At 57.1% G+C, this 245546-nt stretch overlaps 12 protein-coding genes and 4 long non-coding RNA genes across 33 annotated transcripts; 11 read left to right on the top strand and 5 right to left on the bottom strand.

The window, feature by feature from the left end:
• The first annotated feature begins 3223 nt into the window (after positions 1-3223).
• LOC137863861 (uncharacterized) lies at positions 3224-14324 on the top strand. The gene is made up of 3 exons (XR_011101191.1): positions 3224-3330; positions 4662-5462; positions 5918-14324. It is a non-coding gene; the product is annotated as an uncharacterized lncRNA (long non-coding RNA).
• A 1220-nt stretch (positions 14325-15544) lies between these two features.
• Positions 15545-73165, top strand: MID2 (midline 2). 2 transcript variants are annotated; one of them, XM_068697405.1, is made up of 10 exons: positions 15545-15683; positions 27382-28103; positions 55838-55933; positions 58370-58477; positions 63301-63449; positions 63870-63997; positions 64521-64664; positions 66786-66947; positions 71450-71657; positions 72179-73165. In XM_068697405.1, the coding sequence occupies exons 2-10, from the start codon at positions 27438-27440 to the stop codon at positions 72579-72581; spliced, it is 2064 nt and encodes a 687-aa protein (XP_068553506.1). In that variant the 5' UTR covers positions 15545-15683; positions 27382-27437; the 3' UTR covers positions 72582-73165. The 2 variants fall into 2 exon arrangements, with proteins under 2 accessions (XP_068553506.1, XP_068553507.1); XM_068697406.1 differs by lacking the exon at positions 15545-15683 and adding an exon at positions 23970-24090.
• A 3802-nt stretch (positions 73166-76967) lies between these two features.
• LOC137863863 (uncharacterized) lies at positions 76968-83409 on the top strand. Of its 2 annotated transcripts, none has more exons than XR_011101193.1 (2): positions 76968-82012; positions 82714-83409. It is a non-coding gene; the product is annotated as an uncharacterized lncRNA (long non-coding RNA). The 2 variants fall into 2 exon arrangements; XR_011101194.1 differs by having other exon boundaries at positions 83036-83409.
• Positions 83410-97281: 13872 nt separating this feature from the next.
• LOC137863864 (uncharacterized) lies at positions 97282-98996 on the bottom strand. Its single transcript, XR_011101195.1, has 2 exons — positions 98506-98996; positions 97282-98395 (listed from the first exon to the last, which is right to left on the bottom strand). It is a non-coding gene; the product is annotated as an uncharacterized lncRNA (long non-coding RNA).
• An 11097-nt stretch (positions 98997-110093) lies between these two features.
• Positions 110094-136677, top strand: NHSL2 (NHS like 2). 11 transcript variants are annotated; one of them, XM_068697398.1, is made up of 8 exons: positions 110094-110421; positions 130573-130725; positions 131438-131571; positions 131765-131969; positions 132557-132688; positions 133325-135445; positions 135555-135687; positions 135885-136677. In XM_068697398.1, exons 1-8 carry the CDS (start codon positions 110115-110117, stop codon positions 136195-136197), a joined length of 3498 nt encoding a protein of 1165 aa, XP_068553499.1. In that variant the 5' UTR covers positions 110094-110114; the 3' UTR covers positions 136198-136677. The 11 variants fall into 11 exon arrangements, with proteins under 11 accessions (XP_068553499.1, XP_068553494.1, XP_068553493.1 ...); XM_068697393.1 differs by lacking the exon at positions 110094-110421 and adding an exon at positions 115403-116560 and having other exon boundaries at positions 132608-132688; XM_068697392.1 differs by lacking the exon at positions 110094-110421 and adding an exon at positions 115404-116560.
• LOC137863862 (uncharacterized) lies at positions 112065-114710 on the bottom strand. Its single transcript, XR_011101192.1, has 2 exons — positions 114580-114710; positions 112065-113696 (listed from the first exon to the last, which is right to left on the bottom strand). It is a non-coding gene; the product is annotated as an uncharacterized lncRNA (long non-coding RNA).
• A 1341-nt stretch (positions 136678-138018) lies between the features above and the next one.
• On the top strand, positions 138019-138719 carry PIN4 (peptidylprolyl cis/trans isomerase, NIMA-interacting 4). The gene is made up of 4 exons (XM_068697408.1): positions 138019-138073; positions 138189-138247; positions 138328-138447; positions 138543-138719. Exons 1-4 carry the CDS (start codon positions 138034-138036, stop codon positions 138699-138701), a joined length of 378 nt encoding a protein of 125 aa, XP_068553509.1. The 5' UTR covers positions 138019-138033; the 3' UTR covers positions 138702-138719.
• Positions 138720-141958: 3239 nt separating this feature from the next.
• Positions 141959-144979, bottom strand: ERCC6L (ERCC excision repair 6 like, spindle assembly checkpoint helicase). Its single transcript, XM_068697387.1, has one exon. It carries the CDS (start codon positions 144977-144979, stop codon positions 141959-141961), a length of 3021 nt encoding a protein of 1006 aa, XP_068553488.1.
• On the top strand, positions 144920-165316 carry OCRL (OCRL inositol polyphosphate-5-phosphatase). Of its 3 annotated transcripts, none has more exons than XM_068697461.1 (23): positions 144920-146436; positions 146723-146802; positions 147178-147216; positions 147881-147988; positions 148065-148160; positions 148621-148741; positions 148841-149002; positions 149609-149710; positions 150159-150273; positions 151489-151605; positions 151747-151934; positions 153441-153552; positions 154645-154754; positions 155562-155697; positions 156575-156685; positions 156966-157131; positions 157619-157854; positions 160625-160648; positions 162252-162371; positions 162544-162628; positions 163049-163176; positions 163877-163988; positions 164085-165316. In XM_068697461.1, the coding sequence occupies exons 1-23, from the start codon at positions 145088-145090 to the stop codon at positions 164207-164209; spliced, it is 3942 nt and encodes a 1313-aa protein (XP_068553562.1). In that variant the 5' UTR covers positions 144920-145087; the 3' UTR covers positions 164210-165316. The 3 variants fall into 3 exon arrangements, with proteins under 3 accessions (XP_068553562.1, XP_068553561.1, XP_068553563.1); XM_068697460.1 differs by having other exon boundaries at positions 144921-146436; positions 147878-147988; XM_068697462.1 differs by lacking the exon at positions 160625-160648 and having other exon boundaries at positions 144921-146436; positions 147878-147988.
• Positions 165317-167876: 2560 nt separating this feature from the next.
• Positions 167877-169346, bottom strand: APLN (apelin). The gene is made up of 3 exons (XM_068697471.1): positions 169211-169346; positions 168540-168702; positions 167877-168443 (listed from the first exon to the last, which is right to left on the bottom strand). The coding sequence occupies exons 1-2, from the start codon at positions 169284-169286 to the stop codon at positions 168545-168547; spliced, it is 234 nt and encodes a 77-aa protein (XP_068553572.1). The 5' UTR covers positions 169287-169346; the 3' UTR covers positions 167877-168443; positions 168540-168544.
• A 3551-nt stretch (positions 169347-172897) lies between these two features.
• Positions 172898-177468, top strand: XPNPEP2 (X-prolyl aminopeptidase 2). The gene is made up of 21 exons (XM_068697465.1): positions 172898-173032; positions 173192-173265; positions 173369-173479; positions 173566-173629; positions 173774-173878; positions 173956-174042; positions 174164-174310; positions 174384-174485; positions 174591-174672; positions 174865-175060; positions 175169-175258; positions 175339-175448; positions 175540-175617; positions 175697-175768; positions 175849-175909; positions 176038-176107; positions 176196-176300; positions 176376-176435; positions 176589-176665; positions 176883-176981; positions 177141-177468. Exons 1-21 carry the CDS (start codon positions 172987-172989, stop codon positions 177354-177356), a joined length of 2052 nt encoding a protein of 683 aa, XP_068553566.1. The 5' UTR covers positions 172898-172986; the 3' UTR covers positions 177357-177468.
• A 144-nt stretch (positions 177469-177612) lies between these two features.
• On the top strand, positions 177613-182050 carry SASH3 (SAM and SH3 domain containing 3). 3 transcript variants are annotated; one of them, XM_068697468.1, is made up of 8 exons: positions 177613-177971; positions 179258-179353; positions 179503-179652; positions 179724-179868; positions 179946-180097; positions 180192-180398; positions 180502-180652; positions 180750-182050. In XM_068697468.1, exons 1-8 carry the CDS (start codon positions 177918-177920, stop codon positions 180935-180937), a joined length of 1143 nt encoding a protein of 380 aa, XP_068553569.1. In that variant the 5' UTR covers positions 177613-177917; the 3' UTR covers positions 180938-182050. The 3 variants fall into 3 exon arrangements, with proteins under 3 accessions (XP_068553569.1, XP_068553571.1, XP_068553570.1); XM_068697470.1 differs by having other exon boundaries at positions 180753-182050; XM_068697469.1 differs by having other exon boundaries at positions 179727-179868.
• Positions 182051-183143: 1093 nt separating this feature from the next.
• Positions 183144-193386, bottom strand: ZDHHC9 (zinc finger DHHC-type palmitoyltransferase 9). 2 transcript variants are annotated; one of them, XM_068697467.1, is made up of 10 exons: positions 193249-193386; positions 192740-193023; positions 187507-187667; positions 186797-186955; positions 185763-185900; positions 185564-185612; positions 185181-185283; positions 184934-185037; positions 184242-184407; positions 183144-183824 (listed from the first exon to the last, which is right to left on the bottom strand). In XM_068697467.1, the coding sequence occupies exons 2-10, from the start codon at positions 192916-192918 to the stop codon at positions 183720-183722; spliced, it is 1164 nt and encodes a 387-aa protein (XP_068553568.1). In that variant the 5' UTR covers positions 192919-193023; positions 193249-193386; the 3' UTR covers positions 183144-183719. The 2 variants fall into 2 exon arrangements, with proteins under 2 accessions (XP_068553568.1, XP_068553567.1); XM_068697466.1 differs by having other exon boundaries at positions 187507-187688.
• Positions 193387-193493: 107 nt separating this feature from the next.
• On the top strand, positions 193494-198037 carry UTP14A (UTP14A small subunit processome component). Its single transcript, XM_068697463.1, has 14 exons — positions 193494-193633; positions 193833-193903; positions 194045-194109; positions 194331-194473; positions 194639-194794; positions 195299-195418; positions 195504-195598; positions 195785-195908; positions 195997-196074; positions 196178-196529; positions 196676-197058; positions 197128-197315; positions 197388-197487; positions 197622-198037. Exons 1-14 carry the CDS (start codon positions 193580-193582, stop codon positions 197880-197882), a joined length of 2190 nt encoding a protein of 729 aa, XP_068553564.1. The 5' UTR covers positions 193494-193579; the 3' UTR covers positions 197883-198037.
• A 5721-nt stretch (positions 198038-203758) lies between these two features.
• On the top strand, positions 203759-228151 carry BCORL1 (BCL6 corepressor like 1). The gene is made up of 14 exons (XM_068697417.1): positions 203759-203890; positions 211205-211343; positions 212686-212776; positions 213038-215581; positions 215922-216087; positions 216327-216407; positions 216611-217033; positions 220026-220255; positions 220369-220575; positions 220667-220833; positions 221022-221167; positions 221899-221976; positions 225521-225674; positions 226498-228151. Exons 2-14 carry the CDS (start codon positions 211258-211260, stop codon positions 226772-226774), a joined length of 4650 nt encoding a protein of 1549 aa, XP_068553518.1. The 5' UTR covers positions 203759-203890; positions 211205-211257; the 3' UTR covers positions 226775-228151.
• A 9072-nt stretch (positions 228152-237223) lies between these two features.
• Positions 237224-242905, top strand: LOC137863875 (tumor necrosis factor ligand superfamily member 10-like). The gene is made up of 5 exons (XM_068697432.1): positions 237224-237519; positions 239408-239554; positions 239857-239890; positions 240409-240516; positions 240886-242905. Exons 1-5 carry the CDS (start codon positions 237280-237282, stop codon positions 241326-241328), a joined length of 972 nt encoding a protein of 323 aa, XP_068553533.1. The 5' UTR covers positions 237224-237279; the 3' UTR covers positions 241329-242905.
• The last annotated feature ends 2641 nt before the right edge of the window (positions 242906-245546 follow it).

Genomic DNA, 245546 nt, shown 5'->3' on the forward strand with positions numbered 1-245546 from the left:
TCACGGATGGGCAGCGCCAGGTCCCAGCACCTCTCCTATTTTGCTGTGCAGAGATCTCACTACGAAAGGCGCTGAAACCAAGGCTGAGCCCATCCCAGCAGCAACAGCAGCTCCCGAGCATCGGTGGCAAGGTGGCCAGAAGCAGCCATCTGCACCAGCAGGGCTCAGGCCCACGCCACCTGCCCCAGACATCTTCCCGGATGGTCCCTTCTGAAGACCAGCCGCTATTTATAGCCTGTGACACAGAAACGGGAACATTTGGGAACGCTTCTCCATGAAAGCGCAACCCAACATTTTCTTTTAATTTCTCCGTGCGAAACGCAAGCCAGCTCACCGCTCTATTTTTAGCCTCCCCATAACAAGCCGCATGAGCAGGCGAGAGGAACAGCATGTTGATGAGGAAGGTTATTGCACTCCAAACCTCCCCTCGTTTCTGCAAACAAGCTGTGCTGGGAGAGGCTTAGCAGCAGCCAGCAGAGGGGCTAGGAAAGCTGTCGGTCTCCTCCTCGTGACAAACAACAAGTTCAGGGCTGCCAGGGAGGATGGGGACGGACTGGGACCTGTTGGTTCTGCAGCAGGGTGGCCTCGGGAAGAGAGCCCCCCATGGCGGGCTGCTCGTGGGCACCTTTGGCCTCTCTTTTGCCTTGCTCCTGCCTTCAGCTCGAAGGTTGGAGCCCAAGAACGCTGCACGAAACTCCCAACGTGAGAGTGAAGAGGAGCCTGCTTTGGGAAGCAAGCTCTCCATAGCCAGCGTTGGCAATCATCCTGGAAAGAGATGACAAAACCCCGAGCGTGTCTGGATGGCAGGGAAGGGCAGCGTCCCCTGCGACACGCTACGAAAGGAGGAATACGCTTGACCTAGATACATGAAATAACATGGTCCCTGGCAAAGGGCTGCAGCAAGAGGGAGAATTTCACATTCATTAGAAACCCAGCTCCCTCGCCGCCCCCAGACACAGACAGCCCAGAAATAAAGATGCGCGGGGACAAAACGGCTCCAGCACACTCCAGGTCCAGGTTGAGAAGCTCCAAAGCGACACAACCACCAAAGCCACAGGTGCCACCTTCCCTGTGCCACCAGGAGCCACCTCCCCTGACCCATCCTCCTGCCTCCTTGGTGCAGAGGCTCCCAGCTTGCTGTCTCTCATCCCCAGACTTAGCAGACCATCATGGGGCCATCTCACACGGGGTGGCACCAGAAGGGCTGTTGCAAGGCTGAAAAGGCTGTGCCAATCCCCACTGCCACCATGAGTGATGTTTCAGGGGGTCCATCCTGGGTTTTCCCCCCGCTGCCCAAACAAGCTTGCTCGGGGGTTTTCCTCAGGCCCTGGAGCTGGCAACGTGGACCCGGAGCACGGAGGTCTCTGATCCTCCTGCCACGTGCAGAACATGCCAAGGCTGGTGGAGCCCGTCTGGCAGGCGCTTGTAGGCAGGAGCAGCTCCCGCTTTGGTGCTCCAGGTTCTTATTAAAGCTTGGGCACTGCCTCGCATCCCCACCCAGGAGTGTGGGAAACGTAATTGCTCCCTGGGCAGCAAAGAGCGAGCACGCAGGGCGTGAAACACGGGCCAGGGAAAGGGGGGAAGCCAGGCCAAGAGTAATTTGGGAAGTGCAAAGAATTCGTGAAAGTCTCCCCATCCCCACCCACAGCCCAAGGGCGTGTTACAACAGTGCTCTCCCAGGTTTCCTTCCACCACCAGGGATGACTGATCCCAACCACGCAGGCTCAGGGCGCTGGAGCTTTGGGGAGCTCTGCTCCGTGTCCTGGGGTCTGCAGAGCCTTCTCCTGGGAGATCCATCCTCTCGGCCACCACGAGGTGCTTCCCAACAGTGAGGTTTTCAGCAACCTGGAGGTGACAGAACCTTGTGTGGCAGCAGTTTGCCATGGTCATCAGCATCTCCAGGAGAAACCTGGGTGCGCACCAGCACAGCGGGGACCTACGTCAGTCCTGTCACCCCTGTGGGAGGAAAGGGCTCAGGAAGGAGACTTTTGCGAGGGTCCAGTGTCCCCCAGAGCTGTGCCCCATTGGAAAGCAGGGGAATGTCCCAGCCCAGCCCCTCCTGGACCTCTGGGGGGGCACCGTTTTGGTAAAGCCGTGCAGAGGCGCAGCTGAAGGCTGCTGACCGCAGACCCACAGCGTGTAACTGCAGCAGGCTGAGCTGGGATGCCCATCCCTCGAGGGCACCATCACATTAATCCAGAGTGAAAAGGTTGAGGGCTCGGTGGGCTTGGCATTTCCTGCTTTGATGGCTCCGTTTTTCGCTCTGTCCTCTCCTGGCCCTGTGGGAACCTTTTGAGGAGCTCAGTGCTGGCTGCGGGACCTGCTCCACGTCCCATCCCCTGCTGCACCGGCCAGGCAGTGCTGCTGAAAGGAAAGGCTTTGCTCGAGCAGAAATGCCACTTCCCCTGTCCCACACAGGGCAGAAACCCCCACACCTGGTGCTCACCTCTGGCATTAAGGGGCTTTATCACTGCCTGGTGCATGGATGGCAGGTAAAAGGGGGTTAGACACCTCTGAGCAGCGACGTTGGAAGCCTCTTCTAAGTCCTCGCCCCCAATGATTACCATCTGCATGTGTCCAGATTGCCAGCACTTGGTGGATGAGGGAGCTGACAAGCTCGGATCCATCACCCAAGCCATGCTGACACTGCTCTCAGGGGCTGCCCTGCCATGGGGGGAGCACGAGGTTAGCCTGGGAGCAACCCTGGACAGGAGTCACCATTCCTCCTCTGCAGCAACCTTCCCTCAAGCATTTTTCTCTCTTGAAGCAGGGTGGAAAGCTTCACGAGCTTTCCCCATCACTGATTGCCCAGGAAGAACTCAGCCTGAACCACCTACATTTGTCTGTCTGAAGCATTCCACGGTGATTTAGAGCCATTTAGAACTTGTCATCATTTTTTTTTTCTTCTGAAACGAGTTGAAGTCAACCTTTTCCTGCAGACGGGCTTGGCCTTTTTTTTTTTTTTTCAAACTGGCGATTTTCCAGCAAGGAGATTTGAACCCAAAAGACCCAGGGGCCATGCAGAAAGCCTGCAGGAGCTGCGTAGCCACGGGTGATCCCTGATGGGGAACGGGGAGATTTGGGGCAGGACACAAACAGAGTAGGGCCAGAGGCGAGCACAGCCAGATGCTGCATGGGCTGCTCCAAGCCCAGGAGCCTGTAGCATGCGTGAGAAGCGAGGGGAAGCCTCAGCTGAGGCCACAGCAGGGATAATAAAATGAAATGTTTTGTGCAACTAGGAGCATCAACTGAATGAAGGAGACCACGGCGTCCTGGAGGCTTCAGCACCCAGCACTGAAAGGAGCTGGCAAAGGGAGCGAGGAGATCCAGGTGCGTGCGGTGGAGGTGGAGGAACAGGGGCAAGCAGGGCACGGGGCACCTCCTGGGCTCCATCCTGCTGGGACGCAGAGCAGAAGACCTCAGGAAGCTCTGTCCTCTCCTGGGGGATTGATTTACCAGGAAGAGCTGGAGGTCAGGGCCGAGGAAGAGAGTGGGGCTGATAAACCTGACAGATTGAAAACCTTTGGGTTTTCAACCGTTGGGTTTTCAATCATCTCCCTGGAATCGAAATCGGTGAGCAGCAGCCGTGCAGACACGTGCCAGCCCTGCTCCTTGCCCCGTGCAGAGCCTGCAGCTCCGCTGGGGAGCGAGACCACCGCCGAGCCTCTGCTGCTGGCACAGGCTCCCAGAACGAGGAGCAGATGCTGGTGTTTCCCCTTCGTTCTCGCTCAGCTCCCTTTCTGCTCCTCCTCCTTCCCGTCTCGGCGGGGATGGTCCCTAGGTAGCAGCCCACTGGGGGGACATGGGGCCAGACTCCAGGCACGTGTCAGAGGGGGGTTGGACCCCCCAGATGCCTCCCCTCTGCACCGTGCCCCCAAATAAGGTTGCTTCTAACCCAAAAAGGCCGAGCAGCTCCCAAATCCCCAGCAGGACTCATGCCAGCACCAGCAGCACTCAGCCAAATGGTGCCTGGTTAGGGACATAGGGCACAGGACGGGGACTGTCAGCAGCCAGAGACAAGGCGAGGTGATGAATCCGGTTTGCCTTGGGGCTTGGTTGCTGGCTGCTGGCTGCAGTGGCAGGCGGGTTAATGATGCTGCTTCCAGGAGGCTCCATTGCAGCACCCTGGGACTGTGCTGGGAGCAGGGAGGGGGTTTGTGCCAGGCTGGGGATCCCTATCCTGCCTGGGAAACACCTGGCAAGTATGCCAGCAGCTCAGGAGAAGTGAAACAACCCTCCTTGTGTTGTATTTTCCTCCTGAACCACGCCAGTCCTGGGGATCCCGAGGGAATTCAGCCCCACGCAGCCAGTCCTGCTGCCAGCGTGCCTTTTGCAGACAGCATCGCCCAGTGCTGCAGGTCCCCAAAGCCCTGCTTGCCCCCAGATGACGAGCATTAAGCAAAAATACTGTGCAATACAGAATGCTCTGGAAACATTTTGGGGCTTTCGTATCTGAAAGGGAAGTAAACGAGGGCTGGAGTTAATGTTTGTAAGGTGCCTTTTGGGAATCCAAGCGAGGAGTGCGGGCGAGCACGTGTTGTAAAGGAGAAATACATCCAGCCGTTAACGAGGGGCTGGGGAAGTGCTGCTGCCTCGCACTTCCTTCCCTGTGGATGAGGAGTTTTACAAGGTACCTAAACATTATTGTGCTTGTTTTACAGCTGGGGAACTGAAGTGTTTGCAGGCGGTGTGATTTGCTGGAAGTCACCCGGCAGCACCCAAATCTGCTGTAGATCATTGTGGGGGTTCTCCACGCGCTCATCTGCTCCTGCTCCCTTGGGTGCCCTGTGGTTTTAAGGGAAAAGGTGACACTGGGTGTCACCAATGCCAGCAGACCTGTCTCCTTTCTGTCTCTGGAAGCAGAGCCCAGCCCCAAGCCTGTGCTACAGTTCCCAGCCGCTGTGCACATCTCTTGTCTCCTCCTGAGACCTCCCAGTCCCTGAAGAAATACGGCTCCAGCAGCACGCAGGCGTTTCCAAGAGCTTTCCTGGAGCCCTGGATGGAGAGAAGATGCAGTGCAGCTTTATGCAGTGATGCCCAGCGCCAATAAAACCAATAAGTGCTTCTATTTATCCTTCCTGGTGCTGCAGACCTAAATGGGTTTGCACGAGGACAAGGAATAAAACCAAAGGGTGGTCAGGAGCAGCAGCTCCCTGCCCACTGCTCACACAGACGTGTCCCTCGTCCTCGCTGCCAAATTTTGCAGACCTCGCAGCAGAAATTAAATCTTCCTGCCCTCGAGTTGCTCCTCAAAATCTCAGCCCAAGCAAAGGTTTATTCCCAACGTTGCATCTTATTTTTATTTTTTTTCCCTTCTATCTAGCCTGAAAAGGGCTTGGCATTTATCTGCGTGCAGGCACCTGATCGGACTGGACTGGCGCAGACCATCTGGGGACGGGCTCTGTGCAGACAAGAAGCTCCTCCAATTAATCCAAAATCTGACGATTTGCAGATCCAGAACAGTAAGGATAATTTTGTTAAGTTTGAGTGCCTGGTTCAGGGGGGGCGGTGCGGTATGGAGGATTTCACTCCAGGCACTCATGTCTACATGGCTAATGAATTCACCCACTGTGCGCACCCCCGGGACACCAGCTTCCCCTGCTCTGGATCTGTTTTTCCATCTCCGAAATGACTCTTCCCCTAATTAGGAAACCATAAATACAATTTGAAAAAATCAAAATGAGACTCGGCTCCATGTATAAAGCGGGGAGGAACTGGTTGAGGTAAGACTTAAAACTGAGGAGTGGGAAAGAGATCTGTGCAGGGATTCCAGCCTGGGAACACCTCGGCTCTTTCCCAAAGAGGGAAAAATCGATGGGGCAAAAGCCTAAATGACACTGGTCGCTCAGAGCTGCTAATGGAGGGTTCCCTGAGGAGGCGAGCAAGCTGGCAGCCCTCCTGCTTCATTTCTTGACAGGTTTGTCTCCTTGATGGCATTGCCCGCTCAGACACCCCAGCACTGGGACACCGAGGGGCTGGCAGCCACTCTGGAAGGGGACAGCGGGGCACGGACAGGACTTGACCCCTGCAGATGCTTCCTGGCTCTTCTGTCCTTCCTTCTCACCAGCTCTTCGCTGAGACGGGTAAACTATTTTATCTCGTTCATGGTCAAAACTCAGCTGTGGTGGTGTTTCCGATGTGCAGTGCTCAAGGTTGGTGGGGTCTTGGTCAGGGTGAAGGCATCTGCCCCACTCCAGCTCGTGCCTTTCCCTTCCTGTGGATCTCCTGCACAGCCAGCACGGGGGGTGCACGATGGGCAGTGACGCCTCTCCAAACTGCAGTTGGGCTTATTTCATGGGTTTTGCTTAAAAGGCAACTAAAAACTGTGAAACTTGAAGAAAATCAGCCTGGAGCCTCCTGCGCCTTAGGGCACTGGTCCGGGGACAGACCTCGTGTCAGAGCATCCCAGAGGAGCAGCTCACGGCGCTACGGGCGCGCAGCTGAGCTCCAGAGGCACTCGCTGCACACACGAACAAATTAATTAGTGCTCACGGTCTGTCATTAATAGCCTGCCCGATCACGTTGCCCTCTGGCGTCTGGCCGTCTGGCTCGAGGTTCAAACCGCTCCCAGCGCGCTCGGCTCCGGACGGTGTGTTTGAGCGCTGGAAGTAAGGAGCAAAACCCTGTGTTGGCTAATTTGGGGCACTCCCCACCACGTCCAGGCAGCTGGAGGTGCGTGCGTGTGTGCGTCCACTGTGGCTGGTTAGGATGTGCCTAAAATCAGAAATTTGGATGAAAAGCTGAAAGCAGGATGCTCCGGCACTGTGAAGCGCGGGCAGAAGAGCGGTTCCCCCTCCAAGGTTGCGCCCGCTTGCAAATGGGGATTTTCAGTGAAAAACTGGAAGCTGCACCCTGCATCAGGGAGTGCTTCTAGCAGGCGCCAGCACGCCGGGCTGCCAGCCCCGCTGCAGTGTGCCAGGAAGCCACGGGCTGCACATAATTGGCATGGAAAGTGCTGATGATTATTAATGACTCCAGCTCGTGTTTCACCCTGAAGGAGCCCGAAGCCTTTTATGGATGGAGTGCTCAAGTGCTTTTCGGTGTTGGCCTCACTTTGCTCTCCTTTAAGTTGGGAACGAAGCTCCCACAGATGGTGGTGGGGCAGAGCTGGGCCGGCCTCACTGCTCTGGGTGCAGGCTCCTCTCCTGCGCAGAGGTGCACGGGGCTGTGGTTTTATTTGGGATGCAGCAGGACCTGGCCATGGGGCCAGCAGATGACAACCAGGACCTGTGTCCCTCGGGTAGCTCGGGCACCATGGGGAAGGACACCCCCTTCCCAAGTATTTCTGGGCACACAGGTGGTTACAATGAGCTCTCAGCAGTGGTTCTTCACTCTGTTTTCAAAAAGTGCCCTAAAGTGGAGGTTCTCGCTGCCAGCAGCTGGGCTTGCAGTGTTCTTGCAGCATTGCTCACGTGCTGGGTTTCCTTGGGGGCATCCCACGGGTGCCCTCCAGCATGCTGCGAATTTTGGCCAGAGCATTTTAACTGCCCCAGGTGGCCAAATGGGCCAAGTCTCCTTGCTGAGCACCTACAGGAGTAAAAGAAAACAGAGAGGCAGAGCGATGGCTGCGGTGCCTCCTAGGCAGGCGGCTGCAGAGCATCCTGTGCCAGAGGGAAGGAGGATGTTGCTGCTGCAGGGCACTGAGCCCTGGCGGAGACACCGAAGTCACCTCCCACAGCGGGATGTGTGGGTTGCTCTGCATCATTCCCGGAGGTTCGTAAGTCCTTCGGGAGCACGAGTGCTCAGTTAAGGCAGAACAGAGCCACGGCCACTCGTGGAGCCGCTGGGGGCTCCCAAAGCCCCGCATCTCCCCCGTGCGCAACCGGCTCCAGGTGTCGAGAGGGAAGGTGGTGCGTGTGGCTTCCAGGCAGCGAAACTCCCTGTGGGCTGCAGGGTGAGGCCGGTTTCTGGGTCTGGGATGTGCTGGAGCAAAGCCGAGCTCGCCCCACGCTGCAGCGGGCTATCCATCCCCCCCCAAAACAACCTTTGGTCTGGGATGCGTGGGACGCCCGCCTCCCCACAGGGCGCAGAGAAGGAAGATAAGGCAGCGCTTCAAAGGCTGCGCTGGTTCTGCAGGTACAGGGGGAGAAAAAGTCCCTCTTCTGCCAGCACGTGCAAGAGACAAACTGCTCCTCTTGCAATTGCTGCCAAAAGGCCAGAACCAGCATCACGGCATCTTCCTCCCCCTGCACGTGGGGAGCATCACCTCGATCATCTCACGTACCTGGAAAATGCAGAGCAAAGCTTTTGCACCTTTTTAAAGGACACGTTGCAGAATTTCCCCGGAAAATACACTTCAAAATCCTAATTGTGAGCCTTGCACTCCCCTGACCTACTCACCACCACATGGCAAACGCGCCAAATCATCTGGATCCCCAATAATTACAGCCTGGCGCTAAGAAGCGAGCACCAAACCCGTCATTATCTGCAGAAGTTATTGGACGAATATTAAAAAAACGCAAAACGCAACCAAAGGCAAGCGCACCGAACCCAGGGGGACGGCGGTGGTGGACGGGCTGCCCTCGGTCGGTCTCGCACGGGGGTGACTCAGGCGGCAGCGATGCTGCTGGAGCAGGCTGGGCGTGCGGGGAGCCCTGCGCCTCCAGCCGGGAGCAGGGAGGGATGGGGCTGGTTCCCAGCCCCGCTGCTGCCACAGGGCAGGGAAGGGCTTGGCATCGCCTGATGCCACCCCAAGATAACAGGAGCATGGGGTAGGAACCCAGGTGGAGCTGATCCCGGGGCAGGGAGCTGCAGGAAAGGGTTTGGGTGGTCCCTCTGCCCTGTCCCCGCTGTCTTCACCACGGGGCTGAGGCTCAGACCCTCTGCAGCGGGGTCCTGCCTGCGGAGCTGAGCGAGCTCAAGGCACTGCAGCATCCGCAAGGGCCACGTCCAGGTACAGGCTGCTGTGGGGAGCTGTTACACCGTGCGGCGAGGGAGCGTTTTCGCCAATAAGAAAATAAATTGAAAATAAAGATTTTTCGCCCTCCCTCTGTTCAGCCGCGTGCTTCCCGCACGGTAAATCTTGGCGGGCTGACGGGTATTTAGAAGCGCTCGTTCATTGACAAAGTGAAAAAAATATACCTGGAGCAGAAGGGCCCTGTAAAGGTCCTTGTAGAGCGTGATTTGTGGCTGTTTATTCTCAGCGGCGAAGCAGAATCCATTAAAATGGATGTGCCCGTTACGGAGCACGTAGCTTCTCCCAGCAAGGCGCAATTACGATAACGAGCTGCATGAGGGCGGGAGCAACTTTTCAGGTGGCGGGGCTCGTGAGCAGCAGAGCAGCTCCACAGCCCGCGAGGAACAACGGGGCCGCTTAGGGAAGGGTTCCTAAAAATCACGGGACTCTGGCAAGGGCCAGAGCGTGGTGCCAGCTGGAGAGTCGTGGCCCCAAAGAGCTGCGCCCCGTTTAGCCTAGCAGGAGCCTCTCAGGAGAAGAAGGAGATAAACCACCTCAGCAGCAACGCTTCAGAGGTCTTCGGTGTGACGTTTTCCCCTTTTATCTCCAGCCAAATGGAAAATATTTGGGTTTTGCCCTGTTGGCTGAAGGGACCATCAGCCCTTCCCTGGGCTCAGTTCTGCGTTGGGTCCTGCGGAGCTGGAAAAGATCCCGCAGGAGAGCGATCTGGCCGGCTTTCAACCCCCTGCTGACAGATCCCACACCATCCCTCGGTTAATTGTTTGAATAGTTAATCACCCTGGTAATTAGCAGTGTGCGCCGTGTTGCTCATCTGAATTTCTGGGTGAAACTTCCAGCTCCTGCCTCCTGCTAGACCTGTACTAGATTAAAGAAGCTGTTCCCATCCCATTTCGGCTCCCCACGCAGGTTTTTTTGGGCTCTCAGCTCAGCTTCAGCTGGGATTTCGGAGCCTCGTGCCTGCTTTTGAGCCTCTCCGTGCAGTTACAGCTCGTGTCCAGGATGCTCTTTTGCTTTACCCTCACCGTGCCCGCAGCTCCTGTCTCTTCTTCAAGCTCCCGTCTCTTCTTTTTGATCAGATCTTTTCTTTCAAGTGCCTGGAGAATGGGATGGCAGCGTAAAACACGAGGTGTGGGGTAGGGGCAAAGCATCCTAATCACAAACTCGGTTGTAGGAGCAATGGGTCCTCTGAGGTTTCCACAAAAGCGCATCCTAACGAAGCTTCCCGAAATGTATGTGGAGCGTGTTGCTTATCGCATATGATCCAGAGGGTGAAGTATGCGCTCAAACAGTGCCTTAAAAAAAAATACAGGCAGATGAAATCGGCTTTATAAGCACAGTGGTTATCATTAATTATTCCAGCTTGTTCATTACCTGTATCACCTATAAATGCAACAGCTCTAGAGTACCTGAGGAGTCTCTCGTACTGCAGGATGCGTGGAAAAGCAGCCACGGTGACTGGGGAACTCCCCAGATCCCCCAGAAGCGGGGCATGGCTCGCCCAGAGCTGCCACCTCACCATGGGGCTGCTCACGGGACTCGCTCCCATGCACAGCATCACAGCCCTCCTCCTCCTCCTCCTCCTCCTCCTCCTCCAGGTATTCGTTTCCCATTAAGATTCAGCACCGCTTTAATTAAAAAGCCGGCACGCGGCCACCCAGTTCCCCAAGCACCCCGCACCAGTGCTCCCAGTCAGACCTGCTGGGTCAGGGCGTGCGTCAGACTGGGTGGTCCTGGGGGAGGCTGGATGGGGGCTGCCACCCCAGGAGAGCCGGGCAACACCTGGGGGCTCCTCCTGCCAGGATCAGGCCTTCTGCTTGCGGCACCCCTGGGTGCGCAGAGGGGACCTCCACCTCGGTGCGCTCACCAGCTGCCATCCCTCTGGTGGTCTTCTCCCTGCTGGGAGAAGGTCAGCCCACCTCTACCAACGGTATCACCATGCTCCCATAGCTCCTGGGGTGGGCAGCACCAGGGCAGCCCCGTGCAGACATGGCCCTGCCAAATCTCAGCCCCGGCTCCTTGGTTTTGGGGAAGGTGAGAGGTCTTTGAGGTCTGCTGTGTGCAGATGAGGGGGGAAACTTAGGTTTTTGAGCAGGCTGGGCTGAGGTTACTGGTTTTATTTTGATTATAAGCCTGACGTAGGTCTTGCTAAATGGATGTGCACTGTGTTTAATTCCTGGGTACGTTCTACCTGCTGATCCGTGAGGCTGAAACCAGTGGGAGATGCAAGTGAACCTGGAAGGGCTGCTCCCAGAGGGTGTAGGGTGAACTGGGAAGCGTGGGAATGTTTCCTGCAGGATTATAGGGTCAGGGTAGGTCTTGTGGGGCTGTTGTGGCTGCTGCGAGCCAGTTTCTCTTTTGGGAGGCGTAGCGATTACCCTGGAGCATCCTAAAAGACAGTTTCGTGTGCTGCAGGAACCGCACGGTGGAAGTTGAGGCTGTGCTTGGCGTGGAGCTGGGGAGCGCAGGTGCAGCACGTGCCCTTCCCTTCCCTTCCCTCGCTGCCTCTGCTGAGGCTCGTGCATGTCCCAGGGGGTCGACGCCAGGAGCATCTCACGTGCCCTTGCTCTGGTTTTATTTCCTGCTGCATCCGTTGGCTTTGGCCCATGCAACATCTCCCTGGGCGCAGAGCTGAGTGGTCTGGGGGCTGGATGGCACAGATTCGGCTTGGGCACCAGCACTAACATCACACGTGGGGTGGATCTGCAGAGGGCAGGGGACTCACGTCCTCGGTGAGCACAGCCAGGAGGTTCACGAAGGACTGGCATGGAGGAGGTGAGGTTAAGCAGTGAAACCAGCTGTGGCTCAGGTGGCTCTGGCACCACGGAGAACCTGGCTCCAGGCGCTGCGTGGAGCCTGCTGGCTGGCTGCAGAGGGGCTCCCGGCCTGAGAACTGCTCATCTCCTGTTGCGGCTAATTACCAGCCCTTAAATGCCCTGCAGCTGGCAGTCACTGGCATCTTTTCGCTGCCAGGATGCTGATGGAGAGCTCGTAGGACTCCTCCCTGCAGCTAGGAGCCCTCACAGCTGCTTTGCACCACAGCAAGAGGGCTGTGCTCACCCAGCTCCCTCCTCCACCTCTTCGCTCGGTGTCAATGTTGGCTCAGGGCTTGGCTGACCACTGTTTTCAAAGACACGCTTCCAGTGCTGCAAGAATCAGCTTGAAACGAAGCTTTCCACCCTACACGAAGTCCCCTCGTGCATGTGCATGGCGAGATGCTCTTTAACGACGTGCTCCTGGGCGTTTCCTTCCCTGGGACCCTTCGGCAGGGTTTCCATGCGATAATTCTCTTTGCTCTCCAAAAGGAGGGTTTCTCCAGCTGGGTTTTTCTTAAGCCCCGGTGAAGTGTTGCACTCGAAATGGCTGCAGGGGTGAAAACCCAGCAGGGCAGGTGGCGAGGGAGCCCTGCAGGATTGGGGAGGGCAGCAGGGGGTGGTTGTGGTGACGTGCAAGCAGCAGGGGCCCTTTTGGGCACCCAGCTCCATATCTCGATGAGCCCCCATGTAGGTTCCACAAGCCATTTTCTAGGCTTGAAAACCAACAGAAAGGGGGAAAAAAACCCTGCCAAATTGCCATGTGAAGCCATTCTGTGCTCCAGGTGGATAAGGATCTGATGGCACAGGAGCAGCAGAGGCTCCTCCTGGAGCTGGGGGGTGGCAGTCGCCCTCGTGCCAGCCAGCACTGGGGTGGCTGCTGGGTTTGATGGTCAAACTGGGAGCTCTTGTAAGCTAGAGTGGGGAAAACAGCTGAACCCATTCAGCCAGCTGAGTAGTTTCACCCTGGAGGCACTGTGGGGGAAGCGAAGGCGTGGTGAAACAAGAAATACAGACTGGGGAACTCGTGCTTTGTTTTGGTGTGTGTGGGGGGGTCCCAGCTGCTGCAGTCCCCCTGGGGCCTTTAAAAACCTATTCCACCAGGAGGTGTTGCTTCAGGTTCCTCGGCAAGCACAGAGGGCAGCACGTGGGCTCTGCTGGCCACCCTGCCTGGGCTGCGTTGTGCAACGCACCCGCCCCGTCTGGGAATGGCGAAGGACTGGGGCTTCTTGCTGCAAGGGGAGGGTCCTGAGACACCCAGGAGCTTCAGAAACGAGGAGCAACACTTGCAGGTGTTGTTGCAGGGTTTCCAGCTCCAGCTGCACGTCTCCTCCCGTGCTGGCTCCCAGTGGATGGGTATCTGACGTGCCTTGTCCCATCCTTTGGGGAGCGAGGGAGGGTGGCTGGATCAGGGGAGGAGGAGAAGGAAGCAGACCTGGGGACGAGTCCAGCCCTCTTGCTGGGAGAACAGCCTGGGCTCTCCCCTGCAACGCCTCACCTTCCTCCTGCAGAGCCCTTCCTGGACAGGAGAGAGAAGGGCTCTCCGCAGAGCTGCGTGGCAAGGGCTGTGTTTGCAAACATTTGCATTGCCTTTGAGCAGAACCGCTTCCCCTGCAGCTCGCTGGGGTGGTGCGAGGACACAAACGCGCCCCTCAAAAATTGGAGATGCTCAGAAGATGGCTTAAAACCCGGTGAGACGCTCCTTGCCTATCAAACCACGGCTCCAAACTCTCTCCAGGTGAGAGCTTCCCCTCCTGGGCTCGCAGGAGAGGCAGAAGGATGGGGCTGCTCACTGGTGCGCCGTGCTCTCCAGCAGCGTTTCGCGTGCTGTGGGGACAGCTCAGCCCTGCTGCGGGTGCTTCTGCAGGAGGACGCTGAACAATGAAGCCTTAATGAAGCACCCAACACCCTCACCAGTTCCTGAAGAGGCGTTGGGCAAGTGGATGTGGAGCCAGAAGAGCCTGTTCTGGGGCAAGCCGGTGAGGCCTGTGGTTTGCTCAGCATGGGAGAGAGCAGAAATTTGGATGAGGCTGTGAAATTCCAAGGTTCAACATGAGGTGGTGCAAAGCATCCACTTCCCGTCCCCGAACCGGAGCCACAGCTCCCTGTGCAGTAGCAAGGAGGAGGAACCGAACATCTCTGGATAAAGGAGGTGCTAGGGAAACCTAGAAAAAAATGAAGTCATCAAAATAGAAAAAGAAAACGAGAAGAGATTAATCCAGGGGAATTCATCCATCCCTGCTCATCTCTACAGCCGCCTGCTTTTTGGAAGAGGGATTCTGAAGTTAAAATGATTTTTTTTTTCCCCCCATGCTTTCCACTGTGAGAATAGATTTCAGGAGGAGAGTTCTGCTTTATAACTGTTAGTTATGCACTAGGCTCCCTGGGCATGCGACACAATTTAAGCACCTTCATTCCCCATCATACATGGATGCTAACGCCTTGGGCAGTGCAGTCGTGATTCCCTTGGTCCCAGCAGCACGCAGGGTGCAAAAACCAAGCCAGCCCCTGCTCGAAACGCATGGGTCCTCCTGGAAAGGGTGTTGAGTGCTCCTTCACCTCTCCAAAACACCTCTGTGGGCGGATGGAGATGCTCTCCCCACCCCTAATGAACATGACTCACTCTGGAGTGGTTAGCGCATTAACATAAAGAGCTCTACCCTCCCGCTGCCCTGCTTGCTCAATTAAAGTGTCATTTGAACCCCGTCCCTCCTGTGTTTTGAACACACGCACATGCCCAACAAGGCTGCGGTGGCGGCTGTTTGCCCAAGGTCACCTCTGACACCTCCGGCTTTCATCCAGGGGCCCGGCTGATCCCAGCGCGCATGGAGCTGGGAGCGGCGCCCTCGTCTCCTGGTGAGCTCTTAGGAAAACCGATCGGGGGCTTAAATAAATAAAAGGAGAAATAAATACTCCCGCTGCTGAGCTGTGGGCTGGCGGGGCCCGCTGGCTGATACCTGCAGAGCAGCAGCGGTGCTTTCCTGTGGTCTCCAGCCATCTGCTGGTTGCTCGTGGCCTCATTTCTCCTGCAGCCTGATGTCTCGGGGGGCTGCACATCTGTGCCGTTGCCTTTTGCTGCTTTGGTGAGGGCACAGCTTAAATCTGGCCCTGGCTACCTGCTGGTGGCCCTCAGCTCAGGAAAGGGGGGGTTGATTTCTCCCCATCCTACCAAAGGAGGGTCGGGCTGCGAGCCTGGCAGTGACCTCCCCGGGAATGCCCCAGCGGGTGGGTGCTGTGCGCTGAGGGCTGGCTGCATGGGCCCAGCCCGTGCGTGTGCCAGCAAAGGGTGGAGAATGGAGGATTTTCATGGCTAAATATGCGGCGAAATGGCTCTGACGCCCAAAGCTCCCTCCTAGCCCACGTGCAGGAGCACCAGGATGCCTTTTCCCTCCGATTTATTTTAAAGAGGTGCTCTGGGCAGCCTTTGAACGCGGACAACCCGTGCGGCACATCCCCGGGAACCCATCGCATCGCCGCGTCCCCCCTCCCTCCCTGCCCTTTGCACCCGCACCCGCACCCCTCCCGCAGCAGCACAGCCCCCCAGGAGCCCCCCAAGCCCCCCAAGCCCCTCCAGGAGCCCCCCAAGCCCCTCCTGGAGCCCCCCAGCCCCCCGTCCAGCCCCTCCCCAACCCCCGCAGCCCCATCCCTGCGCGCAACCGAGCGCAGAGCGGGGTCCCCCCAGGGGTCCCCCCAGGGCTCCCAGCTGCCGGTAACGGGAGGAAGGGGCTCGCTGCGGGGTTTGGTACCGGGGCTCGGTGCCACCCGGAGCCGCCTCACCTGCGGCGGGGCGGGGAGGGGCAGCGGCGGCGGCGGCGGCCGGGGGAGGGCTCGGGAGCTCGGCGCCGCCTCCCCGCGCTCCGCTGCCGCCCGCCCGCCGCCGTCTCCCCCGCGCCGCCGCCGCCGCCGCCGCCTCCAAGATGCCCGGGCAGCGGCGGGGAGGCTGCCGCAGCCCGCTGGTAAGGCACAGCGGCACCGGGAGGGGGGCACCGGGGACGTGGGGGGGCTTGGCACACCGGGAGAGGGGTGCCGGGCTTTTGGGGAGGGGGCCCCGAGGTTCTGGGGGGGCCCCCGGTGGCGGCTTCTCCTCCGTTCCGCGCCCCCCCGCCGGATCCCTCCGGCGCCGGGGCGGCTCCGTGCGCCCATCCCGGCTCTTTTCGGTTCCGTGTGTGTATGGGGGGGTCGCTCTGGGTCCTACCACCCCCTCTCCCCCCCCACCCGGGCTTTTTTCCTTTCCTTTTCTCCGAGCCCGGGGGGGTTCCCGTGAAGTCCCCGGCAGCAGCCCGCTGCCTCTCGCCCCGCCGGGGCTCCGGAGAGGGGAGGGGGGGGGGGAGAAAGTTGCCGTGGAAGTTACACGAGCTCGAGAGGCGGGGGGGTGCGTGGGCCCCGTCCCGAGTGGGGTCCCCCCCGGGGGTCGCCGAGGCTTCGGGGGTTTCCGCAGGAAGGGGAGCGTTGGGCTTTTTTAGCCCCCCCTCCTCCCGCGGTGAATAGGGGGGGAAACTGGCTGCAAAATGTTGGGGTGGAAAAAATGTTTTCCTGGAAAACCGGCTGGGAAAAGGGGAAGGGGCGAGGAGGAGGAGGAGGGAGAAGGGAGCGGCTGCGGGGCTCCGGGCAGGTGGTGCCGGTGTCGCTCCGGAGCCCTGGGTGTTGCCGGCGCTCTCCGTGCGCTCCGAGCCGGGGCTGTGCCCTGCGGAGCCTCCTGCGGCAGCGGGGGGAAAGCAGCGCACGCACAGCGCGGCCGGAAAGTTGCGCTGCCTGTTTTGTAAACGTCGCTTTAAAAATAATAATAATAAAAAAAAGAAATTAGGCGTGCGATGGATTCCCTCCCTGGAAGGACGTGCTTGGGTGCGCTGCTGGCACGGGTACAGCTTGGGTGCCAGCAGCTTGCGTGGCGTTAGGCACACGTGTGGGGGTAGCCTGGGTTTGCAGGCAGGGTGGGAGCATCCTTGGGACCGCTGGAGATGCGTTAATGCCTCCTGGTTAATTTTAACGCAGCGTTGCCCTCCGTTTTGGGGAGGGAGAGGCGGGTTTCGAAGCCAGCGCTTGGGGTTTTATCCCCAATTTTGGAGTTGGATTCAGAGCAGGTCGCTGTGCAGCCAGAGGTCGGGGCTGCTGGATAGTTTGGAGAGAAGCATTTTGGGGGTTGTGGGGTTTTATTTTTTTGGAGCCTGTTACATCTCGAGTCGGCTCCCGTTGGTGAGATGTGCTGGGTAAAGGGGGAGGCTGAAGCGGGGACGCCGTAACCGGGACTTTGCGGGGTGCCCATGGCCATTCCCCTCCGTGAGGCTTAATTGTGGTGTGGCTGTTCCTTGGGAGGGGGTTACCGCTCCCAATAGCGTACCCACTGTCACTCACCTCTAGTTTAGGCTGGTGGCCCCCTTCTGGGGACATTTCAGGAGGGTTTGGGGGTGCTTGGGCAGCAGGATTTGGGTGCCCCAGGGTCGGCACGGAGCTCGGCTTGCTCCCCGGCCCTTTACAGCATCCTCCTCGGCAGGAGCGAGCAGGCTGAGGATCTGGCCTCCTCCCCGCAGCTCCAGCAGGGCTTGAACCTGTGCTCGCCGGGTGCCCGGATCACGTTGGCTGCTTCTGGATTTTCTTCCCCCAGAAAACAAGCGCGTGCTGCTGCTTAATGAGAGCCTGCCTTCACCCTCATCTTTTTTTTTTGTTTTTTTTTTTTGTTTTGCCAATGAGCCTCTCTGATTAACGAGAGGACACGGCGGGGGGAGGCCCGACGAGCAGCCTCCCTCTGCTACCGCCTCCAGCCCGGGCTGCCCAAAATGCCAGGGCCCAGAGGTCAGCGGCGGGGACAAAGCCGTGCCTGTGCGCAGCCGAAAGCTGCCCCGTGCCCTGCGAGGGCGGTGGGGCTCTGGCACGGGGGGAGCATCTCGCCCTCAGATCCCACGCTGCCTTCCTGGTTTCTTGTGGTGTTGTTTTTTTTTTTTTTTACGTGCAGCTGCTTGCAAACATCGCGGTAACTCTTGCCACAGTGGGACGTGCCTCCTGGCCGGGATGGTGCCGGCACCGTTTTTGCGTCCTCGAAGGGGAGCTGGGGGCTGGTAGCAGGGGGACCCCAGCAGCTCCCTCGGCTCTTGTGGGCTCTGGCAGCTCCCCGCCGCTGCTGGGCAGCAGCATAAGAGCCTTTTGTGCCGCTGGATACGCTGCCCTTTCTCAGGAAATCGCCTATTGTGCAGGCTGGAGGCTCTGTCTGTCTGTCCCTCCCCGAGCAAGCAAACCCAGGGAGCCCAAAGGGCAAGGGACATCCCCCCGCCACCCCTTTCCCCCACTCCCCTCTCGCCTTTGAATCCTCCTCATATCTGAGTCCCCTTCTGGGCAGGGATGCTCGCGGGGACCTCTGCTCGCTGCAGCCTCGCGGGTGCCCAGGGTGCGCGGAGTCGGTGTCCCCGGTGTCCCCTGGTGTCCAGCACCGGGTGCAGGGGACGTGGCACAGGTGCACCTTGGAAAAAACCTGGCGTGCTCCGCAGATCCAGGGCTGCCTCCCTCGGACTCTCCAGGCCTGTTTTGGGGCTGCGTGGATGCGGGCGAGTCTCTTACACTGAAGTGGAAACGGCGTGCGGGGTCCGGAGGGTGGTTCCCGATGGAAGCCGTGTTTATTGTTGAAAACTGCGCCGGCTGGGATGCGGCCAAGCAGAGGAGCGTGCTCGGAGCCAGCTGCAAAGCAACCTGTCCTGGTGCGTGGACGCCTGCTCTTCCCCAGACACGTCTCAGCAAATGCTGCCGCTGCTCTGGTTTTAGTTTTTTGTTTGCTTGCTTGCTTTGTGGTTTCTTTTTTATTTCTACATTTATTTAAATTTTGATTTTGTTTACAGCTGTTGCAGTGTTGGGTGCTGCAAGCTCTCAAAACTCTTTTTTTTTTCTTTTCTTTTTTTTTTTCTTTTTTTTTTCTTTTTTTTTCCGTTTCTCTGGGCCCTCTGCTTGAGAGGAAAAGATAAAACCTAGCGGGCTGTGAAAAGCCAGGATGAGAAATAATCGGAAGCCTGCCACGTTGGTGCGAAGCAAGGCGAATCCAGAGGATGCTGACTGCAGGCCTCGTAAGAAAGCGCCCAGCAGGGTTGTTTGCCAGCGCCGCGCACGAGCAGCTCGCCACGCACCAGGAGCAGCGAGGCTTTGCCGGCTTCCCGCGACGTGGGTTGGGTATTGTGAAATGAAAGGGTCCCTGTGCCTCTGCAGAACATCATTACTATTATTTATTACTGGAATTTGCGTCTAACCGGGAAATTAATTGCTAGGTCTGTTTGTTTGTGTCTCATTTTGCAGGCACGGGAGCTAGCCCGCTCTGGGGTAATGGCCTAGAAATTAAATTTCATTTTAATATGCAAACCCAATTTTGAGTTGATCGACCAAAGGGGGGAAAATTAACTTCAGACAGCAGGCAGAGATCTTTATGAAGCCGAGCTGGAGCGCAGCGTCGTAAATGTGAGCTGGCCCAAGGTCTGTGTGGGAGCAGAGAGGATGGATGCGTGCGCACATCCCTGCGTGTGCGCAGGGTGCAGCTGGGCAGCACCCTTAGCGGTGTGTCAGAGGTGATGAGGAATAAACAAGGTTTTGGTTTTGCAAAAGGCCACGAAGCCACACGGTTAAGGGACGGCACGGATCCCACCCGGCTCCCAGACTCCGCTGGCACGGCCACGAGCTTCAGCGGTGCAGGAGTGGGAGCCAAAACCAATTGCGTTTGTTTAGCAAACTCACCCCGACGTCTCCTGGCTCGCGCTTTGCATCACGGTACGGCCGCGGCGTGCTGGGACCTGGCCTCGGCTCTCCCCGCCGATGCCTCTGCCTGCCTGCCCTGTTCCTGTTCCCCCTCCCAGGAACGTGCTCCGATCTGTGCTTGGAGGCTTTCCCTGGCTGCGGGCGGCTCCGACGCTCGCTGCACGGCGCCAGGAGCCTGTAGGCAGGAGGAACGGGCTGGGCCGTGTCTTGCAGGAGAGTGCTGAGCATCTCGGGGGCTTCTCGGGGCTGAGCATCCTCTTCCTCCGTGGTGGGCAGGTTGGTGATGCCCTCCAAGGTCTCCGCTGGCCCCATGAGCACACCTGAGCTTTCCCAGAGCCCCTGCCTCACCTTTCGAGCTTGCTTTCCTCCTGGGAAATCCATTTCTTGATTAGCGTGGGCTATTCCTGTGCCTCCTGCCATCTCTCCGGGCATCGAGGAGAGCTGTGTGTGAAGTCTGCAAGGAGGCACCAAGTCCCCGAGTGTTTGCGCGGGGAGCACAAAGCGCAAAGGATGCTGCAGCTTCTGCTGCTGGTAGCCCCGGCGCATGCCCGAGCTCCGTGTCTGGGATTTCCGTGTGCCAGCTGTGAAAAACCGCCTGTAATGTGAAACTGGAGGTAATTAGTGAGGAAAATAAGTTGCGCTGCTCTTTGACTTCATTACATGTTGGAGAAAGGGATCCCAGCTTCTGGTTGTCATTGGAGGTTGCTTTTTCGGGTGCTGGCTGCTGTGCCTTTTTGGCCCCGTGCCTCCGCGTGTGACACGTTTGCATTTTTCTGGCATGAAGTATGTAGTCTTTTTTTTTTTCTCTCCCATCCCTTTTATCTGATTGCTGAAGTCATTAGGCAGAGAATTGCATCTACGGAGAGCTGAAAGGGACGGCGGCGGGGACGTGCCAAGCCAACCCCAGCTGCCATGGGGACGCGTGGAGGTGACGGGTGGGGTGCAGCCTGTGATGGGCTGGGGGCAGCCGGTCAGAGAGCTTTGCTGGGCCTTTCCCCGAAATCATCGTGCCCGTGCACCCCGCGGGCATCTGGAAATCTGGCTCGTGCACAGAGCGCTGCCACGGGGTAGGTGTAGCAGAAGGCTCCAAGGAGCTGTCAGGGTTTGAAAACAAGCCTCGATTTGCCCATCTCCGAAAAGATGGGGTGGGGACCGAGCGTCGTCCTCCCCACCAGAGCCTGGGAAGGACTGAAGAGACCTTCATCCGTCTGCATCCACCGTCTTCTGCTGGGGACAGCCCCAAATGCTTGGGCTTCTGCGTCCCGTGTGAGCCAACCCTTGGGTTATGTTGCACCAGCCTGGGTGCCTCTTCCTGCCCACGGTGGGGTGGGAGGGTGTGAAAGCCCAAAATATCTCCTACCTGCATTGTTTCTGCATGGGGGATTACTGCTAATTATTCCCCATTGTCTGCAGTTCCTGCAGGAAGCCTTGTTTATCTTACCCGCTTAGCCAGGAATGCAACCCCAAGGAGCCCACGAGGATATATTTAAACTCGCACAACCCAGCACAATAGCCTTTGAATTTCCCGACTCCGTGGCATCCGTCGTGAGCGCGGCCTCGTTGCATCCGGGCGTCGCGTTTGGTGGTTTTTGGGGTTTGGATGCTGGACCGAGCAGCCCGGCCCCGGCCGGGGTTGGAGCGTGCAGCCGGTAATTAGCGGCGCACGAGGCCGTGGGGCGGGATGGCTGCAGGAGGCTTCGAGCAGCGGCTCTGGGAGCGTGTGCTGGGCACAAAATGGAGCTGAAGCGATGCTGCTTGGGGTTCACACGTCCCCAGGCATGTGTCGGGGGTCCTTGGGGATGCGCCACGGCCCTAAGTTGGCTGTGAGGGTGCTGGAAACCTCGACGCTGGCACTGCGCCTTGGTTGGGGTGGGCAAAAGCGCTTCTATGGGGGCTTCTTGTGAGCAGGACAGCCCCAATTCCCTTTCGTGGAGTGGTGTTTGAGAGCTGCTGGCTCCTGTTGAGCTAAAGCGGAGCAAATTGGACAGCACGAAGGCAGGGAACTGGGAGGAGAAGCTCCGTCGGGCAGAGCGCAGGACGGCTCGAGGGGGCTGCGCGTGCCTGCTCTGTGGCTGGCACTGCTCCAAAGCAAAGTGGGGAAAACGCCCGCTGCGACGGAATAACCGACCTGATAAATGCTCCTCGAAATGCGATCTGTCTTAATTACGCCTCAGCGTTAAGGTTCCTCTGGTAGCAGCCTCGATGTTTGCAGGGCACGAGGGTCCCCGGGGAGCTCCGGTGTGGGCTGGCTCCTCGCCATGCGCTGTTTGCTTGGAGCAGATGCGTTGCGTGGTGGCAAACATTGCCTTCCTTCTTCAGAGCCTGCTCTGGGACAGCCAGGAGCCCCAAGGCTCTGCAGAGCTCCTCTGCCTTGCTTCTGGTCTAGTGGGGGCTTTTGCAGCACCGCATCGACCGGGTGTGTGCCTACACCCTGGATATCTCCATGCAGTGTCCATCCTGGGGATAAAAACCATAAAAACCATGGCTTGCTCTTTTTTTTTTTTTTTTTTTTTTATATAAACCACGGCATTTGCAGCCGTGCCCTCCCCTTGTCCTTGTGGAGCCAGAGCCCTCTGGCTGCCTGCGGGGACGTGGCTGGGCTGGAGCTGCATTGCAGGCTGCCTGGTGAAGAGGGAAGGGATGCAGCAGCGCTGGAGGGGGACACCAGCTCACCCCGAGCTGGGTGCTGCAAGGAGCTGGCCCTGCATCCCCCGGGGCTGGAAGAACCGGGGCTGGCTGCCGTGAAACTCCTCGGATGGGCGTCCACGCGGGTGTACTTCTCACAGACAGGGTACTGTGTTTCCACCAGGGTGAGCTTTAATTAAAACGATGAGTGAGCAAGCGGGGTTTAGCTTCCAGAGCGGCTGGAAGCGCTGGGCTGTGAAGGGGAATGGCATCGGGTGAGGGCTGGGAGGAGAGCAAACAGCTTCGGGACGGGTGATGGATGGAGGGAACGCGGCGAGATCTCGGGCAGGGGGGCCTGGGGCAGGGGAGAGATGCCCTGCACCAGCCAGGCTGTGGGGGAACCATCACCTGTGTGTCTGCTGGGGCTGGGAAGCAAACTGCAAAAAGCCCAGCCCGGCCCTGCATGCTGCAAACTCCAAGCCCCAGTTTTTTTGGGAGCCACGGGTGCTGTGCGTGCCTGGGGGCTGTCACCTGGCTGGGCAGGGCTGGTGGCAGGGCACGGTGCCTCGCACGCACCTCTTAGCCGGGCAGGGTTTGTAGGAGATGGGTAAAATCCTCCCTGTGAGCAGAAGGGTGCAAGCAGAGGAGAAAGGGATGAGCTCTGGGGTTTGCTGCTCCGAGGTCCTGGAGGTGACCGAGGTCTCTGCCCTTTGGCACCTTTGCGCCGTGGGGTTGCCCATGGCGAGCCCTCCCCGTGTCCCCTGTCCCAGCAGGAGGATGGCTTCTGCGCTCCCCTCGGGCTGGCTGCAGGTGGAGCGAGCTCGCCCCATCACCGTGGGGCCGATCGATGTGTGCACAGCTGCAGAAACGTCGCTGGGTGTGTAAAATAATGGGAAACACCGAGGATGAGGTAACAGGAAGGATGGCGGGGTGTGCTGTGGGGAGGACGGGGGGGAGCCTGGTGCAGGGAGGGCTTCTTCGTGCCTGGGGGAGTCACAGAAATCCCTGGAGGTGAGCGGTGTGGAGGCTCGTGGAGCTGTCTGATGAACGGAGGCGTGTTATGGGGTAGGAAAGAGGGAAAAAGAGGGAAAACCCCAAAGGGAGCAGCCTGGGGAGGATGGGAGCGATGCACAGCGGGACGTGCCCGACCCGTGATGCTAACGGGGCTGGGCCTTCATCTCTGCCACCAAGTCTTCTGTGGAGTGGCACATTGGGAAAGCCCCCGTTTTTAGGATGGGGGAGCAAAGGAAAACAACCCCGAGGAGCGGGGGAGGCAGCTGAAGGCGACAGAGCTCGTCCCAGCCCCGGCCTCAGCGGGGAGAAGCTCGGGAGGAGGAAGATGCTGGGAGCGGATCCGTTTCATCAGCCGGGATGACGGGGGCAGAGATGGAGACAAAACTCCCCAGGGGGATGAAAGCAGCGTGCAAGCGGAGAAATTAAAGAGCAACAAATCACCGGCACCCGGTGGGCTGCAGCCAGCTCGCTGGGAGGAACTCGACAATGAAGCGGCTGAACTGCCAGCAGAAAGTCAGCTCTCCTTAGAAGCAAGTGCTGCTCGGGAGCGCAGCCTCTTCTGCTCCGTCTTTAATTTCGGGAGGCACAAGGACAACTGTGGGAATTACAGCCCAGTGAGCTTTATTTCAGCACGGAGTAAATTGGCTGAGAAAATAATTAAAGCTCGTGTGGAAATGCCTGCGCTTCGGCGTGACGGATTAAGGACAACAAAGCATGACTTTTACACAGGAAATTCGGTTGTTTTTTCCTTTCCTTTTTTTTTTTTTATTTTTTTTTCTCTCCCTTCCTTCAGCATTGCAATAAAGCGGTTGGGAGACGAACCGAGAGCTATTGAGGAAGCAGCTGAGGCAGGAGCCGTGGGAGGAAGGGCCGGATCCTGCCCGCTGCTGGCAGATGGGCTGCGAGGAGGACCCGGCGGCGAGGTGCGCGCCGCTTGAGCTGGAAATTTCGTGGCGAACGAAATTTCCCAAGGCTGCAAGCCAAGCACGTAAAAATTAGGTAACGCTAGGTGCAAATTGCCTGGATGAGCCTGATTGCCTCCCCCTCTCTTCTCTCTCTCTCTCTCTGCTTTGAGTATCTTCGTTAGGAAGCTGTCGCTAATTACACGGTGATTGGCTGTTGTTACTGGCAGGAGTCCTGGTTCTCCGGGGGCAGAGCTGTCCCAGGGCAAATTTTGGGGAGCGCATGGGAAAGGCTGCTGCTTGCCGGGCTGGGGGGAGCGAAGGGGCTCCCCCTGCCCCCCGTCTGCATCCACCGCCCCCCAAATTGGATGCGGCCCCGGTGCTGGACGGGGATTTTTATCCTTCCTGAGGCTGAACCGTGATCCAATTCCCAGCTCGTTTTCCCGAGGACAACAAAAAGCGCAAAGACAACTGCTGCCCAGATTTTATATCCTGCTGTCACGGAGCCAATTAAGGAAAGGGTTGCCATATTTTTTATTTATTTATTTATTTATTTTGCAGAAGGGTGGAACAGCAGAGCGGATTTTTTTAAGGCTTGCTCTTGGAAGCAGCTGAGCAATCCTGGCTGAAGTTTTCCTGGGGTGGGGGGGGAGAAGGAAAAAAATAAAGCTTGGTGTGGAAAATATCAGCCTGAGGAGCCTGTGCTTCCCCAGACTGTGAGCACTGGAAAGCAGGTCTGGAAAGGAAGGGCGGTTTGGTTTTGGTACCCATAGCCCAGGGACAGCACGGCGTGGATGTGCGAGAGCTTTCTTACACCGGGGATCAAGGGAAAAGCAGGGGCAGAAGGAGCCGAGGGGACTCAGGGCTGTCCAAACACGGTCGGAGGAACACATCCTTGTGTTGCTAACAGAGCACCTGTGAGCTTCACGTGGGACTTGGGCTCAACCCCGAGGCTGTAAATGTGATGCCTCGTGAGAGGCGATGGGGGCACCTCTGCGTTAGGTGCTTTGCTGATACCCCACGTGTCCGCAGGGCTCGTGCCACCGGGACACGGGTTTGAGGGGCTGCCACGGGCTGGGTTGGGCACGTGGGGACGTGTGACACAGTGACGTGAGCTGGCAGGACGCTGCCAGCCCAGCCTTGTCACCCCACGGGAGAAACGCGTGGTGCCCACCTTGTCCTCAGGGGCCGGCTGACCCTCGGGCACGCATGACGTGGGGCTGTTTGTAAACCGTGTTGACTTCCACGGGTCTTTAACATTTATTTCGGGAGTTAATTACTGTAAACAAAGCAGCTTTAAATCTAATCAGCTATTCCTTGTGCCACGTTGGTCCCGGACATCAAAGTGAACATCAAAGTGAGAGGCATGAAAGGCTCCGAAGGCAGCGCCGCCCGGCTCGCCCAGGTGCATCTCCCCAAGAGCTCCCCGCTCTGTGTCACACAGCCCTGGTTGTGGGGCTCCTTCCACTTATCGCAGATCTGAAGGATGTCGTCCTGTTGAGGAAAACAAGATTACCATAAGAATAGCCACCAGGAACAAAGCAAAGAGCTGTTTCAACTCGTTTTTGTTTGTTTGGATGGATTTTTGGGAGCTCATCGGTGCGGATGCTGTGCTCAGCCTGGAGTGTCCCAGCAAAACAAGGGACAAACCCTGACTCCAAGGTGTTTTGGAACATCCTGATGTGGGTGAGCACACATTTGGGCAGGTCTTGCTAAGGTTGTGAGCTCTTGGAGCAGCCCGGGATGGGCAGAGTTGTTGGGGAGCAATGCAGCAGCACCTGGTGCAGCAAGGTGGGAGATGCCGCGGACCTTGGTGATCTGTGGTGGGGGCTGCAGCTTGAATTTGGGATCTTTGAGCTCTTAGAGGTGTGCAGAGGGAAGGAGAGCTCTGAAGAAGCCAGGGTGGCCGGGTTAAGGGAGGCTGAGAGCGTGCGTTTTCTCCTGGGTGGTTTCTTGCTGGCTTCTTGTTTTAATTGAAAATCAAAAGCTTGTGGCTGGAGAGACATCCCAGCATCCCACAGGCAATCTCCCTCAGAGGTGTCCCACTCGCCAGAGGCACCCTCGCCGCGAATTTTGGCCAGAAATCCCCCGGCTGGCCTGCCCTTTCCGTGCATCCTCGGCTGCAGTTTGCATTTTCCGCTGCGGAGCATCCCCCAGCAGCCGCAGCGCCCGCTCCCCCCGCCGCTTCCCACCTAATTAAGCGCTGCCTCTCGTTTGCAGAAGACGTTTCCGGGCTGGTGTCAACCCGGAGCGCTCGCATGCTAATTTCGAGCAGCGAGCGGGCTCCTCCAGCGCGTTCCTGCACCGCGGGGAAGCAGCGGGGCCGGATAATTGATTGCAGTTTCACCAGAGGCACGGGCCGCTCGCCTCTAACGCGGAGCAGACCCGGAGGAAGCCCACCGCCGTGCCCCTTCTTGCTAATTAGTCTTCGCTACCGCGTGCGGCTGCGGCGGAGCTGGGGGGGGAAAGCGTGTGGTTTCTCCTGGTAGCTGTCAGGCTGTCGTTCCCTTCCACGTGCGAGCTTTGCATTTCGGGGAGGGGTGCGCGGCACGCTGCTGCGGGCTCGCTCCCTCCCGCATGGAGAGGCAGCTGCGGAAGGGACTCGGTGCTTTGTGAAACCAGAGCTGCTCCTTGTCCTGGGTATTGGTGCTTGAAAGGAGCCCGTTTCAAGCCTTGAGCTCGTTTTCCCCAGCTGGAGCTGATTTGGGCATCCCTGGTTTGCAGTAGGGGACAGCTGAGGTCTGGGAGCGTACAGCCTGTAATTTGGCTGCTCTTCTTTCCTCTCTCCTAAAAAACAGGCGGCCAGGGGAAAGCTGGGAGCAGGACGGTGCGCTAGACCTCCTGACCCGCTTTACTCAGAGTTTCCTGGACATGATTCACCTCTTCCCCTTCTCCAAAAAGAGCAGGGACGGTGCAGACACAGAGGGGTTGTTTGGAGGCTTGGTTTTGCCCTCGCTGAGCCCTCAGATGTGGGAAACCAGCACAGCCTCCAGTTCCTCTCTTTGGCAACGCTTGCTAGAAGCAGCATGAAATCGTGTGGTTTCTCCCATGTTTTCTCTCGGCCTTGCTGTCCCAGTCGTCTTCCCAGGCTGGGGTGGGAGGTGGCAGAGAGGAGCTTGCTGCTGCCCCTCCATCCCCTCCCAGCACAGCTATTGTCCTGCAGGGTTCCCAGATGCCATTTGGGGTCTGGACGTGGTGGTGGGACAGAGGAGCCCAGTCAGGCTGTAGGAGCCACATCAGGGTGCAAAGAGCCACGGGGTGCAAGGAGCTGGGTGTTTCCGACCTCCCTGTGTGTCTGTTCCCAAAGGGAAGGAGCTGCCCGGCTTTGCTGCCCCAGCCCACGTAGCTGCTGTCTCACACCCTGCCTCTCTGCTCTCCTCCCCGCCAGGTCACCGACCAGCTTCCTGAGATTCTGATGCTGGATCGGGATCGTTTTAACTAAAGATGGAAACACTGGAGTCCGAATTGACCTGCCCAATCTGCCTGGAGTTATTCGAAGACCCTCTCCTGCTGCCCTGCGCCCACAGCCTCTGCTTCAGCTGCGCCCACCGCATCCTGGTGTCCAGCTGCTCCTCCAGCGAGTCCATCGAGCCCATCACCGCCTTCCAGTGCCCCACCTGCCGCTATGTCATCTCCCTCAACCACCGGGGCCTGGAGGGCCTCAAGAGGAATGTGACGCTGCAGAACATCATCGACCGCTTCCAGAAGGCGTCGCTGAGCGGCCCCAACTCCCCCAGCGAGAGCCGCCGCGAGAGGACGTACCGCAACAGCCCTACCATGTCCGTGGCCGGCGAGAGGATCGCCTGCCAGTTCTGCGAGCAGGACCCGCCGCGGGACGCCGTCAAGACGTGCATCACCTGCGAGGTGTCCTACTGCGACCGCTGCCTGCGGGCCACCCACCCCAACAAGAAGCCCTTCACCAGCCACCGCCTGGTGGAGCCCGTGCCCGACGCGCACTTCCGAGGACTCACCTGCCTGGAGCACGAGAACGAGAAGGTGAACATGTACTGTGTGGCTGACGACCAGCTCATCTGTGCCTTATGTAAACTGGTGGGCCGCCACCGGGACCACCAAGTGGCATCCCTCAGCGATCGCTTTGAGAAGCTCAAGGTAAGCACCAAGGGTGTCCCCGGGCCGGGGCGCACCAGGGAGCTTCGTGGCGGAGAACCGGTGCTGGCTGCACGTCTTTTAAGCCAAGCAGGGCTGGAGGATGGGGTCCATGCGCTCATCCAGGCCCTTGGGCATTTCCTTGGGCTCCTTCCAGCGTGCTCAAGGCCTGGGGACTGCAGTGCATGGGGAGCCTCCTGCTGTTCATGGGCATCCCCTGCCCGCAAACTGGTGCTGCAGGAAGCGCTGCGGGCACCGCCTGTGTCCTCCTTGGTACAGCTTCCCCAGTCCTCTGCACTGCTCTGGGATGCAGGGATGGAGCTTCCCTCTCCCCCCCATGCGCCCTAACCTCTTCCTCCATCCTGTGGGACCTCTGGATTTTGGCTGGTGCCACCTCCAGCAGGGTGTCCTGGCCGTGCCACCATGGTTCTCCATGGTGGGAGCCTCTGCTCCGCCACTGTCAGCGTTTTCCATCCTCATATCCCTCGAGCTGTAGAAATGAGCAATTGTTTTCCAGCCCCCTTACCTCCAGCCTGTGCCACGTATCGATCCGGAGTGAATTCTTGCTCTGCTGCTCCTCAGGTTGGAGAGAGCAAACTTCCAGGGAGCCCTCTGGGGTGCTTTGAAGCTTAATTTTTATGCAGTGGCTGTGCTCGCGCCGAATAACATGTGAACCCTTGTGGATGATGTTTGACCTATATAAAGTTAGAAATCCCTCTCTGTCCCCTGTGCATTCTGCATGAGTCTGCAAAATGGTTTTAATTCTTTCTTTTTTTTTTTTTAATAATAATAAAAAAAAACCACAGAGCTGGTCCAGTCAGAGGTCATGCTGGCGAGGCTGTAACTGTGGCTGCAGTCACGTCCCCGTTGCAGCCTTTCTCATGTCTTTCCACCTTCTTCCTCGGTCCTTTCTCCCTGAATTTTCTGGGCTTGTTCTGACCCAAAAGTGCTTTTCTTAGCTCTTTGTCTTGTTAATGCTTTTAGACAAAATCGATTTCTCTGCTCTTGTGTTTTCCGAGGGCAGAAGAAATAGTTCTATCACTAGCAAAAATTGAGAAGACTTCTCGTGTGCAGGGCTGGATTGCTTTAAAAAGGAAAGAAAAAAGATTTCTCTCCAGGCATCAGCCTTCCTAGATGTCGAGCTTACCCCGAGCTGTTTCCCAGCTGGTTTTCCACCTGCCCTTTGCTCACAGCTCCCAAACCCAATGCAACTCCCCAGCAGTGCGGCGCGGTGCTTGCTGCTGTGCCCATCCTGTCCTCGTGCTGTGCCTCTCTGGAGCTTCCCCCACTCGAAACTCAGTGCCAGCAGAGCGCTCCTCGGGTCAGAACATTCTTTTTCCATGAGGAAATGTCTCAATTAGCGAGTTGGAAACCCTAGAAAGAAAGGCCCATGTATGTTTGCATGCAGTAAGACTTGGGGACAGGAATTAAACCCGTTTAATATTTCCCCCCCATGTCAGCTAGCCAGGCAAGCTCATCTGAAGACAAAACCCCCAACAAGAAATTGCTTCTTCAACCAGCCAAGCTTTTGCAGGTTGCCAAAAAGCCAAGCTTTTGCAGGTTGCCAAGATGCTTTTTTTTTTTTTTTTTCCTTTTTCATTTAAATAACAGCCTTAAGTGGTTTTGGACAAGGAGGGAAGCTCTCCTCTGCTCTCTCTGCTATGAGCACTCCTCCGGTGCTGCTCGTCCTGCCCATGATGCTGGTGGGAGCAGCAGCTGCCTCGTTCCCTGACGTTGAGGAGCTGTTTTTTGGGGAAGATGCTTTGTTGTCCTCCTTCCCCCCTGCAGTCAGCCTCCCTCTTCCTCTTGCGTGCCCTTTAGTGGGTGGGGATTGCCCTAGGTGAGGACTGGTGGCCCACTGGGGATGGATGCGGGGTGTGAGCACCCCCCTGCTCCGGATGAGCACCCGGTGCAGGATGTCTCCAGGATAACACTTCCCCAGCAGAAAGTTTCCCTCTTGGATGCAATGCTGTGAAGAGCCGGTCTGTTTCTTGAGATGGGAGGCATCAAGCAAAGAAATGAATTTTTGAGATGCAAAGCTGCATCTCTGCCTGCTGAGCCGAGCTAAGAGGGATGAGCGCTTTGCTGCTTGTGAGAATGCAGAATTAGCTGCATAGCCTTGTCCGAGCTGCATCCTTGGCTGTGTTCTTAAATCTCTTAACATAATAAGCTGCAAAGCATGGAAAATCAAACCGCGTTGACCAGTGCTTCCACACGTCTTTAACTGCACTGACACACTGGGGATGGTTAATTTTGTAACTAAATGATGCGCCGTGGAAACTTCTTTTGCCTCTTTTTGCGTTTTCTTTAATTTAATTTCTGCAGGGATCTGATTTGCGAGGCACAACTACTACGTGGTTATCAGTCCGGAGTGCCTGGCTTGGCAGAGCTGTGCTTTTTTTTGGATGCCTTTTCTCCTGATGCTCTACCCCTGGTGCACGAGATCAATGGCAAGCAAGCCGGCAAGCTGGAAAATCAGAGTCAATATTTGCAGCTGTATTTTGGCCTCGTCTTTGTACATCCTCAGTCTATCCGTTTGGCCATGGTTGAGTCCGTTGCTCTTTCTGGAAATATTGGGAATCCTTGCTGGCTGCTCTCTGCTCACCCGACCCTGACGCTTTGTCCCCTCCTTGCTCTCGTGAGCACTGAAGCCAGGCTGCTCTCGAGCATCCGTGGAGCGCTTGGGCATCGAACAGCAAGCGATTGCTCTTGTTTTCTGGCTTCGATCACATTGCTCGGGCTAGCTGGAAACACCTTTCCGATTAAAAAAATAAATAAGTGGAAAATTGGAGCAAATTATTCTGTCAAAAGGACTGCTTTCCACAAGAAAGCTTTGGTTGGGGATTTTTTTTTTCCTTGTTTAGAAGAGCTAACTGCCTGAAAACTGTACTTTTTTGTTGTTGTTGTTAAATCCTGAAGTGTTTCAGTTCTGAGCGCTATCTGGGAGAGCAGGGACCTGTGCTGCTGGGGTTGTTGGTTGATGCGTATTCAGGAAGGGGTGGGATGCTGAAAGTAAAGTTGCCCATCGCCTCGTCTCGCTGGCTGGAAAATCAGCATTAAAAAATCAAATTAAAAACGGGTGTAGATTAAGCGCAAAGCAACCGGCTTGACCTAGATAAAGCAAACGCCCAGGACAGCAGCACGTTATCAGCTGAGTTAAAAAAAATAAAAGAAAGGAAAAAAAAAAGTTCTCCAATTATAAATTGAGATGCCTTGAAGCCCATAATTGCAGTCATCTCCGCGGAGCGCTGCCCTGTCCCGTGTGCTGGCTGCCACCCAGCCGGGGCCGGGAGCTGGGGTCACATCGGTGCAGCGAGAGAGGTCGCAGTGAAAAAGGATTTGGCTTGTGAGCTCCGGACAGCTCTGTGGCAGAAAGAGTTTCAGAAAAATGATTTTGCCATAAATGATTCGCTGCTTTGCTTCTCCATCTGATCTGTTCTCTTTGCGGGAACCAGCTGGGGGCTGTTGCTGAGGTTTGCATTGACTGACACACTGGGAACAGCAAAAAAAAAATATTAAAAAAAAATATATATATATTTTGTAACACTTTCATATCTGCTCTCTGCTAAAGGAGGAGAAAAATCCTGTGTCCTGTGATGCTTCAGATATAGATGCACTGCCTCCAGTGGGTTAGTGTCAGTGTGATGAGGTTTAAAAAATAAAAAAAAAAAACAACCCCCTGTGCTAGACAAATTGTATGCAGAAAGCTGATGGTTATTGCAGGGCTCTTGGGAGAGCAGTAGGGTAGCAGGAACGAGGGGCAGAAAGCTTCCTTGGTGCTGCAGTGTAGGACTTCTTCGCCTCGGGACCAGGGAACGTGTTCCCACTTGCGCTGGGTGAGTCACCAAGATCGCTGCTTAATTTATAATTTACTGTACTGCCATGGGGCTAAACTGAATTTTATACATATAGAGAGAGTTGGCTTTTATTTTTTTTTTTCATTTTCCCACATGTAGAAAGGAACTGGCTGGGAGCGAGGGTTAACGTTGTGATTGTTGCGACTCCTACGCAGAAGGTGGGGGGCTGCTACCAGCAGACAAAGGGAAACCCAAACCCCTGGCTGCGTGGCAGCAATCAGCTCTTTCCCCCGAAGCAGATCTTATTTGGGTCTGCTTCTGCTCAAGACCTGCTTGGGGAAGGAGATGCCAAGCCTTGCTTCCTGGCTGGGGTGATGCGGGTGGATGAGGCTCCCAAGCAAATCATCATCACCTTCCTGATCCATCCATCCCACTCGATGCGTGCTGCAGGCACACGCTTACCTGTGGAGCGTGGATCATATGGAAATACGAAATTTTCCTGGCTACTTTACGCTGCGGTGGGAAAGGGATCAATACACGCTCCGGTGTCTGATGTAGCTCCCAATTTAAATTTTCCATCAGTGCAGAGAACGCAAGCGTTGGTCGCTGTTTCATTACTGCTCCTTTGGTGGTCGCCAGGACCTGGAATCAGCCCCGAGTCCTGGGCTCCTCAGTTTTCTTTCCCAGCCATCAGCTTTTTGGGCAGAGCTTGGGTTTTTTAGTTAATTTAAGTAAGCAATTGCAGGTCCTGAGACAGCAGACCTGGAAAACTGCGTTGGTGAGATTAATCTCCTGCTTTTCCCAGGAAAAACCAGCAAACAAACCAAACATTGCTTTCAGAAAGTGGTTGGGTGCTTTTTTTTTTTTTTTTTTTTTTTTTGGCAGAAGCCGTTGCGCTGGTGAATTAGAAAGGAGAAATTTATGAGCGCGTTAAATTGTGGCCGCTCCGCTTTGTTAGGTATTAAATTCCCGCTTAACTTCCTGCCTCGTGGTGATCGACTCCTCGATGGCAATTAGTTCGCTGGGAATCGTTGGTGGGAAAGGAGCACGCTTCACCTTCAGCTTTATGATATTTTCACTTGGCAGAATGTGGGTTTTATGGCTCTGTGGGAACGTCTTCTTGCTCGAAACCCCAAAACCCAACCCCACAGATTTTTGGCGTCCATACATAAAGAACAGAACTCAGTCTCTGGGTCTCCCTTTCCTTGAGACCGGGGAACCTTTCCCTGGGCTGTGGGAGGAGAAGAGGAGCAGCCAAACATCAGGTGAGCGGTGTTGTGGTGGCCCAGGGCCAGTGGGTGTGGAGGTGGCTTCTGGGGGTGTCACCCCATGGGCTGTCCCCCCCCAGGGCTTCACTCTTGGTGCTGCTTTGTGCAGCTCCATCGTGTTGCTCTGGGCCTGGAATAATGTGGTCAAGCTGGAAAAAAAAAGAAAGAAAAAAAAAAAAGGAAGAAAAAATGGGTCTTAGGCACGTGCAAAGTCCAGCCTTGGCTTTCGCTGCTGGCTTCTCCTGCAGCTGGGGTGGTGGCGTGGTGCCCATCAAGCAGGCTTATGCGAGAGATGACAGGTTTAGCAGTTGAATTTTCTATTTCTGGACGGGGGAATAATCTCTAATACATAATACTTTTTTTCCCAGCTGAAACAAGTCCGTGCCAGTCCTTGAGCTACGGCCCTGTAGTTTTCCAAGACAATTGACGTTCCCATCAGCCCTAATCTTTGTTGCATGCATTCCTTGTCATGTGATTTAACAGATATATTTTCTTCTCTGTCAACAGATTTGTTAACAATACAGAGGCTTTCATGCCATAGTTTTCTGTAACGTCTCTTTGGAGGCTTCGGATTTGTGTTTTGCAGTTCCTAAATTTCCGTTCAGCCCTGCTTCTTCTCTCCCTACCCTGCCGCTGGCTCTCTGAAATAGGAACTATTTCAGGGAAGACTCACGAGCTCGCAGGCGTTTTCCTCCCTGGAACAGGCACTTTTGTTTCCTGAAACAATTGCAAGCTGTTATCTTTTCAAGGCTTCTGCCTGATGATGGCTGTAAGGGCGTGGAGCTGAACTTCCGCTGCTTCAGTTCTGCATCAATAGGTTTTCTCTGAAAAATGAAAAATTTGGGTGTAATCCCACCTCCCAGAGAAGGTGTTTACTGGTGTGGGGTTGCCTCGGGTTTCTGGGAGCTGGTTTTGCTCCTGGCAGCTCTGAGCCTTGCCCGAAGGCAGGACAGTGTCTGAGGCCGTTTATTCTCAGCTATTTTGCAGTGCCCCTGCTGCCAGCAAACTCGCTCTGCCTCTACCCTTTTTTCTTCTATTTTTCAGAGATTTTACTCCAGCTTCTCCACTCTTCGCTTCGTGCTTTAATCTCACGTACTGGAGCTCACACTGGCAATGCCCCGTGGTCAGTCACATTCCCATGCCTTCCCCCAAGCCCTGGCCAGCGTTTTTGGCAGCCTCACGCTGCGCCTCACATCCCCCAGGGTCCCTGCATCCTCCCTGCTGCACCCTCATCCCTACGGCCTCAAATCTGTCACGGGGGGGGGTGATCCCTCTTTCTGATACTCCTGCCCCGAGCGGATGCCGCTTAATATTCAGGATGTGTGGCGTTACGGGGTTATAATGAATATTCAGGGCATGAATTAGCACGGCTCGGTTAATTACGCGCAGCGTGCGACAGGGAAGGGCTGCGCTCAGCTATTTGCAGCGCGTACGCCTGCTTGGAAAACGCGTCCCGGGAACACTCGGTGTCTTTAAGTAATTTGGAGGATGGGTTGTGTGCGCTGGGGCGAGCGGCGTATGAATTTCTTAGCAGGCTCGAAGTCATGCTCTGAGATGCTGAATATGCTATTATTATCACATTAAACCCTTAAGTAGGCTTACAGGTGTTATTAAGTAATTTCACCGTGATGGCTGACATGCTTTAAAGAAATATATCTAATTTGAATACCCAATCAGTGCGTGTTTAACGTGCCCTTTTGTAGAAATGAACGTACAACAGCAGAGTGCGTGCTGATAGAAATCCTTCTGTGTTGGGGCTGGAAAAGGATCTTGGGACCACGAGAGCATGAGGCAGGAGATCTTCAGGGTTCCTGCTCTCTTCTTCCACAACGGGTCCCTCAGGGCACTGGTTCCTGCTTTGCACTTCTTGGCCCACCTTGCTTTGGGCTTTACAAGCAGGTATGTCCGCAACGAGGAAAGCAAAATCTCTCCAGCTGGCTTCCAGACGCACAAGTCCTTGCAGGTCTCTTGTTCTGCTGAGCTCCCCGTGGGTCAGTCCAAATGTCCGTAGCGTTTGGAGAGCCCCATCCGTACGGGATGTGCTCAGGTGTGACGAGCAGAGAGGTTTCCCATCAGCTCTGTCTCTAAGGGACGCATTGGGTGTCTCTTCTGCTCCTACCTGTTGAATTCCTTTTATTTGGGGTGGGTTCCAGCCCAAAAAACACCCCTGGAGGGATATCTAGTGCTGCCACCCCTGTCCCCCCAGCCTGCAGGACACGGGGCTCCTGCAGTGAGGTGACACGAGCCGCGAGGCTGGCGCACGCTCCTGTCCCGCAGGTGGCCATGGGACTCTCCGAGCATTAAATGACTTTTCCACCTGGGAAAGCTGTCGGATGAATGGTCTGCATCCCAAGTGCAGCCCTTCCCGAGCGCAGCTGGAGGAGGGCGACGTGCGCGAGCAGTGCTGGCAGCCCGTCTCCCTTGGATGGAGCCTCCAGGAGCTTTTTCAGTGCTTCAGGCTGAAAAGCTCCTGGCCGGGCCTCCCATCCGTCCTCCACGTGCCAGCACCCCTCCCTTCGGGGGCAGAGAAGGCAGTGCTCAAAGGAAGCCTGGATTTTCTGACGCAGCTTGCTTGCTTCGGTAGCCAGCTGGCCGGGGGACAAGGCTACGCGACCGTCCCGCTTGGTGTCGGTGCGGCACACGGTGCTCCGTGGCTTCTGCAGCAAATCTGCTCCTCAGGGGCCCAGATCTAGCACTTCAGTTTCTAAAATCGGCCTGATATGCGGCCTGCTGGAGCCCCCTCCGCTCATAGGGGCATCGCTGATTTACAGGATAAGCTCAGGAAATAATGCGCAAAAAGGCGTGTGTCGTGCAGGATGTGCCAAAGCAATAAATCCGGATTCCTTCCGTGCTCCTCTAAAGGGGCTTTTGGGAACCAAACATCTGGTGTCAGAAGAGGTCCAAGAGAAAACGTGCACGGGTTGTCCTTCTATGTGTGCTCTTTGGGCTTTTTTTTTTATATGCATATACATAAAATGGTGATGGTTTGGAAATAAAGGTCAGGGGGTGAAAGAGATGCTTCCTCTGCAGCTCCGCATCCTGGCGATCGCCTGACGTTTGTGGTGGCGTGAGCTGTAAAAATCCAGACTAGAATTTAAAAGCCTTGAAAAATGCCCCTTTGTTGGCCTCCCAAGGAATGAATTATGTCCTGCCCGAAGCTCTCCCGGCCCTGTGAAGGAGACGTTTTCATGAGCATTGTTTCAGGGCAGCAGGGCAAAGGGAGTCTGCAGCAAGGGGTTTAACGAGGAAAGCTCTTCCCATCGTGTGTTTGCAAAGGCTTATCTCAAAATAACTTACCCTAAGGACTTCCATACTGCTGAAAGCGCTGTTCTTCCCGGATAACTGGTGTGTGGAACCATTTGTATTAACGTTGGATGTGGGCTTGTGGGTTTATTGGGTGTGAAGGTTTAAAGGGGGACCTTCTCGTCAGCATCCGTGGGCATAGATCAGGGTGAGGAGCCTGCGAAGCCGCGAGCCCTGTGGCAGTGTGCCGGGAGTGCGAGCGTTTTATGAGACTAATAACTCAGTTAAAGCCCTCGGTTTTCTTTTAAGCCACACCTTGCTGCTGAAAAAAAAAAAAAATCTGTTTTAGCAGAAACTTCATATCCTTGGCTCCTCCGTGGGAAGCCAAGCGTGCTGGAAAACTGAGAGGTGCTCGGGTGTCGAGAGGTGCTCTGGACCTTATTAGATCATCCCAGCGCCATCCGTCCCCTTGCACGTGAAGCCCACAGGTCTCAGCTGAAGCTCTGTCGTGGAAAAAAAAAAAAAATAAAATCATAAAAGCCACTTGACCCATTTGCTGAGCATCTGCCCTGCGTTGGCTGGAGGAGGCAGCGCACAGGGTTTCCGTGCGTGCGGCGCTGTTCTTCTGGCCGGTGCCTCCCCACTGCCTGCAGCCTACCTGAAAAGCAGCTGTGCAAGATGTGAGCAAGAGCCATCCGAGCAGCTTAAATCGGTTCTCACCAAGCAGCGGCTGGCTCAGCTTTTTCCCCTTGCCGCGCTTTGATCTGACAAGCGTTCGCTGAGGAAATTAGCTGGAAGGGCTTTGCTGCCGTGAAAGACGGGCGGTTTGGAGCGTGAAGCGTGAGCTGTGAATCGCTGCGTTGCTCCGTCTCCTGTCACGGCTTCTCTGCTCCCTACGTGGGGGTCTGCGTCGCCCCCAGAGCGAGCAGAGCCACTGCTGGCACCAAGATGGGTGCTGGGGTCCTTCCCCAGCAGGTGCTGGGCACGGGGAGGTGACATCTGGTACCGCAGCCTGAAGAAGGCATCCCTTCCTTCCTGTTGCCTTGAGGAGACTCTTGAATACAGGGGAAGAACTTTTAACCTTTCCCAAGGTTAGCCGTGTGAATTTCTTACGGTCACAGGTGGTGTGGGTGCTGTCCTAGGCCCCCGTTCCTGGCAATGTGCAAGCTGGGTGCTGCTTTCTCCTGCAGTGCCCCAAAAACAACTTCTTGTGGTTCAGCCTCCCGCTCCTCGCTTGCAAATTCTTCGTTGCTCTGCCTCAGTTTCCCAGCTTTAAAGCCGTGCTGCGTTAGATTGGCGTTTGAAAGACAGGAAGCAGCGGAGAGATGCTGCTGCTGAAGGGCAACGTGGTCTCCGGAGCTCGGAGCTCAGCTGTGCAGGGAAGAGCTATTGATTTTCCTTTACCTTGCTTTCAAATGGAGTTGTCAGCTTTACGACTAAACATTATGTGCTGTTAATGATTTGCTGTCTCAACTTTTTGTCTCAAAGTCTTGGCTCTTCACCTTTCTGGAGGTGAAGTACGGAAGCGCCAGCATGCCAGAGGCCCGCTGGAGAGGTGGAGGCTTCCCACCTCTTTGGGTCATTCACTGTCAGCTCCAAGAAAGCAAGGAAAAAATAGCAAAGATGGTCTTATTTTGTTCATTGGGTGTGGAGACCTCTGGGCCTGCTTTCCATCGCGTTGTCCCAACGTAGCAGCTGTACCTGGGGGTCCTCCCCATGTATCCAAGTGCACGTGTGGGAATTTGTCAAAACGCATCAAGCTCCCCGTGCTGTTGGCCCGTGGTTCCTAATAGACTCAAAGGGGAGTAAATCAGCATCTGACTTCCAAGGTCATCCGAGATGCCTCCGTCTGCAGCGGCAGGGATGGCACGAGTGCCTTTGGGTGCTTCTTCCCCCTCTTCTGGGTTGGAGCAGTGGGGCCACCGCGGTGCCCTGGCGTTGTGGGGACGTGGTGCGGGCACCAGCAAGTCCCCACGGTGCTGCTCCAGCATTACTTGGGTAGGATGCTGTCCCCATCACGCCGGGGAAATCACATCCCATTGACCCCAACCCAGAAGCAGCCCCAAGGGATGCCCAAACTTTGCACAGCCACTTGGAACAAAATACTGTTCCCTTTTAGGACTGGGAGGAAGGTGCAGAAGGCAGGTCCAACCCCAAGGACTCCATCTCAGTGGGTCAAGGTTGGGGGGACCCCTCTGTGCCCGTAATGCTGCCCAGCCCTCGTGTTGTGAAGCCCAAGCATCCGACTGTTCACCGGGACACATCTTTAGGGGTAGCCAGGAGAGCTCAAACCCATCCGGATGGTCCCTGGCTTAAAAAAGAGTCTTTCTGCTTCATCATACGCCCCTCAGTTCTCAAAGCTGTGATTTATTTTTTTTAATTCGACATTGTTCCTTGTCAGTCCCAGCAGGAAATATGTTTGGGACCAGTTGGAAAACAGAGGGGGGAAAAAAATTACCAGAAGGTTTTTCAATTCTTTGATCTTTTTTTTTCTTTTTTTTTTTTTTCTTCCCTCCACAGAAAGCACAGTGAGAGAATGAATATTCTCCTGCAATCTGTTTGCTGCTCTCTGGGTAGCAGAGGATGACACCAGCTGTGCTGGCAGAAATCTTAAAAAAAAGAAAAATCCCAAATTCACATTAGCAATTAAACACATCGCTTATTGAACTCTGGAGTTTAATCATATTTTTTTTTTTTCCCCATTTTTATTTTGTTTCCATTTCGTTTCGTCTCTGAATTCTGGTCTGAGGACATGTGAGCTGAGGGTTTTGCATCAGGCAGATGCTGAGTTATTCCCTATTCCAGTCAGGCTTAATTAATGCAGTGCACACGTGTGTTTGTGCCGCTGTGGCCACGGGAGCCTATAGGGATGGTAAATTGTTACCAGTGGTGCCAGGCCCCTACAGGGGTGTTTTAGGCAGAGTTGAGATCTGGGCTGTGCACCACAGCCCTCGTGGGCTGCAGCTCAGCGTCTCCTGGAGATGTCACCTGCAAAGAGGATGAGGAGGGGCGAGGAGCAGAGAAATGGGGCCGTGGTTTGCTGATGCAAAGCTTGTGGTTGGACGTGGCTGTGCTTGGTCTCTCCTCTCGTTCCTGGTGTGGGATGGCTTCTCCTGAAGCTGCTGCCTGCGGGCTCCATCCCTGCTGCGAACCACAATGCGTCGTGCTGCTGCGGCACCGGGTGATGCAGAGCGCTCGGTGCAGCGGTGCGTGGTGAGGGAAGTGCCAAGCAGGATGTCTGTAGGGCAGCTCTCGCTGCCTGCACCGGTCAGGAGGTGTTCCCAGATTCGGTTTTCCTTTGGGTTATTGCCAGGTGTCCAGCTCTGCCTCTCCTTCCCACTACAATTGCTCCAGAACCAGTCCCGATGCGCTTCTCAGCTCAAGGAGCTGGTCTTAAAGTGCTTCACAGCCTGCTGTACCCTCCTGTCCCACCGCCTCCCTCTTTGCATCCTATATTCCCATGTTTTATCCATCATTCCCATGTTTTATCCATCATTCCCATGTTTTATCCATTCCAGCAGCTTCTCCTGTGAGTCCTGGCGCTCCTTCAGCCCGCTGGTAACAGGCAGCCCCTGGTGGGGTGTTGCAGTCAAGCGCATCATTGCAATAAATCGTCTCATAAATTATCCACAAAACCAGCTCCAACATCACTCGGTGGCGTCCCCAGAAAGGAAGCTGTGTGGTTTTAATGCAGCAGCGTGGACAAGGCAGGTTTTGTGTTCGACCACAGCAGTGGGACAGGAGGGCACGGAGCTGTGGGGATGGAGCCTGCTGCTTCTGCGCCCACCAGGGCTTTGCCAGTGGGACAACGTTTTGTCATGTCAGCCTCCAGGGACTTCTGTAGCATAAGGAAATATCCCACCTGAAGTTGTGTGGGCATGGTCTAGGTCTGTATTTTTCTCATTTTTGTGGTAGAAGGCACGGTGGTGGCTGGTGCGCGGGTGATGCCAGCAGGGGCTCCTGGTGCACCTCTGGCCAAGCAGCCACGGGGGCTGCAGGAGGAGCAGAGGGGTGGGAGAAGGCTCTGTGCTGGGTGTAGCTGTGTGCTAAAAAGCTGGCAGGCATCCCTTCTGATAGAGGATTTGGGGCGTGTGCTGGAGGAACTGAACATCTATCCCGGCTGGGGGACTCGTTCTGCAGAGACCTCTTGGACACGCAGCATTTTCTGGGCACTCGTGGAAGAATTAGCATCATTAGCCTGAGTTCATTGTCATTTGTCGTGGACCCTATAAAACAGAACCTGGCGCTGCTTTCCCTGAGTTTTGCTCCATGTCACATCAGGATACAGCTGCTTTGTGCAGGGCATCCCCTCTCCGAGTAGCGTTTCCATAACAGGAGGGCAGTGCATGGTGCTTGGAGGGGGGGCAACGCTATTCCCGATAGAAATTGTCCTCTTCCTTCTAAAAAGGGACATGAAGGGATGGAGACCCCCTGAGGCTGCCATGTGGCCTTGCACATCCCTACATCGGGAGGTCTGCTCATGCACAGCCAGTCCTCAGGCGAGGGGCTTGGCCTGGCAGCACCCACAGGTGTGAGTGATAGCGATGCTTTTTTGCTATTTTTATTTTATTTTATTTTATTTTATTTTATTTTATTTTATTTTATTTTATTTTATTTTATTTTATTTTATATTTTAGGAGGAGGAAAGGGGAAGAAGTGCAGAGAACAGAGAGCAGTAAAAGTGACAGCTTTTTAAATAATTTAAATCCGAGCCGTGCCGAAGCAGGGAGTTTATCTCACGAGTTATCTGCAGCCGAGCTTTGTTTAACCCTGGGTAATCCTTCCTGGGCAAGCACAAGAATGCCCTGCACCGATCATATCTGCCGGGGAGAGTTATTCAGTGCTCAATAGCTGCTTTTTAAAACATTGTAAAACATTTCTATTGAAAAATAAAAATAAAATGCTAATTGCTCTGGTTTCAAAGCCCGTGACAAGGCCTCTTACGGAAGATATATGTTTGGAGACATGCTTGCCAACACATAGATTAGCGGTGTCAGAGGGAACAAAAAGTTCCCGTTAGCAAAGATTAGCTTTTAAAGAAAAATGAGGGGTCTGGGGGAAAAAAAAAAACAGAGGAGAGGGAAAAAAAAAAAAAAAAAAAACTTGAGAAAGGTTTTCTGAGTAACCCTCTTTGTGGAGGTCTCTGCCAGGAAGATCAATGTGGTTGTTTTGTTATTGTGCCTCGACAGTGCTGCGTTTTGAAAGAAGCCTTTTGAACTGCTCGTGAATGTGCAGGAAAGAAGCTGCTGGAGAGGGGGCAGGGAGCACGCTGGCCCTGCCAGCATTTTGGTGGAAAACCGCCCGCTGCTGCCAGCGACGGCGCTTGGGGGGACGCAGCGGGGACTCCGGCTGCTGCAGAGGGAGCTGCTGTGGTTGGCAGGACGTGGGACACCTCTCGCTCCTCCCGTGTGCCAGGTCCCCCCACGCCATGCCAGGTCCCCCCACGCCGTTGCTGTACTCCCCGTGCCCTTGGTGCCTTGGGAGTGATGAGCCCAGGAGGTGAGGAGCCGGGATGCTCGGCGCAGCTCCGTGCCACTGTGGTCCCCAGCATCGTCCCAGGTGCTGCCACCTGGGGTTAGAGAGCTTGTGGCTGGCACGAGGGCACGGTGTGGGGGCACGCTGGGGGCCAGCAGTGCCGGCATCATGAGTGGTTTGGGGAGCCCAGCCTGGGGAGGAGCGGTGCCACGAGAGCTGAGTCGGGCACGGCGTCAAGGGGCCGGCGGGTGCAGGGTGCGACAGGTGGCTGAATCCGCGCTGAAAGCTCGTAAAAAGCCACCAGCAGCAAACGCCGAGCACCACGGCCTCTGTTTGCTTTGTGAAGCACTCAGCGTTTTGCAGCGGGCCTCGTGACTGACTCGGGCTCTGACTCACGGGCTCCAAAACCCAGGCTTGGCAGCCGGCGCGTCCGCACGCTGTCTGTCTGTCTGTCCGGCCGCAGGACAGGGAGGCAGCTTTCTGCGTGCCCCTCCCAGAGGTGTTTGTCCCTTCCCGGAGGAGCACGGGGGGCTTCAGGCCAGGAGGAAGGAAGCTGCTGGTGCAAGGGGGGCTTTGGCGCTGCGCCGCCCCCAGCCGTGTGCCGGCTGGGTGTTGGTTTTGCAAAGGAAACGTTTTCCTGATAGCAGCTATCTGCAGCTTGCTAGAGATAAAGAAAAATGTTATCTGCGGGGAAAAACCTGCAGAAACGCCTGCTGGAGGGAGAGCAGCGTGCCTGGCTTGCAGCTAAGGCAGGCGGAGTTTGCAGAGCGCGGTGACGCTGCCCTCGGCAGAGCGCAGCACTCTCCCCGTCGAGCTGTAAGCTGCATTCCGCCAAGCACAGCTACGTGTCAGCTCAGCAAAAACAAAGGAAGGTGCTATCACTCGCTACGAGCTCATTTCCACCCAGGCCTGGCTTTCTTTGAAATGATAGGAGCCAGGCAGCGCTGGAAAAACATCGCTCTTGACGCCACCGCTCACCGGGCAGTAAAAAAGTTCACTGTGGAGCTGGCACGTCCTGCAGCCTGAGCGGGATTTGCCCCGGGCTCCACGATGCCCTGAAACCCAGCTACAACATCTCAAATGGAAATCTTGGGAACGATGTGATAGGCAACGGGGGGCTCCCTCTCCAGGCAGGGTGCCTGGTGCGCCACGCTCCATCCCCACGTTTCGGGATAGCTGCGGTATTTTGACGGCTGCAGCCCCGGGAATCTCGGGGCTGCCTGGAAATTTCAGCTAGCTTTTAGGCACGCGGTTTGGGGACCTCCAAAAGCTCGAAAGGCAGGAAGCTGATAAGAAAACTGCCGGGTTTCTGTAAACCTCGTGGTTTGGGGGATACTCGCCTGATGTTTATGAAGCACAGGGGCTGGTGGCGAAGCAGATGCGGGGTCCGTCACCCCATTGGGGCGCAGCAGAGCCTGCGAAAGGCTTTTGCTCGCCGGGATGAATGCAGCCCAGCAGCAGGCCCAAGCCCAGGCATTTGGTCTGTGTTTATTCCAGATTCTCACCTGCTACTCAATTAATTCTTTGCTGTGTTGCACAGCTTCAGCAGCTTTATTTGAAGTGTCGCACAGCATGCGGGAGGCGTTTGCCTCTTGTACAAAAGCATTTGCCTTTTCAGCGTGCATCCCACCCGCAGCAGCCTGTGCTGCTGGGCAAGATGCTTTTTGGTTTGGATTGCTGTTGTTGTCTTTTTCTGTTCCTGTGTTTTAGCAAAAAGATTTGAGCGTATCAGAGGAGAGGGCTGGAGGAAGACAGAGGTTATCACAGCCTGGCAAAGAAAGGGCTGTGAAACTTGAATGTCCTGGGGAAATAACTGGGAATTTGGGGCTTTCTCCCACTTTGGAGAGGTATAGTGTATTTTTCGTTTTCATGATATCAGAAATGTCTGGGCCATTTTTATTTATTTACTTATTTATTTATTTTTTATGAAGAAGGCAACGAGGACTGGTGGGAGCTTGGCACTTGGCTGGGTGAAGCCCGAGCCAAGCGCAAAGCAGCTGAAGTGGGTTTTGGCACGCACAGCTCCCCTTGCGCTGGCTCCTCAGCTCCGCTGGTCCCTCCCCTCCACAGCTTCCAGATGTTGTAACTTTCCGAAAGGCCTTTCTTTGCTTTTTGGCTTTACCCAGGCTGCCTAAACACGCTGCCTTGGGACGCTGCAGGGCATCTGCCAGTGCCATGTCCCCGTCCGAGGCTGGGCTCTTTGCCTGGGGCAGGAAAACCTGTTCAGACCTCTGCTCCCGTGCCCGTTGCTGCAAGATTTCGGCACTTGTGCAACCGAGCCCTGCTGGATCAGCAGCCTGTGCACAAGCTCCGTGCATCCCCAGCAAAGCCTGCACCCGCATCCCATGCATTGCAGGGGGAAAAGGGGGGTCCCCAGCAGCACGTAGCCTGCTGCTGGTAGCTTTGTGGGGGGGTTAGGCATTTTGCTGGCTTTTCCAGCAGGAAAATAGCAGTGAAGGGAAAAGGCAGAGGGAAGGCACAGGGCTTTCTGCTGCTCCGGTCTGCACAAGGAGTTAAAGAAGTCGGTGAGTTTACCCCGAGGCTGAGTTTGTGCTGGTGCGCGTCTATCTCAACATCTCCCTCTCCGGTTGTAACAGTCTCGCTGCGGCTTAGCATAAGCAACAGATCAGCCAAAATAAGCCCCATCCCGAGCAGCCGGTTGGCGCGGTGCGTCTGCTTCCAAGAGAAACCTGAAGGTTTGCCTCCTCCTTCACGCTTTGGCGGCGCTCGCGGATTGCCCTGCCAGCACAGCTTTGGGGATGACGTGGATGTGAGCGGGATAAAAGCTGGCGCTCGGCTTTCCCATGGCCCTGGCCTCTCCCCCAGCAGCCAGGTGCTGGGACAGGGGTGCTGGAGCATCCCCAAAAGCTGCGCAGCTGAACCGCTCCTTCCGGAGCTGGAGAGGGAGAAAATCCAGGGTGAATTCCCCATAAAACGTGGAACGGCCCCACTGAACGTGGCCATCACAAACGTGCCCCCGGAGGCTTTCGCATGCTGGGGATGTGGAAAGGTTTCTCTGGGCAGCACAGGAACAGGAATTTGGGTTCAAGTTACCCCTCCATCGTTGCAGCAGTGCTCCTCGTGCCCTGCAGTGCCCTGGGTGGGATGGAGCTGGCCCTCGTGACTACCGAAGCAGCCTAGCAGAAGGAGCCAAGCGCAGACAAATGGTCAAGTCTCCCCAGGGGCGCACTGCGGTTAATCCTTCCCATTTGTCGCCCCTGCACAGTGGGTTTCTAAAGCAGCCCCAGGGGCTTTGCAAACCAAATTTTGCAGCAAACAAAATGTTGGTGCAGCGGAGCAGGGTTCAGTGCAGGGCTGAAACAGCAGAAAAACCCTGCTTAGAGAGCTGGAGCAGTGAACGTGCTTCCCTGTAACCGCTTCCAACACGTCTCGCTATTTGTCTCCAGGTTATTAAAAGGGAAAGCAGTTGGCTCCATTTCCTTCCAACAAACCGTTCAGCGGAGCGATTTAAATCTAAAGCAAACACAACGGCGAGGGCTGAGCAGGGACAGAGCCTCCAAGAACATCCCGGCCTCCCCCAGGGTCTTGGAGCACGCTCGTGATCGGGGGGTGCTTGGCATCGCTGGGTGCAGCCTGGGGTGGGGCTGGGGGGGGCTCCTGCCCTGCTGGACGTTATGGTGAGAGGGGAGGATGGTGCACGGGCAGGATGGTGCACAAGGAGGACACGCAGTGTGTGGGTTTGAGGGGTGCCCAGGGGGAGGGATGAAGGAAGCCCCCAGAATTTTATTTTTTTTATGGCCCTGGTGCCCGAGTGCTGACAAACAGTGGCAAGGCTTGGGGATGCCTTTCAAAGATTGATACTGATGTTTTGTGACAATTAATCTTGCTATTTATATCAGTATAATTAGCTATGTTATTAATATTATCAAGGCGCCACAGTGCTAATTATATGTCTGCTTAACATGTGCTATCAGTGCTGTTTAAAACCCGATGTAATTCTGTTTGACATTATCCCCACCATTAGCGTTATTTGTTGTGTGCTGCGGAAGATAATTTGATGCCTCTAATCGCTGCGATACCAATTATGGAAGCTGTCCCCACTTGCCAGAGCTTTTGAGAACGATGCCACCAAGCGGTGCAGCTGTCCTAGGGAGGTGGGGTGCCCTGTCCATCGGGGGCTTCTTTGGAAGGACAGGGACTCTTGGAAAATCTCTGCCCCCCAAAAAATAATGTAAGTAGGTCTTTGCTCTGGGCTCTGTAGGAGCTTCCCTGGGCTTTTGTTTCCCTTTTTTTCCCCCATCAGGAGCTGAAATATTTCACATTTGAGGCAAAATTTCTGTGGGGAACCCAACTTTAAGGAAACTTCTCCATCTTTTACCCTGAAGTCCTGTCTGCCAGCTCTGCAGGGGTTCTCCTCCTCTCCCACCAAGCTCAGGAGATGGTGGCATTTGATGGTCCATCCTCCAAGTGCTGTTTGTTTTCTTAGGGGCCAGGCAGCTGCCCTTGCCTTCTCCTTGCCCCGTGTGTGTCTCCTGTGGCTGCAAAGAGGAACCAAGAGCTCCTCTGGGGAAGCCTTGTGTCTTTTCTCCCCTTCAGCTGGCCTTTGCCATGGCCTCGTGCCGGGTCCCACAGCATCTTCCTGCAGGACCCTGGCATCCTCCAGCTCCTGGCAGAGGTTGGAAACTGGGCTAAACCTGTAAATTCGGGGGCAGAAAGGGAGCCACGTACGGTGGGTGGAGGAAACAGCTCGTCAGCGCGCGCAGGAGTTAGCGCAACGGGGAATTCAAAGCCAGCTGCTGGAGCGTTTGATCGTCTCGTTTGATCCTCGGAGCTGGGAGCTGGGTTTTTTGGGGGCACGCTGGGAGAGGGAAGGCACCGATTAGCAGGCTCTGTTTCATTATTCATTTGCAGCCGTCTCGGTGCCCCCTGCTCCAGCGTGAGGTGCCGAAGGAGGGAGCAGGCAGGGGGGTGGACTGGTATGGGAAAGGGGGGACGGAGCAACTTGGGTTATCGCGCTATGAAGCGGCGATGAGGGTGTCTGCACAGCCCCGCTGCGAGCAGCCACGTCTCCATCTCATGGAACAAACGAGCCTGAGGACGAGCCGTTTGGAGACAAGTTTTATCGCCAATTAATATTTCAGGTTAAAAGCGTGTTCCGCAGTATTTTCGCTTGGTGAAGCTAAACTGTGGGACGTGGCCATAACACAAGTCAAGCTCCCCCTGAATTGATTTCTTCCCCACCATTTGTCATCGACCTCTGGTGCTGTATCTTTCTGATCTCGGCAGAATTCAATACATTTTCTGCAATAATTTGAAATGCGGGAGCTTTAGCTTCACTTTCAAGGTAATTTTGTATTTGTAATTCAAAACCTATCTGCCCGTTGTTTAGGCGTGAATTCTACTCCTAATTCATTTTCTGCATTTCATATTCCGTTTTTGAAAAGCTGAATCTCAACGTTGCTATGCAGACCAGGCAGCTAGGAGAAAAGGATCTGAGAGGTACCTTCCTTGAATTTTTTCATTACTTTTTGCTGGAATTTCATCTCTTCGTTTCTACAACAGAAGGTTGATTCTTCATTAAGTGCAAATACAGATTTGAATAAATCTTCTGCCAAATTGCAAATTTACTTTTTGCGGGCTCGGATTTAGTGTTTCATCTCTTTAAACGGTATCATTAATTCGGAAAATTAAAAGATTTCAAACAATTTCCAAACCCAAGCCATGCACTGAGCCTTGCGAATGGCCCACAGGGTGATTTTGTAGCTTCCTAGGGTGCATCATCCGTCACCTCAGCTGTCAGACCGTCCTCAAAATGCAGGCAAGAGCCAATATAGTCTGCTAGGATTTTATGTACTTAGTACAACTTCTACCGAGGAAGGAATCGCAGGCGCCGTGCTATTAATCATTCAATCGTGCAAATGAAATAGGTATGCTAATATATTCCTCTATAACTGCATTCTCCAATTTCAAGAGGGTAAACGCAAGCCAGCATTTGACTAATGAAGCTCTCTTGGTTGGGAATCACACTGGGATCTTCAGGAGGTGGGGGGTGAAGGGTGTCTTTAATCAGAGCAGCTCAGGAAATTACCAGCGGAGCAGCTGGCCCTTTTGGAAGAACCCAAATGGTTAATGGAAACCAAAAGGCTTCAGCCTCTGCCAGGAGAACCTGGCCCAGGGGATTCCTAACTCACATCGGGAGCTCCTCGGTCTTCTGTTACAATTCCCACGCCCTCCATCATGGTTGTGCTTTCCATCACGGTTATGTTTTGGGTTTCCATTTGGTTCGGTACAAGTTGGAGCTTCCCAGGAGCAGCCAGGTGCTCAGCCTGGGCCTTTTGTGCCGGCCTGCCCATGTCCCCTGCCCTCTGAAGCCATTGGGACCCCCCCTCACTTACTCTGTCCCTTTGTAGGCCTCCTGTGGCTCCTCCTTAGATTTTCACCACCCCTTGTTCTTCCTCATGGTCCAAGTTCATTTTAGTGTTTCATGTTCAAAGATATTTATGGTCTTATATTTTTATTTTTATTTTTATTTTTATTTTTATTTTTATTTTTATTTTTATTTTTATTCTTTTGCTTAAGAGACCTTAACAACAACAATTATTGTTGATTCCCTTTTACTTAGCTTGTCCTCTTCTGTCTTTAATAACCGAGCTCGAACGTTACCAGTGGTGTTCAGTGCCCTGCTGTTCTGAATGTTCCCTGTGTGCCTCGGATCACTGTTTGTCACATTTTTTTTCCTGGAAACCCCATCAGTGCATGAGATCCTCACGTACCCTTGGGAATATTCTTAAGGGCTCTTCATAGCCATACCATTATCTGCAGCAGCAGTAGTTAGTATAATTGCACTATTGTTAGTGAACCCACGAGGACTTACATTCGCTGGAGCTCGTTTCCACCCACCTGCCCTTACTTTTCGAGCAGGGCAACTTTTATGTCACCCTTTGTCTTTGCCTACCATGCATTTATCCACCTCCTTCACAGGATGCATCTTCCATTCCACCAGTCATTTCTTCCACGAGGTTATGCGTATTTATGGGAAGGTTGTTAACCCGCGTTATGGCTGTGATTTGTTGTCCTTTGGCATTTCTGCTTTCCAAGGGTTGTGTGTAACTTCTGTCTCGTCTTGACCTGGGTATCAGGGGTGTTTCTCCCTCTGGCTCACGGGATGCTGCTGGTGTAGCTCTTTGGGGACAGGACCGTGTAAGCCTTGCACCCCACCGAGGTCTTCTCCAGTTATTTTCTCGGAAATAACTCTGCAAATGTCAGGTGCTGGGGCTGTGCCTCTCTAATCAGCTGGCACAGGGCATTTTGACTCAGGCCATCAGTGTCAGCAGCACAAGCAACCTTCTGGACAGATAAGGACGCGCTTTGAAACTGCCTTGATTTTTCCCAATTTTGGATCAGTTGGGGTGGGTTTGCTCTCCCCAGATGGGAGTTGCGTGCGCTGGAGATGTTGTACCCAAGGCAATCCATTGGATGTCTTTCCTCACTGGTGGAGAGGGGTGCTTCTGAAGCATAGTTTGCTTGGCCCCTTTGTGATGTCTCGGGATGTCATTGGGAGATTTGTCTTTTGTTAACACCTTCTGCTTCTCACCGTTAGGAGTTTGGGAAGCCCAAGCACAGAGGGCTTTCATTGCCAAGCCTACTTGCGATTCCTGACACCACGACCCAACGGGATGATAAACAATGCTAACCCCAGTGAAAACCCACAAGCAGCTTCCAAAGGTTTCCAAATCCCCTGTGCTCACCCAGGTCTGATGACACCTCCCCGAGATGTGCATAGTCTTGGCCAGAGGCTCTCAGGCTGCTCCTGAGGATGCGCAGCGGAGACGAGGTGCCCAGTGGGAACCAGTCCTGCAGCCGCATCCTGCCTGTTGATCTGGCAAGATGCTGAGGTATAGGGTCATTCGGATGCATCGGAGAGGCAGAGACACAAAAAGGCACCTAGAATTATGGCCGAAGGAGCTGGGAGATCCACGTGAGGGCTCGGAGATGGGGGAGGTTGCTCCCCCCTGGGCCCCGTGTCTGCTGGTTGTGCTTAGCACAGAGCATCAGGGAACAGCCCCCTGCACCTCCTGCTACTGGGTTTGAAGAAAGCGAGGTGGAATTGCTCATTAGAGGAACATTTCTGGGAAAAAAAGGCATTGCTTGGAGCAGTGGAAATCTTTTCCTTCCGCTCTTTTTAAAGGAGTAAATAAAAGTAGTAGAAGGTAAACAAATAAGCTCAGGTCTCACCATAGCTTGGGAATTTTTACATCAAATGTAGCAAATTTAATAAGATGTCTGAAAACCACATCCTTTTAGGTTGAAAAGCACACAGCCTGAACAGGGGAGTGAAATCTTTTGGAGTATTTAAGTAGGACAGCTCAAACAGCCAGATAATGGTTAGATGGCTTCAGGAATAAAAACCGACTTGTCACAGTCGGGATGAATTTAATAAAATATTTAAACAATTTTCAACAGTGCTGCAGTGGTACAGAAAACCACGATAATATCCAAGAGCAGAAGAATGGCTTTGAAAAGATTAAAGGATGTAAACACTGAAGGACCCAAATAAGCCATGTGCATTTCTGCAGTGTTGTTGGAGAAGCGTTCGTCAGGTGAGCCTGGTAGTGCCTCGTTAGTCCCCTTGTTTTTGGCTGGTTTGGGCTGTTTTTGGCTGGAAGGTGAGGGAAGCAGGGTATTAGGATGAAGGTCAAGGTTGTGGTCCAACCTTGAACCCAGCCTTGCTGAGGGCCTCACTGAGGATGAGGGGAAAGCCCTTGGAGATGCCTCGTCCTCCAGGCTCATCTCTGCGGTTGTTTTTTGGGGAGGGAAGCTGCAGGAATGGGGGGGCTGCGAGGCTGCTGTGGGTGCTAGGACCGCTCTGGCTGCCCTGGGGTTGAAAGTCTCACTGTGTTTTGGCTACACGAGTGGGTTTCCAGCCAGAGCCAGCCCCATACAGATGCCGCAGAGATGCTCCTCCTGATGTGCTCAGAGGGACCTGGGTGACCAACAAGTGTTACCATCTCCTGCTGGAGACCGTTTCTTCACACCACTTGATCCCAGGCAGCTTGAGGAGGTCTGGCCACCCCGTAACAGAGAGGAAAATCAGCAGGCTCCTTCTTGGCCTTTTGCTCATTTTACTCAGGAAAACAGGTCCACGCAGCTCGCCAGGGGACAGCTCGTTCTTTGGGCCCCGTGCTTGTGGGGACGAGCTCCAGCAGCCAGAGGTTATCCATCCCCGCCGGTCCGACGCAGCCGTTCCTCATCTCTCCAAGAGGATGACTCGAGCCAAGGGCTTGCAGGTGTGAGGGCTCTTACAGGATCTTTGCCTGCAGGCATGATTTCGGAAGCAGAGTCCCTGTTTCTGTTAAGTACCGCAGGGACAGAGAGAGCAAACAGGGGAAATGTAAGTCCTAGAGACGCACGCTAAGCAGCCAGACAGCAAAACCTGCCAAGAGGATGCTTCAGACCGAGTCTGCAACTAATCAGCAGTTTTGGAGGAATGACAACATGAAACTATTTCGTGAGATATTTTTTTCTGCCCCTTGGAACCGTACAGACAGCTTTGATTTACAGAACTAGCAAGCTCTCCCCTACCCTGCTCCTCAGGTTGCCTTTCTGCAGGAGCAGAACCATTTTGGCATGTTCTGGGGCTCAAGGAGTGAAAGGGAGAGCTTTGGGGAGGAGGCCAGCATGGCCCCTGCTTCGCACCCAAGTGGTGAGCTTTGGTTTGTGGAAAGCTGGCAGGGAGGCAGAGCTGACCTGGTCCCCAGCACACGACAAAGCCTCTGCAGGTCAGGGGACACATCCAGGAGGTGCTCCAGGATCTGCGAACCCTTGCGGCTCAACATCCCGGGACATCTCATCCCTCAGGTCCCTTTTCCAGAAGCTGCCATCTGGGGCAAGCGCTGGCTGCTGCTGCCAGTCCCCAGTGGGTTTGCCAGAAGGATGAGATGTGCTTTCAGAGGCACGCTGCGTTTCCAGAAAGCATCATGGAAAAAAACCATCGGGCGTTCTCAAATCCCTTGGAAGACAGGAGGCTTCCCGGCGGCGGTGTAGGGCAGAGGCTACAGCACAAGGCTCTCACTGGCAAGGTCCGGGGCTGCCGTGCTGCTGGGCAGGCTTCAGAAGTGCAAATGAAGCCGCTTGCGCAGCGCTGGCAGCCTGAGGAACCTGGGCTTGCGAGAATACGAGGCATCCTTTCATTTCAAGTGCCTCCCTGCGCCGGCTGCGGGGTTTTCAGGCTGCCCCAGCCACGTCTGTGTGAATCGAACGCGATCGCTCTGATTCTCCTTGCGAGCGCTGGCTGCGCGGTTTCCATTCCCCCTCCTGACCTGCCAAAAACCAGAGCTCATGTGAAGCCGCGGGAGGAGAGGAATTTCCTGAGCAGGGTAAACAAGCCCATTCTCATTACCACGTCTCCGCCGCTGCGGAGTCCTCTCCGCTCGTTATTAAGGAGAGGACTAATCACTGCTGTGTCCCGAGCGGCCTTGGCTGGTGGCAGGGCAGTGGGGAGGGAGAGGTGCCTGGAGAGGAGCCTAGCAGGAGATGGGGTCGGGCAGGAGCACTCCGGGGCTGCCTGGCACTGTGCGTCCCATGGCACGGTGCGCGCAGCTGCGGTGCCACAGGGACCTGGGGTGCGCACCCTGGGGAGGTGGCCACGGGGCCACCAGCACGGCCAGCAAGGCAGGAGAAGGGCCAGCACCGTGTAATCGGGTGAGTTAGAGCAGTGCTGGTGAGCTCAGGCTGAAAGGAGATGCTTGAAAAGCACCGAGCCTCCAATCCGATATCTGCTAATTAGGCAACAACATACAGCTGCATTTTTTTTTTTTTTTTGCATTCAGTTAGCCCTGTTTACTTGAGCTTTTTTTTTCCTTGTCTTTTTCTCTCCTAAATATCAATTCCCAAGCAGGCGTTGAATGAGGATATGCTAATGCAGGCGGCTTTGAAAGCCTCCGTGGAGGACACGTGTTTGGGATCTGTCCTCCCCTGGCTCTTCCCTCCCTGCTCAGCCCGGCAAAGCTTCACCTCTGCGCTCCGGGCTGAGACTTTCCTCTGCTTTATCTCCTTGCAAAGTGGGAGCGAGGCCGCTGCAATGCTGGATTTGCAGCAGCGAGAGCAGGGCCCAGCCCCAGGTCTTGCTCTGGCATGCGTGGGGTGACGGGGGTGGGCTGAGGACACCCGGCTGGGGACAGGGGACCCGGCTTGATGGGACACTCGAGCCTTCTCCAGCCTCTCTTCAGCACAATTAGAAATGCCGACAGAACAAATTGCTTCATTTTCTAGGTCAGCACTGCTGTTTAAGGTGATAGCAGGCACTGAAAGCTGGCGTTTTATTGCAGCTTTTACTGAGGACGTTTTGCTGCAAAGCGACTTAAAATGCATTAGTGTCACAGCGCGGGAGCTGCGCCGGAGCCGCTCGGCAGGCTCAGTCATGTCTTTCTGTCACTTGTCCTTTTGTCTGCTGAAATTCTCTTAGCGTAGAAAGGCAGCTGGCTGGCTTATCATATTTTCCCCCAATTTTTTTATTTTTTTTTTCCTGGGAGCTGGTTACAAGCATTGCATCAAAGAGCTGTGTTGCTACCAGCACTGGAGTCAGCCAGGAGCAGGCAGCCCTGGCTCAGTGCTACCACGGGGAGGGAGATGGGGCAGGAGCATCCGTCCCCATGCCCTGGACGTGTCACAGCCCCAAAGCCGTGCCAGCTCCTGGAGGAAGCGTTTCCCATCTGCTCTGGCTTCTGTGGATGCGTGCACTGCTGCACACCCATGTGTTTCGTGTTTGTGGTGCCTGGAGGCAGGGTGCAGGGACGTCCATCCTCCATCGAAAACAATTATAAATGAACAAGGGCAACAACAGCAACCTCCAAATAAATCACTGAGTAAACACTCTCCAGTTTTGGCGGCTTTTGCATGAGGATAAATTTGGAAACCCGGCCCTGCAACAAGGCAGGTCCAAGTGACGTCCTCCCAAGCCTTGTTGCCGAGCTCGTTTGGGGGTGAGCCCCCTCCCACTGCCTGTGTTAATTGGGCTGGCTGCAAGCGCTCTGCAGTCTGCGCCCCCAGTAGGAGCCCCCATACTTTGCACTCCACAGCCTTCATCCAGCCCCTCCTTTCCCTCGCCCAGAGCTTTGCACCAGCAGAGCAGAGCTTCGTGCTCTCTCGGTGCTGCAGGACGAGGTTTGCTTCTCGCCATGCTTGCGGCCAGCAGGGGCTGGGAAACGCAACCCGGTGCCAATCCAAGTGGCGCAAGGACGTGGTGGTGTTCCCCTTTTATCTCCTTTTCTCGCTTCTCCCCATTGTAGGGAAATCAAATATTCTGCATTTCAGGCCAGAAGGTGGATGTTTGAGGAAATTGTGAGTGTTCTATAAGGCGATTTAACAAAACCCCTATCGTTGCTGGAATTTATATGCACCTGCGAAATAACCAGCTGGTACAATCAAAGCTCCTTGCACGTTTTCCTTCTTTTCAGCGCAGTGAACAGAAGGAAATGGTCTCATCTCTGTGTTCAGGTGCTGCAGGAGGGCTTGCAGCAGCAGCAGGAGCCAGATGTGCCTCTTGAAGGAAGCCCTGCAAAGGCAGGGAGCAGCAAGAGGGGTGCTTGGATGCTCCCCATTCACACCATCACTAACACCACTCAAACACTGCTTGCAGCATCCCTGCACCACTTAATGAACAGATCAGCGCTGTATGTTCGTGTACGGGGGAGGAGGGACACTGTCCCTGGCAAACTTGGGATGCTGCAAATGCGTTTTGGGCTCATGTGCTTCAAAGCGCGCTCCTCCAGCTCGTTTCTGCCTCCCCCTCTTGCCCTGCGCCAGCAGCCCAGGAACATGAAAGCAAATCGGCCGCGATTTCAAAGCTGCGACTTCAGTGCAGCTGAGTCGGTGATGAGGAAGATAATTAGCAAGTTGAACGTTCGGCGCTTTAGTGAGATGCTGTTTAATAATATTGAGCTGTAAGGAAAGGCGGTGGCAGGAGCGGTTAGCAGCTGGCTTTTTCATTATCCATACAGCATTGTTGTGCAAAGCACTTCCAGCTTAACGAAGGCACCCAGGGCTTCGCTGCGTTTTTCCAGCCTGGTTCTGTGCTCTGCTTTACCAGCCATTGGCTAGCAATTTGCAGGCTTGCGAGCGAGCTTCGAGTATTTTAGGAGCCAGTGGTTTTCAGGAATGAATGCTTTGCCTGTGCTTTATGACTATGATTCAAGTTCTCTTGGCTAGCTAGACCCCAAATTATCCGTGCGTGCAGATGTTTATGGGTCTGCTGGAGCCTTGATGAAAGCCTTGGGCCGCGCTTTCTAGCCGAGTATGAATAAAACACCGCGGGGATCCTCTCTCGGCCCTGGAGTTTAAAATATTAATAGGCTATCAGTTTCACGACAAGCGGTGCAACAGGTAGCGAGCGCTTTGCTCTGAAACATTTTCTCTTAGCGAAACCACGGATTTTAATGGCGATGCAGTGTCGCTTAAATTATTGATACCCAAAAAATGCCCGTCCACTGTGTGTCCGCAGATATCAAGCTCTGGTTTTCAGCGCTCTGCTGGCTCGTGTTCTCCTCCCCGGAGGCAGCACAGCCCCAGGGGCACAGCCAGAAGCAGCCTGGCCGGGGAGCTGGGGAGGGAGACCCCAGCCTGCTCCCAGCCCTTCGTCTCCAGCACCAACAGAGGATGCTGAGGGGAGAGCAGGGATGGAGAATAGCAGCTATTCATTCCCAGCAGGCAGACTTCCTGGCTGGAAATCGCAGCAGAATAGCTCTTTATACCCTCACAAAAAGGCAGGACGTGCTGGCAAGGGGTGGCCAAACTCTGTCGGGTCTGGGCAGCGCTTGGCAGCAAGACCTTGGCCCAAAGTTGTCCAAGTTTTTGCTCCCTCGGGCAGCACGTTGGGTGACAAACGGTCTGGTTTGGTGGTTGCAGTCCTCTGGCTTTGTTCATCTTACGTTGTGTTGTTTTTTTGTTTGTTTTTTTTTTTCTTTCTCTCTCTCCTCCTGGTTGTCTGGCCTCGCAGCAAACCCTGGAGACGAATCTCACCAACTTGGTGAAACGCAACAGCGAACTGGAAAACCAGATGGCCAAGCTGATACAGATCTGCCAGCAAGTGGAGGTTGGTGAGAGGGGCCGGGGGAGAGGGCAGGAATGGGGAGGGGGCCCCGGGGAGCTCCCGGTTCGGCTGACGGGGTGCACGGGACTGCTCCCATCTCCGTTCCCAAGCAGCCCACTCGCCTGCCCCTCTCTGCTGTCTCATCGAGCCTCAGCCTTGTCTGCAGCAGCCAGCCTTCCTCCCTGCATTCCTCCTCCCAAACACACACAGGTTGCCTCCCTGCTTCCTTCCTGCTGTCTTCCTTTGTGCTGGCGGTGTGCAATCAGGCACCATCCTGTGTTTGCATTTCCCAGGGAAGCGCTTTTGGCCCGGCGCTGCCCTTGGCCACGGCTGCGATGCGCTCCCGTGAGCGGCACTCAAGGGGAAGAAGGCAGCTCACACCTTGCTGTTGTTTCCAAGTGCGCGTAGCCGTTCATAGCAAATTAATTTGCAGCTTTGTTTGCTGAAGTGATACACGGAGAGCGGCTGCTGCAATTAGTTTCTTCTTAACAGGCTATTGATTTTTCGGTGCTAAATTGAGCGGCGGTTCCTTGAACCAGAACCTTGCCGGGAGGAAAAGACACTGGGCTGCTGCGGGGATCCCTGACGTGGCTTCAGGGGAGCTTTGCCAGGGCTTGAGCAAACACGATGGTTATTTATAGAATCCCAGAATCTTTAAGGTTGGAAAAAGCCCTCCAAGATCATCTGGGCCAATCACCCCCCTACCACCATCACCCACTGAACCCTGTCCCCAAGCACCACGTCCGACCTTTCCTTGAACACCCCCAGGGACGGTGACCCCGCCACCTCCCTGGGCAACCCGTCCCAATCCCTGACTGCTCTTTTTGAGCAGAAACATCTCCTCATTTCCAACCTGAACCTCCCCAGCACAACTTGAGGCCATTCCCTCCAGTCCCATCACCGGTTATCTGCGAGAAGTTAGATCCAGATCCAAGTTACCTGCAAGCAGGTAGACCCCCTCCACTCAATTTGCAGCTTCTCCTGCATGATCCTGGAGCTGCCTCATCACCCAAGCAGCTGGCAGGGACAAAAGGGTGCAGAGATTAGGGCATGGGGAGATGCGCAGATGCGCGGATGCAGGGATGCTGCATGCACCAAGTGGGATAATTTCCCCGTAGCACAGCATGCAGGAGAAAAGGCATCTATCTACACAGGGAGCTGCATTTTGTCCCTTACCACCTACCCCTCAGAGGCTGGGGCTCTGCCTTTCCTGCAGTCAGCAGCAGAGTTTTGTTCTGGGAGTGCCAGCAGCGCCGCAAGCGCCGGCAATGGCCACGGATCAGCTCAGTGCATGGGTAGGAAGGAGCTGGGACAGGCTGCGAGTTTCAGGGCATTTGCATCTTCGAGAGACTTGTGTCTGAATCCGTCCACAGCGTCCAAATGGACAGGCCTCTGATGTTAAAAGCAGCTTGGCATTTCGTGCAGATTCTGGAAGTTTCAGACCTCCCGGCTGTCGTTTTTCCACACTGTTTAGGAGTTTTCAGCTTTGTCAGTCGTTCTGCCTAAAATAACAGTCCAAATACATTTCTCAGCCTCACTAAATATGCGGTCCTGGCCTTCAGAGGCAGCTTTAGAGGGAGAGCACGCCAAAGTGTGAAGCAGAAAATATCTTTGCCCTTCCGCGCTTGCCGCAGGCAGGGGGCTGCGTCGGAGCTATTTGTGGGCACCGCGGGGCTGTGCCAGGCCCCAGGCTTAGCACAAGTCCCCCGTTGGTGCTCAGGAGGCTGTGCTGCCGGGTTCTGGCTCTCCGAAGGGAGGCCAGGGCCACGCGGGGAGGACGGTGGGTCCGTGTGGGTCCGAAATCCTGGCCCTAATTTTGCGCTCCTGGGAAATCCAGGGGATGTCGGTCTCTGGCTGCACCGATGCCTTCCCCTCTGCCAGCACGGATTGCAGCAGGCTGCGAATCCTGGGCTTGATTTCCACCCCCTGCCACTACCTTGCAGCAGATTTGGAAGATTATCCGCTGTTTTTCTCAGCGGAGTTATCTTTGCAGACCATCAGCTGTCTCCCACTTTGGCGTTGCATAATCTGCTGGCCAGGTTTAAAAAAAGATCTTGTATCAAATGTGTTTAGCTCGGGGTTGGCTTCAGACTGCTCTGCTGTTTCAGATCTTTTTGAGAGTACAGAATGAGAAAAACCTATTTATGTCCTTCAGGACACTGTTTAATTCAAGTGACAGGGCTGAAATCCCCGTCTGTGGAGTGTATTCCCAATTCCCTTGTCCATCCCCCAAAAGGATGCCGGTCTTTCTCTCGCTCCCCGGTCATGGGCTGGCAGACACAGCTGCAAGACGGGGGGCTGGAGGTTGGGGGTGAGCAGAGGGGCTCGGGGGCTCGCCTCCCAATTTCTGCCCCAGCTGAGGAGGGCTGCAGAAGGGCAGGGCCGCCGGGGGTGCTGCGCCCGGGTGCAGACACGTGCGCCTCCGCTCCTCCCGCCCAGGTGAACACGGCCATGCACGAGGCCAAGCTGATGGAGGAGTGCGACGAGCTGATGGAGATCATCCGCCAGCGCAAGCAGGTCATCGCCGTCAAGATCAAGGAGACGAAGGTAAGTTGTGCCGCCCGGATCCCCGTGCCCCTCGCTGTCACCTCTCCCCAGGGCTGTCCCCGCGAGGACGAGCGTGCGCTTGGAGGAGCGTGGCCGGAGGAGGGGAGGCGCAGCTGTGAGCGCGATAAATGAGCGCAGGTGCTTGTATCAGCCCAAACGGCCTCCTCGGGGCTTTTCTTACACCGTGCTGCTAATATAATAATGTGGAATTAATACTGAAGGGCCGTCCGAGCTCTGCTCTGCGTTGTGGCCCCAGGCAAGTTTCCCTTCCTTACAGAGGCTCCCGCTCTGTGCACCCCTGCAGCACCGAGGGGTAAGCCAGGGAGCTCGTCCTGCTGGGAGCACCAGCACCCCAAATACAGGGTTTTTTTTGCAAACAACAATTTGGGAGCAGGTCACGCCATGTGCACATGTGCGAGAGCCAGCCAGCGTCACTCTGGGACACCACGGACCCCCTTCTGCAGGAGCGGAAGCTTTAAAATGTGCACTTTTATCCCAGGCACTTCAGGAAACATATTTTATGTAACGGTGCCTTCTGCTGGTCCATCTGTCTGTCTGCCTCTCACTTCCCACCCTCTCCCCCTAACGTCTTTTGACCACGCTGTCCAGTTTCAGCCGTACTTGGCAGAGAGCTGGGACTCTTGGAGCTGGTTTTTCCTGCAGATTTGGCTTCTGGGAAGCGCAGAGAGGCCCTGACTCGTGCCCCAAAGCAGCCTGTAAATTCAAACGAGCAACCTGGAGCCCACCTAGCTCCAAGCACTGCTCCTGTAGGAGAGGGACAAGGGGAGAGGGAGGACACTGGTGGCACTGTGGGGGAGTGGGTGGGTGGGGAGGATCAGGACACCCCGGGCATCCTTGGTATGTTTAAATCCCAGCTTTTGGGGAGCCCCTCAATGATGCTGCTCAGGAGCAAGGACGGGAGGGCAGTGAGCGGTGCTCAGGGAATGGGTTTGGGAGAGACACCTGTGGGATGTGGCAGCATCCACACGGTGCTGTGCACCATCCGTGGGCTCCGTGTCAGTGGTGAAGGCAAATCCACAGAGCAGCCCCTGCCAGCTTCTTAGCTGTGGTCCTCAGACGCCTGCAAGACTGCCAGCATCTCTGTTCCGAGCTGCTCAGGAGCAAGGCGAGATGCAAGACATCTGGAGAACGGTCGAGCAGAGGGGTTTTCTCCATGGCTTTCAGCAGCGTAACACCTACGAGCAGCGGTTTCCAAGCAGCCTTTCTGAGAAACCCCAGCTGCAAACACTGGAGAATTAAAAAAGACAGAAAAAAAAGCAAAAAAAAAAAGAAAAAGCAGAAAGGGGGAAGCGCTGGAGACTGCGGCTGCTTTGATGCGCACAGACAGCAGAGCAAGAAGCGCTGCGCTCCTGCTGAATTCCCATTTGGTTTCCACTTCTGGGCTGCTTTTGCTGATGGACAGCACGACATACAGTGTGGGTCGCTGCTTGGTGTGCAGATGAGCCCCTCTCTGTGCCATTTAGAGACGAAAAAGCCCTCAGCGTGCAGGGCAGGCAGAGCATTGCAGTGCTCCCCTGTTTGGCAGGGCACAGCATGTGGTCCCAGGGGGATTTGGCTGCTCCAGCCCTGGTAGCTGTGCGCTGGAGCTCCTCCACCTGCAGAAGGCAAGAAGAAACGTGCGAGGAGCAGAGCAGTGGCCTGAGGTTTGTGTCGTGTCACACGTGGGAGGGGAGGCAGCCTGCAGGAGGAGGCATCCCCGGGAGCAGGCTGGAGATGCTGGGGGTCAGGCACCACCACACAGCACCCCATGGTGAACGGGGCACTGAGGCGGTGGAGATGCATGGGCGAGGCTCATGAAGCTGTGAAAATCCTCAGGGATTAGTGCTGCAGGCTCTGCTCGCTGCTGGGATGTGGTTGGAAGGAGCTGGTAGCCAGGCACACCATCACAGCAAGGGCAGGGGCTCCCCTCGCTGTGCTTGCCGTGTCCTCTCTTGAACCGTTTCTTCCCATTTCTCTCCCTTATTCTCCCTTTGATTTTTTTTATATTTTTTCTGACGAAGCTGTTCTTAAAACGAGCCATCCATCAGCCCATTAAGCCCCAGCAGGAGCCTCCCTTCCTTGTGCAAATAGCCATTTGGAGCTGTGCCGCCTGCTGCTAGCCGAGACGAGCGCTTCTCCCCGCTTCTCCCCGCAACGTGCCGCCGGCGAGGCATGGCTCACTGGGACCTGCTGCTCCCTGCCCTCCCCACGGCCCCCGGCACACCGCTGGGGCATCAGCTCCCCCAGTCTTGGTGTGTTTGGGGCGCAGGGCTCCTGTTATTCATCCTTGGAGAGGTCACATAGAACGGAGGCAGAGCGCTCTGGGGGTACACGCGGGTCCCCTTGGCCCTGAGCGCATCCCTTCAGCCATCACAGCCTGGTGAGGCGACTGCTTAGCTGCAGCCCAACTCCTTGTGCCGTTCATTCCTGCATTTCCAGGCATGGTGCTTTCATTGTCAGGTCTTTGCCCTTGTCTGACCCCTGTGTTTCCTGCCTCCCCTCTCGCCCTGTCAGCCTCCTGCTCGCACCGCACCTTGCCCAACGGCTGTGGAGCGAGCCGTGCCAGCGTTTAGATGCTGGCTTGATTCATCTGTGCTTTATCCAACGAGGCAGCTGACTCCTCCGCTCGCTGCAGGGCTCCCCCATCCCGGTGAGATGCTGGTGGGATGGGGCACATCCCCACGGGGATGCTCTCCTGGGGGTGTGGAGCAGGGTGGCTCGGTGCAGCAGCCTTCCTCTCGCTCCCGCGGGCATTACGCATGGCCCTGAGCCCTGCGGGATGGGAAGGTGCTGCCTCCTGGCTCCGAGCAGCTCCCTGCAAGACAGGAGGCCTCTCCCCTCAGAAGACCCCCCCCAGGTGCTGGGTGTGCCACCTGAGCTGGCTTTAGACGCAGCCTAGGGTGCGGGGATGTGGCAGGAGAAGCGAGGTTTGGCAGGAGGAGCACAGCCGGGTGCGCAGCCGCTCCTCTCCTGCAGTGGGCACGTCCCAGGGGATGCCTAAGCCTGGGTGCCATCGCAGAGCTTGTGGCACTAGCTGGAGGACGCCCCAGTGTCCTCTCTTCATGGTAATTCACCCCAAAGTCCCTTCTCTGGCAGCTGGGTATGTGCCACGCTGTCCCCGAGGAGCTCCATCGGCCATACCTCAGGCTGCAACGGGAGCCCTTGGGTGCAAAGTTGGAGCTTTTCCTCAGCTGGAGCGGCTCAGAGCTCATCTGCTGGCTTTTCACCCTACTCCTGTCTATTCCGAGGTCCTGGGGCAGCGCTGGGGCTGGGAGGTGGCAGAAGGACACCCCGCGAGGGGAGCGGGGCCGCGGTGTCAGCCGGGGGATTAGCAGGCTGCTTAATTGTGAGCGCGATGACAGCGCTGGCACCGGGGACAGCAGCTCCAGCAGCTCCTGTCAGCAGCCAGGGCTCACGCTCGGCTTCTTGACGGATTGTTTGGAGTCACAGGCATGGTGGGCACGGGCTGACAGCGTGCCGGGGGTGTGGGGGCAAGGGGCAAGGAGCCGGCAGCTTTGGGAGCCTCTGTCGTGGCAGCGTGGTGAGGGCTGCGAAGCGCCCCGATCTCTAAAAAAAAATAAAAATTTTAAAAAATAAAGGAAAAGAGAAAGGAAAGCAGGAACTGAACTCAGGATGAGACCCGTGTGGGTGAGCAGCTGCTCCCCAGGAGGCGGAAGGGATTGCTGGGGGGGGCCACGTGGAGCTTGGGGATGGGGATGGAGCTTGGGGATGGGGATGGGGATGGAGCTTGGGGATGGGGCTGGGGATGGAGCTCTGCTGCTGCACTCTGGCAGGACAAGTCCAGCACCGTGCTCGGCTGCTAGTGTCTGCTAAATAAGCAAGGGGAAACGGTGTCTCTCCGGTTGGTGCCATTCTGGAGGACTGTTGGTTTTACTTTAATGCACGGTGCCTTTCGGGAAAGTCTCAGGTGGCTTGGAAGTGCAGGGAAGAGGTCTGGAGTGGGATTCATTATTTCAGAGTCCGCTGTTTCAGATATGCCCAGCTTCTGAACCTCGTTTTCTCTTCCCCTGGGTGTCCTTGCTGCAGATGCACGGAGGAATAGGGCAGTAGGAATTGGTATTTCATTTGCAAGTGCCTCGTTGACCCTCTCGAGATGCTTTTCCAGACAGAGAATTACCTCCAGCTCTGCTGTTGGTGCAGTTCCCAGCGTGCTGATCCACCTCCTTTCCCCTGGAAGAAGGGGGTTAAATCTTGTGATTATTTTACTGTTGGAGCTGTGTGCACTGGTTCATCAGACCCTCCAGAAATGTGGCCTTGGCAATCCACGAGCAGTGCCAGCGATGACCTGGGTTTGGTGCCTGGGATTGTTCCTTCAGCTTGGTCCTTGCTGAGTGGAGGATTTAGGAGTTCCTAAGGGCCTTTCACCTGAGCTTTTCCCGCACATTTCTCCTAAGAAATGATGTTTCTTCTGGTTTCTTTGCTCCCCTGAGCACTTTGCAAGGAAGAAAGGGGTGCCACCAAGCCCGTTGTTATCGCTTTGTGGCTTGTTCAGTGGTGTCTTAAGTCACCAGTAAGTACCCTCCAAGGAGCCCCACGGGAAGGGGGCAGAAGGGGACTTGCAGGATGCTTGTGGGGATGGAGCCGAGCTCACTGTGCCCTGTTTTGGGGTACAAGCTGGTGCCTGGCTCAGTTTTCCAGCTCCTGTTCCCCCGTGCCACGGACACCCTTCCTGTCCTTTCCCCTCTTACTGCAGCCCCTCACCCCCAAAAAGCAGCGGGACCCTGCTGGAGGTGGCCCCGGCCACCGGGCAGCTCGCAGCCCCCCTCTCTAAGCACCTTCACCTCCCCCTGCTCCCTCTGCAGGTGATGAAGCTGAGGAAGCTGGCCCAGCAGGTCGCCAACTGCCGGCAGTGCCTCGAGCGCTCGACGGTCCTCATCAACCAGGCGGAGCACATCCTGAAGGAGAACGACCACGCGCGGTTCCTGCAGACGGCCAGGAACGTGGCCGAGAGGTGGGCTCGCCAGGTGGCACCCGGGCTGCCCCCTGCCCCGCTGGCGAGCTGTCCCCTGAGCGCAGAGCCCGGGGTGCCCCCTCACACCCCGCTGCGTGCTGCCCTCGTATAAATTCAGGGCAGGAGGCGCACGGCAGGTCCTGGTGATGCTGAGCAGGGAGCCAACGTTGCTCCCTGGTGGGGAGGAGTGGTGGAAAAACCAACGGGGTGGGAACCAGCCCAGGGCGCCGGGACCCCCAGGGACGGAGCCCCCCGACCTCATTGCCTCGTCCCTGCCACCCCCGGGGTTCCCCAGTGCCAGGCGGTGGCACCGCGGGCTGCCCGCGCCCTGCCCGTCGCCCACCTCGCCCCTGCCAGGAGCCGGGAGCCGGGAGCGGAGCGCACCCTGATGCGGATGGATGGGCTCTTCTTTTCTTTCAGGGTCGCCATGGCAACTGCATCCTCTCAAGTTCTGATACCAGATATCAATTTTAATGACGCCTTTGAAAACTTCGCCTTGGATTTTTCCAGAGAGAAGAAGCTGTTGGAGGGGCTGGATTATCTCACCGGTGAGTGCACGGCTGCGCTCCCACCGCCTGCGCCCCGCTTCTCCCCCCAACCCTGCTTCCTGCACCCCACCGAGGGCTGGGGGGATGTTTTAGGGCACATTTGTCACCGGTAAGTGGTTGGCCCCAGCAGAATAAAGGCCACCACGCTGTCCCCAGGGCAGCGACCTGTCCCCATCCTCCTGTTTGCAGGGTGCCTCCGCTCCCCGGCAGCCGTGCAGCAAGGTTTTTGCGCGTAAGGCTGGGGGGGGACTGGGGACACCCCGGGTGAATTAGCTGATTGCGGTATTGTGCCAGGGGCTGGCAAGGCAGGGGGAGGGCTGCGAGCTGCGGAGAAGCGAGGACATCATTAGTCAGTGACGTGTAAAACGAGACGGTTGTGCGCATCGAGAGGCTGCTGCTCCCTGCGTGAGCCCGCCTGTCTGTGGGAGCAAAAAAAAAAAAAAAAAAAACCAAAAAAGTCATACGCATTTTAACCCGAGAAGACACCAACTTACTGAAACGCACCACCTGTGGTCTCCCGCAGCCCCCAACCCGCCGTCTGTCCGCGAGGAGCTCTGCACGGCCTCCCACGACACCATCACGGTGCACTGGATCTCGGAGGACGAGTTCAGCGTCAGCTCCTACGAGCTGCAGTACACCATCTTCACCGGCCAGGCCAACTTCATCAGTAAGTCGCCGCTCGCTGAGCAAAACCCCCTGGCTCGGGTGGGCGCCGCTGGGTGCAGCCGAAAGCTGACACGCATCTGGGAGCGCACATTTTGGAGCACACAGCTGGGAGCGCACAGCTGGCAGCTGTGCTGGAGTTTTGCCCAAATATCAGCCAGGCAGAAGCTGACGGCTGGAAGGCAGAGCACACCCGAAATCACCGGGGGGGGGATATCTAGGTAGTTTATTCCCCTCCGACACCTGAAATGATCAAAGCAGGCTTAGACTCCCAGCTTCTCAGCGCCACTGATTGTCGTTAGGGAGCGGTGGTGAATTGCAGGTGAGAGGAGCCAGGGCTTGAAGCTGTGACCCACGACAAGCCCCCCAGGACGGGTGTGTCACATCTGCAGTCTCCTTTTAGTCTTCCTCATTGCTCATTGTCAGGAAGGCTTATTAAAAAAAAAAAAGAGAGAACATAGAAAAGGGAGTTGTTTGGGTTTCTATGGAGGTACAATTAATTGGGGAAGAGCAGCTCAGTCAGAAAGCCAAGGACGATTTGCCAGTGTCAGGAGCAGGGATTTATTCCTCTGGGTGCCCAGGAGCCCTCCATGGCAGTCCTGACACCAGAAATGTGCACGCATTGCAATTTCTTGTAACACTGCCTTTTCCCTAAAATTCGAGGGAGGTTGCACGAGCACTTTAATGGAAGAAGGAAAATCTGTCTTCCAGTTTTCCTGTCCTCAGTGCTGTAGGGAATGGGGTGTCCCCCTGCCCCGTCCCCCTGCCTTTCCCTGGGGGCGAGGAGCTGGGCAGCAGGGGCGGCTCCGGGGGAAAGCCCAAGGGGGCAGACGTCAGGAGCAGCTTCCTAGGCTCCTCCGCTAGCTCTTGGTGGAAGGAGGAAAGAAAACATCAGTTAACACCTCCGAGGAGCAGATGAATAATATATTGTCACTTGCAATAACGTGGTCGGGGCCGGGTGATGAAAGCGCCTGAGTCCTGGCTGAACTCCTGCCCGGAGAAACGCCAAAAATAGTGTGCTGGGCTCACCTAGCAGGAGCACCAGGAGGCTTCCCAGGGAAGGAAATACCTTTTCGCAGAGCACACAGTTGGCCTGTGGAAACCCCCCCCTTTACGCTGCCTTTAAAGCCAAGGGCTCGGCAGGAGTCAGGCATTTTTCGGATGACGAAAGCTGCAATAAAAAGGATATTTTTTTTAAAGCTTTGGCAAGGAGAGAAGCCCTCAGTCTGCAGGGACAACCCCTCCTTGATAGTTTTGAGAAGGAAACCTGCCTCGGAGGCCAAATCACTCCCAGATTGTCATCTCTCAGCCGCCCTGGCCGTTCCAGTGAAGGACCCAGAGGTGGCCCTTGTCTGCAGGGAGGTAACTCCTTGGCCATGCAGGAAAGCAGCTCAGCGTGCAGGATGCTGCCAGTATCATAGCTGGTTTAGTTTCTACTTCATATAGCATTGCTCTGCTCCCCTAGGCAGCTTAAACATTTGGTTCAGACCAAATCCGAGCTGACAATGACTGCAATCTGCCCTTGTCCTCCCAGTGAGCAAGCCATGGGGGGTAAATAATCCCCCGAGCAGCATCCCCGTGCGGGCACGGTCCCGCTGTCCCCATGTGAGCCTATAAAGAGGGTGTGTGGAGCATCTCCCGGGCTCCTGGCACACCGCTGTGCATGCACTCCCCAGCGATGGGCGGCTGAAAACCCTCCTCTGTCAGCCTTCATTCCCAGCCCACTCCTCATGAATTGTCTCACACTTCGCCCCCAGACCTGCTGGATCCAAGAAGCCCCCAGCTACTCCGCCTGAGCTGCCTCGTTTTAACTCTGGTTTGCTGAAAGTGATGCTCCCACGTTGCAATATCTGCCCCAGCACAGATATTTTAGCGCAGGTTTTGCCCCCAAAGCCCTCAGCATCCTCTTCCCCCTGCAGGTTGCCCTCGCCCCAGCCGTGCTGGTGGCAGTAGCAGCACCACCAGGTGCTTTTCTCCTTGCCCCGTGCCATCCCACCCTCGATACAGCACAACCTGCAGCAGAGCCTCCAGATCTCCGGGCTCCCAACTCCTTTCCATTTCCAGAGCCCTTTGGCTCCGAGTCCCTTCCCCGCCAATAACCCTTCTCCCCTCTCCCCCGCCGCAGGTCTCTACAACTCCATGGACAGCTGGATGATCGTCCCCAACATCAAGCAGAACCACTACACCGTCCACGGGCTGCAGAGTGGCACCCGCTACATCTTCCTCGTCAAGGCCATCAACCAGGCAGGCAGCAGGAACAGCGAACCCGCCCGCCTCAAAACCAACAGTACGTGCCCCGGGGGCTCCTCGCCTTGGGTGGGAGGCAGAGGAGATGCTCCAGAGCACAGGGCTGTGAAGCAGCACCCGGTGCTGCTATCACATCTGCCTCGAGCAGGCTTTCGGAGTGATTTATTGCCTCCGCCTCCTCGTTTTCTTTGCGAAACCCGTGCGCCTTTAAACAAAATGAAATTGAGTGCAGTCGGTGCACCGGTGGGGATGGAGGGGAGTTGCCGGGATGCAGGCTCCAATCCACTTCTGCCTTGTTTATTAAAATTGCATCCCTCCTGCGGTTGCTGTTTTTAAGAGCCTGCCCGTGCTTTGAAAGGTGCTCGCTCTGGAAATAAGAAATCGGGGACTTGACAAGCCGAGAGCGATTATGTGACACAGCAGTGCAGAGGGGAGCGAAGGCGCTTTGCTTCAGCAGCTCCCCGGGGACAGGGCTTGCTCCTGTGTTTTTTTCAGCGCGTGTCAGTCATCGGAGACACGGGCTCACCGCTGAGTGCTCCGCTCCGCAGCTGAACTCGATTTAGCAGATTAAATAAGTGCCCAATCGGGTTTTGAACTCCCCTTGTCGCTTGGATGTGCAGCAGCTTCCTGCATTTATAAAATCTAGAGCAGGCATCTCCTGGAGCGCTACACAAATTATTCTGTATTATCGTGGCTTTGAGGAGCTCCTGCCTCGGGAGCGAGCGGCCGCGGGAGCGATCCCAGGTGATGGAGGCTCCATCCTCTCCACTCTCCTGGGGCTGCTGGTGGCCAGCCCCATCGCTCACCTCGTCTTTCAGCTCCCTCTCTTGCTGTCTGTTTTCGTGCACTCAGAAGCGTGAACTCTGGATGTTTTCGGAGCAGCGACTCGTGGTTTTGGCAGCAGGGATGAGCTGTGCATGCGAAGAGGGCTCGTTGGCCACGCTGGGGCAAATTTATGAGCGGTGCCCAGGAGCTTGACCTCAAGGGGGCTGTGCCTGGTGCCCTCCATGCACCTGGGCGGAGGGGACCAGAGAGGGGCAGAGCCTGTCTGGGATGGAGAGATGCAAGGAAAGGGGACTGCAGGGATCTGGGCAGGGAGCTGCCCCATCTCATGGCCGTTTTGCCCTGCCTGATGTCCGTGGGGCAGGGCGCACCAAGGAGGGGGTCTCCCCTTCCTGCGTGCCAAATTTCAGGTACCCAGGATGCCACATAACGCTGAGCATCCTGCACAAATCAGCCCTGGGGTTTTGTATGTGTTTTTCCACAGCTTCCTGTGGAAAAAAGAGTGTGATTAGTGACTGCCACAGTACCAACAAGCATGGGAGTGGAGCTGTACTGCCCATGAAAAGCATGGAGGGAAAGGTCTGAATTTCTGCCTGACTCATGTGCATTTATACGGTCTTCTCTCCGTGGCCAGCCCTGGTGTACGAGACTCCTCGGGGGTGTTTGCTGCCCATTCCTCTCGCCCGCATTTGTCTTCATGGGGCGACACGTTTCGCTTCTTTTCAAGCGGGCAATTAGGAGACAGCACACGCTTTCCAGCTGCCGTAACCTTGGTGGAAGTGTCAGCAGCTCGACGAGGAGAAAGGCCAATTAGCATATTTCGCAGCCTTCTTTCTGCTCCTGAAGTGGTGCCCGGAGAGATGCCTTCACCGCCAGAGGGTCAGTGTCAGGACACACATTGATTTCTGCAGCATCAGCGCAGGCACTAAATCTGTGTTCCCAAACTGCCCGAGCAGAAGAGCTGGGGGAAATAATTTTGGTCTAGTGACAGAAAGAAACCTTCCTTTGCTGAGGCTGGGCTTGGGGAGGTCTTGTTTAGTGTCCAAAAGTGGTTGAAACTGCCAGAATACAGGGAGGGAAAAGTGACGGTAGTAAATAAAGTGCACGGAAAGTTCTTTTCACGGTCCTTGCCTTGACCGTTGTGGACTGGTCTTATCCTCACTCATGTCTCCTGCCCTTAGCAGCAGGAATGTGTTAGTGCTGGTGCTTTCTAACAAGCAGGGTGAGATCCGTGTGATCCCAAAGCAAGCTGTTTGGTACTGAGTCTGTTGGGAGACTCGTAGCTTTGGATGGACTTACTGCTTTCCCTTGCCTTGGCAATTCAGCATCGTGGCTGAATTCAGCATTGTCTCTGGCTTCTGGGCATCGCGGGGCAGTTGTTCCTGCAGCATTTAGCCAGCCACAGCTCACGTAACTCAACCCACAGCCCGTGCCGGCTGTCCCTCTGTGTGGCTTTTTCACCATGCACGGTCAGCCGGACCTGCTGGGCTTCACCAGCATTTATTCCTTCCAAGAAGCATCGAGAAAAGAAAATCTGACAGTGCTGCTGGCCCTTTTCTTGCCCAAGGCCAGCCAGGATTTCCTCCTCTTGCTGCTCTCTGTCTGCAGATTATCCTTGGAGCCCTTGGGCCAGGATGTGCCAGCACCAGCAGGCGACAAGGGCTGGACCCAGTTGTTGACGCTGACCTTAGAGAGGGGTCGGCTTCACCAAAAGGATGAGGGGAAGAGATGTACCCGGTGGAGCCGGGTATTTTTATACCTCCCTTCCTCTGGGCTTGTCTCTTCGCATTACTGCTGGGAAAAGGCAGATCTCAAAATATTCAGATAGCTAGAGGAGAGGGTCACTCCCAACCTCCAGCTTTACTTTCTGGCCTCTCCACTCATTTATCTTGCAAATGGGGCTCCAAGGAAAATAAACACGAGCTGTCGGCGTAGTCAGGGAGCAACGCAGAGGAGCTCCATTACGGAAAGCTGCCTTGGCTCACGCTGCCGTCTGCTCACAGCATTTCCTAAGACCTGGTTTTGAAGCAGCCTTGATGGTAGCACTGGCTGCGGTGTTCCACCTCGCGAGCATCGTTTAGCATAGCTGCAAACGCAGGAGGGGTGGCTGCCTGTGCGCCACGGTGTCTGCCTTCCCTCTGCAGGTAACCAAGCCGTGGTTCGAGTTGGTTGTGGTTGTTGGAGGTGTTCTGCTGCGGCTGCCCCGTTTGCTTTGATTTGTGCTAAACCAGATGAATCCCTCTAGAAATCCTAACCACGCTATTTATATGCTGATGTGACAGGGCCAGGTCCCTGCTGTCGCACGTTGCATTTGCAAATGCGAGAGGACAGGATTTGAAAAGCACCAGATTTAAGTCGCCCGTGCAGCCGAATGTCGTGCCTGCCATCCCTGCGCTAGGCAGCACGTGTGGTCACGCATCTGCTCGTGGCAAACCAAAATGTGGAGGTGCCCTAGCCCCTTCAGTCAGCAAGGTGCTGGAGGTTTCAGCAGCACCAGGAGCTCCTCCACCTCCGGAGTGCAGCCGGCGCCTGCGGAAGGGTTTTATCAAAGCGAGCAGGGCGGCGAGTCCGTGTCAGCTTGGCTTCTGTGGGCTGCCAACATTACAAGGGAGCTGGAGCTGTGTTTCAGTCCAGCCTTCAAGATCTGCAGGATCCATCAGACTTCTTAGCGTTGGTGGAGCAGGAAGCCCCGGGCTGTGCGCTCCTCAGCTGGCCCTGTGCTCTCCCCTTGCTTCCAGACCCAGCTAAACACAGGCTGGACCCAGCGCCTTTGATTTGCTTCCACCACCTCGTGCACAGCCCAGGCTGTCTTCTCCAAGCATCCCGGACCTTGTTTGGCAGCGGAGATGTGCCGAGAAACCTCGGGCATGTTTCCTGTAAAATGTAATAGCAGCCTGCGTGCCGCTGGGAGCGAGCTGTGTTGTCTGCTGATGGGGATTTGGGGATATGCTCGACGCTGCAGTGCTTCTTCTGTGATTCAGTATTGTTAAACCAGCACTTCAGGGTCCACTCTCCCTTCACTGCGCTCGTATAACTCGCATTACTGCTAATAGGGTATGGATCTGTGGAGGGATTCGGGCAGGCTGCACGCCGTGCCCAGACTTGGTTCGCGGTGCTTGATGGCTTCTTCAGTGCCGTTTCCATTAGCGGGTAACATCCCCCTCGCTCCTCCGCAACGTTTTACACCATTAACAGAGGGCAAAAGGGAATTGTTGTGATGAGGGAATAAAGCACTTGAGCGGTGCAATGTGCACTAGAGAGGTCTGCAGCATTCCCCAGGGCCGGGATGGCACATCCCAGGCGGATGCATTGCCTTATTTCTCCACGTTTCTGAGGTTCGCACCCTTCCCCTCTGTCTGGTCTGGGAATAAGCCCGTGGTGCAGATGCTTCTCCTGGCCCTGCTCTCCTCTGCCTCGCAGGTGGTGCTGGCACCCTGGGTGGTGGCTTCCTTGCAGGAGCCACTTGTCTGTGGCTGGGGACACTGCTGCAGGCACCAGGGGCATGGGAGCATCACGGGGGCAGGTGGCTTATGGACCAGGCTGTGACAATAGCTGCGCCAAGGCACAAGGATGCACCTCAGCATCCTGCTGGGCACCCATGAGTACAGACCATAAGCAGTGTCTCTGGCTATTCCGATAGCACCCGTGGCTCATGGAAAATGTCCAAGGAGCCCGGGGCAGATGTTTTTCCTGCCACATTCTGGCTGCACAACGAGGGTAACAGACACAAATCCTGATGCATGTGTCCTCTTCTAACAGGTCAGCCTTTTAAGCTGGACCCCAAGATGGCTCACAAGAAGTTGAAGATCTCCAACGACGGGCTGCAGATGGAGAAGGACGAGAGCTCCTTGAAGAAGAGCCACACGCCCGAGAGGTTCAGCGGGACAGGGTGCTATGGCGCGGCAGGCAATGTCTTCATCGACAGCGGCTGCCACTACTGGGAGGTGGTGGTGGGATCCTCGACCTGGTAGGCAGCCCCCTTCTCTTCCCTCCTGCTCCTGGAGGTCCCTTGGATGTCCCCAGAGATGGCACGGGATGTGCTAGGGTTAAAGGCCAGGGTTGTTCGTGGTTAGAAAGGTGGCTGCTGCTGTCATCGCTGGACCTTAAATCCAGGTGGCTGTGGGTTTCAAGGAGCAGCTCTCTCCAGCATCACTCTGAGGGCATTAGGGCCCCAGCAGCAGGTGCAGAACAGCGCTGGTAGGAGCTGATCAAGGGACTTGGAGCCAGCCCGGGGACCCGTGTCTTGGGGAGGCTCACAGCCAGGATGCTCACATCAAAGGTGGAGCAGGACCTGTGTGCGGCAGGCAGCGTGCCTCCCACCGCCCCATGGCAGTGTGGTGTCCCTGTGGTGCTCTGCTCAAGCCCTGCTGGAGCACCCACAGCGAGGCTTGCTTGGAACAGGGCTTTTCAGACATTTCCTCGCAGGAAACTGGGGTTTTGCTTAATGCCACGCTGAGGTCGCTAAGCAAAGCTTCTCCCCTCTTCCAGGTACGCCATCGGCGTGGCTTACAAGTCAGCCCCCAAGAACGAGTGGATTGGGAAGAACTCCTCCTCCTGGGTCTTCTCCCGCTGCAACAACAACTTCGTGGTGAGGCACAACAACAAGGAGATGCTGGTGGAGGTCCACCCACAGATGAAGCGCCTCGGCGTCCTCCTGGATTACGACAACAACGCGCTCTCCTTCTACGACCCGGCCAACTCCCTCCACCTCCACACCTTCGAAGTCTCCTTCATCCTGCCCGTGTGCCCGACGTTCACCATCTGGAACAAATCCTTGATGATCCTCTCGGGTCTGCCCGCCCCGGACTTCATAGATTACCCAGAGCAGCAGGAGTGTAACTGCAGGCCCCAGGAGTCCCCGTACGTATCAGGGATGAAAGCCTGTCACTAGGATGCTCAGCCCTGCCCATGCCCCGTGGTGGCACTGGTGATGCTGGTGGGTGTTGGTGGTGGGTGCCAGGAGCCTGCCAAGCTGGAGAGCCGCCGTGCAGCCGGAACGCTCCGAGGAGAGAGGACCTGCCTGCCTGCCCGCCCACAGCTCATCTCATTTTTAAGGGGAAAGAGAAAGAACCCCTGACCACGTCTGAAAATAAACTCCTGTCGGCAAGCTCAGCGCAGCCACGCACAAGGCTCGCGCAGCATCTTTGTGGGGTGCGCCAGGCTCTCCCCAGGCAGATCATCACGCGGATGGTTCTGTCTCCCCTCGGGGGCTGGAAAGGCTGGGGTGGGGTTTGGGGTGACCTCCTCGGGTGCTGCGGTGAGCAGGGGGACGACTCGCGTGTCTCCGCACGGCGCAGGTTGGGGCAGGAAGGGGTTGGCTTTTTGGAGACGTGCAGAGCCAGGTGGGAGCTGGGCATCGTTTGCTGGTGAGAGCTTTCTGTTTGGCCAACATTTGGCAGCTTCCTTGATAAAGTAGGTACCTGCGTGGGGTAGGTACCCGCGTGGGGTAGGTACCTGTGTGGGGTGGGTAACTTGCACTTGGAGAGGCCCCCGCAGGGGAAGCAAGGCAATGGGTACGTGGTGCGTTTCTGCTGCTCCCTGTGCTTGGCTGGGGCTGCAGTCCCATGCTGGGGGGAGCAACCCCCACTCCTCCTCCCCACCGTTTTGGGATGTCCCAGTTCACCAGGATGCAGGGAGGCCCCCGCCGAGCACTCGCTCAGGAGCCGGGTGAGGTGCACGTTGCCCCCAGCACAGCTCCTCCGTTAGCTTCGCATGGGGTGTCCCTGAGACACTGGCACTGAGCAGAGGCACTCTGTGCTTTGTGACCCCAAATCTCAATTTAGGACCCCAAAATCTCAGCTCTCGGCTTGTTCTCCACCATGGTGGTGTGAGCACGGGGCTGTCCTGTTTGCTTAGAGGCAAGAAGCTGAATTTGGGGCCCCAGCAAGCTCCTGAGCTGCCACCAGTGCTCCCAGTAACCGCAAGCACCAAGTCCCCCGCAGATGGGGCCAGCAAGGACATCAGGCAGCACAGTGGCACGGAATGTGCTGATGCTCGAGCTTTGGTCCATGGTATTTGAAAATCCCTTTTTCTCCTCTGGATGGGGTCCAGCCTTGGTGGCATCACAGATGGACCAGGAGGCTGAGACCTCCCAGCTCCGCCAGCCTTTTCCTTGCTTTTTATTATTATTACTATTATTATTATTATTATTATTGCAATGGGGAGAGACCCCCCTGGACCTTGCTGACAGGAAACTACCTCAAAGCCCAGCCTTGGAGGGGTGGGTGGCCGGTTCAGACGGGGTGACAGCACTTAGAGGCTCTTCCCACAGCAAGGAGCAGGCACGGGGGCTGTGGGAAGGGGTCCCCACCAAGGAGCCATCCTTGGGGACTTGTGTCATTGAGGGCATCCAGGCAGAGCAAGTACACAGAGCCCATTCCTCAGCACAGCATCCCTCTGCTTAACCGGGGTGACATTTTCAGCGACCGGTTGCCCAGTGCTGTGGGGAGAGAAGAGGAAAAGGGACAGCCTCTTGCACTGCTAAGTCAAGTTTTGCCTCCAGTCTGGGCTGCTTTCGCATTGCTCATGGGCTGGTGGTGCTTGGCAGGGGCTTGTGGCACACGGAGCATCCCTCCTGAGCAGGCAGAGCAGTTTTGTTTGCTTTTGGCCCCAGCATTTGAAAGCACGGGGTGGGGATTGAGCAGGGATTGAGCTGCCGTTCCCTGCAGCTAAGCACACAAACACAGTTCATTTTAAGAGGCTAAGTTGCCATTTTCGGTTGGATGTCTTTTTCCAAAGCCACACGGAGCTCTCAGTAAAGTCTTTTCCCCTTGTGCTGACCTCAGCCAGGGCTGCTCGCACTGCGTCACCCTCCAGCAAACGCCCAAGCACTGGAGATGGATTTTAGCTTTTGCAATCCAGGTGCCAAGCTTTCTACTGGCACCGCTTTGACCGGCTTCTTGCTAGTGGACTCAGCACATCCAGTAAAGCACACGAGCCGTTAATGTGACGTTTGCACCTGATGAAATTGCACTAATTGTGGCAGGACCCCCGCACACCTTTGCGCGTGTCTTGTCCCACGGGGAGCCCCTCACCCCAAGAGCGCAGGCCTGGAGGGGGGTGGGAGTGACGTCTGGGTCACCCACACCGTCCTCTCCTGGGGGTGGAAGACCAGAACCTGTCCCCAGCACTGCCAGGGGGGTGGGAGCAGCAGCCCCCTCCCTGCCCCTCCGCGCCATGCTCCCCTGCTGCCCCGCAGCCTTTGCCCCCAGCCCACGAGCGAGCCGTCCCTTTGGCCAAACCCGTCTGGCGCACGATGACACGACAGCAGTTGCAGCCAAACCGAGCCCCTGGGGCTGTGCAGCCCGCTGTTATGAATGAGCACGTTTCCCACGGCCCAGCAGAGGGGCAGGAGGCGGGCAGCAGGGTCCCCGTGGAGCTGGGGGTGCTGCTGGCCCCGCTTCTGGTGACCCTGCTCGGCAGCCCTGGGACGTGGTGAGACCTTGGCTAGCGTGCTGCCCGCCTGACTCTTCTTTTCCACGTGTAACATACTCATTTCTGGGGGAGGGTTGCTTTTCCTTTTTATGTTTTCTTCCCTTTTTTTTTTTGTTTTTTTTCGGTTTTTCTTTTTGGCAACTCTTTTGTTAATGTGTATATATATATATAAATATAATATAATATATATCCGTTATTGACTGTGTCTGTGTGTGGCAGAGATTGCGTGCCGCGTGACACCCGCGGTCCACAAAATGCTCCTTCTGGCCATCACCAAACCTCTGAGAAAATGCAGGCTGCAGGCCTCGGGGTCACTGAGTCGGGGCATAGCGAGAAATCAGTCACGCAGAAGAAAGAGCCTCAGCTTATAGCCCAGGATGGGGATGAGAAGCCTTCCCGTTTGGCAAAGCCCCTGAGAGCACAACAAGCTCCACGGGGCAGCTCAGCAGGAGGTGCTGGGGAGGTTTGCTGTCACCAAGGCTGTGTGTCCCATGTGTGTCCATCCCTGCGTGCCAACCAGATGCTGGGGGGACTTTGTTTCTGCTGCCCAGGAGCTGTGGGAGGGCAGGGATGGAGCCCCGGTGCCGTGAGGCTGATGGCCAGCTCCTCATTTCCCCTTTCTGCTTCCCATGCCTCTGTGGCAGGAGGGCCACGCCAGCCCTCTGGAGCCTCCCAGTCCCAGCACAGCCCTCCAGAGCGCTGAGACCAAGGTGAGCAGAGCACTTTGCAGAGACATCGCTGGACGTGGCCGCAGAAATGTCCCCTCGCTGCCAGGAAGGTGTCAGCAGAGAGTGGGGAGCCCCAGAGCTGCCCCGCCGCAGGGACGTGAAGACATAAAAACCCATGGGAGACAGAGCCTGCTTTTGTTGAGCAGAAGTGCCTAAAATATTTACGAAGTGGAAAACATATGGTGCAAACCAACACTGTAAAATTAAATATTTCTTACTTTATTCCTTTGCTCTAGGCTTTTTCCCATTAAACATTAAATGCCAACACATGGAAACCGGCCTCAGGATTGAGTAGCTGCTTTCATTGCAGGACAAACCTGTGGTATTTGCAGTACCTCAGACTGCTGCTTTTGCTGCGTGGAGCTGACAAACACGGCTGTAAAAAGCCACTGGTGGGGCCTGTTGCTGGCTCTCCTGCTCCTTCCATGCAGTACCACCCGCCTGAAGACCCCACTGGTCCAGAGCCCCCCAAAAAGATCCCCACAGCCCCAAGGACTCACAGCCTGCAGTGCTTCTGACCCTTGCTTTTGGAGCAAACCCTGCAAAGGCCTCCCATACGACGGCAAGTATGCTAATGAGGTTGCTAATTGCATGACCCTTGTCTTTGGCTGGTGATGACTGTTCAGTGCAGAAGCTGGGGGCGGCAGCACGTGCCTGAAACACCAGGAGAAGACCTCAGTTGACACCAGGGACAGACAGAATAGGACAGGGAAAACCAGGGATCCTCCTGTGCATGACTGTGATCCAAAATAGCCCGGACACGCTGCCACCCCTGATGCCTGGGCCCAGATGGAGAAGCTGCTCTCCAAACGATGCCCAAACGATGGTCAGCATCTACTCAGCTTCCAGTCCTGGAAGCTGCTGTGTGTGACTCCCTGGGCAGCAAGAGTCGGATCCTGCAGGGAATCCTAACATCGTCACCAGGGAGCTAGGCCTTGCCATCGGCTCGGGCCTGCACTGGGAGATGGACGCTGATGGCTGTGGGCTGGAGGTGATGGGGGGCTCTCCTCGAGTGCTCCTGGCTTTTCTGGCCTCCTCAGAGAGGTGCCAAGGTGCCGGGACTCAACGTGGGAGCTGTGCAGCCCTCTGAGGCAGATCTGAGGGCTGGGAAGCCGACGGTCCTAGCCAGACCCACAGCTTCGGTCACCAGGCTAAAAATTCGCGGAGATTCACTCAGGCCTGAAAGCGAGGAGATGTTGAAGCAAGAGGGTGGCTCAGCACACCAAATGCCTGTCTCAGCCCATCCTTTGTGTATTCTAAGCATCTGGTCAGGCCCTGGACTCGCAGACTTTTGGCCTTCCAGCGAGGGATGAAGATGCTGCTGGAGATGCCATCCCCGCTGTGCTCAGATCACAGATGTCTTTCTGTGGTCCCCTAACCACACGCCTGCTGCAGGCAGGATTTCCAAGCAGAGGCTAAATAGGAAATGAGCCTAACGCTGCTTTCATTAGCAGCACTGAGAACTTGGCTACCGACATCAGCAAGACGGGAGATAAGCCTCAGCTCTTGAAAAATGCAACCCTTTCTTCATATTTAATGACTACTCCGTCTTTCAAGTTCAAGCAAATACTTTTCAGCCACCTGGGAGGTGCCAGTTAAGTGAAATCACGTTTTGAAGCATCCTCAACCCCTCCTTCTCACACTGGTAATCCAAACGGATGGCGAACACAGGTTAGCAAAGCTGGAGCCAGGAGCTGGGGTAGGGGCAGTGACCAGAGCGCCCAGCAGACATCACTGCAGGCTCAGGGAGATGTGGGCAGCTTCTTTGGTGGCCAGAGGGCCCGCATCAAACGTCTGAAGCAAGAGGATGAAAGCTGGAGATCAGCCACTGAAGCCTGGAAGCTTGATCCCGCTGAAACAGCTGGAGTTTTGGAGCCCTTGGGTTCACACCAGGGATTTGGCATGTAGCACATTCATTGGAGCCTTTCAGCAATCCCCACACCACCCTCTCAAAAAAAAAAAAATGAAAAAATACGTAAAAATTAAAGGCAAGGACAAGGACAATAAATGAGTGAAAAATGGGAGCAGGTTTTCCTTTAATGTCAAAATCCCCCTTCCAAACCCTACCAAATCATAAACAACGTGACTTTTTCTCCTTTTTTTTTTTTTTTTTCCTACTTGGCCCTAACACAAGTCCTAAGAAGAGTGCAGAAGATGAGAGGCAACCCTGCCACTGTTGACCAGACCCTGCAGGAGAAGAGACAGCAGCCCTACACCAACCCAACGAGTAGCAAGGGCATGAACAGAACAAGAGGTGGTTGCTCCTGAAGCCTGCACGAGGGGACACAGCTCCTGCCCACAAATCAGGGGCAAATCACACTGCAAACACCACTGGCAGCTGGCTGAGGGGCATCAGCTGCTCTGCACATCTCAATCAGCAGAGCCCTTCCCACCCTCGGCACCCCCACGCCGTGCAGAAAGCATTGCTCATCCTTTCCACGCGGGCTTTTGGTGAGCAGCTCACAAATATTCATTTCTCCCCGCAGCCCCCACGAGATGCAGCAGTATTATCTCCGCTCTGCAGAGGGCTGGCACCTTAAGCACAGCAAGATTAATACAGCTGCTTTCAAAAGTGTCGGCAACGCAGGGGGCTGTTTCTCGGGGCTGTTAACACTTTCAGAGGATGGCGTTTAATGTTTGCTGCTGAGACTGACTGAGCATGTGGAAATGCCATTTTCGGAGGCTTGTGATCTGTTGAACTGGGACTGAGGATTTTTTCTTAGAGAGGCAGTGAAGGTTAGTGCACTCGGTGAATTCCACAAGCAGCTTTTGGATGCTCCATGGTCGTTTCTTGGTTGAAGATCATCGATTAGTGTTACGCTGGTGCTAGCAGGTGGGTTTTGCCCTGGCATTTTTCTTACACACTCCTGGCTCTGCTCATTTTTCCACCCAAAACTGCAGCCCAAATGTGCTCTATGCAGCCACATCTGTGTGTCAGGTGGACCCCCAGAACCACCAGAAAGTTTTTCTCCTTTGGCTTGCACCCAGCTCTCAGGGCAACTCAACAGCACCATTGCCACGGGACCTGGTTTGCCTCCTTCATCAGGCACAACAACCGAAAAATGTTGGAAGGGAGGAATTCTTCATGGAAAAAGGAACAATTTAGGGGCTTTAGTGCTGGAGGCACTAAACCCAGATGCCTGAAGAGCTGCTGGGAAATGGAAGCTTTGGAAAGGGATGGTCTCAGGGGTGCTGTGCATCACACCCTCCCCATCCTTCCCCTCAAAGCAAACAACGGGAGCCTCCATCCCTCCAGAAATTGCTTCACGTTGCCTGAATTTACTGTGTTAATCAGGGAAACTGGATGAATGCACCCAGCCCCAGTGTGAGGATGCTTCCTCCAGCCCCCCCAGAAAGCTGGGCATGGCCCAGCATTCCCCATCCACATTTCCTAGAAGCCAGAGGAGGCTTTATCCTATAACCAAGCGTAATTTCTGGCTGTCTTTATTGTCATGAAGCAGATGGTGCTCGGCAGAGCAACAAGGACCTTTTTCCTCCTCCTTGCTTGATTTGGAGCCCTTCTCCATTAACCTCTGGTTTCTAGGAAACAATATCTCTCGTGGATGGGCACCTGCGAAAGTCAATTTAAAACCATCACTGACGTGGCAAGTTGCTTCTTAGAAAGAAAAAGACTTTGCTGAGAAGATGAAATTGGCTTTGCTGCTGCTTTCCAGGAATCTGCTTTTAAACACACAAGGCTTCAGTGTCACACGCACAGCAATTCAAACTAGAAATTGCTTCCTCGAGCCAGCCAGGAGGGGAAGATTGGTCTGCAGTTGTAGGGTGGGCTGAAGGGAAGGTTAATACTGTTTTGGGAGCCTTGTGTGTTTTGTTTGTTTGGTTTGGTTTATTTTCTTTTGCTTTGATTTGTTTTGTTACTGCTATTTGCTTTGGAGTTCATGAAATAGGAGATACAGAAAAGCTCCCTTGCCAGTGCTCAACATCCCCCTGCCTGGGAAGCTGCAAAGCAAAGAGACAGGACAAATTATTATTTTTATATACTAAGTGACATCAAGAGACTGCCTCATCTGTAGCTGTTCACCAACAACAATGGCTTGCGCTGAGATTAGATAATCCTGTCCAGGAGTACAAAGCTGCAGTCCCTCCATCCATGAATGAACATTAACCAGTGAATTATCTCCTGGTTGGGGAAAACAATCAAAGAAAGAAAAACAGAAAATACCATTTTATAAAAGGACAGAACGGAAAATTGCACACTGGAGCAGCTAGCTGATAGACTGTGTGGGGTAAATGATTTACAGGGGCTGAACTGGCTCCAAATTAGTCCTCCTTAGCAGAACTCAGAGATCTTAAATATTCATCTGAAGTGCCAGCCCCTAAAATTGCCAGTTCTTGATCTTTAACCACATCAAAAGACATCCCTGTGTCTGCAGGTGTGCTGAAATGGGGCTTACAACGAGTGGCACCTGGGGCAGTGGGCACAGGGAGGGTCACCAGGACACGCAGCCCCTGGTGTCCTCTGCTTGAGAAGATCCCAAGCACCAGCCGAGCCACCTTGGTCCCATCAGTGCTCCTCTCCTGGGAACACCGGGCCAGGACTGGCTGCAGCATCCTCCTGGTCCCAGCAGGAGCGGCACCAAGACTGAAAACCAGAAAGGAGCCCAGTTCTCCATGGCAACGAGGAGGAATTGGGTCAGCTGGAGGAGGCGAGCGTGCCCAGGAGCTTTAAAAGCAGACACCCAGCCAGAAAGGCAGAGCCAGTCCTGGGGACAGGGCTGGGAGCAAGGGACTCTGCCGGGGCTTCTCCGTGTCACCGTGGGGACTCTCGGTGGCTCTCTGGTGGCACAGATCTGTGGGTCACCAGGTGCGGCTGTGTCACATGTGTGCACCTGAAGCCAGCGCCTTGTGCTCTTTGCTTTGCAACTTCCCTGCAGTTTTAACAACCGAAGTAAGCATTTTACAGCAAATTAAGCAATTATACTTTGAAAGCTATGCAAAAATTACCTGCGAGATTCCCGCAAGGCCTGCCAGGGCCAGGAACTCACCAGCACTGCAGGGAGGTGTCAGCACTTTGGGGGGATTCAGTGCTTTAGATGACACTTGGGCTCTGATGTGACCCAAAATGTGTCCGTCACTTGTTGCATCTTTACCCTTCAACTGTCATTAAAAGGCCTCGGTTCTGCTCCCAGCTGTCTCAGCGTGTGACCTGGAGCTGAATAACTCCTCTTGAGCAGCACCTTCGTCTGTAAGATGTGTTTTTTAATGCAGCTCTACCTGGTAATGAGTTACACACAGCACCTGGAGAACCGAGGGGAAATGCTGCTGGTGACAGAGTTACAGTGCTATTTCGGCTCGGCAGCACACAGTGACTGCACAAATGCGATTTAGGGGTGGTTTCAGCAACGAAAGGCTTCTAGACAAGGATATTCAGCTGTTCAAGCTGAACATGCTGCAGGGTTGAGCACAGCTCGGAGCAGACCGAAGCCTTTTTGGAGGACCCAAGCCTTTCCAGCTGAGGCTTCACCATCTCCTGGATGCCCTGCCCTCCCAAACCAGGTGGGAGGGGAGGGTTTCGTGGGCATCCTGGCCTGAAATCCCCCTTCTCAAGCAGAGCTTTGCCATGGCACACCACCAATGATGTTGGGTTGCATTGCGTTTGACCCCAGGAGATGCCCAGTCAAGCCATGGACCAGAGCAATCAGAACCAAAGGTAGTGAAGGAATTTGTAATTAAATTGCCATTAGATAGGTAACAGATTGTCTGACAGCTGACAGTGAGTGAAAATGCTCTACTCTGTCATGTTTTATCAGCATGAAAACCATTTGCAAGTGCTCTAATTACATTCCTAATTGCCAATGTGATTAGGGACCTGCAGCTGTTCATTAAACGTGTGTCACCCTCAGCCAGCAATCTGTAGGAGAGAATATTTAATTAATCAAATAGGCATTGGATGAAAGCAGGAGATGGACAGACCTGGAAGGTGAGTGAGAAGTGGAGGAGCCTTGCACCAAAAGCTCCTTGCCCAGGGGGCAGAAAAATCCAGCCCATGGGCTTGGTGCTGAGCTTCCTCCAGGAGGTGGGGTCCAGAAAGGCTGCGAGGTGGCGGAGGGGTGAGACCACCCAAAGTGACTTGGCCCAGGCGCACTGATTTTTTCCTGCACTCCTTCTCCAGGCAGGGAGCAGAAGTCTTCTGGAGAAGGTTTGTCTGCCTCTAATTTTGCCGGTGGCAGAGAGGTGTGTGATATAACCACACAGACAGGCGTTCGCTGTGCCTCGTTGCTGCTGCCGGCAGGAGCTGCCCTGGGGACGAGGCAGTGGAGGATGTCATGGGGATCCGGCTGCAGAAACTGCAAGCGTGAATGGAGCCCTCGGCGTGGCACAAGGAAGCTTTTCCCTGCCTTGCTGGGCTGCTGTTACTACACGAAAAATAACAGCAGCGGGGAACCTTCAGACCATTAAACGTGGCCGTAGACGCAGTGGTGGGACTCCTTATCCACAGCATCGTGAGCCAGCTGCCGACACAATGACACCAACAGAGCTTCTGCTGTGTGGACATGCCCTGGATAAGCAGAAGGCAGTAAAACCAGTCAGAAACAAAACAGAAAGGAGCGATGAACAGGTTATTGTTATTTCAGCTTACCTCCTGATTTAGGACACTTCTTCCCGGGGTGCCTCCGTGCCTTGGCACCGCTGGTGCGAGGGGTTGAGCAGCTCCATCCGCACCCTCACTGCATCCTCCCTGCAAGGGACACTTTCTGCTGGCTCCCCAAAAGGCAGGAGGGGAGTGTGGGCTCCTCCAAGTACAGGCAAGAGCACTGGGGGGACCACGAAGGAAAATGTCCTTTCTTATTTTATCTAGGGTTTCCATCCCAGGGCATTTCTTTTCCCTTCCCATTTCAGGCAGCTCTTGAGAAGGTGGCTGAGAGGCCAGGGCTCGGAGGAGGACCCCGTTTTAAAGGCATCTCTTTGCTTAGCACCCCACTACATCCAGCTGCCTCTGCTCCCCTGAGCAGCAGGATGGAGAGAGGGAAAGGCACCAGAGTGCATCCAGATCAGCTCATTTCTTCAGATTTAACGTGGCCTGGTGCTCTTGCCTTAAAATATTCTGGATCACAACAGGGAGAGTCTTAGGAGGCTTCACCTTAATCCCTGTTTAATTTCCACTTAAGAAAATGTCACTGTGGGTGTTTAATAAGAATTAATTCCTTTTTTTTTTAAATAGTTACTTTCAATTAAACAGCCCCAGTGTTTCCTGGCTCTCCAAACCACCCTGAAGCGCGCTGAATCCTGCTTCCCATTCACTAACCCCAGCTCTACTCAGCGTCACAGCTCCAGTTTCTGCGGCAGAGCTCTCGCAGTGCTGCACAGGTCACCCCAGAGCCTTACAGATGCGGGGGAGCTGGGGCTCCTGTCCCGGTCCTGCCGTGCCAGTGCTGGGGACTCCTCACACGTGCTTCTGCAGAGCCAATTATTCCTCCTTTCATCATGGTGCACTGTCTTTTTATTTCCCTACGAGCAGCGCTTTGCCCTTGTCATTACTGCATTTTCTCTTATTGATTTCAGACCATTTTTTCAGCACATGGAGATTACACCAAACACCAGACCCGCTCCTCCCACTGCAATCCCTCAGCACCTCCCCACCGCTGCCCTCTGCCCTCCCCTGACCAAGGACCATTTGGCCAAGCCCTGTCCCACTCCAAGCTGCTTTTTGGGGTGAAAGCACCAATTATGACTACTGGTCCCTGCCCCAGCTTCAGCAGCTGCAGCACCACCAGCCCGCAGCCACCACTACCCACAGCAAGCCCCCAAGGGCTACTGGCCTCCAGGCTACTGCTGGCCTCCAGCAGCCTTCCCAAGGGTGTAGGGCCACCGTTTGCCCACTTCCCAAGGCTTTCTCTAGCAACACCCAGCAGACCCTGCCCTGATCTGGAGGCTGAAGTGGAGATGCCCAAAAGTCCCTTGAGAGATCATCTAACCAACCCCCCAACCACGCGAACAGAGGAGATGAGGAGGCTGCAGGAGCGGCTCCCAGGATGTGGCTGGCTCCCCGTTTTCTCCAGGCTAGCGGCAGCGGGGTGATTAGCAGGCTGAGTGGCAGCAGCAGCGTGTTCCGCTGGCAGGAGGGGAAGATAAGACAGCAGCCCCATCACAACGAAGCACATTTTTATAACCGCTGGTGAAAATTGATCCAATAAGTCTCTCTCCCGTAGCCTCAGCTGACAACGTCACCTCCTGTAACAAAGACCTCTTTCATCTGCCGGCTGCCCGGGCACTGAGTGTGCTCTCCCATTAATGAATCATCAGCCTGTCAGGGAAGTTTGACTACTCTGATTTCCGAAAGTGATGGACGTGGCAGAGCTTTGCACACTCAGCACCCTTCCTCTCCATTCCCCCATGCCAGGGGGATGTGGGTGCCGAAATGTGCATCTCTGTTGCTGGGGGAATTTGCACTCTGACTCCAGAGCTGAGGGTCTTATCCACAAGAGTTGTTATCCTTCCTCACCCCTTGGCACGCTCGTGTCCCGCCAGCAGGACGTGTTGCTGGCCCATACTTGTGAGATGCCCAGAGCCAAGAGGCAGAACCCAGAAGGGGTGAGGAACCTGCTGAGTTTTAGCCCAGCACCAGGTCCGATATGCCATGAGTTTGTCTCCCAGGCAGTGGATTACACATGAGCTTTTATCTTCCTGAGGATCTGGCAGAAATTGCCTGCTGAACCTACATGACCCAACCAAAAAGCTCCCACCCTGCAGGGCAGCAGATGCAGGGAGAAGCGGTGCTTGGTGTTTATTTCTTCAGTTCACGATGATGTTTCCTAGAAACTCCTGCCTTTGCTCTGTGATCCCGTACTCCTGAACCTGAGATCCCAACCTCCTCTTTGCTGCAGTCCCCTTGTCCTGGCCGCCACGTGCCTCCTTCCACCGCATCTTGCTCTAAATATTCCTTCTCCTTGCATCTTCAGCACTAAGCCGTGCAGAGCTTTGTCACGCTCCAAATGAAGGGCGAAGCATAAAAATAAGTTGTGTGTTATTTACGCTCCTCCGAACTGCGTGTGAATGGGAGTGCTGCAATTTTAAATGCCTTTAAAATCAGTGAAAGATTTAGATTTCTCTGTCGGTGACATTCGCAAGTTGATGTTGCTAAACACTGGCGTACAGCTCATTTGCAGCCACTAACAAGCACATCATAGGAGTCTGAAGCACTAAGAGTGTTGCTAATCTCCCATTATTTATAATGCTTGGTCTCTGGATATCACCAAGCCAGGAGCTGTTAGCCTGCAGCTGGAGCATTCATCAACCGAGCAGCAGATCCACAGCCTCGTTTGCTGCACACGTGTTGTGGGAAGCGGTGCTCGTCCCCAGACCCTCCAGCACCGATAGCTCAGGGTGTAAATCCTTCTGGTGAGTGGGGAGGGTGCAAGGTGGGCTGGTGTGTCGACACGTGCTGGAGAGGAGAGGAGATTTCTCCTTTAGACGAGGGGCCGGGGGCTCTTCAGGTCTGGTTCCTCGCGTGGCAGAAGCAGGGCAGCTCCACCAAGTCCACCCCCTGCTCTTTCCTGCCTGCCAAAACCCAACTTCTAGTAACGAGGGTTTCACCACCCCGGCCCCTGCCAAGGCTGGCTGGAGGCAGACAATGACTTCATCACAACTGGATGAACGTGAAAAGCAGCCTTAAAGCTCCGCTTTGCTTCAGTCCCAGTCTTCTGCGGGCTTGGGACCCAATTAGGGCTCAGTGCCGCGGACATCTGACCACCGGCAGCCAAACCAAAATGACTGTCTGCTTTCACATTAGAGTGACTGAAGAGCTGTGAAGCCGTGATTACTTCCTCTAATTAATGGCCAGAGTTTAAGCAGGGCTTGGTTTTACCCAGCAATTCAAAAATGAGAGACTCCACAACCACCCTGAGCGCATGAGAGAGTCATTCCCCCATAAAAAGCTTTAAATGAAGATCTTTGAGCTACTACTTACACGGGAGGCAATGAATTACTTGCTGTGTTTAAGACAGACCCATTATTTATTGAACTCGGAGAATTAAGCCTTTCTAGCCTGTTGGAGATGAACCCAAGCAGACGTGATTTAGGAGCCAGGCGCTACTGGCAGCGGTTAGCATGGCACGCAGCAAGGCTGGCGGCTGTGCCACTGCCTGGGTAATTTACAACTCTTTGTTGCCGGGGCGTAATACATTATTAATCAGTCATATTTTAGGAGATCCAAATTTATATTGGCTTTAATTAGGCCGGTCTCTTTTTAATCTCCAAGTGTGCACGGGGCTAATGGCAAAAGGGAATGTAACGCAGAGGGGTGGATTCTGGGACACCATTATCTTCGCCTTTCCCAGATTGATCTGAAGGTCTGCAGGTTGCCATTAAGATTCATATCCATGATGACAACGCCATGCAGCATCCCTCGTACCTCCCGAGCCATCAGCGAGATCTCTTTGGAGCTACTTTGAAAAGGTAAAACCGAGGCTATTAGAGGAAAGACCTTGAACTGAATACGTCTGAGGCAGAAGCGGCGCGCTTGGTATGCAGCATGGATGCAGGAGCGTGAACATCCCCGTGCAGCAAAATGAATGCTGAAGGGGAATGAGGCACTTGGAATAAGCGATCAGCCATCATTTCCATTGCAAGGGGGAGGTTCACCCTCACCCACAGTGGTGCTGGCACGGATGGGTGTGCAGAGACGGGCGTTTGGGGGAGAGCAGAGACCTGCATGGAGAGCCAAGAGCACGCCAAGGTCCTGTGCACCCAGAGATGTGGCTCCTTGCAGAGCAGCAGCCTTCTTAGATGGCTTCTTACCTCACTGGTCTGCTCTGGCAGGCCTGCAAGACCTCCTCTCTTCTCACATTAACTTTGCCTTTGGCACCAGTAAGACATGCCCCTCGATGAACGCCGGCACTTCCAAATGCCAGCTCCAGCAGCTGTTTTTTTCTGCCATGAAATAGGACCAAATGCCCCCGTTCTCAGCCAAGGATAACCACAGCTGGTCCCTGTAGTTTATTGCTGACCCACACTGTGGCACAGGGAGCTACTCTGCCCAATAAAATAAAATAAAATAGGAGAAAGAAAACAAAAAAGAGTTTTTTTCAGCAAGTTCCTGATGTGCTTCAGAGCCGAGTCCTCCTAAAATATTTGAGGCAAAGGCAGAGGGTGGGAACAAGCAACACAGAGCAGGGGACCCCCTGAGAAAGCCTGTGGGAGCCCCAGGGACAGTGAGAGGGGCTTGCAGGAGGGGCGAGGAAAGGGTGCTCGAAGGCAGAGAGAGTTCAGAGTGCAGCTGAGACACGTACAGCAGGTGGCTGAGAATCTAAATGAAATTATGCAGAAGAAAACAGATGACGGTAAAATAGTTCAGCAGAGCATCAGGACGGTAAATCCAGCAGGGCTGTACAAGTTGGAGGCAGTCGGGAAGCTTCCATATTGCGTTATTATCTCCTTCCCCATTTCAAAACCCGATATGAGGTTTAAGCAGCATGCCATGCTGGCTTCCTGGGAAGAAATGCACTTTAAATAGATGCAAAGCATCAGTGTTGCTCGCATTAAGAAAAGCTGGCTCCCATGTCTCAATCATCATAAAATGCAGGACTTACATCCCCCCAAATGCATTCCTCATTCCTGCTCCCCCCACGGCACAAACCAGGACCAGCAAATGTGTAGGGTGAGCAGGAGAAGCCCCCGCTGAGCCCCGGGGGCTCGGGCTGCTCCATCAACAGCAGCCTCCCTGAAGTGCTCCAGGAAAGCCAGAGCTCGCCCATGAATGATTCATCACCCCGCCTGACTCGGGAGGTCAGCTTGGGTGATGATAAAAGTCTGTTGAGATTAATGACTTGAAGAATTAGCTGGGAAGGAGACAACATCCCCGCTCAGATTCCTCAGCCCTGTGCTGTCCAACACCTCCCCGACGCTGGTAATTGCAGATGTGCCATGTGTTCACACCGCCGCTGTGTAACCCCTTATTTTGGATGCATTTGCTTTGCACAAAGATTTTGTCTGTACCTGTGACACATAAATACTAGCACAGGTGCTTTCTAGCACTGCCAGCCTTAGGGCACTTCAGTATCTTAAGGCAGGCGCCTTCTGCACTCCCCAGGCTGCTGATGAGTGGAGAGAGCTGTGTCCTGAGCCCATGAACACCTCCAAAAAAAGAGAAAGCAAAAGCCTTGTTACAAAACCAGATGAAAAGAAAAAAAAGAAAAAAAAAAAAACTCAAATCAGTGTTCTCTTTCTTTTTTTTCCTCTCTGTATGGACATATGTATATATACAGAGAGAGAGAGAGAACTTCAAACAATTTTGCTGTGATTTCAGCTGATCTCCTAACCCATTTCCAAGCACTTTTTCAAATGAAAAGACACTGCGGCTCCTCCTCCTCCGAACACCAAGCCGCAGATTTTGTATCAGCCGTTTCAAACCATTTATCCACTCAGCAGCTTTTCAGCCGGAGGACTCAACGAAGCCGCACATGCTTCACCAGGCACCTGTAATTTTAAATTAAAAGACAGGGGGAAAGCTTCATCCCCCTCCTGAGAGCAGCAATCCCCGCAGCACCTCCCACCTGCAGCAGTGGGGGCTCCACGTCCAAGCTGTCCCAGCCCAAAAGCTTTCCCCTGCTGCAGTTCACCACCCAGCCAAGCCTCTCAGCTAAACATTTGTTTTAATAGAAGGTTATTACTCGGGTGATTATTTCATCCTTTAAAAAAAAATAAAAATAAAAAAAAAGGGGTGTTTTTTTTATTTACTTCCAGGAGAGGCAACGTGGGAGCTTGTGTTGTGTGAGGGCTTGTCTTGGGAACAGCTGTCCCCTCTGCTGCACGCTCCCCACAAATGCAATGAATAAAAATGGCACAGAGAGAGTGAACAAATCAGGGAACTATTATTGGGTGATTTCGTTGCACTAGCAAGCATGACTTGGACGGATTTTAAACCACTCCGGCTTCTTCCAATGACATTGCACTGGGGCATTGTATTTAAACCAAAAAAGCACAGATCAGGAAGCTCTGTCTCTGCCCAGGAAAAAATAAGAGACATTTTTTCCATATGAGCCATAGCTGTAACTTTCTGTATTAAAATAGCCAGATACTCACAGAGCTCTGGGAGCACTCAGATAATGTTTGCAGCTTTTATGGCAAGGGGTTTTGTCTAGGGCTAATTTTTTTTCTCGTATTCCTGTGCTTATGCAGCAGTGGCCATAGCTTGCATGCGTCCCTGGGCTTGCAAATGCGAAGAGCACACAGTGCAGCGAGCACAGTGCTCGGAGGCTCCTGGAGCTAAGGGTTGCCTCTGGTCAGGGTGCTGGCACTTTGGGCACGTGTGCTGAGCTCCAGGGTCTGTTTCTCGGCTGGATGCCAGATGGGAGCTCTGGTCGAAGGAGGTGTGGGGCTGGAGTGGAGTTTCCTTCCCCCGAGGAAACACCAGGAGGAAGGATGCCCATCGCAGAGGGTGCCTGGCAGGAGCAGCAGACGAGGGCTGCAACGCCCTGCCGGGGCGAGGGGAGCTCAGCCCGAGCGAGCCCAGCCTGGCAGCACAGCAATTAGATGGCGGCTGTGCTGAGTAATGGCTCCATTACTGATCTATTATGGAAAATGATGGAATAATATTGAGCCGAAAGAAAAGCAGCCACCGCGACAGCGAAGGGTACAAAGTAGCTCAAAATTATCTGATACAAAAAAAAAAAAAAAGACAAAAAAAGGAGACAAAAAAAGGACAAAAAGCTGCTAACCATAAGAAGTCCCAAAGCATCCAGGCGTCCAGGGTGCTGGTGCCAGCAGTAAGGTGGCTCCAGACACACTGCTGGAGGCTGGGTCGAGCCCTGCACGGCCAAAACAAGGTCAGGTTTGCCTGCATGTCCTGGTGCTGATGGCATCCAGCCCTGTGCTGAGTCCTCCTGGGCAGTCTGGCAGAGCCCTGCTGGCCTGATGGGTCATGATCCCCTGGGGATCTGCTCAGGAACAGGCTGTGTATTTTTGCTGGTTTAGGCAAGACGGTTAAGGGGAAGCAGAGAGGGAGCAGTCTCACCACGGAGGGCTTTGCATGCTTCTCAGGCCAGTTGCCCCACAGGCGATTCTCCCAGCTGAACCAGTTCAGCCTCTGCTGTCAAAAGCCTGGGCTGTGTGATCTCCAGTCTGCAAGCTCAGTTTAGTCTCTGAAGTAGCTGGGCCTCTTGGGATTGGGCTTTAAGGTGGCAACGTGATCTCAAAGCTGCATGTAACTTCAATTTTGGCCTTGCTCTGAGCAGACTTCACTATGTCCCATCCCTCTGCGACCACTGAGTGACTCCACTACATGCCTGGGGCGGGTGGTCCCAGCCTGAGGAGTCCTCCCTGCTGAGACAGGTTGCCTACCCATCCAGGAAGGAATGGCTTCCAAGTTGAGGTCTTTGGATTTTTTTTATTATTATTATTATTATTATTAACAGTAACACATCAGTATTACTCCTAGATGAAGCATACGGTTTGTGTCCAGACCCTCCTGCTAAATGAGCTGCATTTTCCCTATTTAGTTTTTACTGGTTAGTTTGCATTTTTTTTTAGCACCAAGTTGAAATTAAGTAAAATAAGAGATAGTGAATGGTGTTGTTTTTTTTTTTTTTTTAATCAGCGGGAATGAAAAAAAAAAAAAGAAAAAAGAAAAAAAACAAGCTGCCCACCTTGGTGGATAGCCATTTCACCACTCTTTTGTCAATGCCAGAATCCTCTGGCCAGTTCTGAGTTGTGTCCAGAAATGCATTTAGCAAATTCGTGTAGACTCCTGTCTGAAGACCTGGAATCTCAGGCCAAGCCCCTAGACAAGCGTGCTGGTTGTGATGGGGATCTTTCCCTGCCTGGCTGTTGCCTCAGCCCCACCGGTGTGGCAGGACAGAGGCAACCACGGGGGCTGGGGAAAGACCCAACAGGGGGCTCGTGGCCAAGCACAGCACCCCGTGGAAATGCCCCCCTCCAGCTTCCCAGATGATGACCAGTTGCTTTTTGGGCACAGGCAAACCTCTCCATGGCCAATGCACGCTGTGCACTGCTGTGTTTGAAATGCCCATGGCATGGTCTTAGGGGCTGCTCACCCCAAAACAGGGGCTGTTCAGGAGAAAGGCAGCAATGGAGATCCCCTGCCTCCACAAAGGAGCTCCGGTGAGCTCCTCTTTTGGGCCACTCAGTGGGCACAGACAGGCAATCAGACACTGGGTTTATTCAGAGCAGGACCCCAATTTGTCAAGTGTCATCTGCTTTGGGTCAAAACAGGGCAGCCAGGAACTGACGGTGCAGTGGAAGTCCAGGGGGAGGTGGGAGAGACCCAGAGGTGCGGTGGGTTGTCCAGGGCAATTCAAGAAAAGAGGGTGGCTCTCACATGGTCCCAGCGAGCCACAAACCTGCTGGGATGAGGGCTGGAGAAAGGCCTGCAGTGGTCTATCTGCCCTAAAACGGGACCCTACCAAGATCCTCCATTTGGTTCGTGGAGAAGGGAGCACTTGAGAGGCCATGGAAACATAGCACAAACATAAATAGGGCATATTAAATGCACAAAGGAAGGGAAAGTTGCTAATTACCCACAAACAACAAGCTATAACCACGTAGCTCACTTAATTAGAAGATAAATTAATCACAACATAGAAGGCGCGCTTTAATTATCGCCAGACACTGCGCTGAGCGATAATGAGCATCACCAGAGCCGGCAAGCGCTGTGATCGCTCCACGCTCCTTCCAGCACGTTCACACACCCTCCGAGCAAGGGACAGGTCTGCTGAAAGCAGCTGCCGGCCTGGGGACAGCGTGAGGCCCCTCATTTCGGGAAGGGAGGCACGGATGCATGCAGCACCTCTCCAGACCCAGTGGACCCTCTTTTCCTCCCCTGTCTGAGCTACAGCTTGTGCTAGCCTTCCACATGGCCGAGACTTTGGCCCAAGGTTCTCTGCTCTTATCCATGCTGATCATTTCCATCCACGATCATTTTCCATATCCACGATCATTTTCCTCAGCATTGCTCTCCAGGTCACCATCAACACCTCCTCCATCAGACTTGTTTTCGTCTCCAGGGCCTGGCGCTCTCTTATCTCCCACTGACACATCACTACCACACCCCCATCCTCTGCCACCATCGTCCCCTCGGGTTATAACATCTCAGGAGTCTTTGCAGCAGCCTCTTTCCTCGGGACCTGGTGCCACAGCTGGTTCCCTGCATGGAGAAGCCTGGGAGCCTCATCTGCAAACATCCCCAGCATCAGGGAGCACCAGCTGCCACCAACACACCACCGTGAGGGTGTTTCTCCTCTTTTCATTTGCCAAAATCCACTGGGGAGCAGGCAGAGCCTTAGTTAAGCGGGAGGGCTGTGACACTTCTGCCTTTGCCGGGCAGAGGTTAATTAGGTAATTACTCACATGTTGGCAGTTTGTCAGGCATGAACGTGGCAATTGCCGAGTGGGAAAGCCTCATTTCCCTGATAACTCCATTTCAGCTGCATTGCCTGCTAGGTTTTCACCAACACACGTGCACACAGGCCTGCAAACAGATGACGGCCTTCCACGAGCCAGAATTATCACTGTTTTAATTTGGGGGTAACGTTTTGCAACGTGTCAGCTTAGCTATACGATGCTCTGATGCAGCTAGGGCCATGCACGTGCCCTTGCAGTGATGCTTGGATTCTCACTTTGGTGCAATCTACGAGGTCTCTCTGCAAGTGCATGCGTCAGCACATTAACGCCTTATGTTTCAGAGCGTGCCATGTGCTGTATTTACCAGCAGGGTAAAGCCTCGCCACCATCTCCCAGGTCAACAGCAATGTCTTATCACACTTCTCCTAGAACGAGTGCGTCCGTGATGTGTAGCAAGGCAGCGCCATGCAAAATCACCCAGAATAATACGCTCAGCAGGTTATGCCGTGATGGATTGTCTCAGAGTTAGCCCAGAAGGGCAAGGCATGCAAATGACACTGTTAATGTAGTGCTTGTGTTGGGATTGCCAAGTGGCAAATTGCACTGGGAGTCAGGGAGCTGGTGCCAGCGGGCAGCGTGCTCTCCTTACAGCCTGACAGCAGCACTGGGGAATCCGGTGCTGTTCCTGCACCTCCTGGTCTCCCATCCCTCCTCCTGCAAGGTGCGGGGATTATTTGTCAGTCGGCATGGTCGATTCCCTTCTGCTGCATCCCTCACAACCAGTGGTGATGAGCAGAGTGAGAGATGCTAAAAATACCCACATTATGTAACGGCACTGCAGAAACGGCCTCATTCCCCGCAGCCAGCTCAGCCCCGGTGAAGACACCCAAAGCCACCCCCGCCCTGGGAAGCTCGTCTGTTACAGCTCATTAGCAAAAAGTTTAGACTGTGCAGGCTGAGAGGAACAGTCGCGCCTGATGACGTTCAGAAACCAGCAAGTTGCTGAGGACAGGGCGGGTTCTGTGGTCTCCAGAAAGGTTTTGAAGGAAGTTCACAGGGAGCTGGACTCTCCAGAATACTCAAATTCTCATCAGACCCACTCCTGGGGCCAAGGAACAAACAGTGATGACAACAAAATGTGAACCCGAAGGACATCAAGTGGTTGATTTTTCACCTCCTTGTGGTCCTGGCAGCAAAAGTTATGCATAAGGAAGAATAATGTTGTCTGGGGACTTGATGGATGCTTGCTGGCCATGACCCACAGCATGTTTATACTGCATCAATCTGCAATATAAACATGATGCGTTTATATTTTTATTATATTTAGATGTGTTTATAATCAAGTCTGCAATTTCTGCTGGTCCCCAGCAGAACTCAAGTAGTTGCTTCCTTCCACATGATGCTTCAGATGCCTTCTGGGCCTGGGTCAAATCTAAGAGAAAAGCTGGGGCACGGCGTGCTGGGGCTCTTTGTTTTAAGTCTCCTGGATGCCTTGGCACACAGTCAAGTTAAGCTGATCAGCAAAGTGATTCCAAGAAGAAATTTCCTCTGGAGCCACCTGGCAGGGCTTGTGCTCACCCAAGACCCTGGCATAGCCCTCATTCCTCCTGTGCTTTTTCTGCGGCACATCACAGATGTGACATTTGGTCTCTGCTCATTAAAAGGTAGGTGGGGATTTTTGTTTGTTTGTTTTGTTTTGTTTTTTTTTTGTTCATTTATGCAGTGCTTTGGTGCACAAAACTGAGATTTCGAGGAGTTTTCTGGCTTGGATAGTTCTTGTGAATGCCTTCGAGAGCTGGCACTGGCCTTTACAAACCGATACCTGCCTCCACCCATGGCACACACTGCGGGCTGTAGCTCCGAAATGGAGCAGAGAAGCCCAGGACAGAGCTAGCAGCTGTCTGTTCAGCTTGGAAACTGCTGATTTTCAGACTGGCCGGGCAGGCAGAAGGAAGAGCAACCAGGTTTGGAGACCCGTGATGGCCAATGCTGGGTACAGCACAAAGCCCTCCCGCGGCCACGCCAGGAGAGGTTCACTGAGACCACGCAGCAGCCTCAAGGGAGAGGAAACTCAGCAAGGACTGAAAGCCAAAATATTTAATGCCAAGAGAACCAGGGTGCTTCACATTCAGATGTGGAGAATCTCTAAGTGTCCAAGCTAGCAGTGGAGCTTTCAGGGGGACGTTCCCTGCAGCTGGGCAGAGGTGGACCTTCTGCTCAGCTCCCAGCACTCACAAAGCGTGCAGGAACCTAATGAACCCGGATGGAATTAGTTAAAAAAAATGAGCAGGGCAGGGGACAGATGGCGTGACTGGCTGAGCACAGCTGGGTAACAACATCTCGTGCTGTCTCTTCCATTTGAACAGCGATATGAAAAGTCAGCATAAGGAATCCGCTGCGGCCACAAGGACATCAGGGAAGCAGCGTCCTTGGGGCATCTAGGGTCCAAAAACTTTTAAGAGCCTTGCTGAACTTCCTGGCCTATTTGACAAGTGGTATCCCAGAACCCAGCAGCTGGGATGCGGACACAAGCCCCAGGTCTGAGCAGCACAGGCAGGAGACTTTGCACAACCACGGCTCCTGTCTCCTGGGGCAGGACGTGTTCTCAGTTCAGAGGAGGCTGCTGAAGCCCCAAACCCACGTACCCTGCATCTGTGCTCCCCCTAGTCCACCAGCCTCTTCTGAACAAGAATAACAACCTCAATTACGGACTAACTCCAACTCACTTGAGCCTGTGTGTGTTGGGTGTCTTGCCTGACGGTCTGGGCAGATGGGGCAATCCACTGCCTTGTTTCAGGACCTTATTTCTCTGTAGGCTGGCAGGACAATCTGTACTAAGAGAGCAGACACTACGTGACCTGAAAGCACAACCAGCCTGCAGGGCAGAATATTCATGCTTGAACTGCATCCCCTTATAAAACAAGGAGCAAATATAGGTATTAAACCTGACTTCACAGAACAAAGCCTAAGCTGAACACTGAGTACATCTGGCATCCCCAGGATGAAAAACGTGACTACAAAACACTGTTCAGCACTGTGTGTTAGATCCACTCTCAAAATGTGTCTCTTTGACATCACTACCGTGTTGTGTGTCAAGTCTTGAACGAACCAGCATCCTAAATTAAATTCAGTGGGTTTCCAGAGGCTACCTGACTTCAACAGAAACACGGGGTGCCAAAATACAGGTGTTCTGTGCGATTGCAGAAGCCTCAGGATACATTTCCATGGGATCTATAGGTGATGCAAAGGCAGCTGGGACACTTCAGGTCACATCAAACAATATTCAAGCTGTGTGTTCAGGCACCTAGTTCCCTCCCTGCGTATCTGAAGTGGGCAATGGGCTCTGCAGGGATCATCTTTCTAAGATGCACATTTCCAGGCATCATTGCATGGTCAAGGCAAACTTTAATGTGTTGAGATATGACTGGGAACATCCCAGCTCCACAGCATTTTCCATGAAGCTTTACATGTTCCCCAATTACCCCATCATGACTCAAACTGTGTGCTTCGTTAACCTTTCAGAGATGGGATTCACGCAGGCGTGCACAAGCCAGCACAGTGCTGCACAGAGTGGTGCACATCAGCAACAGCTTTCAACATGCCACGTCTGAGGTGTCTGTGACGCTGTGAGTAGGTACAAAAATTTCGAAGTCAAATTGAAAGACTCTCCCCAGGAGACCGAATCACCTCGTCAGCTGGCACCCAGCCCCAGCACGGTGGGTGGGTGTCCCCGGGACACATTTTGCAGAAATGACCACTTTTTAAAGTGATTTGTGCTGCGTGCTGATGAGCTTTCCCTCTTCCCTCAAGCCTTGGAGATGAGCAGCTCACTCAGCCAGTAGGCAGGAGACCGGCCGGCTGCAGCTCCCACGGAGGGGACACAATTATTATTGAAAACCCTGACAGCACGGGCAGCACACGCAGCAGCCGGTGACAGCTAGCCTCTCACAAATTTCTTGACACATCCATTTCCAGCATTTCCCCTCTCTGCTACAAGAGGGTCTCGCATCCTCCGCAGTGAGACCCAGCTGACCCCCTCTCCCCACGTCCTTTGACAGCGTGCACGCACCAGAGCTCTCCGCAGCACTTATTTTTTGCTCTGGCATTAAACCAAGAAAACACATAAAACATATCCTGGATTTCTCCAAAAATGTCGCAATTTTCTTATTGAGCTGAAACGGGGGTTTTGTTTGTTTAATTTCATTTAGAGAGAATTTATTTTTTATTTTACTCTGAAAGAAATAAAATATAAACCACCTTTCAGAACATTAATATGAAAAGAAAAGTGGGATTCTTTTCTTTAAAAAGTCTCAAAATCAAACATTTCAGCTTTTCCCTAAACAGTTTCGCTTCTAAATTTACCTTGGATATTTGAATAATTTTACTCAATCTGAAACGCCGTTTTTCAAGGAATAAGCCATTTTCTAGCAGCATGTCACCCAGCTCCTTTTATGAGCAAGAGAATTCAGTCCTTGCCAGGGCCTGTGCAAACAGTTCCTGCCCTCATAAAATTACAGTCAAAATCAATTATGGTTGCAACCTGTTCAGCCCTTCCCATAGTTTTATTTTCTGTCTGACAGGGTAAAATCCTACTCATGCAGTATTTTGCAATAATTTTCTCTCTAAAAACCATTTGCCACTGACATTGAGATACCCGATTTCCAGATCCATTTTCCTCCCACCAGCTTTTCTCCTTTCATTTCTTTCTTCTTTCTTTTTTTTTTTCTTGGCTACTATGCAATTTTTTTGTGCTGGAAAAAAAAATAAAAATAAAAAAGAAATCTCTTTAACCACTTTGCCTTCTTCCAAATATTTTCTAACTCCTGAGCATTGTTGACTGCAGCCTTTCCCTCTCTGCTCTCACTGCTGGCCCCGGGATGAAGGAATGCCAGTGGGTTTCTGTCCATCCTCCAGGATTTCTCCTTTGGGCCAGCTCCTTTTGAGCCATTTCGGCTGCACGTGGCCATCCACAGCTTCTGACTCTCGGCGATATTTACGCACACCATGGGGAGTGAGTCTGCTCCCTTTATTTGCTCCATAAAGAGCTCCCATCCGCACTGACGACTTTTCCATAAAACCCTGCCCACTTTATTTCCAGCCCCTTCGTGAACCTGCCCAACCCCTCGCTGCAGAGGGTGCGCCCCTGTCCCTGCCAGCACCATTTGATGCATCCTCGCTCTCCCCAACCCAGCTTGCTGCTTGCACAGGGAAGGGACCCCAGCAGATGGAGACCCCAAGTGTGTTAGGATCCCCTCGACTATTTTTTCCTGCTCGCCTAGACATGAAGTTTCGCTGGGGGAGCTCACTCCTAAGCCAAATCTTTTTTTAGGTCAGTGATGCTAATGACGGCGCTTTTATTTCCTAGCCTTTTTGCTAGGCGCAGGCACTTTCCCTTTTCTCTCCAGCCATTTTTAAGGACGTTAATGAGTAGCAGAAGCCCTTGCTGGTTGGTTTTGTTTTTTCTTTTTTTTCTTTTTTTTTTTTTTTTACTATCATGTATAATAAATGTGCTTTTGATTAAATTTTTACATGTTGCTTAATGCATCAAACAGGCATATGATATTCCGCTGGCAACACAACACAAACCCCTCCTCAGTGCAACATTCATTTCCCAAACTGTTTCTGAAGCAAGTGTCACTTCCACATTAAGAAAAGACGATTGTGACAGTTTCCTGGGGGATGCTAAGACAACATCTGCTGTAAGGTTTTCAATCAACATGCCTTAATTTTCACAACTCCAGTGCAAACATATTTATAGTAAATAACCCATCTCGGATGGAGTGAAACCAGGTAACCTTTTCAATCTGTGCAAACATACATTTGTTTCTGGCAGAAACTTGGATGCTATTCGTTCTTAGCACTGCATAACTAAGTAAAACTGAGGATCTGCTTGAACCAGCTTCATCCAAACTCAAGTCTCATTCAAGTGCATCTCAACGTTGGCCAGGAGACAGAGTTCTGGGGAGCGTGGGCATCTTTCCAAGAGGCCACACACATTCTGTGGAGCCCCTGGGGTACTCGTGGCCACCAGCCTGAGGCAGAGGGACCCCTCTCTGCTCAGCCTGGGGACACAAAAACGTCCTGTGCTGCTGCCCTTGCTCCAGGCTCACCCACTCCTGGGCCACCTCATGGCTTCTTCTTCAGCAGCTGCTGCCTCCTTGCCACAATCTCCCCGAGGAACAGGGGATGCCAGGGATGAAGATAGGTCCCCGCAGGCTCCTGCTGCCTGCGGAAGCCAAGGGGCAGAGGAGGTGTTGCCGTAAGCCCACGAGGCCACAGGATGGTTTTGGCTGTGAGTCCCTACCACAAAGGTCAGAGCCCAGCACCAATTCTCACCCCTATGCAGCCTCCCCAGATGCCAACCGAAGAAGACACCAGCCTGGGCAACCAGCCTCACCACCAGGCCAGTGCTCACAGCTCCTTCCAAATCCCAAAAAATGAGTTGCAGGAGCACGTGGGTGCTGTTGCTCTAGTGAACTCGTCACTGCCTGAGCATGGCAATTACAAGGCATCAGGCGAAGAGAATCAGGAAGAAATGCAATATTTTTTAAGAGGGTATCAGCTGTTTCTTGAGGTATCCAGATTTCAAGGATTTTCTCCTCCTCTGTGCAGGATAGAAGTCTTCTGGTTGTGACTGCCAGAGGGATTTCTTGGGCTCTGTAAGCAGCTGGTGAGTGCAGTTGAGGCTCCTTGGGAGTAAAAAAACTGTGGGGCTGTTGCAGCAAACCTGGCAGGGATGTCAGCTGGAGGAAGGCACTTTATGGTGCCCCTCACACACATAGGAGGTTGAAAGCCACCTGCTACAACCACCTGGAAAGGAGTTAACTGCCTCTGGTTTTCACTGAGGAAACACCTGAAAGCTGAGAACAAAAAAAAAAATGTTTGAAGTGGCTCTTCAAAAAAAACTCTTTTTTGATGCAGAACACCTACCTTTTCATGTGACAAAAGAGATGGGAAAGAACTAGAGGAAGAAAGACGCTGCATCGTTGGAGTTTTACTGCAGACAGCACCCACTGCTCTCCTGGCTGTTTCTGCAGAGCAGGTGCAGGCTTCTCCCCAGAGGCCACGCACCCTGAAGGGTTTATCACCCTTCCCCAAGTTGGAGTTAATCCCTGTCCCAGCAACCCCGACCCATGAGGTACCTCTGAGACATAGCAGCGTTTTATGGATTAAAGTCAGGTAGCCGAAAGAAACAAAGCCACAGAGATTACTGCAAGCGCTTTCATTGCAAACAGGGGAGGAATTTCCATCGACGAAATCACTTGCCCGTCTTCTATTTCGTTTATTTATTTATTTATTTATTTTGTTACAGAACTTTGTGATTAATCTGGATAATTCCCCTTGGCGATAAACACAAAGGCAGTAAATTACACGTCGTTAACTAGCCGCGGCGTGCTGCTCTGTGTCGATGGGATGCAGCCCACCCTGCGCAGCAGGCGCAGCGCCAAGCCACGGGATGGGGGCTTGTGGAGGAAGGGGGGTGCTCAGCGGTGCGACGTGCCCTAACACCCGCTGCAGGCAGATGCCTGGATCAGAAGCCTGTACGCGGGATTTCTGGGAGCCCTGCAAAGCACAGCATTGCCTCATCGATGCTGAAGCAGCCCTAAGCAGCTCTGGGGCTGCACCAGCTAACCTGGAACCGACCCATGCAGCGTGCGTGTGCAGGCAGGCCCGCTGGAGAGGGCAGCTTGGGAAAAGAGTGGGAAGGAAGAAAAGAGCCCACAGACTGGCATGTGTGCCCGAAGGCTCCTTCCCACCCAACCTGACCTCACTGCCTGAATCCATTCCCTGGCACTCGGTCTTTGCTGAGTTTCACCCCATTATTCCTGCTGGTACCATGTCATATGGCATTAAACCTCCTGCCTTGTCTCACAGCAGCACTTGAGGTCCTAGGAAGAAGCTCCCTGCCACCTTTCACCCTTTACTGGCTGAGCTGTGTACAGGCAATACTAATCCCAAGGCTGGCCTGGGTTTCTCCACGAGGTTGCACCAGCCCTAGCCCAGGTGTCACAGAATCAGAGAATCACAGAATCTCTAGGTTGGAAGAGACCTCAAGATCATCGACTCCAACCTCACAGCTAACAGTCCCCACTAAACCATATCCCTGTCCTCCAGGTGCAGGGGACATCTCCCTCCTGCTCCATCCGCACGTCCCGTGACGCACCAGCCGGCTGCCTGGGAAGTTCGATGCGTTTGCACTCAACCTTGGACTGAATCACCAACACACGGAGAGCTTTGCATGCGTCTCATTTAGCAGATGCTTCTTCTCCTGTCTGCCAGCACTGGTTTTCTGCCAAAAGACAGACTCTTCTTCGTCTGGGAGGAAAAACTGATCTGAAGGCAGCTTAAGAGGGAGCAGCTCTTGCTCTGCCATCCACGGGCCTGGCCCTTTTTTATTTTCTTGTGGAGATCCTGCTGCCAGAGCAGGGTTAGCTCCTTCACCTGATTTCATGGATTGGCCTGGATCGCTCCGGATGCGGGGGGGTGAGAGGTGATGTCCCACGTCCTCCTCCAGGTCTGACACCCTGGAGGATGACCCCCCAGTTCCGCATGGTGCTTGCGGGCAGCAGGGCCTGGCGGAGGCACCTGGGAGTCCCATGGATGGACTGAAATAGCAAAATCCAAAGATGGACTGAAATAGCAGTTTTTGGGACTGTGTGGTGAGGCATCAGTGCTTCAGCAGCCGTGCCCAGTGCCCTCAGTGCCCTCCTGCCCTGGCTGGGCCTTGCAGCTCCCCACAGCCCTGCTCTTCGCCAGCAGCTTTCTCCCAGCCACACAGCGCCGCAAAGCCTGGAGGTTCCCAGCACTGGAGGGGAAGCAATCCGATCCGAGTCACATTTTAAAACAGTTTTCATTTCCCTAGAGAGGCTGCAGCGGTAGTTCTGAAGGGAGAACAGTTAATGCTCCATTTAGCTCCACAAGACCTCGTTTGCCACCACTTATCCAACAAGGGGGAAGCAAGCAAAGAGAAATCCTTGCACATGGACTTTGAGCTCTGTTGAATTCCTGGGGGCACGAAGCAAAGGCCTCCTTCTGCAGTAGTGTTTGGGCAGTGGAGACACAAACCAGTGGTCCGTCAGGCAGATGCAGTAAAATCCTGCTCCAGGCCTCTCCAAAGATGGGCTCAGGTGCTGCAATCTTCCAGCAAGACCATGGCTATTTGGCACCCTCCCTTGAGCCTTCTTCTGTGGTTGCTTTCTGCAGGGAACTTGGAGAGCTGTACCCAGCTCGAGTGTTACTGTGCATGGCTCTGTGCTGATCTGATCTGATGGGGAATGGCCTTTTTTTTCTAACCCCAAACCTTTAAATATATAATGTTGCTGTGCTATGCTGTGGCCTGTGCTTGCTGCCTGCTCCTTCTCCCACTCTCCTAATATATGTGCTCCCGAAACTGGTTTGGGGACAGGCCTTTTCTATGATCGAGGAGTCAAACATTTACTGTGGGAGGATTTTCTGCCTCAGAACCTCGCCTCCTAAATCTCAGGTGTTCGGGTGACGTTTATGCCCGTTGTGTTTTGTTTGCTGGTTTGGGCATCTTCGCACACCATCTGTCCTCTTGCTGAGACCACAGGAAGATAAACGCCCATATGACAAGCACTCCCTTAGTGCCATCTTCCTGTTGCTGGGTGAAGGCTCTCTGCTAACAAGTTTCATGTGCTGTGGTCTTGACGCAAGCCACAGGCTCTGCAGTGCCTGCTGGTTCAGCTGTCAGTCCTGTCCTCAGTTATCACCACGGTTCACTCTCCTAATCCCTTTCCTCGTGCTGCTTCTGGTGCTTTCATACACCTGCATTTCCATTTCCATTTCATAATGCTCTTAATGGCCCTGTTACAAATCTCTTCTGAACTTCCTTTCCTCTCCCAAGCTTAATTTTTCTCCTAACTACGTGTATATTTTCATTTAAAGTTAGAGAAGTGTATTATTGCGGTGGGGGTTTGTACTATCCAATTTCCCTTTCCAAAGGGCCTATGTCCAACATACTATTACTCTAACATGCAACATTCATTTTTTATTTTTTTTTATTTAAGCAAACAAGGATAAATGTTTGCTGGTAAACATTTCAGGGAAGCGTGCCAATTTACATATCCTCCTATTCCTTACAGAAATGTAAAACATCAGCATGCTGCCAACCACAAAGATTGTGATGTTTTTCCTCTCATACATAAAAATGTCTTACTAATTAATCATCCTCTCGCAGTAGCCAAAAATGTGGCGACTCTGCCATATGCTAATGCACGCCAGGACTTCATGCGTTCTGAAATATTTAGTACTGATCAGACATAGAGGATATCATTCCCTCTCTACATAAGCAAGTATTCACCACTGCCTCAAAATGACAGCCATCCTCTATGGCTTGTTTTCAGCTTCTCTGTCCACCTATTCAGATTGTACGTTGCCCTTGGCAGGGCACTCACCAAACTCACTGCCCTCACTGTGCCTATGATATCTGAATGCCCGAATTTAGTATGAATTAGCAACAAACCTGGTTGCTAATAGCAGAAAATCTCAGGTGAACCGCATTGAGTGACAGAAATGTGTGTCACGAAAACGGTGGGTGTACCTGATGATTGCTGCTGCTTCCAAATTTCCACGGCACACAGGGTTGGTAGGGGACAGGTTAGAAACAACCTTCTAGGGGAAAGAAAGATAGGTGAGACTTGCCAGCATTGTTTTGTTTGGTTGTTTTTTTGTTTGTTTTAACACCACAGAAGCAAATTCCAGAAAAAAGTGCAGAATACATCACAGATTCCCGCTGACCTCACCAAATGGCTTATGTCTCCTCATCCCTGGGAGATGAGGGCTGATAGAGGAGGGAGAGCATCAGCAGAAATCCAGCAAGGCACTTTCTTGCTCTGAGGCTGCAGTTTCTGCATCTAAGAGGTGAGGATATCCTGCAACTGTAGGATTTAAAATAATGTGAATATCAGTGCACTTAGGAAGCAGCTGGGGGTGAGGTCCCTGTCACCCTTAGCAGGGCCACTCTTACTGTGCCAGTATCTCTGAGAACTTCCCAAAAGTCAAACCATGGGGACGGGGTTACCCTGTGATATTGAATGCAGGCTTACAAGTGTAAGAAGCTGGGATCCAGCAGAGTCAATGTTGCCAACAGCAGCCTGTGTCACCCCAAAATCTATCTCAGAGGCACCCCACGCACCACCAGGAAGAGCAGTGAGCCTCCGTGGTGGATGCTGCAGGAGCTGTATCAGGCATCTGGCACAACCACATGAAGCACTTTGCCAAAGGACCCACATCCAGGAACATTTTGATTCTCTTACTGATTGAGAGGCCCGGGGGAAGCTGGGGTGAGGTGCCGTGATCCTCGCCCACAGTGCGCTCGACTCCACGTAGCTGCGCCTGTCTCCAGTTGCAGCTCCCACTTGTTGCTCACACAGGAACGTGCCTAGAGATCGCATCCCACTCTAGCAACCTGATGTAAATCATGCAGGAACCCGTAATTGTGAATATGACATTTAATAAGCAGTGCAGATTGTACGTACCACCTGAGGTTTGGAGCCTGGCTGGTGCTATTTGTGAATAAATGCCTTAAAGTGCTTTCTTCTTAATTACATTCATAAAGAACAGAGGTATATCAGTCACTGGCCTTCCATTACAGCTATAAAGAGCATCACAATCAAATCATTAATACACATAAAAATGGCAAGTAATTAATTTTAATGTTAGTATAAATACTATCATATGACTTTATTACCAGCCCGACCTTCAAGAGGGGACATCAATAGTATTAATTCACTAATGTCTTCCAAATCAGTTATTACCAGTAGGTAGGAGATGTTTTTCAAGAGCTAAACACTGAGACCGTTAGGGTCTGTGTGCACCTCTGAGAGCTGTCCATCCCCTGGGCCGTCCCTTCCAAAAGGCAAAATTGGCCCAATTTGGTTAATTGCATGGATACCGGGGAAAAAACAAAACACCAAAAAACACAGAGCCCTTTCAGAGAATGAGAAGAGCAATAGAGCAAGAAGAAATCCGTTGTGCACACCAATTAACTCTGCAGGCAAGGTGTTTGGACACTCACGGAGGAGAAGAGGAGACACCACACCAGGCACGAAGAAATGGGTAATTACTTCCCCTGCACTGGGGATGAACACGCTAATGAGGAAAAGGACAAAGGGCCTTTTATTTGCTTTTTGGCTTTGTGTTAAGGATGGTGAGTGCTTTCTCGGTGCCTTCTGCTTGCTGAATCAAGCAGGGCTCCGTGTGTCCTGTCTGGAGCTGGTGAAGGATGTGCAATGCCCCACGAGTGGGCAGGGGTGAAGAGCACACCAAGGCGACAGCTCACCTAGCAGGGAGCACCTCACCACAGCCCAATGGCCTGCAGGAGAGCAAACCCAGCCGCTCCTAGTGCATCACCATCCAGTCGGGGCTTCTACCTGATCACTTAAGTGGAAGGGAGAATCAATTAAATAATGATGAGCCTACTCATGTGTGCGTGAGCCGCGGGATGTGGATGCTCTCTGTCTGTTGCTGCAGCTCCAGATGTACGTGCACACATGCCTCCTGTTTGTGTTCAGCTCTTTAACGAGTGTTGCACTCACTCAGTCCAAAGCTAATACAAATAAATGACAAAAAATGAGCATCAATTTGTGAATTGGAATAAGAGGCAATGAGTATAAAATAAAAGCAGTTCTTAGGCAGGAAAACGGAAAATCGTACTTGTGAGGCACTGAGCTTGCATAAATCATTTTGTGACTGAATGAACTGTCATGAAAGCTGACAGAAGCTCAATCCAGAAGCAGTTATCCCATGCTCAGTTATCAATTGCAATGCTAATTTTGAAAGCAAAACCAGCTAATGCTAACTGGGGACCGAGAATTAAACCGTCAAGAGTTAAACCATCAAATGCATTTTCTGGTTGTTTCCAATGGGTATTTGCAGTTTGAAATGGCCAGTTCTGGGCTACAACAGACATAAAACTGCTGTGAGAAAAAAAGAAGAAACCACAAACACCAGCTTTCATCTCAGGTGAGCCCACCTCTGAAAGGAAATGGAAGGCACGCTTTAGGGGAGGTGAGCTCTTATCTTCACCACCAGTGACTGAATTAAACTGGCACACTGGTGTGAACACTGAATCCATGGAGAAGGAGCTGCTGGCAAGAGAAGGGAAGCTGTAGAAAAAGGATGACTTGAGAAGCTTCACTGATGGCCCCACCATCAGGAGCAGACCTGCAGCTGGAGTCCAGGCTGGTCTCGTTTGCGCTTCTCAGGAGGGAGATGACTAACGGGGTCAGGGAAGGTCGTCCAAATGCTATTTTTAAATGTTTTGTGGCTTCTGACATTCAGCAAGCTGAGCTGTGTTGGTGTCTCACTGCAGAGACACCAGCTCCCTGTGCTGCCTGCCTCCCGGCTGGAGCTGTGAGCAGGATGAGATGCCAAAAGGAGTGCGAGACCACTGATTTATTGATTTCATGACAAAAGGAATCACAGCTCCATCCATTCCCTGCCATTGCCTCCTTTCCTTGGTAGCCTCTGCTGCTCCGTTCCTGCGGGGGCTGCTGCCAACAGCCCTGGGTGCAGCGTGAGCATCTTCTGCTGGTCCGCACCCCACTGCAGAGAAGGCTTCAGGGTGGGCTCTGCCACCCCTCCTGAGCAGCTGGAAGTGCCTGAGCAGCACGACTCGCTCCTTCCCTGCAGCACTGCCACTGCAGATACTGCCCATGCCACGTTGCTCCAGCCCCAGCCACACACTAGACCCCATTGGAGGGTCTCATAGCTCCCCTCTCTGCGGTTTCTCCGACTCCAGCGAATGTTTTCTGGGTAATTCATCCCGCGTTACATGTACAAGCCTTCTCTTTATGACTCGGAGGGCTAGATACACTTTGGAAGGGCTGACTCCACTGCAAAAATGTGCCGCCAGGAGGTAAAGCCTGCAGTGCTTACCATCCGCGTCACTGCTACAGGGATGCACAGACTGAAAAAAAAATAAAATAAATAAATAAATGAACAAATTCTTGCCCAAGGACCTGCTGATTTCTGGCAAAAAAAAAAAATGGACATGAGTAGAGTGGGAAGGAGCCAGGACACGGTGTGCCTTACATGCCCAGGAGGGCGGCAAGAGGCTGCAAGTGCCAGCAGCCTTCTGGGGTCAGAGCTTTTGTATCCACAACAGGAGGAAGGGGCCCTGAGCGCTGAGGGGTTCGAGGTGGCTTTGCCTGGATGCTTTCCATATAACGAGCTCCTCAGAAAGAGCTTTGAACGTCAAAAGTGAAGTTTTATCCCAAAAGAAACTGGAACATGTTCCTTTTGAAAGCGCAGGAGCCTCAGAAGCAGCTGAGTGCGTCAGAACAGAAATGAAAGGGGATCATAAATAACCTGCCCCTGCCCTGCGCCTCCCCAGCAGCTCCTTTCCTCTCCATCTGCTTTCAGCCCCAGTTCTTCAAAGCCCCCCGAGCCTGGTGGCCCCAGGGGAGGTGTGAGGAGAGGAGCTGCATTTCTCCGGGCCGTGACAAGGACAAAAGCAACAAGCTGGTGTCCCACAGGAGGGGAGCTCTCCAGGAGGGGCTGGTGGGCACTGCTGGAGGTGCCAGCCACTGGGTGATGGGCACCCTCCGTGACAGCACACCGGGGAATAACCCAGGGAAAGCAAAAGTCAGCATCACCTACAAGAGATCAAACATTTCAGGACCAAACCCGAGCACAGCAAGACGTGGATGTGCCACACTGCCAGCTCGTCTCAGTTCACCAGGGCTCCTTTTTCCTGGGCTTGTGAGCCTCAAGTCTCTCCTATCTCAAGTCAAAAAACATTGGGCAGAGAATGGCAACCCTCTTGCACGAAGGATCGTTGGTGTTTCTGCTCTGATCTGGAAGAGAGAAAAAGCACCCTGAAGCAGGAGGTACTAGAGGCTGTCACAGAGCCTTGGGTCTGAGGGGAAATCCAGGGACTCCTCGCATCTCTTCAGTCTGGGGAGCAGGGAGGTGCTCCTGGAAGATGGTTTCCTCCAGTCTGGAGGTGAAGCTGCTTCCAGGAACATTTCCATTGCAGTTTGCTGTCTGGGAAGCTGAGCCCTGCCTTGTGGGAATTTTTCTGATGGAAATTTTTCTCTTGCAAAGTCCTGTTGTGAAGGTCTCCTGCCCCAGAGCTGATAACAGGCTTCACCTAATGCCTGTTAGGTCACTGATACAGATCTTAACGTTGGATCTTTGGGCTGGATCATTGGGCTGCTGGCTTCTCCAGCAGCTTCCCATCACCTGAGACATGAATTAATGCTTCTGAAAGAGATCACCTCTCTTTGGTAAAACATGAAGGACTGAGGCCAGCATTCCCCCAGCTTTGTGCTCTCCACTTCTTTGCGTCTCCACTTCTGAATCCACATGGTCATTAGGTAGGTGCCTGTGCATCGTGCGAGCAGGAGAGGAGCCAGGCAGGAGGGAGCAGGGTTTGGACAAGTGCTGCAGCAGGAATTAAGGCAGGCAGGCTCGAGCGAGCCAAGGGGGGCTAAAGTGCAAAACAAGCAAGAGCGCTTGGCCGTCAGCTGCAAGCGATGAGAAATATTTTCCTTTTCCTCTTTGGGCCAAATCTCCAGCAGTGATGCTCAGCAATTCTAGAGCAATTGCACAGTGACACCCAGAGGACAGGCCCCAAAAGCTGTAACCACCTCACCCAGTGCAGCTGCCCAGCCAAAAGTGATGGGACCCGGCGGGGCTGTGCAGAGCCACCGAGGAATGAAATCCACAGCAAATGCTCCTCTGCCGCAGCCTGCCTTGGTGCTGGACACATCTCACACCAGGAGGATAAATAATTCATTTCCGTTCTAGAAATGTGTATTTCAATATCGAAAAGTAACACTATTTATTGCCGGGAGAGGCAGTCCCCCCCTGGGCCCTATAAATATTTATGCAAACCGAGGAAGAAAATATGCTGGTAATTTAATATGTCTTTAAAATAAATGTTGCATATAAAGTAGCCCGTATCTAATTAAACATATTGCTGCGTTGTATATGGCTGCTGCTCAGCCATTTACAGTTGCACCAATACATTAAAAGTTTAGATTAGAAGAGGGCTAAAGCCACTGAATATAAATACAAAGCCAACCTTCAGCAGAGAGGGACCTTGCTGTAAACCCCTCACTGAGGATAAAATGATGTTTTCCCATCGCTGTCTGAGTTCATCTAGGGAAGATGGGGCAAAGAGGTGATGGAGACGGATCCTGCTTGGTTTGGGAAGATCACAGCTTCGTGCTGACCGCTCAAAGCAGGGTCTCGAGGTGCAGGGCTTGCTGTCCCCTGATGGACGTGTCCTCAGCTCCATCCTCCAGGTACCGTCCAGGACAGTGACACCTGGCGGTGCGTCTTTTCCCGCTGTCCATGGAGTTATTTTCATGCAGTATTTTCCTTATTTGCTCACAAATTCAAAGGACGCGAGGGGAACGAAAGTATCCTCATTCATGCACCAGCACCACAGGGGAGAAACCCACATCACTGCTGGTGCCTTGAGTCCTTCTAGGATGGGAAGTTCAGCAAAGCTCACCGTTTTGAAAATTAGGAACTGACCATGCTTAAACCTCTGAAAATCAGGGAAATACTAAGAAAATGTATATCTGAAGGCAACTTCACTGCCCTCTGCCTGAAAGAGGCAAGTTGTGCATGCAAACGCTGCATTAGGAACATGCCGAAGTAAAGCAGAGCTTGGACAAGCTATGAGAAATTGGTCACACGTAGAAATTTGAGGCATCCTGCTCTGCTCTGCTGCTCCCCGTGCCATGGTGTGTGCTGGACCCTCGGGTGGTCTGGGCACGCGGGATCACGGCTCGCAGCAGCTGGGGTTTGTGGCTGTAGGTGTCTCAAGCTGTGTTTTTGTGTTTAATGTTGAGCGCTGCACGGCCTGAACTCTGCCCGCTGGGACTCCAGCTGGCCCAGGAGCTGAAGGAAAGCCGCCTGCAGGTTGCTGGCCACGATTCAGCAGCTTTGGATCAAAGTCAGAGCCCCCTCTGAGGGAAAGGATGAAATGTAAGGTATGTATTAATGGATACCAAATCGGTTATTCCAGCCGGTGAGGTGTACCCATGAAGAAGCTCATTTTCAAGCCCATCCAGAACTGCGGAATAATCAGCAAACTCGATCAACAGATTATCAAACACCCATCTTCCTGAAGGAGGCACTGGTTGAGCTGCCACCAGCAGTCCTGACCTGTTGCTGGCTTTCTGCAGTGGCACCAAGTAACTCATCAGTAACGAGAGGTTTGGCACCTCAGTTTCGCACCCGTGCATTCCTCCCAGGGGAAAAAAAAATGACAGTGAGAATGATCAATCACTGGCACAGCCTCCCCAGGAGTGTGCTGGAGCCCCCATCGCTGGAGACTTTCAAGATGCGACCGTCCAGGGCGCCTCCTGTCGAGGCTCCCTTTCCCCACAACAGGTTGGACCTTACGACCTCGTGAGGTCTCTTCCAGCCCGGGCTGTTCTGTGATTCTGTGTGTCTGTGACCGTAGGGATGATCTGTGCATCGTCCCACGTTTCTTCTGCAGAGTTCCCCACCCCGCCACTCGCTGCAGCACAGCTCCTCGCCTCTCTGGGAAAGCTCAGCTGCTGCCGAAACTCTGACGCAGATGAAAGAAACACAAAAGCTCCGAGCAGAGCAGATTGAATGCCTCCCGTCGCAGGGCTCCCACGTCTCCTTGGCCTCTCGTGTCTTGCTCAGACGTTTCCCATGGGAAGCCTTGCTGGCGTGGAGTCAAACGCCGGGTGCCCCGATGCAAGAGCTCTCCACTCTCCTTGTTTTCTGCATGATCCCACTTCTTCTTCAGCAAACGCAAGCCAACAACAGCTCTCATTGATTTGGCTCTAGCTCGTGGCCCAGGTCCCAGAGTTTTCTGCTCATGAGTAAAACAGCTAAAGCACAAGCAGCCGTATGTGACCTTACCAGCACATGTTAGCGACAGAACAGCTTGTCTGACGTGCTGCTAGGGAAAAGGTTTGGAAACTAGAAGGATGGTTAAGGGGCCTGGGTGGCAGGAGCAGGAAGAGGGAATTTCACCTCTGAGATGGATCCGAAGTGCAGGGGGTGTGCTTTGGGTAGGGCTCAGCACCGGGCTTGGGTGGCAGCTGGCCCTGTGTCTCCACTGTGTTGGGTCCCTGCCCTCCCAGTTTGGCACTTATTTGGGGAACAGGGCACCGAGTGCGTGCGCAGACACTGACCTCCACCCTCGCCTCTCCACACGCTCCAGGAGAGGAGCCAGACAGCAAAGGCAGGAGGAGAGCGTGCTCCCCGAGCAGCCGGCAGCACATTGTGATGTGGGTAGGTTCTCACCAACATTTATTTAACTAGCTGAGAGACACTTAGCAAATGACACGGGCAGTAATGACAACGTTCTCCGCGCGTTTAAGATGTGTGGGGAACGCAGCCACGGCTGGCAGGACCAGGACAGCAAATTAGGAAGCGGGAGACATTTATTATCGTAATGGGAAGTGACAGTGATGGATCACCTGGCGTGACACTCCTCTCGCCACCGCATGCTAATGGCAGGGACGGAGCTGCTGAGGCAGCCTGCGGTGTGACGAGCCCTGCCAAACCCTGGGGGAGATGGGGAGGGCTCCTCCAGGAGGAACGCAGCCCTGTGACAAACGGGCGCCCTCATCCCTTCACAGCCCATGTTTGTGCACTAAAATCTCAGGGCATTTGGAGCAGGAGCTTTCGCACACGCTCTTAGCAAAGCCTGCTCCAGGAAAGTGCCAGCAGCGCTAGGGCAAACAAGAGCAGAAGTTGGAAGGGGGACGTGGGGCTAAGCTGCAGAAGCAGGCTGCAGGTGGGCGCTGGCTGCTGGGGGAAAAGCTGAGTGCTGGGAACAGGGTGAAGGTCGGTGCCAGCAGCTGTTCCATGGTTTGCCTTCAGCTCGCTTAGGCGGTTAGGAAAACAGAAGCAAAGTTATTTTAAAGCGTGGGTTGGCTTTTGAGTCAGAGCTCAGGAAAAGATTAAAAAAAAAAAAAAAAAAAAGGAAAAGAAAAAAAGGTTGAGAGTAAATGATCATGATATTTGTTAGGTTTGCGGCTGGGCGAGCGTTGAGGTTGAGACTGTGGGATTGTGATATTCAGAAGTGCTCCTGTGTCACCCATGGAGAAACATCCCAAATGTGACAGGCAGTGCCACTCCAGAAGAGGCAAAGGCACCAGAAAACACCAAAGGCAAAACACACCCCATGATGTGACCCCTTCCCAGCTGTCTTCTTCTTTAACAGCACCTGGTGTAGATGCTAAAGCCTCCACCAGGTGCTAGTTATAATTTAATCAAATTCTCTCTCTAAATACTGCTGTGACAGCCCTTGTTCTGGTCTTTGGGTTGTGGGAGCCTTGGGCTGGGCTCACCAACGTGATCCCAGGAATAGATCTGCCCAGGTTCTCCCAGCCCTTGAGGCTCTGTGTATCCCCTCCGTGCTGCCAGCCCATCTTTTAAACTGGTAGAGATCTTCAAAATCTGTTGGCACAAATAAATCTCCTTTCAATTGTGCCAGTACGTTATCTTGAGGATGAAATAGAGCAAATGAGAACATTGCAGCTGAAAATGCCACGACTGCCAGCGCGCCTGGAGCCTCCTGTTCCAGCCAAGGAAAAGGGTAAGTGATTCGGAGCGTGCAGCAAGATGCATCCACGCTGGCTCTGCCCAAGTGACCCACGTGCTGGGGCTCATTTAAAAATCCCAGGTATTCACGCAGCTTCAAAGTATCGTTTCTGAACAGATGCAAATACCTGCGGTGCGTCTATTAGAAGAGCCGTGCTCCTTTGCCCTGCAGATTGAATTTTGCCTGTGGGTTTCGTCAGATAATTATTATTTTGTGCTAGTTTATTTAAGCACTTACTCATCATTGCCAGCACACTAAATAATGAGCTCTGTGTCCCCGAAGATTAAACAGCAGCATTCTGCAAAATAGAGGGAAAGAAATATAGTCGAGCTCTGCAAAGTTTTTAATTAACAGCTTGATACTAAGAAAGATAGCACGAGTGGTGGGACGTTGCCCAGGCACAACTGCGTTTTGCACAGGATGGCTTTCACTCTTACGGGCAGCCCTCTGCCCCCTTGTTAAGACAGGTGAGAGAAATTCCCCGTATCCCTGCTGGAGCCACACAAATTTTCCCTTCCTGCTGGGAACGGGACAAGAGGACCCCTAGGAAATGGCTCCTCTGTGGGACCTGGGGCCAGGAGCCAGCCCAGCAGCTCCGGTGTCGGGCTCTCTGGGATGTGGTGTCCTCCCAGGCTTTGGAAATATGAAAGGATCAACACAGATGGAAGAAAGGGTAAATACGGGTCCCTAGAGGGCTGCACTAGGAGGAAGCCTGGCCAAAGTGCAGAAGGGAATGCATAAGTTCGCCCAAGGTGGGGTGTGTGGGCGCGAGGCAAAGGGCTCAACGCGCTGGGAGCTGAACAATTACGATTATTGTTAGCATATTACCACCCCCTTTGATCATGAAAACCACTTGAGAGCCCCACACTGACCCCATGAGGTGTGATAATATGACAAAAGGAGGGGGGGAGACCTTTTGCTGATCTGCTTCCACGACCACGCAGCCCCTGCTCCGCCTGGCAGCGAGTCGGGTACCTGGAGCTGAGCCGCCTCCAGGGGCCTGAGGGAGCGCAGGCCAGTGAGCTTTGCATTTGTTCCTGGAAAATGTTTTTAAGCTGTGATTAAAAATAGACCAACAGAGCACAGATGGGATGACACGGACTCCAGGAAGGGAAATTCGTCAGTCTCTCCAAAACGTCCCCGGTGGTGTTCCTACTTCTAACGGGAGGTACGGCTCGTTCGGACCAGCCAGGATACCTGCGAGGTGCAGCACAAGCGGGCAGGAGAAAAATGACATTATGGGGAAAAAAATAAAAAAAGTCGGAGACAGAAAACCAAGGGGACTTAATTTCCAATTTCTCATGAGCGGGTCTCATCGCTGCATATGTTAATGTTTTCAACAGCGATCTGGAAAGAAGGAGCTGGAAAACAGAGCCCAGTTTGTCGATGACACGCGGGGGAGTTAATTGAATCCAGAAAAGCCTGTAAGCATCTCAGAGAAACCTAATCAAGCCAGGGAACTGGGTGAAGCCTCTGTAGCTGCGTAGCTACTTCCACAAACAAATACTGTAGCACACCAGAGAGCAAAGTTTCGGCTAGTGCAAAGCCCGGCTTCACAGCACCAGACAGTCTCTGGGATAACTTAAAAAGAGCTACTACAAGGATTAGGACCGAGTATCCTGTGTGTGGGCTACTCTGCATCCTAATTTGTTAGGGAATGGCATCAAGTGGTTGTGGAAGACGTGCTCGGAGGCACTGCTCTGCCAATTAGCGCTAGGGAGCAGGAGCAGGGAGGCAAAGCTTGGCAGAGAGCACCCTCCAGTGGGCACTGGGAGCCCACTGGGAGCCCCGCAGGGTGCTGAGAGCGGCTGGGATCCCCTGCTCGTGTGGCCAGGCGCTGGGTGAGAAGGCACGAGGCTGCTGGGCCTCGCTGCGTGCTCTCCTCATGGTTCCCATCCAGGCGAGGGCAGGGCCGGGCTCCCCAAATTGTCCAGCTGGCCGCCAGCTGCAGAGCCTGCTGCAATAAAAAATGGGGCTGGGCGGTCGTGCAAGAGCGGGAGCAGAGGAAACCCCAACCCCGCAGGGGCTGGCAGCATCCCCGTGGCATCACATCCACGGGGCGAGGGTGGGCTTTCCCGCGGGGCGAGCCGTCTGGGGCAGGGAGCGCATCCTCGGCAGCATCTGGATGCAATCAGTGTTTGCAGAGCTGGCGAGGCTCCTTCCCGGCCAGTAGCCAAGTGAGATGTTTCCCACAGGAGGCCGAGCCCGTTGCTCCTTGTGCCGGCGTTCTGCACGTCCGCTGCAGCCGGCTGTGGCCCCAGCAGCTCCCACGGAAAGGGGTCTGTGCCCTGCGGACCCCCAGCCGCTGCCCCGGGGTTCAGCAGCAGCGAGCCACTGGGTTCTGGGGTTTGCAGCATGCAAGCTGTGAAAAACAGAGCAAATAACCCAGCACGGCTGAGAGCCCCCAGGGACCGGCTCAAGCACCATGAGCCACCGCACGACTCGCCCCATGCTGCATCCCCGTGGGATTTGTCCTGTGGGGGTTGTCCAGCAGCTCCAAAACGTGCCTGTGGCTGCTCCTGCCCCGGCCAGCCCCGCTCTGTGCGTCACCATCAGCCTAATAACGTGGTGACCCCGTTATTCAGCTCACTTCATTCCTGCTTTTAGTTTAGTCCTTTTAGTTTTCTCACTAAAAATTGAATGGAAGGCTTGAGGAAAAGATGCACAATTTAAAAAAAAAAAAAAAAACACGTTTAAATGGCTAAGCAGCCAGATTTTGTTATTTTGTGAAGGGGCTTGCACAGTGGGATGTTTTTACGAATCCCCCCGGCTCCTGGAGTCCCTTGACTACCCACAGATCGCTGCTTGTGCTCAGTGCCCCCTGCTCTGTGCCCACTTACCAGTGCAGCCAGTAGCTGTCAGAATGGAGAGCAGCTTAAACCAGGCTACTCCAAGGCAATCTGGAAGCAAGCAGCTCTCTGCTGGAAAAGCCGCAAAAATAGGCACAATGTCCGTGTGTATTCTTCCTTTTCTGGCAGTACGAGAGGTCAGCACCAGGGCCAGGCTGGGCTGGGGAAGGTTTGGAGCCGAGCAGAGCTCGGCACAGTCTGTTCCTCCCTGCTCGACCTGTGCGAGGGATCCTGATGGGCTCCAGATGCTCTCCTTGCCCAGAAGATGATTCACGGTCAGGGACTGACCGGGCTGAGAGGATCAGACTGACATCACCCTCATCCAGGATGTGACCCCGTGCCTCAGTTTCCCCACTTGCAAACACGCAGGGACCAGCGCAGTGCTGGCAGAGAGGCACCACAACAAAATCTTCCTGCTGTGCGCAAATCTATCTGGGGGAAAGAGGTGAAAACCCACAATTGCAGCGTGGAATTTGCCCTCTGCAGCTTATAGGAGAGCTCGGGGGCACCCAACGGAGCTGAACAAGGAGCAAAAGAAGGGCAGCAGCGTGCCCCATGGGACTGGGCTTGGGTGCAGGAACACAAACCCAAGCAGAGCCCAGGCAAAGGCACGGAGGAGCCCAGCGAGGGTCATCGTGCAGACGGGATCAGCATCCGGCTCAGGAAATTCCCAGTGCCGAAAATAGTTGGATGCTGGAAGGGCACACGGGGGACGCGGTGCTTTATGCTTGCTGCAATTTTTTTTTCTTCCCCAGGCGATGGGGGCTGCCAGGAGGGTGCTGGGTGCACCTGGCAGGGTCTGGGGGTGCACCCAGCAGGATCTGGGGTGCTCTCCATTTTTAGGGGCCACCCACCCTTGCAGTGTGCTTCTCAAGGAGAACACGCTGCCAATGCACTTTTTTTTTTCCTACAGAAGAGGAAAAAACATCGGCGTGAAGCAAAAAGCAGCTAAAAACATGGTAAAATCAACCTTTTTAGGAAAGGGCAAGAGGCTCCTCAAGTGCTGGCAGGGGTCCTGCCCTCGCCAAGCTGTGGGGGGGGAGGCAGCCCCCCGGCTGTGCTCAGCAACAGGCCGGGTGCCCCAGGAGCACCCCGTGCTCAAGGCCTGCAGCGAGCTGGGAGAGCAGCAACCAGCCCAGCCCCGCTGCATCCCAGAGCGACCCCAGAGGGCCAGCAGGTTGTGGACGGTTTAAACCAGGGGAATTTTTGCTTCGGGGCCAGCACAAATATTTGCTTTAGTGTGCGCTGGGGAGAAGGAGAGGGGGGGGGACACGAGCAGAGGAGAGCAGCTGCCGGTGGCCAAGAACATCCACGGGGAAAGCAATGCCAGAAAAACGCAAGATTAACGTGCTTCCCCTGCTGCTTCCCTCGGGGTCCCGCTCTCCTCCCGGAGCCCCCACACCCAAAATCCGCCAGCAGCCTGGCCAGGCACCCGCGGGAGGGCTGGCAGCCCCTCGGCGCACCGGCCGGGGCAGGAAAAACCGACGGGGGTCGGGGGAGAGCCGGCACGGAGGGGGGGTCCCGAGCATCCCCGATGGCGGCCGCCCCTCCCTCTTCTTCCTCCTCCTCCTCCTCCTCCCACCGGCCGGCCCAGAGCCCTCGCAGCCGCGGGGCCGGCCGGGGAAGCGGGGCTGGAGGGCCGGCGGGCGCGGTGCCGTGCCAAACCGTGCCAAGCCGTGCCAAACCGTGCCAAGCCGTGCCGGTCCGGTCCGTGCCATGCCGTTCTACAAGCGGAGCGTGGTGGCTCGGCGGGGCCGGGCGATGCCGCTGGCCGAGCTGCGGGACGTTTGCAGCCTGGCGGCTCTCACCCTGCTCCGGCAGCTCGCCGACCTGTGCGGCCACTCGCTCGCTTTGCTCGGGGACATCGAGGGCCACGTCGCGGCTCTGGGGCGCCGCACCGGGCGGCTGCACCGCCGCGCATCCCGCCTGCAAGCGCTGCTGCGGGGCCGGCCGCTGCGAGGGGCAGACCCAGGTAAGCCCCCACCCCGAGCCTTCCCCGGGACCCTCTCCCCATCGTTTGCCAGGCGGGGGCTGCCTCCTTCCAGCCCACCCTCGCCTCCCCTGGCTCCGGGGACCGGCGACCGTCCCCAAATCGCTGCGCTCTCGGCCTCCGTGGAGGCGCGCCTGGGTGCGGAGCGGCTTCCCCCGAGGGTTTTGGGGTGGCCGGAGCCCCGTGGCAGCCCGCAGCCCGCAGTCCTGCCCGCGCCCCGCTCCCCCTGGCAGCCAGCGGGGTTTGGGTTGTGCCCCAACTGCTTCTCGTTTCCCTTTCCGAGCCTTTGGGTTTGGCACCAGGCTTTACGCGCTGGGTCACAAGCGGGCAGCGCGTTTCGGAGGAGCTTAAAATAAGCTCGTTTTGGCTTGGGTTAGAAAAGTTTATTTTCAAACGCTTTGCGGGGGGGTTTGGGGGGGGGTTGTTGTTGGAGCATGCTTTCCGCAGAAGCGCAGCGCGTTTCTCAGGCCCTTGACGAAGTGTGTGTGTGTCCCTTGTGCTTTCTGCAACCCCCCTCGCGAGTGCCGTTTGCTGCTCCGTCTGCGTGGAGCCACGGGGAATGACTGCCAGACCCTCGCCGCGTGCTTCCCGGATGCAAGCCGAGCGCTCAGCCTTGGCCAGGGAGATGCGCTGCTCCTGCAAATGCTGGTGCAGCAGAGAAGTTATCAGGGGAAGGAAGAGGCTCCCGCTGTCCCCCGCCTCGGCTGGTGCAGGAGTCTGGGGAGGAGGCACCGCAGTCACCCAAGCTGGCACCTGCAGTAGGGCAGAGCTGGTGTTGTCACCGTACGTGCTGGACCGCTGTCCCCTGCAGGAGGAGCTGGCCCTGACGGTGGCCAGATGGTCCCCTCCTGGTCGGTGGGCTGGGAACGCTTTTGGCCGCAGGAGCTTTGTGCCACTGGGCTGGACATCGCGGCCACGGTGGCCTCAGGATTCGGGCAGGGGCCAGCAGGGATGGGGCAGTCCTCTCCTGCCTTGTCTCCTCGTTAGAGGCATGAACATGCATGCGTGTGGATGTGCATAAATGACACTAGCTGGAGGTTGGAGATGCATCAAGAGAAAAAAAAATAATGAAAAAAAAAAAAAAGCTTGGTTTGATTTCATGAGCCCAGCTCCACGGGGCGCAGGGACACGGGCGGGCTGCATTTCCCCCACCCCGAGGGCAGCACCACCCTCGGGTGCTGAGGCACAGCACCGTGCCGCGTCCCTTGAGGGGGGAACAAACACTTGACACCATGCTGTTGGAGGGTGGGAGTGGGTCCCCCTTTTTCCATTTCTTGAAGAGGATCCAAAGGGGAAAAATCACGTTTCTCTTCTCAAAGCGGAACAAAACCAAAATGTCTGGTCCCCGGGGACACGGAGGTGAATCAGCAGCACCAAACATGCCCTGGAGCAGCCTTCCTGCAGTCCAGCACCGAAGGCTCGTACCTCAGGACCGAGACCCCGGCAGGGCTGCAGCACCTGCTGGCTGTCCCTTCGGCTGGCTCGGAGCTGACACCACATGCTGGTGATTACAGCCTTCTCTGGGCTTTTGCAGTGAGTGGTGGTGCTCCACGTGTTGCCAAACTCCAGCGAGGAAACCGCAGCTGTGCAGTGCCAGGGGAGGGGGCCAGGCTGTGGCTCTGCCCTCCCCGAGGATGCTGATCCCGGATTTTCTCAGGATCCTCTCCCCGGCTTTGGTTCCTCCCAGGCAGGTTGAAGTGTGCCGAAAAAGCAGCTCGGGTGCCCACTGTGCCCGTGCAGTTTGTCCATCTGCAGAGCCAGCAGGAGCCGCCTTGCCTTCCTCCTCCTCCTCGGGAGAGGCAGGCGCTGGGGCAGTCGCATCGCTGCCGGATGAAGGAATCGCGCCGCAGAGGGCCAGGGGAGTGCTTAATCTGCCGAGGCAGCGAGGTTGTTTCCACTGCAAGGCAGCAGCCAAAGGCTGCTGGATTCCTCTGCCCTTATTCATCGGCCACCACGTGAGAGCTTGGAGAGCTTGCGCCCGTCCCAGCGCTGCCCCTCGCAGCCCCCTGGGTGCCAGCTGGGGGGTACGGGCTCGTGCTCCCCACTCAGCCCTCACCCCTGGGGACCCAGCCACTCCCGAAATAACTCTTGGTGACAAAGAGGATGGGGCCGGGTGCCGAGAGCTATTTAAACCGTTGTTCCCTGAGGAGCTGCGGGGTTGATTCTCTGGAAGGAACCCTGGGCTGTGCTGGCAGGAGGAGCTGTTTGCTGCTCCTGCCTGAACGCACGGTGCTTGCCGTCCTCTGAGCTCACATCTCGATGCAAGTGGAGGAGATGGGCAGAGCCACCACCCGCGGGGAAGCACCGGGGGTGGCACAGGGCTCCCAGCACGCAGATGCACGGGGCAGGGGCAGGAGATGCCATGACCCCATGGGATAAGCAGTACCGGCTATGGCAAGCACGAGGTGAAGGTCTGGAGAAGTCCTCGTCCTGGGAACTGGAGCTGCTCATCCTGGCCTCAGCCTCCTCCGGTGTGGCTCCAAGAAGCCTCCAAGAAGCTTCCTCCGCCTGCTTGTTTCCGAAGCCAGCGGTGATTTCAGCGCCAGAGGGGAGAGCGCAGCTCCCCCCAAACGTGGCCTTGGCGCGAGTGGGAGGAAGGAGGCTGAGCAAAGCTGGGCTGGGTTCGGCTGCCAGAGGAACGGAGCGGGGAGCCGCACCCTGCCTCCTAACGGGAACCGTCTGCGGGGAGCAGCAGGGAGAGAGGGGATGGAGGAATAACGCTCGTCTCGCATCCAGACCCTGCTCTCCGAAAACATCGGCGGTGCGGTGGTCAGGAGCAGGCACCGCTGCTGAAGTTTCCCCAGGGAAGGAGAGGAGGAGGTGCTGGGGATGAGCTGGCACCGAGGGTGTCCTCTCCAGGCTGTCACCGTGACCTCGCTCCCTCCCCGCCAGCTTGCAATGGGGCTGCAACTGGGGACCCAAATCACCCGCTGGCGGTGCGTGGGGGCATGGGGTGGTGCTGCCATCCACTTGCAACGCGGCACAGCTGTGGTGCTCGTGCTCCTTGCTGCCCCGGGTCGCAAGTAGAGGCTCCTCAAGCCTCCGTAGTATTTCTATATCAGGGTGGTTGCTGGTAGGAAGCGCTTACAACATCGCGCTGGCTGTGACTGTGGCAGCGGTTACGTTGCTCAGGAACATGGATTGGTTTCAACTATGTCTCCAAAGAGGCTTGCATCATCTTAAGCAGCCTGAAGGATGCATTCACTTTCATGTGCAGAGAGGAGCTGGAGCTCACTTTGGCAACCCGCTCTCCAGCTGCAGAGCTCTCCGGCACGCTCAGGGAAGTGAAAGCGCTCGCACAGCACCGTCGCCAGGCGCTGGAGCGCAGGGTGGTGCCGCACTGCTGGGCTGGAGCAGCTCATCCCTCCAGCTCCTGCTGTGGCGGGGCGTTTGCAGGTGCCAGACGCGGTGCAGGAACGAAGGGCCGCCTCCACGCCGTGCGTGCAGCAGCTACCGAGCACAGCAGAGGTCGTCTCGAGGCCGTAATCGCTGAAAGGCAGGAGCTGCTGGCCCAAGGACCGAGCTCCCTGCTGCTGACCAGTGTTGGGACGCTCCTGGCGCAGCCCCTACACCCATTCCTGGGGACAGCTGGGTGCCAGCTGGCTCTGTGCCACCCGCCCATGCCCTCAGCAGCCTCATGGGGATGGCCACATCCCATCCCCAAACCCCGTGGCACCCCTGCAGCCAGCAGCTGCAGCAGGTCTGCTTCTTGCTGCGTGCGTCACACGTGCGGTCAGCTCAGCCGGGCACATCAGCTCGGACGTGAAACCCTCCTTCCCTGGGCCCCAGGGCACCTGTGGGCACCCCAGCTGTGTGCGTGAGAGTGGCTTGTGGTTTCCTGCTCCTTGGGTGCTGGTCTGGAGGCTCCTGCGCAGACGGGCTTGGCTGGAAGAGGTCAGCCAAAAGGTCGTGGGGGGATTTGTGCTGCTGGAAATCGCTCGGCGACTCCAGGTTTCTGCTTAGGCGCGGGACAGGCAAAGCGATGGCAGCAGGAGGTGAGGTCAGGGTGGCAGGATCATCTCCTGCCTGTGCAGGACCCGCTGTGGCTTCTTGGGAAGGAGAGCTGGCACCATTGCACCAGGGATGTGCCCCAAAGCCGTGGGGCCAAAGGGCAGGGCGAGGGATGTCACCAAGCAAATGGCAGAGCCCAGGGGAGCTGCAGGATGGAGCCTGGAGCAAATCCCCCCCAGCTGGCTGCCCAAACCCCGTTAATTAAGGGAGAGGGGAGGCTGGCTCTGCTCGTGGCAGCTCCACACGCGGGCAGGGCAGTGGTGGGGTGGCATGGGGCACCTCCTCTCCTGCAGCCCCTCCAAGCTGGTGGCCCCCATCCCCTGCTCCCCCGGCCAGCTCCATCCCCGCGCCGTCTCCATGGCTCCGCCGTGGCATGCGTCTGCGGCGGGGAAGTGCAGCTATGTCTTTAAGAAGGGCCTGGGCTGGGGTGGGAAAAGCATTTCCATGCAGCCTTTCTCCCAGCAAACCTGGAGCGAGTTAGCGGCCGAGTTGGAGCGGCGGCCGGCAGCCAACTCGCCCCACGCAGCCACCCCGCTAGGTGCCAGGGTGCCATGGGGGCACAGGGCAGCCAGCGGGGCACGGAGCAGCCCGTGGCCCCCATCCCTGTGCGGAGAGAAAGAGGAGGAGGCCGAGCTGGGTACGTAGAAGTTTTATCCTCCTCCTCCACCCCGATCGCTGTCCTGCTTCAGGGAGGGGGCTGGCGGCTCCGCGGGATGAGGGCAGGGAGCGCAGCGGGTGCATGGTGTGGGGCCGTTAGGGATGCAGAGCCCTCTGTGCCCTGGGCTGTGCCCCACAGCCGTGCCCAGACCTCCTCCTCCTCCTCCTCTTCCTCATTCTCTTCCTCCTTTTTCTCTTCCCCTTCCTCCTTGCCGCTGGCACCGGCTGGGGTGGGAGCATCCCCAGGGACCCCACCGGGACGGGAGGTGCCCGGGGTGCCCCCGCCTTGCTGCCACATTCCCAGGCACAGGCTGGGTGCTCCAAGTGGGTTCCCCCAAGCTGGGCATGATGCGGTGGCTGCAGGATTGGTGGCCATGTAGGGGACAGCGTGCCAGCACCACGCCCCGTGCCCCAGCAGGGTGACTGGCACCATGTCCCCCGCAGTGGGCTCACACGTCGTGGTGAGGATATTACAGCATGTGGCACGCGTCTGGGTCCGTGCTGGTGGTCCTGCGCACTGGTTTTGGGTTGCATTTGCTGCTCCCAAGCTGGAAGGAGCTCTGGGTGCCCAGGGATTGGGGTGCAGCTTGGTGGGGTGCTCAGGGCTCGGGTACCCACATCCCCTCGGCGGTCTGCACATGCCTGACCCCTGCATGGGGTCTGGGTGCCCAGGGACGCTGCCTGAGCCCTGACAGCGTGCCCTGTGCTGGTGGTGGTGTCGGGGCGTGAGAAGCTCCCGGGGGGCACTCGTGCAGCTCCCGGGACTGCCGAGTAAGGAAACTTGTGCTGCTGCGCTGGAGGAATCCCAGGAATGCAGAACCCAGAGGGGACACGAGGTGGCACGGCAGCCTCAGCCTGGCGTTTTGGGAGCTCTGCAGGCAGAGCGGTGCCAGAGCCAGGCCAGCCTCGCAGGGGCCACTCTGGAGGTCACCTTCGGGGGCGGTGGGGAAGCATGGGGAAGGTGGGGACGGGCTCAGGCCTTGGCTTCCCGAGCTCTGCCAGCACCCTCCAGCTCGGTGGGCACCCCTCAACGCCCCTTTCACCCGGTTTGGTGCGGCAACTGGGCGCCACGCGTGCCGCAGCCCGCTTTCGGCAGCCCGGGTCCCGTTCTCCCCGTCCTTGGCTCGGGCCCCGAGCCATTGTTCTCCAATGAGCTCATCCGAGTTGCTAGTTACTTCATTTATTTATTTATTTATTTTATTTATTTTATGTATTTATTTATTTATTTTTAACGTGGTCTCTCGGCCAGAAAACCATCGGCTCCTCCGCTTTATGAAGCTGCCTTCCGCGCCAGCAGGAGCGGAGGGCAGCAGCGGAGGAGGAGGAGGAGGAGATGGGCGTGGGGCAACCCCACAAGAGGGGAGGACGAGCCGGGGGTCCCGCTGCCCGGGATGGGGCGCGTGTTGGGGCGGGGGGCTCCGAGCAAATAGCTGCTGGGACGGCGTTTCTGCAAGCCGCCCCGGGCTCGCCGTGGTGCCTCGCTTTCTTGGGTAAGAGGAGAGGGGGGGTGGCTCGTCCCCGCGAGCCGGGGGTGGCACAGCTGGGCCCCCGCACCGCCGCAGCTCTCACACCCACCTGCTCCCGCAGCAGTTGCACACACGCTGCCGCTCCTTGCGCCAAGTACTGATCCAATTTGTGGCTGTTGCCATAACAACCTCCCGGCGCTTTCTGGTCCTTTCTGTCGCTGCACAAGATGCCGAGATTCGGCGGGTGAGGGATGCTCCAACCCTCCTGGCCCAGGATGGAGCAGGGGGGCTGAGCAGTCCCATGGCACCCCCGGCCTCTGGGTGTAAGGCCCCTTTGCCAGCCGGGTCCCAGCGCAGCGTTGGGGTCTCTGGGTGCTCCCTGCTCCTCCCAGCACACCTCCCAGACATCACCCCAGCACCCACAGGCCCAAATCCCCCCCACCCATGGCTCTTGCGATGCGCACCACGCACCTCGCCTGGCTTTTCCCCGATGGGGCAGCATCCCCGAGAGCCCACCCGTGCCCTCCCTCCTCCCTCGGCACCACTGCAGGTCTCCAGCTCCCCTCGGGGCCAGCCTCGCAGAGCTGCTCTGAAGGACGTGGGGAGCGCTGCCACCCCCGCAGCCCCCCCCGGGGCACCCCATCCTTCGAAGGATCCCCCCGCCCCGATCCGTGCCGAACCCGGGACCCCCATCCCCGCGCTTCGGGCCGCCCCCTCCCCGTTCCCATCCCCATCCCCGTGTCCCCCCACCCCCCCCCACCCCGCCGCCGCCCCCGGCCGCCCCCCGCAGCCGCCGCCATTGGGCGCGATCGCGCTCCGCGGCCCCGCCGCGGCGGGCGGGCTCCGAGGGGGCGGGCGGGCCGGCGGCCGCCGCGCCGATGCGGCGGGCGCTCGGTGCGGCCCGGCCCGGCCCGGCCCGGCCCGGCTCAGCACGGCTCGGGGCGCTTCGTTTCGGCTCGCTTAGGGCTCGGCGGAGGGGTGGGATGGAGCCGGAGGGGAGCGGTCCGGGGGCGGCGGAGCTGTGACCACCTGGGCCGGGCGAGCAGCGCCGGAGGATGGGCAACGCGCAGCGCAAGGCGCCGCGCAACCAGCGGCGGGGCAGGATGATGCGCTCAGCAACAGGTACCGGGGGATGGCACGGCTTGGCACGGGATGGCACGGCACGGGATGGCACGGCACGGGATGGCACGGCACGGGATGGCACGGCACGGCACCGGCCCCGCTCCCCGTGCGCCCCCCGCTCCGCTCCCTCCGGTGCCTGGTGCCGGTGCCCCCCGCCGCGGGCTGGGATGGAGCAGGGGAAGCAGGGGAGGGGGCGGCTCGCCCTTGGCAGCGGCCTCCCGGTCCCTGTGGGTCGCTTGGAGGACGCGGGGGAGGTCACCTCCAGCTGAGCTGCGCCTCGCTGCCGGGGACGGCCAGCCGGGGGGGTGTCGCGGGGCACTGACCCCACTGCCCTGCTCAGCACCGTTCCCCGGTGCGTGGCACGGGTGCTGCCCGGGGAGGGTCGAGCTGCGGGAGGGGGAGCCTCAGGATGTGGGGAGCCAGCTCTGGAATGTGGGGAGCCGGCCCCAGATTGCAGGGAGCGAGCCTCACGGTGCCAGGTGCACGCTCCGAATTGCAGGGAGCAAGCCCCAAATTGCAAGGAACAAACCCCAGATTGCGGGGAGCCAGCCCCAAATTGCAAAGAGCGAGCCCCAAATTGCAAGGAGCCAGCCCCAGGTTGCAATGAGTGAGCCCTGAATCGGTGGGAGCAAGCACCAGGGTGCAAGAAGCCAGCCCCGAATTGAATGGAAGCGGCACCCAGGTGCAGGAAGGCAGCCCCAAAACGCGTGGAGCCAGCCCCAGCTCGTGAGGAGCCAGCTGTGTTGCAGAGGCCTGCACTCGCTGGCCCTAAAGCAGGGCCCTGCCGAGGCAGGGAGCCCGTCCCTGCGCCGCCCCCAGCACCCCCAGCCCCCACCTCCCCCAGCGGGTGCCTCCGAGGGGTCTCTCCCCAGGCAGAAAGCCCAGCAAATCTGCTGTGGGCATTTAGGGGGGGGGAGCGTGGGGCGGCCGAGCACAGCTGCCCTCTGAAAAAGCTGGGTCGAACAAGCAGGACCTGTCTGCTCACTCCTTTGTCCCCACCCGGCCAGCCCAGGCGGTTCCACAACCCTCTCCAGACACCGGGAAGCTCGGCTTCCCTCTGCGACCCAGCCCAGAGCCTGGAAATGCCAGAAAAGCTGGGACGCTGAGGTCTGGCAGGGCTCTGGGCTGCAGGACCGGCCGTGATCCCGCTGCCCCGTGCGCTCCTGCGGGCTGGAGAGCGGGGAGGTGGCAGCGCGGGGAGCAGCGGGGAACTTGGCAGCCCTGGGAGGGCCCTCCAGCAAATCGCTCGGGAGCCGCACGAAAACGTGGAGTGATTGTCACAGCCCAAGTGACTGTCACAGCTTAATAATGAGCGGGCAGAGGGGGTGGAAGTACAGCCTGTCTCCGTATAATTTTGCAGCTGCTGTTGTAGCGGGTGGCGCAGAGGACTGAAATAGGGCAAAGAGAGCTTTAGGTCAGGAGGGGCTGCCGTGCGCCTTGGGGGCTGAGGGGTGAAGGATGCTGTCAGTGTGTTGCCCTCTCGGTTTGGGATGTGGGTAGTGGATGGGCCTGGGGGGCTGGGGTACTGCACCCTGCCCACCTCTCCTGCCCCAGACTCATGGCTCACAGGGGACCGGAGCTGATTGTGCTTCTACCAGGGCTGGGAAAGGTGTACCTGGGTACACCTTGGCCAAACTTGGCCAAAAAACATTTTTTATATTCCCCTATTGCCAGCGATTGTGGGGGGGGGGCTCTCAGGTCACTGTGTTTCGGGAAACCAGCAGCAGCAGATGCTCAGGAGTTGTTCTGACACAGAGCTTATAGGGGCTGGTGCCGGGGCACCGGGGGAATCTGTTGCCACGTCGTCCGTGGCCGTTGCTGGTGCGTGTCGGAGCAGGTCTGCTTGTCTCCCCCATCTACCAGAGCCATGTGCAAGTGCTGCCTGGGTTGCAAGTGCCTGGGGGAAATTAACTCTGCTGGCATCTGCTGTCTTCGAAGCATCCCATCCTTTGGGCCTGCAGCATCACTGAGTGCAAGGCGCATGCTCCCCATGCTGCCCCGGTGTCAAAAATCAAGCCCGTCCCAAAGCAAGCCAGTGCTTGGAGCTACGTTCCCATCTCTGCTGCAGTCCTGGCTCCCAAGGGCCTCAGTCCTCCAGGAAAATCAAGCTCGGCTTTACAAATCCTCGGGGTGCTTGGAAAGTGGTCCCCGCGGAGTCTCCGCCGGTGGCGTTCGGCAGGAGGCGAGCCAAGAGGAAGCCCTGGGGGAGCTCCTGCAGCACCCAGGGTGAAAGTCGAGTGAATTCGGAAAGCTGTGACATGGGAAGGAAGAGGGGACGGGGCTGTGACAATGGGCTGCTGGCGCTGACTCAAACAGCCAGTTCCTGGTCGTTTCCTTTCCCTCCGGGCTGGGGACGGGGCCGGAGGCAGGGAAGGCGGAGGCAGCTCCTTTCTCGCCGTGTTTTTTTGCTGCACGGAGTCCCGAGAGCGCCGGCTGCAGCCATGGCCAAGGTGGAGTGGCTCCTCGCGCCGTGGCACCGGGAAGGTAAGGCAGGAGGGCAGCGGTGCTTCCAGGGATTTGGGGTGCCCGGTTGGGGAACGGGGACGTGGAGGCTCTCATCTTCGGAGGCCGTGCGATAGGCAGGGATGGGGTCAGTGCCGCCTGACGCTGCAGGTCTTGTCCCCACTATCCCAGTGTGGCCTTGGCTGCGATGTGTCCCTTTGTCTTTTAAGCCCTCCCTGCTGCTCCCTGGCCCATCTGGGGTGTCTTCGCTCTGATGAAACCACAACGGGGCAGATCCCCCCAGCACGGGCTGCGGGGCCACGCTGAGGGTGCAGCGGCCGGGGGCCTCGCCGCCCTTGCTGTTGCTCCTGCTGCGGCTGATTTCACATCTCGGGCCCCTTTGTCCCAGGGCCTGGCCACGTTCCCCTCTCAGGCAACTTCCTCGCATTGTCCTGGCCCCGCGGAGTGCAAAACCAGCAGGGCACAGGGGAAACGGCGCTTTCCTGGAAGCGCCCGCTCCCAGCGCGGGACCGCAGCCTCCCCGGGACAGGGCACGGGGTGGCCGCAGTAGCGGGTGGCCGGGCCCCCTGCCTCCAAGGCAGCCACGAAACCCAGCGGTGTTGCGGGCTCGCTCGCTTCCCTGCCACCGTTCCCAACGTCCCCGCTGTCTCCGCACAAGTGGCAGCGCGCTGGTTGCTGTGGTGACTGCTCCCACAGAGGCACGGTGGCCCTGCGTGCCCCCACGCGCACTGAGCTGGCAGGAGGACCCCCGGCGGGGTCACCGGGGTCCCGCTGGCACCAGGCACGGGGAGCACGCGTGTCCCCTCCGCTCTCGCCCCGCACAAGACGTGGAGCGCTTGGGATCCGGCTGGAGAAACCGGGCTGTTATCTGTTTTTGCCTGATCTCACCACGGGGCTGGCTGGGCAGACTGTCCTAGCGTGGTGTTAACTCTGAACCCTACTGATGGACAGTGGCGTTAACCAGTGTGGCTGCTGGTGCTTTTCACAGAAACCTCTCGTGCAATCCAACCCTCCCCCTGCGAGCTGAGTGACCCTCACAGCTGCCAAACCCACCCACCCCTTCCAACAGCTTCTGCAGTGCTGTGATCTGCTGTCAGTACAAAAATCAGCTGATTGCATGTGAAAACGGGGAGAGGAGAGCCTGGAGCCTCGGGCAAATCTGCCGTAGCAGGCCGGCGTGATTAGTTCATGTCACAGCCCCACCAGGTGCCGTGCCGTGCCGTGCCACGGGCACGGGCACCCACCTCAAGAGCCTGGAGCCCTGGCTGCAGCCAGAGGCTGGCAAAGCATCCGCGTGGATGTTTCGTGTCTTGGGCATGCCCCATCCCGCTCACAGCAAGCACCCGTGGCAAGGTCTGCCTGGCACTCGTTGCTCTCTCCTAGCACGGGGTTCTCAGCGGGACAGTGCTTTCAATTTGGGGACATCGTTTGGGCCTGGGCGGGCGTCCACGCCTGGGGCTGCGGCAGGCACGGATGCCGCTCCGCGTCTCAGCGGGGCAGCTGGATCGGCAGCTCCGAATTCAGCATGGGGTGAGCTTGGGACAGGAGGCACTTTCCGCGGCGGCTGCCAGCTCCTGCTGTTTGCTAGTTTCTCTTCCTCTCCGCTCATCGCAGAGCAGCGTGCGCTTTGGCTCCGGACCACAGGGAATGTCACCGAGCCGCACGCGCCGGGACAGAGCGCTCGCCGTGCTGGCAGCAGGTCGGGGCGCTCGCTCGAAGCCGGGGCCATAACGTCGCCGGCGCTCTTCGGGTTGCTGCTCGGGGTCGATCTCGGCCTCGAAGTTCAGGGCCTTCATCCTCCGGCGCGCTCGACATGCCGCCGTGCCGATGCCCGTTGCCATGGCTGCCCTGCTGATGGTGCACCGCCTGCCGCTGCGTCGCTCCCGCGGCACCAGCGAGGAGCCGAGCGGCAGGGGCCGTGCTGCCGGTGCCGCCCGCGGGCTCGGGGAGGGCTTGAGAAGGAAAAGTTTAGCCGTGTGGTTTCCGGCAGGAGCCGTCGTCTTAGGGTAGCTTTGGAGTGAATCAGGCAGCCACTGCGATGGCGCTGTCGAATATCTCGCTGTGGATTCGGGATGCCTGGGCAGGAGGTAAATACGGGTGCTGGCGGGGAGCGGGGGTGATTCGGGAGATGTGTGGGGTGAGCGCACAGGCTGTGCAGCTGGCAGTCCTAGGAGGGACCAGACCTTGGCTCGAGCTTCGCTCCGGTCCTAAAGCAGGAGCAAAATCCCCTTAGCTTGAGTCCTGGACCTGATGGCACCACAGGCACCATCCTGGGCCAAGCCTGAACGCTCACTCGCGCTCTGCAAATTGTCACCAAGGTTGCGGTGCCACTGCTTAGCCCTGCACACAGACACTGCCCAGCCTTGGGGCGAGGAACGGAGCTGTCTGGGAGCAGGATGATCCCCTGGGAGACATCCTGGCTCCTGCGAGGTGACCTGCAGAGCCATTGCGTGATGCTCCCCAACCCAAAAAAAACCCTCCTGGGGAGCAAAAACCGAAGCACCAGGGCATTACGCTGGCTCCCGCAGGCAGCCCTGAGCCGTGTGCGCATGGCGCAGCCCCTCATGGCACCACAGGGGGCTGAGGGGGCCGGGGGGGGGCCCTGTGGTGCAGGCAGGGTGTCCCGGTGCTGGAGCCCTGCCCTGGGGGATGGCTGCGGGGCCCCCCCGGCGGCTGCTGCCCGGGGAGGCTTCCGCTTTGCTGAAGGGCGGCCCCGAGTTTCGGTGCTGCCGTTTGCCCGCCGGGTTGCAGCCGGCGGGGTGGGTGCCTGGGAGTGCCGAGGGGGCCAGGGCGGAGGTAAGGTGCCCTGCTCGGGGCAGGATGCAGGTGGAGGAGGGAAGAGGAGGGAGGGGGGGGCTGTGGTTTGGGGTGTCCTTGATTTCCTGCGTAGTGGCTGCAGGGTCTGCAGGGGTAGGGGGGAAGCGGGATGCCCAGAGCCTGCTCCGTGCACGGCCTGTGCGCCCTGTGCCATCCGTCACCTCCATCCTGCCTGGGCATTGCATCCCTGGGCACCAAACTAGGAGGCAAGAGGAGGAAAAGCCGTGCTCCGGCTTGAAAAAAATGGGGCTGCACTCACCTGCAGCAGGGGGAATTTCATCCCCGGGTGTTTGGCTGCTCTGGGCACAGCACTGCCCTGCGTGCGCCCTCCGGGACGGGGCTTTGGCAGCCGACGAAGCCTTGGTGTGATTTACACGCGCACACCCCGACACCTCTTGGTTGATATGGAAACGAGTCAAATTATTTAAAGGAAAGGGAAAAAAAAAAAAAAAAAAAAGGGCTTGTGTTAAGGCACGTCGTTATGGTAACACAAATTATAAAAGTAACTAGGCTAGGGACCAGGCACGTTGCTTTTGGATGCTGGGTGTCGTGCAGGCTGCGCCGCTCGGCTCTGCTGGAGCTGGGGGCAGGGTGGGCAGCGCGGGCGATGCTCGGGGCACGGCGGGCTGGGGCCGCGGTGGCCCGGGTAGCCACAGCAGGCTCAAGCAGTGTGGGAAGAGGGGGCCCCAGCAGCACGCAGGGAGGTGCTGGGCAGCCGCGAGCCATTGCGGTGCGGTCCCCTTTCACCAAAGCCACCCCGTTTGCTTCCTCTCCTTGCTTGGGTGGGGTCTGGCACGAAGCGGGTGCTGCGGCCGGAGGCGCTGACGTGCTCGCTGGGGACAGGCCCCACGAGGCAGGGGTGAGGGGAAGTGTTTGCCACGCAGGAAATAGGAATGGGTGTGCACCCAGCACCCGCCTGGACCCCGGTGCCATCAGCAAGCCCTCACCCCCTGCTGGCTCGCCACCCTTCCCTGCTAAATGTGAGGTATGCCGGGCAACGCGTCCCCTCTTCTGGGGCTGCTGGATGAGCTAAGCGTGACAAAAAGGTGCCGTGCCCCTTGGCGCCCTGCTTTCAGGCTGCACTTTTCTGCAGCGAGGAGGTTGCCTCACCGCTGTGCTGCGCGCTGCCTTTCCTGCGCCCAAGAGCAGCTGTGCAATCACCCGGGCTGCCAGGCTGATTTCTTCCTTCCCCAATTTCACCCCGCTCCGTCCGCCCACAGGAGCGTGGCCGGTGCTTGGAGCAGCAGCGGCGGTGGCGACGGGCTCTGCTCCTGCAGCCTGCGGGGGTGGCTTTGCCGGGGTGTGACACGGTCACGTCCCCGTCCCCGTGTTCCTGGAGGGCCAGGCGGGCAGGATGAGCGCACGGTGCTGGCTCAGCACCGGCCCCGAGCCCGCAGCAGCGCTCGCAGGATGGCCGCTCGCCTGCCTCCCTCTCATTCTGCTCCCTCCTGCTCGCAGCCACCTCTAACCTGGACCTCGAGAGCAAGAAAGCCGCCCACACCAAGCTGGCATGGCAGCAGCCCGTCAACGTCTTCCTGGCTGCCGGCCGCCCGCCGGGCATGGAGCAGCTGCACCAGGAGGCTCAGCTCAACCTCCAGAGCCTGCTGCAAGGTAGCGGGGCGAGGGAGGCGGTCTGGGGCGGCAGGGACGGGCACAGATCAGGGTACGCTGCCCCGAGGCCATCTCCCCACATGCACTTGTCCAAGCTGCTCCTTCGACCTCACCAAACTGCAAAAATCAGGTCCCCAGGAGGTCCCAGCCTCTGCACCGGTCTTTTCCCAGGTCCCCATCCGAGTGACCGTGGCCAAGAAGTGGCCCCGCGGCGCGTTCCTGCCCGCGAGGAGGGGGCCGGGGCTGCCGAGCCGTTTAATGCAATCAGCGGGGCTGGTGATCTGGTTTCCTTCCAGTTCCCTCATCGCGACGCCACGCAGCCTCAGATCAGATGCTTTACAGGCATCGGTTAGATCAGCAGCCTGGCCCTTCGCCCAACGCGTAATCTCATTAAGCCAGCCCGAGCAGACCTGGTTTCCGTGCGAGGCCGTAACGACCGGCATTAATTAGCTCAGCAATTACAGGGCGGGAGATGCTGAGATCCATGCTGGCCATCCCCAGCCGGGCTCGCTGCCCCCCTGAGGGCTGGTGCTTTCTCAGCCCTGGCCCCGCTCCACGGGATCTGCTGGCAGCACGGGCACGTTCCCCATCCCTGCATCCTGAGCCGCCCGTGCTGAGCAGGGACGGACAGACAGCCCAGGGACAGACGCCTCCATGCTCCTCCTGCCACCGAGCTGGCAGCTGGAGCAGGGTCCCCCCGTTTCCCTTGCAGAGGAGTATGAGGAGCAGTACGAGAGCAGGGTGACCGGGCAGACCTTCCGCGCTGCCGGCCACCCGTCCCCCGGCACCCCCCCGGAGCCCTCACCCCGACCTCCACCCTCCAAACGCCTCGAGTTTGTGCTTATGGTGAGTCCTGGGGTCCCCCCGTGCCAGGACCCCCCCGTGCCCAAGCATTCCCTGGGGCGGTGGGGCAGGGCGGTGCAGCCCCAGCATCGGGTGGAGAAAAAGGGTTGGCACGGCTGATGGGACAGCAGGACCCGAGGTGGCCCTTTCTGTCCCCCGGGGGGGGATTTGGCCGGACACACGCCTTTCCCTGCAGCCCCCGAGCCGGCAAGCCACCGACGAGGAGAGCAGCAGTGCCACCGCGCTGGGCGTGAGGCCACCCGACGCCTCCCTGAGCCTCCCCACCACCCCCGACAAGCAGACGGCCTGGCCCAGGGCCTTCCCCCTGCCCACCGTGGAGGAGAAGCAGTGGCACCAGTCCTGTTCCGTCCAGACCAACGTTGTCCCCATCAACGTCTCGGGTAGGCCAGCGGGGCCGGGACCCGGGGAAGGGGATTACAGGGTGGTGGGAGGGCGAGCCGGGGCTGCAAGCCCGTGTCCCTGCCGGCCCCATGCGGGCGATAGGGGACAGCAGAGCCACGCTCGTGTGCGTCATTCCCTGCCACCTCTCCTGCCATCTGCAACTTTGTCCATCCGCCCCAGCAGCCACGCTGCCATCCGGTCTCTCGTCGCTGCCACGCTGCCCCACCAGCCGGTTCTGTTGTCACCTTGGCTCACGCCACGCTCCGTCTGTCCATCCGTCCATCTGTCCGTCCCCGGGGGGGGCTGCAGCGCCCGGCAGCGCGGAGCTGCCCGGCCCTTGCACACATCCCATCGAAGCCCGTGTCCGAAATGTGTCCCAGCAGCCTCCCCATGCATCCCACCCCCATCGCAGCATCTCCGTGTTCCCACCAGCCGCCACCACCATCCCCGCTGCTCCTCCATCCCCACCGTGGGGCTCACCGTGCTCCTTCACACCCCCCCCGCCGCCCACCAGCGAGCCAGGGGACACCCGCGGCCACGGCGATGGCACGGGGCTGTGTCCGCAGCGTGTTTGTTTTGGCTACAGGGCAGCACTTTGCTAGGCACGCGAGTGCTCGTCACTCCCTGTTTAACACAGAGACCGCGATGAACCCCAAGTCCACCCTGCGGCGTAGACGGACCGTTATCGGATTCCCTAACATGTCCCTGCGAGACCAAGGTGACAGCAAGAACCGCGCAGCCCATTTTTCCTGCCCCACGAGTGCCCGGGGCCCGGCTGGCACCTGAGGATGGGCAGAGGCACCGCCGTGGGGCTGGGACACCCCGGCCGTGGGGATGGAAAGGCCACCACAAGGGTTCTGCACCCTCTGAGGAGCTGAGGTCCTGGGCGTGCTGGTGGCACTGGCCTGGCGCCGAAGCTGGGTGATGATAGGGGACACCCCCCAGGCCCTAAATAGGGGTGCAGCACGGTTATGGGGAGCAAAGGCTACCGAGATTTCTCCTAGGGGTGGCTCAGCTCTACAGCCCCAGCCTGTCCTCACCAGACCCACAGCGGGGTGGTGAGGGTGCTGGTGTGGCTGAGCGTGCTGGTGGCACCCCCAGCATAGCTACAGGATGGTGTTTGACCCTGGCTCGGGGACCTTGTCGTGCCAGGGAAGGTGCAGAGAATTGAGAGCCAGGTTCTGCTCAGAGCTGTGTAGGGACAGGAGGAGAAAGCGTGCCACCAAGGGAAATTCTCACGGAGTAGGAGGAAGGGGAAGGAAGTTTCCCTGTGGCAGGGGTCAGGAGGGCAACACTAAGGGGCAATGCCCGGGGTGGTGCCAGCCCCCTGCTCACCCCGTGTCTGTCCCCGCAGGCAACGCCAACGGCCCCGCGCCCACCACGCGCCCGCCCATCACCGAGTCCTTGTCCTGCAGCTTCGAGCCCGCAAGTGGGGGGAAGCCCCCCCAGGAGATAAGCCCCCGCCAGCCACTCTCCGCCCCGCTGAGGAAGACCTTCAGCGACCTCGGGGGGACGCTGCAGGCACGCTGCTGCCCACCCTCCACCCCCATGGACAACGCGGCCACCCCCGGCACCTGCAACGGGCCTCAGGGCACCCCTTTTCCCTCACCCTGGGGCGCCGGCTCCTTCAGCTACGCCGCTCCCCCCAGCCCCACGGCTGGCCAGGGTGCCTCCCCGGGCAGCTCCGCTGTGGGTTCACCCGCCGGCACCGACCGGGCGGCCTCCTTCTTCATTGCCCAAGAGGAGCGTGTGGGGAGCGCCGGGCCCAGTTCCTTCCCTGCTGCGGTGCCCGAGTCCCCCCCAGGCTCCGGGGGCCTGCGGAGGTGTGAGGGACGAGAGGCCAGGGTGAATTTCTCACCGACTAGCAAAGAGGATTCGGAGCCGGCATCGGAGCCGGCACGCCTCGGGGTGGAGCGGGCAGGGTGCCGCTTCCGCGAGCGCTCGCTGTCGGTGCCCACCGACTCGGGGTCCCTCTGCTCCGTGGACATCGCCTACGCCGAGGCCCGGCGGGGCAGCACCAACTGCGCCCTGGGCTACCCCAGCGCCGGCTCCGAGGGCAGCACCAGCACCGACAACATCTCTCTGGGGCCGGAGCCCGACGGGCAGCAGCGGCGGCGCTCCAAGAGCATCTCCCTCAAGAAGGCCAAGAAGAAACCCTCGCCGCCCACCCGCAGCGTCTCGCTGATCAAGGACGGGCAGGATGGCCCCGCTGCCCTGGGGCTGCCCAGGGATCAGAGACCCAAAAGCCTGTGCATCCCGCTGGAGCCCTCCAGCCACCGGCTGGTGCACGCGGACCCCCAGGGCAGGGAGCCCGATGGCCCAGCCGCCCCCCACCAGTGGTACCTGGCAGACTGGAAGACTGGTGATGCCTACCGGTCCCTCTCCGGCTCAAGCACGGCCACGGGGACCACGGCCGTTGAGTGCATCAAGGCACGGGGCAGCTCCGAGTCCCTGACGTCCCCCTCCATCTCCAGAGCCACGACACCCTCCCAGCTCTCGGCGGAGGCTGACCTCAAAACCTCCTCCCCGGGCAGGCCCACGGGGCTGATGTCCCCGTCCAGCGGGTACTCCAGCCAGTCGGAGACCCCCACCCCGACCGTCCCCACGTCGGCCATCCTCGGGCACTCCCCACACCAGGTGCGGGTGAGGCCGCTGGTCCCTGAGAGGAAGTCTTCGCTGCCACCCACATCCCCCATGGAGAGGAGCCCCAAATCCAGGCTGTCCTTCGACCTCCCTCTCACACCACCCGCCCACCTCGACCTGTCGGGGCTGAAGATCTCCCTGAAGGGGAAGACGAAGGTCAGCCGGCACCACTCCGACTCCACCTTCGGCACCAAGCTGGCCCAGAAGACCAGCCCCATCCAGCCCATCATGCCCGTGGTCACCCAGTCCGACCTGCGCTCCGTCCGCCTGCGCTCCATCAGCCGCTCCGAGCCAGAGGACAATGCCGACGGCCCGGAGCACGCCGAGGATCCACCACGTGTCCCCTGCCCGGGTCCGGAGAGGAAGGTGAAGCCACCGGTGGCGGAGAAGCCACCACTGGCCAAGCGGCCCCCCCTCAGCATCCTGCCCAAGCCCCCAGCCCTGCGGGAAGAGGGCCCCCTCTCCCCTACGTCCCCACCCGGCATTGCTACCAAGGACGGCTTGGCAGTGCTGCGCAAAGGGGAGCCGAGGAGGGGCCCAGGGGAGCCCCGGCGGCTCTCACAGGGCAGCCTGGAGGATGAGCCGCGGCCAGAGGGGGAGCGGAGGAAGGCCAAGGTGCCACCACCAGTGCCCAAAAAACCCAGCGTGCTCTACCTGCCGCTCGCCCCAGCCCCGGTGCAGCAGGGAGGAGGTGCGGGGGACCCGGCACCCACCCCCAGCCCCATCATCACACTGGACACCGAGCCCAGCTGCTGCCACCCTGACACCGATGACCCAACGCCCACGGAGGCCCCGGGCACAGCACAAGCTGGCGAGACCCCTTTGGAGCAAGGTGAGGGTCTCCCTGGTCCTCCGTGTTATACCCCAGGGAGAGGGGGCTGAGGGGGCCCCTCTCCATCAGCCCATGCATTTCATGGCTGTCTTCTCCTCCCTGCAAACAGGCAGCTTGTCTGAGGCCGGCACAGAGGAGAAGAGCTTTGCCAGCGACAAGACAGCTGACTCCATCGCAGAGGAGGACGATGATGTCTTTGTGGCAGCCCGGACCACAGAGGATCTCTTCACCGTCATCCACAGGTAGGGCTGGTATGCGGGGGTGGGCAAGTGGCCCCTCCAGATCCAACGTGGTTCTGTCCCTATCGCTGGTGCCTGAAATTTTCTGTGCCGGGGCTGGTGCTCAAGCTCGGGAGCAAGCCCTTGGAACTCGCCACATCCCAAAGCGGTGGCAGCTCCTGCCTGGGGCTGCTCCCACCACGATGCTCTTTGTCACTTAGGTCCAAGAGAAAGGTTCTGGGGCGGAAGGAGCCTGGTGACACCTTTGGCAGCCGGCCCAATTCCCACTCGCCCGTGAAGACGTCGGGCTCACCAACAAGTGAGTCTCCTGCAGCAGTGGTCGGCACCGGGAAGTCCTCCAGCAGGAATGAAGATTTTAAGGCCCTGCTCCAGAAGAAGAGCAGTAAAACCAGTGCTGGTACCCGGCCATCTGCAGCTGAACTGCTTAAGACCACAAACCCGCTGGCTCGGAGGGTCATGACAGAGTTTGCCCCTGAGCTGGATGGTGCAAACAGCCCCAAAAGCCAGCCCTAACCTTGCACAGACCCTTCTTGGCCACAAAGGGCTCGAGATGGCTGCGGAGGGAGCCTTGCTGCGAGCGGTAGCTTTAGGCACTCAGGTCTTTGCAGCAGGGGTGTCCCGGCTGTCCCGCTGGGGCTTCTCTCGTGCTCTCACTTCTTCCTCGGCAAATCCTCTCTGGTTCCTCTCCGATGGGAGAGCCGCCGTCAGAGAGGCAGTGTTGGGACCTGAGGCCCCCATGTCCCCGGCGGAGACGGGCTGCTCGCAGGAGGGAAGAAGAGGCAGGGATGTGGCACCGCAGCGGGGACTGTCCCCTGCTGAGCTGGCCCCGGGACCTGGCACCTCCTGTGGCACTGGGCTGGCAGCTCCTGCTGCTCCTCGGGAACAGAGTGGGACAGCAGCCCCAGGCACCCTCCAGCACCCGCAGCAAAGCTAGCTTGAAACTGTTTGGTCACTCGGCATGTGGTACTTTAAATGGCTTTTTCTAATGCACAATGGCGATGATGTTTTTTTCTCTTTTTATTTGACGGTGTTGTACCTTGAGTTTCCCAGGCAAAGTCCCGGGTATGAGTTCAGCTGGAAACACGCAGATTTACTTTGGGAAGATGTGAGGAGGCTCTTTGGAAATGAGGTTGCTTTGGAAGAGCCACAAACCGTTCCCTCTCGTCAGCCAAAGCATCCTCCCTGCTGCATGGGGAGCGGGCGCCCCGGTGTCTGCAGCCCGTGCAATGACCTCAGGCCAAAACCCACCCCCTTGAAAGCCCCCGACAGTGCTGCATTTCTGAAAGCTCTCCGGCCCTTGCTGTAAACTCAGGCCCCAGGGTCACATTGCTTCCCCGAGGAGCCATGCTCCACACACGGGTCCCCACCAGCCTCCCAGGACAAGCATCTCCTGGACTTCAGGTGGCTGGAGGCACGGGGAGGGCTTGGTCCTGGTGCTGCGAGAAGGAAGCAGAAAGAAATCTCCTTTCCTGCCTCTGGCATAGGACTGAAGCACTCTGCAAAAGCCAACACCATCGCTGGGGGTCCTGTGGCTGCTGGCCAAACACAGCCAGGGGCAGAAACACAGGGGGACGTGCCCCGATCCGCACCCGTGGATTACTCAGGGGGGGTTCCCACCGTCCTGCCCATGCCCAGGGGTTACCCACACAGCAGGGGCTCTACCCCAGCGCTGTCCCCATGCTGCCGATGGTGCCATAAGCAGATCCCCAGATCCCCACAGCACAAGCAGATCCCCCCCATGGATCCTCACCAGGCCGCGCTGAGGCAGCGGGGCAGTGACACCCAAGGCTTGGGGGCAGAAGGCAGAGGGCTGAGCAGAAACACCAGCCCTTCTTCTTCCTCAGAGCAGGAAAGGGCCAGGCAGTGCCTGCTGCAGGAACGGGGTGTTTGGGAAGTTTGCACTTTCATTTCTTTGGGTATTTACAAGAAGACGGGGCTGGGGGCAGGCAGCCCTGGGGAGAAAGGGGGCTGAGGGCACGGCTTCAGCAGGGCTGGGGTGCTCCGTGCCAGGCCCTGTGCTGGATTTTCCTTGGGAAGAGGCTCTGCTCTCCTTGTGCTTGTTGTTTTTGTGGTTTTATTTTTTTTTATTATTTTTTTTCCCCTCTCCCATCGCTTGCACATCGCACCCTCCCCTCTCGCAGGGTTGAGCCTGTAAGGGAGGAGCCAGGCTGAAAAACTCAGGAAAAAAAAAAAAAAAAAGAGAGAGAGAGAGAGAGAGAGGAAGAGAGAGAGAACGGATAGAAAGACGGAAAGGGAAGATAGGAAAAAAAAAAAAAAAAAAAAAAAAGGCGGTCCCGGGGGCTGGCCGCGGCCTCACGGCGGCGGCGCGGGGCGGGCCGGGCGGCGGCCATGGCTCCGAAGGGGAAGGGAGGCGGCAAGGCCGGCAAGGGTGAGCGGGGCCGGGGCAGGGGGACCGGGGAACGAGGGGGGCCGTGGGCTCGGGGCCGGTAGCGGAGCCCCGAGGCCCGGAGGCCCTGCTCGGTCTCAGGGCGCTGCGTTGGCAGGCGGCGAGAGCGGCGAGGGCAAGGCGCAGGGCCCGAAGGGCGGCGGCAGCTCCGTTAAGGTGGGTACCGGAGGCACCGGGGCCACGGAGCTCCCGGTGGGCATCCACCGGCCCCGCTGCCCCGCCGTGTCCCCCTCCAGGTGCGGCACATCCTCTGCGAGAAGCACGGCAAGGCCATGGAGGCCATGGAGAAGCTGAAGGCCGGGGTGCGCTTCAGCGAGGTGGCCGCGCAGTACAGCGAGGATAAGGCCAGGCAAGGGGTAAGGATGCCCCCCGAGCGGCCCCAAAAATTGGGCTGCCCAACCCCAAAAGCGGTGCAGAGCCCGTCCTTAACCCCGTTGGTTTCTTCTCGCAGGGAGACTTGGGCTGGATGAGCAGAGGCTCCATGGTGGGACCCTTCCAGGAGGCTGCGTTCGCCTTGCCCGTGAGCAGCATGGACAAGCCGGTGTACACGGACCCTCCCGTCAAAACCAAGTTCGGGTACCACATTATCATGGTGGAAGGCCGAAAATAAAGTGTGAATGGCCATTGAGTTCCTGACTGCTTGAATTCCGAGCGTGTCCCAGGCACCTAGAGCTTGCAGCAGGGTGCTTGGAGACAGCCAGCCCGTCCCTGCCACTGTGGCAGGACACACGGAGCACAGGACCCTGCACAGAGAGGTAAAGCTTTCCTTGGAAAAGGTCAAATTAGCATTTTAAATCAGCTTCAGCTGGCAGGTGAGTCTCTTCTCTTCCAGCTGCAGAGGTGATGATCATAGAATGGTTGGAAGGGATCTTAAAGATCAACTAATTCCAACCCCCCTGCCATGAGCAGGGACACCTCCCGCTAAATGAGGTTGCTCAAAACCCCATCCAAGCTGGCCTTAAACACTCCCAGGGATGGGGCATCCACAGCTTCTCTGGGCAACCTGTTCCAGTGTCCTGCCACCCTTATAATAAAGATTTTTTTTTCCTTATATCTGATCTAAATCTGCCCTCTTTTATTTTAAAGCTATTACTCCTTGTCTTATTACTACTTGATAAAGAGTCCCTCCTCAGCTTTCCTGTAGCCCCCTTTCGGTACTGGAAGATTGTTAAAAGGTTCCCCCAGAGCCTTCTCTTCTCCAGGCTCAACACCCCCAACTCCCTCAGCCTGTCTTTGTAGGAGAGATGCTCCAGCCCCTTAATAATCTTTGTGGCCCTCGTCTGGACTCTTTTAATATGTCCACGTCCTCCTTGTGCCTCTGTGTTCAGCTCTGTCCCCCAGAGCTGAACACAGGACTCTCATTAGAGCAGAGCAGAGGGGGACAATCCCCTCCCTCACCCTGCTGGCCATGCTGCTTTTGGTGCAGCCCAGGACACGGCTTTCTGGGCTGCAACTGCACATGGAAATGACATGATCTGTCCAATTGGAAGCTCAGGCGTTTCTATGCAAATCTAACCAACCTGAAAATGGGTTCCTTCGGGCGTTTACCCTTACCCCCACCAGGGAGAATGTGGACAGTTCACATGCTACAGGTTCTGCTCCAGAGCTCAGACTTAACCTGGGAAGAGCCTCCCTTTGGTAGAGGCAGAATAATGCTACAGCTAGAGCTCACAGCCGCTGCCCTGGGCAGGCTCCTCGTTCTTTCAGTTCCCAGACCTTTACGAAGGCTGGAGGCTTGGCTGAGCAGTAGCAGGGAGGGGGAAGGTGCAGGAGGAGTCCCCCTGCATAAAAAGTCATCCACACTTTATCTGATCAAAGCTCAGGGAAGAAACTGTAACTCGAATAAGGGGAGAGAAGCAGAAAAAGCACTAAATGCTTGTCACTCCATCAATTCCTCTACTGCTCAGTGTGCGGTACGTGTATGGAGCCTCGCAGACTGCACCTTGTCCTTCTGGTAAAACCGGCTAAATGACAGCATGACGGATGTGAATGAAGCAGCTCAGCATGTCTCCTACCTCCCTGACCTTCGTAATAAATATCCCAGCGTGCTGATCCTCTGCCTGCTGAAAGGCAGAACTCAGACTGGTGCTGTCTTTGCTGCAGGTGAGCATCCCAGCGTGTCAGAGGGCTTAGGATGGGGACAAAAAAAAAATCAAATAGCACAAAAACGCCTTTCCCAGGATCACACGCAATGAGGATACAAAACTGAAACCAGGGCAGGTCTTTTTCCTGCCCCACTTCTTGAGGTGTTTATTTTGCCAAGAGGATGGGAGGCTTGCACAGGCCGACCAACACTCGCAAAGCTCTACCTCATTAATATTTTGTTATGAGAGGCAGACAGGCCTTTCTACAGCATGAGAGCAGATGCGGCCTCATTTAAGGGATGCTCTATTAATAAACTGCTCGTTTCCAGGCTACCAGGGCTTTGTTCTACCTATTAGCAAAAGCACATGGCATATCTCCTGTTCTGCCAGGACAACTGTTCGTATTTGGTTTGTTATCTAGTACAAAGAATTCAAATACAGCAGCATACCAGTTTCTTCTCCAAATACTGCAGAACTCAACCAGGTGTGAAAGTGTCCCTTGCTATCACGCTGTGACATACAAGGCAAACCTGCTAGGCATTTAACAGAGATGAAGCACTGAAATTCCCTGCCGTGTGGTTACAAGGTAAGATGATGTGATAGTTGCAAGCATACCCAGGCCGAGTTTATCCCATCACTGTGGCAGAGGGGCAAATCAGACGAGCAAAGCATTGCTAAAAGCCAGAACCTCTGATTTTAAAATTGCATGGTCCAAAACTAGGAACCCACTTCGATTTCACTGCGCCTATAGTACCTGCAAGAAAATATTTTTTACAGCTAAACCAGAGGTGGGAAGAGTGTTAAAGGACCAGAGTAAGCAACCCACAATTTTAAGACAGGGATGTTCCCCCCCCGCTGCCTTTATGTGTGGATGGGCTTCTGACCATACTATTAGGGACAGATGAGAGAAGGGCTACAAGGTTAGACCACAGCCTGCTTTGAAGCCATAGACTCCCCCAGAAATACTAAAAGGTCCCGAATGTGCAGCACCTTGCAGTAGGCAAGGCCCTAATTGCTATTTCAGTCCTGTGACCCCCCCCAGCTCTACAACCCTTCTGCAGCAACCACAGCCTGGCAGGGATTTGAGCGAGAGGGTTTCTGCAGTGCTCCAGGGCAGCGTTGGAGCTGGCACCGGGCAGATGGTGCGCTGGCCTCCGTTGCATGGAGGATTTATAGCAGCAATCAGCTTCCCCCCCCACCACCACCACCTCCACCACAGCAAATTTAAAAACGGATTGCAGGAGCTGTGTTCTCTTTGCACCAGCATCTGGCGCACCCAAATGGCAGGCAAGGTTCAGGCAGGCACACGGGCTTTATTTTAGTCGAGGAAGGAGGAACTCCAGCAGCTTGGATTTAGGCTGTGTTAAAGCTGCTGTGGGACCTCACCTTCAGCCTCCTCTGAAGACAGGAGGGACTCTGAAACAGGAAACCAGAGCTGCAAGCTTGGAGAGGCATTTTTTATTAATATTTTTTATTATTATTATTTATTAAATAACAAGAACATGAACTGTTTTCATCCTAGTTAACCAAGTCCACAGTGACGTCCCTTCCCCAGCACCTGAAATGTGATTAAGAGCTTCTTAGGCTGCTTCTTCACGCAGGAATTGATGCTGGATTTGCTCACTAGCTACGACAGAAAGTTACATAACCTGAAAGAAGTATGTATTTATTTTTAAACTTTAGATGGCTGAAATAATCAGTGATGTAGCCCAGACAAACAGAGTGACAGATTTAACAGAGGCATAGAGATCACATGAAAATATTTAACAAAGGTACACAGATCTCATTTCTGGGCTAGCTGTTTATACAAGTTCAGAGTCATAAGCATAACTTCAGGATCTTCACTCTTTATGTCAAGAGCTTGTTGGAAGCAGTTCAGGGCCTCTTGCAGGTTTCCGTCCTCCCTCAGTTTCTTCCCTCTGTCTATCAGGGTACTGTAACTACCTAAGGAAGGGGAGGAATTCTGACCATCCTCTTCCTCAGAGGCCCTTCCCTGGGTGCAGTACTCTATCTGCTCACCTGACTGGAGCTCAGCATCACCAGTGGACTCCTCCTGAGATGACTCTGTCTCATCTGCTTCGGACTGCATGCCCTCTACATGGAAGGACTCTTCGGTTGAATTAAGCGTTTCTCCAGCAGGTTCTTCCTCAGGCTCAACAGACTCCGCACTACACTCTTCTGCTTCTTCTTCCACAAGGTCTTCTTGCTCCTCATCGCTGTTTTCTTCTTCATCAGTGGTTCCCATGATTTCTCCGATATCCTCCACCTCATCTACCACCTTGTTGATCAGAGATCTCCTGGAAGCTGTCGACCTGTTACCGCTGTTAGTTAATTTGGGAGAAAAAATGGCTTTTGTTAGACTCCTGTTGCTTTTAGGAGTAGATGCAATAATCCCTTCCAGAAATTGATGCAGAGGGACGTTCAAGGGAGAGGACTTTTTATCAGACTGCTCTTCCTCTGAGATCATAACAGAAGAGTCCTCATCCTCACTATCTGAAACAATTCTTTTCACACTCTTCTTTCTTCTACCCGAAATGAGGATAACACTGTTTTCCTCTGATGCTTCACCCCCTTGCAAGGAGTTATTTGGATCTTCTTCAGCCGCCTGGCAGGGGCTTCCAGAGTTGCCATTCTCACTCTCCATAGTTTTTGCTGGAGATTTACAAAGACTTCCCATTTTTAGTTGGAAGCCCTCATCCGCTGGGTGCTCCAGTGACCTTTGCCCATTTGAGGCATCTTGCCATCCATCTTCAGACTCTTCCAAGACCAGATTGAAGTCGACTTGATCCTGGAGAGATGGCACAGACATTTCCTCCAAGCTGGCTTCCACCACACGGGACTTCTGGAACCCAGCATGGGTTTCTGGCGTAACATTCGGTAGGTTTGGTGGCGTGGCAGCTAAAGCTGGCTCAGGAATGTCATTCCCCTCTGTCTCTGAGACAGCAAGCAGGTCAAGTACTTGAACTGACATTTCTGCATCTTTTAACTTTCTGGGATGGTCAGCCACACCAGACTCATCAGCAAAATGCAGAGAATGCCCAGAAAGGCCATTCCCAGCCTCAGCCAAGCTATCCGAATTTACATGGGGAACAGGAGAACACTGCTTCTGTTTGAGGCTCGGGCTCTCTTTATCGCGTGGACGAAGTCCAGGTGATAATGATATAATGCTTGAGTCCAGATTTTGCCCAGACCCTTGTGTATCGGGCTGTTCCTCTATCTTGCTGCTAGCAAGCAGCTCTGTATCCATGCTGGGCATCGCTTGTGCCAGTTTCTCTTCACCCAACTCATCAACAGTCAGACTTGTCAGTTTAGAGCTGACATCAAGGATCTGGACCTCCACATCCTCTGTAAGATCAATGACTTTGTCATTTTCACTTTTATCAGCTACTGGTGGTGAAACCACGTTATTTATGTTGTTCAGCCCCGGAGACCTCTTCTTTGCCTGGGAAGCCAGTTCTGGTGGTCTCGACCAAGTCTCCTCCACAGCATTTCTGATCCCCTCCATCCTCATATCTCTGAGCTGAGACTCCAACTGAACTAGCTCGTGGGCTTTCTGGACCCTCTTTTGAATGTACTGATGGGCTTCTTCACTCTCAGCCTGCTCCTCGTGAGTCATTTCTCTCGTAAATATTAAGTCATGATCAGAAATGCCAAACATTTCCAGAGAGTGTAAATAAGCGATGTGCTCATCCAGCTGCAGGTCAGTCTTTCTTTGGGTGGCATGCAGAGACTGCAGCTGGATCTGAGTTGTGGATGTGCGGGTGTCTTCTAACGTGAAAAGCTCCCTTAGTTCCTGTTTGGAGAAATACCTAAATGGGTTCTTTTTGTCACCAGTAGTCTGTCTTATTAACGAATCCTTAAATACTTGTCGCCTATATATTTTCTCTTCCACTGTACCGCAGGTGATCAGTCTGTAGATCACGACGTTCTCCTTTTGCCCAATCCTGTAAGCCCTGTCTACAGCCTGAGCATCTGTAGCTGGATTCCAGCTGGGATCAAAGATCACCACTCGGTTGGCTGCTGTTAAGGTTATGCCAACGCCACCGACTTGTGTGGTCAGCAGGAAGACGGAGTAGTCCTTGTTGCTCTGGAAGGCGCTAATGCGCTTCTCTCGTTCCGTCAGGTGGGTCACCGTGCCGTCGATACGCATGATCTTAAACTGCCTGCGAGACAAAACCTGCTCGATGATATCCAGCATCTTCCTCGACTGCGAGAACACCAGAGTCCGGTGCCCCTCCTCTCGCAGTCTTTCTAGAAGTCCTACCAGGAACAGCATTTTCCCAGACTCCTGAATCAGGGTCTCAACAGACAGGTGATCTATTTTGTTGGCACCCGAGAGCACGCCTGCTTCGCTGCTGGGATCCTCCTCTGAGCACTCCTGGCCATCTAAGCCCAGCTGGATACACGCTCTCGCGGACAGAAGCCTGGGGTGGTCACACAGCTTCTTCAAGACAGTCAGCTCAGCCAAAGGTGACCGGGTTGTCATCAGCACTTCTTTCACGTGATCTAGACAGAGAAAGTTCCTGTAGATTTTCTCCTGCGTTGGGGACAAGTACACCCACACAACAAAGTCATTTTTCCTGGTGAGAGATGGCATAACAGGAGCACGAGCCTCGCTTGGATCCTCAGGAAGAGGGGCATCTGGTTTGTCAGCGTGACTTTTTTTGATGTCTTCTTTAGTTCTTCTGAGGAAATACGGCTTTATAATTGTCATTAGATTCTCAGATATCTTAAGTCCCAGTGCTTTCTCCCCTAGAGTCGCATCCTTCTCCCTGGCCCTAGTAATCGGGTTCTCATACTCCATTCTAAACGTTTTGGCTGTTCCCAAGAGAGAGCCCTGGCAGGCAAAGTCAAACAAGGACCACATCTCCTGCAGGTTGTTCTGCACCGGCGTGCCCGTGAGGAGGATGCGATGCCTCGCGGGAATCGCGTACACGCACTTGGTCGTTTTGTTAGACGGGCACTTGATTTTATGCGCTTCGTCGAGGATGATGTAGTCCCAGACAAAATCCTGCTCCTGGCAGCTGGCGAGCTGCTTCCAGTTGTTGATGAGCATCTGGTAGCTCGTGACGACGATGCCGTTCCTCCTCCGGACCCTCTCCAGGTTCCTGGTGCGCTCCGCCTTGCTGCTGCCGTGGAACTCCTTGACGCGCAGGCCGGGGGTCCAGCGGGCGAACTCAGCCAACCAACTGCTAACCAGGGTGGTGGGCATGATGAGCAGGACGTGCTGGATGAGCTCGCCATCGAACATCCCCGAGAGGAAGGCGATGATCTGGATGGTCTTCCCCAGCCCCATATCATCGGCCAGGATGCCGCCGGGCCGCCCGTCCCGGTGCAGGCTGTACAAGAAGGCGACTCCTTCGCGCTGGTGCTGGAAGAGCTTCGCGTGCAGCTCGCCGTAGAGCATCAGCCCGCTGCCGCACACATCCACGAAGCGGCCTTCCTCCTCATCCTCACCCTCCTCCTCCTCCTCCTGCTCCGCCAGCTGCGCCAGCGCCTCCTCCAGCCTCTGCATGCGGCCGCGGAGCTTCTCGCTGGGACGGATGGCGGCCGCCCGCTGGAACAGCCGCAGCGCTGCCTCCAGGTCCCCGCTGCCCGCTGCCTCCTTGGCACCGCTCACCAACCTGCGGGGACGGGGACGGCGTCAGCACCGGCACCGGGACCCAAACCGGGACCCAAACCGGCACCGGGGGTCCCAGCCCCACCACCCCCAGCACCCCGCTCACCGCCGGTACTCCTGATCCTGATCCCGGTCCCGATCCTGGTTCTGCTCCAGATCCCGATCCCGGTTCTGCTCCCGGTCCTGATCCCGGTCCCGGTCCCGGTCCCGGTCCCGGTCCCGCCCCGGCCCCTCCATGGCTCCAGCGCCGCCGCCGCCACCGCGCGCTTCAAACCGCGCCACTTCCCGTCCTACCCCGCGCTGTATGCAAATGAGCACCCGCCTCGCCCAATCATCTCTCGGAGTGGGGGCGTGGCTTCCCGTAGCCCCGCCCCCCTCCGCACCTCCTCCTCGCTCCTCCCGCCGGCAGAGGGCAGTGCGGCGGGTGGGCGGGCAGCGAGCGGGGGGCGGGCTCCGCCGCGGGGTCGCCGGGAGACGGGGGGCGCCGCCGCCATGGAGCCGCCCGCCGCGGGCCGGGGCCTGGCCGGGAGGGGGCGGCGGGGGGCACCGGGGGCCGTGCGGGGCCTGCCCGGGGCGGAGGTGCGGGGGGGGCGGCGGGAGCCGTGCGTGCTCAGCCTGGCGCAGCGGGGAGGCCGCTACGGGTGAGAGCGGGGGGACAGGGCCCGGGCCCGGGGGGGGCGGCGGGGCTGGGGCTGGGGCTGGGGCTGGGGCTGGGGCTGCTCCCGCGGGGCCGAGCCCTGTCCCCTTCCCTTGTCCCCATTCCCTTCCCCTGTCCCCTTCCCCTCCCCGTGTCCCCATCCCCGTCCCTTGTCCCCATCCCCTCCCCGTGTCCCCTCCCCTGTCCCATTCCCTGTCCCCATCCCGGTGCCGCCCCCCCCCCCAGCAGGGAGCCCCTTCTGCATCCTCACTGCCTCTCTGTGTCCCCAGGATCCTTATCCAGTGGCAGGACAGGGAGGGCGCGGAGCCGGATTACATCCCCATCAACAGCCGCTTTAAGTGCGTGCAAGGTACTGACCCCCCCGCGGCAGGAACCCGCTGCTGAATCCTTTGGGGTGGCCCTGCAGCGGGTTCTGCCCCTCGTTTTGTCTGTGTGAGCTCTGAGGTTCACTGTTAGGCTGCCCTTTCACAAGGGAGCTGCACCCCAGTGGGACAAAACACCCTGAGGTGTGAGGACTCTGATCCTTACCAGCCCCCCCCTGACACCTTGACGGGGAGAAATCACTGTCCAGGCTGCCCCGATGTGACCGTTCTGTCTTCAGGAGCCATTATTAACATGAGAGATGTAAATGAAAGCCATTTGTTAGGACACTTGTGGCTCTTCTGAGTGCTCAGTCACTGCAGCAAGCATGAGCTCTCCTGATGCTGTTTCTCCTCTCTTGCAGAGGCAGAAGAAACCCTGCTGATTGACATAGCTACAAACAGTAAGTTTTATAACTACAGACCATCGTGTGGCTAAATCTCCTTTCAGGAAGCAGGCTGCCTGCTGGACACCAATGCACGTGTCTTTTACTTGCTGTTTCACACTTCTCCATGCTTGGTGTTTGCCTTTTGAGCAGGCAGGGGACGTGTTTCCTTTGGGGTTGTCTGGCTTTTACAGGCATCCAGTTGTCACGATCTTAACTGTCCAGATAGAAGGACTGGCAATTGGTTAAACTTTAATTTCTTACAACTTTCCAGCTTTCAGAACCCTTCTCATTCCCCTTCTGTTTCTCTGACCTGTTCTTGAGGCTCAGCTACCAGCTGCATTTACCACTGTGCGTGGGACAGCGCACTCCCGTCACTTGTTCTGCTTTCCATTTCAATACATTTTTCTCTCTACTTCTAGAGCTCTTCTCTGTGGGGTAGCAGTGGGGGGAAGTGTTCCTAAAAACAAGAAAACAAGACTGGTGATAGCCCACACAGGGTAATCTCTGATGCACGGGGAAACTAGTTTAGGTGCCAGTTCCTACCAGAAACAGTAGCTGGACATTGCCTGCCACCGAAGAGCTCGGTGTGTATATAGTCAGCCTGGTTGCTCTGAGGGCATCACGTCCGTGCAGCAGACGTGGCTGTGACTCTGTGAGTCTGTGTTTGTGCCCGAAGCAGGCTGCAAGATCCGGATACAAGGGGACAAGACAGCTGAGCGGCTCTTTGAATTCCCTGAGGAGGAGCGCTGCTTGGGATTCCTCGCAGAGGTGCAGAGCATACAGGAGGGTAAGCAGAGCTACGGCTGTACCGGTGAAATCCTTACACCACCAGCAGTTTCTGATGGGGCCAATTCTTTTTCCAGCTCAGTTAAAATCTTCTCTTCCCGACCATAAGGACTCAGCCAGCTGGCATCAGGTGGAGAAGAACCTCCCAAGCCTTTCGCAGGCCTCTCCTTCAGGTATTAAAGTGACTGTCGCCTTTGCATGCTCTGGGGTATGTACAGGACTGGGCTCTCAGTGGCAGGGAGCTGGACTGACCCTGCACTCAGCTGTCTGCCCTCCACCCTATTTCCTGGCCTCAACTTATCCTGTGCAAAATGAAACTTCCTGGTCCTTGGATCATGTTGCCCTGGACCATTTGTTTCTTCTCCAGTGCTGCCTTCTGCCTAGTGCCTTGGTTTGCATTCATTAAGCTCCGTTCTGCCTTGTTCTGTGGTTAGTACCCTGTTTCTGTGTCACCTGTGCACCTTTTTCCCTGTTTCTGTGTCACCTGTGCACCTTTTTCCCTGTGTCATCAGAGCAGGTATATTGTTGTTATCATTTGCTCTTTCACATTCCATGTAGTTAAATCCTTTCCTTTTTGTTCTGGGCTGTATTAAATGGTTTTTCACGGGATTGTGCTTGGCTTTGTCTCTGTAGGAGCTCTGGGGTTTGAGGATGACTTCAATGCTATGAGCCTAGAGAAGAAAAGAAACCTGCAAAACCACCAAACAGGATCTCGGCGGGAACCCCCACCTCCTCCTGTGCCTCCAAGTAGGCAGTAAGTACCATGGTGAATATCTTCCCCTTTTTTGTGTTTCTTTTTTTTTTTCCCTAGACAGCAGAACCAGTTTTAATTCTGCTCTTGCTTCCTTCCAAGATTTCACCGAGAGAGAGAAAGCGCAGCGAGGGAGCAGCCAAAAGTAACCAACACTATGCGCAAAATATTTATGCCCAACACCCAGACAGGACAGAGGGAAGGCCTCATCAAACATGTGCTTGCCAGGAGAGAGAAGGAGTACGTCCACCTCGAGAACTTCAGGTTAGAGACTAAGCTACAGCGTACATAGATAGAGACAAACCTTTATAATCTCTTCTGTGAGCTCAAATCCAGCCCGGGTTTGAGATCTGACAGCTTGGGTGGCTAAATGAGGGTTGGTGCAGACTGAGAAGAAAACAAACGTTTGCAATACAGCTTGGCATCATTTCCCTTATGTGTGTCAGATCTCTGGACCTCCAAGTAAGACTGAAGCAGTTGAGCAGAAAGACAAAGAAGGGATCTGTCCCACCGCACTGTCTTGGCATCACCCCATACAGCATGATTTGAAGAGAGACAGATGTTTGCTGGCCCCGGTGAAACGTCTTTAGTTTTGTAGCTTTCTGTAGAATTGCTATCAGTAAAGATGAGCCAAGCCTAGAAATATTTTCAGTTATCGTATAGCTAACTTCACCCTGTACAGGTTAAGTCAGCTATAGGATGACAGAAAATACTTCAGTTATCCTAATATCCTAAGCTATAGGATAACTGAAAATATAATATGAGAGAGCTCATGTGTTGTCTGCTCCCAGTCTGAATGTTGCTGTGTGGGACCCGACTTTTGCATTAGTTACTGGATTTTCTGACAGTTCAGCTGCTTTTGTGTTTCAGGTTCTTTGTGGGAACGTGGAACGTGAACGGGCAGTCCCCAGACAGTAGCTTGGAGCCCTGGCTGGCATGCGACACGGAGCCTCCAGACTTGTATTGCATCGGGTGAGAAGTGATAACCTTCTGTTTCCTTTCGGTGCTGGATTTCTTGTTGCTTTTGCTTGGATGCTGGTGTGCTGTATTTATCTCAAGTTCCTGCCGTGTTCTTGGGGGTTCCAAAAAAGCTGAGCTGCGTCTCAGAAGAGCTGTCTAGAGGGAAAGAGCGATTTGTTTGAGGCAGCATTTCAAGTTAAGCTGTGACATAGCAAAACAGATTTTGCTTGAGGTACCCGCAGTGCTCTCTGGTTGTCCTCAGTTTAAAGTAATGGTTCTCCAAAGAGAGAGGGTTTTTGGGGTGTATTGCAGTAGGGTCTCTAAGGCACCGCAGTGAAATTCTGCTGCTGCTTTAGCAAGAAAGAACGAGGAGATTCCTGGATGTTTCATATGGGACCTTCCTGGAGAAAGAGGGCAACCTGTAGGAGAGGTGGAATGTGCTAAGTTGACTTGGTTTTAGGTTCCAGGAGCTGGACCTCAGCACGGAGGCTTTTTTCTACTTTGACTCTTCAAAGGAGCAAGAGTGGCTGGTTGCTGTGGAGAAGTCCCTGCACCCTCAGGCTAAGTATAAGAAAGTGAGTTCTGTTCAGTGTGGGGGGGGCTTCTCAAAGGGTTGGAACGGCTGGAAAGGAAACAGAAATGGTCCTTCCCTTTCCTCACCTGACCCAAAGAGCAGAGACTGGAGAAATCAAGGATGCATATTTGGCATGTGTCTGCAAGTCAGTATCACATACACAAAGTCGGGTAAAAATAACTATAAAATAAGAGACAGGTAACAGGGAAGTGCTATGCTCAATAAAAGTGTAGTGGTGGGTTCAAATTCTTTGTTTGCATTATTCTTACTGTTGTAATTTAGAAACGAGGTGTGTCTTGAGCTGCTCAGTTAAATGAATAGCTTCTCCCTGAAGGAATGGAAAAATTTACGAGAAGAAATATTCCAGAGGCTGCTGCCTTGGGGCAGAGCTGCTTCAGTTGTGGCTCCTGGTCTTTATGCTGGTTGCTTTGGAGCAGGCCGTTGTTTTTCACCTCTGTTGTAGCAAACCTTTTTGCTGTAGGTACCAGCCTAAATACATTTTCCCCTTTCCTCGATGGCCAGTGCACTCATTGTCACGCCCCTGGCCTGCTTGGTTTGCGCTGAGCTGCATTACAGTGACCAAAAGCAGGAAACCAGCACCTCGCGGAGCTGGTGAGGGAGCCGGGGGTCATGGCATGAACTGCAGAGAGGCTGATGTTCCCCTGCCTTTGTTTTACGTGAGTTTTTAGGCAAACTTCTTCCACCCTTGCAAAAGGGAGAGAGGAGGATATGGCCGCAGGCAGGGGGAAGTGACTGAAACCATAGATAAGACTTGTGGTTGCATGTAAATGTCATTCCTGCAGACTGCGCCGAGTGCTCGGCCTCTTCCCGTTTAATGCTCTGGTTTCATCTTCCTCCTTCACTGCACAGGCTTCACCCCAGCACATCTTCGTGTGTTTATGCCTCTCAAGTGAGCGTGTAAGCAGTGCTCGGGGCGAGCAGGCCTCAGCACGTGTGTCAGAGAACCAGCAGCAGGCCTGCAGGCCTGCTGGGCCAGCGCACAACAGCACCATGTTGAGGCCTGGGGGTGAGCCCTGCAGCAGAGAAGAACCTCTAACTGCAGAAAGAGCCTGTTTGCATTAGAGAAAAGGAGGCCCTTTGGGTGCTGCTGCAAGCAGGGGTTGAGTACGAAACGCGATGAGAGACTGAGAAGGAAGCCATGAGGCAGAGCAGGCAGTGCCCTGCTGGGATCTCAGGGTTTCTTTTCTTTCTCCAGGTGCAAATGGTCCGTCTGGTTGGAATGATGCTGCTCGTGTTTGCGAGGAAGGATCAGCTGAGTAACATCAGAGAGATCATGACAGAGTCTGTGGGCACTGGAATCATGGGGAAGATGGTGAGTCACCGCGGCCAGTTTCTAGCTGCAGTCTCTCCATGCGAGAACTGGCACGGGCTGGTTTTGTTCTCTTCTCTCTGCCATCCCCATCTTCTCCCCGGTGCCTCTCCTCTAACGCCTGTTGGTACCTGCTCTCCCCAGGGCAACAAGGGCGGCGTGGCGGTGAGATTCGTGTTCCACAACACGACCTTCTGCGTTGTCAATTCCCACTTGGCTGCTCACGTGGAGGACTTCGAGCGCCGAAATCAGGATTATAAAGATATCTGTGCTCGGATGTGCTTTGTAACCCCTGATGATACGCTACCTCAGCTCAACATCATGAAACATGAGTAAGTTTCTTTTACTCTCCACCTTTCCTGAAGTGGCATTGAATAAAAATCGAGTTAAAATCACAGCAACAAGGGATTTTCCACAGATAAGTCTGCTGGCTTAATTAACAATATAACTAAAAATGCCAAGGTGTCTTGTGTGCTAGAGCTCCTGCAGTCGAGCTAGCTGGTCACCTTTTTACTGGGGTGACTCGGGCAAACTGTCTGTAACAGCACTTTTCTCACATGTTGTGCATCATTTTCTTGTTTCAAGCAAGCAGCATTCCCGAGTCAGTGGCTGAGCATCACAGGGCTTGAGGAAGCCGAGTGGTTTTTTTGTTTGTTTGTTTGTTTGTGTGATGGGAAATAAAATATAAATATGGGAGGAAAAGGGATAGCAGAATGGGCATTGTTCGTGCTTTAAAAAGTAAAAGTAAAGGCTTTGTTGAGTAACAAGTTTTTACAATTGCTGTTTAAGTGCATCAGATGGCATGTAGGCAACACTTGATTCAATTATATTATTTTTTTATGGGGTGACAGTGCTGCTGAATAATCCAAATCAATCCCAAGCATGCATACAACAAAGCGTATAAATTAAGTTTTCCTAAACCTAATACAAATAATTAATACTTCTACAGTTAATAATTAAACCATTCAAAACTCAAAATGCAGAGTGGATAAATAAAGAAAAAACTTCAAACGTTAGATTATCCTTGATAATCCACTAATGGACATGTTGAGGTTTGGTTATAAACAGGAAGAGCTTTGATACTGGAAGCATTTAGACTTTAATCCTTGAAGGAAACCTTTATTTATTAAAGAGAGAATACTACCGGTGTTCCTTTAGCTGCTGGTAGTGGGAAGGCTGTCGATCTGTTTGAAAGCCCGATGAGGAGCAGAATTAAGAGCAGTTGTTGGTGAGATATGACTTGATGGATAAGATAGGCTGCCTTTGAGCTTTTGGCCTATCTTTGCTTTTGCAAATCCTGCAGCAGGCAGTGTTTGCTAGGTAGCTGATAAAGCAGCGTGCTGATCTGGCTGAAAGAAAGGCAGCGAGAAACTGGTAAAACCACGGTATGGCACGAGGTCCGAGCGTGCAGGCACATGCACACGAGCCTGCCCTACTGATTAGCAAGCAGGAACGAGTTCTGTCCTTGCCCTCTTCTATAGACAAGAAGAGCCTGAGTACCAGGTGGATTTTATGCAGCTTGGGAGGTTTGAAGCCTTCGTGAGACGTGCAAGTTGTGTTTCCTTACGGAGCTGGTGATGTTCTCGAGGCTTTTTTCAGACAGAGGCAAACACGAGCACTTCCCATTAAAGCCTTCAATCCCGTGTGGGATCCCAAAGGAGAAGCCAGTGGAAATTTCTGCTGTCAGACTCGGTCCTTTTGTCTCCTGTTGTCTTCCGTGTGTCTCAGCCTTAATCACCAGCGCCCAAACGTCTGTTCTCCTGCCCACCCCTCCTTCCACATGTAGCTTACGATACTAACTTCTGGCTCTTCTTCTCCGTCTTTGTCTTTGTTTTCAGTGTTGTCATCTGGCTAGGAGACTTGAACTACAGGCTTTGTATCCCTGATGCCAGTGAGGTGAAAAGTCTTATCAGTAAGAATGAGCTTCAGAAATTGTTGACATATGACCAGGTCAGTGAACCCCGCCTATGTTTGCTCCGTACTTGGGAGGCCGTTGTGGCCTGAGATGTGCCTGTGCTTGGGAGGATCTGGCAGGCACTCTGTGATAAGCGCCTACAGACGTAGATGCTACAACCTAGACAGCACTTGAGTGTCTTGATGACATCAGCTCCCTGAACCAAAATAGCTTCTACACAATACTGGGGTTAACGGGATGACTCAGGCAGTTACTACAGAAGTGTCTTTGCGTCTCGTTGGAAGATTTCTCCCTTCAATACAAGCTGGAACATAGAAATCTGTAACTGCAACAGCAGCTGTTGTAATCAGTGTCCTGGAAAAGGTATTGATTTGGAGACCAGTACTTGTCTGCTCAGGCAGTTTGACCTAAATTCTGTGCTGTAGCCTTCACCACTCAGTGTTTTTTTTTTTTTTTGCAACACACTGGGAACTAAGGTAGCACCAGATCTGTCTTTAAGATGACGGATTCTACCTGTGAAACATGAGCAAAAATGGTGTAATAGCATTTCTGACACACAAATTAACAGTAAATCCGATTGATTCTGTTCTGTAGCTCACGTCTGCTGTACTACAGAGCTTCAGGCAGAAAACGACTGTAGCTTAGATTTTTGTGAACGAAAAAAAAGGAAAATTTGCAGCAGAGTGGAAGAGAAAAGGAAGGCAGTGTCAGGTTGTCATCTGAGCACGCTTCCGGAGGCTTTTTCTAAACAATTGACAGTGAAATATTAATGATGGTGTTGCTTGAGCCTGAGAACTAATGAAGGCATTTAGCACAAGAGGAACAATTAGTATTTCCCTTAATTTGTTAAACGCTGTCTGTGTGGTATGGCAAGCAGCGCTGTGCCAATTTGTATTCAGTCTATTTGGAAAACACTCTGCTGATACATTGAATTTTTATCTTTGCTAGAGGTGTAAGATCTGAGAGGTGGCTTGTGCGATGTCTGTGGTGAATCCCGTGGTGACAAGGTGCAATTGCTCAGCCCATCGATCTGCTCTCTGACACTGCTGGGGAGGGGGGGGTCAGTTGGGGTGGTTTGGTTTTTCATTGCTTTGTTTGTTTTTAAAATGCTCTTTTTCTGCTTCCAGCTGAATATTCAGCGTATTCATAAGAAAGCATTTGCAGATTTCATTGAGGGAGAGATTAAATTCATCCCCACATACAAGTACGACTCTAAAACAGATCGCTGGGATTCCAGGTAAATCTGCTGCCAATGTACACGTTGACCTATAACATAAAATTTTCTCTTGTAAAACGTGATTTCCTGCTTCCTAAAGGTAGAAATACCTCTCAGTGTTAGGGTGGTAGCTGGAGTACACAGACAAACTTGTACTCCTTTGTTTCCCTACTTCCTGGAATAAGCAGATCCTGTACATGTTGAGGAGGCACATGGCATAAACCTCAGTGGTTGATGATACCAGTACATGAATGTGGGTAGAGTGAACTCACAGATGACCCTGCACTGCAGAGGTTTTTTACTGCTTCCAGAGAAAAACAGTATAAAAGGAGTTGAAGAGAGAAAGGGACATGCTCTGTGAGTCAGCCTCACCCCTGACTTGCACACCCGCAGGGGTGGCTACCTTGGGACAGCAGCAGTTTTTCCTGCTTGCCACTCTCTGCGTGGTGCCTCCCACAGACGTTTATGCTTCTGCTGCAGAAGCTTGCTCTGAATGGACAAACTCCCAAGAAGCAGTCCCAAGCCATAAAGCAATTAGATTTTATTCTGCCCATGTTTGTGAACGAGCACGGTGGTTAATCTGGAGAAGGATAACCCAGGATTCAGATTTCATAACATAATTGAGTAGACTTTCTGTAGTGGGGAAAGGGAAGAGAGCAGCATAAATTGCATCATATTGCAGTTTTGGGGAGTGTGGGAGTTCGCTCCACCACTGCTGATGTGCTCGTTGATGATAGGGGTGGAGGGAGCTGCATGGCCAGGAAGAGCAAGAGCTGAGATCCGTATTAGAACTGCTGAATTCCTGTGGTAACTTGTGTTTCCTTGCAGTGGAAAGTGTCGTGTGCCAGCATGGTGTGACCGAATCCTTTGGAGGGGCGGGAACATCAATCAGCTCTGCTATCGCAGCCACATGGACCTGAAGACCAGTGACCACAAGCCAGTCAGCGCACTCTTCCACATCGGGGTAACTTTTTTTTTTTTAATATGCAAGGGCAAGACCACAATTTTGTCACGCATTCCTCTGGGAGGTGATTGTGTAGTCAAGGCACGTCTGTGAATGCCGTTGCAAGAGGGCAGAGTAAATAAAAAGTAAGGTGTGTCCACTTGGTAGGTGTGCTGCAATTTGGCAGCTGTGCCAGCCTCTGCTCATCAAACAACTCAGAAGTTGCAGTCTTCGTGGGCAGTGCAGCCTGGCCGAAGTGCTGGGGCAGTGTTATGCCCAAGCAAGGCAGGTGCTTGCTGTCTTTTACCCTAGCAGATGTGGTGATGCAGTAAATAGGAAGGCAATCCCTGCTGCTTAGCTTCTCAGCTACGTGTACCCCATGATACGTAGCACTAGAATGAGTGAGCTACTGTTTTCTGTCCTCCCCAAGGAGACAGCAGAAAACTGTAATCACTTGTGGCTGCTGTTGCAGTGTTGTGTTAGGAGAGCGTGTCACTGGTTTACATCTGGGTTTGTTTGCTGGTGACTGGCTGGCAACAGATTTGGGTTTCCTGGCTTTCTGGGCTGCTCAAGTCTACTTAAAGGAGAGCTTTTCTCTTGTTCTCCTGGAGAACGGTGAGGAATGGTGCAAGATGCCAGTGCTGTCCCCAAGAGATCACCCCCAGTAATCTCCCAGCAGTGTGACCCCTTGACCAGAAACACCCCAGTAACACATCTCTTGGGGTAAAACCTTCATTAAGTTGCCTGTGCAGCTTGGAGGTGCACCCACATGTGCAAATTCCCTGAGCCTCAGGTGCACATAGCAACTACTCAGAGAAACCTGAAGTTTACTCGTGATCACAGGAGTTTTTGTAAGGCTGGTCAGAAACTTTGCTGAGTGTTTTCTGATCTTCTGCAGGTAAAGGTTGTGGACGACCAGAGGTATCGAAAGGTGTTTGAAGATATCGTTCGTATGATGGACAGAATGGAGAACGACTTCCTTCCTTCGCTGGAGCTAAGCAGGAGAGAAGTGAGGATGAAATCGGGATCACTGTCTGCTTCCCCAACACAGCAGTTTTAGAAGTGTTGGGACTTAATTGTAGGAAGTTTGAACTTTTATCTGTTATCTGATGATCAGGAATTGGGTTAAAAGGGATATCTTACCTTGGCTTCTTGAGAGGTCTTCTGCTAGTAGTTCTGTATTATGCAGGCACTTTCTGGTTGTGGGTTACCACTGTGGGGTCTGTGTGGCTATCTTGTGTGTGCTGTCCTGCCCGCTAACATGATTTCTGTTTTTCTCCTCTCTGCAGTTTGACTTTGAGAATGTAAAGTTCCGTCAGCTGCAGAAGCAGAAGTTCCAGATAACCAACAACGGGCAGGTCACCTGTCACTTCTCCTTCATCCCAAAGCTCAACGACAGGCAGTACTGCAAGCCATGGCTTCGGGCTGAGCCTTGTGAAGGTTACTTGGAGCCAAGTGAGTTTTGCCACGGTTTCTCCAGAGTATTGGTGTAGGCTGCCACTTCTCATCAGTCCCTCCCCTCTTTCCTGGCTCTCCCCCTTTCTGCCCTCATCCTTGCCTGCCTGTTTTGTGGCCTTTGGCCCTGTAGCACAGAATCACAGAACTGTAGGGGTTGGGAGAGACCTCCTGAGATCATCAGGTCCAACCCCCCTGCCAAAGCAGGTTCCTTAGAGCAGGCTGCCCAGGTAGGTGTCCAGACAGGCCTTGAATATCTCCAGAGAAGGAGACCCCACAACCTCCCTGGGCAGCCTGTCCCAGTGCTCCGTCACCCTCCCCGTGAAGAAGTTCTGTCCCATGTTGGTGCAGAACTTCCTGGGCTCCACTTTGCAGCCATTGCCCCTTGTCCTGTCCCCACAAACCACTGAAGAGGTTGGCCACATACGTCTTTGTTACCCCTTGAGGAGAGCATCTGTGTGTTGATGACAGCTCCTGCCTGTTGCAGATGAGAGCGTGGACATCTCCCTGGATGTGTACGTCAGTAAGGACTCCGTAACCCTTCTGAACTCGGGCGAGGATAAAATTGAGGATATTCTTGTCCTTCACTTGGACCGGGGGAAGGACTATTTCCTCACCATCAGTGGGAGCTACCTGCCCAGCTGCTTTGGCACCTCCCTAGAGGCTTTGTGCCGGATGAGACAACCCATCCGAGAAGTTCCAGTCACCAAACTCATTGACCTGGTAAGTAGCAGCATTTCTGGAGCCCAAGCTGCTGTGAATGGGCATGCCAGATTTGCCCTGCAGTTCCCCTAGGGAGGGAGCATGTTCCTTCTGCTTACTCCTCAAAGCTGGAGTAATGCCTTCCATACGGATCAGCTGTGCTGGCTCTAAGCTGATTTACTTCTTCCAGAGCTTAAGGTGGGCTTTGGTGATTTTCCCCTCCACCACCGATAGCTTTTGGTAGCTTGTACTTTGTGATCTCCTTGACCAAGTCCTAAATATTACTTGGTGGTGAGACCAAACGATGATTCCAGCATCTTTCTTTGCATTGCTGCAAAATGCCTGAAATGATCTCTGAGATGCCTAGGCTTCTTCGGCCACGTCAAATGCTCCAGGATCCTTCTTCTGGACAGCTGTGGTGTTCACATTGCTCAAGGGAAGGAAGAGACAGAAGCAGGACCGAAGAAAGGGATTTGGTGCTGTTAAGTGTACTGATGAACTACAGCCCTGCAAATGGCCAGCCTTGCAGCCTCTCTGGCCAGTTCCTGTCACGCCACAGTGAGCAAACTCTTCTGCAGTGCAGAGATTCATCTCTACAAGCATCACGAGCCCCTAGCATCAGCATTCATCCTTCTGAAACCTTGTGTGACCGTGCCCTCCACCTGCTGCCCACTCCTCTGATGATGGAGCCCAGGATGCAGCCTTTTGGGCTGCAGGCACACCCTGCTGGCTCCTGTCAAGCTTTCCATCCACCAGAACCCCCAAGTCCTTTTCTGCAGGGCTGCTCTCAAGGAGTTCCTCTCCCAGGCTGTGCTCCTGTCTGGGATTGCCCCAGCCCAGGTGCAGCACCTTGCCCTTGGCCTTGTTGAACCTCTTCAGGTTCCCCTGGGCCCAATTCTCCAGCTTGTCCATGTCCCTTTGGATGCCATCCCTTCCTTCTGGTGTATCGACTGCACCCCTCAGCTTGGTGCCAGCTGCAGACTTGCTGACGGGGGCAGCCCGATTTCTGTTGACCTGGTGGATGAGCGCAGTTCTTGCAGTCTCTGACAGCCTTTCCTCTCTTCCCAAATCTTAGATTTGGGGAGAGAAGAAAGCCACTTTTCTCACCGGCCCAACATGCAGACAGGCCTTTGTGCTTTTTCTATGCTAGATTTCTGATTTTTGTAATCACAAGATGAGGTTAAGCAGAATCCAGATGGCAAAATACAGTGTTTGCCTCCTCGATTCAAGCAACCAACGCAGGTCTCAAGCTCCTCATGCTTTTCAGGATTTGGTTGATAATCGCTCCTCTTTTTTTTGGAATGTGTCAAACTTGGTCTGGAGCATTTCAATAGTCTTGGTGACTTTTCTTCCTGCTTCCCAGTGCTCAGCACTGACTTTTCACTTGATGGATAAGAACTCTCAGCTCCTGCCCTCCTGGATATGCACCATTGCTTTTCTGAGTAACTGTACTCTGGGGCCTCTTCTGCTTCCTTTACCTCGGTTTCCTTCTGTTATTCAGTGAAGAGAAGCACAGGAAGCAAAACAATCAGAGAAGAGCAAGACATGAAGGCACTCTGCCCCAGCAGGAACAGTCTCTTCTGTGAGTGAGGTCACTTTGACTGCAGCACTTCAACTGGAGCATGTGAAGCAAGCTCAAGGAATACGAGTGTAACAGCCCAAAGGAAAATTTAGTCACTTACGATTATAAAACTACTGTAACATTAGAGCTATTTTAGGTCTGTTGTCTTTGATCATACCTGTGAGTTGAGAAATTCCTGGAGACGGGAAAAACCGAGCACTTTGTACAAGGGAGAATGGTGACTCCGTTTCTCCTGCACTTGCTTAGTGTTAGAGTTTGTCATCAAGCATTTCTCTTGGCCTGGCAAGATGTCTTGTCTTCAGCAGAGGGAGATTTGGAGAACGCAGGTCAGTGTCTGAGGGGCAGAGCTGGTGCAGGACAGCGACGTGTAGCTGGGAGCTTGTTTGGAAATGGCTGAGTTCTCCCAGGAGAAGCTGCTAGCACTTGAGCATCCTGCCTTTGTGATTTCAGCATTAGCGTCCTCATCCTATTTTTTTTTTCTTGGGGTCCTCCTGCTTCAAAAAGCATCTTGAAAGATCTTTCTTAGGAGCACATTGCTCCTGCTTCTGGTTCCTCCTGTGGTCTCCACCAACTGGCGTCTTACGTTGCCAGCCTGGCAAGTGGAGGCTGCATCTCAGCATCGTCTGAGGGGTTGGACACAGCCTGGAGGGGGCCTTGGCGTGCTCCTGGCCGCAGCGTTAATGCTATTAGGTTGAGACAGACAAGCAGCCCTGGGTTTTGAGCACAAACACTCGTTTCCCTGACCCTACACAAAGCTGCTTAGGGGGCCTGCGAGCTCCACAGCTGCCACGCACTCAGCACTGCAGATTTAGCTTGGTGAGTGTTTTATCTCCCTGGTCACAGGGGAAGATGGCAGAAACGATGCAGGAACATGTATTTCTGGCCAGGAGGATTCAAGAAGGGGAACTTCTTCCTGTCAGACCTCTCTCATCTGCCCGTGGCCCAGCTGTTTGCTCAGTAGTGAGCTGCAAGGCTGCTTTGAGGAGTTCGCAGAAATCTTGACAAGGTTGTGCATCATGTGAGCAGGATTTTTGCTAACCGGCAGGCAAATCTCCTGCCACAGGTTTAACTTTGGCCACGTCAGCAAAATGTATGAAGGAACTGGCACTTGGTGGGGTCTCATAATGCAAAGTAGGTTTCTGCTTAATCCGAGGTCGTTCTCTCTCGTAACGATGCTTTTTCCTCTTCTCTCTTTCCCAATGCTCTCAGGGAGAAGACAGCTTCTTAGAAAAGGTAATGCAAGCAATTGCTGGGGAAGTCTGCGTCTCGATGACTTGTTTGTAAAGAATGAGAGTTTTTTTTTCCCTTGCTTGCTGCTGAAGAGGGAAGGGGAGATGGGTGCAGAGGGAGCGCCTGTTCCAGCAAAGCCTCTTAGCGCAGCTGTGGGCCCAGAATAGATGAGAGCATGTAGGAGCACAAAGTGACCCCGTAGTCAAGATGGGACCAGCCCAACTGAGCTGCTTAAAGCTCACCAAATTTGCTATGGAAAAAAAAAAAATGCTGTCCTGATCCAGGCAGTAGTGATAAATACTTCCAGAAAAGACTGGCAACCTGTGACGCACCTGAATTTACGAACTGTGCACGTGAGGTGAGGCTCACCAGAGCAGCCTTTTCAGATGGGAGAGTCAGAAAAGGGAAATCTTTTGCTCTTTCCATCCTGGGATGCCCTCACAGAGCCCTCAGGAGGGCCTCGTGTAGGAGGCAGCTGTTCCTCGGCTTCCTCAAGCAGCAGCGCTTGCACTGCCAGCACCGATAGCCACCGGTGCCAGAGTGGGGTTGCTGCTTTGCTTTGTGCTCTGTGCTGGGGCCCAAGCGAGACAAATCTGTAATTCTGAGGGCAGGGGGGAGGTGGAGACGCTGCTGTGTGCACGGCAGCGTTGTTCCTGCTCCTCCTGCACCAGCTCAAACATTTGGTAGCTGATGCAAGCTGACTGCGCAGGCTTCCTGCGCCGGGCGGCTTCTCCCTCTCCAAGCTGTCAGGGCAGGAGCCCTCTCTCCAAGAGGGGTTTGAACCAGATGAAGCCCCCAGGCTCCTTCCTAGGAGCGGGGAAGGGAGGAGTTGGCTGCTGTCCCCTGGGAGCAACCCTTCTGCAGAGCATCTTCCTTCCTCGGCGGCGCTTCCCTTCCTCGCAGGCGGCAGGAGAGGGCGCTCGGTGCCCGCCCGATGCGCAAGGACAGCCCCAGTGCTGCTGCCTCTGCTCCAGCCAGCAGGGAAAGCTCCTGCGGGGGGGTCCACAGCTCTCCGAGTCAGCCGAGTGCTGCTCTGGGCTTCAGCTCCATCGCCACACGGCCTGGAGCAGGGATTTTTTTTTTTCCAAGAGTCTTTAGCTCCCCAAGAGCATCCCCAGCTCTCGCCTTAGCTCGTGGAAGGAAGCGGTGAGGAACTCGCTTGCTTAATGCTCTGCTTTCCAGCCTGCCCTGGGTGCCCCGATGAGCGAGGAGGATGTGCAGCCAGCTCCCAGTGTCTGCTGGCAGGGTAAAACTCAGTGATAATGCGGGGCGAGGCTGTCCTGTGCTGCGTGCCCACTGTGTTAGGCTTGTGGTGCTCCTCTCTGCTGGTGTCCTTTGGTTGCGGTGCTGCTTGTGCCGGTCCCCGCTGTGCTGTAACACGGACAGATCATCTTGGGCAGCCAGGGACCCGTCCTGGGAGCTGTTTTTTTGTTATTTTTTTTTTAGAGGGAGCTCCCCTGAGCCGTGGTTCTGTGGGGCAGGGAGCTGCCACCTCTGTGCTGCAGAAGCAGGGCCAGGGGCGCCCTGGGTGCCGCTGCTTCCCGTCTCCAGACCCGTCCAGGGGCACCGAGCTTTCCCTGAAACCTGCTCTTCTCTTTGCCTCCAGGAGAAATCCGCGCTGCAGATGGGCATCCTGAACAGCGAGGACGCAGGCGAGATGCCGCTGCAGGTGCCCAAGGAGATCTGGCTCTTGGTGGACCACTTGTTCAAGCACGCTTGCCACCAGGTGAGGGATGGGGATCAGCTCCAGCGGGGTATTTGCGGGGCAGGGCTTTTCCCCTCTGCTCGAGGCGCCGGCTGGGCTTCCAGCTCCCACCCTGCTGTCCCCGTGTGCCTCAGCTTCTGTGAGGAAGGTGTGACTGGTCCTGGCCCTGCGCCGACACCGCTGTCTTTGGCAGGAGGACCTGTTCCAGACTCCAGGCATGCAAGATGAGCTGCAGCAGATCATCGACTGCCTGGACACCAGTATCCCCGAGACAATCCGTATCCTCGCTGCGCCTGGCGTTCCCAGGAACCCATTGAATCTCAGCTGTGCTGGGAGGTCGCTCTCTGAGGAGCGCTTGTCTGCCTCTTCTGGAAGGGCCCCTGCCTGGGGGCTGGCTCCTTTCTGTCCCTGCAGAGGTGCCCCCCCTCTGGGAGCTGGGCACCCCCTGAGGAGCTCAGCCCTAGGGGAGCTTCTGCGAGGCTGTGCCAAGGGCAAGAACAGACGGTGGGGCTCGGGGGAGGGCAAAAGTGGATGGGGGAGAGCAGAGGAGAGGGGCTGTGGTGTCGGGAAGCAGTTGGGCACAGAAACCCACAGGTCCTGTGGGTTTGAAGCAGCAGCAAAGCCAACAGGGGTAGGAGGAGAGGCTTGGGGGGGGGGATCCATCTGCTCCACGTGCCCCTTGACTCCCCCTGGCCCAGCGGGCAGTAACCACTCAGTGGCCGAAGCACTCCTCATCTTCCTGGAGGCTCTGCCAGAGCCGGTGATCTGCTACGAGATGTATCAGCGCTGCCTCGACTGGTCGCACGACAGCCGGCTCTGCCGCCAGGTACGGCGCTGCCTCTGCCTCCATCCGCTGGTGGCAGGCTCGGGGGGGCTTTTCCCCGCTGCTGTCAGCTCTGGATTTTGGACCCAGGGCTTGCTGCCTTCCCGTGGGCTGCCACAGAGCTTTGGGAGAGGCTCTTTGTGGCGAGCAGGGTGGTTTGGGTGCTCCAGCAGCGCTCTCCTCTTGCCCAAGGGCTGGCGCTGCGGCTCCTCCAGCGGTCCCAAGGGAGCTGGTGGCTTCCAAAGAGCCCCCAGGCGTGGGTGGTGTCACCCCAAGCGCCTTGGGAACGGTGTCCCCAGGGAGTCAGAGAGCCTTCAGTGGTCTCCAGGGTTTGGGCACCTGCTCGGTGCCGCAGTTCCTGTGCGTTCTCCTCAGGACGGCAACAGAGCGGCTCTTAAAAATAGCTGGCGGAGCAGCAAGCAAAGCCAAGCGTGTCCTTGGGCAGAGGAAGAAGCCAGGAGTGTTTTCAGGGCTGGCCTCGGGAAACCTCTTGTCCTGGTCCTCGTGCTCCTACTGTGCAGCTGGATCCAGCTGGAAGGCGAGGGGGGAGCAGCCCCGGGGCAGTGCCACTTTTTACCTGGTGCCGGGGGTTCTCCTGGCGGTGCTGTCACCACGGCTGCTGGCTTGCTGCTCTCCTCCTGGGCCTGGGAGTGCTCCCATCCCTGTTTTTTTGTTTTTTTTTTTTTGTTTGTTTGTTTTTCAGGTGATTTCTCAGCTGCCCCGCTGCCACCGCAGCGTCTTTCGGTACCTAATGTCGTTCCTCCGAGAGCTGCTCAAATACTCGGACGACAACAACGTCACCGCCACCATGATCGGTAAGGCCGAGGCAGCTCCCTGCCCCCTCCCCAAAACGCCACCCCCCCCCCTCCCTGCCGCCTCCCCGGGGGCTGTAACCGGCTCTGCCCCCGCAGCCACCTTGTTCACCAGCCTCCTCCTGCGGCCTCCACCCAACCTGCTGGCGAAGCAGACCCAGCAGGACCGCCAGCGTGCCATCAACTTCCTCTACGGCTTCCTGCTCTCCGGGGACGAGGAGTGACCCCTGCCCCCCTGCCAAAGCCTGGGGGGGGCTCCCTGCTGCCGGCCTCGTGCCCGGGCTGCGCCTCCCCAAAGGGCAGAAGGCTCCGAGCTCCTCTGAGGGCCGTGTTTACGGGTGGAAGGGAAGCGTTCCCCTCTCGTTCCCACTGCTGTACCCCGCGCCGCAGAGGCCCTGCGTGCTCCTTGCACTGCCATCCGTCACAGGACCCTCCTGCTTTCTCCCCCGGAGCTTGAGGGGGGGATCTGCCGCTAGCCAAATGTGGGGCAAGTGGCCTCCTTGCCCCGTAGCCATGTCGCCGGTTCCCCGCCCCGTGCTTCTCTCCCCTTTTCACCCCCCCTCTCCCTGGAGGCAGCGCAGGGGAGGGTGGAGGCTGCTGGTGCTGCAGCCCTGTGTGCTGGTGGGTACTGGCCGCACTGGGGAGAGCCCTGTGCCATGCAGCAGCCCGGGTTACCCTCCTGGGATGAGGTTTTGGCATCCCCTGCTCCGGCCCCTGGGTTTCTGGCACCGGCACCTCGCTCTGCCCTCTCCCCTTGTGCCCCGGCTGCCCCCTGGGCTGTGGGGACTGGTGGCTGATGTAGGGGAGCCCAGATCAAGCAGGGCTGGGAGGTGAAGGTTTATCCAGGGCAGCCCCTGGGCACGGCACGGAGCAGGACACGGCTTCTGCCCCCCCTCCCTGCTGCAGGACCGGGTTTGAGGGCGCCTCCATCCATCCTAGGGAACGGGGAACGAGCCCCAGGTCCCACAGGAGCAGCGTGTTGGGGGTGGGGGGGTGCAGCCGGGGAAGGGAAACCCTCAGGAAGGGAGATGGGGGTTCAAGGGGGGGGCTGCCCCTGCTCAAACACTAAGCAGAGCCCTGGCTGCGGGGGGGAGCTGCCGGGACTCAGCCAGGGTGTATGGGGACGGTGCCTGTGCCCAGCCCTATCCCCACGTACCTGGCCACACCGTGTGCTGCCCCGTGTTCCCCGTGCCCTGGCTGAGCAGCTGGGGGCTCCCCGGACCTCGTGGCTCTTATTATTTTTTTTTCTTTTTTATTTTTTTTTTTTTAATTTTTAAATTACATAATTTATTGGGAATCCATCTGTTCCAAATAAAACCTCAGTTGTGCAAGCGGTGGTTTCGTGGGCTCGGGGCTGGGGCCGAGCCTGCCGGCCCTCACGTAGCCGTGGCTGCGGGGCTGCAGCATCCCAAGGGTGACTCAGGGCTGGGGGGGGGAAAAAACCCCCAGGCAGCAATGGGCAGAGCTGGGCACGAGTGCTTTGGTGGCACACGGTTCCCAGTAGGGCCCTCTACGTGCTGGGACGAGGGGCGCAGTGGGGTCCTGGCGTCCCGGGACCCCGCAGCCCCTTTGGCTCGGCATCTGGAGCAGCGGTGGAGAAAGCCGGCCGCATCCTGCCGCAGGAAACGGCCACCAGTGTCATCTCCATCTGCTTCCTGCCTGCTCCTTGAGCGCGGGGCCGTGCCCGGGCAGCTGCTCCCGGCCTCGTCACGGAGGGGACCCCGCTGCAAGGTGCCGGCATTGTTCCCTCGGCCGCTGCATTCCTGCCACTGCCGGCGGAAATGCCGGAGAGGGCGCGAAGCCTCGCAGCTCCCGCGGGACGGGCTGGGCCCGTGCATCCTCAAGGAGTGCATCCTCATTTCCCTCCTTGGAGGGCCTCGGAGCTCTGAGCAGCGCGTGGGGATGGGGGCTTGAACGTGCCCGGCAGCCACCCCGGTGCTGGAAGCGTCTGCGTGGTGGGGCTGGTGGCACCCAGCGGTGTGAGTGGCGTGGCTCAACCTGGGTTTTTGGCACAGCCACCATCCCCTGCATGTCCTGAGCCCCAACCATCCATCCCTTGGGGTGCAGCCAGAGGTCCCCAAGAAATGGAGGCACCCAGTGATGGTTCATCCCTCTCCCGGTGCACTCCCAGCACCGTTTGCTTCCCAACTTGGACCCAGCAAAGCTCCCCGTCTTGGCTACACCAGGCCAGGCACCCGCACTCGTGCTCAGCAGCCAGGCACTGGGGTGGAGGCTGTGCACCCTCTGCGTCTCTGCCCCCAGCTGCCAAGACCTCACGGCCCCTCCGGCTTCGGCGCTTGCCGGCGACGTGCAAGGGAGCGGGCACGGTGCGTGGCACGCAGCGCACAGGGATGGTGGAGGAGCCCGGCAGCCCCCACCTGCCCGCAGGCAGCAGGCCAAGCCAGGAAAAGCCAGAGATTCCTTCGCTCTCCCGGCCCAGGAGCCTTTTCCTCCGGCACCGGCTGGCCACAGCCCAACCGGGGGGACCTCCCCGGCCTCCCCCTTCCAGGGCAGAAATGGGGCCAGAGGGGTTGGGGCGGTTGGGCTGCGGCCAGGGCGGCGCATCCTGCCGCTCCCCTCATCACGGCACCCGCTGGCCTGGCAGCCCCCGGCCCCCACGGGAGCGGAAAAACCCAGCGGGGCCCAAACGGGAGGCACCCGGGGCGGGCGCAGGCGTGCGGCGTGGCGGGAGCGCGCTGGCGCGTGGCCGGGGAGCGCATCCCTCCCGCTCCCCGAGGATGAGCTCATGGAGGCCAGCTGGGCCCAGCCCCGCTTCCCCCCGGGCCCCTGCTCCCAGCCCCGCAGCTGCAGCCTTTCCGCCCCTCCACGGCCCCGTTAACCCCCTCCCCACCAGCGCTGCCCCCCCCCGTGCCTGCCGGCGGGACCCCCGACACGGTGCCCCCAGCCCTCGCTTTCCTGAGGCTCCTGTTTGGGGAGCCCTGCACAGCTCCAGGGGATTTTGGGGAGACAGGAGGGGTCCCAGCCCTTTGCAGGGCTCAGCCGCTGCTCCGTATGCAAGACCCTCTCGGCCCTAAGCTGCTGCCCCTCTCCATGGGCATGTGAGGGACCAGGGAGGGGGAAAACAGGGACAGAGAGAGCAGGGGTGAGGATGCAGGGAGCCGGGACACCAGGGATGGGGATGGCAGGGCCCAGGTGCCTGCAGCTGCTCACCTGCCTGTGGGGATGGGGACAGCAGAGAGGGGGACAGCAGGAATTGGGACACCAGGGACAAGGATGCCAGGAATAGAGACACCAGGGACAGGGACACCAGGAATAGAGATACCAGAGACAGGGATGCCAGGGACAGGGACGCCAGGAATAGAGACACCAGGAATAGGGACACCAGAGATAGGGATGCAAGGGACAGGGACGCCAGGGAAGGGGATGCCAGAGGCACCCACCGCTGCTCCCCTGTGGCCAGCGGGGCTGGTGGTGCTAGGCTGGGGGGGTGCAGGTCCGGCAGCCCCAGGGCGTGATAGCAGAAGAGCCAAAGGTGCCCAGGACGGGGTCCCAGAGAACCAGGGCAGCTCCAGCAGCTCCAGCAGTGCCCGTCCCATCCTGTCCCATCGCCCCATGCCCCCCCCCCAGTGCCAGGCTCAGCCTGAGGTCCCTCTCCCCACCCTGGGCGCTGCACCCACCCGGCACCGATCGCCAGTAACCACGGCAACGAGACATTGCTTTCAGCTGGTGAGATGCACAAGCCCCAGCCCCAGCTGCTGTTGCAGCATCGGGTACAGCATCAGCACCCTGAGGGACAGGGACTGAGACCAGGACGGGACAGGTTGTGCCCCTCGCAGGGCACCAAGCATCTCTCCACGGCCCCAAGGGCTGCAGACCTCGTCCCAGCCCCTGGTCCAGCCGGCCCGGCCGCCACCGCGCCGAAAACAAGCGTTTATTGTCATCATAGCTCTTTATTATAAAGATGTATTTACACAGAACAAATCTTTACAGACACGAGAGACACGGTGACCACCAGGGCCCGGCACCACCACTACGGCCCCCCTTTGGCATCCGTTAGTGCTTCACGCAGAGACCCCCATGGGAGGGCACCCCCCGGGTGGGCACCCCACGCCCCGGGGGTCCTGCAGAGGTGGCCAAGGAGGGGAGGGCAGCTCAGGCGGGGTCAGCACCACGAGAATAAATAGACCCTCCCCAGCCACGCTGCCGGGGCAGGTGGGCGACAGGGACGGGGCAGGGAGGGAGCTCCTCTGCCCTACAAAGTGCTTTTTGCAAAGCCCACGCACCCGGTGAGCCGGGCACAGGGCAAAGCCCGGGAGGCGGCGAGGGAACGCGGTGCCACCCACGGGACACGACCCGGGGACAGCCACGGTGGTGGAGGTGTCGCCAGCCCGGGGCTCACGGCTGGGACCCCCACGCAGGGGGCTTAGGGCCGAGCAGACCAGGCTAGGGAGCAGGGCTGGCAGTGGGGCAGGCGTCCCTGGAGGGCTGCTGGCGACCCTACAACGAGAGAGAAGCGCGGTGAGATGAGCCCCAGCCCAGCAGCACCGTGTGGTGTCCCCAAGTTCCCCCCCAAAGTGCCCCACAGCCACTCACCTGGGTCAGAAGGGCATGGGGCCCTTGTGGGACAGCCGGGGCCGGGGGCGGCGGAGCTTTCGCCACCCACCCGCCCGCTGCCCAGCCCCGCGCCGCGCACCCCGCGGCCGCACCAGGACTCGGATGCGGCCCCGCTGCGGCCCCGTCCCATCCGGCAGCGGCCCTGGGATGGCAAGAAGAGCGTTAGCCGTGTCCCCTTACCCCAAAAAAAAAAAAAGAAAAAATAAAAATCCACCACCACCTGCGCGAGGGATGGGGATGCTGCGGCGCCCTCCTGGCTTTGGAGCCGCCGGGCCACCTGCAGGGAGCGCAGCCACTGCCACGGGCACGGCCCCGACTCGGCTCCCTCTGCCCACCCCAAAGCCCCCCGGCTCCCCGAAGCCCCCCGCAGCCCCCTCCCCACCTCCCCAGCCCTCAGCCGGCAGCGGGGGCTCGGGGGCGCTGCGCCCTTTGCGCACCCGACGGGACCCCGGCACCCGGTGGCACGGCCGCTTGCGGGGGCCCTGGGCGGGCCGGCTCCCGGCCCCGCTGCCCCGGGGGCGGACAGAGCGAGGTTTGTTACCTCCCTGAAAAGCGCTTTGTCCTCCCCCCTCGCCCGGGGGCCGCCGCTTCCCTGCCAGCCGCCGCGCCCCCCCCCGACCTCTCCGCCCCGCAGCGGGCCCCGCACTCACCCGCGGCGGCGGCGGCCAGGGCGAGGCAGAGGAGCAGCAGCAGCAGCAGCAGCAGCAGCCAGCGCCGCTCCGCCATGCTCCGCCGGGCACGGGGGGGAGCCGCTGGCTGGGGGGGGGAAGCGGCGGGGGCGGCGGGGGCGGCGGCGGTGGCGGCCCCGCTCCGGGATCGCCGCATTTGTAGGCGGCGAGAGCCCGGCCCGGCCCCGCCGCACGCCCGCCCCGGGGGGGCTCCGCCGCCCGCCCCGCTCCGCCCCCTCCGCCCGCAGAGGTTGAGCCCCCCCCCGGCCCTCCGGGACCCCCCCGTTGCCGTCCTGGCCACGTCCCCCCCGGTGCCGCTCCGGGGATGCAGAGCCCCGCGGTAGGCACCGGGCTGAGCGCGCACAAGGCGGGGGGGAGCCGATGGGGCGCATCCGAGGGTCCCCAGGGAGCTGGTGGGAGCTGCCGAGCCTCTCCCCGTCGGGTCTGGGAAGCCGTGGTGGTCAGGTGAAGTCTCCTTTGAGTGGAAGAGGGGAAACCTCACCCCGTTTTTAGGAGGGGAAAAAGGGAAGGCGTTCGGTCTCGCCTCTGCGCCCAGCAATTGAGAGCAGCCCTGAGGAGGACCTGGGGGTGTTGGTGGATGAGAAGCTCCACGTGAGCTGGCAGCGTGTGCTTGAAGCCCAGAAAGCCACCCGTGTCCTGGGCTGCACCCACAGCAGCGTGGGCAGCAGGGCGAGGGACGGGATTGTCCCCCTCTGCTCTGCCCCCCTGAGACCCCTCCTGGAGCCCTGCGCTCAGCTCTGGGCAGTGAGGCCCTGTCCCAGGCTGCCCAGAGGAGCTGGGGGTGCCCCATCCCTGGAGATGCTCAAGGCCAAGTTGGATGGGGCTTTGGGCAACCTGGAGAGGTCCCTGCCCATGGCCAGGGGGTGGGAACTGGGTGGGCTTTGAGGTCCCTGCCAACCTGGCCTGTTCTGTGAGCCTGAAAGGAGAGCGCAAAGGGAACAGAGCCAGGCTCTTCTGAAGACGATGACCACGACAACAGGACAAGAGGCAAGAGGCAAAAACTGAACCGCGGCGTGTTAATGTCTGACCTTCAGGGAGCCTGCGTTACTGTGGGGGTGACCAGAGGGGCTCTGGGGCCTCCCCCCTTGGTGAGATTTAAAAGCAGGAGGGAAGTGGTGCTGGGCAACCTGCTCTGGGTGCCCCTGCCTGAGCAGGGGATGCCAGGTGACATGGAGAGGTCCCCTCCAACCCCAACGCTTCCGTGCAGACCAGGGCAGCCGAGGTGCAAGACCCCCACACGAGGCACCCCAAAACTGTCCCTGTAAGGTCACCAACACGGTAACGACTGAGGCACGGCCAGGACACGAGTGGGGATCTGCAGATGGACAAAGGGAAGTGACAGCTCCACGTCCCCACAGCCACGATGTGACACCTCCTGCAGGCACCCACGTGGTGGAAGCCGAGACACCCACACGGGCAGGACCTGGGGGTGCTTTGCCGACAGAGCAGCGACCCCCACGTCCCCCCCATTGTGTCCATCAGCCAGGATCTCCCAGCCTGTCCATCACGGGGGGGCTTTTCTCCGGCTATCAGCTACTTAGCGCCCTCGCTTCCGCATTCCTGGGGCCGCAGCGGGCTCCCTCCCGCCCCGCGCGCGTCCTGTTTGCTCGGGCGCATCACCCCGGCCTGAGTCACGGCGCAGCCCCGCAGGTGGCGGAAGGCTAACAATAGCCCACAAAGGGAGGATGTCTCCCCCAAGCCTTCCTCCGGCCCCGTCTTCGAGGAAAGCTCCCGCGGGAGGGCCGGGCCCCACCGGACGCGCGGCGCTGGATGAGCCTCGTCCGGTTGACGCTGCCCGGGGAGCGCCTTGGATGCGCCGCAGATGTCGAGCTTGGCGATGTGGGTTAGTGAAGGGCTTGGAAGCGTCGGGTCGGAGTTTGGGCTGGGTGGTCTTGGAGCTCTCTCCCAATCCAGCTGATTCTGTGATTTGGTGATTAGCACGGTTTGCTAATTACCAGGGTGGAAGCAAAGCGCTGCCCAGTGGTCGCGGTGACAACCTGCCCGACGCATCCTCCAGAAACTTTTTGTGCCCGTGACAATCGTGGGCAGCTTCGTGGTCGCTGCTGTCCCCCCACCTGGCCCTGTCCTGCCCCTGCTTGGAGCTGTGGGGGCACAGACCCCCCCCTGCATGACCCTTCCACAGCCCCAGCCTGGGGAGAACCCAAAGGGGGGACCCGGGGAGGTGACCCCGACCCACCCGTGACACGACTGCGCCCGGGCTCAGCGTGGCTGCAGACACGGGGGCGATGCCTCTGGCTCCTGCTGCTTCCCCCCTGCTCCCCCCGGGCTCTGCAGGGGACAGGAGACAGAGGACAGGGGACAGTGGATGGGACAGGGGACAGGGGACAGCCCGCAGCAGGGTCGTGGTGCCACCTCGTGGCCAGCAGCACCCCAGCGACACGGCCCGGGGCGCAGCATCACTGCCTGCTGGATGGCACGGCGGGGAGGGAGCCGGGGCAGGGGGGCAAAAACTCGCGTGGGAGATGCCCCGGGACTGGGGCCAGAGCCGGCAGAGCCCCCTCCCCGCCCATGGCACGGAGCCCGCTGCCCAGCTGGTGTTTTCTCAGGGAGGTTTGCTTGTGAAGCACCTGTTTGTTTACTGTAGGCCCTACCAGCCACCCAGCAGCTTGCATCCTGCTGCACGAGGTCCTGCTGCCACGGTGCTGGAGGGGGCTGGCACCGCACATCTCCCCCCGGCAGCACCCACCACCTTGGACGGGCACCGCTGCAGCCGGGCTTTCCCTCCAGCGGCGGCGGAGCAGTCATTAAACCAGGCAGAGGAAATACGCGTGCCATAAACGTGGCAGGCCCCGGGCTCACAGGCTCGTTATGCCTCGCATCAGCTTTTTTTGCAAGGTGGAGACCACGGTAAGTCCTGAGCGCACGGGCTCAGAGGGACGAAGGGCACTGCCCAGCCGGCACCACCCTCGGGTGCGGGTGCAGGTCCCCAGCCCGTGCGCATGGTTTGGTGTCTCAGCCTGCTCCCTCCCTCTGTGCGCCACTGCCAAATGTGCCTCCTGTCTCGCTAGGATGCTAAAATATTCCTTTTGTCTCCTTCGCCAGCCTTTCGAGCCCGGCACACCAACGGGAGCTGAATTTATTCTTCCCGTCGCTCCGTTAGCCAGAGCGCGTGCTGAGGGCGTGCTGTGCTTCCACTCGGGGCCCTGCACGTGTTTCTGCCGCCCCAAAACTCTTCCACACGCACTGGAGAGAGGTTCAGGAGCTCAGCTCAGCCCCCCCAGCCCCTTTGCCATTGCACAGCACCCCGGATGCCCTCACCGCACCCCCACCTCGGGGGTGACATTTCGCAGAGCCGGGTGAGGACGGTGCCGTGCCCACAGCCCCGCTCCACGGGACAGCCTCGTCCCTGGGGGGGTATTTCTGGACAAGGGGTTCCCCGGGGGGCACGGGGGACGCAGCAGCACCCCACAGAGCTCTCGGTGCCGGGTTAGCAGCCCGGGCAGCTGGTTCGTGCCAGGCTGAGCTGGCACAGCTCCACCTCTGCTTCCAGGAGGATCTTTGGACTTTGTGCGGCTTTGGCTGTTTACTGTTATCTGGTTATCTGGAAGGGAGAAGCACTCAGTGAATAGGGCAACGACCCCCCCCCATATTTGCTCGGGGGTTGTCAGCCGGCATCCCCCCGCCCCTGGGGCAAAGGCGCAGGAGGAGGGACCCCGGATCCAAGCAAAACGAAACGTCCCTTCCTCTGCCAGCAGCTCGGGGGCTGCCCAGCAGCCATGCAGCCCTCCCGGTGGATCGCAGCCTGGCTGCTCCTTCTGCAGGGTACGTGGGAGACGTCCCCGTGGCGGGGCCGGGTGGGGACAGGGACCAGATCCAGACCCCATCGTGGCCCCAAGGCGTGCCAGGGGCCGTGTGCCTCTGCCTGGGGCTGAGCAGGAGCTGGAGCCCCTCCTGATGCTCTGGGCTCCCCCTGCACCCCAGCCTGCCCCCCAGGATGGTCGCAGCAAGCCGCCTCCCCCCGGACCGACATTCGGGACTGCTCTGCGGACCCACCGGTGAGTCCCCCCAGCGCCCACACCCCCCAGGGAGCCCCATGCAGGGCTCCCACTCCAAAAAAAAAACAAAAACCCACCACCTCCAAAATGCCCCCACCACCAGTACCTGCCCCCCACGGCCACCAACACCACGGCACGGCTCGCCGCGCTGCGGGACACCATGCGCGCCCACAGCGCCCACGCCTACATCGTGCCCTCCACGGACGCCCACATGGTAAGGGGACAGCCCCCCCCCCCGTGTCCCAGGGTGCGGGATGGCCCCCCCCCGGCCACTTCTCACGGCCCCATCCTCCTCTCCAGAGCGAGTACATCGCCGAGAGGGATTCCCGTCTGGGCTGGCTCACCGGCTTCACCGGCTCCGCGGGTGAGAGCATCCTCGCCACCCCGGGGACCACCCCCGGGCCGCTGGGCTCCCCACCCTGGGGGGGTCCCCAGGGGCACCTGCAGGACCTGGGGGAGCCTGGCAGGGGGGGGAGAGGCGATGCCTGAGCCCTCGCTGCCACCCCAGGCACCGTGGTGGTGACACTGGACAGGGCGGCCCTGTGGACCGACAGCCGCTACTGGACGCAGGCGGAGCGGCAACTGGACTGCAACTGGGAGCTGCAGAAGACAAGTCAGGGCAGGGGGGGCTGGGGGGGGCTGGGGGGGGTCCCCGCTTGCAATCCTCCACCAGCCGGCCCTCTCTTGCAGCGTGGATCAAGTCCATCGGGCAGTGGATCCTGGAGTGGGTTCCCGCAGGGGGCAACGTCAGCCTGGACCCCTTCCTCTTCTCCATCGGTAGGGTTGGCCGGCACGGGGGGGGGACCCTACATGATGGGGTGCACGAGCGGCCCCTGGGTGTGGAGAGGGAGGTCTCTGCTTCGTGCCCCCCCCTCCACGGGCTGCTTTTCCCCTTCAGACACCTGGAACAGCTACAGCCAGGCTCTGCAGGGCTCGGGCAGGGCTTTGGTGCCCATAGAGACCAACCTCGTGGACCAAGTGTGGGGCGACCAGAGACCCCCTCCGGCCTCCAGCAACATCTACAGCCTCCCGGCAGAGTTCACAGGTACAGAGCCCCCACCCAAACACACCCTGGCCTTTATATTTTTTGGGGGTGCTGGCTCACCCCCATCTCCCAGGGAGCAGCTGGCAGGAGAAGGTGACCGGGATCCGGCAGCAGATGGAGGAGCACACCCGGAGCCCCACGGCCCTGCTGCTCTCGGGGCTGGAGGAGACCGCCTGTGAGTGGCCTCACTGGGGCTGGGATCACCACCGGGGCTGGGACCTGGAGCAGCAAACCAGGGCCAGCGGTGGACGCAGGTCCTGACGTCCTCCCCACCCCGCAGGGCTCTTCAACCTCCGTGGAGACGACATCCCCTACAACCCCGTCTTCTACTCCTACACGCTCCTGACCAGCACCAACATAAGGTGGGCAGCACCTCCCCGTGGGGACGCATCCTGCCCTGACCCTTCCTTTCCCTTCTTCCCCCCCATCCTATAAAACCACCCCCAGCTCCCACCGCCAGCCCCCCAGCCCCTTCCCCTCCGCCGCCGTGCCCCCGCGGCCAGGTTGGGGAGGGCTGGGGGGGCTCCGGGGGCCATCCCACGTCCTGCCCGCAGCCTGTTCGTGGACGAGGGGCGGCTGACGGCGGAGGCATGGCAGTCCCTGCGGGGTGGCTGCCCGGGGCCGCTCTGCGTGGAGCTGCACAACTACAGCCAGGCACGCGCCCACCTCCAGCGCTACGCCCAGGGCAACGTCACCGTCTGGCTCGGCACCGAGTACACCACCTACGGCCTCTACGGGGTCATCCCCCAGGTGAGGATGATGCACCCCACGGGGCCGTGACACCCCCCTCCGGCTCCGAGGCTGGCTGCTGGGGCTGGGAACGGGGTGGCCGTGCCCCCCCAAGCGGCTCCTTCGCAGGAGAAGCTGCTGGAGGACAGCTACTCCCCGGTGATGCTGGCCAAGGCGGTGAAGAACAGCAAGGAGCAGGAGCTGCTGCGAGCCGCTCACGTAAGGGCCGTCCCCTCCTCCTCACCCCCCAGCAGAAGGTTTTTTTGGGGGGGTGCTGATGCCAATGGGGCCGTGCCCAGGTCCGGGACGCGGTGGCCGTCATCCAGTACCTGCTGTGGTTGGAGCAGACGGTGCCGCAGGGGCAGGTGGACGAGTTTTTGGGTGCCCGCCACGTCGATGCTCTCCGACGGTCAGTGCCGCCGCACCCGGGGGGGGGGCAGCGCAGGGTGCCAGGGACCCCCCCCCGGCATTTCTCTCTCTCTCCCCTTGCTGCCTTCCAGGGCCCAGCAGCACAACCGCGGGCCCAGCTTCGAGTCCATCTCCGCCAGCGGGCTCAACGCGGCGCTCGCCCACTACAGGTTTGGGGTCGGGGGCTGGGGGATGCGGAGCTGGAGGGGGTCCCGGGTACCAGCAAACCCCCCCCCTTCTCCTCCCCAGCCCATCCAACACCACCCGAAGGAAGCTGTCAGTGGATGAGATGTACCTGGCGGACACCGGCGGGCAGTACCTGTGTGTATCCCACCCCCTGCCCCCGTCCCACCCTGTGCCCAGCCCTGCAGGATTTGGGGCTCACGTCCCCCTTTCTGCAGGGATGGCACCACGGACATCACACGGACCGTGCACTGGGGCACGCCGACCCCGCTGCAGAAGGTGCTGGCACCACGGGGCCGTCCCAGCCACGGAGCTGGGGCTGTGGCCGGAGGCTGGATGCGTTGAGGGGGGGGGACGGGGACATCCCCTCTGCACCACGCTCAGCCCCCACCCCGTGCCGCCCTCAGGAAGCCTACACCCGTGTGCTGATGGGCAACATCGACCTCTCCCGCCTCGTCTTCCCCCCCAACACGGCCGGTGGGTGCCACATCCAGCACGGGGCGAGCAGGGCAGGGGGTGCCCTCCCCGCTCTCCAGCCCCCCCCTTTCACCTCCTCGCCCTCCAGGCAGAAACGTGGAGGCTTTTGCCCGCCGGGCGCTCTGGGACGTGGGGCTCAACTACGGCCACGGGACCGGCCACGGCATCGGCAACTTCCTCTCGGTGCACGAGTGTAGGTGCTGGGGGGGCAGCTTGGGGACAGCGGGACCGGGGCTCCCCCCCTGAGGGTGTCTCCCCCTTCCCGCAGGGCCCGTGGGTTTCCAGTCCAACAACGTGCCGCTGGCCGCGGGCATGTTCACCTCCATCGGTAGGTGCCCCCCGGCGCGGGGCTGGTGCGGGGCTGTGCCAAGGTGCCCAAATTTTTGCCCTGCTGGGGAGCCAGTCCAGGGCTCTCCATGGGCTCGGGGTGGGGGGGGGCTGCTGGGGTTTGGCGCTTTCTTGGCACCGCTCCTGTCCTCAGAGCCCGGCTACTACCGGGATGGAGAGTTCGGGATCCGCATCGAGGATGTCGCCCTGGTGGTGGAGGCGCAGACCAAGGTAACGCCGGCCCCGCTGCCTGCTCTTCCCACGCCAACCTCCGATCCCAGGGCTCTGCATCAGGCTGGGGGGGCACAGAGGAGGGTGGGGGGCTTGGGAACGGCACTGGGGTGGCGGGGACCCCTCCTCTGCTCCCATCACTGGACTTGTAGTGCCAGGGGGCGGCTGCGCCAGGCAAGGAGCAGGGGGCACCCACCTGACGGCCTCCCCCCGGCAGCACCCGACCGGCGAGGAGTCCTTCCTGACCTTCGAGGTGGTGTCGCTGGTGCCCTACGACCGCAACCTCATCGACGTCAGCCTCCTGTCGCAGGAGCAGGTACGGGGGGCGCTGGGAGGGGGTGAACAAACAGAGCCCGGGTGGGCAAACGGGGCCGAGGCAGGGACGGACACACGGACGGAGAGGTGCAGAGGGGCCAGGGGACCGGGATGGGCTGGGACCGCCGGGACAGCCCCCTGCAGCTGCCTCTGGTTGCAGATAAAGTACCTGAACGCCTACTACGAGACCATCCGGGCACGCGTGGGGCCGGAGCTGCAGTGGCAGCAGCTGGAGGAGGAGTACCGCTGGCTGCAGAGGAACACCGAGCCCTTCCCGCTGGCCAGCGCCGCCGCCACCGTCACCGTCACCACCACGCTGGGCACGCTGGCCATGGGCTCGCTCCTCTCCGTGCTGCTGGCGGGGCTGCAGGCCTGACCCCGACTCCTCCCCTGCCGAGGCAGCTTCTCCTCACCACCGCTCACTTCCTCGTTTTGCCTTTTTTTTTATTATTATTTTCATCCTTGCGATTAAACAGTGTCAACACCGACGGGGGGGGTGAGGCGCCCGTGTGCCCGTCCCACCTGGGGCCAGCTGCCCTTCTGCAGCGTGGGGACAACCTGAGGGCGCAGGGGACATCCCAGCCCGATGTCCCACGAAGGAGGATGAAGGGGAACGGGGAGGGGGCACAGCAGTTGGGCAGGGGACCCTCCTCTTCTGCCTGGGGTGGACACCGAGCCCATCAGCAGCACTGGTGGCGGGCACCGGGGCGCGAGGCTGGCACCCCTCCTGGGGGCCCTGGGCAGGGCAGATGCTTCGAGGAGGTCTTCCTTCCTCCTGGCCCAGCAAGCGAGCCCCGAGCTGCGCCGCTGCGAGCACCTCTCATGTGACTGCTGGCTTCCTGTGTGCTTCCCGGCCTCGGTGCCGGCGCCTCGGTACGTGCCCCGCCAGGCGCTCGGTCCAGCGCCGCGCACAGCCCCCCGGGGGGGTCCCAGCACCATGCTGCGCCGCAAGCCCTCCAACGCCAGCGACAAGGAGCCGTGCCACAGGAAGGTGAGCGCACACCGGAGCAGACCCTGCACCCCAACCTCCCCCCCCAAAATGCCCACCCTCTCCACCTGCAGGATGTGGGGCAGGGAGGATGGGGAGATGCGGTCTGGGCGGCTGGGGTGGCCGTGGGGCAGAGCCCCTTGGGGCTGGGGGATGGCAGTGCCAGCAGCCGGGCCCTGCCACCGAAGCCACCGTCACCTTGCTTGCACGGTCCCTGCTCGCAGCTGCCTTGCCCCACACCCTGCTGTGGCCCCGGGGCGCACGGCTGCAACCCAGTGCCCCCATCTGCCCCCAGCCCACAGGCAGCAGCAGGAGGGCAGCATCACGTCCCCAGGGCGCTGCAGGCAGCAGCAGCGGGTCGGGGATGCTCAGACCCCCCCCCAGTTCGTGTGGGTGCAGGCAGGGGGACCAAAGGGAGCCGTGGGGCCATACCCGGGGGCAGAGCCTCCCCCACCCCGCTGCTCCCCGCGGTGTGGGCGACCGCTGCCATTTCCTGCCCGGGCAGAGGATGACGGCGGTGCCGCGCGGGCTGCCGGGCGCGCAGCTCCCAGCAAGGTGTCTGCGGTCGAGGCAGCGCAAGGCTGCAGCCCCGTCACGTGTGTCGGCTGCTTCCTCCAGCAGCCCTGCACCGGCACGGCACCGGCACGACCCCGCCAGGCCCCGGCTGAGGGTCCCTCGCCAACCACCGTGTGCCCAAGAAGGGCAAGGTCCCGCTCTGGGAAGCACCCGGCTGCCGGGGGGGAAATTTGGATGAAGCATCCCCCTGCAGCAGGGGTGTCCCGGAGAGCTCAGCGAGCCCCCGCTGGGCATCCCCTGCCCGGCCCCGGCCGCACCCGCTGCTCTCACTTCCCTCTCGCTCCATTTCTGCCGAGCTGCCGTGGGCACGGCCCCCGCGGGGCAGCCGGTGCCCCCCCAGAGCTGGTGGTTTTGCCGGGTGCTGCTCTTGCAACACCGGCTCCTCCCCGCCGCCGCCGCCAGCCGATCGCGCAATGCTCCCCGGGCGGGCGGCTACGCAGCGAGGCCGGGGTGGTAACCACAAAGCAAGGAGGTTTTGGCTCGAGGAGACTCGAGGGAGGCGCAGAGGGTTTCACCTCGCCCGGGTCTGGTGGGCTGAGGGGTAGAAATAAAGAGAAAATGATGCTGGGCTGAGCTGGCAAAAAGGAGAACTAGGGGAGGAAGGCGCACGGCTGTGGGCAAGGGCTTGGGAAGGGCTTCAGGCAGCGCTGGGGCATGTGGGATTTTGGGGAGCAAGGCGAGGGGAGCCCTCACCCCTCTCCATCTGCCCCCAGCTCTCCCTCCAGCGCTCCAGCAGCTTCAAGGACTTTGCCAAGGCCAAAGTCAGCTCCCCGGTGGCGAGCGAGAAGGAGTTCAACCTGGATGAGAACGTGAGTGCCCCTCCTCGCCCACAGCCCCTTCCTGAGCCCCCTTCCCCCAGCCCCGGGGGCTCAACCGTGCCCGGCTTCGGGGTCCTGCTCCCCGGGGAGCCCCGCAGCCCCAGCGCGCCCTCCCCTCTCCTTCTCCCCCCCCTTGCCAGATCCCCGAGGATGAGCCCAGCAGCGCAGCCCCCGAGGAGGCGGCGCGGAGCAGCGGGATGAAGCTGGGCAAGAAGTGGCGGGCGGTCATCTCCCGCACCATGAACCGCAAGATGGGCAGGATGGCCGTGAAGGCGCTGGCCGAGGGGAAGGTGAGCGGGGTGCCCTGGGGGGGTGTGGGGCTAAAGCCCCTGCTCCCCAGCACTAAGCTCACTCCCCCCAGCAGGCAGAGGCGGAGGAGGAGGGGTCCCCGTCCCCGCTGTCCCCAACCAGCAGCACGGAGGAGCCGAGCCACGAGAAGGTGCCCCTGTCCTACATGGAGCTGGAGGAGGACGGGCACCCGGCCGTCAGCCGGCAGCTGTCCAGCGGTGAGCACGGCCCCCGGCCAGCCCCCAGCCCCTCACCCTCACCCTGTCCTGACCCCGTTTCCCTCTCCCCTCCGCAGGCAGCGAGGCGTCCAGCCCCGGCCCCAACAACCGGGACAGCCTGAGGCTGGAGGAGGGGGGCCCAGCCTACACCGGCCCCTTCTGCGGCAGGGCCCGCGTCCACACCGACTTCACGCCCAGCCCCTACGACAAGGACTCGCTGAAGCTGCGGGTGAGCACGGGCTGGGAGGGCTGGGGATGGTCCTGAAGGAGCGGGGGGTGGCGGTGGCTCCTTCCCTCACCCCCCCCCCTCATTTTTGGGCCAGAAAGGGGACATCATCGGCATCATCGAGAAGCCGCCCGTGGGCACCTGGACGGGGCTGCTCAACAACAAGGTGGGCTCCTTCAAGTTCATCTACGTGGACATCATCCCCGAGGAGATGGCCCCTGCCCGCAAGAGCCGGGGCCAGGGCAAGAGCAAGAGGCCCAAGCCCAAGACGCTCCACGAGCTGCTGGAGCGCATCAACCTGCAGGTGAGGGTTGGGGACCCACGGGGCACCCGGGAGAGGCGGGGAGGGGACGTGACGAGGATGCAGGAGGATGAGGGAGTCTCATCCCCTCCCCTCTCCACCCCAGGAGCACACCTCCACCCTGCTCCTGAACGGCTACCAGACCCTGGAGGACTTCAAGGAGCTGCGGGAGACCCACCTCAACGAGCTGAACATCACGGACCCCCAGCACCGCGCCAAGCTGCTGACGGCCGCCGAGCTCCTCCTGGATTACGACAGTAAGGGCTGGGCGGGTGGCAGGGGACATCCCACGCTGTCCCCAGTGCTGGCTGCCGGGGCGGGGGGGGAGCTGATGCTTCGTCCTCTCGCCCCCAGCAGCCAGCGAGTCAGAGGAAGGTGACAGCTCCGAAGCCCAGCCCTCGCCCTCGGAGCCCAAGGGGGACATCCCGCGGGACTCGGGCTGCTTCGAAGGATCCGAGACGCTGGACGGCAGCCGGGAGGAGGCTGAGCTGGCAGGCCCCGAGGGGCAGCCGGGGGCTCTGTCCCCAGCGGAGTCCTCCTGATCTCCCCCCAAAAGCGCTTTGCCGGCTCTGGCCCCGCAGCGGACAGGAGGGGAAGCTTGCCGGGGTGCGGGCGAGCCGCGGGGATGGGACCCCAAGGCCGGAGCTGCTCTGCAGGGGGCTCAGCCCCCAAGGTTTGCTCCCCGGGACGTTCTGCGCTGCCCCACAGCACTGCCCCACACCCTGGGTGAGCCCAGGTGATGCCGCAGGTCTGCGAGCCGGGGCTGGGCCGCCCCTCCTGGGCTTGCCCCGTGTTGTCCACAGCTTCAGGAGCTCCTCCAGGAGCCCTCGTTGGCTGGGCTGAGCAAACACGAGCGCAGGGGAGCCTGCGAGGACAGGGATGGCACGGACAGAGCACACCCACTGCTGCGCGGATGGGTGCAAGCAAGCAGAGGCAGCAAGGAAACGCCGCCAGCAGCAGGGAGGTGCCGCCTTCCCCCGTCCACCTCCTTGCCCAGCCAAAGCAGACAGCGGGAGGCCGCCGGGAGAGCTTCAGCCAAGCCCTGCGAGCAGCCCAGCCCCAGGAGGATGGGGGGGGGGAGCACGGACACTCAGCAGCCTGCTCCGGAGGGGACGGCGGAGGAGCAGAGCCGAGCACCGCGCTGCCCGCAGGTGGACAGGGCCGTCCCCAGGGACCCCACGGGACAGCCCCTTGCAGCCAGGCAGGGAGGGCGGCAGCAGAGGAGCCCACGGGTGACAAATCCCCGGGCTCGGTGGCAGCGCAGCGCTCGCCCGGCCCCAGCTCTCAGGGCTGCACTCACCCAGCTCCAGCTCCCGCGCCGCGCCAGACCGCTGGGCCCCGAGTTTGTTCCTTTGCGCTTGAGCTCAATAAAAGCGTGCTCTGGCCTTCGGTCTGCTTCCTACCTGCCCCAACGGCTCGGGGAAGAGGACGGCAGGACACGGATAGGACAGGGGCGGGCTGGAGCACACCGTGGATGTGGGAGATGCAGAGGCTGGAAAGCCCCAGGGGACGGGGAAGGAGGCAGCCCGCTTCGGGAGGCATAAACAGAGAGAGGCAGAGGCTACAGCTCAGCCATTTTCCAAACCAATTAAGTTTCCTTCATTGTTTCAAAAAGAAAAAAAAAAAAAAAAAGAAAAAAGAAAGAAAAAGAAAAACCAACCCTCACCCTACCCCCACTTCCTTCACAAGAACCTGAACAGAGCAGACAGGAACCACAGGTGCAGGCAGCATCTGTGACGGCCCCAGCAGGCAGCACTCGACACACCGCGTTAGAAAATAGATTAGTAAAACCAAAAAAATACACTTTTTTCTTTTCGCAACGAGTTTGAGATTTGGTCAGTAGCGCGTTGGGGGCAGGCAGGAGAGGAGGGGGCAGCTCTGGCTGCCGCGGGCCGTGCACGGGACCAGCGAGGGCACCGCAGCCGGTCTGGCCATAGGGTGTCGGCGGCTCCAGCCCCGCGTGGGGGGACCCCGAGCTCGCTCAGGAGCTGGCAAGGAGCACCAAGAGGAGCAGCTCGAGGAGCGGGCTCCCTCGGCTCTGCTCCACGCCACGGTGCTGAGAGCACGGCGGGAGGAACGCGCTGCCGGGAGGAGAAGCGAGCTGGGCCGCCCCTGCCACATCTCCACCCACCGTCCATTTGCCGCATGTCCGCGGGAGGCAGCAGCACCGAGCACACCCGGCAGGGGATGGGGATGGAGAGCTGCCAGGGCACCTCGCGGCCTTCCCTCCACCTCCAGCCTCCGCGGGAGCCCCCGGGGAAGGGGTGCTGCAGTGGAAAAAGAGCCCACGGCACCAGGGGTGGCCACCAACCTCTCCTCCCTCCTCTGCTGGGGAGGACGCCGCGCAGCCAAGACGGCCGGCAAAGCCTGGAGGGGAAAACTGAAGGCTCTGAAAGCCAGCCAAGGACGGCTGAGAAATGCAGGGCAAGGGGCGGGGAGGAGGGGGCACGGGACACGACAACACGACACAGAACCGGGGCCGAGGTTGCGCAGAGCGGCGTGCCGCAGCCCAGCGGGGAAGGGCGGGGGGAGCCCGTGCAGGGCGCAGGCACCCAGGAGGAGCACGGCCAGCCCCGGCGCGAGCCTGGGAGGCAGCGACGCGGGCAGGTCCTGCCCGGCAGCTTGGCACACCCTGCGGGCACCCCCGGGGCAGAGCCGAGAGGCAGGAGGATGGGGCTGCCCCGCTCCTGCCCCCCAGCCCCGTGAGAAGAGGGAGCAAGGGAAGGAAGCTACTGTAAGAAACACGGCCAGCAGAACACCTTCCCAGTTTTTTCGGCCCTTTTGGCACCAAAACGACGTCTCCTGACAACCCCTGCCACGTTAACCAATAAAACAATGCCACAGATTAGAGGAAGGAGGGAGGAGGGGAGAGAGGACGTTACTGCCATTAATCACTTGCTCCTTCCCATCAGGATTCCTCAGCAGCAGGGAGCAGGCCGACCCTAACATCGCTTCTGAGCTGCTTGACCACAAGTCAGCGGGTCAGTCAGGGCCAGGCGGAGGGACAGCTCGGGCCACCAAGCCAGCTTTTAGCGTTGAGGACAACCTGCAGAGCAAGAGGTCCTGCCTCGGCCCGCAGGGAGACCAGCCCCGGTGGCGGGGAGCGTCCCTCAGTGGGCGCGCTGGGCTGCTCGTGCTCGTTCTCCTTTGCCCCCGTGCATGGCCAGCGCCAGCCCACGCCACCTGCGCCTCCGGATGAATAATGACTAAAGCAAAACGGCCGTGAGGAATCATTTGCCTGCCATCCAGCCCATCTCCTCCTCTCCTCAATCACTTCCAGCTTTGATTAGACAAAACAAGAAAGTTCTCCCTTTCAAGCAGAGGCTAGTGCTCTGCTTGCCCAGCGTCCTGGGATGGGGCCGGGAGCTCCCCGGTCGTTAGCTGCTTTTCCTCCGGCATCTCAGCGTTGCTCAGGGACGGCACGGGGACCTGGAGGAGAGAAGACAGCAATGACTTGGCACGAACGCACGGAGGATCTGTCTGCGCACAGAGATGTGGCCCGGCTCCCCTGCAGCCCTTGCCTCCAGCCCCAAGGAGTTCAGCTCTCAGCTGCGTTTGGGAAAACGGGAAACCAGGGCTGTTTCCCTCACCAAGCAGGCAGCACATCAGCTTCATGAAAAATCCAGAGCACTGGGCTGCTCCAGCAGTGCTTTGGTGTGTTTGTGCTAGAGAAACAGGCAGCTCACGCTCCAACAGGAGCGGGCCCAGCCCCTTCACACCGTGCTCACAGAACAATTTGGGAAGGAAAGGAGCAGCGAGGGTCTCGTGTTCAACCCTGCCCTCAAAGCAGAGCTCGTTTCAAAGCGGCAGCCCGCCGGTAACCCCATGCAGAGGGGGATCACTCACGGCACTGGGGTGAGGAAGGCTGCCGTCCTGCTGAGCGCTGCTCTCCTCCTCCTGCCCACCAGGGCCCTGAGCAGCAGCGGGCTCTGGAGCGCTGGACCCCCGCGTGCCGGTCTCCTCCTGAGCTGTGCTCTCCTCCTGCTGCAAGATGCCCCGTCTGTCCAAGACGCTGAAAGAACAAAATCCCACCGTCAAGAGACCCCGCACTTCTTCTGCATCAGCTTCTTCTCTAGCAGGAAAAACGCTGGTGGAAGACAGGAGTCAAGGGAAGGCGTTCCCCCCCCTCCAAAACCAGGCTGTGCTCTGCCCAGTCCTAGTTAACTCCCAATTAATCTTAGGAGTGCCTCCGTTCCTCCTGCGAAAATCAAGCCCTCCAGAGAACAGCCCGCTACAGAGGGTGGGAGCCCACTGAAACAAGCGCCCTGAGCTTCCCCTACATGCGCTGTCCCGGGGAAGGGAAGTCACTCCTCTGCTTCCCAAAAACACACAGCGTGAGGGACCACACCACACGCGTGAATCACTGGAAGGCAACAAAAAACCTTCTTCCCCAGAGGGGCTGGCTCTGTCCCAAGAGACCTCCAGAAGCTCTCTGCACACGCAGCGCTGGCAGAAAGGTCTTGCAGCCAGGCAAGGAAAGCTCCACGGGACCCCAAGGGAGGGGGCAAGAATGGCAGGGCTGCTCCTCGAGAGCCTACCTGGGGGGCAGAGGCCCGCAGAGCACCTCGCAGCAGTTCTTCACTATGTTGCCATGGCTGTAGGGATTCTGCACACGGTTTTTCCCAGTCCAGGAACCCTTGATCTGCAACGGACAGGGCACAAGCTCAGGTCTGCTCCCCCAGCATCCGCCCCCAGCCTCAGCACGAGCAGGGCATGTCGGCAAGGTGGAGGCAGCTGTGACAGAGGAAGCGGGGTGGCTCAGGGGAACAAAGGGACTTCACTTACGTCTTCGTTGGTTGTCTGATTCAGTGCCACCAGGAAGGTGTGGAACCCAGTTAACCCCACCACCGACCACAGGGTGAAGAAACAGATGAGCACCTCCAGTACAGTGAGAGCAGTTAAGGAGCAGGGACCGGGCAAACAGTCACACCCGGGCTGAGTCACGACACTCTGGTGCGTTAGCCCTGCTGCTTCTTCACCTAGGCAGTTTTTTGTTTCACCCCCCTCCCCAAAACCACAAAAATCACTCTCTGCCTTGTAATCAAGGAGGCAGGGAGGTGATGTCCTGAAAAACCCAGTGAAGTATCAAGACTTCAATCCCCCCATCATGCAGCTTGCACTCCCTCACCAACTTAGAAGCCAACCCTTCTGGCACTGGGGAAGGATATGTCCCTGGGGTTTCCTTCAACGTGTTCAGAAACCCAATCTTCAGAGATTCTGGCAACACAAAAAAAGAGGCATTTGGTCTCCGGGAGGTTGCATCGAGTCCATTTCCCTTTCCCACTCCATCAGTTCTGGGTCGGGAACACCATCCACGTTCTCCCTCCCCCTCGGCCAGCCCAGCCACCTCCCCGCAGGCAGACTCACTTAGTGCTACGTAGACTATGTTGAAGGTGAATATGTAGATGGTGAGGAGTGAGAGCGAGAGGATGAAGAGGTAGAAATAGCGGTAGTTCCTCTTCCCCACGCAGTTGCCCACCCAGGGACAGTGATGGTCGAAGCGCTCTGTGGAAGTGAAGATGGAGATCAGCACTGCTCTAGCACAGCTCTGCCTGCTTCTAGGCGCTCATTCCAGGGCCCCAAACTCAGAAATGTACAAGGCTGACAAGGACCCCCTGGGCCACTGAGTTTGCCCCTCTGCTAACTCAGGTCCCTGCATCAGCAGGGGCGGTGGAAGCCAGGTAGGAGAGTGCAAAACTCCTCCTTGGAGTCAGTCGGTGCGTTAAGGTAAAATTTAAGAGCTTCACCCCACACATGTCTCCTCTCCCACAGACCTGAGGTGTAAGAGCTTTTCTGAAAGCAGCACACAGGTTGGCTGAAGGTCTGGGAGTTCAGCGGTTCTCATCTCACCCGCATGCTGCTTTACTCCTACTGGGATCATCACAAGAAGGTTCAAGAGACTGCCTAAGTGCTCAAAGGGCTGGGAAGCTGTACTGAAGGAGAGGGATCCAGAATGGGAGTTCTTCCTCGAGAAGGGACGCTGAATATGAGCTAATTATGGCACGTACAAGGGCTAAAAGAGCTGCTGTGGTGGTGGGGGGGACAAAAAAGGGGCACTCAGCATAACAGCATAGTCTCCAAGATGGTGCGAGGAGCTGCTTTCACATTTCCCCGGATAATTTATTTATATTAGACCAGCTATTGCCAACGAGATGCTGGCAAAGACGAACCATCTGGCTTCAGGTTCTGAGCAAATCTCAAGCTCCTTGGGCTTAAGACGAGGCAGGCCATCCCCATCTGTTCAGGCAACACCGTCCTGGACTTCCTCCACGGCTGCTGGAGGCATGCGCGGTACGAGGCAGGACACGGAGCGAGAGCTGCTGCAGCTCTTCGCCTGCTCTCCTCCAAAGGCTCTCACCTAGCAGGCGGCTGCAGGAACAGCCCCAGCCCTTCCTACTCACCCACACAGTTGTCACAGATGCTGCAGTGCGAGGCACGGGGCGGACGGAAGATCTTACACGTGTAGCAATACTTCAGCTTCACTATCTGGTTGTTGATCTGGAAGTTCTTAATCCGCGGGGGCGGGCGCTGACCCTGCGGCACGGTCCCGTTGGTGGCCTCTGAGAGAGGGAAGCAAGCAGAGATCAGATCTGCTGCTACAGCACAACAGGACGAGAGCGACAGCTCTCCTCCTTGAGCCTTCTACCAGATGGATCGGAGCCTGCTGGGTCTCCAGCCAGTGCCTACACCTCTGCTCACACGCTCCAGAGCCAATTTGGAACTCAGAAGCAAGGTGCCAGAGTTTTCAGGAGCATAAAGGGAGGAAAAAAAACACCAAAACAAGTAGAACTGTGTCCACCAAACATCCTCTCTGCTTGCTGGACCAAAGGGCCTGCATCAAGCTTCCTGCACCCCTTACCAAGAGCAAAGTTTGGATGCTCACAGCTACAGGAGAGGAAACTGCATGAAAAGGTTCCCGGGAAGGAACCTGGCACCAGCTGAGACTCAGCCAAGCAGAATTAGCCAAGAGGAGTTAAGATGCTCACTCTGGGGCAATTCCCACTTTTGGAGGTCCACTTTTGTGGACAAAAAAAAGCTCTGCAGAGAACCTAGACTATACCAAAACCAGCAAGGCTTTTCCAGCCACCACCCGTCCAGCTGCAGCACTCACCGATCTCCATCTCAATGAAGGCCGCCTCGTCGGGCAGGGCTCTCGGGATCACCCCGGGGTCACTGAAGCTCGTCCGCAGGAGCGTGGCCATGGCAAAGAGGAAGAGAACCGCTGCGAACACGGGGATGGCTGGAGAGAGCTGGACTGCCAGGTACCGACACCTGCAGGGAAACAGAAAGCACCTTCTGAGGTTTAACTACACCCCGGGCTTCTCTGCGAGGGTCACTGTGAGTGCAACATGCGTGTGCAACAAAACATGAGGCTTCCTTCCACTTTTCTGACTCAAAAGCTCCAGATGAAGCGGGAAGTCTCTTCCCACGCCTGCCTCAAGACAACATCAGCTTGAGAGAGGCCGCTCAGCCTCAGATTGTGGAGTTTATAAATACAGACAGGCTCGAGGAGAAATTCACGTTGGTAATCCTGTTGATTGAGGTGGTGCGAAGAGACAAAGGAGAATAATCTCGTTGTGCCTCATGCTACTTCTGGACACCCGGAGGTGTCTCCACGGGCACTTCAGCACAGGCTATGCAGAAGGCCCGTACAGAAGGCATGGATTAGAGTGGCATCAGGCCAATTAAAAACATTTTTTTCCCTTGGTTTCTTTAGCAAGCCCTGCTTATGATGGGGTGATGGTTTTACGGAGCTTTCCTCTGGTTGAAGGGAAGCCCTGCCTGAAGCCCCCACTCGTGGGGCATTTCACCTCTCCTCACACATCTCATTTCTCCTGCCTCCTCCCGATGCCTCTGAGCCTGCAGAGATGGACCCAGCCCAGACCCTTGCTCCCAGCCACTGCTGTTCTCAAGGAAAGCACAAGGCTGCGGTGGTGAATGACACAGGATCATCCTCCCCAGTGGACTCGTCATCCTAAACAGGGGGATTTCCATGCCATCCATGCATCGGCTGATTAATTCCGGGTAGCCGTCCCACCCACAGCTTCTCTGAAGTTTCTCACTCCAACTGCTCCCAAATTCTGCCACCCCAATACTCACCACCCCCTGCAGGACGGCTCAGAGGACTTGCATTTGCTGCTGCTTGACTCCAGCAACTATCCTCTGTGTGCCACCAAGCAGAGACCGCACACGTGCATGCCCCAGACCATACAGTACAGGACGCTTTGGCCACTGGGACGCACAGGGCCCGGCCCCCAAACCACCGTGGTTAATTTTAGACACTGCCAGCCCCGCAGCTACTCAGAACCACGCAACCCTTGGAGCCGTCCACGTGCAGAGCCAGCCCCAGCAGGCAGAGGGCTGGGCTTAGCGCGTTAACGCAGCCTGAGATAACTTTGCCTTCCCCCCTGCAAGGACAAAGTCTAGCTGGAGAGCTGCGAGTCAGCCAGCGATTAAACAGCAACCTTGGATCCCGTTTTGGGGAGGAATATGGTTGATTCCCGCAGCAGCTCTGCCTCCGAGGGCTGCAGCTTGAGCCTTGCTCAGCTGACACGCTGGCTTTTATGGCCGCTGGAACACCGGGAACACGGTACAGGCTTTGGAAAAGGATCCGTGCACTGCGTTAAAGCCGAGCTGAAACCATGCCAGGGCTCCCAGCCCCAGAATCACGCTGACACCTTCCTAAGTTTCTCCAGCGTGCCACTAGCAAAGAGATTTATTGCCCTCGAGCACGTGATCTGCTCTGGGTGTGCTCCGCCACGCATGGAGCCAAAAGCTTTACGCGGCAGCACCTGAGAACAAATGGGATCAGCCCTGCATGGGCTGCAGAGAAGCGCTAACGTGGGACGTGACCTGCTCCCCGGGCATCTTCCCGGAGAAGCCAGCCCTTCGGGGAGGCACACGTGCCCCGGGGCACAGCCAGGGGAGCCTCCGGGCTGCTGCTAGGCAGGGGAAGAAGCCTGCAATTTTAGGAGACAGAAGACGAGCGCATCAGTGTCCTCTCTGCTGTGGGAAGGTGAAGCAGCATCCTCCAGCCTCTCCCCGGCTCTTCCATCGCGGAACAGGCACGGGGCAGGCCGGGCCCCTGGCTCAGGAGGAAAAAGAAGAGATCTCAGGTGCCCGGAGCGCTGCGGAGCCTTCGTCCTGTGCCTGGTGTGCAGAGGGATTAAGCACAGCGAGTCACTCGCGCTGCTGAGGAACTGATATTTTAAAGGGCCATTGTTTGGGAAAGCTGAGCACCGACAGAGCCGCGCTGTTGGGCTGGAAGGATGTGGCTCCTCCTCCCCTCCCAGGGCGATAGCTGCGCTCTTGAGCATTTTGCCGTCTAATATCAGACAACAGCACCATTACAATGCACGCCGGGGGGAGGGGGGAGCCTCAGACAAAGAGATCATTACCACGGGGAAGGGGGGAGCAGCGAGAAGCAACAGACGGAGGTGTGGCGAGCCCGAGGAGCACGGACTGCTCTGCTGAAGCTCCTGAGCAGCACAGGGTTCAGGTGGGACCACCAGGCCGGGCATCCCACCTCTGGGTCCCTGCAGGGCTCAGCACGAGCTCTGCTGTGAAGTTTGTTTAAACCCCACTCCCAAAATCACCCCTTTAACTTCCCCAAACCCACGCACGCCCACACCACGCGCTCACCCCGGACGCTGTCAAAGCAGAGAAATATCATCAGCAACCAACGGGCCCGGCCTAGGTTTTCGGATTTATCAGAAAAACAAACAAAATTGGGTCTCTGCATAGCTAAGGACGTAGAGAGAAGAAAAAAAAATAATAAAAGCTCCACGTGCTCGGTTGTTGGAAAAGCAAACAGCAGCCCCCTCGTGCAGCCAGGAGCCTGGCATTGCAGGCGCTATCTCGCCTGTAACATTTACAAACGTCTCGCTTGTGCGAAAGGCTGCAGACAAAAGAAATTTGAGTTCTCTCGCAGCCGCTTTGGAGAAGCGAGCGCCTGCCGTTTGAGGAGAGCCGGTACAGCCACGCTGGCAAACTGGAAAGAGAAAGCCCCGGCAGTCAGAGCGGGGACACCCCATCCCCTCAGCTTCCATCCCAGAGCGATTTCACCAGGGTTTCTCATCGTGTCCAGGCGCCACGGGCACGGCGAGGCAGCTGAGCGCCCTCACGCAGCAGCCTCCACACCCGATAAAACGCCCGAAACAACGCAAAGGGGCTGTGAAACACGATTCCACGTGACGCAGCGCCGGTCAGAGAGCAGGCCCAATGAAACCCAGGCCTCGGGGACCAGCCTCAGCCTTGAAGCAGCCGCTTTCAGCCGGGGTGGCAGCAAGAGGTGCCCTTGGGCAGAGCAGAGCGCTCGGCGGCTGCCTGGCACCGCTGGAGAAGCCGGCGCAGCGCCTCTGCTTTATCGGGGAGGGAGGGAGGAGCCGGCTGGGTACGGCGCCAGCAGCTGGGTCCGTCCTCGGGGCCTCCTCGGGGCACGGACGAGCCTCCAAGACCGCAGCAACGAGGCGGGGAGAAGCAAAACGGGCAGCAGGAACAGAGAGGCTGTCATTTCGTGGCTTGTATCTCGTGACATGTGATGCCAGCCAGCACCGGCTCTGCGGAGAGGGCGTTTGCAATCAGAGCCCGGGCGGCGCAGCCCGGAGGGCGAGGAGCAAAGCGGAGGGCGAGGAGCAAAGCGGCGCTGGCTTCAGGCATCCCCGAGCCGTGCTGAGGCAAGGTGTGACTGCGCGAGTGATTCAGCGGAAAGAAACGGGCACTGAAAACCCTGCAGTCAGCGTGCGAGGGCTGAAAGGGCTCCTCCACCCGCCCCGTCTGCTGCTCTCCAGAGCCCAATCCTAACACCGTGCGCTGTTCCTCTGTGGAACAAACTCCACGGGGGGAAAACTGGATTTCGGCGCGGCCGCAGAGCTGAAATGGGTGGGTAACACGCCCAGGACAAAGATCAAAGCCACGACCCTCAGGCAGAAGGCACAAAGGGTCGCCAGGCCTCCAGCAGCAGCCCGGCCGCCTGCCTTCTCTGCAGCGTTTCTGGTTTGGAAGGCGGCGTTTCATTCCTCCCCCGAAATTGAAAAACCCGCAAGCAATTTCACAACAAAGCTCCCCCGCTCAGACAGGAAGCATCGAGGCACAGCGCTCGGACACCATCAAGTCAGCACTTTAGATTTCTCCAACCTTTCCCTCACCTCCCAGGTCACAACTGCCCCGCAGCCAACATCCCAAAGCCTTTCCCCGACGCACGGCTCCATCATAGAGGGCTGGGAACAGGGGCTTGGTTCGGGCTGCCCCACAAACCGCAGCGGGGTTTGTGGCGGTCAGCAGCGAGGGCAAAACGGGGCAAAGGGAGATAAATCTCCACTCGTCCCACCAGGACAGGGAGTGAGAGCAATCATCCCTGGCAATAAGGGCTTCTGGAGTGTGGTAACGCTCAGTCCTGCAAGGCAGGAAGCCCGAGTGCCATCTTTCAGCCGTGAAACAAAACAAACAACCGGCGGTGTCGTTCCTTACCCATGAATTCGGGCTGAGTCAGGGATAATTCGGGCTCTTTGAGCTCGGGAACCCCAACACCTCGCGTTACGGATGTGTAACACCCATCTGTAAAGCTCCACCACGACTAAGCAGAAAGAGCAGCCCTGTACCCGATGTTCTGCACCCCGCTGCTTCTGCTGGGACGCGGCAGGCCTCCGTGGGGCATTCCAGAAAGCCCTTTTGCGAGGCTGCCAGCAGCGTCTGCTAGCAAGGAGGGCAATGCTAGACCAGAGGGAGCAGAGACAACTTCCCCGCTTTGGGGCAGGTGCCTCAGAGGCCAGCACCCGTGCTGAGCACTTTATAGACCTGCAGGAAAAACTTAGGGCTTAACCAGCCCAAGGTTCTTCCTTTTGCCTTCCTGGCTTAAGGAGCTTTCGTGTTGCCCAACACCACTGAGGACTTCGCCTCCCTGAGACGCAAACAAACACGCTGACGGCGACCGAGGAGGGGAGTTTCGCTGTCGTTCAGGTTGAGCCCTCCGCCGAGCAGTGGGCAAAAAGGGGCCAGCCTGCCCTCTCCCCACACCACCACCCCTGTTAGCCAAACCTTTGCAATTTCGTATTTTTTGGCAGGTCACTTCTCTGCCCAAGCGACTCAAGGAGCCGGTAGAGTTACGGGGAACCCCCTGCTCTTGGTTCTGGGCCAAGCTGAGCCTGGATCTGACCTAAAGGGGCAGGCGGCGCCTCCCCAGGCGCTTGGCCTTGAGCAGAAAGGGGGCTGCTGCGGGGCAGCGCTCAGCCCACGGCTCCCTGCCCGTTCCGTGCCCAAGGCCTCAGCATCCAGGGAGGGGGTCACGGAGCCCCGTGAAGGCCCCAAACCCTCCCGGGAGGGCAGGGCAAAGGCCGGAGACTCACTCGAAGGCGAAGAAGAGGGCGCAGGTGCCGAGGATGAGGAAGAGCGTCAGGTAGAAGATGCCCTTCTGGCGGGCCATCATGATGCGGCCGTCGCAGCAGAAGGTGTTCCTGCCGGGCAGCCGCTCCCATCGCCGCACCACCTTCGGCTTCTTCTTCTTCCTCGCCACCAGCACCGACATGGCGGGGCCGTCACTGCCGCCACCGCCGCCGCTGCTGCTGCTGCTGCTGCTCTGCCGCTGCCCCCGGCATCCTCGGGGCCCGCCTGGGCCGGGCTGGGCTGGGCGCTGCGGGAGAATTTGGGGGGAAAAAAAGAGCAAAAGGGGCTCAGTTATGGGGGGGGCGCTGTGGTAACCGCAGCCCCCCCCCCCCCCCCCCCACCGGGGTCGCCATGGCAACCGGCGGGTACCGGGGAGCCGGGGGGGTAGGGGGCGGCCGGTAATGAGGTAAAAAGGGTGAAAAGGGGTGAAAAGGGATCAAAAGGGTTAAAGGGGGGGGTGTGGGGCGCTCACCCCCGTGCCGGTGCGGGCCGGGCCGCGCCGCTCCTGCCCCAGCGCCGCGGGAGGGGCCGCCACGCCCCGCGCCGCCGCCGCCGCCGCCGTGAGGGAGGGGAAAGCTCGGCCGCCATTGGCCCGCCCGCTCCTCTCCTCGCGCTCCCATTGGCGGAGGGAGCTGTCGCTCAGCGGTGAGTCCCCGCCCACTCCCCTTCTCCTCCTCCCCGCCCCGGGCCGGCCGCGGCACGGCCCCGTTGCCAAGGCAGCCGTGACGTCACGCGCCGGGCGGAAGGGTGGCCGGGCGGCGGCGTCAAGGAGGGGCGGAAGTGAGCGCCGCGCTTCCGGTGGCATGGCGGAGGAGTGGCTGGGCGAGGAGGCGGCGGGCAGCGGCGGCGAGGAGGAGGTGAGGGGCGGCCGGGGGGGGCCGGGGGGGGCTGAGGGGGGACCGGGAGCGCTGGTTGGGACCGGGATTGGGATTAGGATCGGGATTAGGGCCGGGATTGGGATGGGGAGCGGGATTGGGATTGAGGCTGGGATTGGGATGGGGGCCGGGCCTAGGCCGCGCGGGCCCGGCCCTCACAGCCCTGTGCGCCTCACGGCAGGGCCCGGAGGATGGCGACCGGCGGCACCGGCAGCTCCTGGAGGCGGTCAGCGCCCTGTCGGGGCGCAAGCGGTGAGCCCCCAGCACCCCCTGACCCCCCCTTCCCACCGCCCCCAGCCCCCCCGGCTCGGCTGCAGCCCGAGCAGCGGCTGGTGGCGGGGCTGAGGGAGCTTTTTCACCTCTTTGCCTTTGTTTTTTTCACTTTTCCTGCAGGCAGAAGCTGGCTGAGCGCTCGGAGGCCAGCGTGCAGGTGTCCGAGTTCAACGTCAGCTCCAAAGGTGAGGGCTCCTCGGGGTCTCGGGGCTTTCCCCTGTGTTTTTTTTCCCCCCAGGAGGTGCTCGGGTTCTCCAGGCTGGTTGGAGGAGATCCCCGGGGAGGTGCCGTGCTGGTTGTTTGGGCTGAAGGCATCTCAGCTCGTAACAAACAGCGTTGGAGCTCATAGCGCTGCTCAGCGTGGTTGTGGGGTGTCCGTGTCAATGCGTGGGGTGATTTCCCGTAGGTGCCGGGGAGAAGCTGGTCCTGTCCGAGCTCCTGCAGCCCATCCGTGCCCAGTCCGCCCTGAGCAGCGTGAAGAAGCAGCTGAGCAAAGCGAAGCAGAAGAAGGCGGTGGAGCTGCCCCTCAGCAAGGAGGAGCGGGAGCGGGTACGTGGGCCTGTGCGGGTGGCAGGGGGAAGCAGTTCCAGCCATAAGGGACAGCTGGGTTGAGCCCCTGGGTGCTGTCTGCTCCTTTCTGATGCTGCCTGGCTTTCCTCGTTCTTCAGCTCAGCTTCTCCACTGATCCTTTTCCCTTCTCGCTCCCACCTGCAGGTCGTGAGGGAGGCTGCCTACGTCAAGACCTCCAAAGACGTTGGCAAGTGGCAGCCGCTGGTCCTGCAGAACCGCCGAGCAGAGCAGTTGGTGTTCCCTCTGAAGCAGGAGATCGCAGCAGTTGCCCCCCTGGAGCGAGTGGTTTCGGCATGGAAGGTGGGGGCTCTCACACCCCTCGGGTGCCTTTCTCCTCCCTGCTCTCTAGCGCTCGAGGTGTGGGTTGAGCCTGCTGCTGCCCGGGCTCTGCACGGAGCCGGGTGCTTGCTCACAGGCCTCAGCCACCTCTGGAGGTGGAGGAGGGAATTGGTTTGCCAAATAGCGCCTGCCTTTAAGTCTTGGTTATGCTTCTGGCTTTGAATGCGGGTTCCCACGAGGGCTGTATTGTGTAGCAGGAGAGGCTCCCGTTCCTGGAGAGCTTCCCCAGGTCAGGGCAAGGTCAGTTCCCACCGAGCTCTGAGCTTAACAAGCACCACTTCACCCTCCTGGAGCTCCCTCATTTCATTTGGCCACAGCGCTGTGGGGCCTGGGACTTCTCCTTGCTTGTGCCCTCCCGTGAGCCTGCTCAAGCATCAGAAGGGACGGGGAGATCTGTGTGGGTGCTGGTTCCTGCACCGCTCCTTATTTCACCCCACCTTGCTGTGCCATCTGTCCCCCCGACAGCCACGAACTCCCCTGGAGCAGGAGATCTTCGGGCTGCTCCACAAAACGCAGCAACCCGTCACAGACCCGCTGCTGACGCCGCGAGAGAAAGCCTCGCTGCAGGCGATGAGCTTGGAAGAGGTGGGTGACCCTTCCCTTTAGCCCTGCGCTGCCCGTGGGGGGGCCTCTTCCTTTGCCCTCCCCTTTACACCCCGCTCCCTGGCAGGCCCGGCGGCGGCGAGCGGAGCTGCAGAAGGCTCGGGTCCTGCAGTCCTACTACGAAGCCAAAGCTCGGCGAGAGAAGAAGATCAAGAGTAAGAAGTAAGATTCTTGAAGGTGCTGGGCTCGGGGAGCTGGGAGGGGGCTGGGGCCCGGTGCATGGGGACGGATAAAGGGTGGAGGAAGGCTGAGGTGCTGCCGGGACGCTGTGCTGCCTGCACAGCTTCCTGAATTGGAGGCTGGGAGCTCACACCAGGAGGTCTCACTGCCTGCCCCCTCGTGCCGCAGGTACCACCGCGTGCTGAAGAAAAGCAAGAGGCGCAAGGCCCTGAAGGAGTTCGAGCTGCTGCAGAAATCGGACCCGGAGGCCGCCTTGGCAAAGCTGGAGGAGCTGGAGCAGCTCCGGATGGAGGTGCCGCTCGCTTGCCTCTCCCTCGTCCCTCGGGAGCTCGCCCCAGCTGAGGGTGCTCTTCCTGAGGGTTCCTCTTCCTCTGCCTCAGGAGCGGATGAGTCTCAAGCACCAGAACAAGGGGAAATGGGCCCGCTCCAGGGCCATTATGGCCAAGTACGACCTGGAGGTGAGCTGGGGCTCGGGGAAAAGGGGAGAACGGCTGAGATGGGGCAAAGGAAGCGGGCACGTTGCTTCTGGCCTGTGTTAGAATTGTCTCGATCCCTTCCCAGGCCCGCAAGGCCATGCAGGAGCAGCTGGCCAGGAACAAGGAGCTGATGCAGAAGGTGCGGGTGGAGCTGCCCGAGGAGGAGCCAGGGGATGTGCCTGAGGAGGACCTCCCGCCCGTGACCATCCCCGTGAGTGCCAACAGAGCAAATCCCTGGATGCTGGGCAAGCCCAGCGACCCGGCCAAGGAACCCGAGGTGCAAGAGGCTCGCGAAGATACTGCGGTGCCTGCTGCTGTGGAGAGCAAGGAGGAAGAGGAGGAGGAGGAGGTGATGTCGGAGGAGGAGGCCCTGCTACAAGAATTTGAGCAGAAACGGCACGCGCGGCAGCGGCGGGCAGGGAGCCCTGAGCAGCACGGTGAGGAGCTCGCAGCCCCACGCGATGTCTGATGTGCTGCGGGGCTGGGCTGGGTCGTGAGGGCTGTGTTTTCTTACAGCTGCCTTGCTTCCTTCCCTCCCCGCTCATGGGGTGGCTGTTTTCTTCTCCGTTGCCTTGATGCACAGGCGCTGACAAGACGGAGGTGGTTCCTGATCCTCCAGGGGACAGCTCCGTGCACCCCCTCTGTGACGAGGAGCAGCCGAGTGCAGGGATCGAGCTCCCTCCCCAGGCCCAGGAGGAGATCCTGCTGTCGGAGCAGCTGGACCGCGTGCAGACGATGGAGGAGGTCGAGGCTCTGGCCTCCAAGGAGCCCTTGGAGGAGCAGGAGAAGCAACCGGCGGCTGCGGGAGCAGAAGAGCGAGCACCCAGGCAGGAGAAAAGCAAATCTGGGGCCAGGCCTGCCAAGAAACCCACAGCCAAGGAGAAAATGATTCGCTTGGAGTCCGTGCTGTCTGAAAAGCCCCAGGAGATTCAGTGCCCCAGCCTGCCCGTGGTCATGGAGGAGGAGGTGAGCGGGACGGGCCCGGTCCTCCTGGGTGAGCCGGGAGCGGCCGGGCACTGACTGGTTTCTCCCCAGGAGGGTGGCATCGACCAGAGGGGGGTGATCAGCGAGGCGTTTGCCGGGGATGACGTGGTGGCCGATTTCCAGCGGGAGAAGAGCAAGGCGGAGCAGGACAGCAAGCCCAAGGCGGTCAACTTGGTGCTGCCGGGCTGGGGCGAGTGGGGAGGCAGCGGGCTGAAGCCCAGCGCCAAGAAAATAAAACGGTGAGCGCGGGAGGGCCGTGGCAGCGCGCTGCAGCCCGGCCCCGGGGCCTGACCTCTTCCCGTGTCCCGCAGGTTCCTGATCAAGCCCCCCCCAGCGCCTCCCAGGAAGGACCAGCACTTGCCTCACGTCATCCTGAGCGAGCAGCGCAACATCCACGCGGCGGCACATCAGGTGGGTGCTGCGCTGCCTCCGGGGCTGGCCCGGCCCCTAAACTCCCTAAATCCCTGCTTCTAAAGGGAAATTTGGTTTCCAGCTCTAACACAGCCCTGAGGGTGCTCCCCCTCTGCCCTACTGTTTCCCCACAGGTCAGCGAGCTGCCCTTCCCCTTTGAGAAGCACCAGCAGTTCGAGCAGAGCATCCGGACGCCCGTGGGCCCCACGTGGAACACGCAGCGTGCTTTCCAGAAGCTGACCGCCCCCCGCGTCATCACCCGGGCGGGCCACATCATCCAGCCCCTCTCTGCTGAGGACCTCGCCTCAGCTCCCAGCGGAGCCAAACCAGTGCTAGAAACGGCCCCCAAGCAGCGAGGGCAGCCCCCTCGCCGCCCCCACAAGAGAGCACGATAGCTCTAGGGCTAGCGCTGGCCCCCGCGGCGCTGGGGAGCAGCTGGAGGGGCCGTGCCCGGGGGTTTCCCTCCCGGGGAGAGGCTCCTGGTTCTGTCAGGGGCTTTTTAATGCTCCTTCCGCAATAAAAGTGCCGTGGCTGCCCTGGGGCTGGGACAGCTGGTGCCCTCCTGCCTGTCCTTGGGGCCCGACGCGGGGCAGGGGGGGTTCGTCCTGGTGTAACGGGAACAGCTCCTTGGGGGTCAGGCCCCTGAGGTGCAGCCTGGGGGTGGGAGCCTGAAAAGGAGGTGGAGGCTCTGTTGGCACCACGTTCGTGTTGGGCAAGATCTCTACCCCTTGGTTTTGTCCTCAGTGCCACGATTTTTTTACGTAAAGAGTTGTCATCTTGGCCGCATTGGCTTTCTCACAGCCTGGCCCCGTGGCCATGCTCCTCACGGTCTCCTGCTGCCCCGAGTAACTTCTGGCCAGCTCTGAGGAGCGCAGAGCGGGGCTGCGCGGCTCTGCTGCCACCCCACAGGGGCTGGGAGGGGGCTCTGTCCCAACACAGCCACCCCCACATCTTCGGTGTCCCCCTCCATGGGGCCGTGGCCGAGAGGCAGGGTGAAACGGGAGCGGGCCGAGAGCCCTCCCGGCCTCTCCTCCCTCTTCCCACGTGGGCTGCGTTCGTGCCAGCTGGAGGAACTCCTGATCCCAAGCGAAGGAGGGACTTGAGGAGCTGCTCCTGTTCCCAGGAAACACGGCCCTTGCGCCGGGGACGCCTCCTCCCACCTTGGCACCGCGGCCAGCCCCAATCCCGCTGCGTCCCTTGGGGCAGAGCCGCGCCGCCGCCGCTCGGCCCCGCAGCCACCTCGTGCAGGGGCCTGGCCCTCGTTCCCCTACAGCCTGCATGGGCACGTGCAGGCTGCCAGCAGCCGGCCCCACATCTCGCTGGCTTCCCGGCCCCGTAAATACACCAGGCTCTTCCGTTCTGCGCCCGCACCCTGTGGGGGAGGCTGCTCCGAGCCCGTGTGGGAGTCGGGGAGCCCAGGACAAGGGGCTGGGTGCTGCCCTCTGCCCGGGCCGTGTCCTTTTTGGGGTTTTTGGGGTCCAGCTGGTGCATGGCTGGTTCCACGCAGTGCCCCAGAGCTGCTGGATAAGGCTGGCCGCAGATGGGGGGCACGGTGGCGTTGCTTCAGTCGACAGGGCTGAAAAAAAAAAAAAAAAAGAAAAAAAAGAAAGGAAGCAGCGATCATTTCCGTGCCACGGCTCCACCGAGCCCCTCGCTGGGCTGGTGGCCCCAGCTCAAACCCCAGCTTCCTTCTGCTCCGGCTGCCCCAAATGTTGTGGGAAAGCTTCGTTCCCCCAGGGACATCAGCAGGGGGGTGAGGGGGAGCTCGTGTTTGTTTTAGGAAAAGCCGAAGCGCCCCAAAGCCGAGGGAAGGCAGTGCCTGGTGAGCTGGGAGGCAGCAGGGCAGGACCTCCTGGGGTGCTGATCCCAGACAGGATCGGGGTCACCACGCCTGAAACGGGCTCGTGTCCCCATGCAGAGCAGCAGCCCGAAGGCTTTGACCACCTGAAGCTTTGTGCCAATTTTTTTGTCATACCTGGTGTGAGCACGGCAACGCTCAGCTGGCATCGAGCTGCAGAGCTGGGGGTGCCCGGTCCTGCAAGGAACTGCAGTGCTGGGGCGGCCTGGGCTCCAACTGGGGCTTCGAGGATCGGGAAATGCTCCCAAAATAAATCCCTAAAGCCTTGGTGTAAGCCGCTCGGGGTGAGTTACGGGAGGGACCCAGATGCGGCCGCATCTCCTGGCAGCGCTCGGGGTTCGCCCGCTCCTGGCGCTGCCACGCTCCCCCCGCCGAGAGCGGGCTGCGTCCCCCTGGTGTCCCCGCAGAAATAAAACCGCAGGGCAGGGGGACGTCAGCGCTGGGCTTTTAATTAAAAAATAAATCAGGATCTGCAAAATGCTGCAGGAAAGGGGGATGGCGGGGATGCCCGCTGGCAGCTGCCACGGCAGCAGGGAGGAGACGGGGGCCGGACACTCCCCGCTCTAATCCCCTTCCTGCAGCACGCTCGTGCCCTGCCGCCGCGCATCGCCACGCCGGGGCTTGGCTGGGCGAGCCTGAAGGCACCGGGAGGAGAGAAAAAAACCCCGTCCTCCGTCCTCCGCCGGCGCGGGAGCTCGCGGAGAGCAGCGGCGCTGTTAATGCGCACTCCTCCCTCCCGCCGCGCAGCCACGGCGTCCCTCGAGAGGGCTGCGAGCGGCTGCAGTTTGCTCTTACTGGCCTACTTTCAGGGCTACGTCAAAGCCAGGTTTACGGAGCTGGGGAGCTGGGCTGAAAGGCGGCCGAACCGCCCCTGGCTCCGGCAGGGAGCGCCCGGTGCTGCTCCGGGACGGGACGGGGGACGCGGCTCCACTGGGGTGCCCCCCGAGATGCCCTGGGGTGGGCACCCCGCGGGCACCCCGTGGGGAGAGAGGTGATGCCGAGGCTTCAGCCACCCCGTGCTCGGGCTCCGGCCGGCCCTCGGGGCCAGCAGGAGTCGGCCGAAACGAAAAGGCAGATGAAAAACGAGCGCATAAAGGGCTCGCGTGGCTGCTTTCTTTCCTTTCGTCCTTTTTTTTTTTTCTCTTTTATTTTTTTTGTTTTGTTTTGTTTTGTTTTCTAGCGTGAGGCTATAAATAACCTGTAAAGTATTTCATCCGGGCTATTTCGGAGGGTGAAATTTCAGCCCCCGGTGAAGGCCCCCCGGCTCCGCATGCCGCGGGACTGCCTGAGTGTGCCCGGGGTGCCCCTGGCCGCGGCGGGGCCCCCGTGGCCGTCAGAGGGTCCCGCGCTGCTCCCTGACTTTGCACCGGGGCTCTCCGACAGAGCAAAGCTCCCCCGAATTTCCCCGTGCCTCCCCACCCCCCCGGTGCCGAGGACAGGGGCGAGCTGCGGGTCTTGGGGGGTGCCTCCGGGAGCGGGGGGCACCGGGGGGGCACCCGCAGTCCTGGCGGTGCCCGGCTGCGCATCCCGGCCTGCACGGCCGCCGCGTTTCCGTGGAGATGGCATCTCCCGAGCCCGCACAGCCTGAGCGGGAGGGTTTCCATGGAGATGCCGTATCCAGCACGGCACAACCTGAGCCGGAGATTGCCGCCAGGATGCTGTAGCCGGGACCCTCGGCACCCGCAGCGGGGCCGTCGCCGGTTGGGGTCGGCCAAAGCGCTTTCGCCCTCCCCGGCACGCCGTCTCCCACCGGGCTCCTCAGCCCTGCTCGGGGCAGGGGGCACCTCGGCGCTCGGGTCACGCTGTCGTGGCACTTTCTGGGTCTTCCAGAAGGGGACGGGGACCCAACCATCCCCAGGCACCCATAGGGACAGGGGGAAAGTCCCCGTGATGAGCGCGCCCCCGCTGCCCCCTGCACCCCACAGCCTCCCCCACCCTCAGAGCCTCTCCGGGGCACGCAGCCAGCGGGGACGGGGGGATGAGAGCCCCGGGACAGCAGCGTGGCCCCAGCACACCTCTGTGAGCCCTCCTCATCCTCAGGGGTGCTGAGCTGGGGCCGGGGAGCTGCTCCCCATGGCTTGGGGCCGTGTCCTGCACCCTGGCCTGCGGCTCCGCGTCCCCGGGGCCGCTGTCAGCGCTGTCAGCGGCTGCAGGCACGTGCTGGCAGACGCAGCGTGTGCCGCCTTCAAAGGCCGGCTCTCTTTGTCTGCCACTCCAATTAGGAGCGCTCAGAGCCTCTCGAAGCCAGACCTGGGGGACTGCGGGGCCGAAGGACGGGAAATAAAAGGACCCCAAGGCTCCAGCGTGGCAGCCCTGGAGCCGCCGAGGAGCGGGGGCAGGCGCGGATCTTCCGCCCTTCCCCGCGCCTCTCGCCCCAAATCCTCGCTGCTGTGGTGTCCTCCCAGCTCAGGACTTCTTCTCCTGGGCCAAGGGGGTGGATGGCGTGTGGACCGCACACCTCCTGCCTCCCCGGCCTCACTTTTCCCAAGAAGGATCCCGCTGGGGCACCCGGCGAGGAGGGGTCCGTGTCTGAACCCCCCGCGGCACCCACACGAGGTCTGAGGCAACGCAACCCAAACCCCCGAGCCATGAAGCCTTATTCCCAGTGCCAAATAATCACGGCGGTGGATGTGGCCAAAATTCAGAGCTCTGAGCCTGCAGGGAGGGCCGGCAGCCTCCTGCCTCGCTCCTCCATCCCCGAGGAGCAAGGAGGCGAGGAGGCGGCCGCTGGCCCTACAGGAGAATTTTTGGTATTTTATCCACACCTTCAGGCACGCTGCACGAGCTTTTGGGGTTGTGGGCAGGCAGAGAGCGGGCAGATGAAGTCTGTGGCAGGAGCTGACACCTTTTATTGCTGCTCCGACACCAATAAAACCTCGCCGAGCCGGCTGCCCGGGGAGGACGGGGCGGCACAAGGGCTCGCTTGGAAGCTGCAGGAAAAACCCCAGGAGACCCAGAGGGAGACCACCGGACCCCATGGCCACCAGCCCCCTGGGGACAAAGCCCTCCCTGTCCTTGGGGCCACTTATTCGGCCACGGCTCCATCCCGAGGCCAGGCCCTGGGGCAGGGATGCCCAAACCCAGTGACGGGCCCCGTGTCCCATAGGGTGCGTGGCTGGGCAGGAGCCAAAATCCCGCAACCACCGGCACCGGGAGGGCTCTGGGAGGAGGCTCGGGGGGCAGAGGGGCTCGCTGGTGGGGTCAGGGCGAGCTGAGGGGCTGTGGGGGTTGTAGGGAGACCTCGGGGCTCACCTGCTGGGGACACCCCAAAATCTCCCGTTTTCAAGGATTAATGTAAAAACCGCAGGATTTTGGAGCCCCTGGGTGCGAATCGCGTGACGACATCCCCGGGTCCTGATTAAACGCATCCCCGGTGAGGCCGGCTGCAGGACGGGGGGGGCTCCCATAAAAAAAATAAAAAAAATAAAAATAAAAAGTGGCTTTTTAATTACCCCGCGATGCAAATCAAAGGGGGCTGCAGAGCCGGGCGGAGGCACCGGGAGCGGCGGGGGCTGCCGGGGGGCTTCCCACCCGCCCCACCGCCGCTGCTTTTGGGGTGGGTGCTTTTAGGGGAGGGGGGGGGGGGGGGGGTCCTTTCCCTTTCCGTGCCCTTCCCGGTACCGGGGGGGGGGGCGAAGCCCGCACAAAGGAGGCGGCGGCGGCGCTGCCACGCGTGGGGCCCGCGGCGGGGCCGCTCGGAGGCCGCGGCCGGGGCCGGGGGGGGGGGGGACCGGGGAGGGGATGAGGACGGGGAAATTTGGGGGGGGGGGGGGGGCGGCTGCTGACAACCGGAGGGGAGCGGAGGGGAGCGGAGGGGAGCGGGGTGGGGGCACGGGCTGAAAGTTGCGGCCCCGCCGTGGGGAGGGGGCGGCCCCCGCGGCACGGGGCTGGGGGGGGGGGCACCGGGAGGGGCACGGGGGCAGCGGGGGGGGCTCGGCGCTGCCCGGCCACGCTCCGGCCGTGGAGCTCCCGCACCCCCCCCCCTAAACCACCCCCCCCACCACCCCCCCCCCGTGTCCCCGTGTCCCCGCGGGGCTCCCCCCGCTCCGCCACCGGCCGCCCGTGGGGCTCGGAGCGGAGCCGCGCAGCCCCTCCCCACCCACCCGGCCTCCCCTCCCCTCCCCTCTCCCCCTCCCCAGGGCCGTGCCGGGCGCGGAGCCCCCTCCCTCCCCCCCCCCCGTCCCCCCCCCCCCTCTCCCTGTCCCCTCCCCTCCCGTTCCCTCTCCGGACTCAGCCCCCCCCCCCCCCTCCCCTCCCCTCCCCTCCCCACGGGCAGGGCAGGCCGCGGGGCACGCTGGGATTTGTAGTCCCCGGGGCAGCGCGGCGGGCGGCCGGGCTGCGGCGGGCGGACTACGGCTCCCGTCAGCCCCCGCGGGCGGCGGCGGCGGCGGCTCGCTCTCGCCCTCACACTCCGGCTGCCGCTGCCGCTGGCTCCGCCGCCGCCGCTCCGCCGCGCCGGGGTCCCACCGACCCCCGCCTCCGAGGCCACGGGGCCCTGCTCGCTTCCTCAGCCCAATTTCCACCGCAGCCCGGCTCGGGAAACAGGTGCGTGCCCGCCGCCCCCTCACCGCCCCCCCCCACCCCCCCCGGACGCCCGGCCCCGCTCCGCACGGGCACCCCCGGGCCCGTTCGGCCCTCAGCGACCCAGAGGAGAATTGGGGAGGGGAGCGGAGGGGAGCGGGGGGGGCACCGGGGATGAAGGGAGGAGAGGGGGGGGGGTGAGGCGAGGCGAGGCGAGGCGGACGGGGCGGGCGTCCCGACCCCGCTCCCCGCCGGTCGGGGTCTCCATGGAAACCGGTCCCGGGACAGCTCGGGGCGGGCGGCGGGGGATGAGGGGGGGGGGGGACAACGGGGGGGGAACGGCGGCGGCGGGCGGGGGCCGCGGGCGGTGACAGCGCCGGGGCCGCCGCGCTCCGCGCTCCGCTCCCTGCCCCGCGACGGCGCCGCGTGCCCGTGCCCAGCCTGGAGCCGCGGCACCGCCACCGGGATCGGCACCGGGACCGGGGACAGGCACCGGGTATAGCACCGGGATCGGCACCTGCCGCTACCGGGGGGTCCCGGGGCACGGCGGGGGCCGGGCGGGGCGGGGCGGGGCGCGGCGCACCCGGGACGGCGGCGCCGGGCGCTCGCGGAGAGTTTGGCGGCGTGGGGGCCCCGCGGCCGGCCCCGGTGCCCGGTGCCGGTTCCCGGTTCCCGGTTCCTCCGCCCTTACCGGGAGCCGGCGGCGGAGTCCCCGTCCCGGCCCGGCCCCGCTAGCGGAAGGAGCCCTCCCCGGGGGCAGCGCGGCTCCATGTTCGGGGCTGCCCCGCTGCGGCCCCCCCACGGCCCTGCCCGGGGCTGCGGCGAGCGGCCCCGGGGCCAACTGTTGAACCGGGGACGGGCCCGGGGGCGGCGGGGCCTGGGCCGCGGCGGGGCCGCGGAGTGCCCGGGTGGAGCCCCCCCCTCCCTCCCCTCCCTCCCTCCCCTCCGCCGCCCACCCCCGGCCGCGGCTGCCGGGGCCCGGCCTCCCCGCGGGGCTACGGGGACGGGAACGGGAACGGGGCCGTGTGTGTGTTGGGGGGGGGTGGGTCCGAGCCCCGGACTCCGTCCCCGCCCGGTTGTGGCGGGGCTGAGGCCGCCGCTGGGGCCCCGCAGCTCCGGGGCGGGCTCGGCGCTGGCTCCGCGGCCGGGCGAGCGCATCGCGGGCCGGGAGGGGCCGGGAGGGGCCGGGCCCCCGCCCCGCTCCCCGCTGCCCAAGGTGAGCGGCGGCACCGGGAGAGGCACCGGGAGAGGCACCGGCACCGGGAGAGGCACCGGCACCGGGAGGAGGCGCTTCCTGCTGCCGGAGAGGAAAAAAACCCAACTCCTCCGGCGGCGTGCCGGTAGCCGGCGGTTCGCTCGGAGAGCCGATTCCGTGTCCTCGCCTGACCGCGGGGTGAAACCCGTTCGGGAAAGCATCGCCGGGAGTCCTGCGGCTCTGCTCCTGCGCTGCTCCGCTCCGAGTCCTTGCCGAGTCGCTCCTCTCCTTCTGCATCCGCTGCCGGGGACCCCATTGTTCCGCTGGACGCTGCCCGAGCCGGAGGGGCAGCGAGCGAGGCGAAAGGGCTCCGGCACCCCGCAGCCTGCCCCGTGCCGTCCCGCAGCGCCGGCGGTGCAGCTCAGCCGCTCCCGGTGGCTGCGCAGCGGGGAAGGCAGCGTGCTGCTTGCTGCTTCTCCGCCCGTTCCCCAAAAAAGCATTCCTGCGAAGGTTTCCGGGCCCTGCCGTGGTTTGGCCTTCGGGAGGAAGCCACCACGGGCACCTCTGGGCTCCGGTGCTGTGGGGTTTGCTGCGCCGTGGGCCTTTCCAGGTGCGGTTTCCAAAACCTTTTACGGATAGCCACATGTAGTGGCTTTTTTTTTTTCCCCATCCCTTTAAAATCCACTAGGATGGGCTTTCGTGGGACAGCCCCATCGCCTCGAGCAAGTCAGGCTCTAGTGACAGAAGCTGTCCGGCAGCTGGGACATCCCACTCACCGAGCGCTTGATGCGCAACAAACTTTTTTTTTATTTTACGCAGGGATGGGTTTTCTTTTTCTTTCTATTTTTTTTTCCCCCCTCAATTCATCGCGCCGAGTATTTATAATTGCTTACGGCGTTACTGTGTCTTTAAAGCAGCTTAAGCAAATGCGTGCGGGCAAAGCCTGGCTCAGCACCGCAGCGGTCCGGGGCTGTGCAGGGAGACCAGACCCAGCACGGGGCTGCTGCCGGGGCCGGGCTCTGTCTCCCTCTGCTTCCACCCAAGCAGAGGCAGACAGCCCTGTCCCCGCTGGGTTTTGTTCTCCCAGCAATTTCTGCTTGTCAGTTTGGCCACAATTTCTGACCTCTCTGTGAGAAACGCACAATAAAGCGCTGTCTTTTTTTTTTTTTAATTTTGCATATGATACCCTGTGTGCGTCCTGGGAGAGGACCATCACGATTTACTTCTTTCTTTATTTTTTTTGCACGCGGTTCTCTTTGGAGGGGTTTTCTGAAGCGCCGTTTGGGGCTGAATCTCTGCGGATGCGTTTCAGGCAGCGCTCCGGTTGGCACTTGCTCTGGACCCGTGTCCCTCAAATGGACGCCTGACAATTGCATATATAAAAAAAATATATATATATATATATTTTCTAGCCTGTGTTACTAATGGCAACGAAGATTGCCAAAGTGAGCAAACTATCGTGAGCAAATGAGACTGTCCCTGTTGGTGCAGATCGTTTCCTCCTGACCCACACGTGCCCCACCGAGGGGCAGCAGGGGCACGTTCCTCCTCATTCCCCTGCCTTTGCTCACGTCGAAGTAAGCGGGTTGCAGGCGGCGGATGCCCAACGGCAAGTCCCGCTCGGCTTCCCTGCAGCTGACACCGTTTTACGCTTTCATCACGGGGGGAAAAAGTGGCGTTCTGGGTTTTGCTCCTCTCTGGGAAAGGAGTGTTACAAAGGTGTCTCCCGTGGGTGTGTTTCCAGGGTCAAAGTGCATCCCTGCCGGCCTCCCACAGTGCCCCCTGGCCAGCCGCGCTGTACAGCACCTTGGAAATCCCAGCGACTGCGTCCTCCCGATGATTTCTTGCTGCAGAGGGATGCGCCGGACTTTTCCAGTACGCTCAGACGGGCAGATCTCCCTTCCCTTCCCTTTCTCTGCGCCGCTGTCCCAGTTATGCGGCGGGGAAGCAGAGCCGACGGGCGGCGTTGCGCCGTGCCTGTCAAGAGCTCGGCCCCCAGCCGGGTGCATCTCTTTGTCTGCTCAAAGTGACCCAAAGTGGCATCTCCAGAGCTTGCCCTTGGCCTCGTGAGGTTTGCTTTGTGAGAGCGGTGTGGTGCTGGAGCTGCCCTTCGCTCTGGGGGGAGCTTGCTGGCACCTGTAGCCCCGCATTGCCTGAGGGCGCTGCGTGGCACTCTCCTACCTGCCCAGAGCCCGAGCAGAGGGAAGCCTTGTGCTGTCAGCTGGGAGGTTTTAGGAGGCTGGCTGCTGCTCTTTTGGTGCCTGTCAGCTCCTACCTGGCCTAGGAAAGGCACAGTGGAGACAGCAGCGATGGGTTGGCACGTAGCTGGTGCTAGGGTGGAGGAGAGGAGAGGTAAGCATCTTAAAACCCGAGCCATTTCAATGCTTGGAGATGTAGAGAGCGGTAAAATACATAAAAAGCCTGTTGGGGGAGTAAAGACAGCACGGTCCTAAAGCTGAATGAGTTTTGCAGCATGACAAAGTGGCTGGTGCGAGCTGTCTCTGTGAGGAACGGAGGAAAAACGCCGCCCTGTAGCTGCCTGGGGGCACCCAAGGCACTGCAGGGGCAGAGTGTGGTCAGCATCACGGCTCCGGCTGGCCGGGGGCACTGAAATCAGGACCCCTGATCGGGAAGAAGACAAACCCCGTGTTACCTGTGGCTGGGGGTAGCCCCGAGAAGTTGGCCTAGGTGCCTGCCAGCACCAGCAGCGGAGGGGCTGAGCATCGCAGCCGGTCGGGGAGCTGGGCTGGCTGGGGAATTGCTGTTATTTGCGCTGTTATTTCCCATTTGCAAACCCGTTTTCCTTCACAAATACCTCCCGCACCTCTGCCGCGTTAATGCCAGGGTGAGGGGCAGCGTCGCAGTCAGAAACTTAGTCAGGAAGCCTGGCAGCTCGAGTTAGGATCCCTGAGGGTGAGGAGCAGGCGTGATTTTTAACAGTGCCCGGCATGGAGATTGAAAAAAAAGTTAAAAGCAGCCTGTCCTGCCAGCCTCAGCTTGGCCATCCTTTGACAACTAGCGTTGCCTCGGTGCTGCTGGGATGTTGGGCGAGGAGGATTTCCCTATAATAATTACGGGAAAGGATCTGTTCCCAAAGAACTTCATCTCAGGAAACTTGTTTCCATGGACTGTCTGGCTGTGTTTCAGCCTTGGGTTAAGTCTTGACTTAATTCAAGGGGACTTTGTGTGCAGTTAACTTGAGCAAAAGCATGCTTTTACCACAAAAAAAGACACCTAATGCTTCGCTGGTCCTGGAGCCCGGCACAGACTGGTTTGCATAGCAGCCTCCTGTCCATCTGCAGAGCAGCAAGGGGTTTTGTCGTAATAAATAACAAAAAAAAATTACTATGCTTTTAATGAAGTTAATTCATTAGCGTTCGTTTCCCTGAAAATCTCTCTGAGTGCTTGCTGTCGAAGACAAACGTGTTCAGCACCTTTCTTGCTGGCAATTCCTAGAGCACGCTTTGCTTGGAGAGGTGAACGAACGTTAATTCCACGCGATGAGCCTCTCTCCGTGCAAAATGTGATGTTGATGGTCTTATTTCACTCTAAACTCATTTTCTTTGGAGTTAATTAGAATTGGCCGGGCACCTATTGAGCTAAATCAAAATAAGACTGGTTTCATACACACTTCTTTTGGCAGAGGTGTTGGATTAAACAGATCCTGTGCCAGGCTGTGCCCTCTCTCCCTCCTGGTGAACCTGAGCTAGGATGGGTTAAAACCCAACCAGCCAGGGGGAAAAAAACATAAAATATCTGTTTTTAAACACAGATCAGCAACCTGGTCAAGTTTGCCGGGGCACCCCACGGTTTCAGTGTCATGGTAGAAGGGGCGAAGGGAGAGAAGGGCTGCAGTGCTTTCTGCTACTCAAAGGCACGTAGGAGAACCCATGCCCTAGTTGTGTTCTCCAAGGGGTTTCTCCTGGTTTAATTACAGCCGTTTCAAGCTGAACTAGCGTAGAAGAGGGGCTTGCTTGTGTTGACTCAACTACAAGTCTCCTTCGATCCAGGCACCCTGCAGCTGCTCTTTCTGGCTCGGCGTTGCACAACCTTCCTAGTCGGTGCTCTGAAGGATGCTCTTCTTGTGCCGTTCCTTCCAGTCCGTGTTTGAGAACGTGCCTGCTCTTTTCCCCGTGTTTTATCCCTTCTCATACTCGAAATCTTGGTTTTCCTTTTATTTTTTTTTCCCTTGTTCCTTTTCCATTCCCTGCGGAGTGTCTTTGGCACGATTCCCGCATCATCCGTAGAGGGCAGAGACCAAGAATTCACGAAACGGCGTCCGTCTCCGTGGCTGTGCCCCCCTGGCTCTCTTCTCGTGGCCATCCCGCCTCATCTGTTGGCCGGCTCTTACTCGAGTGCTCAAAACGTGTCCCTTCTCCCAGCCCCGTGCACTGCCTTGTTACCGCTTCCCTCGCCAGACCTATTCTTGGGCCGTGCCTGTTCCCTGCTTGTTTTGATGCCTCAGCTTGCCTCCAAACTCCTGTCCTGCGTCGTGCAGCCGCGTGCGTCCCCTTTCCCACTCGCACAGAAGGTCCCTTCCCAGTCCTCCCGAAACAGCTGTCCTGTCGCTGTGCTCAGGGGCAGAAACTTTCTCCTCCCCTTCTTTCAGTTTAGCCTAAGATGGTGAAATCCCCGCAGATTGTTTGTTCCCCTATTTCCTTTATGTTGCATTTCTCTCCAAGCATCGAAAGACTCCTCCCCTTCCTGCTCCAAGCCACCTCTCATTCTCTTTGGGTATGACCCTGCTCTCTGCCTTAGAATTGGCCCAGCTCCCCCTTCCATGATAGAGTATTTCTTCCTTCTTACAGCGTGCCTCTTAGTAGCTTCCCCCCTCTTCTCGTGGCTCCCCTTTCCATCGTTTTGCTCGCTCGTACGTGCAGATGTGTCCGTCGCTTCTTTTTTAGCCAGCAAAGCACCTTGCCCCCGTTTCTCCTACGCGCCTGGCCTTTCTTTTCCATTTTCAGAGGATCCCTACTGGCATCCTCGGGCTTAGGCAAGGACACCTGGCAGCAGCTGCGGCCAGGGGGTGCAGTCAGTTCGGCCTGACGGTCCCTCTGCAGCTGGTCTCAGCATAAAGGGATCGTGCGAGCCACCTCTTGTCCTGTTCACAGCTTGTGTCGCCAGGATTTTGTCAGGGAAAAGACAACTGACGGAGATTTGGGATCACGTGGCCCTTTTAGCCTCTTCCCACTCTCCCCCGCTGCACCAAGAACACCCCTCTGCCTCTTTGCCTGCTTTCCCTTCACGTGTTTACAATTCATCGGAATCGGGAACCCCCCTGGCAGCATCTCCGCCGTTTGCAGGCAGTCCCTGCTGGCTCCGAGCTGCGTCGTGCCGTAGATCCTCTCCTCCTTTTCCTCGCCTTTTCCCTGATACGACTTCAGCAGCAAAGCTGCCTTAATGCTCCAACACCCAGCGCTGCACGATTGGCTGCGATAACCTCCCTCGAAAGCTCCACCCAGCCGACGGTGCAGCGCGGATGCTCGCAAGTCTCTGTGTTTCCTCGTGTTTTCCTCCCCCCCCTCCTCACCCCGTACCTCCGCTGAATACCGGCACCTTCCCGACAGAAGGTGCTGTTGTGCCGAGGCGTGGAGGTGTTTGCACCACGGCACGTCCGATGGCACTGCTGGCAAGCCTCTGCCCCCCGCCTCGGGTTCCTCAGCTGCTTCCTCGTTTGAGTTTTTCCGCGTTGAACCCGGCACATGCTGGTTTCTCGAAGTAATACGAAGCCTCGGGGGTGTCCGTGTTTGACCAGGCCGTCATCGTCGTGGGCGAAGATCTGTCTCGAGGCTCTCTGTCCTGTGCTGGAGGTTCCTCCGGAGCGGGAAGAAAACCGGGGGAATCTTGCAAAGGATACGCCCGTGCGTGAGGTTTCACCGGTGTGAAACTCGCGAGGTGGTAGCCGGAGGCTTTTGGGCAATAAAGATCTTTGATTAAGAGGATGGGCGGACTGTGGATCCCGTCCTGGGGCACTGCTTATTTCTTCCAGTCGCCTTCCAGCCCTGAAGCATCTCGCACGTTACACCCACCCTGCCTGATGATACAACGGGGATAACCGTGGTTGAATGGTCGTCCTGGCATGAGTTACCAAGCCTCTGGTTTACACTTTTTCTATTTATTTTATTTTTTTTTTCTCTCTGTAGGCAGAGTGGCCCCTCGAGCCCCAGCAGGCCCTGGTCGGTGACGAGCAGTTGTCATGATCTCTACAGCACCTCTCTACAGCGGGGTGCACAACTGGACCAGCACAGAGCGGATTCGCATGTGTGGCCTCAACGAGGAGAGGTGAGGTGCGTGGGTGGCCTGCCGGGGGAAGGAGGTGGAGAACGTGAGCGAGGGGTCTGGGAGAGAGGCTCCGGAGGGGCTGCTGCTTTTAGTAGGGGATCGGGCCGAGGGGTGAGGTCTCTGCTCTCTGCAGAGGACCCCTTGGCTGCACTGGTGGGTCTCGGGGCTGTGCTGTTTGTGCACGCCGTCGGCTTCGTCAGAATTGTGCCCTTAACCGCAAGGGAAAGGAAAGAGGCTTGAAGGGAAAGACGTTTAGATGTAGAGCTTAGGGATATGGTTTAGTGGGGACTGTTAGCGTTAGGTCAGAGGTTGGACTCGATGATCTTGAGGTCTCTTCCAACCTAGAAATTCTGTGATTCTGTGAAAGGCTTGACCCACCGCAAGCCAAGCTACTAAGAAGAGCTCCCAGTGACCCAGGGGGGGTCATGCAGACCTAACCCTCAGGTGGGAGAGCGGTGACACGCCACTACCACACAGGAGCTGAGGGAGGATTAGCGGCCCGGAGGCAGCATCGATCGAGGCTCGCTTTTGCTCTCCAAACCGATGGGTCGGTGCCTTCCTGGAGGCTCCGCACACCCAGAACGTTTGCCAGAGCCTGGAAAGCTTCACAGGCTCACGGGCAGCGCGTGCCTGTTGTCTCCCTGCCTTCCTCAGCGGAGGCTTTTGGCAGCGAGCCCTCCCAGCGCCAGCCCTAAGAGCGGGATAGGGAAGAGCCCAGCCTCATCTGGGGCAGAAGCGCGGGCAGGGATCGTCTGCGGCCCTCAGATAACAACCAGAGGACGGCGTCGCCCTCCAAACACCTCTCCTCAACCGCTCGGGGCTTTGCTCCGAGCCCCAACCGGGCCGCCCGGCCCCGGCCCTTGTGTGGAGGCACCGGGGGCGGGTGAAGGGGGGGGGGGGGGCGGCCGCGCTGCGCCTCAGCCGGCCTCGAGGGGCCGCTCGGGGCAGCCCACGGGGCCCGGGGCCGGCGGCTGGGACCTGCCCCCGGCTTCCCCCGTGGGGAACGGGCACGGGCACGGGGGCTGCGGGGAGCCGAGGCCTCGCGGGCCGGGCCGGGCCGGGCCGGGCCGGGCGGGGCGGCCGCCCGCTGTCCAGCTCCTTGGGCCGCCCGGGCTCGGGCGCCCTCTGGCGCCTCGCTCGCTGCCCGCCGGGGTGGAGCCGCCTCGGCCCCGAAGCAGGGCCCCGGGCCCGGCCCCGGTGCCGCTCGGAGCCCCGGTGAGCAGCTGGAGCACGCTGCTTGCTGCTGCCCGCCCGCTGCTCTGCTGGCACTAATAACGGGGTGCGGGGGGTGTTGGGGTCGGCCCCGGGTGTGGTAACGCTGTGGTTGTTGTTCCTCCCCCAGGAGAGCCCCCCTTTCTGATGAGGAGTCTAAAACGAGCAGCTCCCAGCACTTGGGGTCTCAAGAGTTTTGTGTCAGCAGCAGCCTGTCCAAGGTGAGCTCCTTGTGTGCCCATCTGGGGCAGGAGAAGGCCTTTTCTCTGATGGAACAGCTACCCAAGGGGTCCTGCAGGCCCCCCCTCCAGAGGGATGCACCCAGGTGCACTTAGAGCGATGCTCGAAGCTGGAAAGAGCTTTTGGCGTGGCCTTCCTGAGCCCTGCCCGCAGGACACGGGGAGAAAGTCCTGCCTGCCTCGCTAGGAGCTTGAAACAGCTTGCACAGCTTCTCAGGGTCATCTTCTCCCTTCTGGTTGCAGGTGGAGCTCACAGCGGTCAGCGGTGATGGCAGCGGCGCCCAGGATGCAGACGGCAAGGTGGAGGAAAAGCTTGGACCCAAACTGGAAGAGCAGCCGCCTGATCCCAACCCGAACGCAGAGTGTGTGGGAAAGACTGTGAAAGATGACGTCCAGGGCCCTCTGGCAAGCCAGGGGGATGGCAGAGGGCAGGAGCCTGCGATCCCCAGAGCCGCTGAGCAGGAGAGCAGTGGTGCTGATGCTGCCTGGACACCTGCAGATCCTCCCAGTGACAAGCAGGCTGACGTTCCTCCAGCCTGCTCTGCGGCTCCAGAGAGCGAGCCTGCTGGGAAGGAGAAAACCACCCTGAGCACTGGAGCACAAGGGCCAGCAGTGCTGGCAGAAGGGACGTTGTCTGTGGTTGCTTCCGGCTGCAACACCTCAGCCTCCACCCCTGCTACTTTTACGTTGAGTAGAGTGTGCTTTCCCACATCTCAGGCCCCTGCTATGCAAAAAGTGCCCCTGTCCTTTCAGCCTGGGACAGTTCTGAGCCCGAGCCAGTCGCTAGTGTACATCCCACCACCTAGCTGCGGGCAGCCGCTCACTGTGGCTACGCTTCCAAGCACCTTAGGGGTCTCGTCCACGCTCACCCTCCCTGTCCTGCCTTCTTACCTACACGAGCGTTGCCTTCCAGGCATTATTGCTTCCCCAGAGCTGCGCTCCTACCCCTACACCTTCTCTGTCACTAGGCCCTTGGCTCCGGATGCCAAAGTGGTGTCCGTGGAGCTTAGCTGCTCTTCACCTTCAGGTGGAAGTGGTGCCCAGCCCGCTGCCGAGGGCGCTCCCCCGTCCACAGCTGGCCCTTCCCTCTCGCCCAGCCAGCCTGCACCGGCAGCATCGTGCGGAAGCACTGCTCCCTCTTCTGGCACTGGCACGCACGCCAGAGCCCCGGCAGCGCCTGAGCCGCATGCACCGGGGACCGCTACTTCAGTCTCTCCTCTGAAGTCTCCTCCGCAGCTGGAGCGCGAGATGGTCTCCTCTCCGGAGTGCAGCGAGATGCCGCTCGATCTCTCCTCCAAGTCCAATCGGCAGAAGCTGCCTCCGCCCAGCCAGCGCAAAACGCCTCCGATGCCCATCCTCACGCCCGTGCACACCAGCGGCAAAGCACTTCTCACCACGGTCCTGTCCAAGTCCCAGCGTGCAGCACAAAGCACGGGCAGCAGCGTCACCTCGTGTCTCAGCGCCACCCCGCCCTTCGTCATCTTCCCCGATTTCCTGCGGAACGGAGAGCAGGGCTCCTGGGTGAAGAACACCACGCTCATCAGCACCATTCCGGGCACCTACGTCGGCGTCGCCAACCCGGTGCCTGCCTCCCTGCTGCTCAGCAAGGACCCCGGCGTGAGCTTCAGCAGGGACCCGCGCCACCTTCCCAAGCAGGAGCCTATTTCCATCATTGACCAGGGAGAGCCTCGAAGCACCGGGGTTCCCTGCGGGAAGAAAGCCAACCAAGCTGGAGCAGAGAAACAGCAGGATCCTGCCAGGAGGCTTCACGGCAGAGTTACTCCGGGAGCTCCTTTGTGTCAGTCCAAGGACATCTCCACCTGGAACCCCGTCCAGGGAAGTGTGTACCCGCGCTGCCCCGTGAATGGAAAACCCTCCAACCCTCAGCTCCTGCCTCTTGGCTGGTCTCCTTATCATCAAACCCCCCTGCTTTCGATTGGCATCTCCACGACAGGGCAGCTGCCCCCGAACCAGAGCAGCTCCTGCAAGCCAGCTGGTGCAGGCGAGCTCCCGACCTTCCTGAGCGTGCAGCCGACGGAGTCGAGCGCCGCAGCCCAGAGCCTGCCGGAGGGGCTGCCCAGGCTCCCGCCCGTGGAAGCTGCCTCCAAGGGCAAGAGCTGCCGGGCCTTGCCCAAGCTCTGCGAGGAGCAGGCCAATCCAGCCCCGCTGAATGCAGGTCCGTCTCCTCAGACCACCGCTTTGGATGGGAAGGGGGGAAAGGGGAAGGTGGACAACCCTCAGAAGAGTCAAGAGTGCGATGGCCCAGAAGCTGACTCCAGCAAAGAGGGCGGTGTACAGACTGAGACTCCCCAGGGGAGCTGTAGCCTCAAACAGTCGGATGCAAAGCCTAAAAACCAAGTGTTAGCAGCCTACTTGTCCCACGATCTGCCCGCGGGTGGGCAGCAGAGCCTGCGGGGGATTTCAGAGGCACCTGCGGCGAGCCAGCGCAAGGAGCTGGGCTGCGAAGGCTCCCAGCAGCCGCCAGCTGCAGAGCCCCTCCAGTGCGTGCGCCAGGTGGATCTGTGCAGGGTCAAGAAGGAGCGGGTGGAGTGCGACGTCTCCTTTGCATCCGTGACTTGCTTGCGAGCTGGGGCTGCTCCCCAGGCCTTTGCCGAGGTCAAGCTGAAAGGCGTGGGCCAGATCAAGCAAGAGGGCAGCGTGCGCTGCAAATCCAAGCGGCAGCACGACGGGGACGCCAGGCAGGCGCAAAAGAGACTGAAGTGCAAAGCGCAGGATGGCGAGGAGTCCCCGAGCAAATCGGGGAGCCAAAACGCGCACGGCCGGAAGGTGGGTGAGGGGCTGCGAGGAAGGGGAATTGGCTGGGGCTGGTGGGTTACTGCAGAGGTTAGCGGGTGAGCTTGGGGGTGAGGAGGGGAGCTCTCACGGGGGAGGGCAGCGGAGAGCACAGGGCTTTCTGCCCGTGCTCTTTGGCTTTGCCTGGCAGTGGGTTCATGTCTGAAATACCCCGTATCTGTGGGCAGTTGAGAGCAAAAATGGATCTGGGTTGTCAGAAATGCCGGAGGGCACCAGCATGATGAGCGGGGGACGGTGTTTTGTCCCTTCTCCCTTGCTCCTCCAGCACCGTTAATCAGCAGCTCAAGCTTCAGTCTGTGTCCTCCATTCACAGTGGCGAAAACACCACGACAATCTGCACGAACTCAGCAAGCGAGAAGGCCGAACTGGCCTGGCATCAGTGAAGGATCACAACAGCCTCAGGGTAAAGCGTAAGCGTAGGAGGCCAGCGAAGACAGAGTTCCCATCTCCGGCACACCGTGGGGACAGCCACGAGGAAGGTACTGTTGTGAAAGGCAGTGTGTTCTTGCAGGGTCAGGCTGCGGCGGTTTGGGATGTACTTGGTGCTGTGGGACCGAGCTGTAGGTCTCCAGAATGGCCTCTGGAGCTGGTGGTTTCCTACCACAAACTGGGTTCCTAAACAGAGCAGAAACGAGCTGCTGGACTGCCCGTCCCAGGCCAGCAGATGTGTGTGCAGGGATCTGTGGCGCTTCTCCTCAAGGGGTGGTTTTCCCCACAGGTTGCCTTGAGAAGAAGCCCAAGAACAACTTTCGGGACTTCATTCCGGTGGTGCTGAGCAGCCGGACACGCAGTCAGTCGGGTGAGTTGGTGCCAGGATCCCAGGCACTGAGGCAGCCCTTCTGGGCGCTTCACCTCCTTGGCAGGTCACTGGCATCCCGGGTGGATTGTGAGCGTTTCCCTCTTCACAAAGTCCTGTGCCTGCCTTCTGTCCTGCCTCACATTTTGGTTTTCTTGTAGAGATCTTGGCTTTTTTTGTCAGCTAGAATTTGCGCTTTCTTGCAGGAAGCATTGCTGGCTCGTCAGCTAGCGTGATGGGAGAGTGTGATGTGACTGGCCAAGGCATTTTACCATTGTTGGAGGAGGATGAGGAAGAAGAGGAGGAAGAGGAGGAGGAAGAGACGTCCTTGAAACGTCGCAAGCTGCGGAAATCCCACCGAGCATCACGCTATCACAGTCGCAGGGCCAGGGACAGGTCTCTGTCAGAGAGGAGCAGCTGTCATGCGAGGAGAACCCGGGAGCTGCCCTGGAGAGTGGAAGCACCCAGGCAGCTATGGGAGCCCAACGATGAGGAGGAGGATGACAGCCACATCAAAAGAAAGAAAAGGAGACGACAGAAAAGTCGGAGATACCAGACAGGGGAGTACTTGACTGAACGAGAGGAAGAACGAGTGGGCTTCCCCCACAGGAGGCGAAAATCCAAAGCAGGTACAAAAGCGGAAGAGTTTCTGGTACCAGGCCAGGGCCCAAGGCTTTTTTTTTTTTTTCCTTTTTTCTCCCCTCTAAATAATTACAGGGTTTTGTCAGCACAATCAGAGCAATGGGCTTGATGTCCACAGTGTGAGCCACTCAATTGATCATCTCTTTCAGAAGTGTTTGCAGTAAATTTTTGAGCGTGAAACGTCAGCTTATGTGGCTAATTAGACACTGATCTCACCCTCAGATTAAGACAGAGGGTATGGGAAGATGGGGATCAGACGAGGTAGCACAGTGAAACATTTCTGGACAAGCATGGACCCCTGAGAGTGGTGTTCGATGTTCTCAGCTAAAGCAGAGGGAGACAGGACCATCACGGTTCAACTAGGCTTCTGTGTGCTCTGTTTTGCTTCATTAACTTCACTTGCAAGCTTGTACCAAGGACCGTAAGGATTAACAAAGCCAGAGTGTTTGCAGGCGACAGAAAAATCCTCCCCTGTGGTTTGTGTTGGCAGCTCTGCCTTGAGGAGAAAGCCGTGCCACCTGCTCGTGTCCTGCTTCCTGCTCTACCTCCGCTCTTACATTTTCTTCTCTAACTGCCCCAACCGCGTGGTCAGAACGAAATCTGTGATCTGTGTTCCCCTGAGATCTAGCAGTCTCTGTCCTCCCTTCTCTCTGCCCTTGCAGGGGCGTTTTGAAGCCGTTGTAAGGATGGGATTGATCCACCAAAAGGCAGGTGTCTCAGCACTTCTGCCAGCTCCCCAGTTCATCCCTCAGAAGCGATGTAGTGGCTGCACAACCACTGCTGTCTGCTGCGCAGCGTTAGTGCTCAGATCATCAGCCCTCAAGAGAAGCTGTACTGCTGATGAGGCACGAGGAGTAGTGTCCTCCCGAGCTGTTTCTGCTCTAGCCTAGCTTTATGCTGTGTGATCAGGAGCAAAGTTCTGATGGGTTTCCTGGCATCTCTGCAGTTCTCTCCCAGACTCTCTCAGGCTGTCTCCCACTGCAGGCTGTTCCAAAAAGAGCCCACAGAAGTTTGAATGCAGCAGCATTTGGAAGAATTTTCTCCCGGAGCTTTATCACACATCTTAAAAGTGCCTGTCTTCTGCCCAGAAACCAGTTTTTCTTACAGACTGGTTGTTTGGTCCTTAGATATACGTGCTGCTCTATGTCAGATTTGGAAATTGTGGCCTAGAGCCATTGCTTCATTTGCTTCATTGCAGCCTTAACGTCCAACCTGCTGTCAGGGTCTGTCTAGCCCATGGTTTTCTCCTGACTGCAGCAAGCACAGAGGCGATGCAGGGCAAGCACCGAGCACAGCTTTAGCCAGGCTTCAGCTGGCAGGGATTCCCCAGCATTCAGAGCAGCTAAACTGGGGCTGTCCCTAACCAGGCCTTTTGTAGTTAATTTATGGCCCTCGTGGCCAAGAATTTGTCTGAATCCTTTCAGGTCCTGCTGATACTTGCTTCCACCACCCCTGGGTGGCAGCAAAGCCCTGAAGTTCTGTCCTTGCGGTGCAAAGCCGTGTTTTTTAACTCATTTCATGGAGTGCCCCTAAGCCTTGCACAGCAGGACTGTGTGAAGAAGATTTCTCCATTCAGCTGATCCACCCATTTGTGATTTTTACAAACTTCGGCCACCTCCTTTCAGCCTTCTCACCAGGCAGAGGAGTCCCAGCTTTTTTGTAAGGTAGCTTCTGCACTCCTCAGTTGTTCTGGTTGCCTTTCCCCACTGCCACTCCAGTCACCCTGAGACACGCAGGCCCGAACAGCCTGTAGTACTTGAGACGTGTTTGCTTCAAGATTTTATGTCTGTGTCTACCTAGGTATCATGGACAAACCCATTTTTCTGCAGGAGAGCCTGGTTCCTAGCAATAACAAGATATAAGTGGAAGTTATTGGTGGTGATTGATGTGGTGAAGCCTTAGCGTGACTTGGAAGCTGCTCCCGGACACCTACAAAACCTGCCTTGGTGCTGGAGGCAGCAGGATCAGTCATTCACGCAGTGTCCCTAACAGACCCAAGCATTATGTTTCTGAGGATTATCCCTCTTGATCCCTTGAAGTAACCCGCAGGGGCATTTCCTAGCTCTTCACCTAGAAATGAAGCTTTGTTCACAAAGTGCCCAAAGCCATAGACAGAGCCATGTTTGACAGACTCTGACTTTGAAAAGCTGCATGCAGATGCCTCTGCTCTCCTTCGATCTGCACAGTGCCCTTCCTTTGTAACCTGTTTCATTTAGACACTGTTCAGAAACAGCAGAGGGAGCTGTACGTTATCGCTCGTGGCAGGGTGGTTATTTGGTCACGGGGCTTTGCTTTTTGGTTCCATGCTTTTTCTCACTGCTGTCGTGCCCCTGCTATGGGATGTTGCTATTTCAGTGAAGCAGATTGCATGTCCTTCCACGATGAACAGGACCCTGCAGCTCTGCATCGTGAAAGGAAGGAAAGCCCGGATTTCCCTTGAGGCACTCGAGTATTTCCTGCCTCCATGCGTATGAAATTGAAACCCTAATGCCCTGCTTAAGGGGAAGACATGAGAGGGCAAGGTAGGGTCTGGTTTTGTAGGCCATGACTGTTCATGGACAGCTTAAAAAGGGGACGCCTCCTGGATGTCCTGTTCTCTCTAAGGGGTATCCCATCTGAGTTCTGCTTTTAGCCTTGCAGATAGGAGGGAAGCGTGCAGTTACCCCACTACATGCTGACAGGCGTGCTGACAAACTGCGTTCTCTAAAGAAAAACCTCAGTGAGTTGTGTGAGAGTCCCAGACCTCAGCAGGTTTGGTCTTTTCAGACTAGGGTGGCTGTCTGCTGTTGTGCTTCTTGTGTCCATGCTGAGTCCATCTCTGATGGGGAAACTTTGCGTATTTGCTGCTTGTGTCATGCTACGGGGCCTCTACTGTGGTCTGGATTTCTGGGTGTGTGGCCATCAGAGATGAGCGGTTTGTTTTGACTGGTTGCTGCTCCTGTACCTACAGAAACCCCATCATTCCCATTTCTCCTTCAGATTTTAGGTACCGGAAGCAGAAGGAGTCTGCGCAGGGTAAAGGCACAGAGCTACAGCTGAGGAGCAGGCTTTCCCCGTCCCCCCGAAAATCTCAAGGACACGCAGACTTTCGGAATGGCTTTTTCCTGGAGAGCTCAGACAGCTCTCCTGTCCAAGAAGAGCTAGAGAAACCATCAGGAAAACGCAAATGTAAAACCAAACACCTGGCAGGAATCTGTGATGAGGGGAAGGTATGGCTTGAACTGGGGGGGAGAAATGAGAGGGTGTTTCCTGTCTGTGAGCCGTGCCTGCAAGTGCTAAGAAGTTGTGTTCATTTTTTTTTCCTTTTTCTTTTTTTCTCCAGGTGAAAGGATGCTGGATCCAGCCCAAAATGCGCTCTCCGAAGAAGCCCCAGGACTCGTGGCCGCTTTGTAAATCCCATTGTGTCAGCCCAGGGAACTCCCCTGAGTTGCCTGTGGCCCAGCACATTCCTCCTGAAGCACGGCGGCTGATAGTGAACAAAAATGCAGGGGAGACCCTTCTGCAGCGAGCAGCTCGCCTGGGCTACAAGGTGAGTTTTGGTGCCCCTGGCTGCTTTGTGTACCGTGCTGCCTTATTTTGGTTTGCGTGTAACCAGGCCTGCAACGGTGTCGTTCCTGTAGGATGTGGTGCTCTATTGCCTGCAGAAAAAGAGCAGTGACGTGAACCATCGTGACAATGCTGGCTACACAGCTCTGCACGAAGCCTGTGCGCGGGGATGGATCGACATCCTCCACATCCTGCTAGAGCACGGCGCCAACGTGAACTGCAGTGCGCAGGATGGCACAAGGCAAGTCAGGGAGAGGGGAGGGGGCACTTCTGGGGAAGCACCAAAAAGTTTGGAGGCAGTCAGCAGGACGTGTTTATCAGGAAGATCTATCAGTCGTCACTAGATCTGTTTTAACCCAAAATGGATAATTTGCTTTGCAATCTCCTCCAGTATCTCCTTTTTTTCTGATAATGCTCCTGTCCCTGCAGGCCTGTCCATGATGCGGTGGCAAATGACAACCTGGAAACCATGTGGCTTCTACTTTCTTATGGTGCTGATCCCACTCTGGCCACTTACTCTGGGCAGACAGCTGTGAAGCTTGCCACCAGTGATGTGATGAAGCGCTTCCTCTGCGGTAGGTGCCAAGCCTTGGGGTGGCAGTGCTTCTGTGTGGCAGCATACAGGGACCAAGTCTGGGTGCTGAAGGGTTTAGAAGTGCCTGAGCAGTCAGTGGCTGAGTTATTTTAGCTCTGTCCTGTTGTGTTTATGTTTTTACCACCCACCTTTTAATTATAGACAAATATATCATTTACCAAATAAGAGACAAGCCACTTTTTGACCTCTAATGTGCAAGGCAAGAATAACAGCAATGTCTTTCTATACTGTTTAAATAGAAGTAAGATGAGTGTCAGGGCCTTTACACAACAGTGAGGAAGAGAGAGATGGAGTAAATGGTGGTGGTTCCCAGATAAATGTAAGGTAGAAAATCTCCAGTTTCTAAAAAGTCTTGTTTGCCAGTTTTCTGTCTGTGCTCCTCCAGGCTTAATGTTATGTGCACATGTTGGTGATGCAATTTTGAACTTGAGATGACTCTAAGAACCTTTCCAGCCCATGTAGTGTTGTCAGTTGTTTTCCCCTTTTAGCTTCTATTTCATGTTCTTGGGCCAGGGCAATGCTGTATTATCCCGAGTGAAAGTACCCTTCTTACAAGTAAGTTATGGTTCAGATTCTGCTGTACTGCCTAACTTTGCAGCAGAGGAAAAGCAACAAAGATGATGTATCTTACCCAGAATCAATGGATATGTATGCCAGGATCACAATGTGACCAGTAGATAAGCATTAATCATCTCAAATTTTCCACTTTAGATTACCTTCTGGATCTCCAGGGGCGCGCTGATGGGGATCCTCAAACAGCATGGGACTTCTACAGCAGCTCTGTACTCGGTGAGTTCAGTCAATCCCATTTAATTTACAGCAGCAGAGCAGAGAGAACTGTGTCTGTGAAATAACGCATCGTTCACTCGGTTCTGTCTTCCCTCCCAAATCACATCTCAGCTATCTTGACATAATGCTGCATGCTGAGAGTTCCCAGTGCTCCTGAAAGGGATTTTTTCTTTGGGAAACTACATGTTGGGGGTCCTTCTAAGCAGGCTGCAAACAGTGAGCAAGACTAGACTCCACGTGCTGCTGGTGATTCCCTCTGTGGAATCCCTCCCAGCCACTTCCAAGATGATAGATCATCACTTCGGAGTCCTTCGTAGAGACTTGGGTTATTTTTGCTGCCAAGCTAAAAGGCTGTTGATTTTAGTTGCTCACCCCTAGGTGCAACCTTGGGCCAAAGAAACTGTTAAAACCACAGCCTCCTTCCTCTGGATTTCTAATGGATTTCTAATACTTGAAGCTATTACAATCCTTTAAGAAGAATCCTCTTGACCAAAAGAAAAGTTGCTTCTCTTTGCCTTAAGTATTTCAAAGATATTACCCCTTTTGATTTATCACTGATTCCTACCTGGATTTCTTAGCTAAACAAGGAAATTGTGTGGTTTGCAGGGTAAGGGAGTGGCTGTCATCATTTACGACAGCATGCTGAGCTCTTGGTTGCCCAGAGAGCTTACGTGCTTGAGTATCTGCTTGTACCCCATTCATCAGTGTCCTTTCCTCCTCAAGATCCTGGTGTGAGATTGTACACTGTCAAATTCTTGTGCCCTGTAGGAGGCCCAATACCACGTGCAAGTAATTTTGGAATGTGCCATCTTGGTTTTGCTTTTTGCATACCTAATAGCATAGATGTGAATACCTTTGAACATTTCTGTCCTGTGTGGAGAAAAAAAAAAAAGCTCCTTTTACCTGTTTTTTTTTTTTTGTGTGTGTGTGTTTTTGTTTTTTTTTTTTCATCTGGCTAACCTTCGGGGGGATGAGGGCTATTGGGGTGCCATCAGTGATGGCAGTTCACTGCTCACAAGGAACTTGCTTAGATGCTTGGCTAATATGTGAAAGGGTGCTGCAGGAAGCACGGGGGACAGCATTTCATTTCCTTCCCCTAGACCTCAGTTGAGCTCCTCAGAGCATTTCTTCACTGAGGGTGGAGAAAGACAACGGTCTCTGTTAAAACACATCCTGCTTCTTCCAGTGGGGCTTCACACTAGCTCCTGTCTGCTGTGGGTGTCTCCTGGGTCCTTGTCATTCACACGGTGCCATTTATCAGGCTTTGTCTTCCTTCTATCCCGTGCTGCCTGAAGTTGGTTAACAAGTCAGACCAATCCAGCATTAAACTGCCTATACAATTCCTGAGAAATATCTTTTCAGCCTCACTCCAGTGGAAAGATCTTTCCATTGCTGGGTAGGCTGATGCATCTCAGGTGCTTCAGACTTCAACGGTTACTTCCACAGAGCACTTGGGAGAACTTAGGTTCTTCCCAGACCTGAGGCTGATGATCCCAAGAGAGACGGGACCACGAAATATTCTGAAACGCAATGACATGATATCACACAAGCTATATTTCCCTCTGTGGCTCAGAGAGAGGAAGGCAGAGATCCCAACCTGAAGTCGTAGCACGCTGCTGTCAGATGGTCAGTCTTACTGTCCTTCCTTTCACCTCTCTGCTCGGAGCATTTCCAGTGTAACCCTTTCACTTGCTTTTGTGAGTCTGTGGGGCAAGATGCAGCAAGGAATGGACCCAGCTGGAAAGTAATCCTTTATTCAATAGTCACCTCTGGTTCCTGCCTCCCCAGGGCAGCGAGGTACCTGCTGCAGAGTAATTGACCCAAAGTTTCCCTTTCCATCAGAGCCACCCACTGAAGCATGGATCATTACATGTCGCTCAGGATGGAGGAAAAATTCCTGGCCCCTGCTTGATCCATTTCTATTCTTTGAGGCAGGAATGTTGTCTGCATTTTCCCTTAGATCTGCAAATCTCTGGGGGCCAAAGGAAAATGAGACAAACGAGGGTGTGGGATCTCTAAGGTCTGGGTATGGTAAGCTCGTCAGCATCATACACTTCATGTTCCTGTAGCTCACGATACTAAGTCCCACCGCAGGGTTTTGTTCTGCACCTGGGACTAGCATTATTGTGCCTGATTATCCCTGTCTTGTGGTGGCACAGGATGTTCTTGTTCGTCAGCAGCCTTCACTCAGGTTAACAGACAGGACTGAGTGTGAGCAGTTTTCAGGAGAGATGTTGGGCCATTGTTTTTGCCACATTCAATGCATTTAATTCTTTTCTCCCAAGTTGTTCAAGAAAAGTGTTTTTTTTTTTTTTTTTTTTTTTTCAGCGATGGCATTTCAGCTTTGCCTAGCAGTGATACCAGAGCAATATTCACATCACTTATTTTTGCCCTTTTCTACAACAACTTTTGAAGATCGAAGTTCTTCTGGTTCTTAAGGATGTTTTTTTTCCTTGGCAGGACCAAGACATTATTTAATTTTTTCCTGAGACCCATGTGTGAATACATCTCCCGTCACCAGCTGTAGGTTGTGTATTAACATAACATTCCTGCTAGGTGCTGCGTTTATTTGCAGAGCAGTATGGTGCCTGGATCTTGCTCATGCAGCACACCGTAAGATTTTTTGGCAGCCTTTTCTTTCATATGTGGTCTTGAACTTTTTTTGCGTGATTGGTTTATTTGCTTACCAGCACATTTAGTCTACTTTGCTCTGTTAAATCTTCACTCTATTTTCTGGAAGTTTTTGGAGTTATCCTATATTATCTCAGCAGGCTCTGCAAACCCAAGACTATTCATACCTTTTATTAATAAAACCCAGGCAGAAAGCTATTTTTCGACACGTGCAAGCAAATCCTGCTGGAGCTCAGAAACCTCCTAGAAAAGCTAGCTTTATGCCAGAAATCTATGAAATCATACTTACTGTTGCTTTGTTTTAGTAAGCTTCAGATCTGCTGCACAGTTTGGTGGCACAGTCTTGCAGTCCTTATTTAGCCACAGTTACTGGCATGTACCTCTAGATAACCCACCGACAGTTGTCAAGAGTGGGATCTGGGTGGCAGAGTAGTCGAGCAGAGAGCAGTGCCTTCTTTTATAGGATCTGTGCAGACAAAGCATCTTGTACACTCACCTCCTTCCTGGCTGGTACAGATTCTTCCAGGCTGCAAATAGCTGTGCTAGTAAAGGGGTGAAAGCTGAGGCCGTTTCACAGGGAGTGTGTGCTTGACCCCAAAAAATACCTGCCAAGTCAAAGTGTCTCATCTTGCCAGCAGGCAGTCCCTTGTCTCATGTGGGATCAGTGTAATCCTGAAGGTCGCTATAATGTCAGATGTTCTTCCTACATAACTCACTCACCCTGTGGAGCAGCCTTGTACTCTTGAGAGTTTCTCCAAGATGAGGGGCTGGAAAGCCCTGAAAACTTTGTGGTGTTGTGGGGCCATGCGTGTGGGATTGTGCTGGTAGCTGGTCCGGAGTTATGCCCCAGGGGGTGATGAGCACTGGCTAGAGTGAAACTGAGCAATACCAATGTCTGTTTTGCTTATTGCAGAGGGGAAAGATACCATTGGATGCGATCTTCTGCTCAACCCTCCGGGAAGTTCAGACCAGGAGGAAGAGGAGCAAGATCCTGACAACTTCATGTTTGAGTTCTCAGACAAGCCGCTGCTTCCCAGCTATAACCTCCAGGTGTCAGTGTCTCGCGGGTGAGTCTCTTTTCCTGCAGCAGAGAGAATTTGGGTGACATTAATGCTGCAATAGCAGGGGGCTCGTGGGCCTGAGGGTTAACCTCCAGGTTGGGGGTAATGTGAAATGTTCAGGTATTGAAAATTAATGCGTGCTTGAGGAAACCCTTGAGAGCCCAAGCTGCAAAGGAGACAGGTAGTGTGGAGTTTAGCTTGTTACGTATCCGTCCTGTAGATCTCAGAGTTTGCCAATGGATGAAATTACCTTTATCCTTGTTCTACATGTAGAGACACAGAGGCACGGAACTAGGACAGCTTTCCTACTAGCAGCAAGCTGCTGCTGCTGAGGCAGGATAACCCTCTTGTGGCACACTCCCTATCTTATGCCATCTCATAAGAAAGCATGGCATAGACTGTTTTTAAATCTATTTTTTTTATTTTTTTTTATTGAGTAAAGCCCCAGTTGGTTGATGAAAAGGTTTCTGCAGCAATAGTCAGCAGTAGCTTGCATTGATCATTGATGGGTCTGACAAGATGGTTTTTCCTGTCATGAGAGTCTGAGTCAGGTCACAGCACTGGGGCACTCCTCCCTTCTCCTGTGACACGACGGCTATTGCATTTCCTTGGCCTGCAGAGGGGAGAAGGATGAATTGGAAGAGGGAGCGAGAAAAATGCCTCTCTTCTGTCTAGCAAATTTCTACTCCTGATAATTTCTGCCCAGCCACTGGGACAAGTACGGTAACCAGGAGAAATGGCTGGAAGGGAAATGGAGCCCCTGGTGACTGCAGACTGGGGGTGCTGCTGGGACATCCCCTAACACACAATCCTCTTGCTGTCCTCGCAGGCCCAGCAACTGGTTCCTCTTCTCCGACGTGCTCAAGCGCCTGAAGCTGTCCTCCCGCATATTCCAGGCCCGTTTCCCACACTTCGAGGTCGCCACGCTGCCCAGGGCGGAGTTCCAGCGCCAGGTCGCCCTCAGCCAGGTGCTGGCTCAGGACGAGGTGCAGGAGAGCCCCGAGCCAGCGCAGGGTGCCGCAGAGACAGTGGAGCTGGTGCACTACGAGCCCGAGCTGCTGCAGCTGCTGGGTTCGGCGGTGGAGTATGAGGCCTGGAGCAGCTGACGGGGGCAGGTCGCTCCCTGCATTACAAGGCAATAATAAGGACCAACGGGAAGCAGCCCTCTCAGCGCCAGCAGCAGGGACCCGAGTCTTTGGCCAGCCAGTCCTCCTCCTCCTCACGGTGCCTCGGTGCCAGCTGGGGCGAGAGGACGCTCGCCTCCAAGGACTTCCCAGGGTCCCTTTGTGATGAGCAGCGGTGGTTGCAGCTCTCTGGCAGCCCCATCCAGCAGCAGCAGGAGGTGAAGCCTTCTCTGTGGGGCTCGGTGGGCTGGAGCTCATGGGGCAGTGACCAGCTCGAGCTCTGCAAGCGCAGGGCAGTGGGTGCCGCTGCACGTTCCTGCCTGACCCTGTGGAACTGCGCCTCTCTGTCTGCCCTCCTCCCTGCCCCCAACGTCTTCCATAGTATTTATTTAATTAGTATTTAATTTGTAATGTTTCCTTTTGTTTTTGCTGAGTCTGTATCACTGTGATTATGTGAGCTGCGGGCTACGGGACGAGGGCTTCCTCCGGCCCCTCTCCAACACTCCCCATGGCTGGCGCTCCCCCGGAGCACAGCCCCTGAGCTGCAGAACTCTCACACCTCGGCTGAGGGCCTGGGGACAGTCACTGCTCTTAGCTTCGGAGCCAGCTTCTGCTGAAGGCACTCTCTCACCTGCCAGCCAAGAGCCAGCCGCTCTGCTCCGTCCTCTCACCAGGCTCCTTCCCGCATTTCATTCCCTCTGCTGCCCTCAGTCCCCGTCGGCTGTCGCGGAGGCAGCTGCAGCCTGCGACCCCGAGCAGACCCCACGCTTCCAGCAGCTTGTCTCCCCCTGGGGTCTCTCACCACTGCAGAACCCCCCTCCCCTTGCCCTGCGCTGTGTCTGCTTGGCTTTTCCTCACTCCACGGCCCCTCCTGTGTCACTGGGAGCAGTTCTACTGGTGAGAGCGGGCACGGCGCGCTGGTGCCAGCCACAGGGGCACGGGGCAGGGCTGCTCCGCTCCCGGTAGATGGTACAGTTTTATTGTACAGGTGCTAACAGGACTCTGAGGACGGGACAATCTGTTTTGTTTTTGTTTTTGTTTTTCTCTGGCTCTCCCCTGCTCAGCAGCGGGAGCAATGGGTGTTGTTTTTTTTTTTTCTTTTTTTTTTTCTTTTTCGTTTGTTTGTTTTTTCTTTGTGTTGTGTTTCTTCCCAGCCAGGGCAGGTGTACCCTTTCCCCTTGGACTCCCAGCTGCTGGCCTCCACTCCCTGAGGGGCCCAGCATCTCCTTTTTTAAGCCGAGGGGTTTTGCCTTTGGGTGTGTATTCTGGCTGCTCTTTCTGATTTCTGTTTTATTATAAGCAACAGGCTGTGGTGTCAAAAACACTTCTGTACAGAAAAAACCTGCATCAGGCCCCCTGTGTCTTGCCTCTTTTCCTTTGTCCCATGTCTGCTTCCTTCTGTGCCCTGAGGAGCTGTGGGAGAAGCGGAGGGAGGGATGCCCAGCTCCTTCTCAGCCCCTGGGGGCCCTCCTGCCCCACAGCCTCCCAGAGGGCAGCCGGATGCTAGGGAGGGGAAAACGCTGCTGCCCCTACAAGGGCTGGGGTGGGTTCCATGCCTGCTGTCCCCATCAGCCACAGGGCAGGCTCGGCTGGGGGCTGCAGGAAGCAGGGACGTTGTTCTGCACGGTGCAGCCATGCCCTAGGGGCCGTGGTTTGGCCAAGAAAAGTTGGTCCAGAACTCGATACCTGTGGAAAGGGGCTGTCCCTACAGCTGGGCTGCAGAAAAGCCGGGCTCTGCAAGGGCCAGCTTCGTGCAGGGATTTGGGGTCAGCACTGGTGAGAACATCCCTCTGCACCCCAGCCAGTACAAGAAAACCTGAAAGGAAACAGCACTACGGTGCCACTGCACGGCCCTGCTTCAGGTGGCTGTGTCAACGAGGGCAGGGGCTGTGCACACACTGCCCGGCGTCTGTGGTCCCTTCTGGGCTGCAGCTCTGGTGCTGATACCGGCAGTGGTCCCTCCCCTGAGAGCTGAGAAAATACCGGAGGGAGGCTCCCCAAGGATGGGTTTGCTGGCACAGAAAGCAAACTCGCTCTGTGCCAGGACGTGCACCAGCTCGGCTAAAGGGGAGGTTCCCACAAGTGCCAGTGAAAGAGCAAAGCCTTTGTATCCCTGACCCGGGTGGCAAAGGAGAAAGGAACTCTTTTTTTTGCAGTAGCCACCCAGTGAGTAAAAGAGCAGAAAACGACACGAGGTGTTTGCTGGTGAAAGCTCAAGAACTGATCTCCAGCAGCAGGAATTCAGCGTGGAGAAAGACCCTGGCTGAGCAGCTTGGTTTACCTGCCCCTGCCTTTGCCACAGTAGCACGAAGGTTGCCAGTGTGGCTTTCTGCAATGCCCGGAGGCAAAGCACTGCCAGCAGGAACGCCCTGACCTGCAGGTCTGAAGGAAAGCCTCAGCTGTGTCTCAGAAATCAAGGGGGCAGACGGCTCTTGGAGATGCTCTTGTCCCTGCCCCAAGAGCACGGCGAGGTTTCCTGCTGAACCACCGTGCTACGACACGGTGCAAGCATGATGTAAAGCAGTGCAAATAATCGAGAATAGCGCTGAAATCTTCAGGGTCCTCGACTCAAATCAGAAAGAAGGGTGGGAAGGGAGCCTGAGGGTCTCCAGGCAGATGGCCTGCCTGCAGCGCTGCTGGTCCCAGCCCCATCCCAGGGCTCTCAGGGCTCTCCCTGACAAATGCTGTGACACTCCAAGGATGGATATCGCCTCCAAACCTGCTCTCTGCAGGTGCTGTTGGTGTGAGAGGCATGCTGTGCCCCCTTCCTCTTCTTCTGTCCTATTATTTTCCCCCCCTTATTTTCTCCCCCATCCCACTACGGGAGATAAGGGGAAGGAGCAAACGGCTGCGTGGTGCTCAGCTGCCTTCTGGGTTAAACCACAGCACATTTTTATCAATGACCTGGATGAGGGAATCAACTGTACCCTCGGCAAGTTCACAGAAAATACCAATTTGACTTCTGTGGTGACAACTTAAAAGGGGGGAAACTCCCCAGCTCATGGGCATGTAGCAACTGCCACAGTGAGTTTGTAGGATCCTGTGGTACACGAGGACACGGAGGGTTTGTTTAACAAACATTTCTATTTATTACAAATCGACAAACTTCACCATATAATAATAATCATAATAATTATTATGATTAATGAGGCGAATAGGTATATATGAATAAAAACTTTTCCTGCTATTACCAGGAAACAAGTACACATATACACAGCAGATATGAAGGTTATAGGGCCAGTTAATGGCAGCAAAGGGGCTCCTTTGCTTAAGCTGGAGGTTTGGCAGCCTCCACGGACACCCTCTTGGAGAACAGGGAGAAGACCTTGACATTGTCCTCACTATCCTGGAGGATACCCCTCTGAGAAGCGCAGAAGAGCCCTCAGAAGGAATCAAGGTCATCCTCGTCTCCCTACCTTCAGGTCGATACCCTGGCTTTGCTGCAGCTGGACTGCCAGTCCCACTGCTGAAAACCAGCAAGAACCAGTAAGCCAAGAGCTCACGTCTGGAGAGTTGCAGCCCCTCCATCAAATGGAGCTTGGCCTTAATTTGATCGAATTAAATTGATTTCCAGGTTAGGTTTCTGTTGACTCTGGCATACAAGGAAGTGCAGGAGGCCCAGCAAGGTGACGTCCAGCCTCGCACCCCCTGAGAGGCTTGGTAGCAGCGTGCTAAGCCCACTCAAGGTCAGGCGACATTAATCCTCTCCAGTCTCCAGAACAGGCCCAGGAAGGGATTGAGACAGATTCTGGTAAAACCAGGCCGTCCTGGCTGCTTCTTGCAAGGTTTCCTGCTCCTCCCCTGGGCTGCTGGAAGGAGAGGGGTGGGCCAGGCCAGGGAGCCCACCCAGCACGGCCAGAGGAAGACAAGAAGTGGAAGGCATGAGGAGAAATTCAGGCCCTGGTGTGCACACGGGCAGGGAAGCAACATGCCCGGCCGTGCCCCGAGCTGTTCAGCAGAGGGAGCAAGCAGATCAGCGCTCAGGCGAGGCGAGGGGAAGAGTTTCAGTGTGGAACAGGCAGAAACTGGGCCTTCCTCCTCCGCCAGATGCTCCTGAGCTGCCTCACGTACCTCAGGAAGGAGGAGATCCCCTTTGTGGTGATACAGCAGGTGTCGTCCTGGTACTCTGTGCAAGCTGTCCTGTTGTCCCTGGCCCGGGCAAGGGACTCCTGGAGCCATCACAAGGAGTTTTGGGGTCCTACACAGAGTCTTTGTGTTGCCTAGAGGGAAAAAGCTTCTATTACCCACTGCCAGGCACCAGCCCTATTGCACATCCCCCAGGCAAGGTGAGCCCGGGCTGCTAGCTAGATTCAAGGACAAGCTCAGCTCATCGTGCAAGCTCCTGCTCTCCTCTCCCCACCTCGCAGAAATCGGGCTGCCTGCCAAACAGACAGAAACAGCCCATCCCAGGCCTGCATCTCCGAAAGAAAAGGCTCTGAGGGTGTTTTGGCCAGGTTAGAAAATGAACCAGCCGCCCTTTCTGCCCTCCCCTAGCACGCAGCTTGACACCACGTTTGGCTGGCCCAGGGGAAGCAGACCCTTGCAGCAGGTGCCTCTAGATCCATCCTTCCCTTCACGCAGGGATGTTCATGGATGTAATCCGGTGTGGCAGGAAGACAGGGGTAGCAACAGGAGATGTACAGACACAGAGGAGCAGCCAAAACACCTTCTGCTGTGCTGTTCCTGGGTTTCAGTTCCCGCAGCGAGAGCAAGAGCAGAGTCAGCTGTGTGGAAGGAGACAGAAGGAGAACTAGGAAAGTGGGCTGCTTTCCTGATTTCTTTTTTTACTAGTTCCTTTTTTTATTTTTTTTTTATTATTTTTTTAATGCTCTGCTTTTCCAGGAGGTTGCAAAACCCAGAGGATGAGTCAAAACAACCCAGCAGAGCTTCCTTTTATTCTCTGCAGCCCAGGAGCAGCCAGGTGCCTTAACCATTCAGGAGAGGCACCACTCATCCTAAACTGGCAACGTCTTCCCTTGGGGTGCAACATCAGATCCTGGGGCTGAGCCAGGAAGGGTGGTGAAGAGCTGAGCTCCCTCCCCACCACAGCTTCTAGGAAGGGGAGTTTCTGGCCAGCGAGGGCTAGCTTGTGCCCATCCAACCAAACCCCTCTCAAGGAGCTGGATGGTTCTGGGGATGGGGAGGGAGGAAGGCTGGAAAAGCCCTGAGCCAGCAGGAAACCTGCGGTGGGAAGCTCTGAGTCAGCTTCAGCTACTGCTTCGCTGAAACCCATCCTCCCCGCAGCCTCCATATGGTTTGCGTGTTTCTCCAGATTCCCTGGAACAAAGCAGAGGGGATGTGTTCCTTGAAAAGAAATCATACACTGTGTGTGTCTGTGCCGGGTCTGCTTGTGTGTGTGTGTGTGTGGTGGTTTTACCCAGGTGGGCAGCCAAGCCCTACATCTGCTCTCTCACTCTTCCTCCTAAAAGGGAGAGAAAATACAATGAAAAGGGCTCAAGGGTTGAGGGAGAAGAGTTTCCCCGAGTATCTCTCAGAAACACAGGTTCCTCCCATCACGACAACTTTGGCTGAGATTTTCTGCTGGTTCAACAGTGGCCTTAGGCAGATTGGGACTGCCGACCCCACAGAGAAACCGGGCGCCCAGTTACTGCTGTATCAACACTTTGGCATTGTTAGACAACATTTCTGGAGTGCTGAGTCATGCTGTTTGGGTGCTGAGTCATGTCTGCTGGGGTTGCCCCTTCCTGGTCCTGATGACAAAGAATCACAGAGTCACAGAAACGGCTGACGTTGGCAGGGACCTCTGGAGGTCATCTGCTCCAGCCCCCCTGCCAAGCAGGGTCACCTCGTGCACATCACACAGGATCATATCCCAAGTCCCGAGTAGTCCCAAGAAGTCCCAAATAGGGTTACAATCAAAGTTTACAATTTATTAAAGGAATAGAGGTAAGCAAACAGTGCTGGGTGCGCCGGGAGTCTCTGCTCCACCAAGATGCACACCAGTTACATCAGGCGGCTGGTTTTTATGCTCCTAGGCTCCTACATATTCATTATTACTTCTAGAAAAGGCAGGGTTATTATAATTAGTTCCCAGAATCCAAACCCTCCTACTGGCACATGTGTATCAGTCTCCAGTGGCCCCTATGGAGGTCTCTCGTGCTGAAGGCTCGCAGTCTTCCTCCCAGGCTTTTTTTCTTGTCCTTCTCCTTTGTCCATCTTGGCCGGATGTCAAAGACTTGTGCAGCGTCCCCTGCAAGCTTTGTCTTTTAGTCATCCTTCAGCTTTCCCCTTCTCCTTAATCTCTTGGCCAGATATCAGAGGCTTGCATAGTGTCCCATGCAATCGTCATAACAGTTAGCAGTCATTCTGAAACCCCTTTGTTCTCTTATCCCCTATTGACACAAAGTGCTGGACTATTCCTTTGCAAGATACAAGAACTACACATGTACATTCTGTTTTTCTGAGACTTGTGGTTATACAAGGCTACGTAAGACAGAAGGACACATTCATACCATGTGGCCCTAGCATTGTTCCATAATGCCACGAATCAGATGAACGCATTTCACGTTGGCATCCATCCCTTTGCACTGCTTCTACATAATAAGCAGCCTGGGAGCCCTCCTGCTATTTCTGTGTTTTCTGTAATTTGCATCCAGAGCAGCGTCTCCTCCCTCTGACAGAGCACACTCAGCCGGGGCATGTCCCTGCAGCAGAGCATTTGCAGCATCCCCCAGGATAAAAAAATACCAGGGCATCGTATAAGCTGGGCATCTTCCTGTGTCTCAGGTTCCTGCTACCTGGTAAAATATTACAGTGCCCCAAGGAGGGGGTGAACCACCCGCGCTTTGCTGGGCCACAGGAGAGGACCAGCCAAGGGAGCAGGGCTGGTCCCTGCCACCCCCAGAACCGATCGCAGATGTCAGGCACAGATGTCACAGCGCATTCTCCACGTGGTTGGGGCAGACCTGCTCAGGAAGGTGAACTGGTCCAGTACATCAGCTGGAAGCACGGAGCTTCCCATTGAAACTTGGAAGTACGGTGTGAAGAGGCTGAAAAGTTTTTTGTTTTTTTTTCCAAATATGGCTTGGCACAGGAATTCACTGGTTCAAATCAAAAGACGAATGTTAGAGAGAGCATGCCAGGGAGGTTAGCAAAGTTCTTCCTGAGTTGCTTGCGCTGATTTCACATCCCAGGGGGGCTGCTGCTTCCTGACTGAAGATCAGGGAGCCAACACATGTTAGAAATCATCAGCTGCTCAGGCAAACGAGGCCAGGCTGGGGCTTGCTTTAAAGGAACAGCCTCAGAAAAATGAGACCTGGGTCTGGATCTCTGCTGCAGAAGATGGGAACTGGGAAGGAATGCTCTGCTGCTGACCATCCCAAGGGGGGTGTGGGCGAGTCCAGTCTAGGCTAACCCAACAGACCCTGCACATACTATCTGTAAAACCTGGGAAACGTGACTGAATTGCACATTTTTCCATCATGCCTGAAGCAAAGCCAAAGTGAAAATAAGGGGCAGAGTGCAAAATCCCACACAACTCACATTATACAGGCTATCTCTGCCTAGTTTCCCCCCTCCAGTGCCTTGCTGATGACACAAACAAGATCTCCTGCTTTTCTGCACTGATTCTGCATCACCCAGTGCTGAGGAAACAAACTGCCAGGCTCAGCTGGCCCAACTCTCCTGCTGCACAGACCAGGAAACATTAAAAGTAAAAAAAACAACTCAGCCAGCCGCAGGAGGCAGTTCTTCATCTGGCTCCCACTCAATTTTCTTTGCACAGCTCAAGCTCTGGACCTGCCCTCGCCCATAGGCTTGGCTGCTTTGCAAACCTCCTGTCTTCAAGGCACAGAGAGCAGCCCCAGGCTACTAAGTTCTTGTAGCTCCAGGCATCTACTCACCAGAAGAGCCCAGCTGGGTGCTTGCCCCATCCTACAGAGCAGCAAATGGACCAGGATCACAGCACATGGGTGAGCAGTACCCGGGCTGCTTCTGCACATGTATCCATGTCCCAAATTGCAAATGCATTTGTCTCCTAAAGCCCATCTCCACCACAAGCAGGAGGATGACCATCTCTGCTCTCTCCCCATGCTGGCTGGCTGGCGGCTCTGACAGGCAAACATTGCCCTGTGCATGCGGGGCTCCTGCAATCCCTCAGTGCATGCATCCCTCCAACACCCAAGCAGGCAGAATGGCTTCATGAGACTTGGGCAAGATTTTGCAAGTGTTTCGACCCACAGACGCACCTTTTTCTGGTTTTGCCTCCACTTGCTCAATCTGGTTCTGGAAGTTCTGAGCCTTTTTATTGGGAAGAACAACCAGGAGGGTTCAATCTCCTTTTTAGAAATGGATAGCCACCTTTCTGCTTGATGAGTGCCCTTCCCCAGCTCCAACAGAAGCGCCTTGCCTGTGGCAACAGCCATCACTGCATTTGGCATGTCCCCTCGCTTGTCTCCCACTTCCAGACACTTGCCAGAGCAGGGACAGTGCCCACACTGGTGCCTGAGCAGAGCAATGCCCGTCTCTCGCAGGCTGTGGGCACCGTGTCGTGCACTGAGCTGAGGGAAACCACTTGATTTGGCAGGTGCTTTTTGGCTCTAAGATCCCCTTGTCTCAGGAGTATCCTTCTGGGCACAGCACGATTAGATCAGTGATCTAAAGACATTTGTATGGAGCCTGCATTATTCAAGGCTTGGTGAAGTCTTTTAGAAAGCAATAAAAGCAGATAAGGTGACCAGTTACCCACTTTCCCATGTCTGGAAGGTTGTGACTGCTCCTCACGTGGCTCCTCTGCGTGCAGGGCATGCCAGCAGCCTGGAGAGGCCTGACGTGCCTGGCCAGTGCTGCAGGGATTACTGGAAATCTGTGCGTACGTAGGGCTAAAATTGGGCTTGGGGATATGAAAGTGCTGAGACTGTGACCCTACACCATCAATTCAGAGCAAATCAGGCATGGGTGGAGGGAGGCCCATTGAGGAGACTGCTACAAAACTGCTCCTGGGTGCGTGCCCTGCCAGCCCAGCTGCAGTGCTGGGTCCAGAGGGTAAGGGCTGGGAGGAAGGACGAGGGCACAGGCAGCAGCCTGAGGGGCAAGGAGGGAGCAAATACCAACCCCACAGGGAGACCTGCCCAGGGGCTGTGGCAGGAAGCCGTTACCTGCAAAACAAAAGTGTCTGCTCTACAAGAAACACGAGGAAGAGTGGGAATTGGTGAGCAGCGGGACAGAGGGGGGGCTCCCCAGCATTGTTGCTGTGGCACAGCTGCACCTCTGCACAGATGAGCACTCCAGGCAAAAAAGAGCTTTTCCCTCAAAAACAAGCAAACAAATAATAATAATAATAATAATAAACTACCTTCTAGCTCTAGCTCCTGTGCCTGGGTGCTCAGCAGCCCTTTGCCAGGGTGCAGCACCTCCACTGTGGGTGTGAACTGCTGCAGGGACAACACCTGCTGCCAGGGAGGGCCACCAGCATGAGCCAGGAACATCCACAGGCCACCAAGAATAGCTGGTGCCGTGACCAGACAGCCAGGGATGATGAGGAAAGGAGAATGAAGGAGGCCCGGGGGTCGCTTCCAGTGCACGGGGACCACCTGCTTCACTGGGATGATTGCTCTAAATCCAGTGCTCCAGGAACACTGAGGCCACCTGTATGGGCCAGAGGAGTTTGCATTATTAAAGCAGGACTGGAAAGATGCTTGAGAGGTTTTTAGTTCAAGCTCTTGCTCTGGCACTGAGGGAAGGACAATTCCTATCCTCCCTTACCCTAGCCCATGGCAATTAGGGACCAGAGAGGAAGTTGATGCTTCCCTCCCAGACACACAAAGGGATCAGAGCAGCCACAATGTCTCGTAAGAAGAGCTGCTGGAACTGCTCCTTTCCTTTTAATGAGATCCTACTTGTGAAGAGCTCCCTCTCCCTGAATCCTGACCAGCTGCATGTGGCCCACCGGGGCTTCCCTGCTGGAAATTTGTCTGCAGAAAGGCAGCGTCTGCAGGATTCAGTGGAAAAGACAGTGCCACTTCTGGCAGGCAGGGTGAGGAGTGGGCCAAGTTCTTTTCTTAAAGGAAAAAAAATGCCATTCATCGTGTGAGAGTGCTAGAAAAATGAGCCTCTGTGTCCCTGCCGAGGGTGGCTGTGGCATGAAGGCTTCGGAGGTGATGGGCCATGGGGCAGCTTCTCCCATCGTGGGGTTTCACCAGGGTCCAGCCTCTCGCTCCCAGTCAGGTCCTATTTCACCCTAAACCACAGATTTGCCCCCAGCACACCACTGGGTGCTACCACAGCTGCCTGCTGGGGCTGGGTGACAGGCCACGGCTTCCCCGTGCCCCATCCTTAGAGGAGAGAAAGCCAAAGCTCCCCTGTGCTTCATCCAAACACCCTTTCCCCTCTGCCAGCCCCGCACCCCGACCCGGGACTGCTTCTCCTCAGCGCTCCCCCGACGGCCCCGGGCCCACCCCCGGCCGGGCCCGCCCCGTGCCCGCCCCGCCGCCGCTCCCTTCCCCTCAGAGCACAGCGGCGGCCGGGCCATGGCCCCTCAGCAGCCCCGGCCCGGGCCCTACGGGCTTTCCGCTGCCGGTGGCGGCTCCGAGGCCCTCATGCTGGGGGACGGCCCCGGCGGAGACCCCCGCTGGGAAGGGGGGGGGAAGCGGCGGAGGCGGCGGTGCTGCGGGCCGCTGTGGGGCAGCGTGGCCGTCATGGCCATCGTCGCCCTGCAGATCGCCTCCACCACCGGCCTCTTCGTCTACTTCACCATGGCCATCTCCAAGGTGAGCCCGCCGCCGGGACGGAGCTGCCGGGACCGGGAGGGGGGCTCGGGGTTCGTGGCGGAGCCGGGCTGGGGGCAGGAGCCCCCCCCCGGGAGGCAGGGAGGGGGCACCCCGAGCCTGGGAAGGGGGCTCAGCACCCTGCAGGGCTGCTAAAAACCTCTTTAGGAGCTGGTAGGAGATCGGTCCCAGCACGTAACCACCAGGTGTGACCCTGCCCCACTGCTGCCTGCTGGAGACCACCAGCCCCAAGAGCTTCAGGGCCCCCCATCACCATCACCCGGGTGCTGTCCTTGCTGCAACAACCCGATCCTGTTAGCAAAAAGGGAAAAATTGGGAGAAGTCCTGCCCGTGGATGCAGGAGGGACAGCCTGTCTGGTGCCCCGTCCAGCATCCTTCGGAGCAGACTCCCCTCCAGGCTTTGTTTCCGTGCCTGGATCCCATGTGGCACCCACTGGGAAGGATTTACATGAAAAGCAGCAATGAGAGGACGGAAATGTGGGGCAGACAGAGCCTCAGGGAATGTATGAAGGAAGATTGCCACTTGAATTTACCTTTTCGGATGGTTTTGGAGGCTATTCAGCAGGTCCCTGCACGGGATCAGTGCTAGGTGTAGGCAATCAGAGCTCAGCACATTTGGGGTCTCTGAACAACCCCAGCAGCCTGTCCTCACCCCGGTGCACACACATACACCAGGTCCTCCCCCTGCCACCCCCCTCCCCCAGTTTTACAGAATTTTCTCTCCTGCTTTTCACTTAATTTAAAGCCTTACCCTGTGCGTGCTTCCCAGGAGGGGAGCCAGACAAGGCGGGCAGAGCGGCTGCCCTCCAAAATGAGAAGTGCTGGTGGCACAGGCAGCCTCGAGGCAATTAGCATCGCAGTGGGGGCCAGGCAGCTGTTAGTGGGGCAGAGGGATAAAGCTGGTGCCCGTGGTCATGCTCGTGTTGTGGAGCTCCGTGTGAGCAGCCCCACTGCTTGGAGCTTGACTTCCTCAGCAGGCGCTGTGCATCCACCCACTCAGACAGGCACGTCTCTGCACGACTGCAGCCTGGCTGGCCAAATCCACACGAGGCGAAACTGCTCGGGCTACGCTCACGCTTTCGCAGTCATCCAACGAGCCACCACACCACTTCCTCTGTGTTCCTCACTGCAGCCCACCTCTGAAACATGGCACTCCTGGCAAATCCAGCCCGCCCAATAGGAAAAAAAAGGACTTTTTGTCTCATTTCACGTAGCTTTTCTGCTGGTACTAGAGTCTCCGCTGATCCCAGTCAAGGGGCAGGCAGCGGTCTGGTGGGAGCTGCAGGGCTTAGAGCAGGCAGGGACCCTCGGGAAGCACAGGGTGCTGGTGACACTGACATCGAGGCCAAGCCCTGTGTCCTGATCTGGGACAGAGCAACGTGATACAGGTGGGATGGGCAAGGTGCTTGTGTTCGTTCCTGGCTCCTGGCATGCTGATTTCAGCGCAGTTGTCCCAGCTGTGCCTTGGTTTTCCCACACCCTATACAGCAGAACAGCAACCAAGCAGCCGGCCGAGCTCACCCCACTGGGACACCGGGGTCAGAAGCGAGCCAGCTGGCGAGGCACAGCTCACCATGCAGCAGCTCACATCGTACGGAAGGAAGGCTTCCCATCCCAAACCACAAGCTAGCAGACTAGGAAAGTTTTTGAGACCTGCCTGGGCTGAGTGCTCAGCCTCCAGCCAGTACGGCTCAGCCCTGGAAGGGGGAAGGTGCCTGAGAACCCCTGACACTGCAGGAGCCAGGCAGCTGAACCCATACACATCCCCTCCAGGGGAATCTCCTCTGCGTCCACCAGCCAAATCACACTCACACACACTGCCTTCGCCTGCTCTGTGCAATTCGTGGACGTCTGGGTGTTTCTGTTCCAGCTCAAAGCCCAGTCACAAGGGAGCCTGGAGGAGCTGAGGTGCCTGCAGCTCATCAACCAGCAGCAGGAGGGCTCCAACCTGGAGGAGCTGATCAGCGACCAGGCTTGCCTCAAGCTGGCCAACACCATCAAAGCCTACGTGGCCGTGGTGAGCACGGGCCCATGGGGTTGGGGAGGGTGGGACACACCACAGGAGGGCTCCTGCTTGCCTCCCTGCTTCAGTTTCCCCATCCGTCTCACGAGGGGGTGGCAGAGGCTTGATTTCAGCGGGATCAGAGCAGTGCAGCTGCACGCCCGGCCCTCTGCAGCTCTCTGCATCGAGGAGCTGGTAGGGTCCAAAGGCACAGTGTGAAAAACGGAAAAGATGCGAGGAGCTGGGGAGCAGGGAATGTCCTTTGCACCTTTAAAACCTTTAAACCATGGGGCTCTTTTTCTTCTCTAATGGTTCAGGTGACGGAGAACATGGCCCACAGGAGCGTGAAGGGTGAGTTCGTCCTGGCTGAGCACCTGGGGCAGGGGACGGGGCTCTGCTCCCTGGTGCTGCCAAGGAAGGATCTGTTTGCTCGCACCCAAAGTGCAGCTGGGCAGAGGGAGCCACAGCCCACGCGTGCACTGCTCAGCTTGTGGCCAGGGCTGCCAGCAGGCTGGGCTGCTCCGGGGCAAACTCCACCAGGCACAGCCCCACGGCTGTGAGCTGGGGTGGAACGGGGGGCACAGACTGTCCCACCGGGCAGGGAAGGGGCTCACATCCCTCGGCACGGGTTGGAGGGGCAGCTGGGTCTGGTTGGAGCCTGGGGAGCCTGTCTACCAAAGGGGCAGCACAGAATGCGAGATAATAATTGACCAGATATTTCCATCCCCAAGTAAACACCTTCTTTGTAGGGTCAGCGAGGCATAGTCCTGCCCAGATCTTTCTGGTCGCTAAGGACATGCTCTGGTGGCATGGGTCTGGGGGTCCCCATGCACTCTGGCCTCTATAGCCCTTTGTCTCTTACCTCACAGAGGCGCAGAAGAGCTACTTCAATACCTCGGAGGGACAGGTTCCTCCCAAAACACCTGGCAAACCCTCAGCACATCTCACCCTCCGCCCGCAGAGCCTGGCCCTGGATGGTGAGTTGGGGGTGGCGAGCAGGGCACTGGAGAGTTTCCAGGGTGGGAACGGGGAGGAGAGCTCACCCGAAGGGCAGGGGGCTCAGCGTGGGAGGTTGCACTTGGTGGCAGATGGGGAGAGGTTTCTCCTCTCCAGAATGGCCGAGGTTGGAAGGGACCTCTGAAAAATCACCTGGTCCAACCCCCCTGCCAAACAGGATCACCTTGAGCAAATTGCATGGGTCTCCGGTCTGAGGCCACGCTCTCTACCCCCACTCTGAGCTGCACGACCCTGGGAGAGTGAAAGGGCTGCCCCATCCCTTCCTCCTGCCCCTGGAGGATGCTTCCCAGCGCAGTGCCCTCCCCTTGCTGACCCTTCCTTCTCCCCAGGGATCTCCAAGCGCTTCGGGAACCTCTCCCAGTCCTGCCGCCACGCCATCGCTCGCTGGGAGGACGGCACCATCCACTCCCACCTGCAGAACATCACCTACCGGGACGGCCGGCTGCGGGTCAACCAGGCGGGCAAGTACTACGTCTACTCCCAGATCTACTTTCGCTACCCCAGCGAGGGGGCCAGCACCCGCCTCTCCGGCCCCCAGCTCGTGCAGTGCATCAACTGGAAGACGTCCTACAGCCAGCCCATCCTCCTGCTCAAAGGGGTCGGCACCAAGTGCTGGGCTCCTGAGGCAGACTACGGCCTCCACGCTCTCTACCAGGGGGGACTGTTTGACCTCAAGGCCGGCGATGAGCTCTTTGTCTCGGTCTCCTCGCTGGCTATTGACTACAACGACGCAGCAGCCAGCTATTTCGGGGCCTTCCGGCTCGACCTGTGACTGCCTCCTCATCCTCACGCCTCCCCTGTGCCCCTGCCGTGTCGACTCTTCTGTGCGGCCCAGGGCAGCAGCTGTTATTTGAGCTGCTGCTGAATGGAGAGCCCCTCCTGGTCCCGTTGCCTTCACCTGTATGGGACAGCAGCCACATGGCCGGGGGGCCTGGCACAGCGTCGTACCCTGCGTGTCTGCTGGAGCTGGGTGAGACTGCAAGAGCCACACCACCAGTGTACCTTGTAACCACCCCCCCGACCCTCCACAGAGCAGAGGCACAGGGTCACAGCCACAAATGCGAGACCAGTTCTCCCTGTGGAAGGACAACCAACCCCCTGCAACTCTGCATCCACGTTTGGCACAGGCAGGCCCAGCAAACCAGGCTGCGAGGCTCCGGGACCCTGAGCTGGAGGCGTTTGGGGCAGAAGTCAGGATTAGCAGAGAGCAGTGGCACAGTGAGCACTGCTCCGGGGCTGCCCGCCGCCCTGACAGCCTGAAGGCACAGGGCAGCTCCAGCACCTGCTTCCAGAAAGCAGCAAAGGAGTTTCATTTCAGGCTAGTTAGCAACCTGGGCCAGTGCCAGCAATCAGTTTCTGAGGAGCCAAAGAGCAGGGCACAGAGCTGGACTAATTACCAGCACAAACAACCACACCCAGGCACGTGGCAGAGACGCGCACCTTGCCTCGGTGGATTAGACGTCCTCAGTGGCACTGCATCCACAGAGCCCAGGGCACAGCACGTCTCACTCAGCATCTTCTCTCCGCCCCCAAATAGATGTGAATGCATCACGCCGAGAGTGCCACACCACCAGGAGCCCGGGGAAGCCCGTCAGAAGAGCAGAAAGCTGGGAGAGCTTCAGCCCCTGGCCCGGTCCTCAGCAGCTGGCACAAGCCCCAGCACCTGCAGACCCCCCCCAGGTGCTTCTTCGTGGCCCACCCAAACCCCTGACAGTGCTGAGGAGATGCTGAACCCCCAGCTCAGCTGTTCCTTGGGAGCAGCCTGGCCTGTGGCAGCTCTCCATGAGCATTGTGTGAGAGCAGTGTGCTGCACGGAGGGGTGCCCAGCCCCCTGATGCTAAGCTGTGCTGCAGATGAGCTGGTCCAGCCTGCGGGACACGGTGCAGCTCAGATGGACAGCGCCAAGCCAAGGTGCTTCTGACCTTCGGGTTTTGTTCCTCCCAGCCCTGTTGGGCCAGCACAGCTGCTCTCCTGCTCACACCCTGAGCCTTCACGGTTGTTACCCTCCACAATTTCAGCTCAGGCCATGCTTGAGCCCTGGCAGCAGCAGCATGGAGCCGAGCACGGACAAGACCAAACCCCCGTTGTTAAACCCCCAGGATGTGATGGACACAAAAGACGTGTTGAAGCAGAGCATGATAGAGCTGGCTTGGGCACTGGGGTGGACGCAGCCCACTTTTGTAATTACTTGTGTACTCTGTATCATATTAAGGCTGTTGGCGTGCAAGTTGTTCTGCACGGACAGGCCAGCGGCACAGACTCCCACAAAGGATGCAAGTACCCCTGCTGCCAGCACAGCTCTGGGGTGGGGGTCTCGGTGCCTGTTTAAATAAATCCTGTACTCCAGCACTGGTCTTGCACCTCTGCATCAGGTTCACCCTGCATAACCAGCCCTATGCCCCTGAACAGCCACGGTGCTGCCCAAACTTGACAGGTTGATGACAGAGTCAGTCGGGTATCAAGGCAGAGCTGTGAGTGCCAAGGCTGCCCTGGGGAGCAGGCGTGCGTGGTTTCCAGCAGCTCCATCCCCGAGAGCTGCAGGCAGACCCCAGTGAACGCTGCAGGCGGTCGCTGGTCCTGTCCCATCTTGCATCCCTAATCTCTCCAACGGCTCCGCAGCCCAGGCCAAGGTTGTGCCAGGGCAGCTGCTGCCACTCCCCTGGGAATGCCTGAGGCTTTCCCAGAGAGATGCACCCCTGCTTCTGCCCCCCACGGGGAGGTGCACTCTAGCTGAGCCCACCTGGGGCGCTCAGCCTTCACCCCATTCCTCCACACCATCCCCCCCATCTGCAGCTCTCCCCCACGGTGCCAGGAAAGGAAATGCTTGGGCATGCCATGCAGGAAACCAACTGCTCCCATCAGCTCTCGCCCACTAGTAGCAGGAGGCCAGTGTCTCATGGGCTACCTCCCAGTTTTCTGGGGTAGTGGGAGTCCTTGTGCTGCTCCTCTCTCTGCTTTGGGGCTGCCAAGCCCAGCCCAAGGCTGCTGGGACCTGGGACAGCTCAGCCAAGCCCCAGGGCGCTGAGATGGGCTTGTTCCCCTCCACACTGAAGCTAGGCAGGAGTTGCTCTTTGTTCCTACTGCCCATCCCACAGCTTTCCAGCCTGAGCCTTCTCTGTCTCCATCCTTGGCTGCCCCCACACCACCCTGCTCCATGCCCAGCACCCCCTGCATTCCCCTCGCTGGCATTTCTGTGCCATCCCTGCTGTGCAGCAGAGCCTCGCTTCAGCCCCTCTCCGGAGGGTTTCCCATGGCCTCACAGATGGAAAAGGCTCGGCCACAAAGCGTGCTCGTCTCTGACCGTCATGTTTTGCTCTTGCCCAACACAAACAAAGCAGCGGAGCCTGCAGCACAGCTGTGTCACACACAATCCTGTTTTAGCAAAGATCCCCAACCGCGCCAGCCCTCGCTGCACGCTTACAGACCAGCTGGCTTCTGGTGCTATTGCAAAACCCTTCCCTCAAGAAGTACCACTTAAACGGTACTTTATTCTTTACTTTATATCTTCCCTCTTGCTTTCTGGGCTGCCTTGGTGACCAGCGCCAGGAATCGGACCCCCAGGGCTCTTCCAAGAGCACCGAGCTCAGCTGGGCTCCTGTGGCCTCAGCCCCCGAGCTGCCTTTGGCAACAGCTGGGGGAGCTCGGAGCTCAACCAGACGACTCAGAGCTGCAGGAAATGGAGCAGGAGGTGCAAAGGTTTTCATTGAAACACAGTTTAGCTTTCCCCCAGCGTGGAGGAGCAGCCAGGAGCCCACGGCATCCCAGGTAAACCACCCTGGTGTATGACCCGGGAGAGTCAGGCCCCATGCCCAGCTCCACTTTCCTGCGAGGGAGATGACTTGTGGGCAGTTTTTTTTTTTTTATAGAAGACGAACTACAAAAGCATCAGGCCAAGTGGCATCCTCCTTAGTCTGCTGAGAGCCAGGCACCACTGGGTAATGAGAAGTGACAGACTAGGGGACAAAAATAGCTGGCACAGCGAGGGGTAGCTTGGCTCTGGCCTGGGACTGTCCTGTCAAGGCACTGCAACGCCTCTGGCAGCTCTGCAGCTTTTCCAGTCCCCCTGGTCTGTGTGTGCTTCACAGGGCCCAGCCGTGGGGTGAGAGGCTTGCAAGCAGCCCCCAGCACCAGCTGACACCCCAGGTACAGACCTCTTCCTTTGCTGGCTCTCAGACAGCTCAGGGAGCGGGTGTGCGCTCCAGCTGCTCCTGGTTTCTCTGGAAAAGCAGCAGCAGCACTTTACAGGTGCTCCAGCCTCCACTCCGGGCATTGCAGTCACGTAAAACTGCAGCAACCATCACCAGAAACCCCTCTCTGCCTCACGAAGGGGGGTGTTCCGTGTCAGCCCTGGGATTTCACCAGCTGCAGACACAAGATGACCCCATTATCAGCAAGGACACCGAGCCCCGCCGCCAGGACAAACAGAGGGAGGGCAGGCACTGCTCGTGCTGCAGGGAACAACCCGGGGAAGAAATCTGGGGCCCTGCTGCCTGCACCAGCGCTGTGGAGAAGGGCAATGGTTTGAAGTTTCCCAAATTAAAACCATTTTTTAAAACCAATTTTTTAAGTTTGATTTTAATTGAAAGGCCTGGTGGCTGGGCAAGGTCAACCCGACGGCCACACGCGCAGCCATCCTCAGAAACTGAATGTCTTCATCTCAAAGGCTGCCTGGGGGAAGAACTTGGCTTGTGCCTTTCTCCAGGTTGTGATCTCATTTGCACAACCCTATACAAAGATCTTTTTTTTTAGGAATACCTGCAGAACACCCTGAAGACACGAAGAGGACAGGGAATCTTTAACCAAGAGATTTAGAGGTCATAACCACAACCTGCTTAAGCGCTCGTTAGCTTATTTTTCTACAATTGCCAGAGATGGAACAAGCACTTTGAGGTAGCCAACAAATGAGAGCACAGAGCCAGCACTACTTATTTTCTTCATCAGAAGACTTGGGTACTCATTAAGCATCTGTGCCTCGACCACCTCACCCATA

The sequence above is a fragment of the Anas acuta genome, chromosome 13, assembly GCF_963932015.1.
Source record: "Anas acuta chromosome 13, bAnaAcu1.1, whole genome shotgun sequence".
Classification (NCBI taxonomy): Eukaryota; Metazoa; Chordata; class Aves; order Anseriformes; family Anatidae; genus Anas; species Anas acuta.

Excerpts from the sequence above, each read along its gene's own strand:
- APLN (XM_068697471.1), bottom strand. The coding sequence starts at position 169,286 with ATGGCGGAGCGGCGCTGGCTGCTGCTGCTGCTGCTGCTGCTGCTCCTC. Across the intron at positions 168,703-169,210 it reads CCTGGCCGCCGCCGCCGCGG|GGCCGCTGCCGGATGGGACG; the intron begins GTGAGTGCGGGG and ends TTGCCATCCCAG.
- XPNPEP2 (XM_068697465.1), top strand. The coding sequence starts at position 172,987 with ATGCAGCCCTCCCGGTGGATCGCAGCCTGGCTGCTCCTTCTGCAGG. Across the intron at positions 173,266-173,368 it reads ACTGCTCTGCGGACCCACCG|TACCTGCCCCCCACGGCCAC; the intron begins GTGAGTCCCCCC and ends CCCCACCACCAG. Across the intron at positions 174,673-174,864 it reads CTGACCAGCACCAACATAAG|CCTGTTCGTGGACGAGGGGC; the intron begins GTGGGCAGCACC and ends TCCTGCCCGCAG.
- ZDHHC9 (XM_068697466.1), bottom strand. The coding sequence starts at position 192,918 with ATGTCGGTGCTGGTGGCGAGGAAGAAGAAGAAGCCGAAGGTGGTGCGG. Across the intron at positions 187,689-192,739 it reads GCCCTCTTCTTCGCCTTCGA|GTGCTTTCTGTTTCCCTGCA; the intron begins GTGAGTCTCCGG and ends AAACCTCAGAAG. Across the intron at positions 185,038-185,180 it reads ATCAGACAACCAACGAAGAC|ATCAAGGGTTCCTGGACTGG; the intron begins GTAAGTGAAGTC and ends TGTCCGTTGCAG.
- ERCC6L (XM_068697387.1), bottom strand. The coding sequence starts at position 144,979 with ATGGAGTATGAGAACCCGATTACTAGGGCCAGGGAGAAGGATGCGACT.
- NHSL2 (XM_068697392.1), top strand. The coding sequence starts at position 115,912 with ATGCCAGAAAAACGCAAGATTAACGTGCTTCCCCTGCTGCTTCCCTCG. Across the intron at positions 135,446-135,554 it reads CGAGACCCCTTTGGAGCAAG|GCAGCTTGTCTGAGGCCGGC; the intron begins GTGAGGGTCTCC and ends CCCTGCAAACAG. Across the intron at positions 135,688-135,884 it reads CTCTTCACCGTCATCCACAG|GTCCAAGAGAAAGGTTCTGG; the intron begins GTAGGGCTGGTA and ends TTTGTCACTTAG.
- SASH3 (XM_068697468.1), top strand. The coding sequence starts at position 177,918 with ATGCTGCGCCGCAAGCCCTCCAACGCCAGCGACAAGGAGCCGTGCCAC. Across the intron at positions 179,354-179,502 it reads AGTTCAACCTGGATGAGAAC|ATCCCCGAGGATGAGCCCAG; the intron begins GTGAGTGCCCCT and ends CCCCCTTGCCAG. Across the intron at positions 179,869-179,945 it reads CAGCCGGCAGCTGTCCAGCG|GCAGCGAGGCGTCCAGCCCC; the intron begins GTGAGCACGGCC and ends TCCCCTCCGCAG.
- LOC137863875 (XM_068697432.1), top strand. The coding sequence starts at position 237,280 with ATGGCCCCTCAGCAGCCCCGGCCCGGGCCCTACGGGCTTTCCGCTGCC. Across the intron at positions 237,520-239,407 it reads TCACCATGGCCATCTCCAAG|CTCAAAGCCCAGTCACAAGG; the intron begins GTGAGCCCGCCG and ends TTTCTGTTCCAG. Across the intron at positions 240,517-240,885 it reads GCAGAGCCTGGCCCTGGATG|GGATCTCCAAGCGCTTCGGG; the intron begins GTGAGTTGGGGG and ends CCTTCTCCCCAG.
- MID2 (XM_068697405.1), top strand. The coding sequence starts at position 27,438 with ATGGAAACACTGGAGTCCGAATTGACCTGCCCAATCTGCCTGGAGTTA. Across the intron at positions 58,478-63,300 it reads TCAAGATCAAGGAGACGAAG|GTGATGAAGCTGAGGAAGCT; the intron begins GTAAGTTGTGCC and ends CTCCCTCTGCAG. Across the intron at positions 66,948-71,449 it reads CGCCCGCCTCAAAACCAACA|GTCAGCCTTTTAAGCTGGAC; the intron begins GTACGTGCCCCG and ends CTCTTCTAACAG.
- PIN4 (XM_068697408.1), top strand. The coding sequence starts at position 138,034 with ATGGCTCCGAAGGGGAAGGGAGGCGGCAAGGCCGGCAAGG. Across the intron at positions 138,248-138,327 it reads GCGGCGGCAGCTCCGTTAAG|GTGCGGCACATCCTCTGCGA; the intron begins GTGGGTACCGGA and ends GTCCCCCTCCAG. Across the intron at positions 138,448-138,542 it reads AGGATAAGGCCAGGCAAGGG|GGAGACTTGGGCTGGATGAG; the intron begins GTAAGGATGCCC and ends TTCTTCTCGCAG.
- OCRL (XM_068697460.1), top strand. The coding sequence starts at position 145,088 with ATGCCTCGCGGGAATCGCGTACACGCACTTGGTCGTTTTGTTAGACGG. Across the intron at positions 147,217-147,877 it reads GATTGACATAGCTACAAACA|CAGGCTGCAAGATCCGGATA; the intron begins GTAAGTTTTATA and ends TTGTGCCCGAAG. Across the intron at positions 148,742-148,840 it reads CCTGTGCCTCCAAGTAGGCA|ATTTCACCGAGAGAGAGAAA; the intron begins GTAAGTACCATG and ends CTTCCTTCCAAG.
- UTP14A (XM_068697463.1), top strand. The coding sequence starts at position 193,580 with ATGGCGGAGGAGTGGCTGGGCGAGGAGGCGGCGGGCAGCGGCGGCGAG. Across the intron at positions 193,904-194,044 it reads GCCCTGTCGGGGCGCAAGCG|GCAGAAGCTGGCTGAGCGCT; the intron begins GTGAGCCCCCAG and ends CTTTTCCTGCAG. Across the intron at positions 195,909-195,996 it reads TGGAGCAGCTCCGGATGGAG|GAGCGGATGAGTCTCAAGCA; the intron begins GTGCCGCTCGCT and ends CCTCTGCCTCAG.
- BCORL1 (XM_068697417.1), top strand. The coding sequence starts at position 211,258 with ATGATCTCTACAGCACCTCTCTACAGCGGGGTGCACAACTGGACCAGC. Across the intron at positions 212,777-213,037 it reads TCAGCAGCAGCCTGTCCAAG|GTGGAGCTCACAGCGGTCAG; the intron begins GTGAGCTCCTTG and ends TTCTGGTTGCAG. Across the intron at positions 216,408-216,610 it reads CCGGACACGCAGTCAGTCGG|GAAGCATTGCTGGCTCGTCA; the intron begins GTGAGTTGGTGC and ends GCTTTCTTGCAG.